Source organism: Brachypodium distachyon, chromosome 1, assembly GCF_000005505.3.
Source record: "Brachypodium distachyon strain Bd21 chromosome 1, Brachypodium_distachyon_v3.0, whole genome shotgun sequence".
NCBI lineage: Eukaryota > Viridiplantae > Streptophyta > Magnoliopsida > Poales > Poaceae > Brachypodium > Brachypodium distachyon.
In genome coordinates this window covers 48,945,153-49,221,029 of record NC_016131.3, presented here as the reverse complement: position 1 = coordinate 49,221,029, position 275,877 = coordinate 48,945,153, and the positions used below count along the sequence as shown (strand labels likewise).

The 275,877-nt window shown below is 45.4% G+C and overlaps 32 protein-coding genes, 3 long non-coding RNA genes, 2 other non-coding genes and 1 pseudogene across 56 annotated transcripts; 14 read left to right on the top strand and 24 right to left on the bottom strand.

Moving 5' to 3' along the window:
* Nucleotides 1–11,944: 11,944 nt before the first annotated feature.
* LOC100835797 lies at nucleotides 11,945–12,870 on the top strand. Its single transcript, XM_003561108.4, has one exon. The coding sequence runs from the start codon at nucleotides 12,196–12,198 to the stop codon at nucleotides 12,616–12,618; it is 423 nt and encodes a 140-aa protein (XP_003561156.1). The 5' UTR covers nucleotides 11,945–12,195; the 3' UTR covers nucleotides 12,619–12,870.
* Nucleotides 12,871–35,970: 23,100 nt separating this feature from the next.
* On the bottom strand, nucleotides 35,971–39,564 carry LOC104581658. 3 transcript variants are annotated; one of them, XM_014898228.2, is made up of 3 exons: nucleotides 39,186–39,564; nucleotides 38,178–38,229; nucleotides 35,971–37,476 (listed from the first exon to the last, which is right to left on the bottom strand). In XM_014898228.2, exons 2-3 carry the CDS (start codon nucleotides 38,178–38,180, stop codon nucleotides 36,388–36,390), a joined length of 1,092 nt encoding a protein of 363 aa, XP_014753714.1. In that variant the 5' UTR covers nucleotides 38,181–38,229; nucleotides 39,186–39,564; the 3' UTR covers nucleotides 35,971–36,387. The 3 variants fall into 3 exon arrangements, with proteins under 3 accessions (XP_014753714.1, XP_014753716.1, XP_024312706.1); XM_014898230.2 differs by having other exon boundaries at nucleotides 39,233–39,564; XM_024456938.1 differs by having other exon boundaries at nucleotides 38,178–39,362.
* Nucleotides 39,565–40,129: 565 nt separating this feature from the next.
* On the bottom strand, nucleotides 40,130–42,507 carry LOC100835489. 2 transcript variants are annotated; one of them, XM_024456939.1, is made up of 3 exons: nucleotides 42,095–42,507; nucleotides 40,863–41,496; nucleotides 40,130–40,781 (listed from the first exon to the last, which is right to left on the bottom strand). In XM_024456939.1, the coding sequence occupies exons 2-3, from the start codon at nucleotides 41,437–41,439 to the stop codon at nucleotides 40,357–40,359; spliced, it is 1,002 nt and encodes a 333-aa protein (XP_024312707.1). In that variant the 5' UTR covers nucleotides 41,440–41,496; nucleotides 42,095–42,507; the 3' UTR covers nucleotides 40,130–40,356. The 2 variants fall into 2 exon arrangements, with proteins under 2 accessions (XP_024312707.1, XP_003561155.1); XM_003561107.4 differs by having other exon boundaries at nucleotides 40,130–41,496; nucleotides 42,095–42,502.
* Nucleotides 42,508–46,794: 4,287 nt separating this feature from the next.
* On the top strand, nucleotides 46,795–53,098 carry LOC100835178 (annotated as a pseudogene).
* A 279-nt stretch (nucleotides 53,099–53,377) lies between these two features.
* LOC100834569 (pectin acetylesterase 5) lies at nucleotides 53,378–63,956 on the top strand. 5 transcript variants are annotated; one of them, XM_024462719.1, is made up of 14 exons: nucleotides 59,426–59,812; nucleotides 59,916–60,011; nucleotides 60,120–61,088; nucleotides 61,169–61,251; nucleotides 61,404–61,530; nucleotides 61,647–61,726; nucleotides 62,142–62,231; nucleotides 62,318–62,442; nucleotides 62,556–62,616; nucleotides 62,726–62,779; nucleotides 62,939–63,016; nucleotides 63,177–63,282; nucleotides 63,397–63,542; nucleotides 63,644–63,956. In XM_024462719.1, the coding sequence occupies exons 3-14, from the start codon at nucleotides 60,986–60,988 to the stop codon at nucleotides 63,755–63,757; spliced, it is 1,167 nt and encodes a 388-aa protein (XP_024318487.1). In that variant the 5' UTR covers nucleotides 59,426–59,812; nucleotides 59,916–60,011; nucleotides 60,120–60,985; the 3' UTR covers nucleotides 63,758–63,956. The 5 variants fall into 5 exon arrangements, 1 of the variants encoding a protein (XP_024318487.1); XR_002965935.1 differs by lacking the exons at nucleotides 61,169–61,251; nucleotides 61,404–61,530; nucleotides 61,647–61,726; ... (6 more) ...; nucleotides 63,397–63,542; nucleotides 63,644–63,956 and adding exons at nucleotides 53,378–56,134; nucleotides 56,326–59,277 and having other exon boundaries at nucleotides 59,384–59,470; nucleotides 59,651–59,812; nucleotides 60,120–60,625; XR_002965933.1 differs by lacking the exons at nucleotides 61,169–61,251; nucleotides 61,404–61,530; nucleotides 61,647–61,726; ... (6 more) ...; nucleotides 63,397–63,542; nucleotides 63,644–63,956 and adding exons at nucleotides 53,378–56,134; nucleotides 56,326–59,277 and having other exon boundaries at nucleotides 59,384–59,470; nucleotides 59,626–59,812; nucleotides 60,120–60,625.
* Nucleotides 63,957–69,204: 5,248 nt separating this feature from the next.
* LOC100834271 lies at nucleotides 69,205–72,216 on the top strand. Of its 3 annotated transcripts, none has more exons than XM_003561104.4 (4): nucleotides 69,205–69,364; nucleotides 69,646–69,799; nucleotides 70,225–70,953; nucleotides 71,094–72,216. In XM_003561104.4, exons 1-4 carry the CDS (start codon nucleotides 69,323–69,325, stop codon nucleotides 71,927–71,929), a joined length of 1,761 nt encoding a protein of 586 aa, XP_003561152.1. In that variant the 5' UTR covers nucleotides 69,205–69,322; the 3' UTR covers nucleotides 71,930–72,216. The 3 variants fall into 3 exon arrangements, with proteins under 3 accessions (XP_003561152.1, XP_010228072.1, XP_024313121.1); XM_010229770.3 differs by having other exon boundaries at nucleotides 71,091–72,216; XM_024457353.1 differs by lacking the exon at nucleotides 69,205–69,364 and adding an exon at nucleotides 69,370–69,501 and having other exon boundaries at nucleotides 71,091–72,216.
* Nucleotides 72,217–73,391: 1,175 nt separating this feature from the next.
* Nucleotides 73,392–79,034, bottom strand: LOC100839546 (calmodulin-binding receptor-like cytoplasmic kinase 3). Of its 2 annotated transcripts, none has more exons than XM_003557113.4 (7): nucleotides 78,241–79,034; nucleotides 76,886–77,149; nucleotides 75,440–75,702; nucleotides 75,070–75,235; nucleotides 74,908–74,997; nucleotides 74,387–74,685; nucleotides 73,392–73,907 (listed from the first exon to the last, which is right to left on the bottom strand). In XM_003557113.4, exons 1-7 carry the CDS (start codon nucleotides 78,545–78,547, stop codon nucleotides 73,698–73,700), a joined length of 1,599 nt encoding a protein of 532 aa, XP_003557161.2. In that variant the 5' UTR covers nucleotides 78,548–79,034; the 3' UTR covers nucleotides 73,392–73,697. The 2 variants fall into 2 exon arrangements, with proteins under 2 accessions (XP_003557161.2, XP_024311510.1); XM_024455742.1 differs by lacking the exon at nucleotides 78,241–79,034 and adding an exon at nucleotides 77,253–78,207.
* A 686-nt stretch (nucleotides 79,035–79,720) lies between these two features.
* Nucleotides 79,721–82,414, bottom strand: LOC100839240. Its single transcript, XM_003557112.4, has 2 exons — nucleotides 82,255–82,414; nucleotides 79,721–81,210 (listed from the first exon to the last, which is right to left on the bottom strand). Exon 2 carries the CDS (start codon nucleotides 81,195–81,197, stop codon nucleotides 80,013–80,015), a length of 1,185 nt encoding a protein of 394 aa, XP_003557160.1. The 5' UTR covers nucleotides 81,198–81,210; nucleotides 82,255–82,414; the 3' UTR covers nucleotides 79,721–80,012.
* Nucleotides 82,415–83,332: 918 nt separating this feature from the next.
* On the bottom strand, nucleotides 83,333–86,177 carry LOC100838933. Its single transcript, XM_003557111.3, has 2 exons — nucleotides 85,980–86,177; nucleotides 83,333–84,850 (listed from the first exon to the last, which is right to left on the bottom strand). Exon 2 carries the CDS (start codon nucleotides 84,835–84,837, stop codon nucleotides 83,647–83,649), a length of 1,191 nt encoding a protein of 396 aa, XP_003557159.1. The 5' UTR covers nucleotides 84,838–84,850; nucleotides 85,980–86,177; the 3' UTR covers nucleotides 83,333–83,646.
* A 1,189-nt stretch (nucleotides 86,178–87,366) lies between these two features.
* Nucleotides 87,367–91,923, bottom strand: LOC112270082. Its single transcript, XM_024457763.1, has 3 exons — nucleotides 89,005–91,923; nucleotides 87,885–88,912; nucleotides 87,367–87,784 (listed from the first exon to the last, which is right to left on the bottom strand). Exon 1 carries the CDS (start codon nucleotides 91,216–91,218, stop codon nucleotides 89,506–89,508), a length of 1,713 nt encoding a protein of 570 aa, XP_024313531.1. The 5' UTR covers nucleotides 91,219–91,923; the 3' UTR covers nucleotides 87,367–87,784; nucleotides 87,885–88,912; nucleotides 89,005–89,505.
* A 195-nt stretch (nucleotides 91,924–92,118) lies between these two features.
* On the bottom strand, nucleotides 92,119–94,342 carry LOC100838623. The gene is made up of 2 exons (XM_003557110.4): nucleotides 94,172–94,342; nucleotides 92,119–93,535 (listed from the first exon to the last, which is right to left on the bottom strand). The coding sequence occupies exon 2, from the start codon at nucleotides 93,520–93,522 to the stop codon at nucleotides 92,350–92,352; it is 1,173 nt and encodes a 390-aa protein (XP_003557158.1). The 5' UTR covers nucleotides 93,523–93,535; nucleotides 94,172–94,342; the 3' UTR covers nucleotides 92,119–92,349.
* Nucleotides 94,343–96,552: 2,210 nt separating this feature from the next.
* Nucleotides 96,553–98,906, bottom strand: LOC100838026. The gene is made up of 2 exons (XM_003557108.2): nucleotides 98,772–98,906; nucleotides 96,553–97,856 (listed from the first exon to the last, which is right to left on the bottom strand). Exon 2 carries the CDS (start codon nucleotides 97,841–97,843, stop codon nucleotides 96,674–96,676), a length of 1,170 nt encoding a protein of 389 aa, XP_003557156.1. The 5' UTR covers nucleotides 97,844–97,856; nucleotides 98,772–98,906; the 3' UTR covers nucleotides 96,553–96,673.
* Nucleotides 98,907–99,067: 161 nt separating this feature from the next.
* On the top strand, nucleotides 99,068–102,191 carry LOC100833646. Of its 2 annotated transcripts, XR_002961673.1 has the most exons (3): nucleotides 99,068–99,301; nucleotides 100,335–101,784; nucleotides 102,052–102,191. XR_002961673.1 is itself a non-coding variant. In XM_010229769.3 (2 exons), the coding sequence occupies exons 1-2, from the start codon at nucleotides 99,189–99,191 to the stop codon at nucleotides 101,506–101,508; spliced, it is 1,287 nt and encodes a 428-aa protein (XP_010228071.1). In that variant the 5' UTR covers nucleotides 99,068–99,188; the 3' UTR covers nucleotides 101,509–102,035. The 2 variants fall into 2 exon arrangements, 1 of the variants encoding a protein (XP_010228071.1); XM_010229769.3 differs by lacking the exon at nucleotides 102,052–102,191 and having other exon boundaries at nucleotides 100,335–102,035.
* Nucleotides 102,192–102,385: 194 nt separating this feature from the next.
* Nucleotides 102,386–103,263, bottom strand: LOC100833342 (avenin-like a5). Its single transcript, XM_003561102.4, has one exon. It carries the CDS (start codon nucleotides 103,059–103,061, stop codon nucleotides 102,549–102,551), a length of 513 nt encoding a protein of 170 aa, XP_003561150.1. The 5' UTR covers nucleotides 103,062–103,263; the 3' UTR covers nucleotides 102,386–102,548.
* A 1,577-nt stretch (nucleotides 103,264–104,840) lies between these two features.
* On the bottom strand, nucleotides 104,841–107,528 carry LOC100832720 (avenin-like a4). Its single transcript, XM_024456735.1, has one exon. The coding sequence runs from the start codon at nucleotides 105,589–105,591 to the stop codon at nucleotides 105,079–105,081; it is 513 nt and encodes a 170-aa protein (XP_024312503.1). The 5' UTR covers nucleotides 105,592–107,528; the 3' UTR covers nucleotides 104,841–105,078.
* Nucleotides 107,529–107,674: 146 nt separating this feature from the next.
* On the bottom strand, nucleotides 107,675–108,179 carry LOC106865677 (avenin-like b1; the record flags this gene model as incomplete). The annotated part of the gene is made up of 1 exon (XM_024458279.1): nucleotides 107,675–108,179. A coding segment is annotated over one exon (468 nt), but the record flags the coding sequence as incomplete, so codon positions are not given.
* Nucleotides 108,180–110,352: 2,173 nt separating this feature from the next.
* LOC112269738 lies at nucleotides 110,353–111,055 on the bottom strand. Its single transcript, XR_002961675.1, has 2 exons — nucleotides 110,889–111,055; nucleotides 110,353–110,788 (listed from the first exon to the last, which is right to left on the bottom strand). It is a non-coding gene; the product is annotated as an uncharacterized LOC112269738 (long non-coding RNA).
* Nucleotides 110,740–114,525, top strand: LOC112269737. Its single transcript, XR_002961674.1, has 3 exons — nucleotides 110,740–110,876; nucleotides 111,051–111,209; nucleotides 114,349–114,525. It is a non-coding gene; the product is annotated as an uncharacterized LOC112269737 (long non-coding RNA).
* A 6,092-nt stretch (nucleotides 114,526–120,617) lies between these two features.
* Nucleotides 120,618–125,020, bottom strand: LOC100837719. The gene is made up of 2 exons (XM_003557107.4): nucleotides 124,205–125,020; nucleotides 120,618–122,252 (listed from the first exon to the last, which is right to left on the bottom strand). The coding sequence occupies exons 1-2, from the start codon at nucleotides 124,687–124,689 to the stop codon at nucleotides 120,956–120,958; spliced, it is 1,782 nt and encodes a 593-aa protein (XP_003557155.1). The 5' UTR covers nucleotides 124,690–125,020; the 3' UTR covers nucleotides 120,618–120,955.
* Nucleotides 125,021–133,171: 8,151 nt separating this feature from the next.
* LOC100837414 (ruBisCO large subunit-binding protein subunit beta, chloroplastic) lies at nucleotides 133,172–138,578 on the bottom strand. Its single transcript, XM_003557106.4, has 15 exons — nucleotides 138,450–138,578; nucleotides 137,147–137,365; nucleotides 136,914–137,039; nucleotides 136,449–136,586; nucleotides 136,257–136,352; nucleotides 135,877–136,119; nucleotides 135,548–135,782; nucleotides 135,304–135,473; nucleotides 134,965–135,042; nucleotides 134,778–134,849; nucleotides 134,543–134,647; nucleotides 134,263–134,355; nucleotides 134,095–134,187; nucleotides 133,549–133,672; nucleotides 133,172–133,427 (listed from the first exon to the last, which is right to left on the bottom strand). Exons 2-15 carry the CDS (start codon nucleotides 137,357–137,359, stop codon nucleotides 133,414–133,416), a joined length of 1,800 nt encoding a protein of 599 aa, XP_003557154.1. The 5' UTR covers nucleotides 137,360–137,365; nucleotides 138,450–138,578; the 3' UTR covers nucleotides 133,172–133,413.
* A 945-nt stretch (nucleotides 138,579–139,523) lies between these two features.
* Nucleotides 139,524–139,595, bottom strand: TRNAD-GUC. Its single transcript has one exon. It is a non-coding gene; the product is annotated as a tRNA-Asp (tRNA).
* A 5,110-nt stretch (nucleotides 139,596–144,705) lies between these two features.
* Nucleotides 144,706–144,837, top strand: LOC112270308. Its single transcript, XR_002962702.1, has one exon. It is a non-coding gene; the product is annotated as a small nucleolar RNA snoR113 (small nucleolar RNA).
* A 10,675-nt stretch (nucleotides 144,838–155,512) lies between these two features.
* On the top strand, nucleotides 155,513–157,739 carry LOC106865726. 2 transcript variants are annotated; one of them, XM_024456734.1, is made up of 3 exons: nucleotides 155,541–155,641; nucleotides 155,734–155,913; nucleotides 156,379–157,739. In XM_024456734.1, exon 3 carries the CDS (start codon nucleotides 156,423–156,425, stop codon nucleotides 157,563–157,565), a length of 1,143 nt encoding a protein of 380 aa, XP_024312502.1. In that variant the 5' UTR covers nucleotides 155,541–155,641; nucleotides 155,734–155,913; nucleotides 156,379–156,422; the 3' UTR covers nucleotides 157,566–157,739. The 2 variants fall into 2 exon arrangements, with proteins under 2 accessions (XP_014751862.1, XP_024312502.1); XM_014896376.2 differs by lacking the exon at nucleotides 155,734–155,913 and having other exon boundaries at nucleotides 155,513–155,641.
* A 2,197-nt stretch (nucleotides 157,740–159,936) lies between these two features.
* On the top strand, nucleotides 159,937–161,904 carry LOC100832403 (B3 domain-containing protein Os11g0197600). The gene is made up of 2 exons (XM_010231662.3): nucleotides 159,937–160,128; nucleotides 161,524–161,904. The coding sequence occupies exons 1-2, from the start codon at nucleotides 159,937–159,939 to the stop codon at nucleotides 161,902–161,904; spliced, it is 573 nt and encodes a 190-aa protein (XP_010229964.1).
* A 269-nt stretch (nucleotides 161,905–162,173) lies between these two features.
* LOC100835564 (pentatricopeptide repeat-containing protein At5g27270) lies at nucleotides 162,174–166,441 on the bottom strand. Of its 2 annotated transcripts, none has more exons than XM_010229768.3 (8): nucleotides 165,907–166,441; nucleotides 164,240–165,602; nucleotides 163,843–164,151; nucleotides 163,601–163,705; nucleotides 163,412–163,499; nucleotides 163,187–163,308; nucleotides 163,037–163,101; nucleotides 162,174–162,930 (listed from the first exon to the last, which is right to left on the bottom strand). In XM_010229768.3, the coding sequence occupies exons 1-8, from the start codon at nucleotides 166,408–166,410 to the stop codon at nucleotides 162,817–162,819; spliced, it is 2,670 nt and encodes an 889-aa protein (XP_010228070.1). In that variant the 5' UTR covers nucleotides 166,411–166,441; the 3' UTR covers nucleotides 162,174–162,816. The 2 variants fall into 2 exon arrangements, with proteins under 2 accessions (XP_010228070.1, XP_003557148.1); XM_003557100.4 differs by having other exon boundaries at nucleotides 162,174–162,925; nucleotides 165,907–166,439.
* Nucleotides 166,442–167,254: 813 nt separating this feature from the next.
* LOC104581657 lies at nucleotides 167,255–170,184 on the bottom strand. The gene is made up of 2 exons (XM_010229767.3): nucleotides 169,781–170,184; nucleotides 167,255–169,630 (listed from the first exon to the last, which is right to left on the bottom strand). The coding sequence occupies exons 1-2, from the start codon at nucleotides 169,931–169,933 to the stop codon at nucleotides 169,475–169,477; spliced, it is 309 nt and encodes a 102-aa protein (XP_010228069.1). The 5' UTR covers nucleotides 169,934–170,184; the 3' UTR covers nucleotides 167,255–169,474.
* A 288-nt stretch (nucleotides 170,185–170,472) lies between these two features.
* LOC112270566 (probable ATP-dependent helicase PF08_0048) lies at nucleotides 170,473–176,005 on the top strand. The gene is made up of 7 exons (XM_024458271.1): nucleotides 170,473–170,550; nucleotides 170,990–171,087; nucleotides 171,891–172,415; nucleotides 173,514–174,954; nucleotides 175,081–175,182; nucleotides 175,406–175,569; nucleotides 175,694–176,005. The coding sequence occupies exons 3-7, from the start codon at nucleotides 171,906–171,908 to the stop codon at nucleotides 176,003–176,005; spliced, it is 2,529 nt and encodes an 842-aa protein (XP_024314039.1). The 5' UTR covers nucleotides 170,473–170,550; nucleotides 170,990–171,087; nucleotides 171,891–171,905.
* A 550-nt stretch (nucleotides 176,006–176,555) lies between these two features.
* On the bottom strand, nucleotides 176,556–182,156 carry LOC100835257 (extra-large guanine nucleotide-binding protein 3). Its single transcript, XM_003557099.4, has 9 exons — nucleotides 180,698–182,156; nucleotides 180,478–180,615; nucleotides 180,254–180,358; nucleotides 179,977–180,159; nucleotides 179,284–179,461; nucleotides 178,957–179,201; nucleotides 178,417–178,589; nucleotides 177,502–177,699; nucleotides 176,556–177,186 (listed from the first exon to the last, which is right to left on the bottom strand). The coding sequence occupies exons 1-9, from the start codon at nucleotides 181,646–181,648 to the stop codon at nucleotides 176,784–176,786; spliced, it is 2,574 nt and encodes an 857-aa protein (XP_003557147.1). The 5' UTR covers nucleotides 181,649–182,156; the 3' UTR covers nucleotides 176,556–176,783.
* A 1,078-nt stretch (nucleotides 182,157–183,234) lies between these two features.
* On the top strand, nucleotides 183,235–186,412 carry LOC100836182 (6-phosphogluconate dehydrogenase, decarboxylating 1). Its single transcript, XM_003557102.3, has 2 exons — nucleotides 183,235–183,390; nucleotides 184,671–186,412. The coding sequence occupies exon 2, from the start codon at nucleotides 184,678–184,680 to the stop codon at nucleotides 186,115–186,117; it is 1,440 nt and encodes a 479-aa protein (XP_003557150.1). The 5' UTR covers nucleotides 183,235–183,390; nucleotides 184,671–184,677; the 3' UTR covers nucleotides 186,118–186,412.
* Nucleotides 186,413–187,127: 715 nt separating this feature from the next.
* Nucleotides 187,128–197,284, top strand: LOC100832101 (putative acyl-activating enzyme 19). 3 transcript variants are annotated; one of them, XM_014896374.2, is made up of 21 exons: nucleotides 187,128–187,429; nucleotides 187,525–187,944; nucleotides 188,355–188,548; nucleotides 188,912–189,112; nucleotides 189,560–190,273; nucleotides 190,869–191,593; nucleotides 191,821–191,896; nucleotides 191,964–192,050; nucleotides 192,477–192,520; nucleotides 192,773–192,881; nucleotides 192,970–193,029; nucleotides 193,183–193,267; nucleotides 193,366–193,430; nucleotides 193,869–193,928; nucleotides 194,137–194,181; nucleotides 194,444–194,547; nucleotides 194,624–194,946; nucleotides 195,042–195,266; nucleotides 195,476–195,917; nucleotides 196,251–196,363; nucleotides 197,145–197,284. In XM_014896374.2, exons 1-17 carry the CDS (start codon nucleotides 187,204–187,206, stop codon nucleotides 194,835–194,837), a joined length of 3,429 nt encoding a protein of 1,142 aa, XP_014751860.1. In that variant the 5' UTR covers nucleotides 187,128–187,203; the 3' UTR covers nucleotides 194,838–194,946; nucleotides 195,042–195,266; nucleotides 195,476–195,917; nucleotides 196,251–196,363; nucleotides 197,145–197,284. The 3 variants fall into 3 exon arrangements, with proteins under 3 accessions (XP_014751860.1, XP_024312501.1, XP_014751859.1); XM_024456733.1 differs by lacking the exon at nucleotides 195,476–195,917; XM_014896373.2 differs by having other exon boundaries at nucleotides 195,476–196,363.
* A 1,911-nt stretch (nucleotides 197,285–199,195) lies between these two features.
* LOC100836894 (avenin-like a5) lies at nucleotides 199,196–200,076 on the bottom strand. Its single transcript, XM_014896377.2, has one exon. The coding sequence runs from the start codon at nucleotides 199,872–199,874 to the stop codon at nucleotides 199,362–199,364; it is 513 nt and encodes a 170-aa protein (XP_014751863.1). The 5' UTR covers nucleotides 199,875–200,076; the 3' UTR covers nucleotides 199,196–199,361.
* Nucleotides 200,077–201,664: 1,588 nt separating this feature from the next.
* On the bottom strand, nucleotides 201,665–202,461 carry LOC106865413 (avenin-like a4). Its single transcript, XM_014896378.2, has one exon. It carries the CDS (start codon nucleotides 202,390–202,392, stop codon nucleotides 201,892–201,894), a length of 501 nt encoding a protein of 166 aa, XP_014751864.1. The 5' UTR covers nucleotides 202,393–202,461; the 3' UTR covers nucleotides 201,665–201,891.
* A 1,670-nt stretch (nucleotides 202,462–204,131) lies between these two features.
* On the top strand, nucleotides 204,132–206,003 carry LOC100835874. Its single transcript, XM_003557101.4, has one exon. The coding sequence runs from the start codon at nucleotides 204,329–204,331 to the stop codon at nucleotides 205,688–205,690; it is 1,362 nt and encodes a 453-aa protein (XP_003557149.3). The 5' UTR covers nucleotides 204,132–204,328; the 3' UTR covers nucleotides 205,691–206,003.
* A 456-nt stretch (nucleotides 206,004–206,459) lies between these two features.
* LOC100834948 (dolichyl-diphosphooligosaccharide--protein glycosyltransferase subunit DAD2) lies at nucleotides 206,460–208,457 on the bottom strand. Its single transcript, XM_024456736.1, has 6 exons — nucleotides 208,318–208,457; nucleotides 207,930–208,035; nucleotides 207,791–207,838; nucleotides 206,991–207,078; nucleotides 206,869–206,912; nucleotides 206,460–206,784 (listed from the first exon to the last, which is right to left on the bottom strand). Exons 2-6 carry the CDS (start codon nucleotides 208,008–208,010, stop codon nucleotides 206,701–206,703), a joined length of 345 nt encoding a protein of 114 aa, XP_024312504.1. The 5' UTR covers nucleotides 208,011–208,035; nucleotides 208,318–208,457; the 3' UTR covers nucleotides 206,460–206,700.
* A 1,981-nt stretch (nucleotides 208,458–210,438) lies between these two features.
* Nucleotides 210,439–216,074, bottom strand: LOC100834644 (cellulose synthase-like protein D2). Its single transcript, XM_003557097.4, has 4 exons — nucleotides 215,738–216,074; nucleotides 214,337–215,368; nucleotides 213,011–213,818; nucleotides 210,439–212,521 (listed from the first exon to the last, which is right to left on the bottom strand). Exons 2-4 carry the CDS (start codon nucleotides 215,317–215,319, stop codon nucleotides 210,764–210,766), a joined length of 3,549 nt encoding a protein of 1,182 aa, XP_003557145.1. The 5' UTR covers nucleotides 215,320–215,368; nucleotides 215,738–216,074; the 3' UTR covers nucleotides 210,439–210,763.
* A 40,190-nt stretch (nucleotides 216,075–256,264) lies between these two features.
* Nucleotides 256,265–259,837, top strand: LOC104581656. Of its 5 annotated transcripts, none has more exons than XR_002963207.1 (4): nucleotides 256,265–256,426; nucleotides 257,481–257,595; nucleotides 257,705–257,839; nucleotides 259,513–259,837. It is a non-coding gene; the product is annotated as an uncharacterized LOC104581656 (long non-coding RNA). The 5 variants fall into 5 exon arrangements; XR_002963206.1 differs by having other exon boundaries at nucleotides 259,361–259,837; XR_002963205.1 differs by having other exon boundaries at nucleotides 257,705–257,843.
* On the bottom strand, nucleotides 256,740–260,807 carry LOC106865945 (cysteine-rich receptor-like protein kinase 10). Its single transcript, XM_024459081.1, has 7 exons — nucleotides 259,543–260,807; nucleotides 259,140–259,247; nucleotides 258,806–258,987; nucleotides 258,124–258,334; nucleotides 257,680–257,920; nucleotides 257,437–257,587; nucleotides 256,740–257,344 (listed from the first exon to the last, which is right to left on the bottom strand). Exons 1-7 carry the CDS (start codon nucleotides 260,330–260,332, stop codon nucleotides 257,042–257,044), a joined length of 1,986 nt encoding a protein of 661 aa, XP_024314849.1. The 5' UTR covers nucleotides 260,333–260,807; the 3' UTR covers nucleotides 256,740–257,041.
* Nucleotides 260,808–262,245: 1,438 nt separating this feature from the next.
* Nucleotides 262,246–265,791, bottom strand: LOC100833726 (putative cysteine-rich receptor-like protein kinase 20). The gene is made up of 7 exons (XM_024459068.1): nucleotides 264,969–265,791; nucleotides 264,422–264,529; nucleotides 264,097–264,278; nucleotides 263,441–263,651; nucleotides 263,010–263,250; nucleotides 262,767–262,917; nucleotides 262,246–262,674 (listed from the first exon to the last, which is right to left on the bottom strand). The coding sequence occupies exons 1-7, from the start codon at nucleotides 265,759–265,761 to the stop codon at nucleotides 262,372–262,374; spliced, it is 1,989 nt and encodes a 662-aa protein (XP_024314836.1). The 5' UTR covers nucleotides 265,762–265,791; the 3' UTR covers nucleotides 262,246–262,371.
* Nucleotides 265,792–275,877: the final 10,086 nt, after the last annotated feature.

The following is a 275,877-nucleotide window of genomic DNA, read 5'->3' as shown; positions in this document are numbered from 1 at the left end:
GAGAGCCGGCATCGCTCTACTCCCTCCGTTCCAAAACACAACTCATGTAGATTTTTCTCGTTTGTCCAAAACACACCTCATTTTTCTCTTGGTACCCGCACCCGGCCAATAACTACTCACATCCATTTATTATTAATCCAATATGAGTGGTCAAGCACTAGAAACGAGAGCTGCCTTGTTCCAAGTGCACAAATCTATATGAGTTGTGTTTTGGAACGGAGGGAGTATGAAACTCGGGAGGAGAGAGAGGACCGGTGAGGAAGACGACCCAGTTTTTATTTTTTTTACTAATGTAAAAATGTGAAAAGACTAATTTGCCCTTCCCTAATACTCCTTTGGGTGTCGATGGAGTATTGGGTACGGGAGAATTTGCCAAATACAATGCTAGAGGTTACTTCAACATCCAACAAAAAAACATGCCAATGCAAGAGGTTGAAGAAATGCAAACATCAAACAGGGAAAGGGAAAGGGAAAGGAAGACGACCAACTTGTATGGAGATTGAAACTGCATATTGTATTGCTGAATCCTGTTAGTGTTGTTTGAGCTTCTAAGATAACGTATGTTGTTATCAGCCACGGCAACTGTGTAAACAGCTTCGAGGATCTTTGGCGTATGCTTTGTTCTGTTGTCTAGAACAAAGAATCAAACTGCATACCGTGGCATGACATGTGCATATTTTTTTTGGAAGGGCCAGAGGCCGTAAACTTTATTAGATAGAAGAAGAAAGTACAGAGGTGATTGCAGTTACAGAGGAGATTTCAGCCTGGGGAGGAAGATCTCACAACCAGACACAAGTGACAGAAGGGGAAGAAACTTAAATAGCCACTACGCAACCTGCAGCCCTCCAGGAATGAAGGTCCTCGATTATGAGCTCAAAAACTCTGTCCACTGAATTGGCTTCTTGATGGAAAATTCTGGAGTTCCGCTCCTTCCAGATCCGCCAATGCATCAAAATGGTGATAGTGTCAAAATCAGATCGAAGATTTTTTGGAGCAAGCTTCCTTGCTGTGATCCACCAGTCCTCTGTATTCCTGAAGGAGATCCCCGGGATGGGAAACGTCGCCTTGGACCATCGGCGAAGACGCAACCAAATCTGCTGTGAGTAACGGCAGTACAGGAACAGATGGGTGCAATCTTCCTTGTCAGACGAGCACAAAACGCAAGTGGGGTTATGAGGCCAGCCCCGCCGCTCAAAGTTGTCTGCAGTCAGGCATCGTTCATGGACCACAAGCCACATGTGCATATTTTGTCAGGGAAGATGCAGCGAATAACTTCAAACAAGAGAAGCATCGCTAGGGCTTCTGAATGAACAAAGCATTGGGAAGCTTTACCAACAACACGGCAAACCATTGCCCAAGTAATACGTGTAAACCTAAAAAAAGCAACCACTAAACGACGTCCTGGCTGTGGTTCTTTTGTTCGGCGTAATTCATAGCAAACAACAAATTTAGGTACTAGCCCAACTCGGTGTTAACAACCAACTCCAATTTACTCAACAAACAAGATAACAGACTTGGATTTGGATGATTGTTTCCGAGATAAAGAGAACATGAGGGTTGAGAACTGAACTAGTGCTTTTCGTGATCCAACTGGATGCAGTTCCTCTTTGTGAGCTTTTTGTGGCATCTGTATGACTTGCGTGGTAGGCTTGGCCCATTGCCACTGGGCACAACAGCAGTATGGTCCATAGGGACTCTAACACTGCAGCGATGGATTGCAGTAAGCGTTCATTTCCTTATGTCTCCTATTCTCAGCCTAGCGTTCCTTCTTCTGCCTTGTCTTTTTAGGAACATTTAGTGGAGCGAGAAGTAATGGAAGAACTGCCCAGCACCAATAGAACACACATAAAAGTGCAGTCATGTTGTGGTTGATGAGAACATATATTTATCTCCGATCCAGTTTGGTGAGATATCTATGCACACCTAACGTCTTCATATAATTACTATGTCCAATTGACTACACAACACCGTAGCTTGCCAGCAAATTTAAATCGGCTACAAAGATAGTCTCAATTTTGTAATGTTCCATGTTTTGAAGGGCGTTCTAATTTTCCACTGTCATAAGATAACGGAACAAACAACAAATGTTCACACCCCACATAGTGTTTAAACATACTTGCCGTCTAAAACTAGCAAAAACATATCCCCGACAACTACTTGGGGGTTCGCGGGTAGACAAGTTCGATCGAATGATAGTTAATTTTTACAAACGGTTCAAGGACCTCCGAATGATTGAACAATCACAGTTTTCCCTCCACTTGCACTAAAAAAGGCCTTGCACCGAACTGTCCTCATCCTCCATCTTCGTCCTTCTTTTCTTCAAGTCTGCGCTTGCTTCCAGCTTCCAGTCCTTCATGACGCATAAGAGCTCCCTGTTTGGCAAATTACATTTTCCGGTAGTGGATTATGATAACTTTGTTTCCTTGTATTGTTTTATCCAAAGAAACTGAAGATATTTTGCACGTGTATGATGTGAGTCCTAAGGTGAACTAGACAGCCTAGCAGCCCAAACAGGCAGAAGTGCAGTTAAGTCTTGGATTTGCAGGAACATGACGGAGAAACGGAAAGCATTAGGTTAGAGGTCTTCTTTCTACTATATATTGGGATTACTGATGTTGCTGCTCTCCCTAAGTAGCTAGAACTGAGGTTTGGTACAACAGTAAGTTTTTGGAATTGGAATTGTGATCTGGGAGCAATGGAGTGTGTATGAATCGTCCCTACCTGCGGCGTTCTCAAGAGTACTCTTACCTTACCTCTATGGCAGTCTGGCATGTTTGGATTTTAGACTTTTGCCATCATGGCATGGACATGATGTGTTCTTATGCAGTATCCTTTTGTACTACTCTGTGATTGTGAGCTGCAACGAGGATATATATGCCTTGCAAAAAGGAATTTATTTTACACCCTTCTTGTAACACTAGCATCCAGATGGCATGGAAGCTGTTGTGCTTTACTATTGTTAGCTAGCATGTCATGATTTTCTTAAGAGACTTCTCTGCTCTTTGCCCAGTGATGCTGATTGCTGAGGCTGATGCCATTTGTCAAAAATCTGGCAATATTTTTTCAGATGGTTTGGAAAGTCTTTTGTCCAGGCATTTGGTACTCCCTCCGTCCAACAAAAGATGTCTCAAGTTTGTCAAAATTTGGATGTATCTAGACATGACTTAGTGTATATATGTATACAAATTTAGTCAAAATTGAGACACCTTTGTTGGACGGAGGAATGTTATTTTTTTTCTGATGAAGAAAGCACAGGCATGTGTATGCCCCTTTCTGGGGAGATCTGACGGCCGACTATATTCTGATTAGCTGTTCTTTCTTATCCTGCTCGACATTTATCTGTGATTTGTTGGGATTTTTTGTTTCTCCGTTGTGCTGTGCGTGGATGAACTAGGCTCAGGTGCATCTCTTTTATGGCTGCGTGTATCGATTGATGCAGAGGCCGGGGGATTTCCCTTCTTTTCGAAAAAAAAAGAAAAAAAAGGTGCATCTCTTTTTGCCTGAAAATTGTTCAAGCTAGGCTCCTTAGCATGAAACAGGGAGTAGGTGTCTCCCAAAAGGTCAAAATACAATGCTAAGTGTATTTCAACATCTAACAAACAACACATGCCAATACAAGTGGTTGAATAAATGCAAGCATCAAACAAGGAAAGGGAAGGAAAAGGTCAATTCGTATTGAGATACAAATTGACAGTAGCTTTGCTGAACCTATCAGTGTCGTGTGAATTTTTAAATACAGTGGGCGTGTTCCTGAACTTGTAAAAATAGTGGGTGTGTTCCTGTTAGCAGCTGCAGCAAGTGTGTAAAAAACTTTGAGGATCTATGGCGTATACTTTCTTCCGTTATACATTTGGATAGTGGAACTCGGTCGATACGGTCGTATTTAATAAAGAATCAAACTGCATGCTATCCAATGACATACAAATTTTGTCAGAGGAGATATCCACCAGTATATAACGGAGAAGAATCACCGGAGCTTTTGAACGAACAAAAACATTCAAAATGTTTACCAACGAGACGGCAAACAATTGCCTCTGACCATGCTTGGCCCGGTGCTCCCAAGCAAATGTGTGGCCTAATCGACCATTAAACGACATCCTGGTTATGGTTCCTTTGTTCGGTAGAACTCACAGCGAAAAACAAATTTAATTACTAACTCAGCATGATTACATGTTTATTCTAAGAATCCATTTCCTATGTCTCCTATTCTCAACTAGAGTTCCTTCTCTCGCCTTGTGTTTGGGAATATTTGGTGTAGGAGGGAAAAGTGATGGAAGAACTGCCCAAGCACCACATAGAGAACACATGAAATGGACGATGGATCATATATAAAGTGGTAGGCACGTTGTGGTTGATGTCGAACATATATTTATCTCGGATCATTTTGGCGTGAGATATCTTATATGCCAATTTTTTGCGTGGTGAAAGGAGAGCAAGAGAAAACTTCAGAAATATAATTTCTTTTGCGTGGTGACACAAATCATTAGAACCCGTGTCATCTATATTTACCAAGAGAATGCACATGGTTATGGAACCCAACATTAATTGTCAGGAGCAAAAAAAAATTCAACATCTCTAAAAGTTGGTGAAGCTCATTTTTGTGCTCAAGCTATGTCTGGGGCCGGGCTTGTTGCTTTTAACTTGGTTTCTCTCGTAGTTTTGATCCTAAAGACATTTGTGTTGTTCGTTCAGAGCATCAACAGGTATGAAGAAGGGGACAACTTGCATGGAGTGTAGGACATGGAAGAGAATGACCGGCAGGGGACGCACCGGCAGACTGCCCACAAGGACTATGCTTCTGTCCTCTTCGAATTCTCCGCTTCGCCATTATAATAAAATTGCGTCTCTGATGATCATGTACCGTCACATAGGACGGTGCTTGCCGTCCCCTTCTGTTGTCGTCCCCGACTTCCTGTCTCTCCTCTATTTGCCTAACAGCCATCCTCTCGTAGGCTAAGCATTCGTCTCCCCGTGTCTCCTATTCTCAACTAGTGCACGTTCCTTTTGTGTGAGCCACATCATGGAACTGCATGCATGTTGTTACCTTTCTAAGACCTCTGGCCTTTTTCTATCGCCTAGCTTGTTTGTAGCAACAGTATATAGGAGCATATGTATCATCCCTAAAGAACAAAGTGTATATAGGAGCAAGGGAGAAATATAAATGCGGTAGCCATGAATGCATGTATGTTAATGTATCCATGATATGATTGATAGGAACACATAATATTTATTTCAGATCAAGTTTAGGGAGATATCTTTGTACTTGCACACCTAACATATCTTAATTCATATACTCCCTCCGTTCAACAAAGGATGTCTCAACTTTGATCAAATTTGAATGCATCTATACACCAAGTCATGTCTAAATACATCCAAATTTTAACAAACTTGAGACATCTTTTATTGGACGGAGGAAGTATAATTAATGGCCATCTCCAATATTATACAGCAAAATGTTTTGTCTCCTACTGCATTTTTCAGTCCAGACTTGCCCCGGCCCCACTACCTTGTTTCAAATTCACTGAGCCAAGTGATCATTAAATTATTTCCTGATTGTGATTTGTCTTCTGGTTGTGAACTGCCGCGGACGGTCGACGGCGACGGGGCCGGCGGGAGAAGAGGAGCCGTGTGGCTCTCAACTCAACTCCTCTTCCCGATTCGTTTTTTTTTTAGCGAATCTTCCCGATTCGTTTGATCCCGCGATCCGTCCCCCCAGGCCCAAGCGAGCGTGGCAGGCTTAGGGGCACGCTGGGCTGGGGCCCAAGGGAAGCCGAACTGGGCTGTGCCCCAGGCTGAATCCCAAACACTGTATAATATGGGCTATAAACAATCCTACGGCCCACGCTGTGGCCTGGGCTGCCTGGGGCCTAGCTCCGCCTCTGGTATCATCCAACTCTGGACAGTTCGTTCTCAAAAAAAAATCCAACTCTGAACAATTTCTTTTCCAACGTTTTCTGCTAAAAAAAAATCCAACTCTGAACTTCCCATGTTCAAAAGCATGTCGAGCAGCCATTTGGATTGGCGCAGATAAACATGATGATCGACCGATCAAGCACGCGAAAGTTAAAAGCAGACCAAGCATCTAAACCGTGAAGCCTAGCTAACAATACAAGATGTACTTTTGTTTGCTACAACTCTGAACTTAATACCCATCTTTGGATTGGCGGAGACGATGATCAAGTACAAAATCAAAAAAGAAGAAGTTAAAAGCAGACCAAGCATCTTCACTCTGAAGCCTGACAACACAAGAGGAATTGTAGTGGAGCAGGAGGAGAGACAACACCGAAACCTGAACTAGGACTCTAGATTAAGAGATAGGTAAGTTGAACTTAACTAGCAAAATGCCCGTGCGCTGCCACGGCCCAGGAAAGCCACTTTTAGGTCTTTTTTTTTTGTCTCTTCGGCCACACCCGTTCTCCCTCTTGGGTCAGCTTCTTCGAGAGCGCCCAGCACATGCTCGGACGAGCGCCTGTGCCCGTCTTCCTTCTCGTGCCAAAAGCAGCACACACACGCGCCGGCCGCCGCAATCTCCGCCCTCGACGATGCCTCCTCGGCCCGTGACCCGTCCAGGTGCTCTGAACCGTATCCCACGACCCTTTCCTTCCTTTTTTTCTCCTCAATCATCCCCTATAATCACGGCTGAACCGCCTTAGCGCGTTATCGTAGCGGCTCCCGAGTGATCGCCGACGTGGCGAAGACACGAAGTGTGACACTAAGGAGTTTACCCAGGTTCGGGCCACCCGGAGGTATAATACCCTACGTCCTGCTTTTGTGCTTGGATTCTATTGATTTAAGGGTGTTTACAGGTTGCCAGGGGTCACTCCCCGGCTAGCTACTTGAACTCCTAAGAGCCTCTCAGCTCTGCCTATCTTAGTGTTACTATGTGAGGGTCTAACCTAGTCAGATAACGAGCATCTACAGATAACGAGCATCACCAAAGCAGGAGAGTAAGGTCGAATGTATGAAGAGTTATCTTTGGACTTTTAATTGTGTTTTCTTCGCCACGTCAGGGGAAGTATTTTTGTTGGATTAGGAAGGGTCTCCTATTGGGGTGCGCCAGGAGAGGGGAGCTCGACAGTCTAGAGCGGACGAAGGAGTGGTTTGCGTGCGTGCGGACGAGGTGGGTCTCGGGAGCTTGACGAAAAAAGGGAGGAAAAAAGGTGGAATGGTCCTTATTTTTTTACATTGGTATAGATATAGATAGATTTGGTGCAGGTAATGGACCAGCCGGCTTAGTAGGCCTAATATACATGCAATTCTGGGGGCCTAGAAATTTTATGGGATATATATAGATAAATTCAGTGCAGGTAATGGGCCAGCTCGCTAAATAGGCCTAATATACATGCAATTCTGAAAGCCCACAAATTTTATGGGAAGTTTGATAGACAACGGCGAAGGAAACGGTCCGTATTTTTTAGATAGGTATAGGTTTGGTCCTTCCATTTATTATCCTGTTCCGTATGACTTTACAACCAACGACGGGTATGGACGTTGTCCTAACGATGCTAACCCATGCTGCTAAGCGTTCGTTTCCCCATGTCTCCTGTTCTCAGTCTAGAGTTCCTTTCTCTCAGCTGTGAGCCGAATGGGTGCGGATGGATGCATGCATGTTGGCAATTTACGAAGAGCCCAGCCCTGGCCATGTTTTGTAGCAATAGCTGGCGATGGAACTCCCAAAACAGGGAGAACATATATTATGAGGCAGTATATAAAAGAGGTAGCCACATGTATGTGTGTATGTTATGGTTATTTACGTCGGATCATTTTGATGCGGAGGCAAAATATATTTATGTCGCATCAAGTTCGGTGAGATATCTTTGTACCTAAAAGTACTCATAATGGCCATCTCCAATGCTATACACCAAAGGCATTGAACTCTTCAGGTACCATACATTTGTTATGATACAAATATGATTAATTTTCATCTCTTTAATTGTATTTACGGGTTAAAAAACCCAGCCCAAGTTATAATGGGAGTATGATTATAATTTTTATCTGATGACGCAGATGCCATTTTATCTCAAAGATCTTGGTCACTGGAGTAAGTTCTGGTCAAAGATAAAAATAAAGAAAACACAGGTATCTGCATATCCCTTTCTTGAGTGTTCTGATCGTTGACTTTGCTCCGATTAGTTTTCCATCCAGTGTCAATAATGTCGACCTCTGTCGTGGACGAACGAGGCTAGTTAATTACAGTTTCACAGGTGCAATTCCTTGGCCTGAAATCTGCTCGAGAGGATACCACCGGCCACCCATGGACTCGTCTCCGCCAGCTGTGGTGATGTTTCTCTGCAGCATGTACGTGGCTATTGGTAGCTTGTCGGTGCTTGTAACTTCCAAGCATCAGAACATATTCAGATCACGTACGTCTGCGATTTGAACCGCGGTTATTACGACACAGCGACGTCTCAGCTTTGTTCAGCTTTCATAATTGGGAGTAGCACCGACAGCACGTAGCAGACAACGAGAATATGTAAGTAGAGATGTTGAAAGAAGCATACAAGATTGAAGATTCTAGTCAGTACTTTTTTTAATCTCTTGTCTAACGCTCAAATTCAATAAATGATGACCATAATTACGTGTTTATCGTCTTAGAGTAAATTTCGCACTACCACCGAATTTGTGCTATGTTATAGCAAAAACACACTTAATTATAACTAATTTTCTTACAGAGCAACTACTCGTGAAGTAGTGAGTCAATTTTTCTCAAATAACCTGAAATTTGCTAGTGTGACGTGATTGACAATGTTTTTGATGACTGTGACCCACATGTCACATGCCATGTCATACCCATCCCAGCCTGTTAACTTGGTTCTTTTCTCGCCTACCTGCCCAATCCTTTTGATAATTTCTTCATTGTTCTTTCCTGATTGATATATAACATGTGAGCGCCACACATTTCGGAACCGCTGTCAAACTCACTAAACTATTGGATTTGGGTTATTTGAGGAAAAAATGGCTCGATATTCATGGTTCTGCTAAAAGATTAGACGCAAAAATGTGGTTTTGCTAACTTTAGCGCTCCTGTCTTTTTATGGGCATTGGTATCGGTTGGATTCTTTTTTCTTCTTAACACGTATTACTGAATTTTTATTTTCAATCTTATGAGATTTCTAAAAACATATTTTATCTGCAAGGTACCTACTCGAAACCAATTCAATTTTTTTTTATAATCTTATGGAGGCGCCGTTACCAAGTGCTGGAAGCATTGGATCCTTGAGAGCTTTTGTTGACAGCACTTGTACAACTCGTCGTGTCATCGGGCCGTTGTCTCGTTCCACGTGCTATCACCGACCACCCAAGCTGTGGCCTCAACGAGCCGGCTCCGCGTGACGTTTGCCACGCCATTTCTCAGCGAGTAGTCAGTCGGTCTTTCACTGCTTTCGTCGTCTCCAGCAGCTAGCTATCACCGGCTTCCATCGGGGGATGGGGACCCTAACACTTTGGGTGTGGATATCACTTACCGTCCGTTTCCCCATGTATCCTATTCTCAACATTAGTGTTCCTTCTCATGTCTTGTTCTTTTAGGAGCGCGCATTTGGTGTAGGAGGGAGAAATGATGGAAGAACTGCCCAAGCAACATAGAGATCACCCATATGAAATGGACGATGGTTCATATATAGAAGTGCAGCCATGTTGTGCTTGATGATATCGAACATAAACGCACAGCTAACGTCTTCATATACATAATGTACTATGTGTCAATGTCACGTGAACAATTGATAGTACACACCTTTTTAATGCAGAATAGTAGCTTGGCAGCAAATTTGGATCAGCTATAAAGTTGGAGTCTACCAAAACTTGCAAGCATTCCATGCGGGGTTTTCATTTTTCACACGATCTTTCAACCAGTTCTGCTGTCAAAAATTACAGAACAAACAACGAAGATTCACACCCCCACATTGTTCCAAAAAGTAGTTGCTATAAAAGACTAACATGAACACGCCCCAGCATGTTTCGTAGCTAGGTAGACAAGTTCGATCGAGCGGTAGTTAAATTTTTACGAGCAGTTCTATTTTAACTTTTCACTCTTTGTGAATCCATTTAACTGGGCAGTACTCCATCCGTCTTTTCTGTAAGAAGTTTTGGCACGTCAATTTGGCTTGCCAAAACATCGTACATGGCAAGAAGAAATCGGGGAAATAGAAGCTAAAGTTATTCCGGGCCTTTTGTGCACCATGTATCAACTTTTTCCTTTGCGGGGAGACCTATGTATCAACTTTAATAATTTGTAGCATTGTGGTTTTTCGAACTCCCACTCTTTGTTGCATGCTTAGTCTTCTTTAATTGCTTTTTGCATTTTAGAATTAACTTGGAGGAATATTGCTTTGATCTATTAATAATGGTGAAGAGAGAAAATTAAGCTTGTAGTGGCGATGTTCAGGAAGAATTTCCAAAAGTTGTCCTGCTATTGATTATCATGTTCGGTATAACACATACCCAACAACATGTATGGACGGTCCTCTAACAATGATCTCAAGTGCTCCTAAGCATTCATCTCCCCGTGTCTCCTATTCTCAATCCAGGGTTCCTCCTCTGAAAGTCACATACTATGGATCCGATATTTGTGGATGCATGCATGTTGTCACTTTACGAAGAACCCAGCCCTGGCGATGTTTGTAGCAACTAACAGTTGGTGATGGAACTCGCAGGACATGGGAAACCCATATTATGGCTAGTATATAAAAGTGGAATCCATGTACGTGTGTATGTTATTTATGAAGGATCATTTTTGATGCAGAGGGTGAGGAAGCCCTCTCTTTTTGAAGACTAAATTTAATTTATGTTGAGTTTGGTGAAATATCTTTAAGTACCTAACGTGCTCACATCTTCAATGAAATGTTATACAACAAAAAGACATTGAACTCGTCACGTACTATACATTCTCTCTTTATTGATTTGCAATGCTTAAGCTACCACCCTCTTTGTCCCAAAATAAATGACCTGAATTTAATGCAACGCGTAAGCTACCATTCCCTCAGTTGTTGGTTACGAAGGAATGGATTCAAGATCGCTTCTCGATCGATCGGTGTACGTGAAGCTGCTGGGTTTCAGCTAGCGTATATCTCATGCTTTTCCAGAGGCTTCTCTGATGACGCACAGATGTCATTTGTCATTAATTTGTGGTACGTCAAAGTTAAAGAAAAAAACGCATGCGTATATCCCTTTCTGGATTGATCTGATGGCTGACTTTGCTCCGATCGCATCAATAACGTCGACCTGTGTCGTGGACCAACGAGGCTAGTCAATTCTTTGGCCTGAAATCTTCTCGAGACGATTTTTTTTAGGGATTCTCGAGAGGATTTTTCTACTAGTACTCCGTATCACCGTCTGCAATGCAGCACCCACCCGGCTGTGGACACGTGTCAGCCTGTGGTGATATTTTTCTTGAGCACGTACGTGTCCATGGGTACCTTGTCAGCTCGGCACGTTTAAAAAGCATCAGCACATTTTTTTTTTGACAGCAAAGCATCAGAACATATTCATTATCAAATCAGATCACGTTTGCGAGTTGCGATTTTACCCACGTACACAAATTACCAGGTGCTGGAAGCACCGGATCCTCTGGGAATTCTTTTTTCTTTACCACTACCAGGCTTGTCGGCCCGCTGTCTCGTTCCACGAGGAGCTAGAGCGCCGACCACCCCACGCCGTGGCCTCGAGGAGGCGCCCCACGTGTCGCCACGCCATTTCTCACCGACTAGCCAGCTACTTCCTCCGTCCAACCAATACTTGCATGTTAGTGTTCGGTTAATCAAATATTTGATCAGAAATTACTGGATGAATATGTGACTAATGTGATCAAAATTATAATCATAAGCAAAAATCTCTAGTAAAAATAGTAGAAATATAACGGATATGAGTCTACTTTATATAATTATATATTAATAAGGTAGTTTGTAGTAGGGTTAAAAGAAAAGCTAATAGGCCGACGGAGGTAGTACCACCGGCTTCCATGGGGCGCGTCAGGCGGTGAACAAATAAATTGAAGCCACCGCTCACCGCCGATTGGATAGGCTCGACTCGTACTACTACTAGTACTCTCCTCGTACGGACTACTACTCACTCACTCACTCTGTTTGTCTGAGACACACACGCATACTACACCTTCTCTCTGCGCTCTGCTCTGTTCTGTTTCTGCTCTGCTGCAGGAGAAAGGGAAGGAAGAGCTCAATCAGCTCGATCTATCCATCTATGGCCGCGCGAGCACTGACCGCCGGCGCCGTCTTGGGCGGCCGCCGGGCCGCCGGACTACGCACCGGGCCGGCGATGGCCACGGCGACGGGGGCGCAGGTGGAGGCGGCGCTGAACCGCAAGGACGTGGAGGAGCTGGTGGACCTGAACCCCCAGCAGACCGAGACAGTCGTCGCGGTTGTCGGCGGCGGCGCGCCGGACGCCGGCGAGTGGGTGCCCGACGGAGAGACGGGCGTCTTCGTCCCCGCCGACGCCGGGACCGACACGACGACTTCCACACCACCGGTCAACGGCGGCTCGTCGGTGCTGGACCAGACGGTGTTCGTCCGGGAAGAAGAGATGGAGGACGTCGAGCGGCCTGCCATCGACATGGCCAACGCCAACCTCAACGCTAACGCTAATGGCAGCAACAGCAATAACTAGCCAAGAGCTTCTTCAGTTTAGTTTCCTTCACATCGTAGAATAATGGAACCCACGTCCTCTCTGTAGTCTGTAATCTGTATCGTACTTGTGTAGTAAAAGGTCGTCAGTTTATTTACTACTAGTAGTAGTGCCAGAAATAAGCGTCTCGAACTTCCTGCTTCGTGTTCACACACTTGTTCAGTGGTCGATGTAATGAGTTGTTGCAATCAGATTATCAATAAACGAGAGATCTCTGAGCATCAGTTGATGTTAGTCTTTCGACATCTGTCGCTGCCGCTGGGGACACAAATTGAACAGAGAATTTTAAGCAACAGACAATAGGGGGGACGAAAGCAGTTCCCGAACAGACGGCACAGAGTACACACTCTTTGAACACCAGTTTTCAGAATAAATCTGGACTGGGATGTACTGTAGTACATGGATGAAAGACTCAAAAGGACCCAACATCATATACAAAGTATACAGGACTGCAAGTTGCTTGACCTGTATCGTATCAAAATTGAAGCATTTCTGTCCTGAACCAAGAGGCAACATGTATCGTATCAAAATTGACTAGTCAGAAACACGATACTTTGATATCAAATCCGTCCTGATATATATCTCATGAGATGTGTTTTGTACCCAATTTCTTGACTTTTTTTGTCAGAATCCATGGCAAGGTAGCACGGCTTCTCTTATCATTCTCACCTTCTGGGAGACTTGGAAGGAGCGGAACCGACGCCTCTTTCAACACAAGCATCTTCGGTCGTCTGCGGTTTTTGTCCTTTTAGATCAAGGCGGGTGCCGGTATCGGAGAGTTGGTCTCTGGATCTGATGACGTTTCTTGATTCCTAGTTTTTCTTGTTAGCCTTGTACCTCCCTCTTTCTAGTTCCTCTTTTATGTATTTAACTGTGTATTTTTCTTTCGGGTTTGATTCTCTCAACCCCTCTATTGGCAATAAATAGCTCGTTGCGCTGTTTCGTCAAAAAACCGAATTCATGGCAATGCTGCGTACATTGAGCCAGTTATGTGTTATATACTTGTATGGGATAACCTAGAACTGAGCACTGGAGCTGTTAACATGGTTCAATGTGGGATGCCACTGATTCTTGTTTTGGTAGTACAAACAAGGAATTGAGGGGGGCGGGAGATGATGTATGATTTTGTGTCCTGCAACTTTATTATTTATTGAACTAATAATACTTGGTTAATTATCTCATTATGGAAACACGTGCTCTGACGCATGGAATATATATATTTGTTAGAAGATATTTAAATGCACTTATGTGTTTTAAGAAAGCTGACAATTATCAATGGAATACCACTAAATTTTCACTTTGTAGTGTGCGTGTGGGTTGCCCCCAGGCCAGTGCCCCGGATGGGTGGGGGGTCTTTTTGCCCCCATGGCGTTTTTGGCTCGGGTGTAGATCCAAACGGTAAGTCACAAACTATTGCTATTGTTGCCTCTTCTTCTAGAACCAACCATGTATAACACGTACGACATTCATTCTTTTATGCAACGCCCATGTACTAGGAAGGGTTGTACCCCCTTTTCTACCAGCAAGATCCATACCACTCCACCAGACTCAACATCGTCTGGGGTCACTCGGTCTCCTGCGTCCTCATCAACTGGGCCGCACTTGAAGAAGCGATCATGCCGGTCATCATGTAAACAGATATTCTCGGCTCGACCGCCAACGCCGTGCAAAATATCGCGTACCCTCGCAACAGCTCCGACCCGCTGCTCCGCGAGTGGATAGGCTAGCCTACAACCCCGTCATCGTGTCTGAAGCCGGGATCGACGCATGGTGTGCCGCCGATCGCGACTGGCGGCTACTCGTCGGCAGCCTCCAGGGGTCTTCCCGTGGCGTCGCCTACATCTACGTCAGCCGCGATTTCAAAGCGCTGGATGCGGGCGCGCGGCGTCCACCAGGATGTGGGAGTGCCCGACACCAGCAGAACGGCCTCGGTGCCTCCACCCCGTCCGTCTCGACCGTGAAGCACGTCTTGAAGAACAGCCTGAACCTCGGACGCTACGAGTACTACACGATTGTCACGTACGACTGGAGCACCGACCGGTACGTGCCAGACGACCCGCTGGCGACCAGCGCCACCTCAGGTACGATTACGGCAATTACTATGCCTCCAAGTCCTTCTACGACCCCATCAAGAATCGCTGGATCCTTTGGGACACGTCCCCGCCGACACCGGCACCGACACGGCGACTTCCACACCACCGGTCAACGGCGGCTCGTCGGTGCTGGACCAGGCGGTGTTCGTCCGGGAAGAGGAGGTGGAGGACGTCGAGCGGCCTGCCATCGACATGGCCAACGCCAACCTCAACGCTAATGGCAACAACAGCAACTAGCTAGGCGAGCTCATCCATCGATGAGGACTCTAGTTTCAGTACTGGTAGAATAATGAAGGACCCACGCTCTCTCTGCAAGAGATCTGTATATTACTTGTAGTTGTCAAAGGCTGTCAGTTTACTACTTCTACTGCTGCTGCTAGAAATAAGCATCTCACTTGTTCAGTGATCGATGTAATCAGCATGCTGTCAGATCATCAATAAAACGAGAGATCTCTCGAGCCTCAATTCATGTTGTCTGTCCACATCTACAGCAGGGGATACAAATGGAACCGAGAATCTTGAGCAACTGACAGGAGGGAACGAAAGCAGTTCCAAATCTGGATTGGGATGCTTCAGAAACCAAGTAACGGTTCCAGCAGTCAGTTCAGGGTTTGAGCTGTATTTTGTACTCAATTTCTTGCCTCCTGGTTCAGAATCCATGAAAATGGAGAAACACCTCTTCAGTGATGGTGGAGTTGTGAGTGCAGAACTCTATTCATCAGGGTTCAAATTCTGGTGCTCACAATCTACTTAGGGGTTTCTCTTACAGCCTTTTTCAAAAAAAAAAAATCCATGAAAATGCTGCATACTTCGAGTATATTATCCATACAAATGTTGAGTTATCTCCAGCAAAGGCTGGCACATATATTATTCATGCATGCTATTATCTGCAGCATGCCCCTGAGTTATTGTAAAATTTCTTGGGCGATTCGTCCATGCAGTTAGAGCATCTCTAACAGCATACCCATATTGACCACAATAGCCAAAAACCGTCAATATGAGTATTGGCCAAAAAGGGTTCCACCAGCATACTCATATTTCGTGAATACCCAAAAGTTTTGGGTAGCTACCCATATTTTATCTCCTTGTACCCAAATATAGGTATCCGAAGCCACAATACCCAAACGACCCAAATCACGTGCATGAAAATAACTGCCCTCGTTCCGGCTATTTCCCCGTCCATGTTGGGGAACGCGGTATGCTACGCTAGCACAAAATAAAAAATTCTACCGCTTCCGCTCGGAACAATGCTGTAGATAATGGATCACGAGATTACCACTAGACGCGCAGACCCGTAGCGGAAGTAGAGTCGATGTAGCGCGTCGATGCCGAGTAGTCGAACAGCCTGCTCCTCCTCGCCGATCCCACGAACAGTTCGTCCAAGCGCCGCAGGTGCCGCGCCTCCGAGGTATCCACACGTACAGGGAGAAACTCCGTGCGGCGGACTGCTAGGTCCGATCGCAAGGCTTTGGGCGTGGAGGTGTGACGGCCGAGTCTAACTCGCGTCTGGATTGGTGTAATCCTAGACGGGTTGGTCTCCTCCACTTATATAGACGTCCCTAGTGTGCTCAACACTTGAGGCATGTTAGGAGTTTAAGCCCGATACGAGTTGGATAGGATCCAACTCGGTTCCCACCCCTTAAGCGTGTGACCCTTCAGGTTCGCGGTCAGTCGGACACGACTACGAGCTTGGACTGCGGGCCCGAGTAACACCTTACTCGTCCACTGGCATCGACTCAATTCGATAGTTGGTAGCGGCGCCTAGCAGCACATGCCAACTCCCGAGTAACCACAAGGTATATTGACTAACCATACAATGTGTCATATGCAACATTCCTTTTGCCTCACGATATGTGTGTCGAGCTCAAGGCGAGTGCTTGTCATCCTTGTGGATAGCTCGAGTCTCTTCTCGTTCCTGTGATACAGATTCCCGAACGGGTTAACACTTAACCCAAGTCGCATGGCCATGCTTTCCGAATCTGATCACTCGAGAGGGCCCAGAGATATCTCTCCGAACTGGAGGGGCAAATCCCATCTTGATCAACCATGACTCGCAGCATGCTTCTCAGCAAATCCGAAAGCTACCTTTATAACCACCCAGTTACGGAGTAGCGTTTGGCAACCCCTAAGTAGGCCGATTCACATCCCAAGCTCATGCGATGACCTCAGGTCTAGGACTGGCATATACATCGTACTTGAGACTAACAAATGACAATCATCTCGTTGTGTCTCAGTGCGGGTCTGTCCGACTCAACAATCTCATTGTCGAGTCTATGCTATCAGTCGGCAACACTTTGCCCTATGACTTGTGAAACATAGTCATCATACTGATTCACATTGCTAGTCTAGATTATGTGTCCGCATAACCTCAATGACTAGGGACCATTAGAACAACATCATAGAATACACAGTCTCACAAACAAATCACGTATTTATTGATACATATCAGTGATGATGTTCAAGGACAATAACAATAACTCATGAATACATAGGAAATAACATCATCACATGATTGCCTCTAGGGCATATCTCCAACAGTCCACCCCCGACCCAACCTTCCGGCACCGGCTCGGATTCCATGCACGCCACCACAGGCGCACACACACAACGTCTGTATAAGAAATCTACTCAAGCAAAAACTTTTCTACCTTCGTACACAACATATCCATCCAAGGAAGAGAGATATGTATGGATAGTGAGAACAAGAACGAAGGTGACATATCAGATCTTTTGAGGACAAAAGCGAACGACGAGGCAGGATTTGCTTAAGGAGGGCAAAAATTGAAGATTGAAGGGGACAATTAAACATAAACATAGATCTTATTATTTTTACTCTCAAATACCACTAAATTTCCACTTGCAACACAATTATTAGGAGGGAGTGGGGGCATAGGCCCTCAGCGCCCCGGAATAAAATCCTAAACTACCCATGGCGGTAGCAAGCACTCCCAAGCCACTAGGGGGTCTTGTGTCCAGTAGTTTTGATTGGATTTGTGCAATCATGGAGGACGTATTGGTACGTTGCTGGCTGTGGTCCACAAAGCCCTACCATTTTTGCCCCGGTAAGCACTGGATTAACGATACTTCCATTTTCTTGTTCTCGCGCTACTCCTTCCGTTTTGTAATTCTTGTTGTGGACCACGACATGAATTATGAAACGGAGGGAGTATTGTCATTGACATGCACGTTGACTCTCCTCCCTTTTCCTTTTTGCACGTGATCAATGCTATTATTAATTTGGATGGTGTTGTCGGCTGTAGATCCAAACGGTAAGTCACAAGTTGCAGCTGCTTCTTCTAGAACCAACCGCTTCTTCTAGAACCAACCATATAACACGTACGACATCAATTCTTCCATGCAAAATCCATCTACTACGAAGTGTGGTACCACCTCTTCTAGCAGCACGACCCAGACCACCCTACCTTGCTCAACATCGTCTGAGGTCACCCAGTCTCCTGCGACCACATCAATTGGGTTGTGCTTGAAGAAGCCATTCACCTCAACATCCACTCGGACCAAGGAAGCTACTGGTCAGGCTTTGCCAGCATCATGCCCGATGGCAAGCCGTCAAGATGTACACCAGCATTCTCTGCTCGATCGCCAACGCCGTGTAAAATGTCGCATACCCTCGCAACCGCTCCGACCTGCTGCTCCGCAAGTGGATCAAGCCGTCCTACAACCCTGTCATCGTGCCTGAAGCCGGGATCGACGCCACGACGTCCCGATACCCCATCACCGCCTGGTGTGCCGCCGACAGCCACTAGCGCGGCAGATTGCCCGCACCCTCCAGTGGTCTTCCCATGGCGTCGCCTACATCTACCACAACCGCGACTCCAAGTTCTGGACATGGGCGCGCAAGCCACTGCACTCGGTGTCTAGCGGGCTGTGCGTCCACGGGGATGCGGGAGTGCCCAGACCTCTATTAGGCTGTCGTGGCAGGCGGCGGCCGCACCAGCAGGACGGCCTCGACGCCTCCGTACCATCCGGCTCAACCGTGAAGCACGTCTTGAAGAATAGCCTAGATTTCCGACGCTACGACTACTACACGATCGGCGCACGTACTGGTCGAACACCGACCGTGTCGGGCGGATGACCCCGGATAGGGTCATGTCGACACACATTAGCCGAGATGATGAAGGCAAAACCGGCACAGGCATGTACGCCGGCATCCTAAATTCGGACTAAAACTTAGCCGGCATACCAAGCGTATGTCGGCACGACTATCTTGTCTTATGTGATTGGAGGATAAGGACGAGTACTCTGATCTCGTCCACCGCCGAGATGGCTCAACGGTCTTATCCTTATTTCATGGCGCAAAGTAAAGCAAGCGTTCTCTTTATCACGGGAAAGCAGTCGCCGCTTACGTTGTGGTGTCAGGCGACTGCACAAAGAAGCATCGAAAGAGAATCAATGACAGAAGCCGGCAGGCGACTGTTGTACTTGTTGCAGGGCACCAGAAAAAGTAAAGTTGTCTTGTCCCCTGCGGTGCTACCCGGAGGGAACCAAAGCGCGTGCTCGGCGGGGCTCTTAGAAGATAACGTTAGTCCCTGACCCACATGTCAGTGTGACATGCGCGGTCCATACATAAAAGCACTACCCCTTCCTGGAGAGGGGATGGGTTCACTTAGACATCTAGGATTTTTCCCTTCTTCTTCTTATTCCTCAAGAATACAGCTCAAGGAGCGCCATTGTAGATCTCAATATCTCGGTTTATACAGCAAAGCAGGAGTAGGAGTGTTACCTGGACAAGAGGACTCCGAACCTGGGTAAATCTGCGTGTGCTTGCGTACTTGTGCGTATTTCTCTTCACGTCCTCCCTCCTCCGGATCCACCTTCGTCCATCAGCCCCAACATAAGCCATCCTATGGCATCTGCTGTGACACCACCACGGTAGTTGGCGCCCACCGTGGGGCCAGCAGCGGCGCTGACTGGAGTTTTCATCCGGACGGGAAGCTTGCTCGTCACCGGAGAGCGCGTGGTCTCCGGTTTGGTCCAGAGATTCGTCTCTCTGGGCTTCATCGACAACAACGCTGGCTGCTTCAACAGCGCGCCGTTTCCTTGCGCAGGCCACTTCATCAACTTCGGCATGGATGAGGTTTATGTCGCTACTGTTAGTCCCTGCAGGTACCCAGAGCAGGTGGTGGCTGCCGAAGATCCCCCCACCATCTGCACGGTTTGCGGCCGGCATGTCGACTGCCTCGCTGACCGTGTGGAGGTCATGGTGACGGCTCATGGCGTGCTGGCAAGGGCACTACGGAGAGCGGCGCAGTCCCGAGCAAATCCGGAAGAACGGCGAAGTTTCCCTTGGAGAAGCCGGACAACGTCGCTGCTCAAGCCGGCACGTCGACTCTGCCGCCAAAGCCGACTCAGCTCCAGGCCTCCATCGAACGGCTGACCGTGCCAGTGGCGTCAAACGCTAACCCGGCCCAGCTGCAGGCGGAGTTGGAGTTGGAGCGCCAAAAGCTGCTGAAGGTCGTCGATGTGGCTTGCGCTCGTCAAGAACTTGATATTTCGCTCCGTGAGTATAACAAAGCCCATGGTCTCAATTCTACCGCATTGACTAACCCTAGCCGAGTTGGGGAAGTGCGTAACCGAGGCAGGAATTTGAACAGCGAGATAGCTAGAGATGGTAGAGGGGTGCCCGCAGTGTCGGCAAGTTTTGCCTCGACGCTGAGGCCAAAATATAACACCTCTGCCAAGAATCTCAGGGCCGCCGAGGCTGCGGCCGAAGAGTTGCAGAATCTCACGGGAGAGGCACTCCGGCTGCAGCAGTTGCACGTGAAGGAATTGCTCCACACAGCTAACGAGCAGAATGAGGCATACATGAGGTTGCACGGCAAGCCCAGTGCGTCTCAAGTCGTTCACTCGGCAGCGGGCGCCAATGGCCTGGCTGACAAACAAGTGTCCTCGCCTGGTGGCAAACGGGACAAGAGTGTCAACTAAGGCTATAAGCACCTAGAGTATGATGACCCAGTTCTGGCCGAGAAGCAAGTGGTCAGGAGAGTCGAAGACAGCCAGAGTGGCCTGCATCTCGGCAACAACCGCCGAGATCAGCAAGAGCGTCACTCGGCTGGTCATGGACACCAACCTCGGGGTCTCACACCCAATACTGCTGCAGGTCAGCAGGGTGTCGGGCGCAACCCCCTGTATCGAGGTAAAGATCACCAGCAAGACCGTTACGACGACGGGTACTCGGCCATGGGTGATGAAGGTTATCTCAGGTGAGAACGCGATAATCTCGGCCCGCTTGGAGCCTGAGTCGGGAACAGACAAGTATCGCCGCTGGATGTCCGGCATCGGCTCGACGGAATCTATTTGTCGGAGCTTTTAGAAGAGGAAGGCCCTCCGGGACCGCGTTGTTTCGTGCACCGGATCATTAGGGAGACACCAGCCCAGGGTTTCCAGCTGCCCAAGGGTACGAGAACATATGACGGCAGTACTAAGCCGGAGGATTGGCTGGAAGATTATGTCACGGCATGTGGCAGGCGGCAATCGCAGATGGGCGATACGTTATATACCCCAGATGCTGGTAGGTCCGGCAAGGATATGGCTGAACAATTTGGCGGAAGGCAGCATCAATTGCTGGATAGACTTTGAAGAAGCTTTTGTCAGCAATTTCACTAGCACTTACAAGAGACCAAATAGCCCTCAGCAATTGTTCATGTGCAAGCAAAAAGACAACGAGACTGATCGGGATTACCTGGCAAGATGGAACAACCTCCGCAATTCCTGTGAAGGGATAGTGGAGTCGCAGGCTATCGCATGGTTTGCCCAAGGGTGCCGGCATGGCAGCGTGTTGTGACAAAAGCTGCAAAGAGAGATGCCAGCAACTCTGTTTGAAATGATCAAGATCGCCGACATGTATGCGCTCGGTGATCCGACTCAGCCATCGCTGATGCCGGCAGAACCGCAAAGGGAGCAGCTGACATACAACCGCAACAAGAGAAGGAACGATAGGCCAGATTACCGGTACGGGCCAGCCCATGTTGCCACTATTCAGGATCAACCTGATGCCGGCTCGAGCCAGCGTCAAAAAACTGGAAATCAACACTGGATCAAGAAGGGAGAGCAAAAGAAGCCCTGGCAAGATAAGCAAAAGTATACATTCGAGGTGATGCTGGATCAGTCTTGTCATTTTCACACGACTAATCCCAGCAAACCGGCAAATCACACAACTCGGCAATGCAGCTGGATGTAGCGGGCCGAGAAGGGTGAGGCAAGTCGGCTGCCCCCTCCTCCACCGCTCACAGGCGCTAATGCCCAAGTCCAAGGACCCCCATCGGCAAACAATGCTGTCAATCAGGTGGAAGACCAAGGTATCCCGCAATATGCCGGAAGGAACGAGTACATGGAGCATCACCGGAGCTACATGATTTTCATCACGGAGCCGACTAACAAGCAGAGTCAGCACAGGCGAGAGATGGAAGTCAATGCTATGATGCCAGCGATTCCAAAGTTTATGTACTGGTCGGAACAGGAGCTCAACTGGAACCGAGCGGATCATCCCAAGGTTATGCCAAATCCTGGTGGATATGCTCTGGTGGTTGACCCGACACTCATCGGGCCCGACATTAACGTCAAGTTCACTCGGGTTCTCATTGATAATGGGAGCAGCATAAACATCATGTACCGGGACACGATGCTCAAGCTCGGCATTACTGATAACATGCTTGAGCCTAGCCGGACGACCTTTCATGGTATCGTGCCGGGAGTGTCTTGTGCCCCAGTAGGCAAAATACGAGTCGATGTCTTATTCGGCACCAGGGAGAACTGTCGGACCGAGAACCTGGTGTTCAAGGTGGTGGACCTTAGCAGTCCGTACCACGCGCGACTTGGTAGACCGACATTGGCCAAATTCATGGCGACTACCCACATTGGCTATCTGAAGATGAAGATGCCGGGGCCAAATGGTACCATAACCATTACTGGCAACTACAAGCGTTCAATGGAGTGCGCGGCGGCAGGATCTGTTTTGGCCGAGTCACTGGTCATCACTGGCGAGAAGAAAAAGTTACAAGAAGCTGTTGTGATGACCCAGGCGGCACAGATTGGCCTGCCGGCTATGACCAATCCCCATGGAAGTATGGCTTTTCAAGCAGCCAAGGAGACGAAGAAGATACAGGTCGACAGTGAATTCCCGGACTGCATCGTCATCATTGGTGCCGCCTTGGGTGAAAAATAGGAAGGCGAGCTCACCAGCTTCCTCCGTGAGCATTGGGACATCTTCGCCTGGTCAAATCAGGACCTGCCGGGTGTGCCGAGGGAGCTGGCTGAGCACTCATTACATGTCAGACCAGATGCAAGACTGGTGAAGCAGCCCCTTCGACGCTTCGCCGACGACAGAAGGAAAATCATATCGGAAGAGATATCCCGGCTTCTAACTACAGGCTTCATCATGGAAGTATTCTATCCCGATTGGCTGGCAAACCCGGTCATGGTCGAGAAGAAGAAAGACGACCCAACAGCTGCCGAGGTGTGGCGCATGTGTATCGACTACACCAGCCTGAACAAGGCATGTCCCAAAGATCCATTTCCGTTACCTCGGATCGATCAAGTGATCGACTCCACTGCCGGGTGTGAGCTGCTGTCTTTTGTAGACGCATACTCTGGTTTTCACCAGATACCGCTGAACCCTAATGATCAAATAAAGACATCATTTATCACCCCGTTCTATCGCACTATGCCGTTTGGTTTGAGAAATGCAGGGGCTACTTATCAAAGATGCATACAGAAATGCTTGCACGATCAACTCAGCAAAATTGTGCAGGTATATGTCGACGATGTCGTCATAAAAACCAAAGAAGGCGCCACGCTACTGGATGATATCCGGGAAACATTCGCAAATCTGAGAAGATTCCGAATGAAGCTAAACCCGGCCAAATGCACATTCGGTGTGCCGGCAGGGAAGCTGCTCGGGTTCCTGGTATCGAGCCGAGGTATAGAAACGAACCATGTGAAAATCGCTGCCATAGAGAGAATGAAGCTGCCAAAATGTCTCAAAGACGTGCAAAATTTGTGTGGACGGCTGGGTGAGAAGGCAATGCCCTTATACCAGCTGATGAAAAAAACCGACAAATTTGTGTGGACGCAACAGGCAGAAGTAGCTTTTCAAGAGCTGAAGAAGATGATTTCTACAGCGCCGATATTAGCCTTGCCAATGGAGAAGGAGCCGATGTTGTTGTACATAGCAGCAACGAACCGAGTCGTTAGCGCAGTCATAGTGGTGGAAAGAGATGAAGACGGCAAATCGGTACAGAGGCCGGTATATTACCTGAGCGAGGTGTTATCGTCGTCTAAGCAAAATTATCCCCATTACCAGAAGATGGCATACGGCGTGTATATGGCGGCAAAGAAGCTGAAGCATTATTTTGATGCGCATCAGATCCGGGTTATATGTGAGGCACCCATCTCGGAAATCATGAGCAATAAAGAAGGAAGCGGCCGGATTGCAAAATGGGCTATCGAGTTAGCACCCTACACACTGCAATACGACAGACGGGACGCCATAAAATCTCAGGCTCTCGCGGATTTCCTAGTAGACTGGGCCGAGATAGAATATGAGCCACCACCGCCTGAAACTAGCTGCTGGAAGATGTATTTCGACGGCTCCAAAATGAAAAGTGGGCTTGGTGCCGGCATAGTCTTAACTTCGCCTAAGCGCGGCCAACTTAAATATGTGCTGCAAATTCACTTTGTGGCATCCAACAATGTCGCCGAGTATGAGGCACTTGTGCACGGACTAAAGATGGCAAAAGAAATTGGAGTTCGTCGGATTCAATGCTTTGGCAACTTGGACTTGGTAGTCCAGCAAACTTCTGGCAATTGGGATGCATTGGATGCCAATATGGCACTCTACCGTTTTCATGTTCAGAAGATCAGTGGTCACTTCAAAGGGTGCGAATTCCATCATATACCACGGGCGGAGAATGAGGTGGCCGACACGCTGTCAAAGCTCGGCACAACACGACAAGCTATCCCGGCTGGTGTGGCATTGGAGCATTTACGCAAACCATCCATCAAGCCATCACCAGAATCACAGTCAATCTTTATCCTGGCAAACTCAGAAGCTAACGTTACCCCAATGGACATTGACAGTGGCAGTGGTTCCGGTAACCCGGGGACTGAGCGCCCTCACTCGGCGGAAGCACTAGCCGTCGAGCCAATGGAGATAGACGAACCAGATGAGCCGGTTTTTGCTACTCGCCCCGTGCCGGCTTGGGCACAACCGATAATGTCTTATCTCAAAGATTGGAGTCTTCCAGAACAGGAAGTATTGGCAAGGCAAATTCAAAGAAGGGCAAAGGCGTACACTATCATCAATGGCGAGCTACAAGAGAAGTGTTACTAACATCTTGCAGCGATGCGTCGAGCCGGCAGAAGGACAAGAGGTACTCCGAGATATTCATCAGGGAGAGTGCGGTCACCATGCTTCTTCAAGGACATTAGTAGGCAAGGCATTCCGGCACGGTTTCTACTGGCCGAGTGCGCTGCAGGAAGCAGAAGACATGGTCCGGAAATGCAACGGTTGCCAGAGATATGCCAGCAAGATTCACATGCCAGCATCCGAGCTCAAGACTATTCCAATCACTTGGCCATTTGGTGTCTGGTGTTTGGACATGGTGGGACCTTTCAAGCAGGCGCGAGGAGGCATGACACATATCTTGGTCATGGTTGACAAGTTCACCAAATAGATCGAAGTGAAGCCGATACGAAAGTGTGACGGCAGGACTGCGGTATCATTTTTGAAAGACATCATCTTGAGGTATGGTTACCCGCATGGTGTCATCATGGACAACGGAACGAACTTCGCGGAAGGACCTTTTGCGCGGAAAAGAAAATCCGGCTAGACATTGCATCCGTGGCACATCCTCAGTCCAATGGACAAGTTGAGAGAGCAAACGGCATGGTTCTAGCCGGCATAAAACCTCGATTGATTGAGCCACTGGAACGCACTCCAGGATGCTGTTTAGACGAACTCCCAACTGTGCTGTGGAGTCTCAGGACAACTCCAAATCGCTCTACCGGCTACACGCCATTTTTCCTCGTATACGGGGCGGAAGCTGTCTTACCAGCCGACATTGAACATGACTCTCCGCGGGTGACCATGTATACGGAGGCTGAGGTAAAAGAGGCCCGAGAAAATGATGTTGACCTGCTTGAAGAAGCACGGGAATTGGCTCTATCTCGGTCGGCTATCTATCAACAACACTTAAGGCGTTAACACAGCGGGAGGGTAAACCTGCGAGTATTCCGGGAAGGAGACCTCGTGCTCTGGCTTGTGCAGCGCATAGCCAGCATGCATAAACTCTCACCCCCATGGGAAGGACCTTTCATTGTGAGCAAAGCGCTGCACAACGATTCCTACTATCTTATAAATGCGCAGGATTTCAAAGCAAACATGATGGACAGGTCAGGCGAGGAGACCAAGAGGCCATGGAATGTAGCTTTGCTTCGTCCGTTCTATACTTGAAAGATGAGTATTTGTATCGTTTTTTCCTTATGTTGAATGTTTTGAGACAATGAAATTATCCGCCGAGTTCTTAAAAGAGACTCGGGGACTCCCATGCTATTTAAGTGTTGTATTGCAATTATCATTTTGTATGTCGGCATGGCTTAGTAGTGTAATCTTATGTCGGTTTAGTAGTGTGTCGGTATTGAAAATCCCCTCTATGACTTTGTTGTTGTCCGCAAGCTAGAGATTGGGTATGAGATTGCTGGACACATGAAAAGCGATTGCGGAAACAAACAAAGAAGCGAGCCGAGATGCGCATTGTTTTACTTAACCCGACATTCCATTCCGGTCTCGGGTATTTCCAAGCGATTTCATCGAGTTTAATTTTTTGAAAGGGTTGTTCTATGACTTCGCGATTCATACGTCGAACGCCGACAAGGCAGACAAAAGAACCGAAGTCATAAAATTTCACTAACAGAAAAAACAGACTCGGGGACTCGGTTGGGAACTCGGTAATTAAAAGACTTAAATAAATTAAAAGTATGGTGCTTCACAAACAAAAGTGTTTTAACCCGGTTACATGTGCACCCGGCATCCCGGGGATCTGATAATCTTAAAAGTATTTTTCCTAACATGCCTAAGAAGAAACGAAAGGATTGTTGGCGCCGGAACTCGGCGCACCCGTTGCAGTGGAAGCCGACTCGACGACAATCTCTTCGTCAACTGCCTCCTCGTCTTCTTCCTCGGCCATCTTGGCATATGCCTCTGAAACCGGGACCTTCACAAATTTATGCACATCGGCATATTGGATAAAGGAGTAGGCCCACTCCTGCCGCTTCGCGATGAGCTCCGGATCTGAGAGGAAGGGGGAGCCGACTCGCATCGACTGCAACACGTCAAGGTTGATGCTGTCGTACAAAGAGAGTACGAACGACAACGCCTCGTCGGCGCTGACACGAGCGGCTGACTCTCGCCACTCATTCAGCCGGTCCTCCACCTCCAGAAGGCGCTTAGCCAATTCGGGGATGCCAGTTGGAGCTTCTTCTCCCGGCCACAGCACTCGGAAGGCCCGTATGCCGGCATTAAGAATATTCACCCCGAAGGACTTCAGAGGGTTTACCCGGCACGCAGTGCTGACCAAGTAATCCTCAAGTCATATTCGAAGGGTGCTGCCCCGGCTGGATCCCTCCTTTTGCGGGCCTTGATCACGGCAGCTTGGGCAGTCTCAACAGATTGTGGGAAAAATTCTGACAAAGGCAAACATATAGTAATGAGTTTCGGCACCCTATTGTTGTTTTTGGACAAATGATCAGAGGAAGAGATTTGGACAATGGCAACTTACTAGTCAGCATTGCGTCGATCTTGGTGAGGTCACGCCGGCACATGCTGAGGAGGCGGGCGTTCTCGGCCTTCTCCTTCTCGGCAGTACTGGCGTGGGTCTCGACCTCGGCTACAAGATCCTTGCATTTCTGCACTTTGCCTTCTAGGCGGATATTCTCGTCAGCTTGGGCGGAGAGAGCCGAGGTCAGTTGACCTACTTCAGTCTTGTGCGCCTCCGCCTGAGCTTCGAGCTGCGCCTTCAGCCGGGCCACTTCATCCCGGTGCTGCTCTTCCAGCCGAGTCTTCTCATCTGGTTAGCAGACGTATGTTACAGAAGCTTGAGTTTAAGATAGATGAAACCCGGGATAAGGACAAGCTTATACCTTGTACTTCGGCGACACGCTTCAAGAGCTCAGATATTTGAGCATTGTCCCCGGCTGTAAACAAGAGCACGTCTCAGTTTTTGCAGTGCATTAATACTCGGACAAAGTCTTTATGTCGGTAAAAATGTACTTACTCTGGTTCTGGCGCTCGGCTACCAAGGCTTTGTGCTCTGCCTCCAGCTTCTTGTGCTTCGCTAGCAGCTTCTTAAAGGTGGCGGTGCACTTGTTCATGCAGGATTGCAAGACGATAATCAACAGTTAATTCTATTGCAGTGGGAAGTCAACAGTTTTTAAGCTTCAGGCCGAATATTCTAAACCCGATCTGAATCTCGGGGAATAAGTGTTTGAAGTTTTCAAGATTCAGGCCGCCTATTCTAAACCCCGCCTGAATCTCAGGGAATAAGTGTTTGAAGTTTTTAATCTTCAGGCCGACTATTCTAAACCCGGCCTGAATCTCGGGGAATAAGTGTTTGAAGTTTTTAAGCTTCAGTCCGATTATTCTAAACCTGGCCTGAATCTCGGGGAATGGTATTTGAAGTTTTCTACGATAAGCTTCAGACCGACTAATTCTTACTCGCCCTAAACCTCGGGGACTAGGAGTATGGATACTAGAATTAGAAGTAAAAAGCTTCAAAGGAATTTTGCATACCTCGGCGGCACGGCTAGATTCAAACAAGGCGATCCTTGCCTGAAACATCCGGGCCGACACAGACTCCAGAGTCGCTATGGGCGCAGGCCCCACCAGAGGGTTCTGCCGCGTTGTCTGGAGGGTGCTGGAGTTCACCTCATAGCTGTCGGTGCTGTTCCAGTCCATTACGAACTGGTCCAGCGACCCCTAGCTGTGCCCGCTGGTCGTCCTGAGGGGAACTCCCTGGTTACCACGGGCACCCTGCGACCTAGAAGAACTCGGAGTCGCTTGTCCCGCCGGGATAGCGGAGCTCCTAGTTTTCCTGGCTTGTGCAGCTGCCAATTGAATAGCTTGCGGCTGCAGCGGCGGCGATGGCGGTGTTGTTGTAGTCTGCGGTCCTTGGGGTCCTTGGGGCTCTGTGGCCGGCTGCTGAGAAGTCTCCATGACCGGCGGCTCCGTTTGTGTCTTTGTTGCCGCCGATGAAGGAGCAGTCCCGGTTGCGGACGTCCCGGCTTGTGCGACGCTCGAAGCGTCGATGCTCGGGCCGACATCCCGGACGGGGGATGTCGGATCCACAACAGTCTCGGCCTCTCCCATGGCCTGAGTTGCGGGCTCGACACAAGGAGTGGAGCTGCCGGGATCTTAGACGCAATGCACGTTTGAGATTGAGTGGCCATCAGAGCCGCCCTGCAAAACTGAAAGTTGGTTATCTTTCATAATAGTTAAGAAGAAAACCGACATAGATTGAGGTGTCGTAGGCCTTACCCAACGGTCATGGGCTTGGGCTTTGGTCCACGAGAGGAGACTTTCTTCCACTTCATAGTTTGTGGAAGATCCTTCTCAGCTCTGCGCTTCTCGCGGGCCGGCGCTGCAGCCGCAACTGGATCCGACGCCTCAGCATCGGCGTGATCAGCCGAGTCGGCTATCCCCAGATTAATGTAGATGTGAGCATTTTAGTGAAGGTGTTATAATGACTATGAGAGGATGTAGGGAGTTATTACCTTCGGTGCGAGGGGGGCCGGCATGAGCAATCGGCATGTGATCCTCTGAGTTCGGATCTTCATGGTCGATGGTCGTGCGTTGGCTCCCAAAGCGTTTATCCGGGGACTTCCCGTCTTCGTTGCGCTGAAGGGTGAACCTCTGCGTAAAAGAATCAAGTTGCGCCGAGATAAGTCTTTGTCAAAGGAAAGCCAGCATAACCATATACCGGATGAGAACAGAAGACATGAATAAACAAAAACTCATCGGGGGCGGACGGCGCTTCCGGCTGTATGCCGGCATACCCCATTCCTAGCGCTCCGGCATACTCGTCTTCGCGATCGCCTTGACCCGGCGCCGGACTTCAGCCTGGTCAAGCCGGACGGTGGACACCCGGTTCGGGTCAAACTGACCACCGTAAAAGCACATCTTGTGCGTCCGGCGTTGGAGTGGGCACAACCGTCGGTACACGAAGGTGGCTAACAAGTCGTCGGCCGTCATCTCCTCTGCCTTGAGTTCGAGGATGCCGGCATGGACCTCGTTGATCTCGAGAAGGCTGTCCTTTGGATCATACTTCCAGTTTTTCTTCTCCTCCGGAGGGCCGACTACGAATCCCGGCAAGTTGATCTTGTCGGTGTCGGAGGAGTTCTTGACATAGAAGAAGGTCTTGAGCCAGTTTTTGCAGGACTCAAGACCCTAGATCCTAGGGAAGGTCGAACCCCGGCGGGGTATGACGGTGGCGGCGCCGCACTGGGTCATAGGCTTGGCGGCGCCGGGATTCTCTTTATCGGGAAGAACTTGGGGCCGGAACATAAAATATTTAGCCCACAAGTCGACGGAAGGCCAGAGGCCGAGATATGCCTCACAACAAGTGACAAATGCCGAGAGAGTGAGGATGGCGTTTGCCGGAAGGTGGTGTGGCAGAACGCCGAAAAAGTCTAAAATTTCCTAGTGAAATCACTAGCCGGAAGAGCAAAGCCGCGATCAAAGTGAGCGAGGAAAACGACATGCTCTCCAGACTCGGGTGCCGGCACGATCTCATCACCGGGAATCCGGCACTCCACATCTTCCGGGATCCGCCTAGAGCGGCGGAGCCATTCGATGTCCGCCGGCGAGATGTCAAAATCTTCCCAGCCTGCTCGCTCCGAGCCCGTCTCCTCCTCAGGGTGCTGAGTAGCGGGGTCGACGGCGGCGGCGGCGAGGGACGAAGAGGCCATTGTTCGGAAAGTAGATCTAGGGTTAGGTTTTCTGGTGAGAGGACGGTGGCGCAACGCTCGAGCGAGCAAGAGAGCGGCGGCGAAGAACTGAACTAGCGCGCTAAGATGCGGTGCCGAGCTCGGTTGCTGGGAGCTAAGATGCGCGACGGCGGAAGAGCTTGGAGCTAGCAGCAATCGCGGAGTGCGCAAAGAGCAGAGGAGCAGAGGAGAGCGAGAAGGATGGGGAGTGCGAAGGGTTTCCACCCATGCCCGCTCCCTCTATTTATACCCGCGACGCAACTAATGGGGCGCCCATGATCCCTTTGGCCAACGGAAGAGCTGCGCACGATCATGGGGTAAATCAACCCCATTAACGCGCACGCGCTCGGTTACCACGCGGCGTGGCGCAGTAAATCCTGTCGAATCCGGGACGATAAGGATCTGCGTGGGAACCAAAATTCCTCTCTTAATGGCCTGCCAGTTTTACTGTCTGATGGGACGACACGCCACCTTAAAAGACGCGCCGGCAGCACTTTGTGTCTTATCTTCCCGTTATTTAAGCAGAACGTGAAGTACAAGCTACAAGTGGCACTAGTGTCGGCAGAAACGAGCTTTTTACTATCGGCCATGAAGGAGAAAAGAATCTCGGCTCAAGGCTGAATAAGTGTGCCGACCCGGCATGTCGGAGTGACTTGATCTCGGTTAAGAAGAACTCGGGGTTGTCTCGGTTTCCTTTTCGGCTAAGCCCTGATGAGCTTTGACGGTTTGTATGTGGGAAACTGTCGTGGCCCGACATTCTTCACTGCCGGACCGCAACAGCATCGGGAACTAGTGTCGGGGGGATGACCCCGGGTAGGGTCATGACGACACACATTAGCCCAGATGATGAAGGCAAAGCCGGCACAGGCATGTATGCCGGCATCCTAAAGTCAGACTAAAGCTTAGCCGGCATACCAAGCGTATGCCGGCATGACTATCTTGTCTTATGTGATTGCAGGATAAGGACGAGTACTCTGATCTCGCCCACCGCCGAGATGGCTCAACGGTCTTATCCTTATCTCATGGCGCAAAGTAAAGTAAGCGTTCTCTTTATCACGGGAAAGCAGTCGCCGCTTATGTTGCGGTGTCAAGCGACTGCTCAAAGAAGCACCGAAAGAGAATCAATGACGGAAGCCGGCAGGCGACTGCTATACTTGTTGCAGGGCGCCAGGAAAAGTAAAGTTGTCTTGTCCCCTGCGGTGCTACCCGGAGGAAACCAAAGCGCGTGCCCGGCGGAGCCCTTAGAAGATAACGTTAGTCCCTGACCCACATGTCAGTGTGACATGCGCGGTCCATAAATAGAAGCACTACCCCTTCCTGGAGAGGGGATGGGTTCACTTAGACATCTAGGGTTTTCCCCTTCTTCTTCTTCTTCCTCAAGAATATAGCTCAAGGAACGCCATTGTAGATCTCGGTATCTCGGTTTATACAGCAAAGGAGGAGTAGGAGTGTTACCTCGACAAGAGGGCTCCGAACCTAGGTAAATCTGCGTGTGCTTGCGTACTTGCGTATTTCTCGTCACGTCCTCCCTCCTCCGGATCCACCTTCGTCCATCAGCCCCAACATAAGCCATCCTATGGCATCTGCCGTGACATCACCACGATAGACCGGTACATGTCGGATGACTCCGCCAGCAACCAGTGCCACCTCAGGTACAATTACAGTCCTTCTATGACCCCGTGAAGCATCGCCGAATCATTTGGGACTAGGCCAACGAGTCGGACACCAGGCCTCCGATCAAGCCAAGGGATGGGCTGGAATGCAGGTATATATATACACAACAGCTAATCCCTTAAACTAACTAACGCTCTACATGTTCCTATGCCGTCGTCATCTGTATAATATAATATTTCTTTGAAGGCGATTCACAGGAAGGTCTGGCTGCACCCTACCGGTAAGCAGATGATGCAGTGTGGCCGGTGGAGGAACTCGAGTCGCTGCGAGGGAACCGTCACGGACAAGCTGCTGAATCAAGGACAGCACATCGAGGTCATCGGGCTGCGAACCGCGTAGGTACCTTTTCCCTCTCTTCTTTTTCTTCTTTTCGACCGCAATCGCTAACAATGCACTAAGTTGAAACGACATGCACGCTGACGTTGACGTCTTCTTCCGGTTGCTGAGGGTCGAGCTGCAGCTGGCGGAGGGGCTGGATGACCCGACGCTGGCAAACGACCCGCAAAGGCTCTAGAACATAAGTTCGGTAGGATGACAAATTTAGTCCATGAGCGTAGCAACTTAGTTCTGTGCGGATGACATTTTTATCTCATTACATCGGAAGGTTAGGGAGCGAAAGTTTGCTCCCTATTTCATTCATTTACATAACTAACTGTTATCGGTACTTGTATGTGACAACATCTGTATTTATACGAAAGCATGAGGTAGGAAAAATAACAAATCGCCGGGGAGCATCGCACCTAGGTGAAAATGAGCCTAAATCTGAAGCCGTGGGGGCAGGGTTCATAAATAATAACATTCTAATAAAAGAAAACTAGGCTGGGGGGCGGTGCCCCCCCCCCCATCTCAACTCTACCAGTGCTCGTACACCACGCTTAATTATAACATTTTCTTTTTCTTCTTGGAAAAGAAATGATTAATATTTATTCATGAGGATGCTGCATGGCGCCAGCAGGCATACATGCCTTCGGAAAAAGAATATGTAAAGCAGTAAATTGATGTGAGCGCACAAAAATGCATATATAGGTAGGTTAGCTCTTGTCATCAATTTGTAATGAATAAGGCAAGTAACTAGGCACCATTCATGAGCGGCTTCTTCATCTCCCAGGCGGTGAGCCGTAAGACTTTGAAGCCCGCCTTGCCATCGTTAAAGACATGGAGATGAGCGTCCTTGGCTACGGCGAGCGTCGGGTACACGCGAGACAGAATGCAGGTTCTGCCTCCACAGCCCTCAAGCTTACAAATAGTGTAGAAAGAAAAATAAATGAAGACGAAAGAAGAAATAGCAACACCCATAAGAGAGCAGAAATTGTTGCTGTAAAAAAGGAACATAAATTGTTCTGTCTCTCGATTTTTTGTTGTTATGTTTGTTCCTTGGCTATGTTGTGTGGTAATATAGAGATGATTTCCCTTGAGACAATCCACGAACAATGTTCTTTTTTATGATCTCATGTTGCACGACTCCATGGAGGGATGCCCTCCTTTTTTCCTAAAAAAAATGTTGCGACTCTCTTGTTTGCAAAGGCAATTTGTTATACCTCACCAAAAAATGTAATGTATTCATACAAAAGATAATGCATTTGTTTATCACAATTAATGTGTTTATTTGATAGCATAAACCATTAATTACTGCAAAATATATACTGTACATTATTTTTCGCAGCTAATGCATGAGGTGTAATTTTGATACAACATATATCTTATTTCCAAATTAATGATTGCTCTTATATCTAGCCAAATATTGATGGAAAATATATTATTTATTTGCCATTAAACACTTGCTACAAAAAAGACTCAATATGCATCTATATAACACCGTGAAAGGTGAACATTACAATGCACAGAAAAATATATTAGAACAGCAACTGAGCATAACAAAAGTCTCTCCAAATGACATTTCAAGAAGAATGGGAGCGCCCTGTTTTTGACGTGTCTCATACTCATGGCTACTGTTCTCTCCTTTTGCGATGCAAACAACGAGGTTTATGTTACATCCATTCTGATCTCACTCTCCTTGATGTGCAGTTTTTTTTATGACAAATTTGATTATACTTAGCAATCTAGAAACATATATAAGATGGAAAATTACCCACCACAACAATCGCTTTAATCGACTAAGTATGTTTATTTTGTACAGGCACAAATAGATGCTTTCCCCCTATCCGATTCATGCTACGGCGTGTTTCCTAACTGCACGAATGAGGCGTGCAATAAATTTTGCAAGACCCGCGGGGGCCCTGGTGGCAGCTACAGATCCATCGACGCCTCGTGTTGTTGTCTCGATGCCTAGAGGGCATCATTCATGGATAATAGATATTGATACATTGGTACACTAGACACAATAGATATTTTATTCCCAAATTAATGATTGTTTCGATATATAGCAAAACATCGATATAGAAGATATATACTATTTATTTACCATTAACACTTGCTGCAAAATGACTCGATATGCATCTATATAACACCGTGAAGGGTGAACATTGCAAAATGCACAGAAAAATATATCTGAACAACAACTGAGCATAACAAATTCTCTCCAAATGGCAATTTTCAAGAAGAATGGGAGCGCCCTGTTTTTGACGGCTTTCATAGTCATGGCTACCGTTCTCTCCTTTTGCGATGCGAACAACGAGGTTTATGTTACATCCATTCTGATCTCACTCTCCTTGATGTGCAGTTTTTATGACAAATTTGCTTATGTTTAGCAATCCAGAAACATACATATAAGATGGAAAATTACCCACCACATAATCGTTTTAATCCACTAAGTATGTTTGTTTTGTGCAGGCAGAAATAGATGCTCTCCCCCTGCCCGATTCATGTTACGGGTTTGAGTTTCCAAACTGCACGAACGAGGCGTGCGATAAATTTTGCAAGAGCCGCGGTGGCCCCGGTGGCAGCTGCAGATCCATCGACGCCTCGTGTTGTTGTCTCGTTGTCTAAAGGGCATCACATGATAATGCATTCATGGATAATATATGTGCTAGCTGTGTCAAATAAAAAAAAGAAACTTTTTTAGTTATGTTGTAGTACTAGTTTGTTTCGACAGCTCTACAATGGATGGGAACCAGGCTTGAAACGTGAGGCTTTTAACTAACCCCATTGTTTTTTAGATGAATGGTCTAGATTTAGCAGTGTTAGAGCATGTCGACTGGACGCGCCAACCCTCACAGCCTTCTGCAAGTAACTAGGAAGAAATCATTTTCTGTTTACATTCCACGATGATGCTGGGAAAAGAAGGGCTTGAATGATATCGTGAGCTTCAATAAGGACCTGCTGGTACTGGAAGATTGGCACCAAATAGGGCGATTGATGAGTACGCCATCCGTTTCATAATTCTTGTCGAAATATTACATGTATCTAGACATTTTTTTAGAAATAGATACATTCATTTTTGGTCAAATTTAAGATAAAGAATTATGAAACGGAGGGAGTACTTCCAATCTGGGTCAGAGCAGATGACGTTCCCTTACGAATAATGGATAGAGAAACAAGGCTGTTAATTGGAAAAGAGGTTGGGGAAGTGTTGGAGGTGGATCTTGATGACAATGATTCAGCAATGAGGGAATGTATGTGGATCAAGGTGTGCATATATAGTTAATGGAATACAGTCTCTTCCTTTCAAAAATAAAAAAACTAATTGACTGCAAACCACCCAGTTACACCTCCAGAGTAATGTAATGCCAAGAAAAATTACAGATTTCACTTGTCCATGTTTCAGCAGAAGTTGCTCCGGCAAGCAAATAATTTTCGAGACAGACTGCCAGGTACTAGTTCAGGCTATTTCCTCTTCAGATTTCTATTTGGCTCCAATGGGAACCCTGTTTCGTCTTAGTCTTCTAAGCAGTGTTTATCGTGCGATGAGGTCAAGTGGTTGTATTTAAAAAATAACCTGCTCCCACACTCAAAATCAACACAGAAAATCAGCACTGGGTAACAGCTCCAGCAAGCAAATACAATAGCCATGGATAATGCTTGAATGCCATCAACCATCCGGGCCACACAGAGAGAATATGTTGGGGACAACCCACATAGGTTGCACTATGTTGCAGCGGCCGATGAAAACAAAGATGTCTGGATGGGAGGCAGGCTTGCCCAGCTCGAATGCGATCCAATCTTCTGAGTCATGGGAATAGCAGTATATGCAGTTGCTCTTCCCTCCCCATCGCTCCGGGTTCATGAAAGATAATGGCTGGATTCTCTCGTCGGTGCTGATGAAAATGGCCCAATTCCCCAAATCCTCCACCTTTACCCATTTTGCATGTTCAGTTGACTGGTCGAGGCGGAAAGCTTCGAAGGTATCACCTCTTGCTGGATACGATCCCCGACACCCAACCAAGAGGAGCATATCGCCACACGCCACCAGATATAGGTTGGCAAGATGACATCTAGTAGAAGAGATTTCCACCCAACTTACTGCCATTCTCTCTACGCGAATCTGAGGTGTCAAGTGCACAACAAAAAGCATGCTCTCAGAGTTTATGCCCAAGAACTGGCCTTTGAAGGCCACAATCTGCTTAACCTTTCCATCACAAGGAGAAGCTCTCAACCAAGAGCGACTACCAACACGCCAAAAGAAACTGTGGGATCGACTGGTGATGAGGAGATGTGAGTTGGGTGACGTTGGAGGGGCCGTGAGGGAAACACTAACACTAACACCTGTAAATACATCAACAATGAGACATGCTGTGTTGCTGGAGAAGATGAGATGACCATAAGAAGCACCCACGAAGCGCAAACTACCCAGTGGACTCTGGGAGTCATTATTTACAGGAGGAAGATTAGCTATGGGAATTTGACAGCAGAGGCACAAGCGTTTGCTGGCTAGATCAATGGCATGACATGGAAGTTTATCGCCAAAGGGTTGATGACGAGGAGATCCCACAGGGACATCAGGTTGGAGGAGGACAGGCGGGAAGAGTGTCGAGAAGGTAGATTTCGATGGGTACGAGGAAAAGGCAGCACGCCAAGAGCGACAGGTTGCAGCGAAGGCAAGGACAGAGAAGGAGCCTGAATGAGCTATAATGGAATGAAGCATCTCATCTGGTAGGTCTACCCAAACTTGATATCTAGATGCAAGTTGTTCTTCGCTGCCAACTTGCGTTTTGCCTGCGCTAAACCGATCTGGAAATCCAAGGCCCCCATGAGATGCAAGTTCTTCATGTGGTTAGTTGTTCACAAGAGATGCCTCACTGCGGATAATTTAGCAAGAAGAGGGTGGCCACACAATCCTATCTGCCCTCTTTGCTCCTCAGCTAATGAGTGCTGTCCTCATCTCTTCATATATTGTCACTTCACACAGCAGGTCTGGCATCAGCTCCGGTTGTGGTCCGGTGCCCACTTCCCCATCCCCAGTTCTATCTTCTGCAGTTCCGAAGAGTGGTGGACTGAAGCTCGTAAGCGCGTCCCCAAAAGTCTGCGGAGAGATTTCGATACTTTCACAATCCTTGTCCACTGGAGGCTATGGAAGGAACGCAATGCCAGAATTTTCCAGCAGGAAGCAGCCACGGTCGAGCGGGTGGTCGATCTGATCATTGAAGATCTTCGCTCCTGGAAAGCAGCAGGCTGCATTGTGGTGATCTGATTTTTCTGTAGCTTGTTCTGTTGTTTTTCTTGTGGTTTTCCTGTGATGCCCAGGTTGCTAGCTTTGCTTCAGTGGCGGTGTGTAGTGCAGATACATCTCTGCTCCTTGTAGGAATCTGCCTACTCTTTGTACCTTCTTGTACTATGCTTTTCTTCCTTAATAAAAATTTCGGCCTCCGGCCCTTCGAGAGACATTGTGGAGACAACAAACACAGCGGCCCTGGTTTTGCAGGTTGCAGGTTCCCTGCGATAAATTATGAATTCAAAGACAAACATTAGAAGAATATGAACTGGATGCTAAGAACAGGAAATAGACTAAGTGCTAATTGAGAAACATGACAGGGCACATATGGTTCCTGAGATGCTTAGTTGTAAGCATAGACACGTGATTCAGTAGAACATGCAACATGTCATTCACACAATTAAACATCGACATATTTATAAGTTTGGATTGCATGCACCAATGGAAAGCAAACTGTTTGCATAGTGGATTTTTATAATCTGAAGAGTGTGCTCTTATCTTATTTGGAGGCACCCCAAAGTTCTCACAAATTTAAAAAGAAAGAAAAAGAAGATCATGGATGTAGTGTACTCCCTCCGTTCCTAAATACTTGTCGCTGAAAACTTATATACGAAATACGACCATTTATGAGTGTGTCCCCACAAAAAAAAACTTCATGCAATTGCGACTGTGAACTTTGCTCTTTTTAGTAGATGACACAATTCGTCACGTTTTTGGATCAAAATTTCACAAGTTGGCAGGTCAAAATAGTTTTTTGGGGGAACTGTCATAACATGCATTGTTTTTTTTTATATTCAATAAAAATCAAAACGGAGTGACAGCCTATGCTCTCAACAGCAAAAGGAAAGTATTTCTTGCCACTATTAATACCAAGATACTACTGCAGCAAGCACCGTGCAGACAGATTGATAAAACCAAACAAGTGGGCACTGAGACAGTAACAAGACTCCTCTGTGCTCTGGACTATGAACACAAGTGATGTGCGAGTGTTATTAGCAGCAGTACCATGGACGGGGGGCAGCCCCTGCACTTTGCATTTGCAGGGCGAATGTCTAAACTTTAACATAATATAAGCCACATGAAATAAGTACTGTTGCAGGGCTGATGAGATGGGAGAGGTTAGTAAGGGATCCTGGGAGCGAGCAGGAAGAAGGTGAGCAGGATTGAACACGAGGAACCTGAGCCGAGCCTGCCCTAGCCCCTAGGCGAGGATGGCTGTGCTTACTGAATTCCAGGAGTGGAAGGAAGGAAGACGAATCGTCGCCATAGACGAGACCTCCGACCGTCGACCCCCAATCGCAGCCTTGGATGGTCCTCCCACGGCGCACGCCGGCCGGCCGGCCGGGAGGATCTCTCCTCCGCCAAATCCCCAATCCAATCGCTCGCCCCGCACTGAGCCACCAATCAATCAATCGCCAGCGGCGGCTCCCAGATCCGCCGCTGCACAGTGCACCCTGCAACCTCCGTCGCCGGAGAATCCGTCGTCGGGCGAGGCTCACGCGGGCAGGGGTTACCGGCCGGCGGCTGGCTGCTCTAGCCTTTCTCTCCTTTTGGTTTTCTTCGAACGGACTCGTGGAAAATATACGAGATAACTAGCTTCCGATCAGTATTCGAGTAAAATACGACTGGTTAGTATTTGTATTTAAACGCCGCTATTTATACACTTTGAAAATATGTATTATTACCGGTACTTGTATTTGACAACATCTTTACTATGAAAGCATGAAGCACTCCTGATCTTTACTTCTTTTTTTGACAGCGTACCTCCCTCCTGATCTGTAAATATCAAGGGTAATAAATATGCATCCAGGTCACATGTGCCTTTCTACAGAACACCAATCTAGAAAATTGATTAGAAAAATTCTCTGGAATCCCTAGAAAAGAACTTCTCTGAAGCATCACAGGCTCACAGCTACGCAATTGAAACGAACACATCTGTTACTGCCAGCAAGGACATAGAGAAACAGACATTACAAAATGCATGTTAGTTGTCTGTCTGATCCCTGCAAACTCATGAGCAAGCAGAGATATTTAGAGCTCACTGCAATCAACAGTTACAGTACTCAGTTTAGTGCTTGAGATAAACAAAGAGGGCACATGCAGCAAAGCATATAAACAGCAATTCACAACTGAACAAGTACCCCAATTATTACATCTCCTGAGTGATGCCAACACAATAAGTAGTATTTCACTTGTCGATGATTCAAAGCGCTCTTACAACTCCCCACAAGCACTCTTACAACAGAAGTTGCTCTTACAACTCCCCACAAGCACTCTTGCAACAAAAGTTACTCCGGGAAGCAAATAATAGTCATGCATCATGTATCAATATTTCAATATCATCAACCATCAGAGACACCGAGAGAAGAACATGCTGGGGACAACCCACATCGGTTGCACCATACCGCCGCTGCTTATGAAAACAAAGATGCTAGGATCAGAGGCAGGCTTGCCCAGCTCGAATGCGGTCCAATGTTCTGAATCATGTGAATAGCAGTATATGCAGTTGCTCTTCCCTCCCCATCTCTCCGGGTTCATCAAAGACAACGGCTGGCTTCTCTCGTCGGTACTGATGAAGATGGCCCAATTACCTAGCTCCTCCACCTTCACAAATTTTGCATTGTCAGTTGATTGGTCGAGGCGGAGTGCCTCAAAGGTATCCCCTCTTGCTGGAAACGATCCCCGACTCCTGATCAAGATGAGCATATCGCCACATGCCACCAGACATAGGTTCACAAGACGCTTTCCGGTGGACGTGCTTTCTCCCCAAAAACCTGCCATTTGATGTATGCGAATCTGGGGTGTCAAGTGCAAGGTAAAGAGCCTGCCACCAGAGTCTGTGCCGAAGAGCTGACCTTTGAAGGTCACGATCTGCTTGATCGTTTCATTGCAAGAAGAACGCCAAAAGAGGCTACCGACACGCCAGAAGAAACTTCTGGATGAAGTGCTGACAAGGAGATGTGAGTTGGGTGATGCTAGAGGAGCCGTGAGGGCACCGTAGTAGAGCTTACTGCGGTTGTTGTCCGGCAGTTGTGGAGGTGAAACACTAAGGCCGGTGAACACATCAACAAGGAGACATGATCCGTTGCTGGAGAAGATGAGCTGACCATAGGAAGCACCCGTGAAGCAAAAACTGCCCAGTGGAATTTGACAGCGAAGGCGCGAGCGTTGGCTGGCTAGATCGGTGACACGACAAGGGCGTTTGGGGGCAAAGGGCAGATGACAAGGCGTGATCACGGCGACATCAGGTTGGAGGAGGAGAGGCGGGAGTAGTGTCGAGAAGGTAGCTTTCGATGGATATGAGGAGAAGGCAGTGCGCCACGAGCGGCAGGTGAGAGAGAAGGCAAAAAGGTCGGAGAAGGAGCCTGACAGAGCAACAACAGAGTGAAGCAGGCCCTCTGGCAGGTCTGCCCAACCATGATGTTCAGACATAGCGGAGACACGAAAGCACAACAGCCCTTGGTTCTTTAGCAACTTGCAGCTTCCAATCTGCGACAAGTTATGAATTCAAAGACAGCCGTCAGAGGAATATGAACTGGAAGCTAGGAGAGGAAACAAAATGTGTGGCAAGCAACATGAGAGTGTACATATGGTTTTCCATAGAAGCTGTTTTTTAGCGCAGAAACGAGCTACAGTAGAACAAACATACTGAACTCTAGTTACAAAATAAACCATCCAGATCTTCATACAGAATTTTAATTCCTGTATCAAGACAGTACACATAAAGCAGCATTATATATGCAGATGAGTGACAAATCACACTTAGTAAGACACTAAAGGGATTCTTTTTTATAATTCCCTCGGGGTATCTGAGTACTGAGATGAATTAGAGCCTCAATCAAGGTACTAGTTCCAGTCTGTACAAGGCATACAAACAGGCAGCTTCTAAATGATTCGTTACTAACAATTGATCTACTAACATGGACAGCTACAGACGACTGACTGACATTCAGGATTAAGCGCACAAGTAATCAAGTCTATGAGTTGTGCATATACATATATCCTGACAAGAGATCCGAGGCTGTTATAGGCTTATAGCTCTGTCAGCAGGTCGAACTACTAGGCGATCGGAGGGAGCACGCCGAACCTGAGGCTAGGCGATCGAGCACGGCTGAGCTTGTTGGAGCCAGGTGGGGGGACGAAGGCGTCAGATCGGCCTGAAATCCTCCTTCCCAATCGCCGCCGCGCCCGCCCCAAATTCCTCAATGTAAGACGGCCTGATCAGAGCTCCCACCCCTCAATCGCCGCTGCCGGCCGCTGGCGCTCTCGGCCCCGCCACCTCCAACCCAATCGCCGCCGCTACAAGAGAAGCTCCTCTCTCTCCGCCCAACGGCGCCGTCGCGGAGCTAGCGAGCGAGGGTTTGGTCGGGGTGATGGGCGTCTGGCTGCTCGTTTCTTCGGAGAGGCTGAGGCTGAGGCTGCTCTAGTCAATGGTGAGTCGTGACTGACTGAGGAACACGATACGACCAAGATAACATCGGGGCGAAGCTAATTCGCGGACCTCCGCCTACTTGAGTTTCGGCGGATGATTTCAGGTGCCGTCCCGCGGGCGTCCCCGTTTCACGTCTCCGTTCCTCTTTTTTTTTTCCTCCTCGTCCCACTGCCCGTCCACGCTCAAACTTGTTCCGCTCTCTAGCTGGTACCGCTCTGCATCCTCACCAGACAGTGGCCCAATGATTACTGGACTTATTTGAGCCTTTTCCTCTTTTCCCTTTTTTTTTTGCTTCTTTTGTAGTACAGAAACGTGATATTGATGGGCTTTATTTACTTTTTTTTTCTCTTTTTGGGAGAGTGGTTTTCAGGGAATTAAAATGGGTGGGGAATACCACTTCCAATCGAAAATACTAGACGCTTTCAAATCATATCGGTGAGATTTTAAAACTCCTATATCAAACTTCTTATGTCTTTCATGACATATATTCAAAATTTAAAAGACTAATGTTTTTACAAACTTTTAAAATCCGAACATAGAACTTCTAATTTTTAGTTCTATAAGAAGATCTTGTCAAGGAATCTCGAATCTCATATCAAAAAAGAATTACAATCCTCCTCTGAGGGTACTTAAAAATTTGTCTGATACGATCTTCTTATATAAATGAAGATACTTTAACAATTTACTGGAAGCACAAAACCTAAAAAGCTCATATAAAAATCTAAAAGCTCATACCAGAGAATAATTAAATCTTATATAAATGGAAAAAAAATAAGTCCAGCTAAGGAATTGAAATCTTGTGTTAAAATCGCATCTCAAATTAATTAAAACCTCATCGAAGAAGATGAAAATTAAAACCTTCCTGCCTATATACGAAAACAAAAACAATTGGAAGAAGATGAAAATTAAAACCTCATTGAAAATTAAGTAAAAATCATCTAGAAAAAACCTTGAAAATTTGGAAGTGAAAGCTCATATAAAATTGAAAGCTTATCACTAGGAAGATTGAAAGCTCTTGTCAAAACAATTTAAATTTCATTTAAAAATAATATAATTCTACCCTCAAGACAATTGGAAGCTCATCTCTAAGAAACTAAAACTCAAGAAAATTAAAAGTTCGGCTTAGACTTATTCAAAAGCTCATCTCAGAGGAATTGAAACCTTATTTGAGAAGAATTCAAAGCTCTGAAAGAAAATAAAAGCTCTTCTCAAAGGAAATGAAAGCTCTTTTGAATAAACTGAAAGCTTATGCCAATAAAATTGAAAGCTTATCTTAAGGGAGATTGAAAGCTGATGTCAAAACAAATATAAATCTAATTTCAAAAGAATACAATTCTCATAAAAATAAAAATCTTGTCTCAAGATGATGGGAAGCACATGTAAGAGAAAGTGGACACTAATATCAAGATATTGAAAGTTCGGCTCAAAGTAATTCAAAAGCTCATCTCAAAGGAATTGAAACCTTATTTATAAACAATTCAAAGCTCATTTCAAAGAAAGTGAAAGCTCTCCTCATAACAAATGATAGCTATTTTCCAGAAAATTGAAAGCTTATCAGCAAGAAGAATGAAAGCTCTCGTCAAAATAATATAATTACAAAATAAAATAAATTCTCAAAAAATAAAACATTGGGAACCAATTTAAGAGAAATTGGAAGCTAATACCAAGAAATTTAAAGTTCAGTTCAAAGTAATTCAAAAAGCTCATCTCAAAGGAATTGAAACCTTATTTGTAAAAAATTCAGAGCTCATTTCAAAAAAAGTGAAAGATATTCCCAAAGTAAATGACAGCTCTTCTCAAGAAAAACTGAAAGCATATCACAAGGAAGATTGAATGCTCTTCTCAAAACAGTTTGAATCTCATTTAAAAAATAATATAATCCTCATACAAAAATAAAAATATATTCCCAAACAAAAATAAAAAAACAGTTTGAAAGATATTCCCAAAGTAAATGACAGCTCTTCTCAAGAAAAACTGAAAGCATATCACAAGGAAGATTGAATGCTCTTCTCAAAACAGTTTGAATCTCATTTAAAAAATAATATAATCCTCATACAAAAATAAAAATATATCTCAAGACAATTGGAAGCTCATCTCTACGAAACTCAAAGCTAATCTCGAAGAAATTAAAAGCTCTTCTTATAATCATAAAATGTTCCAACAAAATAAGCCATTGTTGCACAAAATCAGAAAATGTTCTTTATAGAAAGAAACTTGGATAAACACAAGGTGACGATGAAGGTAGATTTTGAGGGAACAAAAGTTTATAATCCAGATTTGAATAACACATTATCATACATGTCATGTGTATGACAGCACCAGATAGTCCCTAGTGATATATTCTCACCGGCAACGGATGCCCGGCCCAGCAAACCTTAGATGCACCATCTTGTGTCCCAACACTCTATTTTGGTGCAAAAAAATGATCTCAGGAACCTTGATTATGCACACCTTTACCACTAGTGTCTCTATATGTGGATATATTATTTTTCTCTCATCAAGAAATCACATATAAGCATTAGCACATTGCATTGTACATGCCTTTTGGACCAACTTAGGAATATGCACGCATGATCATCGAACATGACCTAGTAGTTTAGCAGATAGATCTTGCCATCATAGCAAAGAACAAAATTTCTTAATTTCTTTTGTCAACTTGTTGCAGCAGAGCACATACAAGTCAGACAGATGATTCAACCACACACAAATTAAGTAGCTAGAAAATAAGTAGAGTGAACAACAACGACGTTGATCGGTCCAAAGTACATCAATAAGGATAGCTACCTCCGTTGCCCACACACAATGGGATTAGAAAACAATATATGGGTAGTTAGAACTAGATGATTCAGTTCATGAATGATTCTCATGGATTTGTTCACCGTCACTTTTATCTGAACCAGCAAAAGGTAGAACAACACATTGATTAAATGAACAAAGGCAGAGCTTAATTAGCAACACACGATTGATGATGTAAACATATTTTTTCTGTAAATAATTCACATCAAAGCAGCATAAGTATATCTAGCTAGTAGGAATCCCCTAGTAGCGCAAGAGCCAAATCACATCAACTAAATAAAATTGATAGGGGAAAGGAGCAGCATGGAGATGAAATACACCTCTGCTCTGTCCATAAACAAACTCAAAGCCGCTGGCTTCCCCAAGGCAGGAAGCATAGAAGCAGCCGACAGCACGGCTTTCCGGCAAGGCGGCTCTGCACATGAGCGCAGCCTGCTGCATGACGCCAGGCCACACGGCCATCCCCGTCCAGCGTGATGGCATCAACCAACCCTGTGGCGCATGGCGCAGCAAACATGAAGGATTTGAAAGAGAAAGGGAAGGGAATGGATCTGGCATTGGTAGAGCTTGCCTGCCGTCGAAGTGCAGAGAAAGAGGAAGTACAGACCGGTAGCAGTTCAGCCCACTAGATCCTCCTCTGCAAGCCCCTATTTCTCTTGAGGTTGCTGCTCGGAGCACGGCGCCATGGACGAGGTGGCACACCAGCAAGAGGGAGAAGGCGGACGGGAAGGGCATCAGTGGAGCTGGAGCACGCATCGACGAAACCCCAAACGACCTACATCTACCCCCGCTAACCCACCTGCCTGTATCGCCATCAGAAGGGTAAGGACGGCCGGGAAGTTAGGCGGCGGCCAACTTGGGGGCAGAATGTGGAGGGGATTAGGAGTAGAAGCGATGGTCAAAGTAGGCGCAATTGGGTGGCTGCGCATGGCAACATCGGTGGTGGCTTGCTGGTTGTATCCTTTGGAGAAGAAGGGGAAAAGGAAAGGGGAATCCATCCGCCCACGCCGGCGACTCGCCGACGAGGATTTGCAAGAGCACGCGAAAGATTCGGGGAAGGAGAAGGACGGGGGAGTCGAGAAGACGGAAAGGACGAGGATGACCAATTTTTTTTATATAAAAAAAGGAAACAGGGGAAAATATTTTGGGTCGGCGGAGGAAGTGGCATGCGGAGGAAAAGGAAAAGAAGGAAATGAGTGCAAGAGAGTTCTGTCGGATACATGCTGTGTGTCCTAGTATGTCTTGTGTGTATTAAAATGCACTTCCAGTTTTGAATTTGCACAATTAATGTAAACTTGGGTGCTCCAAACAACAAAACCGAACAAACGGTGCTCCAGTTTTTTTTTTAAAGGGTTACATAATTTGCTGATTAGGCTTCAACAACTTTGGGTGTCCGGTCCGGCCCATAAACTAATGGGCTCGAGGCCCAACCGTTTTCGATTTGGAGTGGTGTTGGTGCGCCGGCGTGGCCAGAAGAACTGGGGTTTTGCCTTCTTGTCCGGCCCATCTACTAATGAGCTCAAGGCCTAACCATTCTCGGCTCCGGCCGCTTCCGATTTGGTGCGCCGCCGCCCATGGCCGGCCGCCGCCGCTGCGGAACCTCCGCCGCGCAAGGACGCACCGCACGCAGCCGCAAGGTCAGTTACGCCCACTCTTCTTTTCCTAACCTTTCTCAATTAGGTCTCCCGTTTAGCTTCTTAACTTTGTTGGAGTTCATCGAGTGATCCCGGCTAGGTCAGGATGATGGTAGTACAACACATCTATTCTGGTCCCCCGTAATCCTCCACTGCAGACATTTCACTTGGTCTGGACTCTCAGGTGGCCGATCGAGCTAGATTAGATATGCTGCCAATACATTTAGATATTCAAACAATTTCGATTCAGACTAGTCTTGAAGGTTCACTGCTTTGCACACCTTTACTACCTTGCCTAATATTCTCCCTTTCCTTCTTTTAGATTCATCTTGTTTAATATGCGAGAAGGGGGCACATGCATACCTGCTGGTGCCGCTCATTTCTTCGCTCTTTTCCTTTTTTTTTTGGGTTTTGAGGGATTTAAGAACCTTTTATTGGGAAAGACAAGATGGCAAGGTGATGCTGACCCCAGCTTTATTAGCATGGTAATTCAGAGTTCAGACACAGTGTTTAACTACACAAAGACAGTTTTAGTTAGTAACAGTTTCTGCTACCGACACATTGAAATCATTGACATGTTCATCTGCTGGTGCTTGTGCTTGGTCAAGATGCTTAATTAGCTGGGGACTGACACATCTTGCTGGAGTTAATGTTCCCATTACTAAAGCCTGGTCAACGACTACATATCGATCAGGCATCTGCGTTCTAAAATATGTTACGGTTTTGCTATTTCTCATGCGATTGATGCTAAGAGCTATCTGATATTCATTGAGATTCGTGAGAAGATTTTCATTGAAAGGCTATGAATGTCAACTGAGAAATAACTCACTCTCAAAACGTTACTCATACTGCTCAAATCTACTTAAGTGTACTAGCCAAACTAAATGATCAAACTTGACCGTTCGTAGTACAAGAAAGGCTTCATATGAGACAAGATAGTACTGAAGTTTGAATCTGCAACTGGAAACGCTTGCTCCCGGATGAAAAAGATCACATATGTAAACATCCAAATCTTCCATGTGTACATGTTGATCAATTTTCATGTAAAAGCTACTATCAGTTTTTGTCCCCTGAAAAGAACACAGCAAGCTTGGTGCTACAGAGTATGCTTTATTAGAGTATAAAATTTGATTATTTATTTGTCCTGGATATTAAAAAGTTACATGAATATTTATAAGCATGTTTAAAAATCGAACATGGAGATGCTTAAGTTTTCGGAATTTTCTACATTCGTAACTATATTTTAGAATTCCCTGTTTATCTAGGCAGTCAGTCACCGTGGTTATCCAAACAAGATGTTAATGCAGCGATTGATGCAGTGTGGAACTCGGCGTGCTAAGCTAGTTAATTACATGCATGTGACGAGATCCGTGTTAAGTGCTGTGCATGTTAACTAATTGCCACCATCTGGTCAAGTCCACACAGGGTTCAGCTTTTCGATGAGATCTACTCAACTCACGAGTTAATTAATAAGCAACCTTTTGCTACTTGCGTTACTTATACACATGGCTTCGCTATATTATAAGGGTCTGCAACTTGCCTTGCTCGCTCGCTAGCAGTATCTCTTGATCCCTTATTAAGCCATTGTGTGTGGGTTGTTTGAAAGCTATTACTGTCATATCGTAACCGGCGAGCAGAGATGGCGGAGACGGTTTTGAGCATGGCGAGGTCGATGCTGAGTGGTGCCGTCAGCAAAGCCGCCTCTGCCGCCGCCGACGAGATGAGCCTCCTAATGGGTGTCCGCAAGGACATCTGGTATGCATGTCTTCCCCAGCTACTTGCTTTGTTCAATCAGATCGGTCGTGTTACACACTTACACATGGCATGCAGAGCCTAACCACCTAAGTCCACGTCTTACAAGTCAGAACATCTTTCACTTCTAATGTTGCCTTTATAAATTAATCCAACAGTCTCTCTTTATTTTCATTTTGAACATCAGATCTCTCATGTTCTAAGTTTATTTTGAACCTTTGTTCGACAGGTTCATCAAAGACGAGCTGGAGACGATGCAAGCATTCCTCGTGGCTGCTGAAAGAATGAAGCAGAAAGACATGCTACTCAAGGTGTGGGCGAAGCAAGTACGGGACCTCTCCTACAACATTGAAGACTGTCTTGGTGAATTCATGGTGCATGTGGGAAGCCAGAGCTTGTCGCAGCAGCTGATGAAGCTCAAAGATCGTCATCGGATCGCAATGCAGATCCGCGATCTCAAATCAAGAGTCGAAGAAGTAAGCAGCAGGAACACGCGCTACAACTTGATTCACAAGATCGAGGGCACTGGCATGGCTGAAGAGAGGGATTCTTTCCTGGAAGATATTCGCAACCAATCAGCTAGCAACATTGATGAAGCTGAACTTGTAGGTTTTACCAAACCCAAACAAGATTTGATTGAGCTTATCGATGTCCATGCCATTAATGACCCTGCTAAAGTGGTATGTGTGGTCGGCATGGGTGGTTTGGGTAAGACTACAATCACAAGGAAGGTATATGAAAGTGTAAAAAAGGACTTCTCATGTTGTGCATGGATCATTTTGTCCCAGTCATTTGTCAGGATGGAGGTGCTGAAAGTCATGATCAGGGAACTTTTTGGTGATGAGGCATTGAAGCAGCAGCTTGAAAGGAAGTTGGTGCGAGAAGAGGACCTCGCAAGATACCTCAGGAAAGAGTTGAAAGAGAAGAGGTACTTTGTTGTTCTTGATGATCTGTGGAACCTAGATCACTGGGAATGGGTTCGAAAAATAGCTTTTCCTAGTGATAATGTGAAAGGTAGCCGCATAATAGTAACAACACGAGATGCTGGATTAGCTAATGATTGTACTTTTGAACCACGAGATGCTGGATTAGCTAAGGATTGTACTTTCAAACCCCTTATTTTCCACCTCAAAGCCCTAGCAATAGATGATGCTACAAAGTTGTTACTAAGAAAGACTAGAAAAAGACTTGAAGACATGAAGAATGATGAGACAATGAGGAAGATAGTTCCTAAAATTGTGAAAAAGTGTGGTTGCTTGCCTCTAGCTATACTCACTATAGGAGGATTGCTTGCCACCAAAATGGTAACCGGGTGGGAAAGTATATATAACCACTTGCCATCTCATCTCAAGTCATGCTTTCTGTACATGAGCATATTTCCCGAGGATTTTGAAATCCAGAGGAGCCGCCTAGTGGGAAGATGGATTGCAGAGGGGTTCGTGGAAGCCAGGGCTGGGATGAATATTGTGGACATTGGAAATGGGTACTTTGATGAGTTAATCAACCGAAGCATGATTCAGCCATCAAGGTTGAACATAGAAGGAACCGTTAAGAGTTGCCGAGTCCATGATATCGTGCGTGATGTCATGGTCTCAATTTCTATAGAAGAAAATTTTGTGGGCTTGATTGGTGGGGATATTATAACTAGTGTACCAGAGGAGAACTTCCGGCATATAGCATACCATGGTACCAAGTGCCCCCCAAAAGCCATGGATTGGAGCCATGTTCGGTCATTAACCATGTTTGGTGAGAGACCCATCAACCGTCACCTTCAGTGTGTTCAAGTGAGTTTAGAATGCTTAGGACCTTGGATCTACACAGTGCACAGTTTGAAACCACACAAAAAGATTTCCAGAACATAGGGTTGATGCGCCACTTGAAATACTTGAACGTTTATCATTCTAGAGGATACTCAAATATTTATAAACTTCCAAGATCTATAGGGAAATTACAAGGGTTGCAGATTTTGGACATAAGAGACACTTATATTACAACACTACCGAGAGAGATTAGTAAACTCAAAAGTCTCCGTGCACTCCGTTGTTTCAACCGTGCACCATATTACTTTTTTGATCCAGAAGAGCCCACGAAATGCTTGCTGCACTTTCTGCTTCTGCCCTTGTTCTTCACACCTTTACTTGATGATGAGGACCGTGCCAAAGTAATACCTGAGCTACACAAGGGATTCTCTTCCTGTTGGTCCATGTCGAGAGGTGTGAAGGTGCCAAGAGGGATTGGCAACTTGAAAGAGTTAGAGATATTAGAGACTGTGGACATTAAACGAACTTGTAGCAAGGCAGTTGAAGAGCTTGGGCAGCTTACGCTGCTAAGAAAGCTAAAAGTCGAAACAAAAGAGGCCACCAAGAAAAAATGCAAGATACTCTGTGTGGCCATCGAGAAGCTCTCTTCCCTTCGCTTTCTTCATGTGAGTGCTGGTCAGGATAGAACACTCGAGTGGCTGCATGGTGTTTCGGCTCCACCTCTCTGCCTGAGAAGCCTATGGTTGTATGGACGTCTTGGTGAAGAGATGCCCAACTGGGTCGGAAGTCTGATGCAATTGGTGAAGATTACTTTACTCAGGAGCAAACTGAAAGAAGGAGGTAAAATAATGGAAATACTAGGAACACTACCAAACCTCATTCTCCTTTCTCTTTGTTTGGATGCTTATTTGGGAAAGAAGCTAGTGTTCAGGACGGAAGCATTCCCAAATCTCAAGCAACTTGTAATTGTTCATCTGGATGAACTGAAAGAGGTGAGATTTGAGGAGGGCACCTCACCCCACATAGAAAGGATAGAAATCCGATGGTGCAGTTTGGAATCAGGGATTGTTGGCATCAAGCACCTTCCAAGGCTCAAGGAGATTTCACTAGGCTGGCAAAGTAAAGTGGCGAGGTTTGGTGTGCTGCAAGGTGAAGTGGATGCGCACCCCAACAAGCCCGTGCTGCAACTGAAGTTTGACCGGAGCGAGCATGACCTGGGCGACATAGTCCAAGGATCCGATGCTGCAGCGGTCGAGAGCTCCTCGCTGGTGGTCACCCTCGTGCCGACGACAAGCAAAAGGTCTGCCATTAACTCTTTTCTAATTTCTTTTTCAGTACTAGCAGCTATCAACCCATGCGGGATGTTAATTGCTGCAATGCCATTCATCTCTGTCTTGTTTCCTTTGACGACAGGGAAGAAGACTCCAATTTAGAAGACGATGACGGAGGTGATTTCTGCTCTTGCATTTCCGACAACGAAGAAGAAGATGCTTCATGATATATACTATTACTGCCCGTTCCAATCTGGTGATCGGCTTTGATTGCCGCCACCTCAGAGTCTCCTTACCGTTCCACCTGCAGCTCGACTCGCCGGCTTGTGCTACCGTGTCAGTACAGATGAGCCCTCCTCTGCTTAATTGTTCCGTTCCATCTTATTTCGAGGACAAAGTTTGTTGCGCTATTCGCTCTTCAAGTGCTTGTCACAACGTCTTTCAAAACACGCTTTTGGTATCTTAGCAAAGTTAGCGTTCCAGAATTTGTGCATCAATGTCTTAAACCTGCAAAATCCCATCTTCTTAATTAGTGTTGATTCTGTTTGCTCCACTTGGTTGCACAGCAGATGCATTATCTTTCTTACAAGTAGATATTTTTGCACGGAAAACTTTAGACAGCTTCAGAAACTAATGTATTGCGTCCTCGAGCAACTTTCAGATTTTTATGTCTTTGTGTTAACATGGAGCAGGGCCCCTTGTCGAGCTGAATTGAGCAAACGTCTCGAGCATGGATCCTCTGTTCGCTGAAGTTCTGAACAGGCCGCAATGTGAAAGGCACTGTTATATCAAGGCATGGCTCCCTTGGTTTTCTCCAGTGCAATGTGTATGCATTCAGATTCCCTGGCATAAGAAGTTATGCAACTGCAAGAGAAGCCAGATGGTTTCTCTCTTAGCACGCTGAACATCATGCATGGTACGTAGGATTTCTCCCTTTTACCCTCAACGTTAGACGGTTTAATCAGTTGAATCCATTTAAAAAATTCAGTGATGACAACACAAACACCTGTGCAATCTTTCAGGCAGGATTGATGGTCGGGCGTGCGAAGATCATCTCAGCTAGTTCAATGCTCCCGTACGTGATCCTGGAGCAAGCAACACAATCAGCATCATTTCCAGGGCTGCGACTGTCGTTTCCAGAGATCAGACCAAGAGTCGAATATCACCGTATATATAGGAGCTGATCAACTTGTCATCAGATCCTATTTTCTCAAACAGCTTCCAGCCCCAGGAATTCAGTAGTGTTGTGCGAATCATCACAGCATCATCAGCTTAATTTCTAGTCCCAGGAGTACGTCGTGCAATTATTTTTCTTCTGAAAAGCAATCACGTGCAAGTTTCAATAGAGTTTCGTTTACTAGTATTCTCCATTTGTCGATGGGCACAAATATTTGCACACTGCTTTGTAACTGACGATTGAATTAATGGAGACACAAGTTCCTCTGACTCTGCAAGTCTTGCAAACCGAATTTCATGCACGCAAGGCTTTTACGTTTGCTCGAATAAAAACAAAATACGACGAGGGCCTAATCAATGTGCCCGAACTTGGTCAAGGCCCATACTGATCAATGGGCTCCACTAAGCAATATGTCTGGTCCGGCCCATACTGATCAATGGGCTCGAACTTGCTCAAGGCCGGACCCTGTTTCCGCTCCGCCGCTCCGCCGCATCGCGTCCTCTCGGACGCCGGACGCGTCCACGAGCACCACCGCTTCCGCGGCCGCCGCCGCCGCGGGAGAGCTAGCGTGGCCGCCGAGCTTCGCCGCCGGCTCCCAACGCAAGGTCCTTACGCTAACTCTTTACTCTCAGCTTGCTTGCTTAGGGTCTCCCTCTTTTTCCGCCCCTGTTGTTTAGTTGGAGTTCATCGAGTGAGTGGGGCGTGGTGGATGATGCAGTGGAACCTAGTGTTAGATACTTGGATATGATATGGTGGTGATGCAATTCTGTCGCGATTCTTTGCTTAGTCTTGCAAAACTCAAGTCCCTTATCACAATTTCGATTCTGTTTGCTGTGAATGATGCACAAAAATGGGGGGATTGAAAAGCTTGAAACAATAACTAGAAAAGTACTCCAATAATCAATTTTTAAAAAACATTTACATGGACAAGATCAAATCGATACTAGTAGACCTATCACCAAATGTTCTTTCAGAATGTAAATGAAACTGACGGTGAAATTATCATGTTCTAGACCGTGTCGGTGACCCAAGGACAAGTATTTTGAAGCATTAGCTTGGGGTGTATCTTGGTCTTTGTCTTTGTCCTCCTCTCCTTCGATTTGTTTCTCTGCTAGTGCAAGTGCCTGGTCAGGACGCTGCAGCAGGCCTCTGCATCAATGGACATTTGCATTTATCGCCACGCCATGAAAGCCCCAACGCTGCTACTGATGCCACTGCTTCTGCCTTCTGGTGCATTCCATGCCTGCCATTTGAAAATTTGATACTCCCATTCTCATCAACACTATTTTCTCATGTTTTGTTAGGAGTAACAGTAGAAAGATCCTGCTGCGTATTTTTCATAGAAATTCAAAACGAGCCTGTACACGAAAAATGAAGAAAGCTAGACTAGAGGAGTTTCTACAAGAAACCTAAACAAAAAAACTAGAAACAGCAAGAAAGCTAGGAGAAATTGTTGATGGGCAACTTAGCAAAGCTCCTCTGGACTCTGGTATGAACATGGAAGTATCTGTAGAACTATTTTCCCATGTTACGTGGCGACATTGAAGTATCATGCCAGTGATGGCCACATTCAATTTACCCGAGGGTTCTATCGACCCATGTCTTTTGTTCTGAAATCAGCTTCACAGCTAGCGTTGCCTACAGTAATAATCATGTGCTTGGTCATCTGAGCGGCAACTTTAACATGGGAGGCAGATCAGCACATGGATCCGGCCAGCTGGTGACCTGGTGTGGGTGTACTGTGGTCACACTCATCACACGGGGCCAGTATAAGTCTTAATCATATTCATGCTTCATAGGTGTGAATAGCTCAGACTAAGCGCGAAAGCAATTTTGACATTTTTTCACCATAGGTGAGAACTCAAATTTTGGATTTTCTTTCAAAGAGGAGGGAACAACTCAAAAATGTTTGAGAACGCAACTGTTGGTGTCAGGGATGAGTTTTCTGAAATAATAAAACGTGAATTCACGCACGAGAAATATTACAACCACCTCAAATACACCATTACGTGTGGTCTCTAATATGCGCATGATCTTAACTTATACAGTGTGGAGTAATTAAGACTGTGACTGCATCTTTCTCCCAGCTTCCTTGCATTTGCATATATAAGACGACCATTGCAGGAGGAGTTGCTTTCATGTTGGGTGGCCACATACATGTTGAGTTGCTTTCATTTGAACGTGGAAGTTTTTGTAGGACTGTTTTCTCATGTTAGGTGGCCACATTCAAGTATCGTGCAGCTGGTTGCCAGTGATGGCCATATTCAATTACCCGAGGGTTCTATCTAGCCATGCCTTGTCTTCTGAAATCAGCTTTACAGCTACCGTTTCCTACAGTAACTCTTGTCTTCAACTTGCTTCTGTGGTGGTGCATGTCAGCATGTGCTTGGTCAGGAGGGGTGGGGCAAGCAAGGACGGCCTCTCCATGGCATGAAAACTTCGGTACTACTGTCTATCTAATGTCCGAACCTGTAGAGCAACACCAATAATTGCCCCAACACCAATACTAGTCCTGCAGTGCACAGTAGTGTAGTTTGTGCTCACTGCTCAGCCTCAGCCCATCCTCTTTTCTCCGATCCTTGGGACACTTCATCAATCATCAGTGAAGAAAGCTTATAGTCGTTGGCAGCATGCGTGCATATAGCTATATAAATTAACTCTAGCTAGGATCAAGCTGATGACTAGACAACAGCTTATAGTCGTTGGCAGCATTCATCTCGTTCCTCCGTCTCGTATTAAGTGACTCAAATTTGTTTAAATATGGACGTATCAATATACTAAAATATGTTTAGATACATGTAATATTTCGACACTTAATACGTATAAGACGGAGGGAGTATATTGAATTTCCGTTAAAGAAGTACTCCGTACTGCTTAACTAACCCACCATCCTTCCAAGCCTCCCACATGCCCTAGCTTACCTATAGAAGTAATTAGCTATACACAAACCATGCGGAAAACATGGTTAGCGGTTCAAAGAAAAAAAAATATAGAGAAGGTTACCTGTATACACAAGGCTTTGTTTTTTATCGGTACACAAGACTTCGCTTCGCTAGCTACATATATGGGCCTGCGACTTGCCTGTTTGGACTTGCCTTGGTCGCTAGCTAGTTGTATCTCTTGATCCCTTGTTAAGCCATTGTGTGTGTGTTGTTTGAGAGCTAGTACCATCGAAACTGGCGTCTAGAGATGGCGGAGACGGTGTTGAGCATGGCGAGGTCGATGCTGAGTGGCGCCGTCAGCAAGGCCGCCTCTGCCGCTGCTGACGAGATGAGCCTCCTAATGGGCGTCCGCAAGGACATCTGGTATGTGTTCCCCAGCTACTTGCTTTGTTCAATCAGATCGATCGCCTAACTGCCTAAGTCCACGTCTCACAAGTCAGAACATCTTTCACTTCTAACGTTGCCTATATAAATTAATCCAACAGCCTCTTTTTTTTCATTTTGAACATCAGATCTCTCATGTTCTAAGTTTATTTTGAACCTTTGTTCGACAGGTTCATCAAAGACGAGCTGGAGACGATGCAAGCATTCCTCGTGGCTGCTGAAAGAATGAAGCAGAAAGACATGCTACTCAAGGTGTGGGCAAAGCAAGTACGGGACCTCTCCTACAACATTGAAGACTGTCTTGGTGAATTCATGGTGCATGTGCGAAGCCAGAGCTTGTCGCAGCAGCTGATGAAGCTCAAAGATCGTCATCGGATCGCAATGCAGATCCGCGATCTCAAATCAAGAGTCGAAGAAGTAAGCAGCAGGAACACGCGCTACAACTTGATTGACAAGAGCGAGGGCACTGGCATGGTTGAAGAGAGGGATTCTTTCCTGGAAGATATTCGCAACCAATCAGCTAGCAACATTGATGAAGCTGAACTTGTAGGTTTTACCAAACCCAAACAAGATTTGATTGAGCTTATCGATGTCCATGCCATTAATGACCCTGCTAAAGTGGTATGTGTGGTCGGCATGGGTGGTTTGGGTAAGACTACAATCACAAGGAAGGTATATGAAAGTGTAAAAAAGGACTTCTCATGTTGTGCATGGATCATTTTGTCCCAGTCATTTGTCAGGATGGAGGTGCTGAAAGTCATGATCAAGGAACTTTTTGGTGATGGGGCATTGAAGCAGCAGCTTGAAAGGAAGTTGGTGCGAGAAGAGGACCTCGCAAGATACCTCAGGAAAGAGCTGAAAGAGAAGAGGTACTTTGTTGTTCTTGATGATCTGTGGAACCTAGATCACTGGGAATGGGTTCGAAAAATAGCTTTTCCTAGTAATAATGTGAAAGGTAGCCGCATAATAGTAACAACACGAGATGCTGGATTAGCTAATGATTGTACTTTTGAACCACGAGATGCTGGATTAGCTAAGGATTGTACTTTCAAACCCCTTATTTTCCACCTCAAAGCCCTAGCAATAGATGATGCTACAAAGTTGTTACTAAGAAAGACTAGAAAAAGACTTGAAGACATGAAGAATGATGAGACAATGAGGAAGATAGTTCCTAAAATTGTGAAAAAGTGTGGTTGCTTGCCTCTAGCTATACTCACTATAGGAGGATTGCTTGCCACCAAAATGGTAACCGGGTGGGAAAGTATATATAACCAAATTCCTTTAGAGCTAGAGAGGCCAAACCTTGCAACAATGAGGAGGATGGTTACTCTGAGTTATAACCACTTGCCATCTCATCTCAAGTTATGCTTTCTGTACTTGAGCATATTTCCCGAGGATTTTGAAATCCAGAGGAGCCGCCTAGTGGGAAGATGGATTGCAGAGGGGTTCGTGGAAGCCAGGGCTGGGATGAATATTGTGGACATTGGAAATGGGTACTTTGATGAGTTAATCAACCGAAGCATGATTCAACCATCAAGGTTGAACATAGAAGGAACCGTTAAGAGTTGCCGAGTCCATGATATCGTGCGTGATGTCATGGTCTCAATTTCTATAGAAGAAAATTTTGTGGGCTTGATTGGTGGGGATATTATAACTAGTGTACCAGAGGAGAACTTCCGGCATATAGCATACCATGGTACCAAGTGCCGCACAAAAGCCATGGATTGTAGTCATGTTCGGTCATTAACCATGTTTGGTGAGAGACCCATGGAACCGTCACCTTCAGTGTGTTCAAGTGAGTTTAGAATGCTTAGGATCTTGGATCTAAACAGTGCACAGTTTACAACCACACAAAATGATATTCAGAACATAGGGTTGTTGGGTCACTTGAAGTACTTGAATGTTTATACTTCTAGATGGTATTCATATATTTATAAACTTCCAAGATCTATAGGGAAATTACAAGGGTTGCAGATTTTGGACATAAGAGACACTTATATTACAACACTACCGAGAGAGATTAGTAAACTCAAAAGTCTCCGTGCACTCCGTTGTTGCAACCAATCATATGACTTTTGTGATCCAGTAGAGCCCAAGGAATGCTTGTTGGTATTTCTGCTTCTTCCCTTGTTCTTCACACCTTTACTTGATGAGAACCGTGCCAAAGTAATAGCTAAGCTACACAAGGGATTCTCTTCCCGTTGGTCCATGTCGAGGGGTGTGAAGGTGCCAAGAGGGATCGGCAACTTAAAAGAGTTACAGGTGCTAGAGACTGTGGACATCAAACGAACTAGTAGCAAAGCAATTGAAGAGCTTGGGCAGCTTACGCTGCTAAGAAAGCTAAAAGTGAATACAGAAGGTGCCACCGTGAAAAAATGCAAGATACTCTGTGTGTCCAGCGAGAATCTCTCTTCCCTTCGCTCTCTTCATGTGAACGCTGGTCGGGATGGAACACTTGAGTGGCTGCATAGTGTTTCGGCTCCTCCTCTCCTCCTGAGAAGCCTATGGTTGTATGGACGTCTTGGTGAAGAGATGCCCAACTGGGTTGGAAGTCTGATGCAATTGGTGAAGATTACTTTACTCAGGAGCAGACTGAAAGAAGGAGGTAAGATCATGGAAATACTAGGAGCACTGCCCAACCTCGTGCTCCTTTCTCTTCATTTGAATGCTTATTTGGAGGAGAAGCTAGTGTTCAGGACGGGAGCATTCCCAAAACTCAAGCAACTTGAAATTTATGGTCCGGGTGAACTGAAGGGGGTGAGATTTGAGGAGGGCACCTCGCCCCACATGGAAATGATAGTAATCGGATGGCACAGGTTGGAATCTGGGATTTTTGGTATCAAGCACCTTCCAAGGCTCAAGGAGATTTCACTAGGCTGGGGAGGTTATGTTGCGAGGCTTGGTGTGCTGCAAGGTGAAGTGGATGCGCACCCCAACAAGCCCGTGCTGCAACTGAAGTATGACCGGAGCGAGCATGACCTGGGCGACATAGTCCAAGGATCCGATGCTGTGCAAGTGGAAGAAGCAATGGAGGAAGAATCATCTCTCCATCCTGAGCCTGCTGCAGCAGCGGGAGAGAGCTCCTCACAGGCGGTCATCCACATGCCGATGACGAACACCCGGTCAGCTAATTAACTTCTCTTTAAATTTTCCATTACTAATTTCTACTAGAGAGTGATCTGCTACTATATGCACTTACAATTCATCTCTTTCTTTTTTCTCAAACAGCCAAGATGATCTGCTACACACATACAATTCATGCTGACGCTGCTCATTCCCATGGTTTCTTCTCCATCGTCTACCTGGCGCTGACTTGTGAGTCTCCAATATATACCTCAAATCTCCCTCTCTCTGTTTCATTTTTGTTAGGGTTTCCTTTCGGTTCAGCGCTACCATCGCACCTACTCGAGCGGAAAGATAAGACTCGGCAGCTACTGACTGCGAACTGAGCAACTATGAGATTTGAGCAGAGGGCCTCTCAAGTTGAAGTGAGCGAACATCTCAAGCATCCTCTGTTGTGAATCGAGCAAGACCGCAGTATTGGTAGCAATGTCAAGTAACTGAATGATCTGGAGTGAAGCTGGAAGCTGCAGGATCCAACGGTGGTTTGTGATTCCTCGACAATCCAAGCGCATCTCAAGTGTCATACTGATAATGGTATCGAGTTCAGCAAACATCTCGTTTTCTATAGTTACATGTTCTCTACTTACAATCCCTGACATTGTATTGAGTTCTTACTTGTTGACATGTATGTTTACAGTACACCCCTGTTTGTACTACGAAGGCTCCTTAATTCTCTCCGGAGGGACGATGAAGATCCAATGGAGTACACAAGATGCACCACTAAGCCATTCCGGTACGTATATATTTCTTCTACCATCAATGTTAGGCTGTTTAATCAGTTGAAGCCATTTCAAAAAATTCAGTCATGACGACAGTAACTAACACCTGTGCAATATTTCAGGCAGAATTAATGATTAGGCGTCCAAAAATCATCTCTGTCAGTCCAATGTTCACGTGATATTAGAGCAAGCTACAACATCATTTTCAGTGCTACGACGTCTTTCCGGAGATCAGACAGGGAGTTATTTGGAAGTCGCACCATTTCCGGAGCTCCTGCTGGCCCTAGCTGCTTCCCTTGCCTCCTTTGCGGCTTTGCCTAGACGACTATCCAATGATTCTCTTCACCAATGGAACTGATCAACTTGATGTCAGATCCTATTTTTCTCCAGCAGCTTCCAGTCCCAGGAATTCTGCACCGTTCTGTGAATGATGACAGCATCATCAGCCTAATTTCTACTATGTGTAAATTTCAATATACATGCTTTACTTACTAGTATTATCCATTTGTCGCCGGGCCTATATTTGTACTGCTTTGTACACTCAAGCTTGAACAGTGTGATGCAAGCTATTGTGCAAGTTTGGCAAACTGAACTTCATGAAATACACCCTCCTGCTATGACTGACCTCTGTCTTCCACATGACTGTCTGTTGCCAGAACCACTCTTGACTCAGAAATGTCTGAACCGCCCTGTCGCCATTTGAAATTTTTGTAAAGAAGTTGGTGGGATTAATTATTTTAACAAGACATGTCTCAGAAATTTTATGAAAATAAATATTGCCAGTTTGTCACCACTGACCACTCTGACTCGAGATAAAGAAAAAAAATTAAAATTGATGGATGCGATCGATGACAAGCATGTTACTCTAACATGCATGCTAGCCTAAGAACATACTGTAAATCGCTGGGTTTGTTAATTAATTTGTCTGCTCAGCAAATTAGGGAGGATTAAACAGCGAAGAGAGAGCCAGCAGCCTCTGTCCACGGCAATGGCGACCGATTGGCTTTTGCTCCTGCTCCTGGCCACCGTGGCCATGGCGTCGCCGCCGCCGGAGCTAACCCTCCTCGCCGGCGCGACAGAGAAAGGCGCAGGTATGTAATGTAGATGGATAGATGATGGGTCAATTACTGCAGGTCTTCTTAGCTGAGTCCAATTACACATCTAATTTCAGTGTGCTTGGATGGAAGCCCGCCGGCTTATCAACTGGACAGAGGCTTCGGCTCTGGACGCTACAACTGGCTTGTCTATCTAGAGGTCATCCATCATCCGTAGTTTCAATGGATATGATTTTTCACTTGTTCATGCTAGGATTTGTGGTCAAAGTTACTCATTGGAGACCATGCGTGTAAATTATAAAATGCGATCTATTTTAAGACAAAGAGAGTAATTACTTCAATGTTTGTCAGGGAGGAGGATGGTGCGACACCATAGAGAGTTGTTCAAAACACAAAAAGTCCGGCCTTGGTTCCTCTAACTTGATAGAAGCGGTACAGCTGCCTGGGATTTTCAGTAATGACCATAGACAAAATTCAGGTAATTAAGCAGAAATGTTCTGTCATCATTTGTTCTTATGGTTTTGAGGATCAAATCGAGCTTTTAATCGTGTTGATTTTGCACTAATTCTGATCGGTGCACTGATTGTTAACTAGATTTCTACAACTGGAACAAAGTTTTCATACGGTACTGCGACGGGGCATCATTTTCTGGGGATGCAGAGGGTGAAGATCAGGTAGGTTATTTTCTGTCGGATCTACTATATCCGACCGTAATGCAGAAGGTTTTATAATTTGTGCTAGTCAAACATTTTACGTTTGGCATAAGGAATGTCTGAAATGGACAATTAATGTGGTATTACCAGATTGTCATGAAACATATTTTCTCATTTTCATAATGAATAATTATTTTTCTTTGAAACAACATACTTAAAAAAATGATATGCTCAAAATATTGCTTTAAAGAGTGCATCCATTTTGTAAATCACTTACATCGTGAATCAGTTGTTCTCGTCTTATAAGCAAGTTGCCAACTTAAATTATTTTTTTGTCCTTTCAGGGACATCTGATAAAACTTAATTAGTAGTTGATTTATTAATTACATTGATATGCTATATTGTTATGAATGAATTAGCGAATGGTCTATTATAGGACGGAACCAAGCTTTTCTTCAGAGGGTTGCGCATCTGGGAAGCGGTTATCGATGAACTCATGGAGAAAGGACTTGCCAACGCTAAACAGGTCATACTTAATATAAAATTTCTTGAGATTCCAACGATTGAGAGCTATAAACTAACCATGCATGTGAAACCTGATGATCATGTCAGGCCCTCCTTGCAGGTTGCTCTTCTGGTGGTCTAGCTGTGCTCCTGCACTGTGATAATTTCAGTGCACGGTTTCCTCAAACGGTTCCTGTTAAATGTTTTTCTGATGCTGGATTTTTCCTTGACATGTATGACCACATGCTTTTATAAATAAATATACAAGAAACAAACATATTTTGAGTATATAGCACTAGCGCTATACTGTTTTTTCTTGCTAATTACGGTACATTTTCTTCGGCAGAAAGGATATTTCTGGAGAAAGGTTCATCCGCTCCGTGTTCAGTGGGGTTGTTCATCTCCAGGTGATTTTTCATATCCACATGGTTCAGTTAATTAAGACAACACCACTCATATATGCATTGTCGTTGAGTCTTCAATTTTATTTATTTTTGCTGAATTAATTTATCCCAGAATGTTAGAAAAGTCTTGCCCAAGGACTGCCTTGCAAAGAAGGAACCGACAGATGTAAGCCATTTCTAATTTTATTTGCTTCGTACTCTGTACACAATAATTCTCCATTGCATTGTTAATTAATTAGTTATATACTAAAATATTGATTATTAAGGAGAATTATCATGTTAAATTGTTGACATAAATAATTAACCCATGTATATATGCTCCCAGTGTTTCTTTCCTGCTGAGGTTATCAAGAGCATCAACACCCCCACGTTTATTCTCAACTCTGGATATGATTCTTGGCAGGTGATTACATAAAAGTGTCTGTTGATTAATCTTTTTTGATTGTGCATAGATGCATGGACTTGTCAAGTTTTTATTATTAGTTTAATCATTTTTATTTCGATTGCACATAAAACTGACTACTATTTATGTTTTCATATGATCCTTGTCGATCAACCCGCAGATACAGAATGTTCTTGTACCAGATGAAACCTCTCCTGAAAAGTCATGGTTGACCTGCAAGGCTAACATCCGAGAATGCAACCCCACACAAATTGAAGCTCTCCATGGTTGGATACTGACAAACCTTTAATTTTCCCTCTGGCATTAACTTGGCAGTTTGACGGTTTGTAGTATCATTTTAGTTCTCTGAAACACCCTTGATATGTGTAGTATACATATAGGATTCAGGGAGACATTGGTGAATGATTTGAAGGTTGTGCAAGATAAGGAGGACTGGGGTTTGTTCATCGACTCATGCTTCACCCACTGCCAAACACCATTTAGAATCTCATGGGATTCACCAATCTCCCCAAGGCTACAAAACAAGGTACAGTACCATACATTAGTACTAATTAATTTGATCGGTGATCACAAGAAAAAGGAATCTGGTTTTAATTAACTTTTGTTGATATATTCTGATTTGAGCAGAGTATCGCAGAGGCAGTTGGGGATTGGCATTTTGGGAGAAGCCGGTCAGGAGTAAAACAGATTGACTGCGAGTATCCGTGCAACCCAACATGCAGCACCCAGTTGCCTTCCTAATCCCAATTCAACTGCTGCTGCTGCTACAATTAATGGATCGACATTGCACTGATCTTCACTTATACCATGTGCTAATAGTACTGCTCTGTCAAATAGTCATCATATTATAGGGAACTTAAGTTTCGCAGCAGCAAATTTCCATATATACTTGAGGCCTGTGCATTCGGTTTAACTGAACTGCTCCTCGGGTTTTCAGAAATTTCGGTTCTTGAGAAATCATGAGGCCGGCGGCTTGCAGCTGCAGGCTTCGAATCGGGAAGAAGGGACTCGGCCGCTCGGGATAGGGAAGCAGGCGTTATTCTTTCGTGGGCTGGGCCTAATGGGCTGGTAGGGAGGGAAGGAGGGGTGCTTCCTCTTCTTGTATGATTGGGCCTATTGGGCTGGAAGGGAGGCTAACGCGGCCCGCGCAGAGGCTCAAGTGTAAAGATGGAAACATCTTGCCGACTTCTAGTACGGTGGCATGACATCCATCCATGGCCCATGGGTACGGTGGTTGATGATGGAAGGACTTCTGGTGGTTCCTCCTCCGCATCACAGTTCTCTTTTGTCGTCGCTTTCTCGAGTTTCGACCATGGCGTCGCCATCCTCTCCCATGCATCCGATGTGTCACACGAAGCCGACCCGTAGTTAAGTTATTACAGATGAAGAGGAAAAAATTAGAAAGGGTAAATATTGGCAACTGTTTCGCTAAATGAGAGATAAGATTTGGGAAATTTCATTAAATAGGGGTAATTTGTGTCACAAAGTTCGCCCAAAAGGAGGAGAAAACAAAGAAATAAAAAAGCAAGAAGATCAAGGAGAGCTAATCTGCCGGGTCCGAAGAGCGCGCCTTAGTGATACCCTGGTAGTCCTCCCACGCTAAGTGATCCACAAGCAGTGCCGTGGCAGCCGTCCCCTTGAAGATCCTCCTATTGCGCTCCTTTCAGACCCTCCCATCAAGTGTAGATGAGTCGTCCGCTAAGATCGCCCTCCTTCAAAGTACATGACAAAAACCGGATTGAATTCATTCTCTCTCTGTGCTCGAAGAAATCCTCACTCTAGCTATGCATGACAGCGTTTGCTTTAGGTGGCACCTACTGCTATTTGTTAATTAGGTCAGTTTCTTCCCATGTGTACACTATATATAAAACCTTCCATCATCCATGTGTATATTAGTCATGGCGTACGTTTTTTTTTAAAAATGGATCCGACGTCTCCCTCAACAACTTAATTTAGGAGCCGAATAATCAGTACACAGGGCCGACAAGTCTTGATCATCGGTGTGAATAACTCAGACTTATGCGAAAGAAATATTGAGATGTCTTCACCATAGGTGAGAACTGCAAATTTTGGATTTGGAAATCAATAATACTCAAATGTCTATGAATCACATGTGAGAACTCATACTACTTCCGTACGGAAATTACTGACTTGGATGAGAATCTTAAGCAAATCCAAGTCACTTATTTCCGGACAGGGAAGTATTTAATTTAGATTTTTTTTTCCCGATAAACACAACTTTATTGACTGTGAACGAATGAACGAATCAAAACAGTATATACCACACAAGACACTTCATGCCTCTACATGACAATGCACACAACCCGACCGAAGTCCCGATCAAAATTGAAAGTAAACATTCTGTCGCAAAACACGGAGAAAAAAAACACTCTTTAGAAGAGCTCCATGAATTCGGAGACTGGCCGCCGCCCCACCAATTGGCCGCATGTAGTCACTACACACTCCATGGCCTCTAGCTTTTGGAGCATAGACCCGGTATGGAACCAAGTATTGTCGAGGGGCTACCATGGCAATACACAAACTAGAAGGTTTTCGACTAACGAGAGCACGGAGTACACCAGCAACCTCTAGGGGACACAAAGATTACCCAGGTTCGGGGCCCTCAGGGAGGTAACGCCACTACGTCCTGCTTTAGTGTTTTGTATTGATCAAGGTTACAGAAAAGCTCTGAGGCTATGTAGCGCAGATGGGATCTGGCCAGTAGAAAAAGGATGATCCCTTCCCGATCTCCCCTCCTAGCCTTATATGGTTAGGTCTCGGACGTGATAATCAGATTGGTTACAATCAGATCAGTACATTTTGGGTATGCTTAGATTGCGTTCCTTAGCTTGAGCCGCAATTTAAGGTACTCGGGCTTCGTATACTCGATGGGCCTTCGTGTAGGCCTCCTGTTGAGCTGTAGTAGCCTAGCAGGTATACGAAGGCTGAGGATCCGAAGGGTCATTTCCTCGTCAGGTATATAACCCGCAACAGAGATAAAAATTTCTTCCTATTCGTCACTAAACACCGAATCATTTGTGCATATCCATAACGACCATGGTGTTTCCGCCCCAATCAGAATAAGCATTCTAAGCTTCGCATCCATGTATAACCCAAATAAAACCAATTTTTAAAATGTAGTGGACACTCCGGGGAGGAACCAAGCGAGTTAGATCGAGCTGACAATAATCATAAAAAATATGCATGATTGTTTCGACAAGAACCACATTTTTTTTACTAGCTTGCTAGTAATTTCTCTTGTTCAGGTCGTGCTTGTGCTTCGTGAGAACAGCGTCATCTTAACTACTCCCACGTGATAATTGAGACTTTGGTTGCACACGTGTATGCATCTTTCTCCCGGGTCCCTGCAGCATTGCATTTGCATGTAAGACAAGACAACCAGAGCAGGAGTTGCTTTCATGTTGGGTGGCCACATTCAAGAATCAGAGATCAGGCCTAATAGCTAGCAACTATCAACGGGTAGGTAGCATCTCACAATCTCAATAAATATATAGTTGCATATTAGAGGGGGGTTTTTTTGCGGGGGGTTGTATAATGGAGGTTGTGTCCACTTCTAAGCCGTATCTGTTTTGGAAGAATTAACAGAGTACTATTATTATAACAGCCTAATGTTCACGTCGTACTATATACAACTGTTATTTCTTCGGGGTTCAACTTTCAGCGTCACTTTTTTGCAGGAAATTTTGATAAATACATAGGCTAACAATGTGTACATTGCGTACCACAAAATTATACCAGTGATTTGCATTCAAAAAAAAACTTGAGACGGTATTCTAGTAGTACATATTATTTGTCAACTGATGATCAAAGGTAAATCCTAAATTACATCTGTGCCACTAAAAATGGGCAGATGGAGTAGATAGATCCAAGTTAACCACTTTTAAGAAATAATTCCAACTGGAGAGTATGATAATAAGGTCAAAAAATTGGACAAGTCACCATATGACATGTACACTATCTTTCAAGAGATTTGACAGGTCACCCTATGACATGTACACTATCTTTCCAAGAGATTGGACAGGTCACCCTATGGCCCATGACATGTACACTATCTTTCTTATCGAGTAAAATGCACCCGAGGTCCCTATTCTTTCGTGAAGGTGTCAAATAGGTCCCTAATCTTTGAAAATGCACGTTTAGGTCCTCATTGTTTGTTAAGCGGTTCATCCCAGGTCCCTCGCATGTATCCGCAGCTCCGGTCGCATGACGTGGCTGCCACCTAGGCTTTGGGCCCACACGTCAGGCGACAACGTGGCGTTGCAATCTTACAGAAAACCCCCGCGTGCAAGTCTGTTGCATTTCGCGGTCCACCCATCCATTCTCCAGTTCTCCCCCGCATCCTCTCCTTTGCCTGTGCCAACCGCCGCCAACCCTAACCGCCTGCGCCAAGAGTTCATCGGCGATAGAGAGGAAGGAGGGCAGGAGCTGTGGCGCCGCCACCAGCAGCAGCCGCTGCACTGGAGATCCCAGATGGTCGCAAAATGAGAGGAGAATAGGTGTGGGGGGCTTTCTGTAAGATTGCAATGCCACATCGTCACCTGACATGTGGCCCAAAAGCCTAGGTGGCAGCCACGTCATGCGGCCGGAGGTGCTCATGCAGGCGAGGGACTTGGGATGAACCACTTAACAAACAATGAGGACATAAACAGGCATTTTCAAAGATTATGGACCTATTTGACACCTTCGTGAAAGAATAGAAACTTCGGGTGCATTTTACTCTTTCTTATCCTATATGGACATATAAATTCAGTAGCGGTGCCAGGACTCAAACCATGTGATGTCAAATACACATTATATTGTAAAAGATTTACCTAGTTTTTTCTTTTTTTTTACACCAAGTTACACTTATATTTAATGATTTTGCTAAAAAGTGTTGTATGGTCAACAGCCCAAAGTATTGTGGGGTCATAGATATTTGTATCAACAACCATTGGCAGGTACACAATCGATATATTCCGATCTAGATCCACTATGTACAGTGAGCGTACCGTTTCCGATAGCTAGACTATGTACAGTGAGCACTGTTTAAGTTTCTTCCTGTAAAGTTCACCTATGAGTATCCTTACGAATATTCAGACTGGATACTCGAAGATGTATCATACGTGTGAATTGTCTCGAAAAGGACTTTCATACACACAATTTTTTAGATTTGTAGGCACACTGTAGTTGCAGTTGTATTTCGAAGACTCTGCGCGCTGCTGTCCAAAACGGCAGCCTTTAACTAGAAGGACAAAATGAAGTATTTTATAGGAACAAAAGACCACGCGATATTTTTGTTCTATCCTGGTTCAAGTACCCGTCTATCATTGGTGGTTGGAGTGTGGACATCTTGTTTGTCGATATCATCTAGCGACCACGTGATATTTATTAAATCAACCTGCTTAATTTAATTTAATTTGGGAAAAAATCAACATGCTTAATTACCTGAGCTCATGGAGGTTAGCTAGGTTGGCTGCATCAAATGGAAAAATAGATAGACTTTGAAACCCGTGATACATGCCAAGTCAAGACACTGAAGGGTGAGCAAGCAAGATAGTTCAGTACAACAAATAAGCGAGCAGGGTAGCCCCACCCCAGCATTATTGTTACAGAAACAAAAACTAATACTCCGATTCATCAAAAGTGTCACCCACTTAGTACAAATTTTTTATTAATTAATTTAGTACAAAATGGGTGACACTTTTTATGGATTGGAGGAGTACTACTCGGTCTCTCCGTTTCTTTTTACATGATGTTCTAGCTTTGTTGACCTAAGCCTTTTTTTCTTTATAGTTTCACCGAATTTATTAAAAAGAAACTACTTTTGAAGCTTGTCGACCATCTAAAGAAGTGATGCATATTTTCCGTTGAAAATCCGATCATCATATCGTTTCCATATTGCCCGCGAATGCGCTCCTAAATTTTCATGTCATAGGTTTTTTCTAATGAGTTTTTACAAAAATAAAACATAATAAACAAAATGTTTCCTGCTTTTTCATGAGCATATATTCCTCAATTGTAGTTGAGCCAGCTTCGTAAGAACCAATCTCATCTCTGATCTGATCGGATCGGACTGCTGCCGGTTAGCTTCTTTTCTGAGCCTCTCCTTGTAGTAACTGATTGGTTTCTAATAAAGTAAACGATATAAAGAGGGAGGACCCTCTCTTTCAAAAAAGAAAATCTCGATCGGATTGGACACGTCATGAGCCTATTAATGTCATTAGGCACTCGGTCCTAACCAGCCTATAAATACTCGATGCGCATTAGCAAGCTTAGAGACAAGATCAGAAATCAAGAGCTTGCAATATGAGATCAAATATGTTGTCACTCCTCTCCGGGTTCCTCCTCGTGAGTACATATGCATATGCATTATACATCAAGTATGCAGGAGTAAATGCTGGAGTACTTCAGTTTTCATGCAGCAACTAATATTAATAGTCTAATATATACTAGCATGCACTACAGTACTACATGTATTTCACAAGGTAATAATGATAGATATTAGTATTGACATGAAACTCTCTCTGCATATATGATATAGCTAGATACTATTGGTATATATGAAACTCGCAAAACATGTATAATGATATATGTTAATTATTGATATGAAATTATTCATGCATGTACAGGTGATGACCGTCCAACAAGGTTTGCACACAATTTCGGTGTGCGCCGATGAGACCAGCACAGTCTTAGACTCGACCACAGTCTACTGGCAAAAAATGCTTCCCAACTCCCCCATGCCACCAGCTATAGTCGAGCTCCTGGCCTCGTCATCATCCGGTCTCTGATCTCTCTCTCACTCTACCCTTAGGACTCTAATAATTGTCATGTCTTTTATCTGCCTCAATTTTCATGGCTTGTGTCACGTACATGATCTCCTGGGTCTCACAGTTTGTCATGTCTCGTGTCTCTGTCAGGCGTTAAATCATGTAGTTGTTCTACCTTAGACATGATATTTATGAGTGATAAGGTACGAAAACAATAACAATCATCAAAGGACAATAATAACAAAAACAATCCATCGAAATATATTTTTTGGAATACAGGTTTGAAGATCTCGCCAAAGCCGTGCAATTTCGATGTTCAGTTAAAAACTATTGTACTCCTCGCGAGAGGGTGCTAGAACCTCCTAGTTTCTCCCAATAATTATTTTATACTTACATAAAGTAGTTGATGATTAACCCATGAACTTCCATTGTACACAGGTAGGAAAATCCAAAATCAAAAGTCTCAACTTTCATTGTGGGGCCTAGTCCGGAAGCTTATTTCATTTTATGGTAATAACGAAGTTGAGAAGCTTATTCCATTCTATGGCGAAAACAATGTGGAGCAGATTATTCCATTTTATCCGGGCACCAAAGATGAGAAGAACGGTCTAGCAAGGATTATTCCATTTTACCCGGGAACCAAAGATGAGAAGAATGGTCTGCCAAAAATTATTCCCTTTTATCCGGGAACCAAAGATGAGAAGAACGGTATGCCAAGGATTATCCCATTTTACCCGGGAACCAAAGATGACAAGAACGGCTTGCCAAAGATTATTCCATTTTATCCGGGAACCAAAGATGACAAGAACGGCTTGCCAAAGATTATTCCATTTTACCCGGAAACCAAAGATGACAAGAACGGCTTGCAAAAGATTATCCCATTTTACCCGGGAACCAAAAATGAGAAGAACGGCTTGCCAAAGATTATCCCATTTTACCCGGAAACCAAAGATGAGAAGAACGGCTTGCCAAAGATTATCCCATTTTACCCTGAAACCAAAAATGAAAAGAACGGCATGCCAAAGATTATTCCGTTCTATCCAAGAAGCAAAGACGAGACCAACGGTTTGCCAAGAATTATTCCATTTTACCCAGCTGGAACCCAAAAAGATGAGATCAACGGTTTGCCAAAAATTAGCATGAAAAGAAGGACGTCGAGTGTGCAAGGTAAATTCACACATTCCAATCAGCTAGCTAGCTTAACAATTTCCACGCTTCTGTTCCAGTCATTTAATATCGCGCAAACTTGCGATAAACATATACATATGCTGACCTACATTAATTTCAATTGATGAATCAATCAGCAGAAGAAGACGAGCACGTCACCGCCACGGAGGCCACAGAGATCCCCAACCATCTCAACCATTTTTTCTTCGAAAACGAGGTTCCTCCGCATCAAAATGATGCACACAACCATATCCATCACAACCATTTCACCATCTCCAACCTCTTCTTCCTCGAAGAATCCCTGACACCAGGAACCACAATCAACCTCTACATCCTGCCATCCACCAGCACCGGCGCCGCCTTGCTCCCCCGCGCCGTCGCCGACTCCATCGCCATGACCACAACCAGCTACCCCACCATCCTGGACACATTCTCTCCGGTGACCAGATCCATGGCGGAGGACATCTGGACTGTTCTCGACGTGTGCGAGCAGTCCGCCATGGGAGGCGAAGACATGAAGAACCAGTCCTGCGCCACCTCGGTGGAGTCCATGGCGGAGTTCGCGGCCTCCGTGCTCACCGGCGGCGACACGCACGGCCTCCGGGCTTTCTCTTCTCCTGACGTGCCGGCGAAGGGCGCCATGGACGGGCCGAGGTATAAGGTGACTGCGGCGAGGCGGGCGACGGAGTCGATGGAGACGATGACTTGCCATGATCTGAGCTTCCCTTTTCCGGTGTTTTTGTGCCACTCGGTGAACCCGACCAAGGTGTTCGAGGTGACGCTGGAGAGGGAAGAAGCTGATCAGCTGGCCGGAGCTGGAGACGATGGCGCGGAGAGGATGGAGGTGCTCGCCATTTGCCACCTGGACACGTCGGCGTTCGAGCCGGAGAAGATGCCGGGGGGGATCAAGCCGGGGGAAGCCACGGTGTGCCACTTCATCGGCAAGGACACCATCCTCTGGGCAACTGCTGCTTAATTAGCTAGCAGAAGATGCATGTTAATTACATCTATATATGCGTGCTGTGTTAATTTGTGTATACAGTATAAGTACGTATGTATCTAGCTACTCACTCCGTTCCTAAATACTTGTCGTGGTTTTAGTGCAAACATTTAGGAACAGAGAATACTTTGTTGTGTGATCCCACATATACGGTGTACTGTGACGATGCATGATATGGTACGGTATCTATGTATACAAAGGTGCCATTGCTATGTAAAACAAAATGAATAAAATCCCATGCGCGTCATATATGTGCTTTTTTATATGGCCTCTGGCATATACCCTTCTGTTCCTAATTAAATATAAAAAGTTGCAATCTCATAATAATTTAAAATTTAAATTTTTTAATAGAATACTCTACTTAGGGTCTATAAGTAGAGTTTTCACTCATGGGTTCCCAAATCGCAGGCCAGCTGCTTTGTTTGTGACTCTCTCTTTTTCTTGCATGCACTGTTGGGCTGACACTGGCACGTTCTGCCTTTTTTCTAAAAAATTGATACCGTAGGCAACAATGCTCATTTGGACTTAGAAAATAGAAAGTATTCCTATAGATAATTATGCAACCTTTGAAAATTATATGCACAGGATTTTATAGTTACACACAGAGGAGCCCTCGTATTATGCATAAGAGCAATTCATTCCGTTCAATCAAAGGCCATATCAAACCCGATGCAAACACCCAAAACCTACATTCAAAATCAACATCCTGCGGCTCCAGTGAAAATAACTGTTCCGGTTGTGCTTGGTTGAGGGAGACACACTGGCTTATAGGCGTAAAGAGAAACGACACTTTCATTACCAAGACGGAAGAAATCTTACATTGTTCAAATCTAAAACGTAGCTGGCCTCAATTCCACACCTACAAAAAGGCGCTTTTTGTTTCTCAGTACAAGCAACATAGTCCACACATATTTTGATGGATCAGACCGTGCATCTCAAGAAAACTCTTGTTACAACAACCGAAGAATAATAATCCCTGATAGATTCACAAGGGCACATAATGTAATCTGAACACAAAATTCAGTATACTACGAGGTTTGAGCCTGTGGGTTTGGGCCGCACTGTTGGGCTATCATTGTGGGATTTGAGGGCTGTGAGTTTGCGCTGTTGGGCTGTTTTGGGCTCCGAAATTGCTGGCTGCCTGCCTGTTTGCGTCAACAGAATTGAGGCCAGCTACGTTTTAGATTTTTGCGGCATTTTGCATGTACGTTCTGTTTTTTCTTCTTCTTCTAAGAAATTGCTATCGTAGGCAGCAATGCTCAATTTTGCCTTCAAATGGTACGCAAAACAGGTCCTCCTTTGTTTCAAACACCACGCTCAAAAGACAAACATTAGAAGAATGAGCTGCATATTAAAATAAGGAACAGAGAATTGATATGAAGACTGAATTTCCTACAGAAACAACCATTGTTCACCTACTTCGACATATAGTTGTCGGTTTATGAAGTAAAATATTTTGTATTTACACTAACAGATATTTTATACAGACAAAACCATATTCATTGATCTAAAACCAAATTGATAAGAATAGAGGGCGAGAAATGTCAGTTAAAAAGGGACTGTAGCTCAATGGAGAAAGTACAACGCAAAGTGGTTAGGAAGCACCAAGTTGCTGGTTTATCTGTACATTGTTCGAGAGCACAGTTAATTATGTGAGCACAAAACATTATCCATGATTTTGAGAATACAAAAGAATTTCCGTGCTCTGGTCATGGTTAAAGAGCTCATCATATTCTCCAAGACTTCACGCTTTCCTGAGGCTCTTCCCATACTCCTTCCTGATATCCCACAGCTGCTCTCCTACTTCCTTCATGGTCGGACGGTCCTCCCGCGTGGGAGCAGCGCACTGGAACGCCAAGCTCAGCAGCTTCTCCAGCACCTCCTCGTCGACACGATCCTCCAACAAAGGGTCTAGTATCTCTTTCATGTTGCCTTCATTGAATTTCTTGAACGTCTACAGAGAATACAAAGTTATTAAATACCCTTCATTTTCTCATGATGGGAACACGGACTAAAGGAGAGCTTGGCTTGCTTTTTCGTTGCAGGTCATTCTACCTAGAGATTCTGTTCCCTATTGCTATTACATGTAAAGTTGTGAACTGACCACAAATTTCAGAACAGATAGGATTAGGTAAAAAAAAATGTCATCTCAAAATTATATGTAATACATACCTTTGACCATTGGTTTAGTAATTGCATGTTACTGAGCATTACGGTAACTATAAATGTATGAAGTATTGTCTGTGATATATCTAGTAATATCGTTTCACCTGACAAGTCTAAGGTGACATCCAAAAGAGAATGGCGAGAGTATAACAACCCGTACTTTCTAATAAAGTACAACCATATTTTTGAAGGAGCAAGTCCCCCGGCATAATAAAGTAGAACTAATTGCCATGAATTGGAAATGGAAGGAGAAGTCATTCCACATACCCATCTGATAGTGATCCTCTCTTCGGCGGCCCGCTTCAGCTCTACAGGCCGACGAGCAGAAATAATTTCGACAAGGAGTATGCCGAAAGAGAAGACATCACTTTTTGGAGTCAGCTGGTATGTTCTCAAATACTCAGGGTCCAGGTAGCCAGCAGTTCCTTTCACTTTTGTGGAGATGTGTGTCTTCTCTGTGTCATTAGGGCCACTTCTAGCAAATCCAAAGTCGGATACCTTGGCTCGGTAGCTGTCAGTCAGAAGTATGTTTGATGACTTCACATCACGATGGATTATTGTCTTCTCTGTTCAAAAATATTGAAGTTCTCAGTCCATTTAACGTTATTTTGAAAAACAAACTTGATCAAAGTGTTCAAAATTGGCATAGCAACACATGAAAAATACTACTGAGCTGTGCAATCTTCCGCTTAATGTAATTTATTATTCATCGAGTTCGAATTTTGCATCTAATGTATATAAGCTGCAGCGCATCTATATTCACAGAACCAAACATGTAGATTGCCTACCAGCATACAGGTGGAGATAAGTGAGTGCATGAGCAACATCAATCGCAATCTCTAGGCGTTGATTAAAATCAAGGGTTCTTCCATGTTGGCCTGCAGAATGGAGAAATACATATAAAGATTGAAGCTAAAAGCAAAGGGAACAGCGCAGAAAATGCTATTTACCATCCAGATGTTCTCTCAAAGTGCCATTCGGAACATACTCGGTGATAATAATACGCTCATTTCCTTTATCAGTATAACCCAGTAATCTCACCAAATTCCGGTGATCAATCTTAGCAAGCAATTCAACTTCATTGCTGAACTCGTCGCTTGGACCAGCAAATTGATCCTGTAAGAATTGCAGAACCCATTATACATCTCTAGTGGAAAACCAAAGAACTTAATTCACAGTTTGCTGCTGAAAATGTCCTCCCAAGAACTGTTTAGTTTGTGCTAATTCATCAAAAAGAATATCTTAAGCAACCAAATATAACGAAAGCATCACAACAGAAACAGTTTGAAGGAGAATCAATAATAAAAGCATGGCAGTTACCTTTTTAGCTCTCTTGACTGCGACAACCTGGCCATCTGACAATACAGCTCTGTACACAGTCCCAAATCCTCCTTCACCCAACTTAAATGAATGTGAGAAATTTTGAGTCGCCCTGATAATCTGCTGGACACTCAAGTCAACAGATCCAACTCGACCTATATGTGGAGATGGTGCGAATCTAGATGGGCTTGGAGGAATTCTGTGTGGAGTTGGTGGGACCTTCTCGGATGATGTGCTTACGTCAAAGGATGCAATAGAATCAACTGTGAAGAAACATGTGGTTGTTCAGACAAGACTCCAACAAAGATTAACAGGGGATCGCAATGGTATCAAAAGCATTGATCTTGCAAAAAAAATTAAAGAGTCAGAGGCTCATAAAAGAGTTGAGACAGCTACCACAATATAAAAGTATTCAAATACTTGCTGACGTATTTTTTTTCTAATAGAAAATACTTGTTTTGGTTCTTCTAGGCAAAAAAATTACTCCAAATAACTCTACTGATTGCTTATTAATATTCATAGAGAGATGGATGATCAACTTATGTGGAAAATATAGGGATTAACTCTTTCATTGTTCTGTGTGCAACGAGATGAAATACTGAAATTGCATCTAAATGGGACAAGAGAGATGAGCAACACATGATAACGCGCACACGCATTTCGAGGTCCAACTTTGGCCATCAGTTAGACTAACAAAATGAAAAATATGTGTTATAAAAATTATACCACTAGATTCATATCTGAAAGAAGTTTCCGACGGTATAATTTTTATAATACATAATTAACATGTTGTTGGTCTAATTGGTGGTCAAAGCAAAATCTTGAAATGCGTGCGTGCCTTATATTATGGAATGGATGGAGTATATAACAGTGAAACAACATTACACAATGGAAGCTAATCAAACCGTACAGAGATCTCAACAGACATCAATCCTCATTAGGACACAAAGGAAGCCAATATTTTTCCTCATTTTTCTGAAGTTCAGTCAATTTTTTGTGACCATTCGATCATTGTTATTCCACATGATTGGATAGATTGTTATCAGTTCCATAGCAACACATGGATATTCAACTAGTAACTCAAGAATACTAATGTAGGCATGTTTTGAGGGTGGGGTGAACATTACCTTTCCCGATATCAACATCTTTATAACCAAACAATCTTGTATATTATTATTAGCCAACCATACTCATAACTGCGCTTCAAACAGATGGACATTTTTAAAATGTTATCCCAAACTGGCCTGCTGCAATTTGAGTCCAGACTACTAATCCAGTGTATTTAGTTTTGATCCCAACATAAGTATGACGGAAGGAATTGGCTTTTTCGCAATATCAAAGGACATTAACACATGATGTTTTTTATTCGTTTTCTATGGAAATGGAAATGGAACTGAGCAAAAGTCTTTTGATCTTAAAAAATCAACACATGACGCATTGACTCACCAGCATTGCGCTGAACGGCTGTAGTATTGTGCCTGCTTCCTTCTTTTCTTTCAGCATGAAAACATGGAAGCATGAGACCACAGCATATAAGAAGCACGCCTGGCACAGCCAAGAGAGGATCCTCTTTTTCGTAAGAATCACTGCCATCCTGTTTATCTCCATGCAGTCCCATGTTTCCACACGGGCCATCTTCACTTTTTGCACCATTATCTGATGGTTGCTTCAAAACCTTCCTTGGCATATTTGAAACTGAAGTTACTACATCTAACAACAACGCATACGAGGAAACAGAACTCAGCAAACAACCTTTGTCACATATAAGGTTCATGACATAGAACAGAACAGAAGAACAAACATATTAGATTACCTAGGATGGGAGGAATTGGTAACTTTTCATCAATAGAAGATATAGGCATCCAAAATTAAGTTGAAGATGACTAGAACTTGCGTGGTGGGTCTGTAAACCCACAGCTCTCACTAACTGAGCTAGACTCAGTTCCTATTAACATACTGAGTAGAAAAGAAGTGTGATTCTCATAAAAGAAACTAGTAACGACTACATCAAAACTAGAGAACAATAATAGAATGTCTGAATGTGGGTGTTACATGAGGTTAAAAAAAGGCAACAACTACTTCTTTGATCAGTACAATTCATGTGCTATAAACAGAATCATACCTCAAAACACAAAAGTATATGGTACTAATGATGTTGTGTTTGGAATTGAAGTGAATTATGATAAACATATTTGTATAGCCAGCTTTTGCCCATTTCATGGTTCATCTAACCGGGTTTTTTTCTCCTATTTCTGCGGCTACTTTTCCACAGTAGATTATATTAAGTTGAGCACAACAGAATCCAGCAATCCCACTAAGCCTTAGATTGAGCATTATATGCCTAACTGGTTCCATTTTCCTAAAATTTGACGATAACAATTATGTAGACAAGACTTGACCAACCACTATGTCCATTATCTCAGTGCATGCCAGCCAGAACATACAGACAGTTAGATACATGCCAATGACTAGTCTGAGAAGAAATAATGAAAGCATATACATTATGATGTGCCCTGGCTGGCCCCTGTTATCATCTACTCCAAAAACGAACTTAATAGATTACAACTTTGTACAGATTAAGCTAAATGCACCTGTCTCCCGGGTTCTGATCAGACTTGGCAAAAGTAAGAGAAACAATAATTTGCTCCAAAAACGAACTTAATAGAATAACAATTTGTATCCAAAAACGAACGAACACTTACACTACTAGACTGGAACTTTGCACTTTGCGAACGACGAATTGAAGCTAGAAATCTAGTATAAACAGGATCCATACAAGAAGAAGCTACTCACTCACTCACCATCGCTCGATTGGCCGCGGCAGTAGTGCGCCCACGCAGCCATCCACGCCTCGGCCCGCTCATCGCCGCAGCGGAGGCAGCCGCTCCGGAAGTAGGACCGGAGACTCTCGCAGCCTCGGGAGAGGTCGTGCACCAAAACCCCATTGATCGACATGTTGTGAAGGCGGCCATCAGAGGCCTCCAAGATGGAGACTCGGTCATCCCCACAGGTCCATGGCTCGGGGCCAGAAGCTGAAGCCAGGGCTAGAGACGCTGAGCACAGGAGGAGGACGAGCAGCAGAGCAGGGAGACGGGCCAGACGAGACATCGGTGCTGCGAATTCGACCGTGTATAGAACAGAGGCGGATCTAGGTCGCCTACCCGGAACTCGTGAAGATAAGCCGGGTATTCGACTAAATCGGCGGATGGAAGGAAACAAAACCAATACTACCTCGAATGGCCAAAGAATGGAGGCGGCAGCTAGAAGGAACGCCGATGCCCCGACGAGGAGCCGTGCGGGGTGGGGATTTGAGACGTCGGCGGTGACGCTAGCAGCTACAGCTACACAGAGTAGAGATGGACGGAAAAAAGGTAGAAGAAGAAGAATCGTGATGTTGAAGGAAAAAGAAGAAAGAAAATATCTTTTGAGCTCCCGACTTGAGCTTAAGGCTGGTGGAGGAGGAACCGGCGGCGCCGGTGAAGTTTCACCGGCAGCTTTGCCTTTGTGGTTCCAGCTTTGCAGGTGGAGGGGACAAGAGGGAGGGTGGGTGGTGACTCGACTCTGCTCTCTCTACCGTGGAAGTGTGGAACGAACCAAGGAAACTTCTGGATATGGCAGGACTAGGGGCTAGGCTTTCTGCCGCTGACAGGTGGGGGGCGGCTGCTCTCCTGTACCCTTGACTTTTGACGGACCGGGGGACAAAGTTCAGTCTAATACCGTGCGTTGACTTTATTCTCCAGGTATTTTCATTGTCTAATTAATCGCAAAGTGAGCTGTCAATTAGTAGTTGATACGTGTAGGTTGTCTGGTTTGAACGTACACATTGATTAAGACAAACATTGTCAAAAATTAAGCTATATCATCAATGTAAACAGAGTACTGCTGTTCATAGCATGGCTTGTCTTTCTTTTCCGTTTTTCAAGACGTGACAGGTGAGTAGGATTTTGGATTTGTGCCATTTTTCATTATCTATAATAGACTATTAGGTTTGAAATACAGTTTAGCATATATTTTTTGTAGTGAAAAAAAAGAGACTAACAGAGTGCTGGAGGCAGCAGCAATCCAGCAAACGATGCAGCAATAACTGAAGAAGGATTCCTAAGAACACCTATAAATTCAGAAGGACACAGCATGCTGGAAAATTCGTTAAGTAAGTCTGGCTGGTTATGTTATGTTGTCTTGTCGAATAAAAAGAGATTAAGATGTACTAGTAGTAAATAAAAGCACAAGCACGTGCAGAAACATTCTCTTAGCCCTGCCGAAACAGGGAAGACGCTTAACTTGTTAATTCCAGCACATATATAAGCAACAAGTGGTTCAGTACACATCCATCCATCACAGTGCAAAGGATTAAACAGCAAACAGAATGCCGAACTAACTGCAAAAGCATGAGTCTATCATAAAACGTCTTCTACAATGCTCTAGAAACTGAAGGATTAAACTAACTGCAGATGCTTCAGTACTCCTGCCACCATGAAGATCACATACTCAAGCTGCAAAAGTCTCTCTGTTGGAAGAGGTTATTTTTCAGAACAAGCTGGTAGAGCAGAAATCGGTAGTTGCACACTGACGATCACTGGCCATTGGAATAGAACATGCTTGGGTACACCCAGAAGGCCTGCAGCTGGCGGTACCAGTTTCTCTTGTACACAAGATCAGGGTCGGTGGAATCATCCCACGCTGCATCTGCCTCGTCGCCAAACCCATGCACACTCCAGGGCTGAGAGTAATGGGCGTAGTACAGACGGTTGCTCCTCCCTCCCCATCGTTCCGGGCTTGAGCAAGAAAACGGAGGGCTCCTCACGTCACCACCTATAAAGAGTGCCCGGTTATTCAGCTTCTTCACCTCCACCCATTTTGCAGGTTTGGTTGACATGTCAAGGCGGTAGGGTTTATAGGTGACTGGTGCTCCAAATGAGAAGCTTATGTAGTGGTCAACAATGAGAAGCATGTCGCCACAGACCACCAGCCATGGCCTTAGGTATGGGCATTCAGTCATGTCGTCCCACCACTTGGTTCTTATCTCCTGCAGGCCAAGCTGGGGTGCCAACTGCAAAGTGTAGATCCTCTGACTATAATCCATGGCGATGAAATGACCATTGAATTCCACAATCTGATCGATCCGTGCATCAGACAGTTTGAGTTCAGACCAAGAGTCACTTCCAACGGGCCAATCGAAAAGGGAGGATTGGGTGCTGACAAGGAGATGGCAGTTGGGTGATGCAAGGGGAGCTGTCAGGGTGCCACCAAAGTAGAACTCCTCCTCAGAGTCACCACTAAATGGGAGGCCTGGAGGTGAAACCTCAGCACCAGTGAACACATCAACAATAAGACAATTTCCTCGGCGGCAGCAGATGAGCTGACCATAGGATGAGCCACAGAAATGCATCTTCTGGAAAGTTTCTTGAGGAATCTGGCAGCGAAGGGCTCTGTTCTGGTTGGCTAGATCAATGACCTTACATATCCGTACCTTGTGACGGCCGTTGGTAGAAGGGAGATCAGGAGCTTGGACACGAACATTGGGTCGGATGAGGAGAGGTGGGAGTATGGTGCGGAAGGTTGATTTAGACGGGTATGCCGAGAAGGCAGCATGCCAAGAACGGCAGGTGCTAGCAAACGCGGTGAGATCAATGAAGGAGTCCAAAAGAGCAACAATGGAGTGAAGCAGGCAATCTGGGAGGTCAGCCCAACCTTGAAGCCCCAACACATTCGGGGGCGAAGAGACAGAGGGGTCAGACAACTTGCTCGGGCTTTGCATGATGGCAAACTCTCTGCAAAACACAATAAATTAATGTCAAATAAGTTAGAAAGGACAAGCCCGATTAAGAAATGAAAAACGTAACCATGGATAAGCACATGCTGTTGTTCGCACGCACTTGTGCAGGTAAAGATTTTTGACTCGATTGGTTTTGGCAGATAGTCATGTAAGGGCAAGGTAGTGCAGAAAATAAAATACTTTCAGTTTCGCCAGATGCCTTCCTTTAGTTAATTAAAACTTGTTTGTGACAGTGAAAACCATCTCTATCTTCAGGACATGGAATCCAAACTGCGCAAGATGCTACTAAATTTTGGCCCCAGCAATACAGATCAAATAAAAACAAATGAGGTTATATCTCTATCAATTACTACCTCCGTTCCATAATTCTTGTCGAAATATTACATGTATCTAGACGCTTTTTAGGAATAGATACATCCATTTTGAACAAATTTGAGACAAGAATTATGGAACAGAGGGAGTACTAATTAACAATGTTCAGTCATAACATAAGGTGGCAGTACAGATACACTGAGATTCTAGGGCCCTTCCGACTTGGGCAGTTCTAATCCTCCTTTCCATTTGCCAGATCATTTCATGGGGTACACACGGGACTCTCAAATTAACTCCTGCTAAAGAAAAAAAACAACCAAGCCAATTCTTTCTAGCCACACAGTTGAGTCGCATGATCAATCAATCAATCTCACCTAGGGTACTAAGAACTTGGCAGTCACACCCAAATCTCGTACAGGCGAAACAAGAACGCGGTTCTAGTTCTTCCCAACAGGATCAATTAATTACACAGGAACAATCAATCAATCCCCCCTAGGGTTCTAAGGACTTGCCAGTCACACAGGCGAAATCGACCGATAAATCTGAACCCTACCGAAGCAGCGACGGGGGTCCGAGTTCTTCTTCCCAACAGGGACAATCAATCACACAACGGAGCACACTAAATTAACCAAACGACGCCAGAAACAAGCATCGAGACATGAACCAAGGAAAAAGGAGAACGAGAGGAAATGGGTTTCGAGTGAGGAAAGCAGAGGAGAGTGCAGGCCTTAGTAGAGGAGGATGCGGGCGTTGGAGACGAAGATGATGACGATGCGGCGGCGGTTGGCTGGTGCCGGCGTCTTCTCCGGCCTTGTCGCCGCGGGTGGCTCGCTTCCAGAACCGCCGCCCACACTCTCTTTCTCTTCCGAAGAATCGAGGCCCTGGGACCCCAATATGGGCTTTTCTGGACTTTCTTGCTTGCTTGTTGTGTGGCCTTCTTTGTTGCTTGGATATGTTGAGTTGGGCCAGATCTATTGGGCCGGGATAGACTATGATTTATTTTCTTTTCTGTCAAAAAAATGTGGTCTTTGGATTTCTCTCACACAAAATGGACTTAGTGATATTACTTTTTTTTATCCAACAATTTTTTCGGTTCATCCAAGTGGATCTGATGCCACTAGGGCATATTTTAAGTTCCCTGGCCCGAGTAAATTGATGCGCAAGCAAAACATGTTTGCCCATTAATTCCAGTCAGCCACAACACTAGCAGTTCTGGCGTTCTACATCTTCTGTGTTACTACAGCCAAGCAAGACATTCACAGGAGATTGGACTGGTGCAGTTCTCAGCAAGTGATTAAAGCCAAGCAAATACAGCATACAGGAACATATAGGACGATATTAAAGCAATGCAGTCTATGGAAGCTTAAAAACTTCTCCTTTGGCGTTGGGGGCAGACACTGGCAACAAGTGGTTAGTGATATTATGGTACACACATGCATCAAGTGCAAGATTAGACAACGCAGCTGCCTATATTTAACACCAACTCAGAAGCTTGACTGCTCCTAACAAGCTCTGACTAAACACTATTACCAAATTTCTAGATACTGGGTTACCAAACTGGCTGCGAAAGCTGCAGTAGTACCATTTTCATGAGGAAGCTCGCAGAGCAGCAAGCTGTAGCTGCGCCGCAACGACGATCACTGGCCAACGGGGTAGAACATGCTTGTGCCAGCAGGTGGATATGGCAGACAAGGCTTGCTACCGCTGACAGATGGGACCAGCTACTCAGCCCTTGACTTTTTACCCACCAAGGACAAAGTTCAGTCTAATAATTGTCACAGATTTAGTACAACTTTATAGCCTCGTGGAAACAGGGAAGACGCTTAATTTGTCAATTCCAGCACAGATATAAGCATCAAGTGGTTAAGCACACATCCATCCATCTAGTGCAAGGATCCTTAAACAGCAAACATAATGCATGACTAACTGCAAAAGCATGAGTCTACCATAAACGTCTTCTACAATGTTATAGAAACTGAAGGATTAAACTAACTGCAAAAGCTTCGGTACACCTGACACCATACAATCACATATCCAAGCTGCAAAAGTCTCTTTGTTGGAAGAGGTTGTTTTTCAGAAGAAGCTGCTGGAGCAGAAAGCCATAGTTGCACACTGACGATCACTGGCCATTGGAACAGAACATGCTTGGGTACACCCAGAAGGCCTGCAGCTGGGTGTACCAGTTTCTCTTGTACACGAGATCAGGGTTGGTGGAAGGATCCCATGCTGCATCCGCCTCGTCGCCAAACCCATGAACACTTAGAGGCTGAGAGTAATGGGCGTAGTACAGGCGGTTGCTCCTCCCTCCCCATCGTTCCGGGCTCAAGCAAGAAAACGGTGGGCTCCTCACATCACCACCTACAAAGAGTGCCCAGTTGTCCAGCTTCTTCACCTCCACCCATTTTGCAGGTTCGGTTGACATGTCAAGGCGGAAGGGTCTATACGTGACTGGAGCTTCAATTGAGAATAATAGGTAATGGTCAACCATGAGAAGCATGTCGCCACACACAGTCAGCCATGGCCTTAGATATGGGCATTCAGTCATGTCATCCCACCACTTGGTTGTTATCTCCTGTAGGCCAAGCTGGGGGGCCAACTGCAAAGTATAGATTCTATGATAATAATCCATGGCAATGAACTGACCATTGAATTCTAAGATCTGATCTATCCGTGCATAAGTAGTCTTGAGTTCAGACCAAGAGTCACTTCCAACAGGCCAATCAAACAGGGAGGATCTGGTGCTAACAAGGAGATGGCAGTGCGGTGATGCAAGGGGAGCTGTCAGGGTGCCGCCAAAGTAGATATCCTCGCCAGAGTCGTGACTGAATGCCAATGGGAGGCATGGAGGTGAAACCTCAGCACCAGTGAACACATCAACAATAAGACATTTTCCACGGCGGATGCAGATGAGATGACCATATGATGAGCCAGCGAAATGCATCTTCTGGAAAGTTTCTTGAGGAATCTGGCAACGAAGGGCTCGGTTCTGGTTCCCTAGATCAATGACCTTACATGTGCGTAGCTTGTGACGGCCGTTGGTAGAAGGGAGATGAGGAGCTTGGACACGAACATTGGGTCGGATGAGGAGAGGCGGGAGTATGGTGCAGAAGGTTGATTTAGACGGGTATGCGGAGAAGGCGGCACGCCAAGAACGGCAGGTGCTAGAAAACGCAGTAAGATCAAGGAAGGAACCCAACAGAGCAACAATGGAGTGAAGCAGGCCCTTGGGGAGGTCAGCCCAACCTTGAAGTTCCAGCACATTCTGGGGTGCAGAGGCAGAGTGGTCAGACGACTTGCTCAGGCTTAGCATGATGGAGGACTCTCTGCAAGACACAATAAATAAATTAGAAAGGACGAGCCGATTAAGAAATGGAAATTGTAACCATGGGTAAGCACATGTGTTATTCGCATGCACTTGTACAAGGAATTTGACTCAGATTGATTTTGGTAGATAGTCATGTGAGGACAAGGTAGTGCAGACAATAAAAATACTTTCAACTAAAACTTGTTTGTGTCAGTGAAAAGTGAAAACCATCTGCATCTCCAGGACATGGAATCGAAACAGTATCGGATGCTACTAAATTCTTCCCCTAGAAGTACACACTAAATAAAAATAAACGAAGTTCTATCTCTATTAATTACTCCCTCCCATCCATAATAAGTGTCTCAGATTTAGTACAACTTTGTACTAAGTTAGTACAAAATCTGAGACACTTATTATGGATCGGAGGGAGTACTAATTAACAATGTCCAGTCACAACTCACAACACAAGGTGGCAGTACGGATACACTGAGATTCTAGGGTTCTTCCAACTTGGGTAGTTTTAAACTTTTAATCCTCCTTCCCATTTGCCAGATCATTTCGTGGGGTACACGGGGCTCTTAAAAAAAAATTTTGATAAAGAAGGGTTTCCCCCTCCGATTTCCATTATCAGAAACCAGCAGTTCTACAGAGTCTCAAGTTCTAAATAAAAGAAGAAAAGAGAAAGAAAGTACACCTCGCTTCCTCCACGACTGTCAACAGGACAGCAATAGAAAACAGAGATAGCATAATTCTAGACCAGCCCAACACAGAGCATGCAAATAGACTGAACACTAACAGCCTACTGCAGAAGTCGACCCCTCAGGCCAGCCTACTTCAGATTAACTTGTTCTTAAAAAAACATAGCCAATACTTCCTAGCCACACAGTTGAGTCGCATGATCAATCGATCAATCAATCCCACCTAGGGTTCTAAGGATTTGGGCAGGCAGTCACACCTAAACCTCGTACAGAACCCTAGGGAAGCAGCAACGCGGGTTCGAGTTTTCCCCACAGGAACAATCAATCAACCGCACGGCGGAGCACATTGAATTAACCAAACGACACCAGGAACAGGCTTCGAGACATGAACCACGGAAAGGAGAACGAGGAACTAGGGTTCGGGCGAGGAAGAGAGAGGAGAGCGCAGGCCTTGTGGAAGAGGATGCGGGCGTTGGAGACGACGAGGAGGAGGACGATGCGGGTGGGTGGCGTGATACCGGCGTCTTCTCCGGCGGTGCCGCCGCTGGTCGGCCGTTGGCTCCCTTCTGGAACTGCCGCCCACACTCTCTCTGTCTCTCTCTTGCGAAACGTGGCCGCTGGTCGTTGCTGTATCATCATTCGTCAAGGCACCGTCGTGGACTCATGGGCTTTTGTCGGCTTGCTTGCTTGCTTGCTGTGTGGCCTTCTTGGTTGCCTGGATTTGTTGGGCTGAACAAGATTGAAGATAGTTAAAAGAAAGAAGTTCATTTTTTACCCTCAAATGTGATCCTATTGTCAGATAACCTCCGAACTATAAAACCGGTTATTTAGACCCCTGATTTCCGTAATACCAGATAAATCACCCCCATTAGCGGTATATGAGCTGACGTGACACATTTTAGGCGGTTTAGGGTGTGATTAGGCATAGTTGACTGCTGACGTAGCCACGGCGGTTAAATCGCCCGCGATTCCCGCTGGCCACATTCGAAATCGCTCTCGATTCCCCACCTGGAAACCTTAGAAACCACGGCGGGTCGTCCATGGAGCATCGCGGCGGGTCGTCGTCCTCTAGGGTTTCTGCTTCCTCGTCCATTTCCGGGGGTTCATGCTCGCGGGCTCCCGTCTCGTCGTCGCCAATCCCATACCGCGACATGCCACTGGATTACTCGCCAGCGGTGATCTGCCACTGCGAGTTGAAGGCACCCCGTTGGATTTCGTGGAGCGTGCTTAACCCAGGGCGAAGATACCACACATGCCCCCTCCGCCGGGTAAGTTCTCTTGATTGAGGCATTCAGTGAGCAGAAATTTTGCATTACCCTGTAAAGATGATGTTTTTTTTTGTTTCTTTAGGGTTCTGGGGGCTGCAAGTTATTTGTCTGGCATGACCCTCCGACAACAACATTTCTTCGAGAATTGATCGGGGATCTTCGTGATTTTTGTCTGAAATGGAGGAAGGAGAATGAAGTGCTGAAGGCAGAGACTGCTGATGTTGAAATGTAGTTAACTGAGATGCGGAAAAGGATTGCAGAGGTGGAAAATAAAGTTCTGAGCTTAGAGGATGAGGTGAAGACAATGAGGAAGGAGCTACAAAATCAAAAGCTTGTTAATTTTGTCCTAGTTTTCATGTTAGCTTGAGTTATTTATGTTGTAATGTCAGTTTGATGGATGCAGTTTGTAATGGGACAAATGTGAACTTGTAATGTTTACAATGTAAGGCAAAATTGTGTCAGGTTTGAATAAATAGATTGTCTTTCTTGATGTTGCAAATACCATTTGAGAGACATTTGACTGAAATTGACACATCCATGTAACTTCAAGTTACCAGCACACAAATAGCTGACAAAACATAAGTGGCATAAATGTCACATCCAGATCAATTCATGTTAACATGACACACTAAGCTAACAGAAGACATGTTCATGACACTATTACATGTTCATAACACTATTACATGATTCACTTCCTTGATGATGAACCATCATTGCCACTGTTAACCATTTTTGCAGCCTTGAAAGCAGCAAGATTGAATACACAATGAGATGGCTGGGACTTGATGGCCTAGATGGTTGTGAGCTATTCTTGTTGATTGGCTGAGAACTTGGCTTCTTCTTTGGTTGAGAATTTTTCTGAGATCTTGGTTGAGAACTTGGTTGACAGTCTTGGGTTCCTCCAATCTTGAGAGCCGTTGGCTTCCTTCTTAAAGCTGTTTCAATCAAAGAAGCCTTGTTCTTTGGTTCAGGTACAGGTGCAATACCCTACAATAAAAAAGTCACATGTTCAGATTCAGGTGCAAGAGCAAAACATGTTCAATTGCAAAAACATGTTCAGTTGCAAAAAGTTTAGGACATTACATACCTTCCCTTTAGCAGCTCTTCTGGCATTTCAGCTTCAAAAGCATCCTTATCAGCTTTTCTTTTCTTTGTTGCTTGCTTCACTATGTGAGCATTCAGATTATGCTTATGGTTAGGATTGTTTTTGCAGCTCTTAATGTTGTGTCCTTGTTTATGGGAAAAACTGCAGGTGATTTTAATTCCAACCTTTGTCATCTTGCTTCCCTTAGGAACTTCACATGGTTCTGTTCTCCTCTCTACCTTGGGCCTGCCTGGCATCCTTATGAACCCTGGTGCTTCTGGCTTAGGATGGTCTGTTGTGGACCAACTCTCTTCTCCCTCCAATGGCTCTAAACAGTGATCATAGGTTTTGTGATAATTCTCAATAGAGAAACAACTTGCTATGAAAGCTTCAACCTGCTGTGAGCTCTTGTATATTGCACTAATGGCATGGCAACATGGCAATTCTGAGAGCTGCCAGTACCTACATGTGCACTCTTTTTTTTGCAATGACACGGTAAACCTAAACCTGTCATGCTCCTTAACCTCAAACCCATCCTTCCCATTCCAAAGTACATGACAACTATGTGACCTATTGATGTTCTGTTTCAATTTCTTGAAAACATTAAGACATATTGTTCCTTGCCACTTACTTGGCTTTGTTCTATTCTCTTGTATCCTAACCATGACCTTGCATCTAATCCACTCAAGCATTGAGATGATAGGACGGTACCTGGACTCAAGGATCCAATTGTTGAAAGACTCACACATATTGTTGTCAACTGAATCACAATTGGCACCCAGTTTCATGAAAGCCCTGCTCAAATGCTCAGGAGATGCCTTCATCATATCTTTTGCTCCTTCTAGTGTAAATTGAGCTAGCCTTGTCCTGTTGTAGTTGAACATGATTCTGTTTGGAGATTTTGCACACCTCCAGAATCTTTTTTGCAAATCATGGTCTGTATGCTTCTTTTTCCAGTTGGCATAGATGTGTCTTGCACACATCCTGTGTTCAGCTTTTGGCACTATTCCAGCAAGAGCACCAATTATACACTGCAATTGTAAGAAAGATCAGCATTAGAATAAACATAATATGATATGAAGTTTGAATTCAAAGAACATAATATAAACAAGACATGTTGTACCTTCTGTTGATCAGATATAAATACCCATCCTTCTCCTTCGTTTTTGATTTTCAGATCTTTATCCACATAGTTAAGAAACCACAACCATGAATCAGTTGTCTCCTTCTCAACTACTGCCCATGCTATAGGGTATATTTGATTGTTTGCATCTCTACCAAGTGCACATAGGAGATTACCATAGCATGCTCTCTTGAAAAAACACCCATCCAAACCTATCACTCTCCTACAACCAGCCAGGAAACCTTTCTTGCATGTCTTGAAACACATATAAAATCTCATGAACACATGCTTACCATCAGGCTGGTCTGGGTCGAGCATGACATGCACAGTACTGCCTGGGTTGCTTCTCAACAGCTCTAACTGATAGTCAAATACTTTTGAATATTCACCATGTGTTGAGTCAAAGAGTTTCTTAAGCACAAGCTGCTTTGCTCTCTTGCACTTTGAAATGTGCACATCAACACCCAGGTCCTCCAGAACAGTTTGTTTAATATTCTCAAGTTACCATGGAGGGTTTGCTTTAATCAACTTTGCATACTTAGCTGCAATCACTTGAGATGTAACCAAGTTGTTGTCCCTTATAGGAATGGAATAGTGTTCATCAACTAGTGTAGAAACTTGCAACCACTTATTCTTTCTTGTCTTGGATGCATATATCATCCATTTACAACCTGGCCATGAACAATGGACATGCTGCTTTATCCCATACTTTATGAGAGCCTTCTTCATTTGCTCTTTCCCACTAAACACCATGCCTAGCTGGAACGTAGGTTCTTCTGCCTTGCTATCAAATCTTTGCCATGAACTCTTCCTCCTTTTGAATAGTTTACCTCCTTCACCATCACTCTCCTCATCATAGGAGCAATCATCATCATTTGAGTCAAAATAGTCAGTGTCATAACCTACATCAAGATCACCAACTTTCTCTTCTACAACATTGTTGTCTTTCACAACTGGACCTGTTGTGGCCCCCATCTTCTTGGCCCTCTTCTGTCTCCTGATCTCTCTAGCAAGCTTCCTTATCTGTTCAGCCTCTGAATCCCCACCTGAACTACACTCTGGTGGTACACATTCAGTGTCAGTATCCTCTTCTGAATCATCAACTGCCTCCTGTTCATTCTCATTAGTTTCTAGTGGTACATATTCACTCTCCTTCCTTTCTGATTTCTTTGCTGCTGACACATCTGGTTCTGGTGGTGTAATCTTCTCCCTTGAAGGATGTGGCTTGGCAGGTATCAATGTTCTCTTAACCTTTTTCTTCTTGTCTTCCTGGCTGTACCCATATATCTTCCTAAATCTCTTAAGTTCAACATCTAAATCCTTCTTACTTGGGGTCATGTCTTTTGAATTTGATGACTCCTTTTTAGCATCATCACCAATTTCCTCTGCAGTATGCCTTCCTACCAACTCTTCTTTACTGGGTGAGATGAGCAGCTTTTCCATTTCATCTTCTATTGTTGTTTCTGTGGGAGCATCAGATAACAGAGATATCACATAATCAGTCCCAACTGCTTGAACAGGTAACAGTGGAAATTTAGTTCCTTTCTGCTTGGAGTATGTTTCAGCAAGTCTGATGTTTACCAATCCAACTGACTCCTCTGCTATTGGTTCCTCTACTGCTGGCTCCTCTGCTGCTTGCTCCTCTGCTTCTTCCTCTTCTGAATTATCTAAACTTGAAAGCTGAAGAACACCAGGTTGATTATCTGGCTCCCAGTCAGCATCTGACTGATTCTCATTCTCATTCTCATTCTCATCAGACTCATACTCAAAATGCTCAACATATAGCTCCGCAACTCCACCATTTGTAATCTGACTGTCCATCCTACGTACTGAAGCATCATCATACAACAATGATAGTCCATCATCTACTGCTTTACCAGGGGAAAGCCAATAAATCTTGACTTGCCTCCTATCATCTAACCAGTCTAGCTCAACACTGATCATATCCTTAAAAAAATCCATGATTTCCTGATAGCAAAGCTTATCCCTATCCGAGTGGTACAACCCAATTATCCCACCCACGTACATCATCACCCCATGTCTCATCACAAACTTCCCGCAAATACGATATCTAATCGACAGATAGTCCAGCAGGTCGAAATCATCAGAGCCTAAAGATGCAACAAATTGAAGGATACGACCATTAGACCTAAATTTCGTCCCCATCCGCCCAAACCCTACAAACTGCAAAACCCTACCCAATTGAGGACCCATACGAACTGGGAGATTCCATTGCACTGACCTTTATCCATGGCGGGAATGCGATGACCGTCCCCTCCCCCTGCTCATGCGCGCAGCTCTCCGCCGAGATTCGTCGCCGCGGCGGCCAGATTGGTGAAGGAGCAAGAGAGAGAACGAGAGAATACGAAGGGGTCGGGAGAGGAAACGAATCGCGGGGTTTAACCGCCGTGGCCACTTCAACAGTCAACAAATCGGTCAACCATGCCTAATCACACCCTAAACCGCCTCAAATGTGCCACGTCAGCTCATATACCGCTAATGGGGGTTATTTATCTGGTATTACGAAATTCAGGCGTCTAAATAACCGGGTTTGCAATTCGGAGGGTTATCCGGCTATAGGATCACATTTGAGGGTGAAAAATGGACTTCTTTCTAGTTAAAACAAGCACAACAGCAACAAGATTTTTGGGCCAGGACAGAGTTTGATTTTTTTTATTATGAGTCAAAAAATATTTAGGCTTTGAATTGCTTCCACACAAAAACATACTCAGGGGATTTTCCGTTTTTATTTTGATGCAACAATTTTTTAAGTTCATTCAGGTGAATGTGATGCCACTAGGGCATATTTTAAGTTCCCTGACCCAAGAAAAAAATGATTACTACTCCCTCCGTTCCATAAAGATTGGCACGGTTCCATTTTTATGGAACGGAGGGAGCAGTAAAGAATGTTAGCCCATTCCAATCAGCCACAAAACAACAGTAGCAGTTCTGGTGTTCTTCATCTTCTGTGTTACAGCCAAGTAAATCATTGACAGGAAATGAACTTGTGCATCTGGTCCAGTGATCAAAGCCAAACAGATGCATGAAGAAACATGCAGGACAAAGTCAATGCAGTCTGGAAGCTTAAAAACTTCTCGGTCGGGGCAGAGGGACTAGCAACAAGTAGTTAAGACTTAAAAGTATTACACATCCATCCAGTGCAAGTTTTGACAACACAGCTATATAAACACCAACTAGTAAGAAGCTTGACTGCTCCTTAGTTCTAACAAGCTCTGAGCACTAATGGCAGAGTTCTAGATACTGGGTTACCAAAATAACTGCAAAAGCTCCAGTACCATTTCCATCAGGAAGCTTGCAGAGCAGCAAGCTGTAGCTGCGCCGGAATCACTGGACATCAGAGTAGAACATGCTTGGGTACACCCAGAGTGGCCGCATCTTGCGGGACCGGCTTCTTTTGTACACTGACTTAGGACCGGCAGATGGATCCCGCTCGAGGCCCACACCGTGCACAGTAAAAGAGTGGCGTGCCGCGTAGTACAGCCACCTGCTCCTCCCTCCCCATTGTTCGGCTCTCATGCAAGAAAATGGCTGGCTCCTCACGTCACGCCCAACAAAGAGTGCCCAGTTGTCCAGCTGCGTCACCTCCACCCATTTTGCAGGGTTTGTCGACGTGTCAAGGCGGTGGGGTATACATTGCAGCACCCACCAGCCTGGACACATTGTGGTAAAACAGAAAACCATGAGAAGCATGTCACCACAGGCAACCAGCCATGGATCAATATACGGGCTTGGCCTCAGGTCGTCGATCCACTCGGTTGATATCTCCTGCAGGCCAAGCTGGGGGGACAGCTGCAATGTGTAGATCTTGTAGCTATCATCCATGGCTATGAACTGACCATTGAATTCCACAATCTGTTCTATCCACGCATCAGAAAGCTTGAGTTCAGACCAAGAGTCGCTTCCAACAGGCCAATCAAACAGGGAGGATTCAGTGCTGACAAGGAGGTGTGAATTGGGTGATGTAAGGGGAGCTGTCAGAATCCCGCTGAAGTAAAACTCTTTCTCACAATTGCCGCTGAATGGGAGATGTGGAGGTGAGACCTCAGCACCACTGAACACATCAACAACAAGGCAATGTCCACCGCGGAAGCATATTAGTTGACCATAGGAAGACCCAGCAAAATGCATCTTCTCATAAATTTTTTGGGGAATCTGGCAGCGAAGGCCAATGTTCTGGTTGATTGGATCAATGACCTTACATGTTCGGAGCTTGTGACGACCAATATTAGAAGGGAGACCGGGATCTTCAACATGTGTATTCAATTGGACGAGGAGAGGTGGGAATTTGGCACAGAAGGTAGACTTGGTTGGGTATGAGGAAAATGCAGCACGCCAAGAGCGGCAGGTGGCAGCGAAGGCAAGAAGGTCACGAAAGGATCCGGACAGACCAAGAATTGAGTGAAGCGGGCCGTCAGGGAGGTCTGCCCAACCTTGGGGCCCAAACACAGCAGGCTGTGTGGAGACAGAGGCGAGAAACAGTTTGCTAGGGCTCTGCATTGTGGCAAATTCTCTGCAAAACATAACAATTTGAAGGGAAACAAATTAGAAAGACTAGCCAATAAAACTTGTTTGCGACAGTGAACACCATCTGTATCTTCAGGACAGGGAATCGAAACAGTGCCGGATGCTACTAAATTCTGCCCCTGGCAGTACACAGTAAACAAAAACAAATGACGCTCTATCTCTATGAATAACGAATTAACAATGCTCAGTCACAACAACACAAGGTGAGATTCTAGGGTTCTTCCCACTTGGGCAGTTTTAATCCTCCTTTCCATTTGCCAGATCATTTCGTGGGGTACACGCCGGGCTCTCAAATTAACTTGTGCTAAAATAAACCCCAAGCAAGCCAATTCTTTCTAGCCACACAGTTGAGTCCCATGATCAATGAATCCCACCTAGGGTTCTAAGGACTTGGCAGTCAGACCTAAATCTCGTACAGGTGAAATCGACCGAGAAAATTCGAACCCTAGCGAAGCAGCTACGCGGGTTCGAGTTCTTCTTCCCAACAGGAACAATCAATTACACGGCGGAGCACACTAAAATTAACCAAACGACACCAGAAACAGGCTTCGAGACATGAACCGAGGAAAGGAAAACGAGAGGAACTGGGGTTCGGGTGAGGAAGAGAGGAGAAAGCGCAGGCCTTGGTAGATGATGCCGGCGTCGGAGACGAGGACGATGCGGGTGGCTGGCTTGTGCGAGGCCGGCGTCTTCTCCGGCGGTGTCGCCGCTGGGGGCTCGCTTCGGGAACCGCGGCCCACACTCTCTCCCTCGAGGCCGCCGGGGCGATGCTGTATTAGGGCGTGTACAGTGATGTCAGTCTTCTGTTAGCAGGATAAAATTTGACGGGGAAGAGAGAGAAACGAAGAAAAATCACAAGTATTCTCTTAATTAAGAGATGATTTTTTCACAAGAATGATAAAACAAATTTACCATTGTACTAGATTTCAACTTTTTCTTAACATTTATTTAGTTAATTTTATTCATCTAAACATTAATTTAAGATAGAACACTAAGAGATGACACATTGTACAACATGTTTTGTTGTCTTTTCTAATTGACGTGAAATGCCTAAGATAAGATAGTCTTATCAACCATTATACATGCCCTTATCATTCGCCAAGGCCCCCACATGGGCTTTTGTGGGCTTGCTTGCTTGCTTCAGAAAGAACTCCATATCTCATCCTCAAATGTATCTCATGGAACGTATAACCCCTTGAAATCGAAAACCGTTTATTTTTAACCTTGAAATTTACAAAAACGGACAAATCACCCCATTAGACGGTTTTCGTGATGATGTGGCCAATTTATAGCGGTTTTGCCGCTGACTAGGATTGTTGACCTCACTTTTGACTTGATGACGTGGCAATTATAGATTTCATGTCTCATTTTTTGAACAAAAACCCCCTTTCAGCGCATCGAGAGATGCCAGCCATGGCAACCAAGCGCGAGAGCCATAGAGGCGGCGAGGAAGCTAGTGGCAGCGGGGATGGAACTTGTTTAGGGCGTCGTCGTGGACCTCTCTGACTCTGAGCACAGCCTGGACAAGGGGGGGGGACGGATCAGCAGTGCAACGATGTCCTCCTGTGCAGCTTCTGGGGAATGATGTCAGGTGGAGGGCGCAGGGCGATGGCAGCCACTGACGAGCGGTGGTGGCGCTCGACACGAGATCGTCGGAGGGCTCCAAATCTGAAATCAACAGAGGAGAAATAGCCATGAGGTATCAGTGGTGCCGTGGCTTGAAGGAATTGAAGAAAGGAGGTCTCTCTTGGTCGCAATGGACGGCCGCCGCCGCCGCCGACGAGCAGCGGTGGCACTTGGCTTCACTGGCTGTTGCAGGCCTTGCCTCGCCGCCTTGTACATCGCTTCTGTGCGCGGGTCACACACCAAGATGCACGGCCGCGTGCCGCCATCCGTTGCGCATTCCGCGGGTGATTGGCGTGCCAACCTGCGTTGCTTGGTGCTGGCGTTGGCGAAGATGGGGAGAGTTGGGCAGGCGCGGGCTCGGGTGAGGGCGAAGGGAGGCACGTGGGGTCCGGGCGCTCCTTCTGGAGGCAGCGGCGGCGCGGGAAGACTCGAAGGCGGCGGATCTCGCCGTGGTCGGGGAAGAAGGCGGCATGGCCGGAGGCCATGGATTTCGGCTCGAGCTCCAGCTCGGCCAGGGGCGCGGGCGATGCCAGTAGGGGCGGGCGGCGGCGAGTGGGTCTGTAGGCAGGCGGCGGCGCGGCCTGGGGACAGGGCCAGGCGGCAAGGCACGGGAGGTAGCTCGGGCACATAGAGGAATGTGCAGAGAGGAAGAACAGGGGGGAAGAACAGGAGTCACATCAGCACGTCAAAAATTCTAATCAACAACAAAACCGCCCTAAATTGGCCACATCATCACGAAAACCGCCTAATGGGGTGATCTGTCCGGTTTTGCTAATTTTAGGGTTAAAAATAAACGGTTTTTGATTTCGGGGGTTATGCATCCCTCGAGATACATTTGAGAGTGAAATATGGACTTGTTTCCTTGCTTTACTTGTTGCTTGGATTTGTTGGGCTGGGCCATATTCAAGCGGCCAGATTTGTTGGGCCGGGCTAGGCTACGAATTTTTTTTCCTGTCGTGGACATTGTATTTCTCTGACACAACGACTTTTTTACTTTATCCATGTGAATCTGATGACACTGGGGCACATTTTTGGTTTCCTGACTCAAGAAAAATTGATGTGCAAGCAAAACATGTTTGCCCATTCCAATCAGCCAGACACTGGCAGTTCTGACGTTCATCTTTTGTGTTACCTTGAAGCAAGACATTGACAGGAAATGGACATGGGCCCTTCTGATCCATTGATTTTATAAAGCCAAGCACATCCAAGAACATATAGGACGATATTAAGGCAAATGCAGTCTATAGAAGCTTAAAAACTTCTCAGTTCGGCAAGACACTAGCAACAAGTAGTTAGGATTTAAAAGTGCTAGACATGCATCAAGTGCAAGATTAGACAACACAGCTATATTAACACCAACTCAAGAAGCTTGGCTGCTCCTATAAGTCCTGACAAGCTCTGAGCACTAATACCAGGGTTGCAAAAGCTTCTTTACCAATTTCCATCAGGAAGCATGAAGAGCAGCAAGTGTGTAGCTGCAGCTGCGCCACAACGACGATCACTGGCCATCGGAGTAGAACATGCTTGGGTACACCCAGAGGGACCGCAGCTTGCGGGACAGGCTTCTTTTGTACACCGTCTTGAGATGAGCGGATCTATCTGGCTCGTCACCCACTCCATGCACAACAAAAGAGCGACGGGCAGCGGAGTACAGCCGCTTGCTCCTCCCTCCCCATCTTTCCGGGCTGATGCAAGTAAACGGTTCGCTCCTCATGTCACCCCCAACAAAGAGTGCCCAGTTGTCCAGCTGCTTCACCTCCACCCATCTCGCAGGGGCGGTCGACGTGTCAAGGCGGTGGGGTATGCATTTTAGCACTGACCAGCCTAGAAACATTGTGGTGAAACAGAAAACCATGAGAAGCATGTTGCCGCAGGCCGCTAGCCATGGATCCATATACGGGCTTGGCCTCAGGTCGTTGATCCACTCGGTTACTATCTCCTGCAGACCAAACTTGGGGGATAGCTGCAGAATGTAGATCTTATAGCTATCATCCATGGCGCTGAACTGACCATTGAATTCCACGATCTGTTCTATCCATGCATCAGAAAGCTTGAGTTCGGACCAAGAGTCGCTTCCAACCGGCCAATCAAACAGGGAGGATTCGGTGCTGACAAGGAGGTGTGAGTTGGGTGATCCAAGGGGGGCTGTCAGAGTGCCGCTGAAGTATAACTCCTCCTCACAATCGCCGACGAATGGGAGACATGGAGGTGAGACCTCAGCACCACTAAACACATCAATAACAAGGCAATGTCCACCGCGGCAGCATATTATTTGACCATACGAAGAGTCAGCAAAACACATCCCCTGATAAATTTTTCGGGGAATCAGGCATCGAAGAGCCATGTTCTGGTTGATTGGATCAATGACCTTACATAAGCGGAGCTTGTGACGACCATTGTTAGGCAGATCAGGAGGTGCAAAATGGTTACTCAATTGGACGAGGAGAGGTGGGAATTTGGCACAGAAGGTAGATTTGGTCGGGTATGAGGAGAATGCGGCACGCCAAGAGCGGCAGGTGGCAGCGAAGGCCAGAAGGTCACGGAAGGATCCGGACAGAGGAAGAACTGAGTGAAGCAGGCCGTCTGGGAGGTCTGCCCAACCTTGGGGCCCGAACACAGCAGGTTGTGTGCAGATAGAGGCGATAAACAATCTGCTAGGGCTTTGCATTGTGGCAAACTCTCTGCAAAAGACAACAAATTCAAGGAAACAATTTAGAAAGACGAGGCAATAAAGAAATGAAAAAGGAAAGCAACGATAGCCTGAATACCAAGGCCCTAGCCCACGGATAGATAAACATATGCTGTTCTTCATGTCTGAAACTAAAACATGCCTTCTATCAAGGCTTGTACTTGTACAAATATGTTATCTTATCAATTCGTTTTGGGGAAATTCTTGTTGGATTCAGGAAGAATGCCCCCCTATTTCGTTAGGGAAATTGTCCACGCTACGACACAAAGCAAAAATAAAAACACCTACAAAGCACCAAGGAACCATGATCAGCTACACCGGCACAATTCTTACTCAGAATGTGAACTATTCACCAAACCAACACAAAATCTAAAAAGTAGCACCAAACAAGCAGTTCCTTGGGCACAACCCCTTGCACAAAGATAATTCAGCTGTCAGCCTGTCACAACCAAACTCAATCGCTGAAACTTCTTTTGACCATTGCCTCCATGCAGCTACAACTTCTTCGCGAGACTCATCATCGCGGCTCATGATACTCCGAAAAGGCCACATATGCATGGTCTAGTGACAAACTGACAATGTCCAGTAAATGGGAAACACCAGCACACCGGAATATTCTCCTGAGGTGCAATCTAAGCAGAAGACTCTAAATTTCTGCTCAAAACGAGCAGCCCAAATCAAATTCCAGCATTCCATTACAGACTTATTTAATTAGACTTTGGTACTAGTACTATTTTTTGACAGTCTATCCGTCTTTTTTTTTTCTTGCACCAAAAATCTTGCGTAAACCCAACCCAAGCAGCGACAACCAGTCGCACGATGCAGTCGGTCTCTCTGCCGACCTGGATTTTCGGGGCAAGCGAGAGAGAGAGAGAGAGAGAGAGAGAGAGAGAGAGAGAGAGCAGGCCTTGCGGAAGAAGAAGACGGCAGTGCTCGGCGATGAAGTTGCGGTGGCTGTCTGGATGACTGACGCCGGCGGCGTCTCGGCAGTTGGCCGCTCGCCTCCCTTCCCTTCCGCTTCCGGGAAGGGCCTCAACTCTGCTGTCACTCTCCCGAGGTTGCTGCTTCAGAAGAATCAGAAGAGTGAAAGTTGGGCCGAATTGGGCCGAGATCTCAACTGGGCCCCCCGCTGAGTGGGCCCACAAATAAGCTCTTCATGGGCTTCATCGGTTGAGCTAAACCCAAATAACAAGTTCAAGGCCGATTGTGACACCGCCGCCGCTTGATTCCGTCTCCTCGCCGACGAACAAACGCGAGGCGACGACGAGGCGGCGATCTGGTCGGAGCCTCGGAGGAGCCGCTGGTACTGCTGGACGGACGACCCATGGCCGGAGGCAGCAGCCGCCGCCGCCGGCGCCACCGCCGAAGAGCGCGGCTGTCGATGGACGCCGAACCCTCATCGCCGCCGCCGGCACCGGAAGCCAGTCCCAGCACCAGGTCTGCGCGCTCACCCGCCCTTTACCCTCTTCTGTTTCTCGATTCAAAGATCTTCCCACCTGCCCTTGAACAATCTGAGCTAGTCTTCGTGGCCATGGCGCTGCGCTCCCCCTGCTGCACCCGGCACCCCTGCTCCTGAACAATTCTCGGCCGGCGAAACGATAGTGATACGATTTGGTGGAACTTCTGGCTGATTTGCTTTGCTGACTAGCTGTTCACAAGTCAAGACTCGAGAGTCCCTTGTTCGAAATGCATTTGCAGTGGGATGGTTGTTGAAGATGAGCTGTACAAAGGGGGGAATTGGGAATTCTAGGCAATCAAAATGTTCGAATATTAGTTTTCCAGAAAAATAAAAAAAGATGGGAGCGTATCATAGACATTTAAATGTTATGAAGATGGCTATTTGTCCGTCAGTTTAGACTTCATTTTCATGCTGATGAGCACAACAACTGTCCATGGGTTAGGGTTGCATATGAAGACATTATGCTGTTGTGCAAAAAATGACATGCTATAGGTGGCTCTGGTGTAGCCTATTCTGATTGAGAGTACTATGGGAATGTTTTCAAATTTAGAGTACTGTGGGAATAAGTAGAGTTCGATTAGATATTTTTTTTGACTTGGTGTGTAGTAAGAGCATACCAGAAAATTTTAAAAATGCAAACCGTATTCAGAATTTCAGAAGCGTTGGGAACTTCAGAAAAAAATCTACCTGCAAAATTTTGTTGATAAATACTTTCACTCGTAGGCTACAAAGATAAGACAAATACATGGATCTACAGTTCAATATCACATCTAGTGTAGCTCACATGACACATTATTTCTTAATGAAATTTTGCAGACATGTATATGTTAGCATGTTTATCCAGATTTTTGTCAAACTTGTAAACAAATTATTAAAATAAGAGCTCCATGGATCTCGGGAGCCAAAAAATTGTTCTGGAGCATACCCCATTTCTGATGGATTGCTAGCTATGTATTTATTGTATCTGAGTTCTTTCTTCTATCCACTAATCTTGACTTTTTTATATGACAGAGAAGTTGCTGTTGCAGTGAGACCCTCCAAGAAAACCTTTGATGCCTCGGGCTCTACCCCTTCACTCTCGTCGGGATGTCATGTTTGGGAAAACCTTCTAGACAGCATGCTCCACCAGATCATTGCGCTCATTACCTCATTCCATGACTTCCTTGCTTTCACTGGCACCTGCCGCTCTTGGCTTATTGCGGCCTCTTCCTTCCCATCTGCATATAATTTCACCTTTCCACCTCTCCAACTCAGTCCAGATTTTGGTGGTGCCATTTACAACCCTAATCGCACATGGCAGCTTGTGGATCCTGCTAAGAAAACTTCTTCCCTTCGCTGTTCAGCGCCTGGAATTACTCCATATCCCATGCGTTATCTTGGCTGCTCATATGGGTATCTTATCTTCTCCGATCGTGAACGCTGCCACCTTGCTGATGTGTACACTGGTACTAAGGTGAAGCCTCCCAAGTTCCGATCCGGTGGCAACTTTTTTATCTACTGTGGCATCCTTGTGGCTCCACTCAATTCACCCAACTCGCAACTTATTCTTTTCTCAAGAACCGCCTTGCTCCAGTGGCATGTTGGAACAAATTCCTGGATAGAGCATCCTCGTGTTGGTGAACACATCCTTCAGATCGTGACTTTCAAAGGTCAGATGTTTGCCATGGACTTTGTTCAGAGGCTGCACATTATAAGTTTGTCACCTCAGCTCAGCATACAGGAAGTAGCAGTTGTGTGGGAAGAGAGCATGTTAGTAGGCCTGCATTCTAAGCCATGGTTGGTGGTCTGTGGTGACATGCTTCTCTTGGTCGATCTCTCGGTAAGCACGGGTCAACTGTTTGGCTTCTCTGGCACCTTTCAAGTCTTCCGCCTCGACTTCTCAGAAGAACCAGCTAAGTGGGTGAAGATGCAGAAGTTGGAAAATTGGGCTCTCTTTCTTACCAATGATAGAAGGACCCCTACATTTTCTTGCATGAACCCCGAAAGATGGGGAGGAAAGAGTAACAACATTTACGTTCCGATGGGATCTGAAGATTTGGATGAACCCTGGACTGCAATAGAGGTTGGACAACCAGTGCCGAGCTCAACTCACCATATGTCATTCAGTTCCGCACCCACTGCACATTGCAGTCCACTGAATAGCCTCTGGGTGCTGCCAGCTTTGGTTTATGGAGTTTGCCAGTGACCGATCATCGTTGCTAGTAGCAGTTGCATGGTTTTGTTAGTCTTTCACAAATCATGTCACTTGCTGCTTTATATGATTCAGTTAGCCAGTCGGTTATGCAACTTCCATGATTTCCTGACTTGGCACCAAATATTTGTGTACAAGCACATTAATCTACATTGTGTCGCTACAACTTTGTGGCGTTTAATCGGCTTCGGTGGCAGCTTTGTTGAGGTTAATTCTGTGTACTGAACAAGAAGGCACATTCTGGGTATGCAAGCACTGGTTTCAAATCTGGTAACTTCTTCGCATTGCTTGGTCATGTGTGTAATCTGGTATTTCTTCTTCGTATGTACTATGTGCCCCCCACCCCTTTTTTTTTACCAAACTTCAATCTCTATATAATAGAAATCCAGTACTCATAGCTTTACTATCTTATTCTGAGCATCTGGGAAGCAACAACTCGATCTGGTCGGTTTCAGTTTTATGTAATTTCCATGGTTTTTTGACTTGGCGCATAATGTATTGAGTACAAGAATATTAATCCATAGTGTCTCTGGTTAGAGATCCTCCTGCACCGTGATGGAACGCAGTAGCTATGGCTCATTCACAATCAATCAGCATCTGATGTAGAAGCTTGGTTGAGGTTAATTCTGTGTACTGAACAAAGGCCAACAGCGGTTTCAAATCCGGTGACTTTTTCATATTGCTCGTTGAGGTGTGTTTGTTCCTCTATCTGGTATGTTTTGTTCCTATCTACCTTCTGCCTCCCTTTTGTTTTCTCCTTTCATGCTGTGAGCGCCTTTTGGTTTAATTGGAGGCATACAACGTATAGTGATGGTTCAGTCCAGTAAGATCCTTTTGAGATGTCATTTATCATGCAAGACATGCAATGTTATTCAGACAAAACATTTATAAAGGAACAGATGTTTTTTATTTCCAAGTTGCTACCAGTACTAGCCAGTGGCCACACAAGATGTATGGCACTTTTATTTTGACACTGCTACATCAATAGACTTAACGGTGATACATCTAGCTAGCACATCACAGATCGTTTCTTTTCAGTAGTAGGCACCACCTGCACTGGTAGAAGCCGTAGCGATGCTGCAGGGGCTGGTGGTGGTGATGATGCAGTATGACGGGACGTACACGGCGCACATCTGTGGCAGTGTGTGCAGTGCCGCCATCATGATGTGAAAATGAGCTTCCTCCTCTGGCTGGTAGGAACCCTGTGATTGTTGCTGTTGCTGTTGCTGCTGCTGCTGCTGCTGCATGATGGCCTGTGCCACACCGTTGACAGCTTGGCACCGGAACTGCTCCGGGATCTGGGCCAGCTGCTGGCAAAACTGTTCCCTCATCACCTGGCAGCTGCTCGCCTGCTCGCCTGTCGCAAATGTGAATGGTACTGTCCTTGGGGTGCACTGCTGCAGGTACGCCCTGCCCAGGTTGATCAGCAGCTGCTGCTGCTGCTTTTGCTGGCTTTGCTCCCCGTAGCTCTGGCTGCAGGTCGTGTCCGTCCATGCAACAGCGCTCGTCACCGCGAGGGCGAGGAATGCCAGGAAGAACATCTTCATGGTGGCTGGCTACTAGTTTGCTTTGATGTTTATGTTTATGTGAAGGATGGATGATGGAGGAGGATCTACATGGTACATGGCTATTTATAGCTGCCATGGCATGATTCCTACATTTCTTTCCTAGGTTACTTTTCTAAAGCGTTTGGATGCTTTCCAAACTGATCATTTGGTATTGTTGTGTTAGGTGGCACTGCAAGTCCAATCTTTGGATGATCATCAAATATACTTTTCAGAACACATATGTGGCTGTGAGCTAAGATCGAAAACCGATGTGACTCATCCACATTACTTTACATGTCAAGCATAGATCTTGATTGCATTCTTTCGTGAAACCCATTTTGTAATGTTGTGTAAGTTGTTAGATATAAATCAGATTTTGCCTTCACACGCAACATGCTTTTCTAGAAGATATAGTTTATAATCTTGTTTGAGCTGATGAGATTAGATCATATAGCAACCTTTACATGTCAAGGGTTGTTGTACACTCCAATTAACTGTTTCCTGGAACAGATTTGCATAAGATGAGAGCACGGCATGACTAATTAAGTTCCCTTTACATGTCAAGGATTACATTGGAGCTATACTCTGGTGTTGTGAAACTGAAGTATACTGAACTGAATTTGTTGTCTTCTGTAAAAGAAGATTTATGATGTATGCACTCAGCATGAGCTAAGACCTTGAGGTCGCTATTTGCTGCTAGGTCCTTGTCCAAAACTCCAAATTATGTTATTCACTAGGATGGGATGGGATGGGCCGGGCCTAGCGTTAAAACCTGAATGAAGAATTGAGGTAAAGAGAACTTCACCTGTATTGTTGTACTTGTTGTTCAGCTTATTAGAGAGATGGAAGAAGCGGTGGAGCACGTGGAAGCGTAATCGCTGATGCTCGACATGACCACCACTGCCGCTTAGTCTTCCTCCTCTTCGCCGATGTAATACCCATGGACCTTAACCAGTTGCCTTATACTCCATGTCTCTCTGTGTTCCTGTCTCATTTGTATGGTCAATTTTGTTCGTGGAAAGAGTAGATATATTGAACAGTACTCTCGTTTTTTGCATCTGATCTCATTGTGTTCACCTGAGATTTTTGCATTACATGCACTTACATTTATATGATTGATTGTGCCTTGTTATAGAATTAAATATATGGATATAAGGCGTTGAAACTCGGACAGGGTGGTTTTCATCTACCGTACGTTCAGTTCTGGTTTAAGTGCTACCTAGATAATAATGAATCTGCAACAAAATTCAGCCAAACCCAAAATCCAATGCTCTTCTGGAAGCACTTGCCATATTATTAGTTTGAGAAAGGCGGTTATGGTGTATAGTTCACTAGAAAAAGATTTCTATGAAACTTCAACAATGCTTCTATCAAGTGTAGATTCTCTATAGAAACGCCGTACTCATAGCATTCATGTCTCTTATTCTGAGCTTCCGAGAAGCAGCAACTCAATGTTGTCAGTATACTTGTTCAGTTTTCTGGTTTCTCGACTTGGCACCAAATGTGTTGTATACCAGAATGTTAATCTATATTATCTCCATCACCAAACCTATGGTTTCTTGACTTGGCATGAAACACAGCTCAAGGGCTATGGCTCATTGACAATTAATCGGCTTTTGATTTAGCAACTTGGTTGAGGTTCATTCTCTGTACCGAACGAATGATCACATTCTGGATATGCCAAAACAGGTTTCAAACCCGGTAACGCTCTCTTTCATGTGTGTTTGTTCCTTTATCTTGTATTTTTTTCTTCGTTTAAATGGAAGGAATATCAATATGTACATTAATGGTTCAAGTAAGATCCTTCTGAGATTTATCTATCATGCAACACATGCAATGTTATTCAAACAAAAGCTTTATTCAGGAACAGATGTTCCTTATTTCCTAGTTGCATCTAGTACTAGCCAGTGGCCACACAAGATGATGTATGGCACTTTTATTTTGACACCGCTAATCATCAATCGACTTAACGCCTTAACGGTGATACATCTAGCTAGCACATCCAGATCGTTTCTTTTCAGTAGAAGGCACCTCCAGCACTGGTAGCAGCCTTAGCGATGCTGCAGGGGCTGGTGGTGGAGATGATGCAGTATGGCGGGACGTACACGGCGCACATCTGCGGCAGTGTGTGCAGCGCCGCCATCATGATGTGAAAATGAGCTTGCTCCTCTCGCTGGTAGGAACCCTGTGATTGTTGCTGTTGCTGCTGCTGCTGCTGCATGATGGCCTGTGCCACGCCGTTGACAGCCTGGCACCGGAACTGCTCCGGTATCTGGGCCAGCTGCTGGCAAAACTGCTGCCTCATCACCTGGCAGCTGCTCGCCTGCTCGCCTGTCGCAAATGTGAATGGTACTGTCCTTGGGGTGCACTGCTGCAGGTACGCCCTGCCCAGGTTGATCAGCAGTAGCTGCTGCTGCTGGTCCTGTTGCTGGCTTTGCTCCCCGTAGCTCTGGCTGCAGGTCGTGTCCGTCCGTGCAACAGCGCTTGTCACCGCGAGGGCGAGGAATGCAAGGAAGAACAAGGTCTTCATGGTGGCTGGTTACTAGTTTGCTTTGATGTTTATGCTTGTGTGAAGGATGGATGATGGAGGAGGATCTACATGGTACATGGCTATTTATAGCTGCCATGGCATGATTCCTGCATTTCTTTCCTAGGTTACTTTCCTAAAGCGTTTGGATGCTTTCCAAACTGATCATTTGGTATTGTTGTGTTAGGTGGCACTGCAAGTCCAATCTTTGGATGATCATCAAATATACTTTTCAGAACACATATTTGGCTGTGAGCTAAGATCGAAAACCGATGTGACTTATCCTCATTACTTTACATGTCAAGCATAGATCTGGATTTCATTCTTTTGTGAAACCCATTTTGTAATGTTGTGTAAGTTAGATATAAATCAGATTTTGCCTTCACACGCAACATGCTTTTCTAGAAGATATAGTTTGTAATCTTGTTTGAGCTGATGAGATTATATCATATAGCAACCTTTACATGTCAAGGGTTGTTGTGCACTCCAGTTAATTGCTTCCTGAAACGGATTTTAATAAGTTGATAAGATAAATGACATTAGTAGAGGACGGCATGACTCATAAAATTCCCTTTACATGTCAAGGATTGTCTTGGAGCTATGCCCTGGTGTTGTTAAACTGAAGTATACTGAACTGAATTTGTTGTTTTTTGTGAAAGAAGATTTATGATGTAACTTAGTACTCTTCCAAGGTGGTTATTTGCTGCTAGGCGCACCCATACTTGGCCCATCAAGTCGTTGTCCAAATTATATTGTCCACTGGGCTGGTTTGTGTCGGGCCTAGCGTTAAAACCTGCATGTAATATGGAGGTAAAGAAAATCTCACCTAGAGATGCAAGACGTGGTGGCACACGTGGAGGGGCACTCCCTGGAAGTCGGCGTGCCCCTGCTTCGGCATCAGGGGCCGTTTGCGTCGCCATCTTCCTCACCGGCGTAATACCCTCAAACTCTAACCTTACCTTATACTCCATTTTTCTCTCCGTGTACCCGTCACATTCTTTTGGTTAATTTCATTTGTGGAAAGAGTAAATAGATTGAGCAGTACTTTTTTTTTTTGCATATTATATCATTGTATTCTGAGAATTTTTGCATTACATGCACCTACATCTGTAAAATTGGTTCTGCCTTATTATGGTATTAAATTAGATGGATTCAAGGTGTTCACCCTCGTTTTAGGCTGGTTTTATTCATGTAACATTCAGTTCTGGTTTTAGTGCTATATAGATAATACTGCAAAGTTTGCAACCACAATTTAGCTAAACCCAGAATCCAACCCTTTGATTTTGCATCTTCTGGAATCTGCCAAAGAAAAAGAAGTTCCAGATTGAGATTGAGCCTTCTTTTTATCTAGTGGGCAACGGCGCTTAGCGCTTACCATATTATTAGTTTCAGAAATATGTGGTTGTGCTGTAAAGTTCACTAGACAAAAGATCTGTATGAAACCTTGACAGCACTTCTATCAGGTGTAGCTTCTCTATACAAACGCAGTTTTTATAGCGTTCATGTATCTTATTCTGAGCTTCGGAGAAGCAGCAATTCAATGTGGTCAGTGTACTTGTTCAGTTTTCTGTAACTTGCATGGTTTCTCGACTCTGCACCAAATATATTGTGTGCAAGTATATTAATCTATGTTGTCTCCGCACTCCGGACTCAGGCACCGAATCTATGGTTACTCAACATGGCACCAAACGTGGCGCAAGGGCTATGGCTCATTGGCAATTAATCAGCTTTTGATGTAGCAACTTGGTTGAGGTTAATTCTTTGTACTGAAGGTATCTCTTGTTCCTATCTACCTCCTGTCTCTTTCTCCTTTCATGTTATGAACTTCTTTTGGTTTAATGGGAGGAACACAATTTGTACACTGATGGTTCAGTCGAGTAAGATCCTTATTTTTTAGAACGAGTAAGATCCTTTTGAGATGTTATCTAGTCCGTATCATGCAAGACATGCAATGTTATTCAGACAAAAGCTTTATTCAGGAACATATGTTCTTTATTTCCAAGTTGCAACCTGTACTAGCCAGTGGCCACACAAGATGATGTATGGCACTTTTATTTTGTCACTGCTACTACATTGATCGACTGAATGCTGATCCATCTGGCTAGCACAACACAGATCTTCTCTTAAGAGTCGTAATCATAGTAGTCAAAACGGGGAATGGCGGTGCAGTACTCCGGGACGTGCACGCTGCACATCGATGGCAGGGTCTGAAGCGCCATCCTTATGATCTCCGGCTGATCTTGCGGCTGCATGATGGCTTGTGCCATGCTCTGGATAGCCTCGCACCGGGACTGCTCAGGGATCTGGACCAGCTGCTTGCAGCACTGCTGCTGCATCGCATGGCAGTTGCTCAGCTGCCACATCCGCCACTGGACTAACGGCAGTGTCACCAGGCTACATTGCTGCTGTAGGAACTTCATACACGGCGTCATCTGCTTCTGCCACTGTTGCTGTTGTTGCTGCTCGCATTGCTCCGATTGCTCACCATATTCCTGGCTGCAGGTCGTATCCGACTGCGCAACAGCGCTGGTCACCACTAGGGCTAGGAGGGCGAGGACGAACAAGGTCTTCGTGGAGATATGGCTACAAGTTTACTTTGATGCTTATGTTTCTGTGGAGAATGATGGAAGAGGATCTTCACAGTGCGTGCCTATTGCCTAACTGCTATTTATAGCTGCAATTGTATATATGGCTTGCTTCATTCTGTTCCTAGTTTGCTATTCGTGAAGTGTTGGATGCTTTTCAAACCGATTATTTGGTATTGTTGTGTTAGGTGGCACTACAAGTCTAATCTTGGATGATCATCCAAGCTATCTTTTCGCACATATTATCTTGCCGGTAGCTTACATGTAAGCGATACATCTGGATTGCTTATGATTTTGTTATTAGATGAAAATCAGGTTGGCATGGCTTGTGAGTTCACTTTACATGTCCAGGATTGTTCTTGACTTTGTGTTACGTGGAAGCTATGGTTTGTAATCTTGTTTGAGCTGTTCAGATAGATCATATTGGTAAGCCTTTACATGTCATTGTCAAGGTGTTGTCTGCACTCCACAGATTTCTGAAACTAACTCTATAGTGTTCTGTGAGTTGGTAAGATAGATGGAAGTATTAGTAGAGTGTGACATGATTCATCAAATTCTCTTTACATGTCATGGAAAATCTAATGTGAATACAGGTCCATGTAAACCCCTTCGTCAGGTTGTACATCTTTGTTTGTAGGTGCACTGAACATTGCTGTTACAGCAGAGCGCAAGATTCAACACCTGGATAGTATGCTGACAGTGCTGTTCTGGCTGTAGGAGATATGGGCTTCAACTTGGTAAGAGTCGACTCCCAATACTAGCTAAGCCAATAAAAACACTAACTTGTTCAACCACTGTCATCAAAGAAAGCAGACAAAGTCCTGGCTAGGAGCAACTGCCAAGGTTGAACCTGATAAAATTGATGTTCGATACTTAGATTCCCTTTTGTAGAATCTGATATTACTAATTCTTATTTCTTCTTTTTTATCACAATTGAGAGCTGCAGTTTTTGTGTTCATCCACGTTTTTCAGTACCCATGGCACTTCTGAGGTACAGATCCTCTTATTTGCAGCCACTACGATCACCATTAACATATGCGATCTGTTGGCTGTTCATGCAATCATGCTACCTTCTATTTTCAGGCTGCTGAGCAGGAACATGATTGAGAAGAAGGCTGCTGGCCATATATAGCTACGCCCTCGATCTGGTGTTGTTGATGATATTCAGGTAATGCTGGCTTTCTTAACCCAGCATTAGTAGCTAGGCATAAGCCGTACGTACGGCTCAACTAAATAACCTTCTGATCAAAACCTTTCGATAACTTCAGTTGCGATCTCCTTGCAATCTATTGGACCATTGCTCCCCGTACGTCAATGGGTGCATGTACACCAACTATATCAAAACCAACTGGGAGATGTCCACAGGGTGGTAGCATTTTGTGTCTTCGTTCTTTAGTCAACACCACGCTTAATCCCTGTGTCTTCAGTGGACTTCTGTGGATTGCTGCACTGTATTAGTGTGTTAATTTGCATGCCTTTTGCTTTTGTAGTCCTGCGCAAACTTAATTAGTTACTAGCTTTCTCGTTAGGATGCCGTTGAGAAAGGTGTTGATTGAGGCTGGATGTGCTCTTTTGTTGAGGCTGGCATGGGCATATAAAAGTGGATTCCGTCATCGAATCTCTTTAAGAATTAAGAATGATGAGCAGAATGTAGGAGAACGGAGTTGATCATCATCATCTTACTCTGCTAATCAAAGTATTATTATCTGTACAGTTTGTGTTTATCTCTTAGGGTGCAATTTTATGATTGTTTTCATCCACTTAATTGCATTAACACTCTGCCATTGACAAGGTTTGGACACAATTTTCAGTTATCAAATTAATTAAGCATGACTCGATGGTTTCGCAGCTTTGTGCATACGAAATCGGAAAAGGAGCATCCTCTCATCTCCCCAATCAGGTTCCTGTCAACGGCCACTCAAAGCATGGGTTGATGGCTGCTGCTGCCTGCTGGGATTATTGGGGTCCCCCATAAGGTATGTGCATTATCTACAAAAGAAACATACATATATATATGATGTCTGTAGTGTAATCCTCCTTGTTCCTGGTTTGCAGTATTATTGTACAGAGATCTTATATCCTGTAAATGCCCCCACGCTAAGGCCCTGTTTGGAATGGGCGTAAATTTTGTTGGGTGTACACCCAACAAAATTTACACATGTTCTAAACATAGTCTAAATCATCGTTAACTTTAATTTTTCAGTATACCTCCACTGTAAGTTTTGCTGCTTGGAACAGTACTGAAGAAAACACGCGGAGCTGCAACCTCATCTCACTGTTTTAAATCACCAGTGAAGACAACATTTGCATGTTTGAAGCAACCACTGGTTATCATATAGCTGCGAACAAAAAGCAAGATATCCAGATAGCTCCAAGCTGCAGTTGGTTCGTTTGGTTTGCCTTGAGATGGATGAATGCCTCAACTCCACTGTATGTTTCCTAACAGATTTTTCCCTCTCTTTTCTTCTGTATGTTCGTGTGTGTGAAAAGAAAAGAGAATAGGTTGCCAGGTTCAGCATGGGCCATGGAGGCAGGAGCCTTGCAGCAGCATCTTCAGACTTCAGGGCAGGGCCATTCCTGATCCCTCACCTCTGACGCCTGGGCGTGGCGCGCACCTGACGGAAGAATGGACAATGGGGCAAAACTCTGATATATAGACTCTGAGATAACCTATGCACCTCACCAAGAGCTAGCTAAGTTTAGGTACGTACATACCACACTGCCAGCCTGCGGTGCAATGCAAAAGCCTTTGTTTGACTCACACTCTGCCACGCTCGCTCACTCTGGAGTCTGGAGACCGTGTTCTCTCTTCGTTGTTTCTTTCTAACCTAACCGGGTATATATATGGTCATATGTGTTTGTTTGGTTTTACCACAGCTTTCAGGGCATGTATCGTATGGGCTCTCTGTCTGTCTATCTAACTGGGGATCTGATTGAACAAAAGCGGTTCAGTCCAGTTCCTCCTTTTTGACCGTGCAAACCAACGGGACTGGAACAAGAACAACTCTCTGATACAGAACACAGATATAGATACAGGTACGCATGCTGCTACTTCTCTTTCTGCAATTCCTCTTTCAGAAACGCAAATAAATCCTTCATGGGTATGTTATTAGAGCTACGATACTAATAGGGAACGGTGCTTTACTTAGACATATCTCTGCATGCCATCTTCTTCTTCTTGCTAACTATACTTTAAGAAAGAAAAAAAGTGTCTATGTTGTTTTTGGTCCCTCCCTCCCTGCACGCGGATACTCGGGTACAGTACTAGCTAGCACTAGCAGAGTATTTTTCATCGGATACTCAGGTGAAAGACAGGCTAGGTTAGAAAAATACACTACTAGGTAAAAATATATACTCATGGCATTGGATGCCCGTGTGGCAGCTTGTTTGGGCGCCGCAGCAGCAGCAGCAGTTTTCTTGGCAGTGCCAATGCCAGCATATCGTAGGAGCTGCTGAGCTAGCTTTAGTAGCAAGGCAAGCAGAGCAGAGCAAGTCCAGTCCAGTGACTCCAGTGGGTCTGTGGGGGGCTGGCTGATCTTTGTAATTCGCATCGCATGTAGAATATACCAATACGCTAGATGTCGTGGTGGTGTCACGCCAGATGCCATATGATGGTTTATGTTGGGGCCGATGGACGAAGGAAGAACCAGAGGAGGGAGGACGTGAAGAGAAACACCCACAAACACACAAGCACACACAGATTTACCAAAGTTCGGAGCCTCTTGTAGAGGTAAGACTCCTACTTCTGCTTTGTTGTATAAGGCGAGATAGCAAGATCTACAATGGTGCTCCTTGAGCAGTTTTCTTGAGGAAGAAGAAGAAAAAGAAGGGGAAAACCCTATGTGTCTAAGTCTTGGATCCGAGGGATAGCGCTCCTATTTATGGACCGTCCATGTCACACTGACATGCGGGTCAATGGCTAACGTTATCTTCTAAGGGCCCCGCCGAGCACGCGCCTTGGTTCCCTCCGGGTGGCACCGCAGGGGACAAGACAATTTTACTTTTCCTGGCGTCCTACAACAAGTACAGCAGCCACCTGCCGGCTTCCATCATTGATTCTCTTTCAGTGCTTCTTTGCGCAGTCGCCTGGCACCGCAACGTAAGCAACGACTACTTTCCCGTGATAAAGAGAACATTGCTCTACTCTGCGCCATGAGATAAGGATAAAACTGTTGAGCCATCTCGGCGGTGGCTGAGATCAGGGTACTCGTCCTTATCCCACAATCACATAAGACAAGATAGTCATGCCAGCATACACTTGGTATGCCGGCTTAGTATTAGCTTGGCTTAAGGATGCCGGCGCACATGTCCGTGCCGGCTTTGCCTTCGTCATCTCGGCTAAAGTGAGTCGTCATGACCCTACCCGGGGTCGTCCCCCCGACACTCGATGAGGCCGGGAGAAAGAAATTCTTCATCTTTGGAGTGTTTCTAGGAATTCAACAAAAAATAAAGAGACAAATACACCGTATAGTATAGTGTATGATCCCAACACCTGTACCAAGTACAATGCAGGATTATATATGTACAGGCAAAACAAACCCTGCCTGCCAAAATACCATGGGATGGGATCGACCCAACTTATCCCTGTGTTAGGGCTGACAAATACTTCCTTGCAAAAAACAAAGGAGTGCCAATTACTAACATGCATATAGCAATGTGAAAAACGGGCCCTCATGTCGATGCATGCGACCCGTTTGTTTGAAATGTACTGCTGTCCTTTTATTTTTTTAGATTGCAGGGACCCTCTTGTACTGTTTCCATCCAGTGGCACTAACTATGGAGTTTTCTTCTGCCTGGGCCACTTGGTAACTCTAACATGGGCTAGGCCCTGCATCTTCCTTTTTTTCCTACTAGAAACCTAAAGGTGTTCCTCTCTAGCTGGGCCTAAACTGCAGTTTCCACCTAACCTACTAGCATCTGTGCTTACAAAGCTACTCCTATAGTGGTCCTAATAAAAAAGAAGGACTGCTTATGTAGTCCTGTGTTCATCTTTTCATGCTAGAAACCTAAGGTGTTTGTCCTTGCCAATTTCCTATGACCAATTTTATACTAATCAGAATCAGCCATAGTACAACTGCTCTGATCTTATCATCTTCAAACGCTCATCAGCGAGATTTCAAAAAGGCATTACTAGAAAACCACCCGAAATTCCCAAAGTAAATGCAAGGATCTATTATCACATCTTTTTTACATGTGGATGCGATCACTTTGATGATCCTTTTAGGTCTGAAAAATCTTAGTTGCCTATATGGAAAAACGGAAACACATATATACACCATGTTGCTGTTTTAACAATGACAGGAATAAAGACTAGCCTAAGCTCATCACCATCATCTTTTTGTGCTTTCAAACCTTTTGCTTTCTCTGTCTAGCATGCCCCATCATTTGGATCCCTGCGAGGCCTCAACATCTTGATTGCATAGAGGGTAGTGAAAAGGACACACATCCACGAACACCACAGACATGGTGAACAGGGCGTCTATATGGGACTCATGTTAGACTTTAAAGGCTTTGAATCTTTGTGGCTTTGGGTGCCAAGAATTCAATGTGGCCGGCAGCTGCGGCCTCCATGTTGCCATAGATTGGACAGGCACCACAAACCCTTGATGAAAAAAATTGGCTATGGGAATGAAAATTGACTTATTGTCGATTTTCATGCGCCAACAAATGCCCTGAAATTTGATCCGTTCAGAAAAGGTGGGCAATATATATATTCATACTTCGACAGTATATTTGTTTCATTTCTTTTATCATTATTTTGAGGACAATTCTTTTATCATTAGCAGGGGCTTACCCTCCTTTTCGGAAAAAACAATCTGTCGTATGATGAATTTATTTATTTCTCTTGTGGTGGTAGTAGATAAAAGGTTGACCTACCAACAAATAGCATGCACTCTGCAGTTCTTCCTTTTAAAATAAATAAATAAAATTGGTAATTCTAACTAACAATATTTCTCGGTCACATCCTGTGAGAAAAAGCACTTGTTTCTAGATAGCAACATGACAAACTACACAACTGACTGGTCAGGAAAACCCTAAAGGACCATAGATATGTGTAGATGAAAATGGTTTGGAATTTGGAAGACATTAACAGATTTGACTTTTTGCAGCCTAGCTTGTCACCTCAACTTTTTTTTATTTGTCTAATGTTTTCTTTGTTACCTTTCTTATCTAGAGAACATATGGCTCCTGCTTGTGCTTGCATAATCTTACTTGGCTCAAATAGATGGATTTATTTGCTGTGATGTCCTTGTACATGATGACATCGTTGACACTTGCATTTCTAAACTAGAAGATGTCACGTGTACTTTCTCCTGCTATTCACATTGAAAGCATACAAAGTTGTACTGCAGCAGCCAGTTTTTTTCTTTCAACCAAATTCATTTACTCCGTTCCAAGAAATAATCATTCTGCAAGAGAAGACTTCGTGTGCTACAGTCCTTATATAATTCAGTCACCACCGGAGAGGAAAGAAAAACTTTTTCACTGTCCAGTAACAAAAATGAACAAGGCATTTGAGGTTGTAGAAATATGAGTAAATGATAAAATGAGTACACAGACATCTGGCTAATACTCTTTTTCTTTTACATGTTTGTGAATTTTTTTGAAACCATAACGAGATGGAATTCTTTATGAAGACAAACAGTGGCGGAGCTTGCCCAATATGGGAGCCTGGGCAAAATACACTGTAAACTAATTTTGTCCAACGTTTTTTGCTAACCTAATCAGCTTGTTTACTTTGATTAAAAGGGGTTTAACTAGTGGAGCCTGGGCAATTGCCCAGGGTGGCCGGGCCTTGGCTCCACCCATGAGGACAAATGTGGTAGTAATACAGACGAAAAATCAAACACTTCCGTGTGCGCTCGTTAATGCTTTATTAGAACCTTAAATGCACACATTATCAAACAAACTCCAGGAATGTTAGCAAAAAAAATTAAATGTACATGCTGTTCTTGAGCCTTATAAAATTTGCAATGAAGCTCCAATGCCAGCACTGAAATTCTTGAGACATACTCATGCTGTTCGCTTGCTGCATGAATCTACACCAACTTTGGCACTCAGAATTAGGGGCTTTGTGGTCAGGTGTCCTGTCGGTCCATATGTCTACATTATCCCCACAAATGCTGGCTGTCATGGGTGCACAGCCGTATGCATCAAGCGACTACAAAATGGATGCATGTTAGTATCTATCTTCTTCACTTAGCGGTCACAATAGCTTCAAAGCTAGGCTTCTTGGACACTTTGTGTATATACTAGTACAATGACATCGCTTGTGATTTGGGCCATTAATTTGTTTTTGGCAAAAGTACATGATCCACTCCTGGCATGCTATAGTCTTCACCCGGTGATTAAGGAAAGAAGATTCCCTAATTCCTGCGAAAATCGAAACTGCTAATTATTCGCTAGGAAAGGAACGTATATATACGGAGTACACCCCATTTTATCGATGGAATGTGATATCTATTCAGTGGTGAAAGGTTTATTATCTTTGTTCTTTATTATTCAGGTGAAGTACCATGCTAATCAGTGCACCATGACAGCTTAAGGATAATATCTGGTGAATGTGAATCTGAATTCTCCATCTTTTCCTTTTCCTTTTCCTTTTGCGCCGTTCAAAAAGAGTTGGCGCACTGGCTTTTTCTTTAATCTTATTTTCTCCTTTTATTTTCCCTCCTTGCTCGTGGGCGTTGGACACTTTGGTGTAGTGTAACTACTAGTAGTACGATTTAAGTAGCTTGATTTGGTTAATTATTCTCAAGCATATCGTAAAGCAATTTGAGCACGGCTATATACCCTTGGAAGCAGAGTACTTAGTCCTGTATAAGTACTTCTCAATATTCCTTGGAATCAGAGTAGTGCTTAATTACAGGAGTACGGTACTCGCCAATATTCTTGACTGTACACCAAATCAGTGCCCCTTGGGAGTTGATTACATGGGATTTCACTTTGGGATACATGAATTTTGCAAGTACTTTCCGTTAGAGTTGGAAAAAATACTGGGTTTTTTTTTTGTATGCGAACTCAAAGTCTCTTTTCAGAATCTATAAGACCTCAGAGTTTGAAATAGCCTCTGAACTACCGGCAAGGAAGTTAAAAAATTCTTCTTTTTTGATTGTTTGGAGGGAGGGGTAGTGAGGCAGGCAAGAATCTTGCCAATTGGAAGTTATGATTCCTGCTGCGTAGAAAAAGGGAAGTAATGAAGCAGGTGTGGTTAGGTTGGGACAAACTTTAATTAATCCAAACGTAAACAAAGCAAGTGCGTTGGTCAACTCCCGTGTGCGAAATCTTAACTACTAGTACTGGGGTAGGGAACCATGGCTTTGATGCAGCCGGCGCTTAATCAGTTGTTTAATAGCCATTAGAGATTAAACAAAAGCGCTGGCAGTACTATTAGTGCTAGTAGCAGTTAAGGTAGAGAAGACAAAACGCCAGGCAAGATCGATGAGCTAAACATAAATTACCCTCTCAAACAGCTAGCTAAGCTAATTACTGCTGGTAGGAGTAGTACAGTACTAGGAGCTAAGCTAATTACTACCCTCTTAGACATAAAGAAGGGAGCTAAGCTAAAGTAATACTCCCTCTGGTTCTAAATATCTGTACATTTAGCTTTTGTTAATCCAAACTTTGTTAACTTTGACTAACTTTGTAGGAAAAAGCACTAACATATGGAGAACTACTATTAAATATATTTCATTTGTTTGATTACATATGTTGGTATTTTTATCTACAGTACAAGATAGATCAAAATTGATGAAGTTTGACTCAGAAACAACCCAATGTACATATATTCAGAAACGAAGGAGCTACTAGTTCAAGTAGCTAAGCTAAATTACTTTCTCAAACAGCTAAGCTAGCTCAAAGGTGATTAGCAGCAGCAGTAGCCAGTAGTACTACAAGTTCTAACGGCTAGCTAATTCCTCTCTGTCTCTCTCCCGTGACATGTGACCGTTGGGACAGAGAAGAGAGTTATACTGATGAGTAACGGCTAGAAACGTCCGGGTCAAGAATCACGCTTCAAAACCTCAAGAGATTCGAATTCGGTACAGGTTAAGTAGTAGTACTAGCCGCCAAGTCCAGAAACAAAAAAGAAAGAAGCAGAACCAGGTCATCTTCTTGGTCAGATTCTTCAGGCTCGATCGTGTCCTTTCAGGCTGCATGCTTTAATACTCGTGCAAGCATGATTATTTATCATCATTACTCTCTCTTTTTCTTCACCAAAAAGAAAAAAAATATGTTTTTTTCTGTTTCCTCGCATTCTTCACTCTTCTTCTTCTGGAAATCAGTGATTTTTGGAAAACGTTGATTACCGGATGCAAATTAAGATGGCCATAATAATGGTAGACATGCTGGTCTGCCGCCCGGGTCCCACGTGTCAGCAAGACATTAGTGTTAGTCCAGTCCAGCCTGCGAGGGAAAAAAAGAAGAGAAGAGGGCTGTGCTGCTTTAATAACCGTGCTGCTGGCAACGGTAGAAGAAGAAAAAAAAATGAACGGGAGCCAGCAGCAGGGCAAAGGCATGGACCCTCTTTGTTGTCGCTAGCTTGCCCCTTGTGCAGGATGCAGGTGCAATAGGGGCCCTGCACTGCACATGCCATATCAATCATGCCATTGGGCACTCCACTTGGCAGATTTTTCATATTCCTTTCTCTGAGAAAGGGTTTTCATTCATACTTCATTCCATTTCACAAAACACAAACAAGGGATGGTGGAATACCATATCATGTCACCTCCTGCTGCTGATTGGTAATTATTACTAATTCAACACATTTAGTATTATTTTTAAGAAATGAAGATATGGAGAGGGGATATGAACCCATGTCATGCTTTCCTAGCTACTTGCTGGCTAGGATATGTGTGGGAGGGACATCATGTTTTATTTTCCTATCTACATTAGTAAGTCATCCCCTAGAAACCAAGACATCATCATACTCCCAATTTGCACGGCTTGATAAGGACATGGCTGGCTAAAGATAACACAAGATGTCTAGGACTAGAATATATTATTTTTTTGCTGGGATAAGAGTACTTTATTGATTAAATAACAATGCATTTACAATATCACTTATAATTTATTTTTCAAACCGCTAGAGAATTTACAATCAGATAGTAGGATAACTCAGGGCTCGTTTTAAACAAATTTTCGAGAGAAAGAAACAATATGACAATCCTAAAGAAAACTATGTTCTTTGGATCGGTTTTGCGGGAAACAAATTAACCTAAAAATTCTATATTAAACCAAACATGAAGCTAACATCATAAACAAAAATAATTCTTGACAGGAAATTCCCGTCTTCTCCGTAGGCGACATTCAAAGGCCTCCTGAATTTTGGCAATTCATCGGTATTATTACCTATATAATTTAACAAGTCATGACAATACAATCCTATATTATTACCATTCCGGAGTTTCTATATTCCCGTAATCCAAAGAAGGCCCTGAGTTAACAAAAAATCCTCGCAACCACTACATTCTAGTTGTACACAGGCTGGATGCGATACTCGACATACACAACTTTCTACATCGCGTCAAAATTTGATATGAAAAAAGACCAGTTCTTCTTCATATATCTTTTACTCTAAACTGTCAATCCTGAAATGTCTATGCACAGGTCATCCCATGAAAAACAAAGAACACCACTTTAACCTTATTTCTGTTGGGAAAATATATCTTTTTTCGCAAAAAGAAATAAAAATGTTGCCACATAGGGCTTACGTCCTGCTTGTCCCCAGGGCGTGTAGTTTAGTCTTTGTAAACACATACATCATGGATCGTCCAAAGTCCAACGCCAGCATCATCAGCCATCAACAGCAACAATTAATAATTGAATTTTTGAGTTATTGGGTTGGGAGAAAGTCGCACTTCTAAGGTCTTCTCCGAGACTACATGCCATAAAAATTTCTCCTTCACGCATGGATCATTCAATGATTTAGCCTTAGGAAATGCATATGGATAACCACTCACACTTGCAAGAGGCTATAGCATAAGCTTCTAGACAGTGGACCTGGACAAAAGAGGTGTGCATAGCAGAGAAAATGTATATGGGTGATAATGACCTGGTCTAGATGCTTGTCCATTTCTAAAGAGTTGTATGTAAAGAATTTTGCGTCTGCTAAAGAACCAACATCTTTGATTATTTACCGTAATATTATTCTCTATACATGAGTTCTTTTCCAACGAAAAGCCCGGAAGTCATTATTGACTTTTTTTATGCGATACATTATTTTTCATATGCATTGATTCTTAGTCCGCACCAGCTTTATAAAACCGAAAAAGAGGGAGTACAAATTTCACCTCTGTCTTCGACGTCACCTTTGGTCGCCGTAATTGACACAACTTAGACACCACTAATGTTTGTGTCATTGCTCATAATAATGCTCCATTGGGGGTTCACAATGCCATCAATAACAAAGTGAAAATAAAGTGCATTTGCATCGATTAATACCAGTCGATGTGTACGTGTAGACGGCTTGGACATGGACAGTTCCGTGGACCTCCATGTACGTCTGCTTCTTGACCTACTCTACACCATTTGTTTCCTCCTTTTTATTCTTCTTTTCATTTAGTGGTTCTTAATTAAGTCTGCCGTAAATTGACTGCAATTTGAGCAAATTGCAGTCTCGTTTGGTAGCCTTTTTTTCCTCCTACTCTGTCAGATATATTAGGAATTTAGGATTAATCTTCCATTGACTTTCTGATGATGGTTGGTTGATTAGTTGATGAGGCAGAGAGATTCTTTGGGCAGGTGATGACAAGCGCACAACAAAAAAGATCATCTTAATTCATTATGGAAGAAAGTTTATCCTCCCAACACACTCTCAGAGATCAATTAATTGTTGCTCAATTTTGTCATGATGCTGCATTTTTGTTCTGTTAAGCTTTTGGTGAGTAAGTTGTTGTACGAAAGGTGCAGTCCCTGTTGTCAGGTTTCAAGGACATGAAAAACAGAGTTGAATTGCATGGTAACTAGTACTTGATTTTAATCCTTTATGGTGAGATGTTCATACTTAAACAAGAGTACATGAATGCAAGTACAATGTGTTGTTGCAATGATCAGCTGATGAAACAATCCACGAGAAATTACATAACATGAGCACATGATGTTGAAATAAAGCAAAATGCAGCCATCCTTTGGCAAGAGGAGAAGAGTCATTAGCCTTAGCAATTTGCAAAAGACACTGCAAAGCCTCATCACTTGGCAGAACAGATGTCATTAGCTTCACATCACACAGGACAGTGGTACTAATTAAAACCAAGCCATGATGTGTCCTGACAATGACATGATTATGTGTTTTTTCATACAAAGAGATGTCATTACCAGAGATTTCACCTGTTTGGTCACCTACCCATGAAAAAAGACATTCTTGCAGATATGCTGGGATGTAAAACATGACTTGCAGATGCAAGTCAAAATGGTACACTAGAGTGAGAAAGGCACCAAGAGAGATTACAGCAGAAGTTTATTATTTCACTCTACACAATCACATTTTCAGACAGAAATCACGGAAAGCATGACTGGTAGAGATTTTTGGGTGGGGCGATGAACAAAGAACCATATCATCAGTTACAATTGTCTTCCAAGCAAAAGAATAACACATTAACAACTAGCACACACTTTCCCTCTACCACTATGTCAACATAATCATGCATCAAAGGGGCAAAGCACCGAATTAACAGTGTCACTGAAACATGAACAAGAAAACAAGAAAGAAGAAATCCCTCACAAACACAACCTCCACAACAATGCAATCTTTCCTTCCCAAAGAACCAACCCAGTTTAATCAATCATACCCTCCCTCTTCCTTCGCCTGAATCAGCAACCGCGCTCATGCCTTCCCCTTTCTCACCCAGCCTCTTCTCATCTTCCATTCCCTTGAGATGCCCGGCAGCCTTCAGCGCCCCGATGTTGCTGACATTGCCGAAGATCAGCACAATGATGCCGAGGAAGCAGCCGAGGAATGCAGCAGCGAACGATCCTCCTGCACGCCCGGGGCCAGCTGATGCAGCAGCAAAGCCGATCATTGCACCGATGCAGCGTACATATGCATACCAGATAGCAAATGCACCTTCCTTGCCCGGTGGCGAGGCGTCAAGCAGCAGGATACGACCAAATGAGTACAGGATACCGTTGGCTGTGCTCTGCACAAGGGCAATAACGATGATGTGTGCAGCCCTCCACCTGTGGTTCTTGAAATAGAACCCAGCACCTGACACGAACAGCGCGATGATGAACCCAAGCAGCTGCATGCGGACAGCATCAGCACGGATAATGATCTGAATTGGGTGGAGCAGTGGAAGCGAAATCAAGGGGAACAGGAAGTAGAGGATCCACAGCACGAGCACAAGGACTGGCTTGATGCAAACGCCACCAATAGCATACAAGGTGCCACTGGTGAAGATGCACATTGTGGCAAAAGATGACAGGAACACTGCTACTAAGCTTCCAATGGCCTGTGGGTAACGGGCGATGGTCATGCTGTAGGTGAGCTTGGTGAAAAAGTTGGGCTCAAATGCTGTGGTGGGTGATGAGCTGCTTGGCCTGTTTGTGAAAAGACCATGGCAGATGCCAATGAACCAGATAAGGCCACTGAAAATGGAGACGACCCAGAGGCCGGTGAGCTGGTCAGTGCGCCTTAGCATGTGATACATGAATGCAGCCATGAGCGCAGCCCCAATACCACCAATGGCAGTGCAGTACAGACTGAGCTGGCTAGCAGCAGCACGGCGACGAAGGACAAGGTGCTTGCCTGAATCATGAGCCGCAAGGCCACGGATCATCAGTCCAAGATTGCGGGTGTGAACGGCCTCAGCAACGATGATAGCTGAAGCAATAAAGAGGATGTAGAACAGGAACACCCAAACTGTCTTGAAGAAGCCAGTGAGGAGGCAGAAGAACGAGCCAAACGACGTGGCAGCAATGAGGATAAGCGACTGGTACTGTCCACGGTCAAGGTGGTGCGCAACCTGGGTGAGGATCGGCGCCGCAATGAGTATGCCAATTGCCCATGACAGACCACTCCAGCCCAGCGGCGACAGATTAGAATCAGCAATGGCAATGGAGTGCCTGGTCAGCCTCTGGTACCTGGCCACAATTCACAAACTTGGTGTGAGCTTGCATGACATTACCATGAAGTACAGGTAAAGATTGCATGACTAAACTAGGCATGGTAAAAATTGCAAGTAAATAGGAACACCAATGCTGTGGAGATGCACATTGCCTAGTGAAAATTGCAGTGCCAGACATCCAAAGGGTAGATGCAAGATTAAACCACTAAAAGTAGAAACTGTGTGTTGAGGTGTCCATGTTCACATATTTATGTGTCAACAACATCTTGTTTGTCATCAAACGGCAGTTAGTTGGCCCTATACAATTTAAGCATGCCATGATGTACCATACCTACCAAGTTGGCTGGACCTGCAGTTAGCCAGTTAGCCATCAACTACTAGTAACATTTGGGGGGCAAAAGCAAAGAGCTGTTCTATAACTATAATTACAACGGTAATGAGCTTCTTTTCCTGTTCAAAAGGTCAAAACAATGGGAGGCCAGGCCAAAGAGAAGAGGCAAAAGCATGGGCCTGCTTTTGTGCACTGCTTTTCTTGGTTCTATCAAAAGTGAGACAAAAGCAATGTAGTAAACACCATTACAGCTATGCACTAGATCTATCACCCAAAAAAAATGCACTACTAAATGGGCTATTTCTCCTGTTCAAAAATATATTTCCCCTATAAGGCACAGCACTAAGTACAGAAGAAAAGAAATTTTGTACTAGCGATGCTAGAAATGAAATATACTGGTGGTGTTTCAAGCAGTACTGCAGGTTAGTAGATGGGTACTATCTGAATTCTGAAGGCAATGGAAGCAAGTTTCAGAGGCCATATTTAATGAGATACACAGGCCTGCTCATAAATTTCACACTTATGGCTCCCACTGCATGTCTCCAGTACCCTCATCGATCCCATCACCTAATATGTTCAACCTTCAACGTTCTAAAAAATTTTAAATGGATTTTACACAGGCAACCCTAGGAATCTCTTGTTTGACCTTATCCTCCCAAGAAATCATGTGACCCTCAGGCGGGCAAAGCTAACAAAAAGAAACAGACAAAAAAAGATGTTGTTTTTAATACATGTATGTATGCAGACAGAGAAAATCTTGGGAAGATAATAGCTAAAGAAAAAGAAAATGAGATATGGTATGGTCTCACTGAGCTATCTAGGACCAAATAGTAGCCGTCTTTTGGAGCTTTGCACAAGAATCTCTTATCTGCTGCTACTAATAATTAGGGAGAGAGCAAGGAAACATGGAATCTATCAGGAATCGCGCCCTGTTTCTTCTAGGATTCATATATTTTTTTCGCATATACACAGCACAGGCAGGGAGATATCACATCTTTGTACTTCAGCAACAAACAGTAGTGCAAGGATAAAGAAATGAAAACGAGGTTCAAAAAATAAGAGTGAGCAGAAGGAAGTACAAGATCACGAGATGAAAGGAAGAGAAACGGCCAAAACAAATTGAAAACCTCAAGGCAAGAAAGCTAGACAGGGTGGGGGACACCGTGCTTCCCAGTTTGCAAGATAAAACAAGACTCTTTTTGGTTTTTGAACAAACGCTAGGTAAGAACAACTCAGAAGGAAATCACTAGCTCAAAGTCTTAAAAGGAAGGAAAGATCGTTGCTTCAAAAAACACAAGGATTTTTTTCACTTGCAGACAAATCTTGAAATCTAGCTCTATCTCACTACGAAGAGGGAAAAAAGGGGGAAGAAAAACACAAAAGAAAACAAATCACCAAATCTCTTCTCTTTTTTTAGACAATGAAATCTCTTCTCTGTGAAAGAAAGGTACTAGAAAACCCTACAAGTTCCCCAAATCACGGACCAAAAACCCCTCCAAACCCAAGGAGAACAAGCCCCCCAAAAAAATCTCCAAAAACAGAGACTCATCAGACAGAAACAAAAGAAAAATCTTCTGAACTTTGACAACAGAACAGAAGCAGAGAAGAGAAAGGGAGGAAGATTGTTGTTTGCTTACATGGACATCTCATGGACGGAGCAGGTGGCGCCCTTGACGACGTACTTGGCCTCCGGCGTGAAGTCTGAAGCCGGGAAGGCGACCTGGGTGACGATGGCGGGGAAGAGCACAGGCAGCAAGAGATGCGTGATGAAGAAGGAGCAGAACCCGTAGAGGTACCACCCGACGAGCTCCACCATGGCGGGCGGCTCCTCGGGCATCACGTAGGCGGGCGCCGCGGGCTCCCTGCGGTACGCCTCGCGCACCACCTGGATCTCCCTCGTCGTCTCCTCCGCCGCCGGCGGCTGCGCACCTCCCCCGCCGTTCCCGCCGCCGCCGCCGTTCTTGCCGCCGTTCTTGGCCATGGGCGGCGCCGCGACCGGCGGCGGGGCCTTGTCCTTGGCCGCCTTCTCCTTGGCCGCCACCGCGGCAGCCTTCTCCTTGTCCTCCTTCTCCAGCGCCTCCCTCATGCTGCTCCGTGGCTGCGGCAATGGCTGCTCCGACATTGCTCCGGGTCTCCAACGGCTACTCTCCCCTTCTTTAAGCAACGGCAGCAGCAGCCAGCTAGCAGCTAGCTAGCTACCGAGTGAGAGAGAGTGAGCAGCAGCAGCGGCAGCTACAGCTACCACAACCAAGAGAGTGTGTGTGAGAGAGAGAGAGCAGCTCAGCTAGGTGTGTGAGGTGGTTCTTTTGAGGTGTTCTTCTTGGGTTTGGTTCAGCAGAGCAGAGGAGGGGAGAGGAAAAGGTGCCGGATTTCAAAGCCCGGAATCAAATGGGGTTTTGGGCACAGAGGGAGAAGAAGAGAGAGAGAGAGAGAGAGGCGTCTTTGCCATTGGAGGCAGCCAATGGAGGGGTGGTTTTATCGTGGGGTTTTGCTTCTTTGCTATGGGGACCAAAACCAAAACAAATCAAATGGGTGCACTATTAGTCTACCATGCTCTTTTTTGTTTGTTTGGTGTAGACGAGTTGGCCTAGGGGCCGGAGGTCGTCACGGTGCGTGTCAATGATACGCGGTTCTACTACATGTGATGGCGTAGTGGTAAGGGGCTGCAAGCGGAGTATAAATTTTGGTTTTGGTTTCTTAATGCTTATGTAGTTTTGGGGGTAATTTCTTGAGTTGAGAGGTATTTATAATGTACGATAGCAAAGAGTATATCCTAGGATCGTGATCATGGACGGTTGGCATAGAATATGCATGGTTGGCATTTTTGTAGAATATTCAAGAACACAACAATATGGTTTCTTTGCTTTGTAGTTATCAAACAAGGAGAAGCATGTACAACTAAATCTTTACTATGTACAATAACATTTGTTATACTTTATATTAGTTGCAAAATACTCCATCGGTTTCATAATTCTTGTCTCAAATTTGTAAACAAATATATGTATCTATTCTAAAAAACGTCTAAATACATGTAATATTTCGACAAAATTATGGAACGGAGTTAGTACAAGACTACAAAATATGTGGATTCTAACAATTCACTGCTCTCAAACCCCCCCCCCCCAAAAAAACTTTATTCCCAAAGTGGAATCAAGGCTGATTCTTCTGAACCCTGAGGCGGGGACCCATAGCAGTTCCCAGCAAAGAGGAAAGATGGGCTGGCTGGGCCTTTGGATGCCCTGGCAAGGAGCTCCATTTCACATTTTCTTTTTTTTACTATTTTTTACTTTTGCCCTGCCTCCTAGGAGAGACCTGCCTGCATCTGGCCCCAGGAAGAGCACCAGTGCCTCAAGAATGGGAAATCTTGTTGCTTATCCATATCATGCCTCTTTTCCTTGAATAAAAAATTAAAAAATACATCTATCTGCCTCTTGTGATTCCCATCAGTTGTTGTTCATGGCTCCTTGCATTGCATGCAAATAAATCAGATCGACAAGGTTTTAATTTTCTTCGGTGATACTTGTAGCAACATAAATTAATACTCGTCAGCTTCGTTCTTGTGCCATTCCCAAAATAATACTAATTTCTACTGAGGAAACATGCTTCCGAAGTGCTTACTAGTCACTGTTCCGATGACGTCCGTCCGATCGATGGTGCTGCTGATGGACGGATGCGATCACCACCACGTCACCCCACAGACGCACATGCATTCCTAATTAACTTTTTTCTCGTGACAGCAACGTGCATTCTTTTTGTTTTTACCCTGTTTATATATCTTTTTCACGTCAATAAAAACACTGCAAATACTGAAAGTTTTTTTTTTGGTAACTTACTATCGTACTAATTAACTAACGTGCGTGTCCAACCAGAACAAAATTAACGTGCATGCATGCATGAGAGTACGTATAGGTATGAGACAGGTAGATTACATCAGGCTCTGGTGTGTGTTGTACTGGAATGGAAGCCCTTTTCTTGTTCTTGGCCTGGTTCATTTAGGACCTACCATGTGTAGCTTGTGTAGCAGCCAGCCAGCCAGCCTTCCCTTGCTCACATGGAGGATGCACTTCATTCGCATATTGCATGGTGAGAATTAAGAGGGGGAGTGCTGATGGATTAAGCAGCTAAACTAGCTCCGTCCAAGAGTTAATTGGAGCAACAAAACTAGTGCCAGCTGCTGCTTCTAGGGTTTTGGTCCTTTGCATGGAGGGGAGGTCATGCAGCATTGATGCATGTGAGGTGAGGACCAGACATCAGCCAACAAAGGCCAGGAAATGTACATGCATGCAACTTACCAAAGAAATGATCAAGCTAGTTAAGCTCTTCTCATGCATTTTTCTCATGTGAAAGTAAAGGGGGGAATCAAGAGATATGGTGTTGTTCATCCGAGCTTGAGACGGTGGAAACGTGTAGTGGTATATATATTTTTCCTTGTTTCGACGATAATTCTACTTCGCGGGCGCACCTGTTATCCTGAGTTAGGTTAGAGGAATTACGAACCGAGTCCTCGGTCGAGTTTTGTTGTACTAAAATGTGACTGGTCAACATTGATGCGAGCCAAATCAGATGTTGAATACATGGGTTGTGGCGACAGATACGAAAACCATATATGGTATAGGTTATAATAAGACGCTCCATCGATCCTAAGCCGTTCGATCATCGTCCTAGACGGTCTCAAACCGGGCCAGAAATTAATGAATTTAACAAGCAGCTCACGATCCTCGAACCCTTGCTACGTACCAAAGGACGGTACACCCCAAAACAGCTCAATTATTAATCAAGCCACACACATAAACAAACAAATTAACTAACAGACTCACCCATGAACCGGGTCCGGCCATCACCCCCTCCCACATAACTCAATCAAGATTCATTCATTGATCCAACATGGGCACTATATATCACACTATCCAAATATTTATCCACAACAACAATTAAATACACACCAAAAATGCAAAAAAAGGGCATGTGTTCTATCCATGGGTGTTTTTATTTCTGTTAGTCCAAGGTGCTCTTCTCTCCTTGGCTTTACAGGTAGTAGTACAGGATGATGATGATGAGGCACTAGTCTAGGATTCCAAATGCGCAGCAAGAAGAAGAAAAAAGAGTGAGAGAAGGTTCAATAAAAGGAAATTTAAAAAGAGAGAAGGGTCCGCAATGCAATGATGCCGGCATGCCCGTCCAGCTCTCTACTAGCTTTCCTCTTCCCGGGCGACCTTTTTGACTTGGCCAAGAGAAAAAAATAAGTCCTTCTGCGGCCCCGCAAATTAGCATTATTTGCAGAACAGGGCCCCTACTAGCCGCTGGCTGGCTGGCTGGCTACAGTGTTGTTGCTGCTGCTGCTAAACGGCTAATCGTATGCAAGCCCAGCCAGACAGGCAGCTGTTTCTGCTGTTCCCCAGGACCCCAAAAGTACTATACTCCTAGTCTAAGCTGTTGGTTAGGAAAAATATAAGTAAATTGGAGAGCAAAAAGAAACAGAGATAACAACGCATCTTGGCTGCATCCCATTGCAAACCGTCGTCTCTCCAGCTGTCCTAGGGCAAGAGTGAGAGTGATTAGAAGCTTAATTAGTCATTTTTGGTAGGACAGGTTAGAGATAGAGAGAGGTGTTAGGAATTTTAAGTGCTCTCTTTTTTCTTCTTCTAAAGTTCATTTTGGTAGGACAGGTTAGAGAGAGAGGGGGGTGATTAGGAATGAATTTTTAGTGCAATTGTTTGTCTTTGTAAAGTTTATTTGGTAGAAACAGGTTAGAGAGAGCAGGTTATGTACTATATGTTCTTCTTGTGATTGCCTTTGCTAGTGATCTCTTGTGTTTTGTGTGAGTGTAGTTAAAGCAGTTGAGTGCAGAGGTAGGTAGGTCAGGAGGATCACCAGCTCGACAGGTTTTGAGTTGGAGAAGCATTGCATTTTTTTTTAACATGGTCTGTGTATTGGTGTTGTGGCTGTCTGGGCTGGCTTGCAATCATGGCTGCTAGCTCATGCATGCGTTGTGACTTGTGTGTTTGTGTGCCCTCATTTATCTGCTCCATTGGAATCTACCGAAAAAACCAAACCACTATTAAAACACACAACAAAGTAAATAAATTGGGATAAACGAATAATACAAACAGGCGATAACTTACTTTTGTGTGAAACAAAAACAATTTCTTTGTGAAACCACAAAATAGGCTACGTATTTAGAAGCTTATGATTTCAAGAGAAACATCACGAGGAGACGGTTTCGATCACACGCTGTGGAGTCGATCCAATGAAAATCCCCGCATTCCAAAAAGACCCGTCGGCCTCTCAAGCTACAAATTGGAGCTCCAAACCGCCGGAGAGTATCGTGTCGAACACAACCGCCGGAGAGTAGAAGTAATACACATGGCCATGAAAATCCTTGCCTTCCAAACAGACCTGCCGGCCTCTCGAGCTACAAAGTTAACCATGGTTTGTAAATTTCGTTATATTTTCATGAGGAGGAATTCACATGTATTCGTTAATAAAAATTGTGGAGGGCTAGGAATACACATGATTCATTAAACTTTTTGTTTTTGCGAGGACCAGGGATACACATGGTTCATTATATTGTTTTATTTTCTGCAAGGATTAGGAATACACACTATTCATTTTGTGGGGGTAGGTATAGCAGTAGGCATGATTTTGATTTGAACTGACATCCAAGGTATTAGGAATTGAAGAGACCTCCTGGTAGTACAATGTACGGTAGTATGATCTGAGCATTGGGGGCCACCTAAGCTAAGCCCTACTACAATCCATGTACGGGTGTACAATTATTGTGTGAAAAATAAATAAATACTGGGAATTGGGATACGCCGATATTTGCTATAGCTTGTCCCTTTCCAACGGCCATTAACTGGCTGGCACACACAAGACGTTATTCCAGCTCAGAGCTAATACACCATCGATTTGCAAAGGCAATGCCCCAGCTGAGCTGCCACCAAAGATGGCTGGCCTCTCTATATATGTTTCTTTGTTTCAAAACAAAGAAGTAAATAATGTCTTCTTCGACAAGATCGACCTAAAGATTAATTGTGCGTGCACATCATCATCGGTGATGTGCCAAGTGTTGGAACATAAGATTGTGTTCTAATCACATTTTGCAAGTGTGCATTATCACTGATGTGCCAGGTGTTAAAAACAGAAGATTGTGTTAGGCACATTAATTACAAGTGCTCGTCCTTTGGAAGGTAAGTAAGGCTGCTTTAGTTCTTGTTAACCTAAGGTGGAGTACTCTGTACTTACCGTTTTCCCCCAAGTGTCAAAATTTTGGGAGAAAAGAGGGATGCTGAGTTGTGCATTGTTCTTTTCGTGATAAAGGACGGTAATGTCACAATCATTACTGATATATACAGTATATGCTAGAAGTACCCCTCTTTAATTAACTGAAAGGAAGGATTGGAAGGGATGAAGAACCTGATGGGAGATGATTGGGATGCGGTGCTGTGATATGACTTGTCTACACTACACTACACTACAATATTACACCAGCTGGCCGCTGCTGCAGACAAGCCTATCGCGTGTATCAGAATTTTAACTCCTAGTACTGATAGTAGTGGTAGTATAGTATAGCAATTAGTACCCAATTCCCTTCATCCTGATATTTAACATGCACAAAAAGAAAATAAACATTTGCCTTTCAGAGCAGTTGTAGTATCCTAAACCCAGTAATTGGAATCAGTATACAGATTCAAAGGTTTCTCCAATCTACAGTCTTGCAGTAGTAATAAGAGCATCTTGATCTCATTAAGCATTTTTCAGATGACAATAGCAAGCATTACATATCTGTGGGTTAGTTAGTTAGTAGTACAAATACTGCTGCAGGTATTTAGTCCAAGCGTCAAGTACTCCTACAACGAGCACGCGCAGTACATTCTAAAATAAACGGTCATATGCCATGACATGTGGCCCCCGTTCCTCACTGTCACCTTGCTAGTATAAATACACGGGTAGTAGTATTTGTCACATGATAACACACGAGGACAAGTTCGACCGATCCCATGTTATTTAGTTTGGCAGCATTGTTTCGTCCCGTCGGTATATGTAAAATCTTGCATTGTACTTTGCACAGGCGTTGGGAGCATACATAAACACTAATATACGGTGTATTTGGTCCAAGCAATTGAGAAGCTCCAAAACTGAAGAATTTTCTTCTCCCGTGCTCCAGCGTATTCTACGGAGGCGAGAGCCAAATGCAAGGCCCCCACTGGCCTGGATTTGCTTTACTTTGCTTTGGTTAATAAGCTCAGCAACAACTCCTCCGCTCCTATGCTGCCAGTGCTGGCTGCCAAAAAACTACTGCTGCCAAAAAAAAAAAGCTGCCAAGGATTCTGCTGCATGCGGCGGGCATCCTATGCGACTGACGCACGCTTCACTTCCCAGTATATTTATTTATTTACTGCTGTATCTTTGTTTACTCTCTTTCACCTCGCCTGACTACCTGAGTATCCGATGAAAATACCACTGGTTACCATCAATTATTAGCGGTATTCATTCGTAGACGCCTCATTTTCTTTCCGTTGTTCCTTTTGGTTTTCAGTCAGGGAGAAGAAGAAACATCAATGGTTCTTCTTCTACTGCTCCCTTCGATTCATAAAAAATGTCGCACATTTGTACTGGGTGTAGTATAAATTCTGTATTAAGTGAACGACATTTATAACTTCTGCAGGGGTTATTATTGCAGAAAGAAAGAAACCGCGAAGTGTAGAATGCAAGCAGAAATACCTGTATCTGAACGCTACATCTGTATATGGCTGTACTGTTGATGCTTGTACGGTGGGTTGTTGTTGAGGCTTCGTCCCGTTGGTTTCGTTTGCACGTACTACGGTCAAAGAAAAGGAGGAAAATGGACTGCACCGAACCGCTTTTGTTTGTTCAATCAGATCCCCATTGACAGAGAGCCAGAGCCCATACGATCCATGACCTTGAGAATGCTGTGGGATTCGAGAAGAAGGCCATACCAGGAGAGTCAACAAAGGCCTCTGCATTGCAATGCACAGCAGGCAGTCTTGATCGGCTACCACGTACTGTATGTACCTACCTAAGCTAAGCTAAGCTAAGCTAGCTCCTGCTGAGCCTTGCATAGCAGGCAATAGCATATCTTCAGAGTTTTGAGCTGCCGTTTCTTTCTCTCTTTGCCCATTCCTCCGTCAGGTGCACGCCACCCTCTACTACGCCCAGGCGTCAGAGGAGGAAAGGAACCAGGAATGGCCCCTCCTGAGATGATGCTCCCCAAGCTCTTTGATGGGGGGCCAAATGGCCAGTGATCCCAGCGGCAGCAGCCATCAAGCGCCCAAAACTTTGCAGCAGCACCAACAACAGCAGCAGCAGCATTATGCCCATGCTTCGAGTTGCCATTGACTGATTGACAGCAGCGGAGCAGCCTGATTGGGGGATCGAGATTACTCCTTTCCAGTTTTTTCTTATGCACAAAGCCATTGTATTGAGTCATGCTTAATTGATATAGCTGGGAAAAAGAATTGGTGTTTCAAACCTCCTCAGTGACGACACTGGTGTTAATTAACGACAGTCTTGTTTGCAGACAGTTTAAGCGGGTAAATACAAACATAAGTTCCACCTGAAGAGACGAAGACAAACACTGGCAGATCATAAAAGTTTGATTAGCAGAATGAATTAATGATGGACTCCGTTCTCCTGCATTCTGCTCATCATTGTTAGAGATTCTAGGATGAATCCGCTTCATATGCCAATGCCAGCCAAAACAAAAGAGAGCACCTTTCTCACTCAACAGCATTCTAATCAGAAAGCCATTAGCCAGTTAAAGTTAGCACAGGACTGCAAAAACAAAAGGCATGCGAATTAACACACTAGTAAAGTGTGGCAATCTACAGAAGAAGTCTATCGAACACGCAGGAAGCGAGTGTGGTGATGACTGAAGAATGAAAATGTGAAAGGGACACAATCACCTTCCCTGCTTTCTAAGCATCTTCCTCCCTCAGCAGTTTCTTCTCCTTGATTGATCTCAGTTTCTGCCTGCGCACAAAACATATACAACAAGAAGTTGTAATTAACTCCCCCTTCTTTTCTCTTTTTTTACATTTTCTAAAAAAACTTCCCCTTTTTTTTTCATCAGTGGGTCAGAAAAAATAACGGATGGCTAAAGCCGTCATACCTGGGTAACAGCAGTACCACCACCATAGACTGAAATACAGGCAGATAAAACACAAGAAAAATAGATTGAACAGACCTCAGGCTTTAATCTATCACGAAAAATGCTAATCTTGATAAATAGCTGTCGATTTGACATTATTCTGTACAGTATGTACTAGCAATCTAGCATGATGGCAAGGAATATTTGGTTTTAAGCAGCTACGGAGATTGTACCTATATCGACAAGCTCATATAGATACTGGGTTCATCTAGGTGCACATGGTGACACTTGCATTGCTACTAAGATTCAGTAATAAATTTAACTCGAAATGTAGCATCCAGGAAAGAATTAACAAAGGTCTTGTGGAAATGTCAAGGCTTTCATATCACCGCCATTAAGTTCAACACTTGCATAACGGATGCGCATCTCTTCTCCTACTGCTGTGAAATGAAAGAAAGATTCCATGAAGCACGCTAGAGAAACACCCAGCCACTGTCCCAAAATTGACGATATTTTCCACGTAAAATGACAACAGTTCCAATTACATCACAAACTTGGCTAAAATGGTTCTCTGCTTATTTCGCCTTTTCCGGCGGCACATCACATTACATTTATATCTCCAAACTACCAAATCCTCCATCTCTCTGGCCAAAAACTCGGCTCGTGCTACCAAAAAATAAGACTCATGACCACCCGCCAGCCTTCCCCCTCCGCAGGAAACTCGGCAGTAGTTCATCAGTATCCGAAGCCTGGTAATCAAGGCAGAAAAGCAGCAGACATCAGCAACATGTTTCATGCAAGTGCTAACCTCAAAAATTCGCGAGAACATAGAGCGTGGAAGAAGCATTGGTGCTGGCGTTTGCCACTTACCAGAGTTGTCCATGGGGTTGGCAAGCGGCGCAGGCTCAGGCTCCTTGATCTCCACGACCACCACGTCCGATGTGAGGAACGTCTTGGCCACAGACGCGGCGTGCTCCAGGCAACATCTCACCACCTGTGTATTGAGGAAAACAGATGACGATCATTTAGTTCAGCAGACAAGGTGCGGGAGAAGAGAGAAACTAAACCATAATGTCAACCACATTGTTGCTTGCTTTTCCTTTATTCCTTTTGCAGTTCCCCAAGTTCTTTTCTTTTCACTTCATTTTTGCAGTTATACTGAATTAAAGGATTTAAAGCTAATATATTAGGTTCCCTTATCCATTTGTTTCCCTTTGTCTTTCTAGGACTAGACTCTAAGATTAGATCTGGACACTATTCTAAAGTAACAAGAATATTAAACATAGACAAAAAGGGTAACTGCCTGGGAGAAAACAAAATGATGCCCAAAGTTGCACGATGGGGTAACATGACTGGAATCCATTTCATTTCATAACAGTGTAAGCAAAAGTGTGGAGAGGCTACAAGGACACAGACCTTAGTGGGGTCAATGATACCAGCAGCCATCAAGTCCTCGTACTGCCCAGTAGCAGCATTGTAGCCAAACTTGACGTTATCGTTACTGAGAACCTGGTACAGCAGAATTTTCCATGTTATTCAGATCCATGCATCAAAACATGTACTTTCGAGTAGAAGAGCTCTAACCTTCTCAGTGACAACACTGCCATTGACACCAGCATTCTTAGCGATCAATTTAAGTGGGTAGCACAGGGCCCTTCTCACTATTTCAGCTCCAACCTACAAAAGTTGGCAGTAAAGCATGTCAACTTCAGATGCACAATAATTCAACATGATTGTTTCTGACCAACGAACAACGGATCACATCGGTTGCACGGGTTAGAAGTCTTGCATAGTTTCTTTTCTGTAATGGAATATTATTGTAGAAGACTTCAATGCAGTCAAAGTAGATTCATTTGGTTTTCACCTTCTGCTCCTCGTTCTCCAGAGTGTCCTTGATGGCATCAACTTTAGCCGCCAGTCTCAAAAGAGTGCACCCTCCACCAACAACAATACCTTCCTCCACGGCCGCCTGCAAAGAGAAAGGAGCACATGAGATTGTTTCAAGAAGCAACCAAGTTTTTGAACTTAGTTCTGCTTCTTTGAGAAGCAGAACAAATCTGACAGCTCAAAGCGTTTAATTACATTTCGTACTGATTTACCTTAGTTGCATTTAGAGCATCCTCAACTCTCAACTTTTTCTCTTTAAGTTCGGTTTCTGTTTGTGCTCCCACCTATCAAGTAAAAAGCCATGGGTTACAGTTACAAGTTACAACGTCATTTTTCCTTCAAATAGGGAATCAAGGAGAAGAGCAACATGGTAAAGAAAAAGTATGTTCTTTGCTATACCTGAATGACAGCAACACCACCAGCAAGCTTTGCAATCCTCTCATTGAGTTTTTCCTTTTCATAATCCTGTTCTGCTACCTGAAAAACAGCCATAACAGCTTAGAATCAGACTTCAGATGTGTTTGACAACAAAAAAGAGAATCCAGCAATGCAACGTTTCCTAAGTCTACAACAAATAAAGCAACAATGCTCATTGTTCATATGAATGAAGCATGTAAACCAACCAAACTACATTCTCACACGGGAAAGAAATTCCAATCTATGCCCAGGACAAAGCGCGATGAAATGCAGCCTCCATACTGAGTCAAGTGACATATAGAGAGGAAGAAAATGTCATACCTCGATGAGATTTTTGATCTGTGCAACCCTCTTAGACACTTCTTCCTGGGTGCTGCCGTCACCAACAATTGTCGTTGACTCTTTGTTAAGGACAACCTTTGCAGCCGTTCCTAGAACTGATTTGTCTGCCTTGTCAAGTGACAGGCCCACCTCATCTCTGATGACAGTTCCTGTAGAAACAGAGTGTCACAAAAAAGAAGCACCGGTGACCTTGAAAATACTCCAGATTATACATTTGACCCACCTCCAGTCAGTATGGCAATATCATCCAGGTACTGGGTCTTGCGCTCTCCAAAACCAGGGGCTTTGATAGCACAGATCTTCAGAGATCCTCTAAGCTTGTTGACAACAAGGGTAGCGAGAGCCTCCTGCTCAATATCCTCAGCAATTATCAGAATTGGGTATTGACCCCTGATGGCTTCCTCCAGAACATTTATAAGATCCCTTGCGTTGGTAATCTTTTTGTCCACCAAAAGCAGCTGAAGAGCGAAGATCATAACATGTCAATTATCCGAAACATAAAGTCAGTGAGCAGCAGAAAAAAAAAAACCGATAGCTCATGTTCCAAGTTACCTTGCAGTTCTCATACTCTGTGGTCATTTTCTCACTGTCAGTTACGAAATAAGGAGAGATATAACCACGGTCAAACTGCATTCCCTCCACAACGTAGAGATTATTTTCAGAACTTCTCCCTTCTTCAAGGGTAACCACTCCCTTCCGTCCAACCTTGCTCATAGCCTCTGCTATCATGTTACCGATTTCATAGTTGTTGCCAGCACTGACCGCAGCAACATCTGCAAGCTCACTATCTTCAACCTGCCGAAAGGAAACGCTCACATAAATACAAGTAGTAAAATATTATGTATGCCATGCATTAGTTAAAATACTTCTAAGGAACATATTGCAAGAACTATGCACATTTGACAGCATTGTAGCCTAACAGTTAACTTTACCTCCTTTGACATCTTCTTTAATTCCTCAACTAGTGCTTTCGCTGTTTTCTCGATACCACGGGTAATTTGCACAGGATTAGCACCGGCTGCAATAACCTGGATAAGACCAAACGATTGTCAGGTTTACAGAACAGAACAGTGATACCACACTCAAATCATACAGGTAACAACAAGTCTCTGTTAGAGGCGTACCTTCACACCCTCAGCAATGAGACCCTGAGCAAGGACCACAGAAGTAGTTGTCCCATCTCCAGCCAAGTCATTGGTCTTTGCTGCAGCTTGCCTAACCAGCTTCGCTCCAATATTTTCAACAGGATCCTCCAGCTCGACCTGCAGCACAACACTTGTTACTTGAAAACCTTGTTGGGATTTTAAACTAATCATGAGTTGCACGACAGTCACAAGCTTCTAGTTCCGACTATTCTAGTTCTAGTAACAAAATCCAACACTCGGCAGTTCTTCTTATGAGAAAAACAAAAGGTGCACCATCAGCATAGCAAAGGCAACAGCTAACTAGTTAGGCTTATGTGCTCATCTTCTCAGAAAGAGATACAGCAAATTGAATATGGCATGCAAAATCATGTGCAGCAAGAAGAAAGGAACAAGGAAATTGTAAGTGCAAAGCTGATAAGTGAAAGAAATGGCATTGCAATGTACCTCTCTTGCAACTGTAACACCATCATTGACAATCTTAGGGGACCCATACTTGCTCTCCAAAACAACATTCCTTCCCTTTGGTCCCAAGGTAACTCCAACAAGGTCTGCGAGCTTATTGACTCCAGCCTAACATATAGGAACAACTCATTAGCATCTGGTCGTTAGCCAAGGCTCACCAGGCCCCAGCAAATGGTCAGAACTCAAAATTGAATGTCCGAGAATGTGAATCTCACCTGGAGCTTCTTGGTAGCTGAGCCATCCTTGTTGAAGTACAGCTCCTTAGCTGCTTTTACTCTGAAGTTGCATTTCCTCTGAAGGCGCACATTTCGTGGCCGGCTGGCAAGGGAGATAGATGATACTGAAGATAGTGAAGATGACTTCTTATCTGATGCAATACCAGTTGCCATGAGGCCAACAGTAGAAGTGGCACTCAATGTTGAAGCCATGTTTCCCTGTGTAGAAACGATAACATCAGCATGACAAAATATATACAAAGCCCATACAGCCTTGTAAGCACAAGAAAAAGAAATTAAGCCTCACTTAAGATAATTGAAGTGGAGGCAACAACATGCCACTAAGGTACTAAATGAATAGAGACACTTGAATTGTCTGTGTATTGAAAAAACAGAAACAGAAATGACCGATGGATGTACGAAGTTGCATGCGTTTTGGTGTTCTGTCAGGATAATACATTAAAACCGCATATTATCCTGAGGTAAATGTGTTCAGGCATCAAGGTTGGGAACAATAAAAGAAAAATTGACAGGTAGATTAGACCCAGTTAATATTCCAGATATACATAAAACCAAAGATACATCTTGAGCAGGGTGCTCCATGTAGAAGTTCGTGAACAGAAATTTTCTGTTGGCCAAAAGTTTGCACAGGCGGCATTTCACTACCCTGCTGCTCGCACATCTTGTATCGCGACGACTACAAAAGTCTACCGCTTCACTTACTCCTTACACGACATCACCCTCCCAGACAGTCTTGGTAATTAAAATCGGATAAGCAATGAGCGAGCAAACATTAAAAGTACAGCCCATTGCCAAATTGCATTTTTGTTTGCCACCACGCTGGCAAACGCAACAAACCAAATTGGTGGATCCCAAACGACCTGTGGAAAACCAATTCACTTACAGTTTACATCACTTCCTCGCAGATGTCGCAAAAGCAACATGACCCTCTCTTTTTCACACTAATGCACCACCAATTCCAGCGTTCTAGTACGTACTACACTACAACTCAAGCCACGGAATCTGGGCACAAAACCCTCTACCACTGCTAGCAACTATCCAGCCATAAGAGAACACCTAAAAAACCGGCCAATCCAAAAGGAACTGGAACCTCCTCGCAGCTGAATTCCAGCAGAGGGAGAACTACACCAGGACCGACCGACCACCAGCCCATCTAATCCTCGAACCAGGACGGCCGCCCAAATGCCACGAACAACAACCCAGCGCCGAATTAAGCGAGCGGAGCGAAGAGCGGCGGCGAGCTGGGGAGGGGGTAGAGCAGGGAGGGATTCGCGGTCGTTACCTTGGAGGAAGAAGCCGGCGGGGCGGGGCGGAGAGGATAAGGCGAGGGCTGAGGGCAGTGCGGGGTTTGGTTTGGTTGTGGGGATTGGGGAAGGAGAAGAAGAAAGGGATGAGGTCTTAAATACACGCCAAGAGGGTTTTACAATACTTGTGTTTGTACCCTTGGATAAGCGCTTATTTCGAGACTCGTCCAGGGTAATGTCGAGAAAGAAAAAAGTTCCGACCAAGTGCTTTTTTTTTTCCTTTGAGAGGAAAATCCACAAGTTATATTCCCTCGGTGACGAAATATTACATATATCTATACTTTTTTAATATAAATACGTCCATATTTGAACAAATTTGAATGATTTAATATGAGACGGAGGAAATACATGCATGTCTAGAGAATGGCCGCATAAACACATTAGGGTCAAAAATTCCCTTGTGCACATTATACATAAACACAGCATTGTGTGTCCATAATATGTCTCCATGCCTGCCGAAGATACTGATTGCAAAAGACCGCGAGTGTAGATAGCGAGTAAATCAATCTAGCTACACAATCATCCATGAAAAGAAGACATGACGAGTAGAGGTAGCGAGTAACTTATATATGACTCGAAATTGAAAACCCGTAAAAAACACTCAAAGTTGATTGCTATAGTAGTGTCGAAGCTTGAGCACGTAGTATCACCTATGCAATCAGAAATTCAACATAGCAAACGTACGACGGTGTATATGTATGCAACGAATCAAGTAACAGTATTAGCACCCTTAATTAGTACAAAGATGATGATAGGGAGTCGACCGTGAACAGACGATCTTAGCAGGGGCTCCACGGTGAACATTTCCAAAAAAAAAAAACAATCCAGGGTGCATTCTAAAATTGGCCTGGGCGAGAGCACGCTCATTGGATCTAGGCGCACGGCCTCGACCGTTGTGGAATCGTCTAGAATCAGCAGCAGTCCTCCGATGGGCCAGGGACCAGGAGCGTGCGATCAACGAGCCTAAATGGGCCGGATCGTCATCATCGCGACATGCCCGTCCTCCGATGGGCCGAAAGCACGAAAACCCAAAAGTCAAAAAAGAGAAAATGCGCCGTTGCCGGGGATCGAACCCGGGTCACCCGCGTGACAGGCGGGAATACTTACCACTATACTACAACGACTTTGTTGCTCTACACGAATAAAACTGATTACATACTACTGCAGTCTCATATTCAGTGACTCAAAGATCACCAAATATGAATGTATCTGTATCCAAGACGTGTAATATTTCGTCACTTGGGCTCAGTTTGGCATTGGAACTATGCTGCGCTGAACTTATTTTATAATCTGCTGTGGAAAAATATATACGAAACTAGAGAAAAGTTGGTTAGCCAAATAATGAAAATCGGGTGGGAAAAACGGGATTATGAAAATCCATCGCAATGACAAACACAGCCTTAATATGGGCGAAGGAAGTATTATTTTACTTTTTCGAAGTTTTCATCGAAGAAGACGAGCTAGTGAAACCGACCGGTTTTCATACATGGAAACAACTACCTAGCTTGCACATGCTTGCTTGGAACGTCCTGTACCCCCCCCCCCCCCCCCCCGGTCACGGCACCAAGCGTTGCCAGTGAGTTAGTCCCACCTCGCTAGTGGGAGGAGGCTACAACCAGCATATAAGGGAGAATAGCCACTCTCTCATCAATCCGGGCTTTAGGGATGAGGAGGGATTTTTGCTTATATGGCCACCTCGCAAAGTGGGAGTGGACCACGACCATCATATAAGGGAGAGTATCCACCCTCTCGTCAGTCCGGGCTTTTTGGGATGAGAACGGCTCTTTCCTTATATGGTTGTGTCAGATGCGCATGAACGACTGAACACACACCCACTATTTTTCCATGCTCTACCCCCATTATTTGCTTGCAAATCAATTTCACACTCTTCATATTCCCATGTGTTGTGTACAAAATGTGTTTCTGTTGTTGCTATTCTAAAGAAACCTTACTCAGCATTATACATAGGCAAGTTTATAGAATTATTTTACTTCCTTAAAAGGACCTAGACTAGCTACAGGGCTGTGAGAGGTCTTCTTACCGTGGCAGCCAAGTTCACCCTCTCTTTACTTCTTAATTGCTCATTTTTACAAATTGCTTCTCTACTCCACTGGTTATATGGTTGCGTAACTGATTGGTAGGGGACTAGTGATTCGCATGCCATGTACCGGTGATGATGGATGGATGCTTACGTCGGCTAATTTCACTGGTCTGTGACGATCACATGGACGGCGAGAACTCTAGAGTCAACTTTCTTTAGACCGAAAGGAAAGGCTTGTTACATCACCTCAACGCCACTTTTCGCCTACCTGGCCGATCCTCATCTTCTCGCGCCCACCGCATTCTGCATTCCAATGGCAAACCCTCGCACCTCGCCGTCGCTTGATCCTCCTCCACCCCCAACTCCCTTCAAGTCATCTCATGGCGCCTTGATCTGAGACGACTTCCGCGCTCACCAGCACCCCAGCTCCACCATATCTCCTTCATCCTCGCCTCCACACCTTCTTCTTCTATCCTCATCTAGATCCGGGACAAACGCATCCTTAATATGGGCGGAGGAAGTATTGAAACCGACCGGTTTTCATACGTGGAAACAACTACCTAGCTTGCACATGCTTGCTTGGAACATCCTGTACCCGCCCCCCCCCCCCCCCCCCCCGTCACGGCACCAAGCGTTGCCAGTGAGTTTAGTCCCACCTCGCTAGTGGGAGAAGGCCACAACCAACATATAAGGGAGAGTAGCCACTCTCTCGTCAGTCCGGGCTTTCGGGATGAGGAGGGCTCTCTACTTATATGGCCACCTCGCAAAGTGGGAGTGGACCACGACCATCATATAAGGGAGAGTATCCACTCTCTCGTCAGTATGGGCTTTTTGGGATGAGGAGGGCTCTTTCAATATATGGTTGTGTCAGATGCGCATGAACGACTGAACACGACACGGGTGTGTGGAGCTGGACCCGTGACGCTGACACCCCCCCCCCCCCCCCGTCCCCCCTCCACACCCACCCACTATTTTTCCATGCTCTACCCCCATTATTTGCTTGCAAATCAATTTCACACTCTTCATATTCCCATGTGTTGTGTGCAAAACGTGTTTCTGTTGTTGCTATTCTAAAGAAATCTTACTCAGCATTATAGGCAAGTTTATAGAATTATTTTACTTCCTTAAAAGGACCTAGACTAGCTACACGGCTGTGAGAGGTCTTCTTACCGTGGCAGTCAAGTTCACCCTCTCTTTACTTCTTTACTGCTCGTTTTTACAGATTGCTTCTCTACTCCGCTGGTTATATGGTTGCGTAACTGATTGGTAGGGGACTAGTGATTCGCATGCCACGTACCGGTGATGACGGATGGATGCTTACGTCGGCTAATTTCATTGGTCTGTGACGATCACATGGACAACGAGAAATCTAGAGTCAACTTTCTTTAGACCGAAAGGAAAGGTCGCCTACCTGGCCGATCCTCATCTTCTCTCTCCCACCACATTCTGCATTCTAATTGCAAACCCTCACACCTTGCCGTCGCTTGATCCTCCTCTACCCCCAACTCCCTTCAAGTCATCTCATGGCGCCTTGATCCGAGACGACTTCCGTGCTCACCGGCGGCCCAGCTCCACCATATCTCCCTCATCCTCGCCTCCACACCTTCTTCTTCTGTCCTCATCTAGATCCGGGACAAGATTGTGCGGTATGAGTGATACATATTCCCTTTCGTTCATGCGACATATCCATGTATTGTTTGCGTTTTTTTAGGTGCCTAGACCAACCATGTGGGAGCTAGAGCCCTCACTTCTGACCGCACTAGAACCACCCTTAGAGCTAGGTGCTTCGTTCCACCCTCCATGTTCCTTTCCTCTTCTCTTCGCATCTAACTTTGCTTGCCGTCTCCCCCCCCCCCCCCCCCCTTTTCCTTGTTACAAGTTTTTGTGCGTGTTTGTGGGTTTCTGCTCAATTTTGTTGTTTGGAATTCATGAATCGTCTCTTGCAACAATTGTTCCCTTATCTAGCCATGAAAAAAGAGGGGCCAATTTTTACTTGCTCGGGCCTTATTTTCATAATCTATATATAATTTTACAAGTAGTAGTTAACACCCACTATATCAAGGATAAGGCACAGTTAATGTGCTAGGAGCATAATGCATCATCTAGCTGTACTTGTTTTGTAAATTCAACTACATTACATACACGCCGTGATAGATGAGTTATGAAAATAAATACCCACTTTTAAACTTTCCTAAATTTATCGTGTACTACTTACCCAAATATGTATTGCGATTTGGAATAGTGTATGATATGGATACTATACTTGAATTATATTAATTGTCTTAAAATATATGCTACTGCAAATACCAATGGCTACATGCATTAGCATCGAGGGACTAGAAATAGTTATCGCACTATTGTATATGATTCAAGTCAGTTGTTAATTGTTACCCTCGAATTCATAATCTGTGATGCAGGAGTTGGTAACAAGTAAAGCATCAGCTAGACTCCTAAACCTCTGGCTTTCCATCCCCTCCACCATGGATGGACCCCAAGGCTAGGGGACCTTCCAAATGATCTACTACACTCCATCATTGGTCTGTTGGGTTCAACCCGCGACCTTCTAGCATTCACCGCCACATGCCCTAATTGGCACGCCGCCTACATGTCGGCCAAGCCTACGTTAGACGTGCTCTTCCCACCTCTCATTTTCCGAAAACATGCCAACAAGAGGAGCATTGCTGACCACAACGTTCCACACACATGGGAGCTCATTGATCTTGCATATCCAAGGACTCCTCTGCGCCGAGCGATTCCCCCGAATATCCTGGACATGATGGTGCTCGTAGGATGTTCCTACGGTCAAGCCATCTTCGCCCATGGGAGCTCTCATGTCATCATGGATGTGTTAACCGGTACTACCGTTACAGCTCCAGACTGCCCACTGATTGAGCCAGGCTACGGAGCCCTCACAGCTCGAGTGGAGTCACCCAATTCGTACCTCTTCGTCAGTGACAAGTACTGACTCCTTGCCTGGCGAGTTGGGAGCTGCTCTTGGCTGCACTGCCGCCATCCAAACGCAAACAAGAACAAGAGCATCCAGATCGTGCCCTTCAAAGGCCGGGTGTTCGTCATGATCTACCGGAAGCTATACACCGTGCGCTTCGCACCCCAGAAGATCCGGCTTGAGCCAATGAAAGTCGTCTACGGCGACACCATGGCACCGTCCGGCCTCCGCGGGACATTGGTGGCGCTTGACGACGAGCTCCTCCTGCTTGCTAGCAACCAGCAAGCCTTCTTCGTCGACTTGTCGGCTGAGCCTGCAAGGTATGTGAAGGTGAAGAATGGGGGTCTGGAGAAGTGGGCCTTCTTCGTCGGCGCCGTCGGCGGTTTTGTTAGCCAGCCGCGGCACTCCATGAACCCGGAGATGATGGGGCTCAAGGGCAGCCAGGTCTACAAGCTGCATTCGAATGGTCTGGTGTCTCTGTCCCCAGCGGTTGGGCATATGGTTGAACGGCGCCCATCAGACCCTCGCATTACGATGCTCAACCAGCGGTATTCGCGCACTCTTAATAGTTTCGCAGCTTGGGTGTGATCTCTGGCCGGTCTCCTGGCAATGTAACTTGTGGTTGTCTCTGTTGGACTGCTATGTGTATGTGTTCTCCTTCTAGTTTTCGCTCCTGGGATTGTAAGGACCTTGTATCCAGATTTTCATGGAGAGTTGTAACAATGTATGTTTGTTTCCTATCCTGCTGTGTTCCTGGAGGCAAATTGAAGACCTCCGTACTGTACTGCTGCTTGTTGCTGTTAATTTTGTTGAACCTTTGTTGATCAATCGAAATCTATTTTGCGTAAAAAAGGAAACAGGGATTTTTTTCATGTGAATTGGGGGTCTTGTCACGCTAGCACTTGTGTTCTGCACCAGCTGAGATATGGAGCTAGCAACAAGAAACCTGCAATGAAAAGAGAGAGGATGCAAATCTGTCTCTGCGTGTGTAACTGGGCCTAGTGGCCAAGGAAGCGGCACATTGGGCCTCGAACCCCGGCCCAAGGCCCGGACCGTGGAGCTCCGAGCTGTATATAAACCAGGGCTTCTTCTTCCATTACCCTTCCCCTCGTCTCTCCCTCGCACGGCCGCCGTCAATGGAGGCGCCTCTCGTTTTTCTCGCTTCGATTCTTCTTCTGCCGCTGCTGCTTCATTCTTTCTTGGACGGTTTGTTTAATTTCTTCTTCTAGATAGATTTGCGATTGTGCGGCAGTGAGGAGAAATTGAAAGGCCGGTCTTACGGCTGCCTCCCGGACCGGACGGATCGACATCGTTCATTCCGGGATTGGTAGTAGCTTGATGTGATATTGATTCGGCGAAAGGTTTTTCTCTGAGCCATGGATGGAGATTTCCCTAAACTAAAGAAACCCAGATCTTTCGCTTGCTTGCTTGCTTCTTCTTTCAGCACTGGCTGGTGTTCTTTCTGTCCTCTTCTCTTTTGTGCCGCCTGTTCCTTTGTGCGAATTCAGAACCCACTGGCAACCTGGAAGAGTTTGTTGAATGCAGTGAGAGAACAGATCCAGGAACATTGGCGCACGATTTATACGAGCAGCGTGAACAAATTCCAGGTTTTTCTGAATGCAGGCTCGGCGTATCCAGAATGAGTTTTCTAGTTCAGCATTCAGAAACGGACACAACCAAACTGCTCCAATATTGGAACCCTGACGAATTGACGATCAGTAAGTTAGATTTGAAGTAGAATAAAAAAAATTAGCAAGACATAAATTTGAAGTTAGGTTGAAGCTTCTCATTTCTGGAATGGGAAACAATTTCAAAATATGTTGAAGAGTAATGATAATGTTAGCACGGTATACGGCAGTATTACGGTTGCCTTGCGATGAAACCCCAAATCAGTAGACCTAATCAAACCCTCTAGTCTTTGCCTCGGGCTTTGAAAATCCAATCCTTGCCCTAGTCCCTTACAAATTTATAACCAACCTATAGAAAATGCATTTTTATTTGATTAAGATAATAATAACTAATAAAATTATTTTAGAAAAAATACTCGCTTGTTTCCTAAATATAAGAAGTCATAGTTTCATCCCGATCAAGTTTACAAACCAACATCTGCAAATCTAAACTAGTTTCATTAAACGAAACTACACGTACGATACCTTGGTGTCTGATGCTGGTACGACTTCGGTACTTATGCTCGAATAGGTGAGGCCTCGAAGAGAAGTTTCAGTAAAAAAAAAAAAGTACCGAAGTTCTACTAGTCTAATTCCTTCATTCAAATCTTAATATGAATGCAATATGTTGGCCATTTTCCTCGCGGGGCCAATTTGGGCTAGAAACTCAACCACTAACCAATGTTTAATTGAGCCGGTTTGGTTTACAAGTCGAAGTCCAGAGTGTGCGCCACACAGTTCTATATTGCGTTTTAGGTCCAACGTCAATCTCTTTGCTTCTCCTCATGGTCCATATATATGTAGCCTCACCCAACCCCTAGGGCAAAAAACACAAACACATCCACGCTCCGATTTCCGTAGACAACCTGTTGCGACAGATCAGAGGAGCTCCCTCGGCTAGTCCCCATGGATTCGCTGCCGTATTGCCGCAAGCTATGGATCTCATCGTTGCCTCACTTCTGCTCACAAACTAATGGTGCTACTCCAGTAACTTACTCCCCCGCCTCGCCGATCTATTCCCCTACCTCGCCGATCTATTCAACTACCTCATCGATTTATGTCCCCTCTTCGCAAACTTATTCCCCTATCTCACCGATTTATTCCCCTGCCTCGCCGGATTATGCCCCTACCTCGCCGGATTATGCCCTTACCTCGCCGATTTATGCCCCCTTTTCGCCAACTTATTCCCCTACCTCACCGATTTGTCCCCCTACCTCGCCGACTTATGCCCGCTATTCGCAAACTTATTCCCCTACCTCACCGAATTTTTCACCCACCTCGCCGGATTATGCCCCTGCCTCGCCAATTTATTCCCCCGATTCGCCAAGTTATTCCCCTACCCCACCGATTTATCCCCCTCCGTCGTCGAATTATGCCACTGCCTCGTCGAATTATGCCACAACCTTGCCGATTTATTCCCCCGATTCGCCAAGTTATTCCCCTACCTCGCCGCCGTTTTATTCGTCTCCCTTACCCCACTCTCCGACATCTCCGTTGGACATGTCACTGCCGTTGGGCACACCACTGTCTTATTCGCCAGGATCGCCAGATTATAGCCTCCCGTCACCTTTTAATCCCCCCACATCATCTGGGGAAGATTCGGATTGGAATCCGTCTTATTCCCCCACGTCACCAGAGTTCCCTCCCACTTCACCGGCAGCAGGATAAGATTGTGGTGACTGGAAGCGCAGTTGTCCGTCTCCAATGTGAGAGGATGATGCGCAACGGTTCGATGGCACTGTCATCATCAGATTTTGACAGCCTACCAGATGCATACACCTCAGACGCTGCAGGATTACATGGAGGGCGTATCTACATATGACATGTTCAATTCCTGGAACTTTTGGATGAGTGCTACTGTGTGGACCTTGTTTGGAGAGGATGAAGCAACTTAATTTGCCTTCAGTTGTATCAGCATATTTCGTTCCTGCGTGTGATGTGAAAAACAATGTTTAAACTGAACATATGTTCCGCAGTTTTATATAAAGTATGATGCATGGATGCTTGTATTTCTTCGGTTAAAATGTAGTAGTGGAAACGAATTGTTGTTCTAAAATAATTCATGTTTGTTGGCATTTCTATGTTGCTGTAGTGAAAAGTTTTGACAATTTCTTATTTTGATTGGTGATGCGAGTATTTGAGAGGCCATGCTAGAAAAGGAAATTAAACAGTCCCATCATCGTCATCATCAAACAATATCAATTGGTATGAATGACCTTAGATCACTATCCGGAGATTGTCGGCTATTTTTTTTTTGGTCAAGAGACGAGGATTGAAATTCATCATGCACCAGGACCTAAATACATTCACTGCATAAAGCGAGTCTTTCTTATGAATTAGTGTTACTCATGAAACACCCTGTTAAGAGGACTACTAGACAGACGTTAAGGACTTTTAACTCTGATAACGCGAAAAGGTTTTGTAGATTAGGTTCTACCAAACCCGCCTAGTATCAGACTCTTGTTCGTTTTGGAAACTAATTCACCTAGCTATTCAAATTATTTTTGGGAACAAAAAGGTGACGAATTATGTCGCTGCTAATTTTGCACGGCATCGAACTAAAACCACGTCTCTTGGCTATAAGTGAGTACCTTCCTTAGGAAGCATGACACCACGGAACACCAAACTGGATGTCATTCTTGCTTGTGCACAGTGTGCTCTATTTCTTTCTTTCAATATCTGCGACCCTAAATTAGTCCTGTGTAAAATAAAATCTTATATGGGTCTGGCCGTACGACGTACTAAGTCAACATTTCTCAGCACAAGTCAAGGCGTCAACGTGGCGTGGTCAATCCTACGTGGTAAAAAAAGACAAGTCAACAAGTCAACCCTACCATGCCATGGTCAAAGGAAAAATTGAGTTTGAGCAGGGGGCAAGAAAGGTGTGAGGAGGGGACCTTGGTCCATGATGGACCATGAAACAACCCTCACTTTTCCCACTTGGTCGAAAGGCTCCAAGAAGCCACCCCAATTGCCTTCATCGAAAATGAAGAGCATCACAAGACGGCCATCGATCTTGTGGAAGAAGCTCGTGACAAAGCCCTCATGAGGCACGTCGTCTACGAGCAAAGCGCCGCACGCTTCTACAACACAAGGATGCGGGAACGAGTCTTCTCCCAAGGAGATCTCGTGCTGAAAAAGAACGTCGACCCAAAACTCCAGCGCAAACTCAACCCTAAATGGGAAGGACATACCGCATCACCGCAGTATTGGGAAATGGTGCATAACACCTCGAGAATATGAAGGGAAAAAACCTTGTCCATGCCTGGAACGGCAACAAACTTCGGCGTTTTTACGCCTAAGGAGAAACTTCAAGGGCAATCCTTGCCGCTCCCAAAAGGAGACTATCAGCGCCCAACCGGGCTTTTTCCTACGAAACTTCGAGGGATGGTAAGCGCCAATGAGGCCGTACCTTAAGACAAGAAAGCAAGGCTCAATAAAGCAAGTCCTTGAGGAAAAATTAAGAGTGACACGAGACACTCACACAACAAAAAAGCTGCCTTACAACCTCTACGACCAAAAGCCAAAACATGCTAGCCATGAGGCTAAGTCAAGTGGGATATGCAACATCGCATAAGTAAGCAGTTGAGGTACATCACCACCTCCGAGGGCGACGAGGCTCACGCCTCACCGTAACTTCCTGAAGAGCGGGCTCAAGGCAACGCACGAAGCGTCGAGCCCGAGCACGAAGAGGAGCACCCTGGTCAGCCAGAAACTTCTTCGCCCCGTGAGACATCTCACCCTTAAGCCCGCTCATCCCGGCACTGCCATCCAGGATTGCCGCAACCGCCGACGAAACAAGTCGAGCACTCGTACTCAGGAGGCACTTCTTCATGGTAGGCTCAATGAGCTCCACCTGGAAAGTAAGCACCCTGCTCGCCTCATCCATCGTGCGACACGGAGGAAGGTCCGGTTGGGAAACACTCCTCAAGCAAATCATCCTCTCCCGAATCTCGGTGGCCTGAGCAAGTAAAAGCGAAACCACCTCGGGATGACGATCCGAAGGAGGGCGAGCACGAGGAGCGAGCATCGGGCCGTCACTCGCTGCAGCCAACTCCACCTTGAGGGAAGCAGCCTCCGCTCGAGCGTGCTCCCTATCAAGGTTGGCCACCACCAAGTCCTCCTCAACTCGACGAGTCTTCGCAATCTCGTCCGCCTAACGCTCCTCAGCGAGCCGAGCCTTGGTCTCCATGGCCGCGAGCTCCGCCGAAACGCGGAAAAGATCAGCCTCCACGGCCTCGCGCCGCACCCTCTCCGAAGCCATCTCGCCCAAGGCAAGGGTAGACTTGGAGATCTCCACGTACAAAGCGGCGGAAAGCGCCCTCACCTGAGTCTTGAGGGCAGGAAGGGCACCCACGGCCTCGACCAAACCCCTCACCTACAAAGAAGACGGAGTTAGCCCAAAGGCAAAATCGAAGGACCGAGGGAGACATGTCACGGACGCTCATCAGATCTAGTGTCACGAGAGGGTCTCTTACCCCATCCTCGGTCGTCGAAAGCTCTCCATCTCTCGCTTGAGTCGGGGGCTCGCCCTCGGGAACCTCGGGAGCCGCGACCCTCGCACCTGAAAGCAAACCAAGGAAATCATGTCAGAATCTTCAAAGAAGAGCGACACAATCAAAGAGAGGGCACTCACCCGAGGTAGGAGCATCCTCCTCGGGACGCTCGCGACTAATAGAGAACACCGGGACGCCCGCACCTCTAGCTCCGGTCGACAACTCCACACCGAGTCGCTCCGTAGCCGAAGCCCTGTCTCGCGAGTGAAGGCCTCAACCTCGTGGCTCGAAGGAGGAAGCACTTGCTCAAGTCCAATCTCCCCCTTCATCTGCAGGTCTAAGGTCACTCTCAGAGGGGACCTCGACTCACCCACGATGGGATCCGCCGAATCCGCTGGGGCGTAGTCGTAAGAAGGAGAAGGGGTCGGGGGAGCCTTCGTCTTGCATCCACTCGATGGACGAGGTATCTTGGGGACCGGCGCAACAGGCACCGCCACGCCCAACACCGCCGTTCCCGCCTTCACCTTCCTGCAAGTGTCCCGTAGCTTGGACCTTACCGCCAGCATCAATGGTGTCGCCAAGCGCGAGTAGCGATCGCCCACTCGAAGGAGGCGCCCGAACTTCGGATCCTGCTGCATTGGCACCATCTTCCCGAAGCACTTCGCGATGATGTTGTGACATCCCCCGCCAATGATCTTGGTCTCGTAGCCACGGTGCTCCGACCCGCCGTACGGACCTATCAACTGCGCGGCCCACAACGCCGCCCTCTCCTCAGAAAACGTCGCTAAAAAGAGACAAGCCGAAGTTGTTAAGTACCATCGCAAGGGAAAAACAACCAAGGCCCGAAAGGAAAAAGGGAGCGGTAATCACGTGTGCTGACGGACTACGGAGGACGGAAAGACCGAGGAATCCCAAGCTCGGACCTCGGGCAGCTCCTCATCAACGCCCCGCCATCACCATCTCGTCCATAAGGTCGCGAAAGCTCCTCTCGGCGGACACCTCCTTGATCTTGGTCACCTTCCAAAGGTCGGTTGGCTGAGGCTCGCCGGGGTGAGGCACCTCCTTGCGGCCTCCAGCCCCCGAGTGTCGAGGAAGATCACCCGTGTGTCGAAGACGTGTCCTCGAAGCCCGAAGGAAGAACCACTGGGACTCCCACTTGTCGAACAACTTCACCGCGCTCCTCCCCGGCATGAGCAGAAAGTCGTCTCCAAAGCCGGAACGAAGCCTCAGGTTCACCGAACCACAGGCGCTCAAGGTAAAGCCGACAGGAGTGAGCGACTCCCTCACCTCCATAGTGAAGTAGAACAACAGCAACCTCATCGAAGGCTCCTCGTGAAGCGTTGTCTCGCACAACCAGCGAAACACGTTCAACCTCACGATCGCCGAAGGGTGAAGCTGAGCCAACTCGATGCCGTATGTCTCCAAGAACTCCAGCATGAAGGGGTGGACGGGCACACACAAGCCTGCATGGAACCAAGCCAAAAACACCGCGATGCACCCTGTGCGCCGCTGGTGGTCGAGCCTGAACTCCTCGCCATCGGGCAAAATACCGTCCCCCTTGGGGAAGTATCCCGCCTCCTCCAGCTGAACAAGATCCTCGGGACTCGTCGAAGACGGGAGAAGGTAGTCGTGAGCCCAACCGCCCTCCATCGGAGCCATCGGGACCACCGGAGGATCCCCCGCGGACGAAAGGCGACCTTCTTCTTCCTCGATGGTCGGTTCGCCGCGCTCTCCGCCGCGGACCCCTTGGAAGGCCCCCTCTCGGTCGTGTGCTCGGCATCGGGTCCCGCCATCTCACCTGCACGGACAAAGATTCGGCAACGGTTAATAGGAATGCGGGGAAATCTCAAAGTGATTAGCAAGCGAAAAAAAAGGGAGCCAAGCTCCTTGGGCCGCTCGGCCCGCGCGGATGAGAAAGAGGCCAAGCCTCCCAGCCAAGAGCCTCCAGCCGGCCCACAAACAAAAAATTGAGGCCAAGCCTCTCGGGCCTAGGGGCGCTCGGCTTGCCAGCGTGCAAACAAAAAAAAGGGAAAAAGGCCAAGCCTCCCGGGCCGGAGCCCTTGGCTTGCAAGCGTGCAAACAAAAAAAAGGGAAAAAGGCAAAGCCACCCGGGCCGGAGCCCTCGGCCTGCCCATGCCCGCAGAAAAAACAAAAAAAAAGGAAGCTGAGGCTCCCTGGGCCAGCGGCCCACCTACCCGACGGCCCATCAGCGCCCAGCCATTCAAAAAAAAGAAGACAAACAAGGGGCGGGCGCACTGCTGCCAGCGCCCCCAACGTGTTCGGCACAATGCCGCCTCAACGCCCGTGCCGCCCTATGCGTGCAAACGCCCCGCCGCGCCGCGCGCCCGCGCCGAGCAACGCGCCCCTGCGCGCCTGCGCCTGCGCCCATGCACGCCCTCGCCCTCGCCTCGCCCGCTCACTCCGCGCTCACACTGTCGCAGGACCCGTGTGCGCCCAAGCCGCGTGCCTCGCGCCCGCCCGCACCCGGGCGCGCCGTTCATGCGTCCTAGCTACGCGTGCGGTGCTGAGCGCCCCCGGATCCCGTGGCTCCATGATGCCACCTGCATGCACCGAAGGCGCTCGACGAAATGCCTAAAGGGCATGCTGATGCCCAAGGAGGTCAAAGTCAAACATGATTGCTCCCGCCTCACCTTCACACGGATAGGGAGGAGGTGGCCGACGTCGAGGGTCTCCCGGGAAGACTTGAAGGCACGACCTACACCTCGCTCCAAGTGGCCTCGTGTGCACACCTCGTCCCCACGAAGCCTCAACGACGACGAGCCGCCGCAGCGGCTCCTTGGTAGCCAAGACGATAGCCGTGACAACGAAGAAGTGACTAAAGCCCCTACAAAGCTCCCTAGAACACCAAGTCCCGAAGAAGTCTTGGGCACCGCCGAACGAGGCTTCGATGCCGGAGAAATCAAACAAGGCCGGTGTGAAGCTCCACCACAGGCTCTTGGCTCCATTTTATAGGCCGCAGGGGGCTCCTTGGCGTCCGAGCCGGCCAATGCCATGGCCACACCTCGTCGTCCTCCCCACTGCCCAAAGTCGATGAAAATGGAAGGAAACAAGACACCTTTTTCTCCAAAGGAAGAGAGGGAGGAGGAGGGGAAGCCTCCCCAGATGCCCCGACCGAAGCTGGGGGCTCCCGTGTCACCCATGGTGACGACGGCGAGCACAGGAGGTGGTCGGTTTGACCACCCCTTTCCCTGGGCCGTACCGAGGAGGAAGACAACCTCCCGGTCGTCGGATCTAGGGTTGGGGATCGCCCTTAGCCGTCGGATCCTCATAAGTCAAGTGAACCGGTACCGGGCCCGGCTGGGCCTCGGTCTGAAAACGGCCCAAAAAACCGGCCCAACAAAAAAAGAGAGGGGGAGGCCTGCTCACCCAAAGGCGCCGCCCCGAGCACTAGCCCAGTTCGCGCCCGCGGGCGCGCGGCCGGCCTAGCTGGCCCACGCGCCCGGTTGGGTTCGGAAAAATTGCGAAGAAGCCCAAAAACTCGGGGAAATTGCGAGTGAGTCTTCGGAAATTTCGGGGAGACCTTTGGGGTCCCTGATTTTGGCAAAATAGTCCTTCGGGACACCGGTCTTCTCGCAGAGAGGCCCCTAGGGTCCCGGTTTTTGCTAAAATACCCTCCGAAATCCGATTTCTCGCAAAGAAGATCGCAAAAGACATGGAATTTCGCCGGAACACCTCCAAGGCTCCTTTTTTGCAGGGAAGCTACCAAAATACCTCAACCTCTGACAAGTAAAGGACTCAGTAATCTCTCACGAAGGTTGACCCGAAGGCATTCCCAATGCCTCCAGCTCAAGGGGGCTACTGTTGTAGTAAAATAAAACTCTTATATGGGCCGGGCCGTAAATCCTACGTGACGACGACTAAGTCAACATTTCTCAGCACAAGTCAAGGCACCAACGTGGCGTGATCAATCCTACATAGCAAAGGAAGACAAGTCAATAAGTAAATCCTTCCATATCATGGTCAAAAGGAAAATTGAGCTTGAGGAGGGGGCAAGAAAGATGTGAGGAGGGGACCCTTGGTCCATGGTCCACCACTTTTCCCACTTGGTGCACACAAAAGTTATGGACCAAGAAGCTAATTTTACCATTTTACCCCAACTTTTCTCTCTCTCTCAAGGGTAGCTATGATCTTTTGTCGTGGACCCCTAGGCTATAAATACCTCCCATGAGGGCATGTACCATTCACTCTCACGTGAATAAACTCAAGGGGAGAGGGCTAGAGAGCCTCTTTGAGAGGAGCTCTAGTTTCGGGATCTCGGGAAGCCTCGTTCGGCCCAAGCCCGAAGGAGAGGGAATCGGGTTAGAGTCCTAAGGGTATCTCGACCTCGCTACTTGGGAAGCCTCGCTTGGCCCAAGCACGAGGCGGCCCCTTTTGACCTCTCGCTAAATGATTCTGAGAGCTTCGATCAACCCGAAACACTTTGACTAACGATTTCCTGGAAGCCTCTCCTAGCATAGGACTAGGTCACACCCGCAGGGTCGACTGAACTTATTAAAAAAATATCGACGTGTCAATTTGTTCAAGTGTACGGCGACCTTCGCTATAAGGTCGGCGTACACACCCTACTTTTACGCTCTTGTGGCATCGAGTTTTGACATCACTTACTCTAATTGTTGTCGAGAACAACAACAAGTCTTATTACATCTGCCATGATATATAGTTTGATTTAAGACAAATTTAGAACGTCTTATATTTAGGAACGGAAACAATATTTCCTTGATACCATCCAACATTAACGTGGCGCCTATTCAATATTAATTTATCCGTAAGTTATGTACTGGTGTGTTCATTGATAAGTCAAAAGCAGACAAAATGTTACACGGATACAAATAATTAAATGTTGCACGTACATGGTTTGCAAGTGTTCCCCCAGAGCACAAAATTGCTCAAGAATACAGACATACATAAACCAAGTGACCCTCAAGGACTGGCACATCTAGACAGGATTACAAAGAGTCGTTCTTTCTCCGTTCCACGACAAGAATTATGAAACGGAAGAAACAAAACACCGGATGCACCAAACAAAACACCGGACTGCAAGAAACAATAAGCCAGTAATGTTCAGATGACCCATGAATATTATCAAATAATAGACCGGAGCATACATCGATTATATGACATCAAGAAAATTGTGATCAAGGATTTTCAGTTGATGGTTTTCAAAAGCACTTACTTTGCAGCAACGACATCATTTCAGGTTCTTTCTTTCCATCCGTTCTCTAGAAAGATTTTTTTTTAGAGCAACGATCTGGTTTTATTGATTCAAGAGACAAAGTATAAAAGATCGATACACGAAAGAACACAAATAACAAAGGTACTCAACAAAACTAAAAGCTTTATTGTAGTCATTCGAAGTAAACTTCTCTTGATCTATCCTTCGCATCTTGATACTTCTCCACGTATTCGTTGACAAAATTGCATAATACCATGCTTGCACAAGCTGAGCTAACTTCAGAAGTTTTAAAAAGCCGCATGAGCCGCCCACATCAAATGGTGAGTACCTAAGATCATTGAACGCACCATGGCCGGGGTAATACTCTTTGCAAGACAAACTGTAAAACTGCTTCTCCGTCGATGAATCCACAAGGAAAAAGACCAGCAACTCGAAAGACGTGTCGTGAGAACCACTGACTCCATGGCATAGGTTGCAATGCCTATACTAGGACGACGAAGGAGTCAGGACACCAATCTTTTAGACGACGGCATCTCCATCGCCAAGACGACACCGAGAAGCACACAAAAACCTAACAAAAAGAAGGTAACAAAATTTGATGCCAGACGTTGATCCGTGGTTCTCTAAAAATGAACGCGCTGAAGAAAAAAAAAACGTAGGTGGGCTATCTCGTCCAACCCAGCCCATCTCAGCCCAGCTGCATTTAGTCCCTAGCGTTTCCCGGTTACGCTCATCCCTAAACAAAAGAACCCGAAGGGAAACAGACTGGGGAGCGCCGGAGCCGGAGGCCGCCGCCGCAACGTCGCCGCCACCTCTCCCCGTCAGGTACGCACGCTCCATAGCCCAAATGAATCGCTGCCTTCTCTTCCCGTCCTCGAACTCGACCATGGCGTCTCTTGATTTTCTGTGGCGTGCAGTGGATCCCCTCCTGCGAGGCGAGAAGAACCCTAGGGTTAGGATTTCTTAGGATAGAAGCATCGGCTCGTGCGCCACGGAACACAAGCAGTGGAGTTATTGTTGCTGTTGATGGATCGTATCATTTGCACCTTAGTGTTCTGGTTGCCGATGGAAAAGTAATCTCAATTCGTTATGATAAGGTGAACTACTGTTGATCTGAATTCGATCGATCGATCGAGAGAGAGAGAGAGAGAGAGAGAGAGAGAGATCCGCTTAATTGTTTTGATGATTTTTTCATGGAAACCACAGCTGTATGCAGTTTCCTATTCGTTTCGTCTTATGATGATACTGTGATGATGATATTGCTTGCATACTGCTGGAGCTGGAGGTAGTTTCAGACATTTGGTTTTTATCCAAGTCACATTGGCAATAACATAGTCCATGCAGATCCAATGCTATTGATCTCTTGCCGGTTTCTCATGTTACTGGAATTCTGTACATTCTATTCTACCGTGTTTATGTGCTTACAAGTTACAACTAGCATCTCAGGAATTTCATGTAGTCCCATTTTGTTTCCTTCTGCGATTTATATCGGCCATTCTGTTACTTTTCTATTATCTAGTCCATTCTTCTAATATGTGTCTTTTGTTTGTAATATGTTGCAGAGATTACTTGCAAGATCAAGGACTGCTACATTTGTGTCACTGCCATGTACCCGTTCCAAGGTTGGGCAGACCTCCCGGAGGGTCTGCTGGAGTCTATCATTGCTCGGCTGGGCCTGGTCTCCTCCCTTGATCTTGTTGCCTTTGCTACCACTTGTCGCTCTTGGCATGCTGCCTTTTCCTCCTTCTTACCACTCCTCCCACCTCTCCTTTTCCAACCTGATGCCCCTCCGTGCTCTCCTCGTCCTACTCCCATTATCAACAGCCTGGTACTCACACAGCCATGTTGTGTCACTAATATAGCCAACCAAGAAACCTACCAGTGCTGTGAGATTCCCATGCTTAGTCCTTTTGGCCGAAACAATACTCTGCCAAGTCCTCTGGAAAGGTTTTGCTTCAGGGGTGCTTCTTATGGTCATATTATTCTGTCCAGCAATAAATCATGTGTCGTTGCTGATATATTCACAGGTGTTAGGGTCTTATCTCCACAATTACCGGTCTTCGAAGACACTGAGCTCTTTTATGGTGCCCTCACTGCTCCTCTAGCATTACCTAACTCACATCTCATTGTCGATACCGGATCACAAAATTTGTTTTGGCGTGTTGGTAATCACTCTTGGGTGCCACGTACTCCTGGCAATGGACCAATCAAGCAAATCGTGGTCGTCAAAGGGCAGGTCTTTGGCATGGATTCTGATCGCAGGATCTTCAAAGTGCACTTGACACCCGAGATAAACATACAGGAACTACCAATTATGGAGTCTAGCATGATCAATAAATATCATCTTACCAACACATGGCTGGTAGCATGTGGTGATATGCTTCTCTTAGTCGGCTTTTGGGGACCTATTGCAGTATCAGGGGTAACCTTTGAAGTCTTCCGCCTTGACCTAACGATCGAGCCTGCATTATGGTTGAAGGTGGAAAAGGTGGAGAATTGGGCAATATTCATCAGCACAGACAAGAGAAGCCAGACATTGTCTTGCATGAACCCAGAGGTATGGGGAGGAAGGAGCAACTGCATATACTGCTATAACCACGAGTCTAAACATTGGATTGCGCTTGAGTTGGGCAAGCCGCTGCAGGGAGATCGGTCGAAATACAACCCTGACGTCTTTATTTACACAGGCTGTGACAGCACGGTGCAACCTATGTGGGTTGTCCCCAGCATGCTTTCTTTTTGTCGGTGATAATGGCTACTATATCTTGTTGGAACAAATTTTACTGTAGATTTGTAAAATCTCTCCACCTTTGGTAGTTGTCGCCGACTAACGAATCCTGTAAGTCGGCCAGGAAGGAATTATCTTGCATTGCTCAAGAATATTCAATTTAAGCGTGATGAATCTGAAGTTGATTTTTTGCCACTTTGTTCTGCATTCTTCAATATGTTGTTTTCATCTTTGGTTCAGCTTTTTGTTTGCTGCCTGCGCCTTGTGTGCCTCCTCTGAGTACCAGAACTACAAACCTGTGGGAATTTCAAAATGCGTGGTTTGCTTCTACAGTTGGTTTTTATTTGTGCTATCTAAACTTGCACTGTGTGGATGTACAGTACTTTTAACTTAAAGTTTTAATTTCCTCTCTTCAACTGTCCAGTTTTAATCGTCTATGATATTTGAGCAAGAAGAGAATGTTTATGCATGATATGCCTCGTGCCCTCTGGATTATTGGCCGAAATGCCACTTGCCATGTTGCCGATCATTGCAGGACTTGTAATCTTTTTAGTATCAATCCATTTATCTATGTCGACAACATGTTGGATTGGATCAAAGTATATGTATCGTTGACACGGTTATCAATTTTTTGCTTATCTGTAAGGTCTTGTGCTGCTGTTTTGACAACTCTAGTTTGAAAGCCTTGTTGGGGCTGCATCGCGCAGCACATATGTGATTTGCTCTTTGCATGTAACGAGATGCATGTTTAGCTTTTTTTCTCTTCTTGACTCTATAACCGTCCTCCCAGCTTTGCTCAAGCTGCATAGTATTATGTACTACGATCCAGTTAGCTCCATTAACTTGCTCCCAGTTTTGATCTAACCTTCAGTTTCCTCAGGAAAGAGGTAGCACGTAGACTGATGGACTCACCAGACAGCAAAAGGAGGGATGCAATGTGTTGGTTATGATGATTTGATGGAATATATGGGTATAGAGAAATATAATAATTTTCAGGCGATGAGGCTGCAACATCAAAGCCTTTGTTTTTGATGCGAATTCCCTTTGTTATCATCAATTAGGAAATGCACTGGTTGGATCCAACCAGAGGCTGCACATATGGAGGTAAATTTCCATATCAAGTTTGTGTTATAATATTTTAGGCCTCTGATCAGGGAAGTGAGGTCAGTATACCATATGCATCTGATACAGTTTGTTGTACATTCCTTTTCCTTCTATTGAATGAAATAAATTTATGTAAACAAGAAAGTATCTTCAAACGGAACTTATGAGAACAAACCAAATAGGACAGGGAATAATCCCATGGTAAACACTACTAGAAACAAGAATAAATTTCTGCAAGGCCTATAATCCCCCGGCTTTATAACCTAGGGTTTTACCCTTACTGAATCCCCAATTCCTATCACCCCTTCGAAACTCGATAGCGCGTCGAGGCGCCGCCGCCACTGCCGCAAACAACCGCGTTGATCTTCCATTGGACCACATTGATCTTGCTTCTCCTCCTCTCCGCATCGCTTCTAGAGAGATATAGTCTTCAGATCCATCAAGATTTCAATTGGTTCTTTCTGTTGGTCTGCAAGATGCTCTATGTTTGGTTCTCGTGAATGAAATCTGTAATCCATCCGTATTTATCTTCCCACTAGTATCTTGTGTGTGCATGATCTCAATAGCCTTATTACTCCGTAAATCCAAGGTGTGTCGCGCTTTTGCTACGTTTGCAGTTTTAAAATATTTTTGTTCGTTACAGATCAGCTTGCGGGATATATAATGTGAACTTTTAGCCTGCCGAGAGGATTTTCTTTTCATGATTTTGGCTCTACTAATCTCAAGATGATTCATTGTGCAATGTTAATATTTTCTGAAAAATGCATACGAGTTTGATTATTTTTTTGCTCATTTACCACTGACAAATGCCTGATTTGGTAATATGCTATCAAACAAATATGTTTTGCTTATATGCTACCACACAACCAAAATTCACCACAGTTAGTCTCCCGTTAGGCAACCTCCCTAAACAAAAAGAAAATAAATGAACGCTCATTCTCCTTTCTCGAACCGTTTGCATGACCAATCATGTACGCAACACGACCAGCAGACATCAATGCAGCCATAGTGCTCATGATTCAACAACGCAGGGCAAAGCCGGCACCGGTAGACATTGTGTATATGATTGTGCATGTGTGTGGACCTGTTGGCGTATGTGTAAATGTGTGCCCACCACTCTACTACAAACATGAGTAGATATAATGTCGTCTCTTTTTTACCACAAGAGCTTATGTAATTTTTTTTCTAAGTTTGATATTATTGTTATGACAAAAATGTTAAGATTTATATATCATTGTTAACTTTGCAAAACAGTACACTAAAGGTGAAAGAGGAGAAAGGAGATAATATGGAGAATGAGAAAGAGAGGGAAAGGGTGGACGCAGAGGAGCAGGAGAAAGATTTGCATGAGGATAGGGAAAGGAAGGAGCAGATGGCATTAGAGGAGCAGAATGAAAAGAATGAGAATGGGGATACATCCAAAAACACTTTCCCTCGCTTCTTTAAGGTGATCTTGCCCGGGCAATCTACCGAACAATTGGTATGTTTCTTGATTCATAGAAATAAGTAAAGATACTAACTCATTATTTTTATTATCTGATCCACTAATATATTCTCCTTTTGAAATGCTATACTTATGTTAGTGTTTGTTGTGCCCAATCTTGTTATGTGTGCTTGAGGATGAAGTTTGATGGTTGTTGTACATATCAACAAGATGTGATGTTGTATTAGTTTCTAAACATGTCAAAGAAAATGTCCAACGGGATAAAGGGTTTTGTACCAGTGGTGGTTTTATCTTTTTGTTCTGTGAAAAGTTTGGATCTAGTAGGGCGATGGAGCAACAATAAATGCATAGGGTTGAACCAACCGGCAAATTAGGGACATGTCCATCAAACTGGCACTTTCTCTGGGAACGAAAAGTTTTACAAAGAAAACTTGCATATTTACCCTTCACTGAAGACATCTATACCACATTATATTAACAGATTTACCACCATTGTGTTGAATCATTCCCTATCTACAAGGATATGAATTTCAAGTAGAACTTATGTATGTGATATTTTGCATGGCTTGTTCAAAACTAGCATCTTAGCTGGAGTAATTTACTAATGGTCAAATATATTAGTATGTATTTTGCATGTAAGGAGTGCTATTTAGATGACAATGCAACTGCTGATTGATTCCCATATTTCCGTAAGAAGTAATATGAGTAGTGCTTTGGTTTTCGAAGTTAACATAATACAGTGAGCCATACAAAAAATAGCTAATTAACTTTATTTAACATCAGAATGATTTTGAGGTTTAGTGACCTATGTGGAACCACACTTTGGACCCCATTGCTTCAAACTCTTATTTATTGGCTGCATACTAAGAACATTTCATACATTCTTTTGGCAGCATCTTACCTCTTAGATGGTTCCGAAATGTTCCCCCAAAACTCACATCTAGTTTGGCTTAATATGGCATGTTTGTTATATCATTTGAACATATCATGCTCATTACCTTTTTAACCTATTGATCTAGGCGGCGTATCCGGTGAAACCCACACATTCATTGTAAACTTGCAAACTATTCTCGTAGGTCATTGGATAAAAAAAATGCACGGAGCAAATCAAAGGTGGAAAACCAACCAACCAATTAAGCTCAATTCTAGGGTGTTATGCATAAAAGTTTGTCTTAACTGGTTGGTGGGATTTCCACCTTCGATCTGAGCCGTGCGCTTTTTATCCAATGTCCTACGATGATAGTTTGCAAGTTTGCACTGAACGAGAGTTTTCGAAGGATATGTCACCATTGATCTAGGGATATCTAGTTGTATTCTCTGTCGCCTTACATGGCTTGCATACAACATATTTTTTTGCATATGGATTTGGGTTTTGACTTGCTTAATAAGTCTAGCTGATATAACACTAATTTCTATGATTATGTTTTACAGACAATTCCACCACCATTCTACAAGCACCTTGAAAATGAATCTCCGGGAGTGGTCTTTCTGAGAGGTCCAAGTGGGAATAAATGGCGTGTAGAGCTTGTTGCAAACAACATGGAGCTATGCTTTGTGCATGGATGGAAGGAGTTTCTCTCCGATAATCGCATCCAGCCTGGCTACTTCTTGGTATTCTGTTACAACGGACAATCACAATTCTCAGTGACGGTGTTTGATTCAGCGGCCCACGAGGCACCATACGCATTCCTTTCTCGGCCAAGCAACGACAGGGTCACAGAAGAAGATGAAGGTATGGGCACCAATGCAGATGACACTGATCCAGAGGAAGAAGGCACGGACAACATGCCCGCAGAAAATGGAGGGACATGAGCACCAATGAAGATTATAAAGAGGACATGGACACCGATACAGATGTCACTGATCCTCAAGAAGACACAGGAGGTATCAAATTTTAAGCATCTTGCCCTTGGATTATTGGTCGAAATGCCTTGCTGGGTTGTCAATTGTTACAGGAGTGCTATACCGTACTTTGAGTGTCAGTCCATTTATTTATGTCGACAACTTCATGTTGAATCCAAGTACATGTATCGTTGATGCGATTGGTGATTTGTGATTATCTGTAAGGGTTCGTGTTGCTGTTTGGTAAATCTGGTTTTGATGCCTTCTGGCTGATTGAGCATCATTAATTTTGTTGTGGCTACATCCTGCAGCACATATGTCATTTGCTCCTTTGATTGTAACAAGATGGATGTTTACCTTGTTTTTCTTCTAAAAAGGAAGAACACATCTTTAACCATTCCATCTTTGCTCAAGCTACATACAGTGAGCTCTATTCAATTTCTCCCAACTTTGATCCAACCTTCAGATTCCTAAGGAAAGAGGCACCATGTAGGCTGATGGCATCCAGGACATCCCCAGCCTCAAACTCCCTGCCTGAATGCTCAAAAAGATGGAAGGCAGCACTCAGGATGAAGCTGTCAGGTTTCAGCGATCCACAGGTAGTCTTGAAGAGAGATATGCCTTCGCTGCAACAACCATATTCCAGATACACCCTCATCATGGTTCGACAACATGCCAAGTCAGGAGCCACACCAAGATCCTCCATTTCGTTGCAGATCCTCCTGGCTTCGTCAATCTTCCCTTCTTTTAGAAAGGCGAAAATGAGGTGGTTGAAATGAGGGCAAGAAAGGGTTATGTTGCTCGTCAGCATCATCTGGATGGCTTCCTCAGCTTTGGAGTAGCTTCTACCCTCTGTGTATGCCTTGATCAGTGCGAGGTACGTCAACGACTCAGGAATCTGACCGCTTGATTGCATCTCTTCGAATATAAACTTGGCCTTATCATGCAGCCCTGAAGTGGCATAGACATTGACCATGGAATTGAAGCTGATCTGCACTTTGAAATTTAGGCCCAAATCAGCAGCATTGGTCAATCTCAAGGAAAAAATATACCCTTTTCAATGCCGTGTAACGGCTAGTTCAGAGGTCATTGCCAAGCATACCTTTCCAGGCATGATACCTTCTTCCTTCATTCTAGTGAATAGCACAGAGGCATCCTGATGCCTCCCTGCAGAAATTGAACTACAAATTGACTCGTCGAACGTGAAGATAAATCTTTCTTTGATTTGTGTACAAAGGTAGAAGAGACTGACCAGCTTTTCCATAGAAGCTAAGCATGTTTGTATATGTCTTCTCGTCGATCCTTAAGCCTAGCTCTTGTGCAGCAGTAAACATTTCGGTAGCCTTGTCCAGCTTTCCTCCTTGGCCATAAACACTGAACCAGAAAACTAAAGCTAATGACTGCAAAGACCCAAAAAGGAAAGAGAAATTTGCATACTTCCAGCTCCCATTTTCCTATGTTTATTAAGATTATGTACCTTATCATTATATTGAATGTCTGCAAGGACTGGGGAATGCCGGAGGATATCATGCGGTCGTGTATGCTGACAGCTGAGTACAGTTTGCCTGCTTGGAAATTAAAGCTGTAGCAGTTAGCCATGGCACCCTTGAACATGAAAAGTTTGCTTGTCTATCTAATAATGAAGGGATAAAGAAGTTATCCAGACCTGACTCAAGCATTGACTTGATAAATGTATTGTACACGACGGTATCAAGCTGAACTTTACCATGGAAACAGCCATTTATAATGTTTTCTGCCTCCTGAAATTTCCCTGGGAGTAATTTCACTATGTAAGTATACACAACAACAAAATGCTTCACCAAACTCATTCCACAAGGGTATCATCTAAACAGTCAGCATATCATCTAACGCCGAAAGAGATTGTAGATTAGTCAAAGAAACACTTACCATGCTTAGTCAGGTGACTGACTAGTATGCTAATTGTCACAGCATCTCTGCTATGGCCTCGATCAGCCATTTCCATGAAAAGATTATATGCCTCCGCAGTTTTGCCACACTTACATAATGCATCAACCATGGCATTGTAGACAGGCCCTCCTACCGGAAACGATGCCGATGCCTTGAACAGTTCCTCTGCTTGCTGTAACTTCTGTAGTTGGCCATATTGGACAATCAAAGTAGCTGTTGCAGAATCTTCAGGCTTCACTCCCAATTCATTCAGCTGTTCATGAAGGAATTTTGCCTCTTCTGTATTTCCTGCAGCAGAACACATTTATAGACTGAATTAAGGGACAGTATGCTTAGGCATGAACACCATGTTCTGTGTGGGACCCAGCTGGCTCACCTTCCCTAGCAAATTTTCTTATCAGTTGGCATGCGGCTGAAGAACCCCCAGGTGTGTCCAACAACAATTTCAACGTTGTGCTGAGCGATGAACTGTCTGTCCGACAATCTAGCGTCTTTGAGGAATTATCTTCTTCCTGAACCACACTAGTTGTATTCCTAGCATACATCTCTATAAGAGACACCATTGCTGAATTCTTCATGGCCACTCTATTCTTTTGCATCTCTTTCAGTATCTTATCTGCATCCACAATCATCCCACTTTTGCAGCAAACTTCCATCACAGTCATACAGAGGCCCTCATCAAGCTGGACCTCTTTTCTCAACTTCAGAATGAGTGCACTGGCCTTCTCCAGTTGGCCCAACTTGACATATAACCTGAGGAGATCATTGCAGCAGAACACATCAGGGATGCCACATTTGGAGAGAGCTCTGAAGGCATCTTCTGCAGCAGCTATGTCTTCCTTTGCAACATGGCACCGGAGAACAGCGCTGTAAGAAAACAGCGACGGCTCCACATTCCTCAGCCTCATGGAATCCAAAACTTGCAATGCTCTATCATAGTTCCCAGCATTCATGTGGACCTGAGCCATCGCAACATAGGTTTGCTCATCACTCAGAAGATCCGCCCTGTCGATTTCCTCAAATGTGCATTGTGCATCCTCGTAAAGCCCGACTTTACCGTAAATCCTGACAAGGATCCCATAGATGACCTCATCAGGGACAATCCTGCTCTGTTCCATCTCGGCGAAGAGCGAAAGCGCCTTGGAGTAGTCCTCAGTCTTGTAATAGAGTGATAGGAGGGATGCACAGGTGTAGTTGCTGGGGACAATGCCATGAGCCCTCATCTCCTCATAGAGCCCCAATGCCTGCTCCCCTCTGCCATGCCTGGCACTCAAACTGATCAGACCGCTATACGTGGCCTCCTCTGGAACAAACCTAGACCTCTTCATCTTCCTCCACACATTCATGGCTTCCTCCAATAAACTCTCCTTGACATATGAGCCGATCACAATCGTGTAAGTGAACTGATTGGGCACCACATTGGTTTCCCTCATCTGGTTCCAGAGGTAAATGACCTTGCCATGGAGCTTGTCCTTCTGCAGGGACGAGACCATGAAATTGAAGGCAGAAACCGGCGGTACCACCCCGCGCCTGCGCACAGCAGCGTAGAAGAGCATCATGTCGGTGTGCTGCCCCCGCCGCGCATAGGTGCACAGCAGGGTCCCGCACGCCACCGCGTCGGGCTCCACGCCGACCTCCAGCATCTCCAGGAATGTCTCCTCGGCCAGCTTGATCTTGCCCACCTGGCCATACAGTCTGAGCAGGATCGTGTAGGCGACCACGCTGGGCTCGTAGCACAGCTGCATCGATGAAAGCATGGATGGTTCTTAGTACGGATCATTTCAGGGGGTCAAATTGGCAAGAATTCAGCTAAAAAAGCTACAAGTGGAACAAGAACATAAAATCAGGTCAGGATGGATCAGTTGAGTTCAGGGGGGAATTGGGAATAATTCAGCTAAACAAGTTGCAGGCGGAACAAGAACATCACATCATGTCAGGTCAGGTCTCTACGGATCAAATTCAGGTGAGAATTGTCGATAATTCAGCTCAAAATCTGCAACATTTTGTGAAGAACTAATCCAATCTAATACTAATCTGCAGTACCTGAAGCTTCATCCAGGCGAAGAACTCCTGGGCCTGGCGCGGCCCGCGCTGCTGGGACAGAACGACGCACATCTCGCGGAAGGTGAGCTTGGAGACGAAGGAGGCCATGGCCACCCTGACGGACCCCGGCGGGCGGGACGCCGTGGCGCGGACGGCGCGGGCGGCGGCGACGACGAGGCGGCCGTGGATGTGGCCGGCGCGGTCGTCCTCGATGTACCGGGCCATCTGGGCGTCCGTGCGGCGGACCCACCGGGGCGTCTCCGCGCCGGCGCCCTGCGAACGGCGCTCGCGGCGGAGGCGCTGCGCCTCGTCGTGGAGGAGCCGCCGGTAGGGCGGCGGGCGCCGCCGCCGCGCGCCCTGCGAGGAGGGAGGCGCGCTGCCGGAGGAGAGAGACCAGTAAGAGGAGGTGGCGGCGGCGGCATCGTCGTAGGATTTGCTGGAGGAGCAGGTGATGGAGATGGCGGCGGCCGCCAGTGGAGTGTGGGGCGGAGAAGCCATGGCCATGGACGCGCGGGAAAGACGAGATAACGTTTCTCCTTTTTCTTTCGTTTTATTTATTCCTTTGTTACTCGGGGTGGGTCCCGCCTGTCAGCTAAAGGGGGGCTCGGAGGAAATACTCGATTATTGGCTACTGAGATGAAATTAAATTTTCCCAAGATTTGGCAAAACGAATTTGCTTGTATAATGCAAAAAACATGATGAGCTAACTAAATCCTAAAAGAGGTAGAGAAGATAAAATACTACTGATGTTTATGGATGAGGAGGCCAATTTCATCAAAATTTGGTACAGGAAGCAAACAAATTTGGTAAGGCATTTTTTTTTGTTTTGAGAAATTTGATAAGGCAATTTGTTTTTTGCGAACCATTTTTTCAAGGGATTTTGAGAATCATTTTTTTAGGGGATTTTGAGAATCATTTTTTTAGGGGATTTTGAGAATCATTTGACAAGGCAAATATGAGCAACAATTGAAGATCAATCTAAACAGGCCCAAAGCTTGGATTACGGGCGGCGATCTAATATGGGGATTTTGAGAATCATGTCGCATCACCTTGGACTGGACTCCCTGCCGCTCCGCCCGTGAATTGACATCACGGGCCCCATGGGCCACATCCAGTATGCCTCGCGTGCACGTGAACCGAACGGAGGACGACATTCTACATACTGCATGAGGAGATCGACCGGTGGGCCAAACCGGCCGGTTCGACCGAGAAAACCGTGTTAAATTCACTTCTAGTCGCTGAGGATCTGGTGTCAATATGCTAGATTGCAAGATTATGAATTTCATGGGTTGGTACAAAAGTTGTGGTTAAGTGAAGAAAGTCCAAAAACTATGGTTTCCTGATACCAAACTTCTAAAAAGAGGGTTTCTTGATATTTACTCGAAATATCATGGTACAAACTTGACTAGTTGCAAAGCAATATGTTGTTGTCTCGCTGCAAAACATCAGAACAAATTTTGGCAACTGACCCAACTCTCGGCCAAATATCTTGTGTGACAATTTTCTTACTCCCTCTGTCCATAAAAGGATGTCGCATCCTCCCTCCCTCCCAGTTCAATTCAAATTTTTCAAAAAAATCCCTCAAATTTGAAATTTCGAATTCATAGCTCAAATTCAAATTCAAATCTTCCGGTCCGGGTCTGGTCCGCCGGCCTTCCGCTGCCCTCGCGCCGCCTACCTCCTGCTGCCCTTGCGCCGCCGGCCTCCCGCTGCCCTTGCGCCAGAGCTCGCGCCGCTGGAGGAGATCTAATCGCGGACTCCCGCATCGCGGACGTGGAGGAGGAAGGAGGTCGCCGGCGGGCCTGCTAGCCACGCCGCTCCCGCCGTCATTCTTCCCCGCCTCTGCAGCTCCCTCGCTGTCAACCGCCACTCCGCCTAGGAAGGAGGTCGCCTTCTTCTGAGGACGAGGACTAGGTGAAGCGCCTTCTTCTGAGGATGAGGACGAGGTGAAGCCTTCTTCTGAGGACAAGGACGAGGACGAGATCTTGATCCCATTTGCTCTGCGTGCTTCCTTGGTCCAGGCTGGTTCAATTGTGAGCACACTTCTTCTACTCACAGCCATCGAGTTTTACTTCTCTACTCTGTACAGAAGTAAAATGGTTTCTCATTGTGATGACAGAACAAAATCTTGCAGAGCAAATGTAATTTAACAAACGCAGCAGGGAGTTCTTAAACTCTGAAAACAAATCTCCTAGCACACTCGATAGCCCACTTGCTCTCATCTTGAGACCAAATGAGTTCTTTAGCACCCAAAGTTACCAGGTGTGGAGAAAAATTAACAGAATCCATCTCAGAGGAATCAACTACTGCTACATCTGGCTCCCTGGAGTATGTGTGTTTTTACTTTGGGATTTGGGGGTTGGTGATTGAGAATGCTTTCAAGCATATAACAACTGTCCATGAAGTAGGTTGCTGATCAGTGCAAGCATATAATAACTGTCCATCCTGGGCAAAGAATATCAGTGCAAGCATATAACAACAGTCCATGAAGTAGGTTGCTGATTTCAAGCAAAACATATTCTAGATATCAGTGCAGATGAAAGGAAAATGCAGAATAATTGAGAATGTTCAAAAGAAGGGCCAAGGCTCCGAGGAGTAGCATTTGTACCTGAACCTGAACTGAATCAGAATAATTGAGAATGCAGAGTATATCCCTTTCATATACCTGAACCAGAACTGAATTTAATACTGCCTAGCTAACAGTTAATTGTACCAATTTTGCACAGGAACATGCTGTAAGAATTATAAAATTATAAAGCTGTATTACTCAATGACAACATCTAAAACAATGGCAAATTGAGCAACGGAACAAATGGGGATGACAACATCATCATAATCAGCTCAACAAAGAACAAGTTCATTATTATTACACCATGACCAGGAACCAAGAGAAAGATAAACAGTTCTATACTTCTATATAACTAACAAGATGAACAATAAAAAATGATGGTATGCATTTTTTTTATGTGATACAAGAAATGCAGTAAAGATCACAGTATCCAACAAATAATGTTTTTTTAGATAACAGAAACAGAAGTTGCAAATCACCAAGTCAATGGATGAGAAACGGGTGAAATGCTTTGAGCTTGCAAATCTATCAAACTGCTTCAGTTCCTTTCTTTTGAATCTTAAAACATATAGCCTGAGCCTCTGAGACACTCAGCATTTTATTTTATTTTTGCTTGAAGAATTCAAGCACGCAGCAGGCCAACTAAATCACTATAAATGCACAATTAATTAAATCCTGAATGAGGCTATAAAATAAATCTACTGCAAAGGTATAACCATGAACGGCAAGCAACAATCTCAATGAACGGCAGTGTTTGAAAAACTACAATTGGGGTTTGACAAAGTTGGAATGTCAGCAGAGACATGCTACTGCAGATGGGTCATCTCCAGTAAAGGATTTGGTCCGCAATTCTGGATCATCGTCAGTAAAGAAGTTTCCCTGAAACTCTGAATCATCTTCAGTAAAGAAATTTGTCTGAAACACTGAATCGTCTTCAGTAAAGTATTGGTCTGACACAAATTCAGTTAGCAGAACTGCTTCCAAATCCTTGTCTCATGTTCATGTGTCAGATGCTGAATGGTGCAAGTAGTGAGAGCTAGATGAACAGCTGAACAGCCTGGGAAGCTGAATGTGAGATTTGGATGGAACCAAATCTTCAGCTGCAGTGGCACAAGATATCTTCACCGCCGCCATCATCTTCTCCGTCAGGTACCTCTGAAAACCCACATCGAAACACAATTCAGAGCCAGGATGAACACACACACACGCAGTCCGCTCCTTCCATTGCGGAGCTAGCTGCACGATAGTTCGAGATGGGGCGTGACTGCGGGGGCTGTGGGGGAGCGAATTGAAGGGGTTAATTACCTCGGCTGTCTTGCAGACCATGATGTGGCCCTCCTTGCCCCACGCGTCGGCGCGGCCGGCGGCCAGAAGCAGGACGAGGAGCAGCAGAAGCAGCGGCGGTGCAATCTTCCCGGCCTCTCCCTCTGCTCCGCTCACACCGCCGCACCAGTCCATCGCTGGAAAAATCAAATCTTGGACAGAGGAGGGGGAGCAGCACGGGGGAGCGGGAGCAGCACAGGGGGGCTAGACGGCGAAGGGGGAGTAGCGAGGGCGAGCTATCCGTCGGGCGAGGGGAGCAGCGCCGGGGATCTACGCGTGCGAGCGGAGCTGCGGCGAGCAAGCGCTGCGAGGAAGACGAGCCCGCGAGGAGGAAGATGAGCGAGAACTGAAACGTTATGTCGGGAATTTGTCAGGGGGTTTTTCACGAAATCGACCGCGCGACATCTTTTATGAACGGAGGGAGCAGTATTTTTCGAGAGGTGGACTCCTCCGTTATAACGTTGAAAGTTATATTTTTTATATAAGCATTACATGTTACAATGTGTATTGAAAGCTAGCGAGGTGTTTAAAATAGGTAAGGACGGACTTCCCTTTCTACCCCTGACCCCATCCCGTTATAACCTAGGGTTTTTCCTTGACCGAATACCCAATTCCTAATCGCTCCTTTGATACTCGATAGCCTGTTGAGCCGCCGCCGCCGCCGCTGGTGCCGCCGCACAACCAACCGCATTGTTCTTCCACCGAGCCAGGTCGATCTTGCCTCTCCTCCTCTCCGCGCTTCTTCTAGACAGGTATAATCTGTAGATCCGTTGAGATTTCAATTGGTTCTTTCTATTGGTCGGTAAAATGCTTTGTCTTTCATTATGCGCAATGAAACCTAGAGTCCATCTATATTTATGTTTCGGCGATTATTTTGTGCTTGTGCATGATCTCAATAGCCGTATTACTCCATAAAATCGAAGGAGCACTGCTCTTCTGTTCCGTCCTACCATGAGAAGTGAGGTGCTTATTTTAGTTTCATGGATATAAGTTGAACTTTTATTCCTGCATAAAAGATTTCCTTTTCATGCTTTGGGCTCTACAATGTCAATATGCAAACTACTTATTTACCATTGAAAATGATTGATTTCGAGAATAACTACTTTGCTATCTTTTTTTAGTACTACGATTTCGTTGCATGCTATCAAAATATTGCATATTTTTCATCAAGGGATTTTTTTTTCTTTTTAGCCATTAAATGGATGCCCTTTGGTGGTCAGTTTCCAGCATGCATTTAAGGAAAATGCACTTGTCTAGTGGCATATAAGCAAACCAAGTGTTTGTAAAAGGTAAATAAGCAATTTTCTCCTTCAGTTTCATAGTAATGTTGTCAGTCTCGTTCTTCAAGGACCGGCGTTTCGCCAGTTGGCAGATGCTGTGATGGAATAAAGAGCAACTCTAGGAAGAAACAAAGTGTTATATAATGTTATATGAAGTTTTTAGTAGTATCTCTGATTAAGTACAATGCTTCTTTTCTTCTGTAATGATTCTTAGACTGCCTGTTAAGCCATAATTTATTGTTACTGAGACAAGCACGGTCCAAATTTGATGAATCTATTAAAGAAAATCAGCACCATATGCATGTTTCTTGGTTTACTCCATTTGCACAACACAATAATGAATTTTAAATCCCTTGAAGATAAAAATAGATCTCTTGTAATGTTCCATAGAATAAACATGTATATGACATATATATAGGTTTGTTTGTGGATGGGTAGGATAATGGCTCCACAACCAGGTATCAAAACTGGCTTGCCACCTCCATACAAAAGTGCAAGTGTGCGCCACACAAAAGCATGTTCCCACCCTATATATTTCTACCCATGGAAATTCAAAGTGTGCATGTGCCGCCTAGGCAATTATAAATATGTACATGACTGCAAATGTGTGTGTGTGTTGGGGGGGGGGGGGGGGACGTGTTGGCCTACCATTTTAATGCAAGAACATGTATATTGTTGTGCCTTTTAGAGCTTATATGAAAATTGTTTGTAGGTTGGATATTATTGTTGTAACAAAAATGTTAAGAGTTAAGAGTGTCCTAACATTTATATATCATTGTTACATTTGTCAAATGGTATACTTATGTAATCAGAATAAAATCGTGGGGATGGTGAGTAGTATGCAAAATGTGAAGGTGAAAGAGGAGAAATGCAATAGTATGGAGAATGAGAAAGAGATGAATATGAAAGAACAAAGAGGAAGGGTGAACACACAGAAGGCAAAGAAGAATAAGGAAGAGGAGCAGAGAAATGAGGAGAAAGGGAGACTGGGGAGCAAGACAGAAATGATGATCGAGAAAGAACAGAGGGACATGATGGACAAGGAGAAGGCAAAGAAGGATAAAGAAGAGGAGCAAAGAAAGAAGGAGGAGAAAGAGAGAGAGGGGTGCCAGCTGAGAGAAACAGAGGAGAAGAAGAAGGAGAAAAAACAAAGAGAAAGGATGGACATGGAGAAGGAAACGAAGGATAAAGAAGATGAGCAGGAGAAAGAGGTCCATGAGTATAGGGAAAGGAAAGACAAGCAATATCATGAAAGGAACGAGGAGGAGGAGACAACCGAAAACACCTTCCACCACTTCTTCAAGGTGGTCATGCCTGGGGAATCTACACAACAATTGGTATGTTTCTTGTCTGATAAGATAAATTCTCTTGTTGAAATTCTATACTTATGTCATGTTTGTTCTGTCAAATTCTTTCCATGTGTGCTTGAGGATGAATTTTGATGGCTGTGGTAAATATCAATAAGATGTGATGACGTATTAGTTTCTCAACATGTCAAAGAAAACACCTCACAACATAAATGATTTTTGTATCAATAGTGGTTGTATCTTTTTATTGATTTTTACTCCATCGTTCTTCTAACCCCAAATGTGCTAGTAGGGTCGAAAGTACTTACACATGCCGCTTTTTTGGTAATTAATTTTTTAAAGGGAAACTTGCATGTTTACCCTTCATTCAACACATGTATACCTAGGAATACTAAGCACATTTATCCCTAATGTGTTGAATCATTTCCCTGCCTAAAAATATATGAGTTTCAGAATTAGAACTTATGTATGTTGCATATTTTGCATTGCTTGTCCAAAACTGGCATCTTAGAGTAACCTACTAATTGTGAAAAAACATATGATTATGCATTTTTGTATTTTACATGTAAGGGATGCTATTTAGATTAAAATGCAACTGTTGTTTGACTCTATAGCTTGGTTTTCAAAGGTAACATAATACAGCGAGCCATACAAAAAGCAGCCAATTGACTTTATGTAACATTGAAATGATTTGAGGTTTAATGACGTAAGTGGGACCATTTTTTTGGACCCATTGCTTCAAACTCTCATCTATTAAATTGCATATTAACAACATTTCATACATGATTGTGACGACATCTTGCCTCTTAGATGGTTCTTCCCCACAAACTCCCATCTAAATTGGGTTAATATGGCATGTTAGCTTCATTTGAACATGGCATGCTCATTACCTTTTTAACTAGTTGATCTAGGGATAGGTAGCTATATTTTTGGACTATCACATTATATGGCTTGCATAAAACATATTGTTATGTACTCCCTCCGATCCATATAATAAGTGTCTCAGATTTAGTACTTTGTACTAAACCTGAGACACTTATTTTGGATCGCATGGAGTATATAGTTTTGGGTTGGGGCTTGCTTTATAGGTCCAATCAATATTACACTAATTTATATGATGTTTTCCAGAAAATTCCAAGAGCATTCAAAAAGTACCTTGAAAATGAGTCTTCGGGAGTTGTCTCTTTGAGAGATGCTAGTGGAAATACATGGCGTGTAGGGCTAGTTGCAAACTCCATGGAGCTAAGCTTTGTGCGTGGATGGGAGCGGTTTTTCTCGGATCATCGCATCCATGTTGGCGACTTCTTGGTATTCCGTTACAATGGACAATCACAATTCTCAGTGCTAGTGTTTGGCCGATCGGGCTGCGAGGTGGAGTGCGCATTCCTTCCTCAGTCGTACAACGACTGGGTCATAGAAGATGATGAAGGAAGCATGGGCATCAATGTAGATGGCACTGATCCACATGAAGAAGACCCGAGAAACATGGCTAAAGAAAAAGATGGAGGGGACATAGATATGAATGCTGGTGGCACCGATCTAACGAGAGAAGATGTAGGATACACGCTTGCAGAAGGTGATGATAAAGTGGACATGCACACCAATAGAGATGTCAATAATCCACAAGAAGAAGATGCAGGCAACATGGCCGAAGAAAATGATGGAATGGACTTGGACACCAATGTAGGTGCCACCAATCTATTGGAAGAAGATCCAAGATATACGCTTGCAGGACATGATAAAGTGGACACGGGCATCAATACATATGTCACTAATCCACAAGAACAAGACGCAGGCAACATGGCCAAAGAAAATGATGGAGGGGGAATGGGCACCAATGCAGGTGGCACCGATGTAATGGAAGAAGATGTAGGATATGCGCTTGCAAAATATGATGATAAAGTGGACATGGACACCAGTATAGATGTCACTAATACACAAGAATTAGACGCATGCAACGTGGCTGGAGAAAACGTTGGAGAGGACATGGATACCAATGCGCATCGCACCGATCTAATGGACGATCAAGATGCAGGATATGCGCTTGCAGAAGATGATAAAGGGGACATGGACACCATTATAGATGTCACTATTCCACAAAAAGAAGACATTGTAGGTGCGAAATCAAAAGCTTCAGAAGAGGAAGAAGGCAATGATCGGCCCATGGGTAGAGATGATGCACTAGACACATTGCAAGAAAAGGATGTAGATGGCATAACCAACTATCCACATGGCACTCCACAAAAAGAAGAATATGCCAACTATGCACATGGCAATCCTCCAAAAGAGGAAGAGGAAGAGGAGGAGGAGGAGAACGATGACGATGACGATGTTGATGTTCCTATTGATGATGATGAGGATGATGATGATGATGACGACGACGACGACGACGATGATTCTGATACCGATGGGTTTGGCATCAGGAACAATAGGTATAGAAAAATTGATGATATCTTCGCAGAGTGTGGCCGTCTTGAAGCAAAGAAGCGCAAGGCTATGGGGAAAAGGCCTGCAACTCCGCTTTCTTCTTCATATAAGGTAGCATCATCAAGTAATGCCAATGTGAAAGGTGATAAGAATCCTTCCAGTCTCAAGAAACATTAATTTTATGCCTGAGCAAACAATTGCATTCACAGCACAAATCCATTTTATGCTATCTTGTTACATAGCAAGCTAACTATAATTCATATGTTAGCAGTAGAAACCAATACGATGGTAGGATCAATTGTTCCTGTGCGCTCAAGGTTTGATTGGACGCTGTTTAACGAGAGCAACAATGTACCTCAACTTGGTAAAGGTAATTAATCTTCCGTCCTCTCTCTTAAAAAAACTCATGCATTATTAGAACAAAGCTTTGCACACAAAAGCCAGATGGCGATTTATAGCTCAGGTGGTAAGATTAAGAACCAAACGCACCATTCATGCATCTAGCTAGCCTTCTCCATGCGAGTGTGAGTGGATAATTTCTGACATGCATGATTAACCGTAACCTCTTTTTTTTCTTTTGTCCTCTCCTATAGTTTTTGCAAAAGTTCAGAGAGTGCCGGAGGTAACATCGCAGAGACGGGCAGTGATCGAGGAAGAGGTGGAGTACGCCATAGAGAAAGCCAGTCATTTCCTTTCTCAGCGATCCTTCAGCTTCAAGGCGATGAAATACTCCGAAGTATACACCACCTATTTCATGGTAACAACAATCAATCAACAACGCCCAAGAAGCACATATATATCATATACCCATACACGCAGAACATATAATCCAACACAAAGGTTAACTATTATTAACCATGAATGCATATATGTATATCCAGATAATCCCAGAGATACTGGTGAAGAACAGCCTGCCGAAGAAGGACATGCAGATGACGCTGTGGGATCCGCAGGGAAAGACGTGGGATGTGAGCTACGTTTACCAGAGCAGAGGCGGCGTCTGCTCGGCGGCCTTCGCCACCGGGTGGGGGGCGTTCTCGGTGCACAACAACCTGGAGGAGTGGGACGTGTGCGTGTTCGAGGTGCTGGACTCATCCAACATCAAGGTGCACGTCCACAGGGTCGTCTGCGAGATCACCCCCTACATACAGCGTCCTCCTCAGCTGGACCTCAACTCACGCTCTTCCTGTTGAGTTAGATTCCTCCTCTTGGCTTGGGTCGATCCCTCTTAAGAAATACTCTTCCTGTTTGCGGAGTTTTCGTTGATTACTGCTTCTTTTGTTGGAACATATTCTCTTTAAGTGTGAGTCAGATTTGATTGTTATGGTTTTGTTATGGGGAGTATGTTGTTTAGACTGTCATATTTGTCTACCAGATTATCTGTTCTAGAATACATTTACCAGCTTATATCTCATTGAACCGTGCATGGTTGAGACTATTTCTAGTGAATTTGTCGGATGTACTTTTGCTTTATTTTTTAGCTTAAATAATGAATAAATCGATGGCATGCTTATCTGCTGCAAGTTTTGCTTTATTTTCTAGAGATGCAACCCTCCGGGGCGAAAGCATTGCTCCCATAAGGGCCAGCGTTTCCTCCGGCACAGGGCCCAGCACAAATTGATGCCCAAAGTATTTGTGTTTTGTGTTATTTTTATGGTAAATGTAGTCCAGGAACTCCAGGTATAAGGTTTATGGGACTTTTTCTTGATTTTTATGGTAAATGTAGTCCAGAATCTCCAGATATAAACTAAATACATAACAACGGGCTTTATAGCAGTAGAGATATATATATACACAACAATGGCAGGCAGCATTGTTCACATTCTGAAACGTTCGCTTAGCTAACAGTAGAATTAGTTACACAACACAGCAATACTGTACAGTTAGTAGCAACAATCTCTATATTTGCTCTCCAGCTTGAACAATAGCACTGGCAGGATGGGACGTGTCACTCTGCCCTGAATGATCGATTCAGGCGGGAGGAGCAGCCGAGGTGACGATGAGGCGGGAGGAGCTGAGCTCAGTGGTGCTGTAGAAGGACTCCTCCGGGTAGTACCCCTCGTCCTTCTCCTCCTCCCACTTGAGCACCTCCCGGATGTACCGGAAGGCCTCGTCGACGGTTGGCCGGTCCCGGGCGCGCGCTTGCCACACGAACAGCTTCCGGTTAGTGTGTGCCGCGTATAGGTCCTTGAACTTCATCGCCACGTAGTAGAACGCCTGGTGCGCCAAAGACTGGTTGTTGTTGTGGGTGCGCAGCGGGCCAAAGTCAGTGAACCACTCGCACGCGGACAGCGGGGACCGCCCGATCTTCTCCTCGAAGAGGTCAAACTTGTTCAGCACCAGGATGAACGGCGTGTCCTTGAAGCATGGTTGCCTGGCCAACGTGTTGTACAAATCAGTCAATTTCAATTGATCTTAACTAACTGAAGGCAAAGCCAAAACAAAGTTCTCAGCATTGTAATGTGCAATTTCAGAAACTGTTAGTTTCAGTTTAATAAAAATTTACTGTCTGGGTCTCCAGTACAGTTTTCCGGTGAAAAAAGTGCTTGCTTCTGTTCGAACATTATCAAGACCAGCCTGACTCAAGCTAACGTTTCGAAATGCTTGTCCTTCAACCATTATGAAATTATTATGGAACCGTCAAATTTACAGGAGCAGTCGGCAAATACCAATGATAGGGTTGCTTTACCTGATTGTGGCCTCAAACAGGTCCCTGCTCTGAATCATCTTATTCAGGAGGCGCCTACTGCCACCAGAAGCAGGGGCTCCCAGCTGGTCATAGTCGCTGAGTGCTACAGAGAATATCACCGCGCGGACATCCTCAAACATTTCCACCCATTTACAGCCCTCGTTCATGCCCTTGGCACTTACTCTAATCAGCTGATATCTAGGGGAATCAAAGCAGAGGAGACAAATAAGCTTTCAGGCACTTGTTTCACATGAGAAAAAAGGCATCAACCCAGGCAAATGCAAATAAAATAACAAGCTACCTACATATCGTGCAAATACAGTAGGGAAATTTACGAGGAATTTATAACAACGCCACTAGTCACTTCTCGAACTTCGACAGTGCCACTACTTTGCTGCTATTTATGAAAATGCCACTCTTCTGCCAATTTTTGTTTCCGTTCTGCCACAGATGTCACTTTTTACCATTATCATCACTTTTGCTGTCAGTGGCATGTGAAATGAGCAAATTAGCCCTGGGCCCATGTGGCATGTTCATATTCCTTCTCAAGCCCATCTCAACCTCCCATGGCCCATCAAGGCCCACAGGGGTGCCCAGCAAGCATATCTGAAGCTCCACGGCACATCGGTAGACTTACGGTCGAAGAAGCCACGCACGCTACTCCGCAACTACAGTACTAGCTGATGACCCCGTCCTGCACTCCCGCCACCATGCTGGATGTGTCTGCGCTGACCACATATGTACGCACGTAGGCCTCCTCCATGCATCTAGCCCCAGCAACAGATACACTCCCCTCAACACAAATGGCAATGCTAATATCTTAAGGTTTTTTTAGTTACAGGTCTATATACAGACATATATGATATATAAGAATTTAGATGCAGTTTAGGCATGAGCCATGAAGAAAGAGTTTACTTGTTTACTGGTTGAGAGCTAGGTTCATGGCTGTCACCATAGAGTTCTGACATAGGGCTCCGTTCGTCCAGAGTGAACTCGATAAAGGCCAATCCATTCCCCTGTGATACTCCTTCAGCATATATAACATCTTTCTCTGAAGGCTCATACTCATTGCTCGATACTTCAATCGCCTGCAATAACAATTAGGGTGTACACACAACAGTAAGTCACAGCACGTCATGCTATGTGGGTGACCATTGACAACAAAAGAAAAATGGTGGGTATGTCCAGAAACACAAAAGGTCCTTATGGGATTAATGACTATTTCGGAGAGACTAAACTGGCCATATAGTAATGCTTAGTTGCCATAATATGAAGTACAACTCGCAAACTATGAGTTCCATTTTTTAGAGACTAAACTGGCCATATTATACTTAGTTGCCATAATATAAAGGGATGGATTTGCATAATCTATGGAGGACAAACACAAGCTGTGAACAGGTAGAATTAATGGATGATTGCACAGTTAAATCCGCATCTGAAAGCCTAGGTTTATACCCTGCTCAAGAAATATTCAGCAACATCAGGGAGAAAATGTAATTCGTCCTTTCTTCTATATGTTGCTTGTATAGCAGGATCCTTCCACATCTCATCAACAACTGGAGCATATTCACGTGTAGCTGCAGGGAAGAAAGCATCTAGGTCTCCCATTGCTATGATGTCCAAAAGCCAATCAGAGAACTTCTTCAGCTTTGCATTTATCGAGTATATGCAAGAATTTGAACCACTCGATTTGTTTCCATCTGCACAAGAGAAAACCAACTTTAGCATACCACACACTCTCGAAAACTATTAGAAATATTAGCTGCAGCTGAAGCATGCAACCTTCTTGGGCATCCTCATCCTCTGAGTTCGGGTTATGTGATATAGCCAAAGCCTCTTCCTCAAAGCGCTCCCGACCCTCCAGCAGAATCCCAAGGTATTTGAACATGTTGCTTTGGATCATTAGTTTGATATTGTCAAGTTCTTCTTCGGTAAATCTAGTTCCATATAGTAACTTAGCCTGTATCGTAAAATCAAACATCATGAACGCATATACAATTGAAAGAAAAATGTTCAGTTAAAAAAATATAAAGAAAAATGTTGAAACTCGAAAGTAAGTGAATTGGACTATCACAGGACTCAGCTAGATATCGCATCAGTGCATCATCCACTCATGATGAATAAATTGTGTGGTGATCCATAAAGGCATTTTATTGCTTAAAGCAAAGATACCTATGAGGCTATGACGACTAGACTAATGTATAAACACTCTAGCTTGCAGAAGATTGTAACATGGCACACATGCAAGTGTCATCTAAAACATTTAAACAAATTAACAACTAACCAAACTCCAGAACAGTGAGAAGGTTTCTACGTCACCAAAACGTGGAATGAACTACTGTACAGACTAGAGACAAACTTTAGTAATCAACTTCAAACCATATTTCACTGGAGGCCTATCGGTAAAGTTGAAGTCCAAACTGACTAAGCATGTAACTGAATAATGCATTTATTAAATGTAAAATTTGGCCAGACCTGCTTAAATATGGTGCTTGTTCCAGCTCCAGGTGACCCAAGAACAAGAAGTTTTTGCATTCTTTTCTGGTCAAAGTAACCAGGCACTGTTCTTGCTGAATAAGGATCATCGTCTTTGGGCCCAACAGAGTTTGCAGGAGGCACCGGCAGTGAAACCAAGGCACACGCAAAACGTGTGATAGGCTGTACAACAGATGATACAGAAGATCTTGTTAAAACAAGCAAAGAAAAAAAGGCACACATTAATTTTACAAAGGCCATTGAACAAGATACGCACCGACTGCCATATTTTTCCTTTGATGTTATTTTGGCCTTCTTCCTCGTAGCCTCCATCGTGATAAACCCAAAAGTGAGTATCACGGGGACATTGAACTTGTGCGATCTGCAAGAATGATGCATACATATATCATGGAAACTCAATTACAAAAGTGACACGGTATTAATCATATTGTAAACAAACGATGGGTTCTCGATTGTATATTGCATGGTGCACACTGTTACCTTCAAAATTTTCAGTTCAATACTGGTAATTTCCCTTCCATTCATATAAACCTGAGTGTTGCCATTACTGGCATTGGGCTGAATCTTTCCATTGAAGTTCAGGTTAGTGCTGATCATCCTGTTTGGCTTTTCCCCTGCCTAACAGCACGAACAAAAAGTAGTTAGCAGTAAGTTTAGATTTCAAAAGAAAGGTATGTTCTTCTTGTACTAATAGGCTTACCTTTCCCCACAAGCCTGACTCCTTGTCGTACCAATATCTTCCAGGTTTCAGATTTTGAGGAGGCCGTGGACAATTGAGCAACTCAGACATCTCTTCTTGACAGAGAGGGCAGCCATTTACGATAAGTTGCTCAGGACGTAGCTGGTTTGCCTGGCACTCCTTCTCGGCTTTCAAGATCTGCCTTACTTCCAGCGCGCTGAGCAAGCGTGATAAGATCCTCGAGCTCTTCCCTAGCTTCGACCGCTTGGACTCATCGATGGGCTGGCCAATGCAAGTGATACACTTGCGGCCTTCTGGCATCGACCCCATAGCTCTGAGCAGGCAGTAGCTGCAATACCTCTTGTCGCAAACAATGCACGCCTCCTTGCTCTCCCACTTCCTCTTCCCGCACCGGTTGCAGGTCCTCCCCCTCTTCTCCTTCCTGGTCACCGCGACAAACTGCTCCGACCTGCTATCCTCGAGCTCCATGCTCTCATCATCATACTTGCTATCCTCCGCCAACCCAAAGGTCACCACATGAGACTTCCTCCCCTCCGGCGCAGCAGGCCTGCCGCCCTCCGACTGGACGCTCCGCGCAAACTCATGAGACACCGAGCGGGACCCATCGTCACCAGAGGACGCCGAATTGGCTGACTCCGAGCTTCTCCTAACCTGCGCAGGCGGCGGCGGCAGCGGCTGAGCACGCAACCGGGACGCCGGCCTGAAGACCGGCGCCACGGGGACCGCCCTGCCGTTCCCGAGCGGATGGGTACCAGACACCGGCTCGGCCGTGGGCACCGCGGCCATGTCCACCGGGTCGATCCTCGGGACCTCGTAGGACACGGGCGGGCCGTCATACTCGAGCGCGATGGAGTAGTCGAGGTTGGCCGGCGCCTCGGGGATGGCGGTCCCCGGCGGGAGCATCCGCCTCACCATCACCTCCCAGTTGGCCCCTCCTCCTCCGCCCGCCATCGATCCCCCTTCCTTCCTTCCCCCGCGGCAATCCGTCGAACACCTGCCGCGCGAAACCCTCTCCGACTCCAAAGTCGTCTCCTCACCGCCGGGCGAGGAGTTTCTCGCTGTCGCTGCCTCCGCCGCCGCCTCGGTTGGGCTCGACGACGGTCAAAGCCCGACGTTGTTGCTCTTGTTCCCACCACCAACCAGCCATCATCAAGACCGCCCCCGTGGCCCCGACGACTGACTGGCTCCCTCCCTCTCCGTGGTCAACCAGGAACCCAAATCGGTCGATTCTTTGAACGAGTAGCCGCCGGGAAACAATGACCGTGCAATTGGACCAACAAGCAAGACGACTGCCACCAACCACGCGCTCAAAATTACTAGTACTACGGACTACCTGCTAGGTTCCACTCACCAATCCTCCGAAACTGAAATAAAAAAAAGGCGCGATTTTTTCCTCTCGTTTTCTTGGGTGGGGATGGGGGAAGGAGAAGGTGAGAGATGACGAGGGTTAGTTTCAGACCGTGGGCAACGAAACGAAGACGACCGTTCCTTTCCTACGGCGGTTTATTGTTGACATTGAGAGATCTGAATCTTCTGAATAAGAGAAATGAAGAAATCTTCAGATATTCTGTTGTTATTTTTTTTGAGGAAAGATATTCTGTTGTTTAATTAGCGCTTAAACAATTCTGTACAGCGATGATTGATTGATGTGGATGGAGTCTGTAAAATTTACTGCTGCCATGTCTGGAGTAGTAGGTAAGATAAGATGGGGATCATCATCTGAACATACATCTGAAGATGACCATCTAAAAGAAATACTGTACATCTGACGAAACATGGCATGCAGATTGCAGCGGCCACACTGTATTAAGACAGCGAGGAATCCGAAAAAACGGCATGAAAAAAGCATGTCTTTTTTCTCAACGATATGCATCATACATTGACCAACTTCTTGTCAATTTTATGTCTGAACCTGGATTTGAATAGTTGATCCGTTCGTTTATCTGTCACCATCAAAGGCCACCGACGACTTTAGGTGAGAGAATCTCAAACGAGTTGAAAAAAGCAAATTCAATACCACTACAGTGAAAAGAGACTGTCTTTTTTTCTACTCATGTATTTTTCTTTCTTTTTTCGTGTAATGAAAATATTACGACTCCGAAGTATATTTTTCTTCCATGGGAATTAGTATGCCAATGATTAAATCAGTTTACTCATTTCACCGCATTTGCCAAAAAAAGAAAAAAAAGAAAAAAGGACCAGCCGTTTATTCATAGGAAGAATTTCGAGGAGTGCACGCTTGTTTGCTTGTTCATATCGGTTCGTGTGTTTCAATAAAGAGACGTTTTGTCACCTGAATCAAAAGGTAAAAAAGGAGATATTTGACGCGTGACGCCGAGCTGACAACATGACACGAGATATCGAAAAAAAAACCGAAAAGCATCGTGCGTGGGGGCCCTGTATAGTAAAGGACCCCACCTGTCATGCACCCTTCCTTCACCAGACGTCTAACGAACCCACCCACCCACCAAAGCCAGCGGCGGCGAAGAGAGAAAGCCGTCAGAGTGAGGGTCCCACACGTCGGGGGCAGCTACGATCTCCGGCGGCCTATTTAACCGGCTCTCCTCTGGGGGAGGTGGAAGATTGGTAGGTGGTGGTCGCAATTCGCATCGCACACGCAGCACAACTACTCTCTCTCAGGGCCTCCTTCTTCGTCGTCGTCCACGCACGCAGATCTAAACGCAGCAGCCAAGGTGAGGAATCACTCGCTCCCTCCCTTTCTCGCTATGTCTCCTGCGGATTTGGCCGCTCGATTTTCGCCGTCGTCGCTTGTTCGGTCCGTCTCGTCTGGCCGCGCGCCCGCCGCTAGATTCATTCTCGGCCGCTAAGTTCGTGTAGCGTGTAGCGTGGCCGTGGAGCTCGATCGTGCGAGGAGACCGCCCACCCCCTGTCCGACGGTCGGGGTGGGGGCGAGCTGCGTGCTCTCTTTTTTTCCCGGTGGTCGACCTGGTGATCCTGGTGTGGATGGAATTTAGCTGAGGGTGTTCGGTGTATGTGTGCGCGCGCGAGAGAAAGAGATCAAGCTGTTAGGTGATTGTTTACTCGGTGGTGAATTTTACATCACGATTTCGGGGGGCTGCGACCACGGGAGGCTCTCTGTTAGTTCGTGCCTCAGATCCGTCATGCATGGGAGCAGCCGTTTGGTTGGCGGTTGCAATTTGTTTACAGAGGAATCTCCCGATTGCATGTTCCTTCTGTTCTTACCAATCAGCACAGGTAGAACGTGTTACCTATGCTATGCTAAATTGTCGACTCTACCCACCTTTTGTTCCTGATCGTTGTCCACTGTGTCAGTGGATGTATGTAGACATTACTGGCTACCATGGATCGTGCTAAATTTTGACTGCCCTGGGTACTACCCTGCTACCATGGATCGTGGAGTGGCGCTGGTGGCGGAGGCACGGCAGCATGTTTGCCTGATGGTTAACAGCATACGGAATGGGTTTTGTTTTGTTCTGTTGCATTGCACAATTAGTGGAACTGGAGATGTAGTATCCGTTTACTTGTTTTTAATTGTCAGGTGTTTTGTACTTACTGTGTAGTAGTTTGTTTACTAAATACGGGTTATTATGTGCAAGTTGACCTGATGAATGATGGGCGCATCACATAGATTTATATTCAGGATTATGTCAGTGTCTTGTCGTCTTAAACAGTATGTTAGCTGCTAAAATAAATGATGTTGTTCACCTTGACTATGAGTTATGCTGGAATTGTACTGATGCATACCATAAAAGAATCACACTTGATTATGAAGTTAGTCTTTTTTATGGGCTTAGGGTCTTTGCTGAAAAAATGTGTTTAGGATCTTGAAGTCACATATTGTACAAACAATTACTCAGAACAAAGCATGTTCCTGCTGCTAGTTCATATGCATAATCAGTGGGTTTATATAGATTTTAACCTTTCGAGTCAGATATGCATAACATATTTGACATTGTTCCATACATGAAGTGTTTGCTGCATCTCTTTTCAGGTAGGAGATGGCTCTCACGAGAATTGGTCTTGCTGGCCTTGCGGTCATGGGGCAGAACCTTGCCCTTAACATTGCAGAGAAAGGGTTCCCTATCTCTGTCTACAACAGGACAACTTCCAAGGTCGATGAGACTGTTCAGCGCGCCAAGATAGAAGGAAACCTTCCTCTGTATGGTTTCCATGACCCTGCATCCTTTGTGAACTCCATTCAGAAGCCACGTGTCGTCATCATGCTTGTCAAGGCCGGTGCACCAGTTGACCAGACCATTGCAACACTCGCGGCACACTTGGAGCAGGGTGACTGTATCATTGATGGAGGAAACGAGTGGTACGAGAACACTGAAAGGAGGGAGAAGGCGATGGAGGAGCGTGGACTCCTCTATCTCGGGATGGGTGTTTCTGGAGGAGAGGAGGGTGCCCGCCATGGCCCGTCCATGATGCCTGGAGGCTCATTGGAGGCATACCAGTACATTGAAGATATTCTTCTCAAGGTGTCTGCTCAAGTCCCTGACAGTGGCCCGTGCGTCACATACATTGGGAAGGGTGGATCAGGAAACTTTGTCAAGATGGTTCACAATGGAATCGAGTATGGAGACATGCAACTGATCGCTGAGGCATATGATGTTCTTAAGTCGGTTGGTAAGCTCACAAACAGTGAGCTGCAGCAGGTTTTCTCCGAGTGGAACAAGGGTGAGCTCCTCAGTTTCTTGGTCGAGATCACTGCTGACATATTTGGCATCAAGGATGACCAAGGTGAAGGCTACTTGGTCGACAAGGTCCTGGACAAGACTGGGATGAAAGGAACAGGGAAATGGACAGTCCAGCAGGCTGCTGAGCTCTCTGTGGCTGCTCCTACCATTGAGGCTTCCTTGGATTCCAGGTTCCTCAGCGGGTTGAAGGATGAGCGGGTTGCGGCCTCCAAAATCTTCCAAGGTGACTACTCCACTGATCTACCTGTCGACAAGGCACAGTTGATTGAGGATGTGAGGAAAGCCCTCTATGCCTCAAAGATCTGCAGTTACGCTCAGGGCATGAACATCATCAAGGCCAAGAGCACGGAGAAAGGATGGGGCCTCAACCTTGGTGAGCTAGCCAGGATTTGGAAGGGTGGGTGCATCATCCGCGCCAGCTTCCTGGACCGCATCAAGAAGGCTTATGACAGGAACGCTGAGCTTGCCAACCTTCTCATAGACCCTGAGTTTGCGCAGGAGATCATGGACAGACAAGCTGCGTGGCGGAGGGTTGTCTGCCTGGCTATCAACAATGGTGTCAGCACCCCAGGCATGTCCGCGAGTCTGGCGTACTTTGACTCCTACCGGAGGGACAGGCTGCCCGCGAACCTGGTGCAGGCACAGAGGGACTACTTTGGGGCTCACACCTACGAGAGGGTTGACATGCCAGGCTCTTTCCACACCGAGTGGTTCAAGATTGCAAACTCGAAGATCTGAGCTGCTGCTGCTCCACTGAGTGACGGCACGGCAACATATAAGGCAATGTGTCATATTTTCAGTATCTCTGGTTGCCAGTTATGAATCCTTTTTTCCTGTAGGGGAGAAACTGCTGTTAATTTTTATTTGAGTAATGAGTCTTGTATTTAAATATCGATAAGGAGATCCAATATTCTCTCCACTACTTTCATGTAATCAACCCTGTAGGGAAAAACATTGTTTGTTTGTCAGATCTCCCACAACCATCATTCTGAATTAGTATGAATAAATATGTTTTTGCGTGTCCTCCCAGTCATTCTCAGAATACATCGTATAATTCTTACAAAATCCTGTTTGTATGATACATCATATTCCCTCCGTCCAACAAAAAATGTCTTAAGTTTGTCAAAATTTGGATGTATCTAGACATGACTTGGTATATAGATGCATTCAAATTTTGTCAAAGTTGAGACATCTTTTGTTGGACAGAGGGAGTATAATTCTCTGAAATTCTTCCATGTCTATGTGTTGTATTGTGTGGGAAGTCCATTTTTGTTTGGAAGACAAGTCCTCTTGGCCTACCCTGTTTATGTTCCTTTTTTACGCATCATTCACAATAAGCATTTCTGCAGATCAGGCTTTTGGCGAAATTCATGTCCTTGAATTGTTCCTTCTTTCTGATCTAACCTTCAGTGGTCTTGGTAGGGATAAGCAGAAATCTACTTTCTGATCTAACCTTCAGTGTTCTTGGTATCGAAGCAAGTCAAGTTTTATCAGCTTTGTTCGAATCTACTCGTTTATAATGCATACTACATATACGGAGTACTAAAGAAAACAACCTTATGTTTCATGCGATTGCTGGAGTTAGCAGAAATTTTGCATCCCCAAATTGCTGGAGTAAGCAGAGAAACGCTGGATTCTACTCCGTACTGTTGACCAGAAAACAGTCTTCTCGAGTACTCATATTGACCCGAAGGCGTATTTTCGAAACTAGACTAGAGATTTAGAGAAGCACCGAAGGCGGGTTCCTACGTTTCCGCTTTCAAATTTGCCTCTTCTTCCCCTTCTCCACTGGCGCGCAAGCCGAGCTCGCATCGCAGCGGCGGAATGTCCGCGGAGGAGCCTTGCTGCATCTCCCACTTGTTCGACCGCGCCGCTCGCCGGAACCCCGGCCGTATCTCTGTCATCCACGCCTCCTCCTCTTCCGCCGCCGCCGACGAGCGCCGCTTCACCTGCGGCGACCTCCTCTCCGCCGTCTCCTCCCTCTCCCGCCGCATCGCCGCCGCGCTACGCCATTCGTCCGACATCCTCCGCGGCGAAGATGGCCCCCCAGGTGCTTGCGTGCCTGTGTCAGCCGCGACGCTCTCGGTTACTCATTTGTCTTCCGCTGTTGCCCTCTATGTCTGACCCTTGAATTTTGAACCCTAGGCTGCTCGGATGAACACGGGGGCAGCGGCGGCGCGACGCCTAGGATCGTGGGGGTGTACTCATCGCCGTCGGTGGAGTACGTGGCTACCGTTCTCGCCGTGCTCAGGTGCGGTGAGGCATTCCTGCCGCTGGACCCGGCATGGCCGGAGGAGAGGGTTTGGTCTGCCCTCTCGGCGTCCAAAGTGGTGCTCATCATATCGTCAGAGTGTTCGCGTGAAGATGCTGTGCTTAAGGGCAGCTCTTGCCCTGTTCTGCTCTTGGACCGCGGTATTCGGCAAGGGTTTCATGGTGGAGACGTTGGGATTGATCGAGAGGAGCTTGTTTGGCCGTGCGAGCGTGAGAGGCTGTGGGATTTCTGCTACGTGATGTTCACATCCGGTTCCACTGGAAAACCTAAAGGTGTTTGTGGTACGGAGAAAGGTAAAAGTTCATTGTTCCTAGTTGACGATTGGTTATTTGTGCAATTATTTATGTCGTCGGGGGTACTTTGTCACTCTGCTTCTGAAATGGTGAAGGAATTGGTTGGTATATTTCTTGATACTAACCTTTACACTTCTAGGTTACTATATTTCAGCAACCCCACCGTTCTTGGTAATGTTTTGGTGTTCTATGTCAAAAAGCCTAGCCTAAATGTTTGGTGGGAGCAACTGCAGATATAAACACATGAAATTTAATTAGTATCAAAATATTGATGACCATTGAAAACTCATACAGTTCTGAATTTTGCATTTAGGGATTTTCTGATGGCTTGCTTGTGTCTCCAATTAAATTTGAGGTTTGGTTGAGAAACCAGGTTATTTAGACATGCTTCTTTTTCCATCATGTCCTAGGTCTTCTAAATCGTTTTTTGTGGATGCAAAGAAGGAAGCCTTTATGTTCAGAGGACGTATTGTTGTTTAAGACATCTGTCAGCTTCGTTGACCATCTACAGGAGTTTCTTTCTGCTGTGCTGACTAGTACAACACTTATAATTCCATCCAATGATTGGAGAGCTAATCCAGCATCATTTGCCAACTTGATTAAGGTAACTTGGCCTTCGTATATGCCTTAATCTTTGTTTTACTGAAAGTACTGCTATCTTTATTTTTTGCCATGAAAGTAGTAGGGGGGGGGGGGGGGGGAGAATATTACTTTCGTTACCAGAAAGTGTTTGACCCGAAGCTCCGAAGCTTCTACTTGAATAATTTTGCAGAGGAATTTCACAAATATAGCTGCTCTTTTTAGCATGAAGTTTGAAATTATGGAATTACATTTAACACTGGGAAAGTAAGATTAAAGAATGTTATCCCTGTTTTTGTTTTGGTTGGTCATTACATACTGTTAACCTATTACACTCTGTTCTTTTTGGTATGACATTTGTTGTTGCATGTTGCTAATGTTGTTTCAGGCATACCGTATATCAAGGATGACTTTTGTTCCGTCACTGATGGAGATAGCACTACCTACCCTGGAGAAAAATCTTTCATGTGGACAGAATCCTCTTAAGATCGTAGTATTTAGTGGGGAGATTTTGCCCTTAGTGCTGTGGAAGAGAGTCCATGAAATTCTGCCAGAGACTACCATCATAAATCTGTATGGAACAACAGAGGTGAGGAAGCCACTCAATATTTTCTGTTGTTCCAGATGAGATTAAATCGAACATTCTTTCTTATTATATTCTTAGTCTTACCCATTGATCTCACTGGGCACAAAATCAGCACTGCTTTTTGCAGCCATCTGAGCAACATGTTCAATAAAACTGAATACTCTGATCCAAATTAATTGTCGTAATTTTTTTTATTTTTCAAATGAGCGAACCTGCACACTGAAATGAGACTAGCTGCCGCGACAATTAATTTGTACCATACTTGTGTCCCTTAGATCCAAATATCTATGAGTTTGATGGTATTATTGTTACATCTAGCTGTAAGCTTGAAACTATTGTTGTTTCTTCTATGCTAATTTTTGTGCAGTTTTCCTTACACAGGGACTAGCTGAAATTATAGTTATGATGTTTCTTTTGTACCTTCACTCAAAGCTTGTGCTTGTATTTCAGGTTTCTGGTGACTGTACATTCTTTGATTGCAATGATCTGCCCACAATTTTAGAGCGAGAAAAACTAACCAGTGTACCGATTGGATTTCCCATTTCAAATTGTGAAGTTTATCTTGTGACCGACAATGGGGTTGCGGATGAAGGTGAAATTTATGTCGGTGGAGCATGTTTATTCAATGGTTATTTAGGAGAGTCCATGAGGAGTGATGTCACTGAACGCAGTGAATGCTCAACATACTACAATACGGGTGACTATGCTCGACGGCTGAAGACTGGTGAACTTATTTTCCTTGGGAGAAAGGACCGTACTGTAAAAATTCATGGCCAGCGTTTTTCGCTAGAAGAGGTAGAATCCACCTTAAAGGAACATCCTGATGTCAGTGATGCTGCAGTTACTTTTCAAAGTAAAGGCTCTACTGATTATAAGGCATACCTGGTGTTTAAGAGTGAGGACAATATTGTGAAGGACAGTCTGCACTGTAGAGCACTAAGTTCTTCTCAAGATATTATGGCATCTATTCGAAGTTGGCTCGTCAAGAAGGTTCCACCAGCTATGATTCCAAGCTTTTTCCTCCTCATGAATTCATTACCTTTGACTTCCTCAGGAAAGGTTGACTATGTCAAGTTATCAAGTTTGGAGTGTGCACTGAATGACCCATGTGAAGTTGAGTCTGGAAGAGGTCCAGTTAATCCGCATTTACAAGTTATCTTAAAGGTTTGTTCTCAATTATACGTGACATCTCTTGTTTTTACTCCCTCCGCTCCATAAAAACTGTCGCGCATTTTGTACTAAGTTAGTGCAAATTTTGTACCAAGTGGACGACATTTTTATGGATCGGTGGGAGTACCTTTTTGTATTTCCTGACAACACTATTTATTACTCCCTCCGTTCCATAATTCTTGTCTCAAATTTGCCCAAAAATGGATGTATCTATTCCTAAAAAGTGTCCAGATACATGTAATATTTCGACAAGAATTATGGAACGGAGGGAGTATCAATCTGCTGTTCATGTTTCCAATTTTAAAAGTATAATGTTTCTTTGGATAGTAGGTGTGGCCGAGTTTACACAAAGAGAAAACCATGTACAATACAACTCAATAGAATCCTGTATATGTTGCTCTGTATATTCAGCCAATGTAGTAAAGATTCGAAAATAAAGTATCAACATAATTATATGGACCATATACTAGTATATATTAGGTTACTGGCCAGATTATAGGTGTGGCGGCCGCCGGAGCAAGCCATACCGCTGCGTCCGCCACTGCTATTGATGTTCATGTTTAACTGATGTCTTCTCTATCTACAATAGGCATTTTGTGACGCCTTACTTGTTGATGAAGTTTCTGAGTTTGATGATTTCTTCACCTTGGGTGGCAACTCAATTTCTGCAGCTCATGCCGCCCACAAGTTGGGGATTGACATGAGACTGCTTTACATCTATCCAACCGCTTCTAAGCTTTTTCATGCTCTAGTTGTGGAGCGAAGTAGTGTGATTTCTCCTACTGACGAGGCTTGCCTGAGGAAGGGCCTGAACATATCTGCAAGCATACAGGGATTTTTCGTCCCAATTGCTGCAAATATGGATGATAGTTTTCATGAAAGCAAATCACAGATAAATGGAGAGCTTCCACAGGATTACATTGCAGGGAGTTGTGAAAATGAGACAGATGGCCAGCTTAATAAATACATAATTTCTCCTAGTGATGGATACCAGGAAAAAGATATCTACTTGGATACATGCTCGAATGACAGAAACAGTGTCACTCACAGTCAATGGATCCTGAACTTCTGTTTACAAAAGAAGTGGTCTATTGGGCGTTGCAACAGGTTTATCCATCACTATGAAGGGGAGCTGCAACTTGAAGATGTTTGCTCATATGTTCCATACAACAAAAGAGGTTATCTTCAGGAACTCTGGAACATTCCTTTGGATTCATGTGTTGACGCGTCACCTTTGCTTGTCTTCAACAATGGGATGATGAGCATATTTATCGGGTCCCATTCACATTTATTTGTCTGCGTTGATGGTTGTAGGTGAGTTTTGCTTTCTACGTGGAATTTATGTTCTCAGTTACTCCTTTTTTCTTTTATTTTCCTGATCTACTTTGAATGCTCAATCTTGGACAGTATATTGTCCCACGTATCTCTAGTGCTGTTAACAGTGATCAAGTCAATTTAAATTCTATTCAACGAGATTCCAGTTTGGGTCTGGCATATGCATAGTGACTACGTTTAGAATTTGCTCCTAATTTTTTATGCAGTGGTTCAGTGAGGTGGAGTGTGAAACTGGAAGGACGCGTAGAGTGTTCTGCTGCTATAACTAGTGATTTTTCAGAGGTAATGTTGATTCTTGTATAAAGATCACATACCAACTTAAGCAGCTCATGGTATGTATTTTGGACAGGTTGTGGTTGGATGTTATAAAGGAAAAATTTACTTTCTTGATACGTTGACTGGAAAACAATCTTGGACCATTCAAACAGATGGAGAGGTATAATTGCTGATTTTATTTAATTAAATATCTGTTAAGCATGACTTTGAAATATAGTACTAGCTCTATTTTCATTCCATTTCAGAATAACAGTAACTGTGACGCAAAACTGGTAAACTGTTTTTGGAACGAAAAATAGTTCCCCAGTGGCTTCCTCAACACAAAAGTAATTCTACAACTGCTGCTAGTGAAATAGTAAAAGGGGGTTAAATTCCACAGTTAACTAGTTAAGTTGTGCAAAATATAACCTATGATGGAAGTAGCCTTTCTAGCATATCGAAGTTGACAATGAAGTTACTAAGTTAATAATTATTTTGGTATAGCTTACACGATTGAACTGAACACATTAAAAAAGCATCCTTTCCTACTATGAACCTGATCTGGTCAACTCACATAATGTTTGTGACAATCCATATCTTCTTCCAGGTAAAAATGCAACCAGTTGTTGACAGGACAAGGAATTTAATATGGTATGGTTCTACTCTTTTGGTGTTCCTTCATTAGTAGTATTATATATACTTTTTTTCTGTTCAGATGAAGCCATATTTACTATTCCGATAATAAAATGCTGAGTTTTCAACCAGAATGAGGGAACCAATGATCTCTCTGGTCTATCTACTTTGCTATCTTCAATCATTCATAGACATAAGTTTGATAATAGATGTCTCTGCAGACTGCAGCTGCTAGTTTTCAATTAATGTTATGCTGTATATAATTTGCAGGTGTGGCTCTTATGACCATAATTTATATGCATTAAATTACAAAGATCGTTACTGCGCTTACAAAGTTTCTTGTGGTGGAAGCTTTTATGGTTCTCCTGCTGTAGACATGGTACATTTACTGATTCACAGTATGCATATTTATTAAATATGTGTTGGGGCTCTATTAATCTTGTGTCATCTGTATTGCTGCCTTGCAGTCAGACAACATGATCTATGTCGCATGTACGAGTGGCCTTGTGACTGCAATATCCCTTCAGGTAATTAAGCATATATTCTCTGTGATAATTCTAAAGGCAAAAGTGCACATTTTTTTCTTCTTTTCTATATCTTTTCTTCCATGGGAAACGTCTTCAGGAAAGCTAAATAGGTGGATATCTAAAGTTTTCACTGGTTTCTTTTGGCGGTAGCAGGTTCCATCATTCAGAATAGTTTGGCAGTATGAAGCTGGAGCACCAATTTTCAGTTCTCTCGCCATAGATCATCAAAGTGGAAATGGTAATTCTCAAACCAGCCATCTGCACAGAGTATCCTGGAATATGTCCATGCTTATTGACTAGCCAATTTATGCTGATCACTAAACTTGATATTTGCAGTTGTTTGTTGCTTGGTGAATGGTATGGTAATTGCATTGAACTCACATGGCACTGTTGTTTGGAAGGTAGAGTAGCTCTTATTTTTTCTGTTGTGTTTGTGAAGCATTGTTGCAAAAATCACAGTTCTATCATTCTATAACTGCATGATATGCTGAAGAAGAGTTTGTCTTTTAGTTCTATAGGCTTAGTAGCTCCAATTTTGCCGCTGTACAGTTGTAGTTTTTTGCTCTTTTCTCTTTGTTTCCTTTCTTTATTTTCCTGTTTCTTAGTCCTGGCTCTCCAGGCTTTTGTAAGACGTGGCTGTCTCAGTCCCCCTTCTAATGCAAAATGATGCATGCTTAGGCGTGGGTTCGAGAAAAAAAAGCTACTGCACTATTAAGCCTATAGAACTAACATCTTTGTTAGAGTCTTATCACCATTTCATTGTGCTCAATCATTTGGTGGTCTTTATTAGTTTTCACTGCTTATCACATAGCCATAACCAATTGCTTAAAAAAAACCAGGCAACAGTTGGTGGTCCTATATTTGCTGGTGCATCTGTATCATCTGCTCTTTCTTCTCAGGTATGATCTCTGCTTATATGCATTTTCAATAATCAAACTCCCATTTGTTATATGTTTTATGTTCATACGAATCTACAATAATAATATGTATTTATTCACATAAGAGAATTCTGAAAAAGGTTGTTTCCTCGCGAAAATGGCTCAGCTGTACCACTGTTGATAACCTTTGAAGTGAACTGAAAAATCTTTGCACTCTTGTCATTCGCAGGTGCTGATACCTTCCCGTGATGGAAGTTTATACTCTTTTGACATTGTAAGTCATGCTTGCAGGACTTCCAAAATTTTCTCTTGAGACAATTTTTGTATAGGGGGTTACTGAAAAGCATGAGAGTTGGTTGACGATGATCTTATTATATTATCATTCGACTTTGTTCTGTAACTAAGAAACCTAGATCTTATGCAAAGATATACAAGTAGTGGATATAATCATGTAAAAATAGCGTGCTTCATCCATTTTTGGTTGTGATTATTTATTTGCAACTGTGCAACTTAGACATCGAATATTTCCACCACAGACATCCGGTGTTCTTCTTTGGTCATATGAAGTTGGCGACCCAATTACTGCATCTGCTTTTGTTGATGAAGTGTTAGCATCAACGCCATCTGGATCATCTGAGAGGTACTCAACATGTTGATAGCATGGCGTTGTAGCAAATAGATATCAAGAAAATGACTTCTCTGATTGTGTTTGGCAGCTTTGCTTGTATCTGCACAAGTTCTGGGAAGGTCTGTGTCATTAAGATTAGGTCTGATGCTAAGCAGGAGAAAGTTGGTTACTTGGTGCAAGAGGTTGCAGCCATAGATCTTCCAGGAGACATCTTTTCATCTCCCTTGATGGTGGGTGGACGCATCTTTGTTGGATGCAGAGATGATCGGCTACACTGTCTCTCAGTAACCACACAGCTCTAATACATTTCATTTAACTGAGGGCGTATAATTTATCTTTCCTTGCTATACCGAGCTGCTCAGCTTCGTCTTCATCGTGCCATGGTTCCACAGAAAGAGCCTTTTCCTCCTGGTAAGCCGATCATTATATAAATGTTGATGTACACAATCAAACTGATTTTCTTAGTGTGGCTAAGTGCAAAATTTCTTGTGCTGTACCCTGAGCAGTTTGATCGTTGAATAATGAACAAAAAAGAGTGCAGAAGCTACTGATGCTTTGGGTATCCAAAGGTTAGATTCCCACACCTGCGAATGGAACATGAAGATATCCGGCAAAGTGCTTGATTTTCAATATGACAATGGCATTACAGCCTTAGTGCTCGCCCAGTTTGGGGGATTCAAAAGTGGAAGTGGTGTAAATGAACCATCTTCCTTCCTTTGCTGTGGAAACTCGTAAGTCTCTTCTTATATATCAGAATACTTTTACGGTTGAAGTCAACATGTTGCTTCTGTATGTCCTAATAAAAATATGCTAATGTACTCATCTGGAAATTTTGATTCTGATCAACAACATATCTGCTGGTTTCAAGTCTCCAGTTGGAGTGTTCATATTTACTGTTGAAATTGTTCAAATGTGCTAATTTGAATTTCACAACCTCTAGGTTTGAAATTGTTCAAATATACATCAACTAGCACATGACCATCCAGTGCAATATTGTACAAAAATGTGCTCAGCTGGATGTACCAATCCAAGTCATTAGGAAATAAACTTGTGAGAGAATACGTGGACATGAATGACAGAACATGCTCGCAGAAAAAAAATGAATGACAGAACATATGAGTAAATGGAAGAAGCCTCTAAAAGCTCCTTGCTTGATGGCGTAGTCATGTGCTGCCGACATGGCAATCTTCTAGGAGAGGCAGTGTGGTGGTGGCAGGGAGCAGCCTGCAGACACACCTCTTCCATCTCTTGCCACTACTAGTAATGATGCCATCCTTGGGGCTGGAGCTTTGGGAGGTAACAGGCTGACAGCTCACCTGTGGCTCTGTGGTTGAAAGAGATGAGAAAGATGCCAGCCAACAGATCATGGCAGAAGCCAGAAGGTATGGAACTATCTAGGATTGGAAATCTAAGGTGCTGGAGTTGGTAATCTGATATGGAACTCCTGATATAATGGGTTAGCTAGTATGTAGGATGTGCTGTGAAACTGGAGTATACTGAACTGGCTTTGTTGTCTTCTGTAAAAGATGATTATGATGTATGCACTCAGCATGAGCTAAGACCTTGAGGTCGCTATTTGCTGCTAGTTCCTTGTCCAAAACTCCAAATTATGTTATTCACTAGGAGGGATGGGATGGGCCGGGCCTAGCATTAAAACCTGAATGAAGAATTGAGGTAAATAGAACTTCACCTGTATTGTTGTACTTGTTGTTCAGCTTATTAGAGAGATGGAAGAAGCGATGGAGCACGTGGAAGCGCAGTCGGTGGAGGTCGACATGACCACCACTTCGGCTTTGGAGGCCGCTTAGTCTTCCTCCTCTTCGCCGATGTAATACCCATGGACCTTAACCAGTTGCCTAATACTCCATGTCTCACTGTGTTCCTGTCTCATTAGTATGGTCAATTTTGTTCGTGGAAAGAGTAGATATATTGAACAGTACCTCTTTTTTTTTTGCATCTGATCTCATTGTGTTCACCTGAGATTTTTGGCATTGCATGCACGCACATTTATAAGATTGATCGTGCCTTGTTACAGAATTAAATATATGGATATAAGGTGTTGAAACTCCGACAGGGGGGTTATTCATCTACCGTACATTCAGTTCTGGTTTAAGTGATACCTAGATAATAATGAAAAGTTTGCAACAAAATTCAGCCAAACCCAAAATCCAACCTCTTCTGGAAGCACTTGCCATATTATTAGTTTGACAAAGGCGGTTATGGTGTATAGTTCACTAGACAAAAGATTTCTATGAAACTTCAGCAATGCTTCTATCAAGTGTAGATTCTCTATAGAAACGCAGTACTCATAGCATTCATGTCTCTTATTCTGAGCTTCCGAGAAGCAGCAACTCAATGTTGTCAGTATACTTCAGTTTTCTGTAACTTCATGGTTTCTCGACTTGGCACCAAATGTGTTGTATACCAGAATGTTAATCTATATTATCTCCATCACCAAACCTATGGTTTCTCGACTTGGCATGAAACGCAGCTCAAGGGCTATGGCTCATTGACAATTAATTGGCTATTTCTGATGGATTGCTAGCTATGTATTTATTGTATCTGAGTTCTTTCTTCTATCCACTAATCTTGACTTTTTTATATGACAGAGAAGTTGCTGTTGCAGTGAGACCCTCCAAGAAAACCTTTGATGCCTCGGGCTCTACCCCTTCACTCTCGTCGGGATGTCATGTTTGGGAAAACCTTCTAGACAGCATGCTCCACCAGATCATTGCGCTCATTACCTCATTCCATGACTTCCTTGCTTTCACTGGCACCTGCCGCTCTTGGCTTATTGCGGCCTCTTCCTTCCCATCTGCATATAATTTCACCTTTCCACCTCTCCAACTCAGTCCAGATTTTGGTGGTGCCATTTACAACCCTAATCGCACATGGCAGCTTGTGGATCCTGCTAAGAAAACTTCTTCCCTTCGCTGTTCAGCGCCTGGAATTACTCCATATCCCATGCGTTATCTTGGCTGCTCATATGGGTATCTTATCTTCTCCGATCGTGAACGCTGCCACCTTGCTGATGTGTACACTGGTACTAAGGTGAAGCCTCCCAAGTTCCGATCCGGTGGCAACTTTTTTATCTACTGTGGCATCCTTGTGGCTCCACTCAATTCACCCAACTCGCAACTTATTCTTTTCTCAAGAACCGCCTTGCTCCAGTGGCATGTTGGAACAAATTCCTGGATAGAGCATCCTCGTGTTGGTGAACACATCCTTCAGATCGTGACTTTCAAAGGTCAGATGTTTGCCATGGACTTTGTTCAGAGGCTGCACATTATAAGTTTGTCACCTCAGCTCAGCATACAGGAAGTAGCAGTTGTGTGGGAAGAGAGCATGTTAGTAGGCCTGCATTCTAAGCCATGGTTGGTGGTCTGTGGTGACATGCTTCTCTTGGTCGATCTCTCGGTAAGCACGGGTCAACTGTTTGGCTTCTCTGGCACCTTTCAAGTCTTCCGCCTCGACTTTTCAGAAGAACCAGCTAAGTGGGTGAAGATGCAGAAGTTGGAAAATTGGGCTCTCTTTCTTACCAATGATAGAAGGACCCCTACATTTTCTTGCATGAACCCCGAAAGATGGGGAGGAAAGAGTAACAACATTTACGTTCCGATGGGATCTGAAGATTTGGATGAACCCTGGACTGCAATAGAGGTTGGACAACCAGTGCCGAGCTCAACTCACCATATGTCATTCAGTTCCGCACCCACTGCACATTGCAGTCCACTGAATAGCCTCTGGGTGCTGCCAGCTTTGGTTTATGGAGTTTGCCAGTGACCGATCATCGTTGCTAGTAGCAGTTGCATGGTTTTGTTAGTCTTTCACAAATCATGTCACTTGCTGCTTTATATGATTCAGTTAGCCAGTCGGTTATGCAACTTCCATGATTTCCTGACTTGGCACCAAATATTTGTGTACAAGCACATTAATCTACATTGTGTCGCTACAACTTTGTGGCGTTTAATCGGCTTCGGATGTGGCAGCTTTGTTGAGGTTAATTCTGTGTACTGAACAAGAAGGCACATTCTGGGTATGCAAGCACTGGTTTCAAATCTGGTAACTTCTTCGCATTGCTTGGTCATGTGTGTAATCTGGTATTTCTTCTTCGTATGTACTATGTGCCCCCCACCCCTTTTTTTTTACCAAACTTCAATCTCTATATAATAGAAATCCAGTACTCATAGCTTTACTATCTTATTCTGAGCATCTGGGAAGCAACAACTCGATCTGGTCGGTTTCAGTTTTATGTAATTTCCATGGTTTTTTGACTTGGCGCATAATGTATTGAGTACAAGAATATTAATCCATAGTGTCTCTGGTTAGAGATCCTCCTGCACCGTGATGGAACGCAGTAGCTATGGCTCATTCACAATCAATCAGCATCTGATGTAGAAGCTTGGTTGAGGTTAATTCTGTGTACTGAACAAAGGCCAACAGCGGTTTCAAATCCGGTGACTTTTTCATATTGCTCGTTGAGGTGTGTTTGTTCCTCTATCTGGTATGTTTTGTTCCTATCTACCTTCTGCCTCCCTTTTGTTTTCTCCTTTCATGCTGTGAGCGCCTTTTGGTTTAATTGGAGGCATACAACGTATAGTGATGGTTCAGTCCAGTAAGATCCTTTTGAGATGTCATTTATCATGCAAGACATGCAATGTTATTCAGACAAAACATTTATAAAGGAACAGATGTTTTTTATTTCCAAGTTGCTACCAGTACTAGCCAGTGGCCACACAAGATGTATGGCACTTTTATTTTGACACTGCTACATCAATAGACTTAACGGTGATACATCTAGCTAGCACATCACAGATCGTTTCTTTTCAGTAGTAGGCACCACCTGCACTGGTAGAAGCCGTAGCGATGCTGCAGGGGCTGGTGGTGGTGATGATGCAGTATGACGGGACGTACACGGCGCACATCTGTGGCAGTGTGTGCAGTGCCGCCATCATGATGTGAAAATGAGCTTCCTCCTCTGGCTGGTAGGAACCCTGTGATTGTTGCTGTTGCTGTTGCTGCTGCTGCTGCTGCTGCATGATGGCCTGTGCCACACCGTTGACAGCTTGGCACCGGAACTGCTCCGGGATCTGGGCCAGCTGCTGGCAAAACTGTTCCCTCATCACCTGGCAGCTGCTCGCCTGCTCGCCTGTCGCAAATGTGAATGGTACTGTCCTTGGGGTGCACTGCTGCAGGTACGCCCTGCCCAGGTTGATCAGCAGCTGCTGCTGCTGCTTTTGCTGGCTTTGCTCCCCGTAGCTCTGGCTGCAGGTCGTGTCCGTCCATGCAACAGCGCTCGTCACCGCGAGGGCGAGGAATGCCAGGAAGAACATCTTCATGGTGGCTGGCTACTAGTTTGCTTTGATGTTTATGTTTATGTGAAGGATGGATGATGGAGGAGGATCTACATGGTACATGGCTATTTATAGCTGCCATGGCATGATTCCTACATTTCTTTCCTAGGTTACTTTTCTAAAGCGTTTGGATGCTTTCCAAACTGATCATTTGGTATTGTTGTGTTAGGTGGCACTGCAAGTCCAATCTTTGGATGATCATCAAATATACTTTTCAGAACACATATGTGGCTGTGAGCTAAGATCGAAAACCGATGTGACTCATCCACATTACTTTACATGTCAAGCATAGATCTTGATTGCATTCTTTCGTGAAACCCATTTTGTAATGTTGTGTAAGTTGTTAGATATAAATCAGATTTTGCCTTCACACGCAACATGCTTTTCTAGAAGATATAGTTTATAATCTTGTTTGAGCTGATGAGATTAGATCATATAGCAACCTTTACATGTCAAGGGTTGTTGTACACTCCAATTAACTGTTTCCTGGAACAGATTTGCATAAGATGAGAGCACGGCATGACTAATTAAGTTCCCTTTACATGTCAAGGATTACATTGGAGCTATACTCTGGTGTTGTGAAACTGAAGTATACTGAACTGAATTTGTTGTCTTCTGTAAAAGAAGATTTATGATGTATGCACTCAGCATGAGCTAAGACCTTGAGGTCGCTATTTGCTGCTAGGTCCTTGTCCAAAACTCCAAATTATGTTATTCACTAGGATGGGATGGGATGGGCCGGGCCTAGCGTTAAAACCTGAATGAAGAATTGAGGTAAAGAGAACTTCACCTGTATTGTTGTACTTGTTGTTCAGCTTATTAGAGAGATGGAAGAAGCGGTGGAGCACGTGGAAGCGTAATCGCTGATGCTCGACATGACCACCACTGCCGCTTAGTCTTCCTCCTCTTCGCCGATGTAATACCCATGGACCTTAACCAGTTGCCTTATACTCCATGTCTCTCTGTGTTCCTGTCTCATTTGTATGGTCAATTTTGTTCGTGGAAAGAGTAGATATATTGAACAGTACTCTCGTTTTTTGCATCTGATCTCATTGTGTTCACCTGAGATTTTTGCATTACATGCACTTACATTTATATGATTGATTGTGCCTTGTTATAGAATTAAATATATGGATATAAGGCGTTGAAACTCGGACAGGGTGGTTTTCATCTACCGTACGTTCAGTTCTGGTTTAAGTGCTACCTAGATAATAATGAATCTGCAACAAAATTCAGCCAAACCCAAAATCCAATGCTCTTCTGGAAGCACTTGCCATATTATTAGTTTGAGAAAGGCGGTTATGGTGTATAGTTCACTAGAAAAAGATTTCTATGAAACTTCAACAATGCTTCTATCAAGTGTAGATTCTCTATAGAAACGCCGTACTCATAGCATTCATGTCTCTTATTCTGAGCTTCCGAGAAGCAGCAACTCAATGTTGTCAGTATACTTGTTCAGTTTTCTGGTTTCTCGACTTGGCACCAAATGTGTTGTATACCAGAATGTTAATCTATATTATCTCCATCACCAAACCTATGGTTTCTTGACTTGGCATGAAACACAGCTCAAGGGCTATGGCTCATTGACAATTAATCGGCTTTTGATTTAGCAACTTGGTTGAGGTTCATTCTCTGTGCCGAACGAATGATCACATTCTGGATATGCCAAAACAGGTTTCAAACCCGGTAACGCTCTCTTTCATGTGTGTTTGTTCCTTTATCTTGTATTTTTTTCTTCGTTTAAATGGAAGGAATATCAATATGTACATTAATGGTTCAAGTAAGATCCTTCTGAGATTTATCTATCATGCAACACATGCAATGTTATTCAAACAAAAGCTTTATTCAGGAACAGATGTTCCTTATTTCCTAGTTGCATCTAGTACTAGCCAGTGGCCACACAAGATGATGTATGGCACTTTTATTTTGACACCGCTAATAATCAATCGACTTAACGCCTTAACGGTGATACATCTAGCTAGCACATCCAGATCGTTTCTTTTCAGTAGAAGGCACCTCCAGCACTGGTAGCAGCCTTAGCGATTCTGCAGGGGCTGGTGGTGGAGATGATGCAGTATGGCGGGACGTACACGGCGCACATCTGCGGCAGTGTGTGCAGCGCCGCCATCATGATGTGAAAATGAGCTTGCTCCTCTCGCTGGTAGGAACCCTGTGATTGTTGCTGTTGCTGCTGCTGCTGCTGCATGATGGCCTGTGCCACGCCGTTGACAGCCTGGCACCGGAACTGCTCCGGTATCTGGGCCAGCTGCTGGCAAAACTGCTGCCTCATCACCTGGCAGCTGCTCGCCTGCTCCCCTGTCGCATATGTGAATGGTACTGTCCTTGGGGTGCACTGCTGCAGGTACGCCCTGCCCAGATTGATCAGCAGCTGCTGCTGTTGCTGGCTTTGCTCCCCGTAGCTCTGGCTGCAGGTCGTGTCCGTCCGTGCAACAGCGCTCGTCACCGCGAGGGCGAGGAGTGCCAGGAAGAACAAGCTCTTCATGGTGGCTGGTTACTAGTTTGCTTTGATGTTTGTGTGAAGGATGGATGATGGAGGAGGATCTACATGGTACATGGCTATTTATAGCTGCCATGGCATGATTCCTGCATTTCTTTCCTAGGTTACTTTCCTAAAGCATTTGGATGTTTTCCAAACTGATCATTTGGTTTGTTGTGTTAGGTGGCACAACAAGTCTAATCTTTGGATGATCATGAAATGTACTTTCCAGAACATATCTGGCTTTGAGCTAAGATGGATAATCGATGTGACTCATCCTCATTACTTTACATGTCAAGCATAGATCTGGATTGCATTCTTTTGTGAAACCCATTTTATAATGTTGTGTAAGTTGTTAGATATAAATCAGATTTTGCCTTCACACGCAACATGCTTTTCTAGAAGATATAGTTTGTAATCTTGTTTGAGCTGAAGAGATTAGATCATATAGCAACCTTTACATGTCAAGGGTTGTTGTGCACTCCAGTTAATTGTTTCCTGAAACGGATTTGCATAAGTTCATGATATAAATGACATTAGTAGAGCACGGCATGACTCATAAAGTTCTTTTTACATGTCAAGGATTACATTGGAGCTATGCCCTGTTGTTGTGAAACTGAAGTATACTGAACTGAATTTGTTGTCTTCTGTAAAACAAGATTTATGATATGTCAACTCATCATGAGCTAAAACCTCAAGGTCGCTATTTGCTGCTAGGTTCTATACTCGGCCGATCGAGCCCTTGTCCAAACTCCAAATTATGTTGTTCACTGGGATGAGGTGAAGCTGACAACTAGATTGTTTGGCTTTGTTGAGTTGTGTCACCTGATCATCCATATCCATGCTGTCCACCCAACCAAATGCAGGCTATCCCTCTAAAATATGGATATACGTGTCCCATCCAGCCCTATCCAGGCAACCAAACGCACCCCATATGTGCAGGTACCACCACAACAGTTGAGACGCATAATGGCGTCGTAGTCCCAAGAGTTGGGTTGGTAGTTTGCCGACCGCCGGATGGGCTCTGGCTCCGGCTCAGGTGTCCCAGCTGTACCGCCGCCGCACTTGCAGCAGCAGCCGTGCCGGCCAAATAGATGAAGCCATGGCCGCTGATCTGCATCCTCTTGCAGCTAATTCCCACATCGATCATCCAGATAACGATCTAGCTACCTCTACCTTCAACATCATCACAACTTGCAGCAGCTATATATTGAAGCATGTATGACACAACCTCCTCTCCTATTTATGTATATACTTGGACAATGTACTCCATGCATCCATGTTGACTCTTGGAAGGGCAATTAATCCATAGGTCCATTCAAGCACACGCCAAAGAAGATCAGCCAGTCCCATGATCCCATCTTTCCTTTTTTGAGAGCAATCCTGGGTGCCACATCTTATCATAAACAGTGCATTATTTCAGAAAAGCTATGGATTCAGCATGACTTTCACCGATTTTACATGTAATCCATATTATTTTTCACACAATAGGCTGGACAGGCAGACATGATAGTACTGAGTGACTTATATTAAGTGACTTTCTATTACATGTATTTAGACGTTTTTTAAGCATAGATACATTCATATTTGGACAAATTTGAGTCATTTAATATGAGATGGAAGATGGAAGTACTATGTACTACTGTAAATCTGTAACGTGGTCTTGCATGCTCGTTGCAACCATTCTCAATGACAACGAAAGCTCTCGAAGATGCTATCGATTAGCAACACGTTTTTTTTTTTGAGTGGAAGATTAGCAACACGTTGGTTGCACAGATATTTTGTAAGGTTACTTAGGCCCAAGGAGAGAATCCAGTCCAGCCCAAACCTAAGAAAGCGAGCCGCTCACAGGCTCACTCACACTCCCAGAAGCCGAAGCCCAGAGAAGCTCAGCTCTCCATCACTCCCAACCAAACCCCACCCACCGCCGCCGGCCAAGACGATGCCAGCGGACGCCGCCGCCTCACCGCTGGCGCAGGCCGAGGCCGACCTCGCCGCCGGCCGCCTCCGGTCCGCGCAGAAGCACGCTCGTCGCGCCGCCAGGCTCGACCCGGACTCCCCCGCCGCCTCCCTCCTCCTCACCGCCACCTCCGTCCTCCTCGCCGACGACGACGACCCCCGCGCCACCCTCCTTCTCCTCCCCAACGCCTCCGACTCCTCCCCTTCCTCCATCCGCCGCCACTACAAGTCCCTCTCCAGATCCCTCCGCCCTTCCTCCTCCTGCTCCCCCGCCGTCTCCGCCGCCGCCAAGGAAGCGCTCCGCCGCGCCGCCGAGGCCTACGCGTCGCTGAAGGAGGATACGGAGGCGGCGCCGCCCCAGACGCTGCCGACGTTCTGGACGGCCTGCGCCGGCTGCCGCCTCCTCCACGAGTTCGACCGCCAGTACGTCGGCTTCCGCCTCACCTGCCCCTCCTGCCGCCGCAAGTTCCTCGCCTCCGAGGTGCCCCCGCCGCCGCCGCCCAAGGCCGAGGAGCCCGAGATGACGCTCGCCGAGTTGCAGCTGCAGCTCCAGCTCGGCAAGCGGAAAGCCAGAGATCATGATAATCACAAGGCGAAATCATCCACCGACGACGACGAGGAGGAAGAGAACGTGAAGATGGAGGTGGATGAGCTGGACAGTGATGACTCTGGGCAGATGGCGGTGGAGGACTCGGACTTCTACAACTTCGACGCCGACCGTGGCGAGCGGTGCTTCAAGAGAGGCCAGGTGTGGGCGTTGTACGGGGACGACGACGGCATGCCGCGGCACTACGCGCTGGTGGAAACCGTGTCGCCCGGTGGTGGCAGGCACTTCCGTGCTCAGATACGGTGGCTGGAGCTCCAGCCCAACGGCGAGGAGGGGAAGCCCTGTGGGGACTTCAAGGTTGGCAGAGCCGTCACGGTGCACTCGGTGAACGTCTTCTCACATCTCGTCGCCTGCGAGAGGGTGGCCAGGGAGGCGTACCGGGTTTACCCCAGGAAAGGATCAGTCTGGGCGTTCCATGCCGATGACAAAGACGGCAGCGACTCCGGGAGGTGCAGGTATGAATTCGTGGTGTTCCTCAGTGGTTACAGTGAGCTGTATGGTGCCAGCTTTGGTTACCTGGAGAAGGTGCAAGGCTTCAGGAGCATATTTACCCGCGTAGACATCGGCAGCCATGCTGTTCAGAGCCTTCAGAAGGGAGATGTCGGGGTGCTTTCGCATCAGATACCAGCGAGGAAAGTCCCCAAGGGCGACGCCTCGGAGCTGCCTCCTGGGGATTGCTGGGAGCTCGACCCTGCGTCGTTGCCTTCTGAATTGCTGCGCATCGAACTGCAGAAGTGACCGAGTCTGGGATGATAATGTTGACAGGTGTTATTAGGAGTGCTACTAGTATAGATATAGGGGAAGATGTGATGATGCTTCTGTTCTGCCAGCTCTAGATGGACAATTGCTTCATGCATATGGTCCTTCAGTTTAAGATTTAGAAATCATGGATAAAACTTGTAGGCGTTTCAGTGTTGAGTTCTACTACCCACAACTTTGTGGTGTGAAATGAATGACCTTTATGTATTGGTTGTGGACACTCTAACAGCTCTGTTCTATGGATGAAGTTTAGGACATTATTCTGAACTAGCATGCAATTTCTTGTCAAAAAGGTCTGGAAGTGTCTTCTGAACTAGCATGTTCATCAGAGGAGCATGTGTTAATTTTTAGTCAAGTAGGGCTGGAAGTGTCTTAAAAAACAAAAATGTAATTTGAAGAAGCAAAGCAAATGGTATTTGCAAGTTGTGACCAGGCAATTTTAATTATGTGCAACTGGTTTTGCAATTTCAGTTTGGATGGTCATAAGTATTAGAATGCTGTTCCAGGTACTACGACTAGAAACTATACTGAGTGGATATGTTGGTTTTCTTTGTCATTTCTTCTCGAGGAAGATGCACGGATGACTTTTAATTTGAACCTGGGTAGGTTAACTTGTGCCAGAATCTGAGCATCAATTCTAATTTTTGTGGCCATCAGGAGTGCTCTGCAAGCAGGTCCTTTAAAATACTCTAAAGCAGCATTGCAATAAGGACAAACAACAGTTAAATGTCGGTAAAGAACAATGACATTATTAAAGTACTCTTTCCAGTTTCCACTCCCTCAAAGAAACCAAGTTTTTCATTCATGTTCTTCCATTGTCACGTTAAACACAACAAATTCTGATAAACTGCAGTGAGTAACTGGTTGAAAATTCCTATAGTTCATCAAGAAATTTTCAGATTACATAGGTAGTATGCGAGAACACATAAGTATCTAATAGGATGACCGTTTCGACACTACAAAATCTTGATAACTTGAACAGCAGTTGCTTATCCGAGGAAGTTCATGATCACCAGGTGGAGCACCAGATTGCACAGGACAAAATCTGCAAAGGCCCTTTCCGGGGCAAGATCCTGCGGATGATGTTTCAACATACAATGTTATACAGAATCCAAAGAACTAAATTATCAAGAAAATAACAGCGGAAGTAGAGTTACCTTGAATTCCTTGTTATCTTTGTTGACTTGAATGCGCAGGCAAACTGCAAAAGTGTTGACAGTTACATATCATGCAGCCAAGGAAGGGTAATTACGATGGAGAAGGGTTGAGGAATTCGCACCGGCAAGCACTGCAGTTCCTATGCATGACAGCACACCAGAGAGGAAAGAGTTGAAGGGAAATGACCCAACTACTCCCATGTAAACGACCTGTCTCGCCACATACAATAGCATTTCAGTAGTATACAAATGGCTCTGCACAGAAGGCTTATTTTGCAACTAAGGGTTTATTTTTCAAGATGTACAATTTGCTTAGGTTCAGTAGTATACAAATGGCTCTGCACAGAAGGCTTATTTTGCAACTATGGGTTTACCTTTTTCAAGCCTATTTTGCAACTATGGGTTTATCTTTTTCAAGATGTAGAATTTGCTTAGGTTCAGTACTATGCAAATGGCTCTGCACAGAAATAAACCAAGGCTTACGTTGCAGCTAGGTGAACAGAAGACTAATGAGTTGAACACAAGGCTAATACTAGTCAGTCAAAAACATGTGCTCTATGAAACTTGACTAGAACCATCACACCTTTTTAGAAAACCGAAGTTAACTCCCATAGTAAGTCCAAATCAAAGAGTGAAAGGCATACAGTTTCATAGCAATCCATGACATTTACAACTACACAGATCGGTCTTCAGAGATGGCTAGGTACTAGGTACAGCATTTTGGCAAACTCATAGCCCGATCTTATCGAAAAGTGAGCGTAAGTGCGTAACAATGCATACCCTTCCTAAATACTCATGCTACCACAACCCCATCTCCACATTCGCCTTGTTAAGAAATGCCCAGCTGTTCAAGCAAGGTTTAAACTTGTCTATCCCCAAACACCAGATACCCATGACAAAGGCGCAAAGCGTAAAAAAATACCTGCACAACGGCAGTCGCCACGGCGAAAACCACATACAGGTCAATGATCTGCAGAAGCACGAGAAACAGGATCAGTAACCATCACAGTTGCCACAGGTAACTCGTAAGATCGAGAAGAGAAAAAAAAATGCCCAATTGCCTTGAGATTCGTCGGGGTGGCGGCGTAGGCCTTGCTGAGGGACTGGATCAGGAGCTTGGCGTCGCCCGCGGCCTTCGGCATCCTCGAAACCCCCGCTACGAGCAGCCTCTACAACCACAAACAGGGGAGGAAGAAAAAATAGAAAAAGGCAGAATTCGCGGTCAGGTTTGGCTCGTGGCTAGATCACACGCAGTAGAAGTGTAGAACCCTAGCAGATCGTGGCGGACAGTGGGGGTTTCCAGATCCGGACCCAGCCCACGCCCGCGACTGGCACGGCGATGGGGAGCGGGGGAGAGTCCGGAAGGATCTTAAACCCTAGGGATGGGCGGGGCGAGAGAGGGAGGGAGATCTGCAAGCTCAAGGGAAGGGGAAGGAGGAGGAGACTGACCTGCGCTTGGGAAGAGGAAGAAGACGAAGACGAGGAGGAGAGAACTCCTTCAGTTCAGTTCTGGGATTCTTTCTTTTCCTCGGGTTTATTTGTTCCTCTGTGCTTGGGCCGATCGTTGTTTTCCTTTGAGTTATGTGTGCTTGGGCCGATCCTTTTTTTTTCAGGTATGTGTGCTTGGGCCGATGGATGTTATTTGGGCTACTTTATGGGCCCAAAAGATTGGGGCAAATATTTTTCAGCCTATTATTAGTGCATCTCCAGTTCTCTGCTTAGGGTGTGTTTGGTGGCCCGGGTGAACCCAGATTCACTCTCCCATTTGAGATATGATGACCTCATGCAAGCTGGCCTGAGATTTTTTGCGGTGTTTGATAGCCCGTATGTGTTGAGAGAAGTTGGACTAATACTTTGTTTGGTAGCATGATGGGTTGAGATTGTAGCAGTCCAAAACGTTTACACAAAGGTCCCTAAACAAAAACAAAAAAAGCAATCGGGTCCAACCTTCAGCCATGGAGAGGGACGGCGACCTTCAGCCATGGGGAGGGGAGGGGGCGACGGCGGTCGGAGGCTAGGAGGGCGGCGACGCGGCGAGCTCTGCTGAGGAAGGAGAGATGTGGGGATCGAATTTGGGAACGAACCAGGAGGAGAGGAAGAGCATGAGGGGGCGACCAGGGGAGGGGGCAACAACGGCCGGAGGCTGGGAGGGCGGCGGCGGGCGGCCAGGAGGGCGGGAGGGCGGCGGCATCCCGGGGCGGCCAAGGAAGAGGGCGACGACGGCCAGGAGGGGGAACGAGTTCTCGTTCAAGAGCAAATGAGGGGCATGGGAGAAAGTCTGGGGGTGCAAATGGTGGGCCCTCGAGATCGGTTGTGGGATGGACTCAGCTTGGCGGGGTTGTGAAGCTCGATTTGAGCTTCACAACTGGGTTAGGCTGAGGGCCATTTTTCGTATGAAATGGGCTAAGCTCTACACGTCCTACCCGAGCTAACAAACACAATCTGAGTTGGAAAAGTGGGACGAAAAGAAATTTTCTGGATGGATTCAGGCCACCAAACACACCCTTACTCTACTCTCGTAAAATTTTCAAACTCAAGACTAGGGTGGGCTCCTATGTTTTTGTGGAGATCGGATTGAGCACAAATTTCCAGGTCACTTGTTTTAGAACGAAGTGATTATAATTTTGTACTATATTCAAAACACTTACTATGGATCAGTAGGTACTGTTCATTCTGAATCTGTCTTTTTCGTGTTTCATGGATGTTTTTATGGCACGACTCCATAGATTGCACCCCGAGGGCAGAGTGCATACAAAGCCATTGACTTGTTCTTAGACTAGTACTACTATGAAAACAGCAAGCTTGTTTTGTTTGATTTGCTTCTAGTCACAGTGTTATCCCATCACCCTCCAAGTGTCATCATCCACAAATCAGTGTCAACGACGGTCAATGATAATAATCTAAGATAAAAGCTCGCACTGACTTGCAACAGACAAACACAAGGTCTGGAGTGAACTGGTGAAGCACATGAGCACAAGAATGGTTCTGACCTCGTCTTGTGCCGATTCCCTTGATCAGGTCAGTGAAAGGAGCCTTTCACCTGCTCGTACAGAAAAAGGCTAGAATTTTCTTCTTCTTCTTTTTTCGAGATAAAGGCTAGATTTTTCTGCAAAGCAAGAATCTTTTTTAGCTCTGAGAAACTTCCTAAAACTTTTCTCAACTTTTTTTTGAGGGAAAAAACATTTCTCAACTTTCTGTCAAGTACTTGACGATGATGCCTCAGAAACAGAAACCAACAAATGCACTTGGCATTGCATGACCGCGTCAGATTCTTGGTACTGCGGAGTAGTAAACTAGATTTCTGTTCGTAGTTCTTATATCGGTGTTCTTTTGCAATTTGTATAAAGTAATTCTAAATTCTTGACTCAAATTTGTCCAAATATGAATGTATTTATTCTTAAAATGGGTGTAGATACATGTAATATTTCGACAACAAATTAGAATCAAAGGGAATAGATAAACAAAGCTTCAATTTAGTCTCGGGTTTATCTGCAAGCTGTGGTTGCAGATCTCAACTGGGAATTATTCCGGCCTGCAGTGGTCATGGTTGCAGATACGAAGTATGCAGCATTTGCTTCAGGATTCAGACAAGTAAACAATGCAAAGATATCTGAACAAGGTGCAATGCAAGAAGGAAACTCCGATCAAATTCCTAAAACCTTCTTTTACACTTGTCAGATGATGCACAATCATCTGACAAACCAACAAATGAACTAGTATGATCCACCATCATCTTTCCCCGACAAAAAAGAGAGAATAAAACGCCTAATTAACAATAGTCAGAATGTACTCCCAGTCAGCTAAGCTCCCCAGGAGGGATCCTGCTGCTGCCGCCGCTGCTGCTGAATTGGAACCAATGGTATATAGTTTCATATTGATATATAAGCTCTGGCCATCAAGGGAACGTGAAGGAGCCGCCAATCTGCGAGTTCTGGGACGGCGGGTTGATGGCGACCCACAGCAGGGAGATGGTGATGGCGAGGAGCCCCGACCAGACGAAGACGATGGTCGGCGTCCGGCCCCGCCGTCCCATCAGCCCCTTGGCAAACGGGTACAGGTGAGCCAGCACCCAGAAGCTGAAGAACACGCCACCCAGCAGCTTGCTCCATTGCGGGATCTCGCTGTAGATGGTCCGGCTGAAGCCCACAGCAATGGCGATCAGGTTCACCATCATGATCACGATGGGCGGGATCATCAGCGAGGTCCACTTGACGATGTAGAGGTCTGCGTAGTCGTCGTTCTCGTCGTCACCGCCCGACTTGGACGTGAGCGTGAAGGAGATCTCAATGCCGGCAATCACCTTCAGGAGGCCTTGCAGCACGGCAGCAAGGTGGGCGCTGGTGCCTCCGATGAGCCAGAACTGCTCGTTACGCCACCATTCCTCCAGGTTGATCCCTGACCACTTGATCTCCAGCACCGCGAGCATGCACAGTGTTAGAGTGATCACCAGCAGGTAGGTGAGGAAGGTCACGTCTAGCGTCCGCACGATGAACTGCCCGGAGAAGAGCGACAGTGCCGGCAGGAAGCAGTAGACGATGAGGAAGATTGACGTGAAGGGGTAGATACCGACGTTCAGGTACGCGATCCTCTGGAGGAACTTCATCCTCCGGCTCGCGAGCAGCGCGTTGTTGCGGGAGAAGAAGATCTCCACTGAGCCTGTAGCCCACCGGAGCACCTGGTGGAGACGGTCGGTGAGGTTGATGGGCGCGGTGCCGCGGAAAGCGTCACGCTTGGTGACACAGTAGACTGACTTCCATCCACGGTTGTGCATGCGGTAACCTGTGACAACATCCTCTGTGACTGAACCATAAATCCATCCGACACGCTGGCCCCACTCCGTCTTGTCTTCATACCAGCATGAGATGACACTGATAGCTTCAGCGACTGTCGAGGCATCAAGAAGGTCCCGAGGGACGGTAAGAGCACCAGGAGGACGCCCATTCTTGACACCAGGGTGATCAGCAAGCGGACGCCCTTGGAACTCAGCAATTGGGATAGAGTTGATGAGGAAGTTTGAGTTACCAAACTTCTTGGGGAATGTTGACATGTTCATTTCTTCCTCATCAAAGTCTGCCATTCGCAAAGCCCGTGTCTCTTCGGATGCAGATGAAGAGATCTTGATCTTGCGCTTCTTCGGGAAACAACAGCTGCAGCAGCCACCATGTTCTGTGGAGCGTGGAGGGTCAAATCCGTATAGAGCAATGCGGCGGAATAGACAGCCTGTGCCGACATAGACTGGTCCCATGAGGCCATCCAATGCACGCATGTTGACATCAAAGAAGACAGTGTTGTGGTTGGCATAGCGATCTGATGGATCAATGCCCTCAAACCGTTGAGGGAACTGAACATAGCCAATACGGTCACCACCCCGGTCCATCATGAAGCACATGCCTTCACGGAAAGCTTGGGAGTTGTAAACATAATGATCACAATCCAGGTTGAGGATGAAAGGCCCATTTGACATGACAGCGGATGAACGGACTAGAGCATTCATTGCACCAGCCTTCTTGTTGTGGTCATAGCCTGGGCGCTTTTCACGGGACACATAGACCAACATTGGCAAACGGATGTCAATATCAGTGAAGTCAAGGGGCCTGCCTTCTTCACCATTGCTGCCATACAATGGATCATCGCTAGGTGGTTTCAGCATTACCTGAAGAACAGAACAACAAATGATCAAATGACTGCTGGTTTCCTTGTTCAGTACTCAATAACATATTGATCATATAATATATTTGTAAATTGCTTAATTTTTTTCTCAACTCTCGGTCAATTTTCCTGTACTCTGGATAGTGGATACTAGATTGATACAAATGGTAAAAAAATGTGAGTTATACTTAAGAAAGCATAACTCACTTGATAAACAGGCATCCCAATATGTACACACTGAAAACTGAAAAGCATATGCATGTTTCTATTCGACAGGTCAAAGGAAAACTGGAATGCTTAATAATTACCGGAGCAAACTTGTCCTACTACCTATGTGCAGCCTAATTTGTTCATTTAACAGTATCCGGCACCATACTTGTGTACTGAAGATGGTTGAGCTCTCAAGTATGATGCAGCCGGTTTAAATATAGAGGGCACATTGCAACCAATACAGAAAAGCAATGAGAAGAAAAGGTTGCCTGAGGACATCTACCTGAATTATTCCAGCATGGTCACCACGAGTATGCTCTGCAGAGGGTTGGATCCAGGTACCAGGCCAATGTGTGCCATCAGCCATCCAGGTAGCTTTAGCAATTTTAACAGCTTCCACCGCATCGTCAAGAGCAGCCTCACGCTGCCTCTTCATGGCCTTGATTTCTTCTCTGGCATGGTATGCATCCGAGCGACGGCGGATAGAGTCAGGCAACCCATTGATCCTGACCTTGAACTCATCATACTCCCTCTTGATCCTCCTCCTGTCCTTGACAAAATCGGAGCGGACTTTATTCTTGTATGGGTCTTTCTTCAGACTAAAGTAGCTCTCAGGATTGCGAGGCTCAATGCCGTGTTTGCGGCAAAAAGGAACCCACATGTTAGCGAAACTAGCAGCTTCAGCCATTGCTTCAAATGTCAGGAGAGCACCTCCATCATCAGAAACATAGCAAGAAAGCTTTTCAACTGGATAGTCAGCAGCAAGGATGGAAAGAATTGTGTTTGCTGTGACCAATGGAGGTTCTTTCTCTGGATCAGCAGTGGACACAAATATATCGAGCCCTGGCAAGTCAGATCTTCCATTGGGGTTTGATGGTGTTGGGGTTTCAAACTTGTCTTTCAGAACAACAAGGTCCGTTGCTCGGTTAACTGGGCACAACTTTGGCAGCTGGTCCAAGATCCACGAAAAGCCAAACCAGAGTTCACAAACAACAGACATGCCCCACAACCACATTGCATCCTCGTTCTTGTGTTTAATTCTCCATGTAAGGAACAGACCAAGAACAACCATTCGGATAAGAACAAGAAGCCTGCAGGAAGCATCAAGGAAACCAAGTTAATGAACAGGACAAACTCAGAGGAGAATGTGGGATTTGCGCGAATGCAAGTGCCTCTTGTGCTAAAAGCAAAGGATGTCATCTAAATATTAAGAGTGCATATATAATACATAATAGAGAAAAGTTGGTGAACAAGTACTTTTGTCATATGAATATGATACCATCATGTTTGTTTTGGAGTTAGAGTGAGATCAGAAGAAGTAGGACCGATCTAACAACTCACCTAACCTGCAAGTTTATTATTGAATAGGGACTGGATCACAACAACTGGGACAAATCTACAGATCCAGGTTGAACCAAAATTTGACTTTAGAAGCATTTTTAACATTAATCAAATCAAATGTATCATGAAAAAGTACAGTTCCCATGTGATTGATGGACCAAGAAAGTCCAGTGTGCGCACATGAATCAGAACATGAAAACAGATATGCAAATGCAACTCATATTCATATACATTTATGAATTAAGTTCAAAAAGAAGAAGTAATATACCTGTATGGGCTAAGGATGCCAGCAGGGATCTTCAGCTTCCGAGTGAGCGGCCGCCATGGCTTGCTGGTGAATTCTGCTGGCTGTCCATCGGCTCCACTGAGCCCACCTCCACCACCACCACCGCCACCATTGTCCACCTCATTCTCCTTTGGCCAGATGGCATTTCCATACCCATATGTTCCCTTGGTCTCAAACAACCACCTGTTGTGATCCCAGTCACCAGTCTGGCTCCTGGTCATGGCCTTCTGTGACCGCACTATCGACAGCCGCCTCTCCATCCTCGAGGCGGCCGCACCGCCAGGCGGCGGAGGCAGCGACAGAGTCGGCCTCGCGCCACCCTCGGCGCCACCGACCAAGTCCTCCATCTCCGTGGCCTTGTACGGCTCCTTGCATCCAGGGCACAGTGCCCCGCCGTTCTTCACGGCATCGCCGAAGCACTCAGCGCAGATCTTGAAATCGCACTCGCAGGGCAGTATGTCCTCGCCGCGCTCGTCACTCATGACCTTGCCATCGCAGCCGTTGATGGCGCAGGAGGAGCCCTTGGAGCCAGCCATCTGCGGGTGGCTGGCCTCGGACTCGATGACCTTGTCCATGAGGTGGGCGCGGGTGACGCTGTTGAAGCCGCCGGTGAAGAGCGAGTTGGAGACGTACTGCTCCTCGACGCGCGCAGAGATGGCCGGGTCCATGGGCTGGTTGTCGGGGGTGGCCGGGATGTGGACGTGGTAGCTGAGGAACTCCTCCCGGTCCGGCGAGAAGCCGGCCGCCTCGCTGCCGCCGAGCTCGCTGTCGAGGTCGTCGCGGGAGTAGCTGACGTAGCGGCCGGAGTGGGTGCGCCGGGCGAAGGTCACCATCGGCCGGTCAGCGCCGCCGCCGCCGCCTGCTCCAGGGGGCTGCCCGCGGCCATCCTCGCCGGAGAAGGACATCCGCGAGAGGCGGCTGCTGTTGCTGTGTCTTAGCACGCCGCCGCCGCCGTTGGAAGCCATAGCGCGTTGTGTTATATCCGAGCTATGGATCGGCAGATTACTGGCTGATCTGCAGAGGAACAAACCAAAGAACGCGCAAATCAGAACGCGAACTGGAAATCCCTGTCCCCAAAAAATGGAAGATTTCTCCGCCGAAAGATCACTTTCCTTGCGCAAAATCAAATCCGACACCCCCACAAAACACGAGGCTGAAATCCCGGCCCCAGGGCCCAAACCCTACCAACCAAGCAATTCAAACTCCCCCCCGCAACAGGAACACACGCCGGATCGACGACCCCGCAGAGCAAAAGAACAAATCTAAACCCGCCAGCAAAGCCGCCGCCGCCTTTCCGCGCAATCCGACGCAAGAAAGCGCCTCATGGGCATAGAAAGGTTCGCAGATTCAGAAGAGGAAGACTCAAAAGTACCGGATCCTTACCATTCCAGAGGGATTCAAGGACGATTCAGTCAAACAGTGCCCAGGAAGGAAAGAAGGGGAGCTCGGTCGGACGGACGGACGGAGTAATGGCGTGCCTGGGTACTTGGTGCTGGCGTGGAGGGAAGAAATTAGGGGGAGCGAGGAATGAATAATGGGGCGGGGTGGATTGCTGGGGGTGAGGGGAGTACTAGTAGAGGGGGATTTGGTGAGGTCGGATTGGGGAAGACGAAGTCCGCAGGAAGGAAGGAAGCAGCTGCCTGCCTCCGGCGCAAGAGAGCGAAGAACTGGTAGCAGCAGAGTAGTAGAGTGCGAGAGGAAGAGACACGGCCGGACGGCATCCTTTTCACATGGGGGAGCCAAAAATATTTCAAACAAAAGGGGCGATTTTTTTTTCCTTTCGTTTTTTATTATTTTTTGGGATGGAGAAAAGCTGGAGGATTTTTCTTTCTTTTTTTGGATGGGTGGAGAAAAGCTGGACAATGAAGCGCGTTCGAACGCGTCACTAGATCAGGACTTCAGGAAAGACTTTGGTATGGAGCGTATACTATCGTTTTGAAAGTGTACTGTGTTCCGGGCCTGTGTCTTCATGCAGGAGGTTGTGTTTTGTTCCGAGTTATTTATTTTGGGAAGGAGAAAGTATTCCGTATGATTTGATATAGGTGATATGTACGTGGATATGACAATTAAGGAAACATGTATTCATTGATTCGTAAAATCATGAACTGATGATATTTTGGCTGGTATATATTTTGCACGTCGCATGATACTAATTTAATATATGCGATATGTATTTAGATATGACAAAATCTCGCATTTATTTGTTCACAGATTATGGAATTAATTACCGTATAATCATCGACACACAATGCATTTTCGGTGACATGGTGGAAGATTCACAGCGTGTGTCGAATTATTTTCAGTGACGCGGTGGAGTATTATAATTGGCATGGATTTAGTTTGTGTGTGTGTGTTTCCTTGTTTCGTATGCAGCCGTCAAAGCTTTTATTCATTATTTAATAGTGAGTATTTTTTGTAATGTTTTGTTAATAGTGAGTACTCGCTATTTATATAGTACAAAGGCATGATAAGTATATGAATAACCAAAATACATGATCAAATTATGCCGCTTAATATTTCTTCCTTTTATAGACTTGGTTTATTATTGGATTCCCTTCCCTAAAATGCATTTCTTTGTGTAATGTATTAGTCCCTCTGTCCTATATTAAGTAATACGTATTAAATCACATGGGACCGAGGAAACATATAATCGAGAGTCATATACTTTTTTGGGCCTTTCATGAAAAATTGCAAGTGTTTCATCTTGTATGGCACACGGTAAACACCCCGTGCATTTAAAAAAAAATACATTCACAACGATTACTAATTCGAAGAGCGATGCCATACCATACGCACGATGATTTTTTTTTTAGAATATACATACGATGAATTTTCATTGAATGGCAGATACGGGCTGGGCCAGCAAGTGCTACTGGGCAGCCTGGCCAATACGGCGAAGGGTCGTACCCACATCGGACAGAATTCATCGCAAAAGCAAATTTGAAATTCAAATGGATTGATGTACAGAGTGTGGGCCATGAAGCATTAGAAATGCAGCATGCGCGCTCCCTGGTCCCAACAGAAGATATTTATATTCCTCGATTGATCCATCTTATAATTTGTATATATGCCGGCTACTTGTACTTGTACCTTTTGTCACAGTACTATCGTCTCAAATGGGAGTACATACATTGTTATTCCTGGCCTGCCTCATTTCCCGATAGACAAAAAAGGTCTCACTGTCAAGAAAGTATGTTACTTCATCAGAATTTTGTTCTAAATCAGCACTTTTACGGTTGATCAAGTTTATAAAAAATTATACCATCGTCTACAACTTGAAATTAGCTTTGGTAAATCTGCATATTATATATACCTTTCATAGTATATTTATTCCATAATATAATTATGAAAAAATTCTAGAAATTTGGTTAAATTTTTTTAAAATGACTTAGAAGAAAGGTAGAAGTCTTATTTAAAACGGAGGCAGTAGATTAGTAGCTACTAAAACACTTCCTAGCTTTATTAATACACGTGTAATTTATATGACGCAAGATTGGTATCATTGGATTCGTATTTAAAAAAACACTTACAAATGTACCGGTGACGTATTAACAAATATTGCTAGCTGCCAAATTAAGTTTAACCAGTTAAAATATGTCATGCAAATAGGTGGGGAAGCTAGCTAATTATAGGTGCTCCGGCGGCAACCCTTTTTGTTGTGCAAGCAGATGATCAGGTACACTACAACTTCACAATATACGAGTACTCCGTACTATGTACATACTGTATAGCAGATGGGATCTTGTATAATAAAAATAGATAATGAAAGAAGACAGTGCTAGCAATTATTTGGCATATATAATACTGCACTGTAGTTCTTGGGACGGTACAGCACCGTCGCCGTCGGAACATGCCCACGCAAATGTATAGCAGATCGATCATTAGCTGTACTTAATTACGTATAGCACCGTGCTACCTAGCTAGCTGTAGCTTATAATACTAGACGAGAAATCTAATCTTGTAATTTAGGCGTACGTACGCACGCCATTTGGCACAATTAACGGCCAATATAGCATGCTTATACATAGCTGTAAGTAGAGTTACATATATACATGTAAGTAAGTGATCGCTGCTGTCAAAACACAGATATATTTTTTTAATTAAATTTGAAATTCATCTTGCAGTACATATTAACAAATGTCTGACGATGGACACGGCATTGCGATTAGATAAATGCATAGGATCACTTTAGATGATGATCTCAGCGGCGCGCGGTGCCATATGCCGCCACACGCAGACACGCTTAAGTTGCCCTGGTCGTCTCCGTCTTTGCTGGCTGGCATATATATGCAAACTGGCTTTCACATGCACGAAATGATGGCGATATGTTTGACCCAGCTTATGCAGCTCAATTATGCTAATCAATTGATTAATTATACTCGTAACTGGAGTATATAGTACGGTGTACCATAGTAGGCTGGCGGCTGGCCACGGTTGATTGACCGATCACCGATGGGCATGTTTCTCACTGGTTAATTAAGAGTTGTATTCAGTAAGAGTTGGAGTACGTTTTACGTACTCCAGTATGCGTGTTGATCGTAAAGTACGTTTCCTTCGTAGTGGTGGCGCTGACCAACTACACACGCTGAAAATGCATCAGCGCCCGCGGGCGTTATATATGGCCAAAAGTTGTATGGGACGGGTCATTTCCTATTTTATTTGCCCTGCGAAGTGAGATAAGTTGTATGGTAGAAGAAGATGAGGGGATGAGAAAGAAAAAAGAAAAAGACAAGACCTCTAATGAAAAAACGCCTGACACACGGACCCACATGTAAGAAATACGTCAAATGCGCTTAAACCGTTGTGTTTTGGGTGATGTGGGACAATTGGACACAAAACGTATGGTTTTGCAGACAAATTAGCAAAAATGAAAACTCGTTGAGAAGTCTGTCTCAAAACTGTGGTTTTATGAAATTCTATGTTACCAGAGGCTGGGTAGATATATGGATTCATTTTGTTATATCTAGGTCGTTTGATTTTTATTTAAAAATAAGTTGGGCCTTTGGATTTGGATTGCACTTTAAGATTTGGGAAGAATGACGAAGAGAAACGAGTAGTGACGGCGTCTGGATACTAATCCAACGATGCTTTCGGCTGGGATTTAAACATTTTAATTTGCTCAAAAATTAGACGCACTAGATATAGCCAAATAGCCAAATTCATATGTGTCTGACCAGGATTGCTCATACGCAATTCATACTCTAACTTCTACAAACTCGACGTGCGTAAGCGTAATGTTGTTATATAGAGTTGGAGTACGTTTTACGCAGTGTGCGTCCGTGTTGACCGTAAAAGTACGGTCGCTTCATTACGGTGGCACTGACCAACTACACACGTACTACTACAAAGGAATATGACATCCAAGCGCGCGGGCGCACTACTACAAAACGGTTTATATCTCACGGCACATCAGTAACGGGTCCGGCGCGACCGTTACTGATGAACAGAGCGGGGTCTGCCCGTCCCCGCCCAGCCATACATCAGCGGCGGTCGTGCGAGGCGACCGCCGCTGATGTACCATCATTCCTCGCGAGATACATCAGTGGCGGTCGATTAAGAGACGACCGTTACTGATGAGTGATACATCAGTAATGTCGCCCTAACTTGCCCACCACTGATGTGCATCAGTAACGGGCCGGTATAAAGCGACCGTTACTGATGTATCACCTATTATCAGTAACGGTCGCCCAAGTCCTGACCGCCACTGATGATCGTCGCGGTTTAAGTACGCGGGGCAGAGCCGCAGCTGGTCGCGCTGTGCGTCGTAACGGACCAGCTGCGGCCCCTTCTTCTCCGGCGACGGCAGAGCGCCGCCCGAATCCGCCATGGCCGCCGGCGAGCCCAGCAGGTAGCCCCTCCTCCTCCCTCTCCCTTCCTCCTATCTCCCCCCGCCGACGCCCCCCATCTCCATGGCCGGCGGCGCCCCCTTCTCAGGCGAGCTCCATTTTTGGTGCTTCGGCGGCTGGCGAGCTCCAATCTTCAAGCCCGAAGCTTCCCTCTCCCTTGCGAGCTCTCTCTCCCTCCCAATCTATCTCGCCGGCCTCCAATTTCTCTCCGAAGTTCCCCGATTTCAAAATTTTGAGCTCCGGGCGCCGGCCAAAATGCGGCCTCGTCGTCGTCGCCCGGAGCTTCCCTCTCCCTTGCGAGCTCTCTCGCCCTCCCGATCTTTCTCGCCGGCCTCCAATTTCTCTCCGAAGTTCCCCGATTTCAAAATTTTGAGCTCCGGGCGCCGGCCAAAATGCGGCCTCGTCGTCGTCGCCCGGAGCTTCCCTCTCCCTTGCGAGCTCTCTCGCCCTCCCGATCTTTCTCGCCGGCCTCCAATTTCTCTCCGAATGTCCGTAATTTCAAATTTTTAGTTAGCCCCTTAACCCCGGTTAATTAACACCTTAATCCCCTTGTTAATTATTCGGCTAACTATTTTGCTTTGTGTTTTCTTGTGTATTGTGTTGTAGATCGAAGGACCGTTCTTGGATGTACGCCACGGAAAGAATCAATGCTCGATGGATAACCGAATGGACGGTCTTTTTTGGAGTCGCGAAATGTGATATGGAACGAAAAGAAGTTGTGATGATGTGTTGTCCATGTCGCAAATGTGGAAACACATGCATGATGAAGCCTGAAGATGTTCAGATGCACGTGTTGGCATCGGGTTTTGTGAAAGGTTATTCACACCAGACTTGTCACGGGGAGGATGCGGTTGATGTCGGTAGCGGTAGCGAAGATGATGATATCCTGCGGTATGATCTAGCGAATGATTCCGAGGAAGAAACAAGGGTCGATGAGGAGGCTAATGTGGAAGGTGAAGGAGCTCCACGTGGTAGGATTGCCGAAATGCTAGATGACTCGTACCTACGGGACCAGCTGGAGAACCCCGAAGATGAGGCAGAGTCTGCTCAGTTCAAAAAATTATTGGAGGACGCAAACACACCCTTGTATGATGGATCTGGCGAAGAAAACAACGTGCTCGAAGTAACGCTCGAACTTTTGAAGCTGAAAGCAGCATCATGCTGGTCAGACAAGGGTTTCACGGCCTTGTTGAGTTACCTTGCTTCGGTTTTTCCACAGCCAAACAAGTTGCCCAAGAGCACATATGAGGCGAAGAAGATTACATGCCCGCTTGGATTAGATTGCGTGAAACATCATTCATGTCCAAACGACTGCATGGTATACATTGGAGAGTACGAGAACCATGAGAGCTGCCACTTATGCGGTGCATCGAGATACAAGAAGAAAAACGCCAGAGCTGGCGAAGATGATGGGGAAGAAGTGATGAAGAGTAGGCCGGCAAAGACTGTCTGTTATCTTACGGCAGGTGGCCGAGTTGAGCGTTGGATGCAGAACATTAAGGACGCGAGGTATCTCGTCCATCACGATCCGGCGCAGGCAGCATTCGATCCTGACGGGCACTACCGTGTGAAGGAAGCTGGGGTCTTAAGACATCCTGCCGATGGGACTCGGTGGAGGAACTTCGACACGGCATTTCCAGATTTCGGGGCAGAGCCCAGAAACCTGAGGCTCGGTCTCAGCACTAACGGGATAAATCCTTTCGGAAACATGAACAACAAGCACAACACATGGCCAGTGATCTTGTTCAACCTTACTCAATGGTTAATCATGAAGAGAAAGTACATCCACATGTGCATGCTCATACAGGGTCCAAAGCAGTCGGGAGCTGACCTAAATGTGTATCTGCAGCTAGTGAAGGATGAGCTGAAGCAGCTTTGGAACCCTGGCAGAGTGGTTTGGGACGCAAACAGGAGGGAGTACTTCACGATGAGAGCAGCGCTTCTGACCTGCGTGCATGACTACCCCGCTAATGGAAATACTTCATGCCAGGTGATACATTGTTACAAGGCCTGTACAAAGTGCGGGGAAAACACGACATCAGAGAAGTTGCCCGCTTCATCCAAAATTGTTTACATGGGCCACCGAAAGTGGTTGGATGCTAAAGACCCTTGGAGGGATGACAAGGAAAGGTTCAATGGGAAGACGGAGCACGGGACAGCGCCGAAGGAGAAGTCTGTTATGCAAATCCTCGAAATTGTGAACGATCTTGAAGTTGTCCCCGGAAAGATTGTTGCGAAGAAATATAAAGAACCTGAAGGCGTCGTGTGGAAAAGGAGGTCCGTATTCTGGGACCTGGAGTACTGGGCACATTTAGAATGCCGCCACAGCATAGATGTCATGCACGTGGAGAAAAATGTATGCGACAACGTGCTGGGGGTGCTGATGAACATTCCAAAGAAGACGAAAGATGGACCCAATGCACGGAAAGACCTGGAACTCATGTCTATCAGAAAAGAGTTGTAATGGTTTCGTGACGGTGACCACGCGCTGTCGTCTTGCATGTTACAACCTGTACAAAGACGAGTTGCATAGGATGTGCCAGTGCCTTCAGGACATTAAAGTCCCATCGAACTACTCGTCAAGCATCAAGCATCTAGTTGACATGAAGAGTCACAAGCTATCTGGCATGAAGTCTCACGACAACCATGTCATACTCACTCAGTTACTTCCAGTCGCAATCAGAGGTATCATGGAGCCGCACGTAAGGGAGACAATCATAAAGCGTTCTGACTTCTTTGACAGCATCTCGCAGAAGTCAATCACCGTTAGACGATGCCAGATACTGCAGGATAGTATGATACAAATTCTGTGCGAACTCTAGATGTTCTTCCCTCCATCATTCTTCGACATCATGGTCCATCTAATGATCCACATATGCGATGAGATCTTGTCCCTAGGGCCCTCCTTCCTGCATAACATGTATGGCCCTGAACGATACAACGGGGTTCTGAAGCGCTATGTTCGTAACAGATCGCGTCCGGAAGGTAGCATCGTGGAAGGCTTTAGGGCAGAAGAGTGCATCGAGTTCTGCACGGATTGGTTGGCCGATCAGAAATCAATAGGTGTTCCCGAATCACGGCACAAGGACAAGCTCGAAGGCGAAGGTGGCCTTGGACATACATTCCTTAATGTCTATGGAAGAGGAAGGGAAGCTGACTTTGAAAGAGCACATTTGGTTGTGTTGCAAACTGTCAATTGTTGCCGGCCTTATCAGGAAATGCACATGGAACAACTGCGAAATGAAAACTCTAAAAGAGGAGAAGTCTAGATCCACTGGGAGCGCAATAAAACATTCGCAGCGTGGCTGAAGAATTATTGGTACGGTAGGAAGATGACCAATGGATCTGAAGAGACGGTTGCATGTTTGTCACGGGAACCTGCTTACCACGTCTCTACTTGGCAATGATACGCGATCAACAGCTATAACTTGTACACAGCGTCTTAGGACCGTAAAAGCACGTACCAAAATAATGGTATAGTCATGACTTCTGAGACTGCGACCGACGACAACAGCAAAACCAAAGCGTTCTTCGGCGTTATCAAGGAGATCTGGGAATTGGAGTACTCGATCACAAAGATCCCAATGTTCCGTGTAAGATGGACCAAAGGTGACAAAGAAGAAAGTCACAGGTTCACGACGATGGTGCTACCTCCTGAGATCCCTCGTGAACAAGTTGACGTGAGAAAAATCCCGGCAAGAGAGGAACCATGGGTCTTTGCTAAATAATGCAAGCAGGTATTCCACATAGACGACCCGGCAAATAAAGGCCGTGTCGTAGTAAGAAGAGAAAAAAGAAGCATTGTTGGAGGGGACGGAGTTACTTCACAAGAAGACTACGAAGGTTTCCATGATCTGACGACTGCCGCAGATGATGAAGAAGCGGAACGCACGATATTAACGAGGAAAAGGAGGGGGAAAAGAAGAAGTGATGGGAGCGAGAGCGAGAAAATACCACAAAACCCTACCTCAGAAGCACTACTACGAGGAGTCAAGTTATGACTTACCGAAGAAAGGAGAAGGCCTAGTAGTCACATTGTAATGTACCTGTACTGAATTTGAACGCAAACTTTGTAGTAAGTGAAATTATGTGTGGTCGATGTACTTTTGTGTATGCATGTTAGTACATGGCTTTGTCACTCCCAAAAATTCAAATTTAGCAAAAAAAACACTCAAAAGGACAGGTTTTAAATTTTTTAGCAAAAAAAGCTAGACAAAATGCATGAATTTATTCATCAAACTTCAACTTTTTTATTTCATCTATTGAATGTGACAAGTACATGTCCTGAAAGACTCAAAAGGGCAGGTTTTAAAAATTTTAAACGTTCCTGTAATTTAAATTGGTACAAAGCTCAACAAGGATGGGAACACATCAGTAACGGTCGCATGGTTACTCGCCCGTTACTGATGAGTATATGCACACATCAGTAACGGGCGGGTAACAAGGCGCCCGCTACTGATGTGTTGTTGGGCATTGCTCATAGGTACTCATCAGCGGCAGTCGCGTTGTATCCCGACCGTTACTGATGATTGAGGGAACATCAGTAACGGTCGCCACCCTTATCCGCCCGTTACTGATGATAGTTGGGTATATAAAGGAACACTTAGAAAATTTTAGGGCTATTCCGCCCGCGCGTCCTCAATACACCAGAGCGACTAGCAGTGGGCTTAACCCTAGCTTCGGCGGAACCCTTCCGGATTTTTTCGCCGCCGCCGTCGACCCTGAGCTCGCCGCCGACCTCGTCCTCAACCTCGCCACCGCGCCTCGCCCCGAGCGCCGCCACCCCGAGCCCGAGCCCGAGCGCCGCCACCCCGCGCCGCCGTCTCCCTCCTCCCCGAGGCCCGAGCCCGCGCCCTCCTCCTCAACCACAGGTGCGCGCCTCTGCCTCCTTAGAATTGCTGTTAATTTAGGGTTAGTATTTCTAAATTAACAATGCTGTTAATTTAGGGTTAGAATTTCTTAACAATGCTGTTAATTTAGGGTTAGAGTTTCTTAACAATGTTGTTAATTTAGGGTTAGAATTTTCTAAATTAACAATGCTGTTAATTTAGGGTTAGGGTTAGAATTGCTTGACAATGCTGTTGTTAGGGGTTCGATTTCTGCCTAAATGTCATGTTTAGGGTTAGGGTTAGGGTTGTAACCCTAAATTGATGTTGCTGTTGTTTCTTTCAATCAATAGATGATTTGTGTAATGGTATTGGATACCAAACTAAGGACAATGTCATATTGTTGCTTAGTGTGTTCGTATATTAGATGTTGTCATATATACATGTCGTCATATATTAGATGCTGTCATATATACATTCTGTCATATATTAGATGTTGTCATATATGATATACATGATATGGAGCTTAATTGATGGCAATATGATCTGGTACTCGTGACATACATGCTGTTGTTTATGGATCTTATATGCGAATTGTGGGCCCAACCATCGTGTCGGGTCATTGGAGAAGGGGCCGGCCATTGTGCTGAGGGGGTACATATGCGGGTGGGTTTTTTATGCAGGTTTCAAGCTCCTAGTAGACAAAATTTGCTAGTTTTATAGCATAGGTCATGCCGAAATTTTCGGCCGATATATATTTGATGGTTTTGATGGTATAGGTACGGAATGGGCAAGAGTAGCCAGAAATCAGTTCTTGAGGACGTAGCTCCTGAGGAGGTGTATCGTGTCGATGAAGAGTTTTCATCGGGAGAGCAAATTGCCAGCTCTGGCGGCGATCCTAGCTTTGGCGAAGGTAGCTCTCGTTCAGAAGAGCAAGACAACGAGCGACGGGTGGAAGAGAGTAACCCGCAGCCAACTGCTTCTACGGCTAAGAAGCCAAGGAAGAAGACGCCGAGGGGGAGCCACAAGTTGAAGGAGTTTTGCTACGTGGTCACCCGACACTCTGACAGAGGCCGTCCGGAGTCGCCTGAGAGGGCACAGAAGGCCTTCGCAACCACCTGTGGAGCCGTTGCACGTAAATATTGCAAGATCACCGACGAGTGGAATGACATCTCCAAAGTCGTTAGAAACACGTGCATGGCGGACGTTGAAAGGAGGTTCCAAGTCACTGACGAGTGGCGCGAGCGACTCCGAGCGTCCATCAACATAGCAGTGCAGAATGGTCTTGCTACTTGGAAAACCACCGCTAGAAAGTGGATGGACAAACCCTATGAGATCATCAAGAAGAAATGGCCGTCGATAACTGATGAGGCCGAACGGGAAAATTTTAAGAAGGAATCGTCTGACCCTGCCTTCATTGTGAAGAGTGAACGTATGAGGGCGTTGCGCGCGAGGAAGCCGTTGAACCACAGGCTAGGGAGTGCAGGGAAAGAGGGGAAGAGGAAGGTCTGGCGCAAGTAGGACCGAATTCTCGAGGCGGTAGGCAGGGTGCCTCCAGTGCGTAACATTCTGGAGGATAAACGTGCTAGAGAATATGCACGTCAGCACATGACACCAGAGGAGTGGGTGGGCATTGAGCCAATGCAACCGCCTGTTAAAATTTTTACGGTAAGGGTCCACGTGCATTAATTTGTTTTCGGCGTTAATTATGACACTCATGATCCATATATACTCACGTTGGTCATGTCTTATATGATAACTGGAAAATACCGACAAATGGGAGGAGAGCAAGAGGTCAGAAACATCCGGCGACTCCGTGCAGAGCAAGAGGTGGGAGTCGGCTGCGACCGCCGGCTTGCAAAGGGCGGAGCACACAGGCCGTGTACTAGGGGAAGGCGAAGGGGCCTGCTGGGATGATTATTTCCCGCCTGCTCCGAAGCGAAACAGGGTCCAGAAAAAGCTCCCCGCTTCTGCTGAAATAATAGAACAAGTTAAGGCGGAGGCGCGAGAGCAGTCATTTATGGTGTGTCAAGAGGTATCAAGAGAATATGCAGTGCAAGCCGTCCATCATTTGGTGTCGGCATTGGCCAAAGACCACCCCGCCCTTGACGCCATACTCGGGGGAGGAGTGGACGATTTGAGGAACCTCCTTCCTCCTCTTCCTCCTCTTCCCCAGCGAAAGAGCACCCCGCTGAAGAGCAGCGCCGCTTCCGACACACGTATGGAAGACGATGACACATACACCCCAGGTTACAGCCCGGCTCCTAACATGGACAACCCCCCCGCTAGCCAACCGGACCCAAGTGAGGACATCCGGGATAACGATCCGGGTCCGAGCGACAACATCCTTGTAAGCATACTTTTCAAACTCTTTTTCACTCCTTACCTTCATGAATAAAGATCTTACACACATATGTCTTCTTCTTATTACACGCAGACACCGACGAAGTGTCGTATTCACGTAGACAAGCCAGGGAAGTCTGTAGGCGCCATTGGCCGCCTGATGCCCAGACAATCACCGCCACTGGTGCACGGCATTCTTATGAACGACACACAAGTGAGTGTGATGGTGGACTCCGTCGTCGAGGAGCATCGTGATTATGCTATCCCGCTACCTCCGGAGGAAGGCGTGGATATCCTAGGCGGTTGTCCAAACTACCGCATAATGTGGCCTATGAGCTTGGTATCTCTCTACAACCAGCGTCGGCCCTCTATGACTCCATCTCCCTCCGCCCACAAAGGTACTTCTCAATCGCCGCTCAGCCTTTCCCCTAGGATACTGCCTCCTGTCGATGCTGGCGGAGATGAAGAGCGGGCAATGTCGATGTCTCCACAGCTTAAAGATAGCCAGACCACAGGGTCGGCACAGGCTGAAAGCGTCCCTCCTACCTTCTCTCTCTTGGGTGCCGCTGAGTCCATGGGTGGCCGCAAGATCGATGACAAGTACAAGGCAGAAGAGCAAAAGGATTGGGACAATAAGAGGAGGCATAAAAAGAGGGGGCGTGGCGGCAAGACCATCAAGGACTCCTCGAATGTCAAGCAAGATGAGATGCACTATGTGTCTGACATAACTAGAGTGCGGGAAGACAATAGGCCTGACATTCTCATGAAGAACCCCTGCCAAGGCCAGAGATTCGAAGACGGATCCTATTTCGTGGCTAGTGAGTTTGACTGGGTGCTTATTTACTATCCTGGAAGACCGATGGTCACCGAAGCTTCCCTGCGTGCCGTGTCCAGAGAGATACAAGAACTTCACAGTTCTACATGCAAGCATCAGCTGGTTCTCAACAGCATGCCCAACAAATCAATGTTCAAATCTCACGAGACTATGGCTTCTTTGACTAAGAAACTGTGAGCATTCAGAAACATCCTATCACCTTTGGTGTGGAGTTCAACGAACTGTTCCACCTCTTCAACCGCCAAAAGCTTGATATCAACCTCTTAAGGCTGTGGTCTGCCTACCAAATAAGGGAAATGCGGCGAATGGAGGTCAAAAAAGTAGCCATTCTAGACCCCGTGGTGTTCAACTACGGTGACATCGGTATTGAGCCAGAAAAGGATCCCTCAAGAACCCTGGCGTCTAAATAGTTGGTGGCATGTCTGGAGAAATACGCGGACCACGACTTTATTCTCTTCTTTCTTAATTTGGAGTAAGTTGAATTTTATATATGGAACCGTTTGTTTTTTCTAATTCAGTCTTTCTTATACATCCTTAGTTACTAAAGTTTGTTTCTTTTGAAAACAGAGACCATTAGGTGACACTACTCATTTGTTTGCCTTGGTCTGTGGTGTACGATTTCGATTCACTACTTTCGAAGAAGAGTGTTCGAGGTCGCTACTGGAAACCCATCAAATCACTCATTAACACTGCCTGGAAAGTTGCGAGCAAGGGAAAACTAGCTGGTAAAGGCTATAAAGACGAGCCTCACCACAACCACAGGTTTCTTTGCCAGCAACAGCCAGCCGGCAGTGTGTACTGTGGCTATTACTACTGTCACATCCTTATGGAGAATGCCAGCATGTTCAAGCCTGAGTGGAAGGGGTCAATCGCGACCGTGGAAGAGTACTGGCAGCCCCGAATGACAATGGCGCACCGACCTAAATGGGTTGTGTATAACATTCAAAGGGAGTTCGCCCATCTCATCACAATGAGGTCATCAAGTCTAGTGGGAACTTTGACGAACGCGTGGAACAAGTGGTTACTAGGGTTCACCCACAACAATAGCTTCAAACTTGATTTTGCTATGGAATTTTGACACTTTGTAATCAATGTCGTGGAGTGAGATACATTTGTATTCTTTATATGCTTTAAATGAGGCGGCTTTATATACATTTGTATGCTTTAAATGATGTGGCTGTGTATTTTTCTGTGCTGTGCTGTGTATATATATGTGATGTGTATTTTTCTGTGTATAAATGCTATGCATTTTATGTGGTTTTAATTATTATTTTAATTACTGAAAATGTATCAGTGTTGGTTGCTCGCCCGACACTGATGTGGCAGTCGGGTCGGGCCGCCTGCCACTGATGATTGGTACATCAGTAACGGTCCTGCGACCGTTACTGAGACCGTTACTGATGATACCCATTATTACTGGCAGGAAGTTAGTTACGACGGCTTCGACCGTTACTGATGCACTTTTTTGATCGTAACTGATAAGACTTTTTATAGCAGTGGCGTTACAGACAGTATATACCGAAAAAAAGGTTGTATGGGATGGATCATTTCCTATTTTAATCTTTGCCGTACGACTTCTAAGGGAACAAAGCCACAGAGTTCGAACATACTTGCCGCCGAATACTAACGAGGATACACAGCAGAACACGGTTCTTGGTCCAGCCCAATGCTACGCGTTTACGTAGTAGGCACCGGAAACCCGTAGGTACGAGACCAATTGCCATGGTCGATGAATGACATAAGGATTATAATGTTTTCTGTTCTTATATCCAGCCCATATATAGCTGTACTACAATAAGGCTGATCAAAAGCTGTATGAGTATGTTATTTTCGGAGAATTACATGAAAGGTTGAGTATATTTTATTTTTTTGAGAAACTGAAAGGTTGGGTATATGTGATGAAGAACCAGGACAGTCAAACATATGCATGCTGGGCCTAGGCCCGGCCTTATAGCAGCCCATCAAACCTATGAAACGAGAAAGCACCGTTGGCACGTACATTAGGCCCTTGTTCTTAGGTTTTTAATTAGCCCAAGAAAGGTGCAAAATAAAAAATTTAAATCATAAAGGTATATGATATGAAATCAATGCAAAAAGAAAAGGTACTAGCATCCACCAAACCCTTAGGGTATCATGAATACCATGTTGTTTGTTGTGCGTGTATATATGCACCACTCTACCTAGCTTCACTCAGGTAGTAGCCACGGCACATTTTCTTTTCCACACTCAAATTGCTAAGAATCAATGATGAACAAGAGGAGCTATATCTTATCTCTGAAAAAAGAAGTGCAGAAGAAGAAGAAGAGAGATTACAATAGGGAGTAGGAGGCACCGGGAAGGAGAGTGTTGTTACTGATCATAGGCCTAGCTAGTAGCCTCGGTTGCAACCAGTTTGCACTTGGACCGCTTGTTCTTCTCCGCCGAGTAGATTTTGGTGTCAGAACTTCTCACCGGGAGGCAGCCGTCATCGAGCACTGTCCATTCGAGCAGCCCTGCCACGCGTTTACACGGTATAGGCACTGGAAATACATAAGTACAAGACCAATGACACGGTGGATTATTAATTTTTTCTTTTCTACTACTAGGTCCATCTCATGTATATATTTTTGACACTGGTCCACCCCATACACATAGCTGTATTACAGTGACTGACCAAGAGCCTGATCAAATGATGTATATGTTTTTTTGACAACAGCAAAATCTGGAAATGTGATTTCCCTCAAAAAGGAAAAAGAAAACCTGTATATGTGATGAAGAACATGGAACTGTATATTTATTTATCTTTGCAAAAAAACTGCAGAAGAAGAAGAAAAGAGAGATTATTGTTTGGAAAGGGAAAAGAGAGATTAAAATAGGGAGTAGGAGGCACGGGGAAGGAGAGGACTGTTTGCACTTCCCTTGGCTGCTTCTCTGGTTGTTCTACGGCGAATGGATTCCGGATACAGGCACCTATTCGGCGGCCAAACTCATGTGGTGAACAAAGATCACCCAAGAGACATGCCTCGATTAATTCCACATGCCACAAATTATGATCTATTTCTAAGAATACTACTCCGTTTCATAATTTTTGTCTCAATTTTTCCAAAAAAATGAATGTATCTATTTCTAAGAAATGTCTATACATATACATATAATACTTCAACAAGAATTATGTACATGACGGAGTATAATACAAGATGCAAAATATATTCCTATAATTTCAATGAACGTGTATAACATGCATATTGAATAGCTGTAAGTAGAGTTACATGCACATGTATGTGATCGCTGCTGTCAAAACTGAAAACACAGAGATTTACTCCCTCCTTTCATAATTCTTGTCTCCAATTTGTTCAAAAGTGGATGTGTCTATTTTTAAAAGATGTTTAGATACATGTAAGATTTCGACAAGAATTATGAAATTCTTAGTCTGAAATTTATCGTGTGCTACAAATTCCTGACAAATGTCTGACGACGATCGACACGGCATTGTGATTAGATTAACTCATATGATCACTTTAGATGGTGATCGCAGCGGCGCGCGGTGCCAGATGCCCCACACGCAGACACGCTTAAGTTGCCCTGGTCATCTCCGTCTTTGCTGTCAGCTGGCATATGCAAACTGGCTTTCACATGCACGAAATGATGGGGATATGTTTGACCGGCCAGCTTATGCAGCTAGCCAATGGATTGATTAATTATACTGGTATTTGGAGTAGTACTATAGTTGCCAATGGCTTCTACTATATCTCGTATCACACGTATATGCAGCCTAGTTTTCTGGCCGGGGTTGATTGATGGGCATGTTTCTCACTGAAATTAATCTACTCAGGGCGGAATTACTTGTCGAAATGTTACATGTATCTAGATACATTTTAAACATAGATCATTCATATATGGAATAATTTGAGACAAGTAATATGGATCGAAAGGAGTATTATATTTTCACCGTTACCGGAGCTTGGAGCCTGGAAGGATAAATCGTAATATTGACTATGCATACGCAATTAAGTTGCTCTAACTTGACCACGAGTGCGTAATTAAGCGACATGTTATTATATAGAGTTGGAGACTTGGAGTATGTTAGCATACACTGCACGGTAGGCCTAAGCGGAGTGAAGAAATCTCACACCCTGTTTGGATCGTAGAATTGATCACAAAATTTACAAATTGGAGTTGAGCAGCAGAGTGAAATCAAATTGTTTGGTTGCACACGGAATTATAATCGGAATTGTAGCCGGATCCCAAGTGAATCGGGTGACAGCTAAAACTAGGCCGTCTCAATTTAGAAGGATGAAGGTTTGAGCAATTGGGTGAAATTGAGCTTAGCACATGAGGTTATCTAAAAAACTTGTTTAGGTGGGTGTTTGGATTCCCACATTTGTAAATCACACGTCTTATATCTGCTTAAAACAAAACTTAAAATTACACTTATTTGTGAACGGAGAGAGCATGTGAATAGTCTATTATAATCGATGGATGATTGTAAACATGTAGTAATGATCTCCTAGCTCTATTACTACTAGGGCCACAAAATGCAAAGACCTCTCGCCTCAATCGGTGTCTACATGAAGCTATGATATGAAATCAATGCAAAATAGTACTGGCATCGAACAAAGCCCAATTATGAATACAACAACTTCATAGTTGTGTGTTTTCTGAAGAAAAAAAGAAGTGTTTTTGTTGTTTATTGTTCTTGTGTATATATATGTACCACTCTGTCTTCACTAAGTAGTAGCTAGCTAGTGTGGAGATCTGCTAGTCAACACATTTTATTCCACACACACATAGCTAAGGAGAGATGATGAAAAAGAGGAAACTTCTTCGAAACGACGTGTAGAAGAAGAATACACTGAAAATAAATCAGGGAGCAGGAGGCGTCGGGAAGGAGAGAGTTGTTACTTCACAGGCCCAGCAGCCTCGAGTGCTACCAGTTTGCACCTGGGTTGCTCATCTTGTTGTTCTCTGGCGAATGGATTTTGGTGTTGGGAAATGCATTTTGGCTTGCACAGCCATCTAAGCAGTCCAACACCGCATGATTCGTTGTGATTCAAGAACAGTTGGCGAGACGATGAAGGTCCGCATGCCTCGTCCCTAGCTAGCGGCAAGCCCTTGTCCTCAGCTATGACCCCTTCGCTTATTTTGAAAAAGAATTTCATCTCTATTGCAGGTTATATACTCATGTACTTTTTTTTTAAGGTAAGGATGGCCGATCTCCGTCATTCGATTAAAAAACACTGTACAAAAGGGGATCGAGATGGATCCCTTAGGGGGGTGGGGGAGCAAAAGAAAGGAAAACGGAACCTGGCGGAATTATCCTCCCGGCTCCGGGGAACACGCCAAAACCCTACCCTGGTACTCCTCCCAGACTAGGTAGGCCACCTGCAGAGGGCCAAAGCCTTGGCCTGGAAAAGTCTCCTGTTACGCTCCTTCCATAGCCCCCAACAAGTGTAGATAAGTTGGCCGCCGAGATCCCTCCTCTTGCGCTTAGTCCTGCCCGAGGCAATCTCCTCCCATGAGTCGTTCACTGAGCCAGAGGAAGGGAGGATGGCCGGCGGACCAAGATTCCAACTCTGGATAAGCCTCCATACCTCCCGTGAGAAACTGCAGTCGCGCCAAAGGTGGGTGATCATCTCCGGAAGGATTTTGCAAAGCTGGCAAATGGGGTCATGGGTCCACTGCCGAATCGCAAGGTTGTCCGCCGTGAGAATCTTGCCATGTAAAACGGTCCAAGCAAAGAATTTGCATTTGGGCTCCGCCTGAGCCGTCCAAATTTTGTGGGTGGAGAAGGGCGGGAAGGTTCCGAGGAATTGCGCCCTATATGCCGAAGCCGCCGAATAAACGCCCGTGCCAGATGACGGAGTCGCTCTGCTGGGAGAGAACCACGCCGTTGATGTGCTGCCAAAGCTCAACGAAGTCCGAAAGCTACTGCAGCAACTCAATGTGCAGGAGCGAGCGAGTCCAGTTTCGCGAGGTCAGCTCCTTTTGCACAGTGCAATGCTTCCTCGTGGCGATCGCAAGCAGGCTTGGCCAGCGCAGGCCCGGCGTAGAGCCATCAGGGAGCCAGGCATCGTGCCAAAAGAGGGTCGTGGCCCCGTTCCCGAGGCATATCTTGGTGGAAGCCCTGAAGAGGGCCCGGTCAGCCCCATCGCAGGGGATTGGCAAGCCCACCCACGGCCTTTGTTGCTCGGCCCATGAGAACCAAAGCCAGCGAAGCCTGAGTGCCCTGCCGAATCTGTCGAGATCCGGGAGCCCAAGGCTGCCGAGCTGGCGAGGGCGACACACGGAGCACCAGTTGATGAGGGAAATGGAGGAGGTCGGCTGGTCGTTGCTCTCGCGGCGTTCCCAAATGAAGGTCCGCATGAGCTTATTAATCCGGCGTAGGGTCCACGCCGGGATCTTGAAGGCTGTGAGATGGTACGTAACCATTGCAGAGAGGGCGGATCTGGCCAGCGTCACACGCAAGCACGGTTGAAGTGCACCCCCCTCCATCTCGCCAGCCTTGAACCCATCTTGTCCACCAAAGGCTGGAATGTGACAGCTTTAAGTCGCGATGGATTGAGAGGGAGGCCGAGATAGGTGCAAGGGAAGGAGCCACGCTTGGCCGGGAAAGCATGAAGGGCGGCCTGGATGGTAGGTTCGTCGCAGCCAACGAAGAAGAGTTCCGATTTATCCAAGTTGGTTCGAAGCCCGGAAGCATCCCCAAACACGTGCAACAGACGGTTGATGGCTCGCAAATCCCCAGCATGAGGGGTCGAGAAGATGCCCGCATCATCCGCGTAAAGGGAAACAGGCACTTTGACATTGGACCCATTGAAAGGGCGTAGCACTCCACGCGTATCTGCCAACCTCAACATGTGGTGCAGGGGGTCGATGGCGATGATGAAGAGCATCGGGGAGAGGGGATCGCCTTGTCGCATCCCTCTAGCGTGGGGGATTCAAGGGCCCGGAATCCCATTGAGAAGCACCTTGGAAGAGGCCGATGAGAGGAGGGAGTTGATCCAATGCCGCCAAATTGGGCCGAACCCCAGGGCCAACAGCACCTCCATGAGTTAGGGCCAAGAAATGGAGTTGAAGGCCTTGGAGATGTCCAACTTGAGGAAGCATCCTCCTCCTTCCGCGCCTGCAAGTCTTTAATGATTCCCTGGACGAGCACAAAATTGTCGTGGATGCAACGTTTCTTCACGAAGGCCGACTGATTTGTTGACACAATGTCCGGCAGGATAGGCGCGAGCCTAAGCGACAACAACTTGGAGAAGATCTTTGCCAAGCTATGGATCAGACTAATTGGGCGGAAATCCCTAATCGTGGTGGCATTGCCCTTCTTGGGGAGGAGAACCACGTTGGCCGAGTTGACGAGAGGCGGGACCCGGCCACCGGAAACAGACATGGCTGTAATGGCCCGAAGAAGATCTTCCTTGATGATCTCCCAGCATGCCCGGAAGAATTTCCTGATAAAACCGTCCGGGCCCGGCACCTTCTCCGCCGGGAGCTCAAAGACCGCCGTCTTCACCTCCTCCAAGGTGAAGGGTGCCTCCAGGTGAGAAAGATCTCGCGGCACATAGCCCGGTTCGTCCCAGTCAAGGCCAGCGGTCCGAGGCTCCGCGGAGCCCAGGAAAGCCCTGAAATGCCCAAGAATTTCCTTCTCCTTCTTGCCATGCGTGATGGCGATCCCACTGTTTGTCACAACGGACTAGATGAAGTTCTAACGCCTGCGGATGTTGGCCCAGATGTGGAAGTAGCGGGAATTCACATCTCCCAAACTGATGTTGGCCATCCTCGCCCTCCGACGGATTCTAATCTTCGCGATGATGGCGAGCCCCGCATACTTGCGCGGCCATCTGGATCCTCGCGTCTGCGAACCTGGCCTTGTGCCAGGAAGTAAGGGCCGCTGCCGTCCGACACATTTTGATATGGAGAAACGCGACGGATCATTGGAGCGCACCGGAGCCGCCCAAGCCTCGCTCACCACCTCCAAGAATCCAGCCATCCTCGTCCAGAACGCCTCAAAACAAAAACCCGAGAAACATGGGAAAGCCTCCGTGCCAAGGAGAAGGAGAGGTGCATGATCCGAGACAGCCGCGGGGAGGGCCTGCAGAGAGGCCGAAGGGAAGAGAAGATCCCAATCGGACGAGCAGAAGAAGCGATCCAATGCGGGTGAGAGTGGGCGCACTTTGCTCGCTCGACCAAGTAAAGCATCTCCCGGCGAGGTGAAGCTCTCTAAGCGACATGGAATCGAGGGCGCGTTTGAAACGGGCCATGAGACGTCAATTGAGGATACGGTTGTTCTTGTCCGCGGCCTTGTAGATGAGGTTGAAATCACCAAGAAGAAGCCAGTGATCCCACTGAGTTAACGCAAGATTACGCAGCTCCTGGATGAAAGCGAGTTTTGGGGCCTCGCCCTGAGGCCCGTAGACGCCGGAGACGTTCCAGGTCGAGCCATCAGCATGCTAGGCTACCCGAGCGAGAAAAAACGCTGAGAAGCGGCGAGGAGAATACCCCCACCCCCCACCCCCCCCCCACCCCCCGCCAAGTGCCGCCAGCCGGCAGGAACCCAAAATCGTTAGCAAAATCAGCCCCGAGCAGGCCCATAACATCCATGCGAGAGAAGCATTGGAGCTTGGTCTCCTGAAGACAGACGATAATCGCCTTGGAGCTGTCCACCATTGCGCGAACCGCCGCACAACGAGTCGGGTTGTTTAGACCACGGACATTCTAGCAGAGGACGCGCAGAGCACCACCGGCCGGAGACGGAAGGGGCGTAGGGGTCGACATCACACAGAGCAAACAAACCACAACAGCAGAACACAGTGAATGGACGATAACAACTATTCAAACGAAATGGACCGCTACAAGCCAAACGACGACGACAGTTCATACGAAGACATACAGAAGACACATCATAGAGATGGACGAGCAGTCTCAGGAGAGTACGACAAGTTCTGGGACTGTTAGAGAAGCCACCCGAAGCGCAGATGACCGACGATGACTGGGACACGGCCCTGCCCACTGGCGACGGCATGGAGCGCCGTCCGCCCACTAACATCCTTGGCAGCATCATCTATACCACCGCAATGCCGCGTCCGTGGCCAACTCCACGCCCCATTCCACGACCAGCGCCCAGCACAAGGGGACGCTTCTTGGCCTTCTTTGCCTCCTTCACCAGGTCCTCAATGGCTGCAATCGCCTAATCGGAGAGCGGGGTCCTGAACAGCGCGAGGTAGGCTTCCTTGGCCGCAACGTCGAAGGATGCCGACGGAGGCAGCGAGCCGAGGCGGCGCGCCACCAGCTCTTGAGCCGCCTGCTCAGTCGTGAGGCCAGCCGTAGGGCGACCAGCGAGCCTGGCACTGCGGCGGATGTGGACGCGGGGCTGATCCGTAGTCGTTGTCGTAGTCGCAGGGGCCGGCGTGGCCTGCAGCTCCAGCGTGGCCGTCGGCGCAGGCGTGGCAGGCGGCGGTAGCACCTTGCATAAGGTGTCGATGAAGTCTTCGATAGGCGAGGGTGCAGGGGCCGGCGTGGTCAGCAGCTCTAGCGTGGCCGTCGGCGCAGTCGGGGTGGGCGGAGGCAGCACCTTGGAGATGGTGTCGATGAAGTCATCGAAAGGTGAGGGCGCAGCGGCAGGTCATGAGTCCGGCGTGGAGCACATCTCCAGGTCAGTGAAAGGCAGCGCAGGATCTGGCAGGACAGGCGAGACGTGGAGTGGCTCTGGGTGGGTCATCAGTTCCTGCAGGGAGAGGTTAGCGAGGCAGGAGTCCAGGCTGGTGACCTCGGCAGAAGCGGTAGGGGGGATGACCAACGTCATAGAGGGCAGTGGTGGAGAGGGCCCACGCAGCTCAGGCGCCAAACGACAACCTTGGGGGGTGGCCGCCCTAGGTGCCGCCGGCGAAGGGCGCGACATCGAACCAAGGCGACAACAGATGCGCAATGGCCCGAAAGAGCCAGCCTGACGTCCGCCATAGCGCGATGACGCATCGGCCGGCACCGTACGCCGCTGCGGGTATGGCGCCGGCCTGGCAAGGCGAGATGGGAGCCTCGCCTCCTTATGTGCGTCCCGGAGGCGTGAGCGATCACGCCGCCCATCCTTGTCGTCGTCTCGGTCTTCGTCGCGGTGCCCATCACGGCGACCGTCCTTGCAGTGGTGGGTCGGCAGAATAGGACGGCATCCGTCGTCGCGCCGGCCAGTTTCCTCCTCGCATGAGTCCAAGTGTAACCCTGGATGATGCGGCGACCATGGGAGGAGATCGAGCCTCCCTCGCGCGCCGAAGTGAGCGCAGTCAGGTCCTCCACCATGTCAATGTGGATGAGGAGGGTGCTGCACCGTCCCTTGAGGCCAGTCGCCGGCGTGTTGTGGACCACCACCGGCATGAAAAGCGGCGCGGCCGGGTTGGTGTCATCCCTGTTCTCCATCAGCCAGAAGGAGTGACGGTGTGGGATGGCAGCAGGGTTGGCTGTCCACACCCAGAAGTTGAACGTCGTGGTGTCCTTGCGCCGGATGGAGCGGTCCTCAACGAAGTGCACTTTAGCGCGCCGGCCAACAATGCGCGCGGCAGTCTCCTTGGTCCAGGCGTGAAGCGGCACTTTCTCGACGCAGAGTCGTACGTGGTATGTCATGGATACCCAGTCGGAGTGCTGCTCGGCACACCATGGCAGGATGAGGAAGTCGCGCCCATGGTGATGGAACTGCTCCAAGACGACGGCGGCCTCCTTCATCGCCTAGTTCGTGAAGTAGACAAAGAAGTCCTCCGGGAAGTGGGCCGAGACGCGCACCTTGTCGACGGTGATGCCGAACTCGCGGCAGAGGGCCTCGGTGACGTGGCAGGGCTCCGTGCGGGGGCGGTCGCCGCCGATAGTGATAAGGACGGCATGCGTGTTGAAGGAGTGTTCCGCAACAACCATCTCCTGCGTGATCTCCATGATGCTCTGGTCTTCGGCCGGGCGCCCTTGGAAATCTCTGCCGCCAGCCATTAGCGCGTCGGCGTAGGAGCGACCGGTGGAGACGGTGGCGGAATGATGGCGCGTGGCAAGGGGAGAGGGTTGCGTGGGCGCAGCGCGGCAGGAATCCTCGACGTGCCCAGGACGGCGGCACCTCCAGCAGAGATGAGGTTCATGGCACTGCGAGGCTTTGTGGTTGGGGTTGAGGTAGCGGAAGCACCTGCCCCGCATTCGCCTTAAAAGAGCCGCGCGACGCTCCTTCTCCTTCCCGGTGGAAGCCAGCCGGGTCGCTCCTTGAGCTTCGCGCCTCCACCAGTGAGGGCCGCACCAGCTGCTAGCCATCACTGCGCCTTGAATCGCCGTCTTGTCGCGTCGACCCCGACGGGACAGGATGAGCTACTGAGGGATGAAATGCACGCGCGTGCTCGCGGGGAATCGAGGCGTCTTGAAGTCGCGGTTGGTCGCGAGGAGGCAATCCGGGCGGAGGGGGGGGGGGGATTCCACCGGCTGCAAGGTGGGCCCCCAGCACCGGCGTGTCTACTTGCATTGAAGAGGCGGGGTTGCCCTGGAGGAGGGGAGCCAGCAGGGGGAGGAGGAAGATCCTCCATAACTGCAGATGCAGTCGTTGGAGCTGCATTGAAGGACGGGGAAGCATCCCGGCATCCCCCCAGTGCCTCCGTTGCGGGGGCACGTAGATCCGGTCAGCGGGAGCCTCGGGCCGCACCAGAACCGACCGGATCTGGGGCCTGGGCCAGTCGAGCGACGGCAGCGAATCTGGCACGAACTCACCTTCTTCCTCTGCTTCGCAGGCGTCCGCCCAAGAAAGTCGGACGGGGGTGGACCAGGTCGGGGATGGAGTGGGTTTGAGGATCTTTTGGCTGGGTGGGTTGGGCTGGGGGCTGGTGGCGGTCACGGCCGGGGACGCCGCCCCGGTCGCCGCAGGAGGGGCAGGAGACCCCATTTGTCCTCCTATAGCATACTCATGTACTGGCTCCATATATATACTTGGTCTATATCCTTCAAAAACCAGTAGCAAAGGAGTTTGTGGTGGCTATTTGTGGCCAGCTGGACTGGTTGTCCAGGGAGGTATTCACTCAACATGGTTGTTCTGCTAGTAGCCTCAAACTTCAGACGATTCTTTTGTCAAATCTGTGGTGGCTATTATACATTTTCATAATAATATTACGACTAATTTGACATCACTGCAATACTACTTCCTAGGACTTTGGCTGTGTGCATTTAACTTTTCTTATAATGTCGAGCGTGTTGGCGACAACAACTTCATATAACATATAAAAAACCAAGGAAAATGGACCTATTATTGGTGGTATGACGTAAGGTTGGTCGGTGGGTATACACGCGGTTTTTGACATGCACCGATTTCAGTGGCTCCATTCTCACTTATTTATAATAAGTAACAAGCTCAGTGACCTACCAATTGACACATATCTCACTTTCTTTCGTTGTACTTGTTATTCCCTCTTCTTGATGCAACGGCAATGCTCCTGCCTTTTCCGTAAAAGAAAAATTGTCGGTACTATATATACATAGTTCACACACTTGGAGAAGAGAGAAGCTAGGGGATCGATCCATGGCGGAGGGACAAATTAGCGACGGAAATGTGCTGGGTAGGGAATAGGAGGCTCGAGCAACGAAATATAAACGTAAGGTTCGTTGAGTACTTCATATCTTTGTATGACTACGGCCATGAATCCACTTATCCATGTACTCTGGCTTCTCGTGCTGGAGCTGCGGGCGGCATGGCCAGATCTGTTCCGTAGCACGACAGCCGTGTACGCTAGTGTTGGAATGCACACAATTAATTTCTGCCTGAGAGAAGGAACAAGAGCATGAGTTCTATGACACTCCCCTGTTTCGATTTGTAGATAGAAGGCATATTTAGTCCGGCCAGTAGGTGCGTAAGATTGTGTCACTATCAACAATTCATGCTATGCGTGGAAGTTACAATCAAATTAATGGAAATTTTGACATGACAGATATCTGATCCATTATATAGTATTGTTGTGTGCGAGTGCGGCCATTATATATGATCCAAGCATCCTGCACCCCCTCAAGTAGCGGCAAGCTAGCCCTACCATGCAACTCAGGCACAGGTCTATATCAAATTGTTACTCAATCAGGTTGCAAGTGAAGAACCTCCAATGTGGACTACAGAAGAAGAAGAAGGTAAACCATGATCAATTAGTTTAGGATTCAGATGCATCGGGAAAGGCAGAAAGTTTGAAACCAATCCTCGAATTGCTCTTGAGAAGGTCTTTGATGGCACAAATTCATTTCCATGGAGCATGCTCATCCAGTGTTTCAAGAGCGACTGGATGAATTGGCATTTCTCATGTTTTTTAACCGACCGTACGTAGTCGTCTGTTGTTCACGAACTCTGTTCCATCTGTCCAAGAGCGTATCGGAGTTAAGCTACCATGATGCACATCACATGATAGATGACACCGGGCCATTCATACATTAATTTCAAGCATGTATAGTATGTGATTTATATCTAGACACTTGGCCATTTTCGTTCTAAGTCAGCCCCTGTTGGCTTCACGAATTTCAGAGATTCAGGAATAGAGTTTTGAGAAGAACAATTAATTTTGTGCTTCGGTCCCGAGGATGCTTAGAGAATAAATATCCTGTACATCCAAGGAATAGGTCCTGTTTGATGGCTGAGATGAGCCTGGAGGGCCATCCGGCACGGCTAAGCTGAACGTTCATCTTGGGGTCAGAAACGCCTGTACTACCTGAGAGAAGCAAGATAGGCTATCCATATAGTCATCTGGTTCGATGTGCTTGCAGGCTCAGATCAGGATGTGTGTGTCCCAGCTCAGAAAACGACTCATCTCCAAGTTTGCATGCCGGTATTTCACTGGTACTCCACAGCCGTAGGATTGCAATGGTTGCTTAGCATCTGGTACCGTTCGCTACTCCAGGATGGAAGTTTTCTTGGATTTCTTAGCATCCAGATGGTAAACATCTGTGCCTTCATGCCTTTGTCCCGATGCCTTTCAAGCCTACACAATTCATTTGGATGCAACACGCTCCCTACTCTCTGAATCTATGGAAGATCCCCGTTCATCATCACTGGAGGAATTGGAAACGAGAGACTCGAGATAGACCTATATTTATATGTTGGGAATTGGTGGCATTAAGATGCCTTACTGGCTCACCACATTGCATTTATCATGGGAATCGGTACTCTTTACTTCTTTAGTCGGTTTTTTGTTCGATTTTTTCACCTTTATGCATGGTACAACCATATATATCAAGTGCTCGTACATGTTTGAATTTGGGTGCCTTTCTTACACACCATACCTCCTACATTTTATTGCCAGGGCAAATCTTGCAAAATTAATGATATTTACAATACGGTTTGGGAGTGGACGAAATATCTCAAATTGATTATAACTTACTCAAGATGTAGTTACCAAGATATTTTCTGGCGGAAATTGCAGGAGCTTTACTTTTTTAATTAAGTCGATATGGATCTGTTAAGACGTCATGGGGAATTTGTCTTCTTAATCTGCGTCACTGTTATTTTGCCATAAGCAAACACTGCACAGTAGCTTCAGTATTGGCAAATGGACTTGGAACGTAGAGCTACCTACTACTCTCTCCTTCCCATGTTAACCGACTTTTTATTGCATGTATCTAAACGTTTTTTAGACATAAATACATATCAATTTTTAAATAAATTTGAGTCACTTAATATTGGACGAAGAGGATATTTATAAAGGCAGTATTCCCCGCCACCATGGAACAACTATTCAAAGCATCGGGGTGCTGCAATCGACGTTAGTAAGACCATCCTAATCCTGTGCCAATGTTTACCAAAAAAAAGAAAAATCCTATACCAATGCACCACGGGCAGCCGAGCAGTCTCTCTAGCCATATACATGGCCGATGATCAATCTCAATAGGAAACTACATATTCCCTTTTCATTTTGTAAGACTGGAAGAGCCACAAACTTAAAATGACCGCGACATCAAGCGGAGGCCCCGAGGAGACGGACTCGAATAACAAGCATCAGGCCGATCCGCGCGGATTGGCGTGCTGCGGCGCGCCGGATCTCGCGGTGGGAGGAGGCGAGGGAAGGGGGCGGCGGCGGATCCGTGCTGCTGCCCACCGGATCTCGCGGTCCGTCTGCCCACACCGTGGTTGATGTCATCACCGGCGACGAAGAGCTTGCTCCAGGACGACAGAAGTGCACCATAGAAGACGCCGTTGTAGTTGTAGAACCCCAGGCCTACCCATTTCCCGGTTAAGTCTTGGGTCGGAGAAGATGGCGAGCCTAGCTAGGCAAGCTCGTGGTAGAGAAATTTGTATTGGGATCAAGAAATGCTACATTTCAAGACTCAGATACTTAATGTACTTTCATGGCTCGCATGTGCATTTTCATAGTATTAGAACTAATTTGACGTCAGTGCAATGCTGCTTTTTAGGACTTTCGCCATGTGCATTTTTTTTATATAATCGAGCGTGTTGGCGACAACAATTGCATATAACATATAAAAAAAAAAGTGGATCTATTGTTGGTGGATTGGTGGTAAGTATGGAGTAAGGTTGGTTGGTGGTCCTACACGCTCCGCTTACTGCCACCTCTTCACCGCCAACACCAATTTTGCTTGCGTCAAGTCCATCTGAAAGTCCAAAGCTCCTATGTAATACAAATTTTTCATGTGGTTGGTTGTCCATAGGCGCTGTCAAACTGCGGATAATCTGGCCCATAAAGGATGGCCTCACAATGCTCTCTGTCCGCTCTGCTCAATCGAGGAAGAGAGCTGCACCCACCTCTTCGTTCACTGCCGCTTCTCGCAACAACTCTGGCTCCGAATCCAGCAGTGGTCCAAGGCGCAATTCCCCATACCAGACATCTCTTTCGGCAGCACGGTGAATCACAGCCAGGAAACGAGCCCCAAAACACCTGAGAACCGACTTCGACACCTTTGCGATCCTTTTCCATTGGAGGATCTGGAAGGAGAGGAACACTAGGACCTTCCAGGAAGAGGCAAATTCGGTTGAGAGAGTATTCCAGCTCATCCTCGATGATCTGCAAGCGTGGCGGTCTGCTGGTTGTGTTATTCAGCTGTAATCTGCTTGTTTGCACCTCCTGTAGCTTTTCTGAGGTTTTAGTTGCTGGGGAACTCCCTCTTTTGCTTCAAGCTTGACCTGTCTCTGTACTTCTATAACTTTTCTGAGGTTTTAGTTGTTGTGGAATTCCCCTTCTACTACAGGCTTAACCCGTCTCTGTACTCTTTTTACCATCTTAATAAAGTTCGGCCGGCCTTCGAGTACTATTTGACATGCACCGATTTTAGTGGCTCCATTCTCACTTATTTATAATAAGTAACAAGCTCGGCCACCTACCAATCGACACGTATCTATTTAATCTCGGTGGTACTATATATACGCATAGTTCACACACTTGGATCGAGAAGAGAGAAGCTAGGGGATCGATACGGTGGAGGGACAAAACAGCGACCGGAATGTGTTGGGTAGGGAATAGGAGGCTCGGGCAAGCAAATATAAACGAATTGGTTGTTGAGCACTTCCACGTTGCTTTGTACTACTACGGCCCTGACTCCACGTACTCTGGCTTCTCATGTTGGAGCTGCAGGCGGCATGGCCAGATCTGTTCCGTAGCACAGCAGCAATGGCAACGAGCTGATCTAGCCAGAGGAGGTACGTACGCTAGTGTTGGAATCCACAAAATTAATTTCTGTGTGGGAGAAACAACAAGAGTGATTTCTGGGCAAGAAGAAAAGGGTTAGGCCGATGGGGAATTCGAGCTTCTTGCATCACGTGAGAGACGAAGCAGCTGGGAAAAAGTCTGGATTGTCATTTGTGGCTCCACCTGAAGAGGGCGAGAAGATACTCTCAAGGCCATTTTTTGCATCTCTACATATAGAATGCATTTTTTTCGAAAAAAAGAAATGCTCCCGGCCTCGATCGATGCACACAGCCATATATTATTAAAATCATTTATCATCCAAAATCATCCAAAGAACAAAAAGCCGGTTACCAAAGGAAAATTACATATAGTGAAAGGAAAACATCAAAATCCTTCCAGCCTAAGACCTGTGCGTCATCCAAACCGGCTGAATAACTCCCGTGCGACCGTCTCCAAACGGTTGCACCCAGAATCCACACATTCCTGAGCCTCCGTCCGAAGCAGTAGGGACCACATACGGAGCCAATGGGACGCCCGAAGAACGACCTGCAAGAAATTAGCCACTCTCTTGTTATGAAAAACCAAATCATTTCTGCAATTCCATATATACCAACATATCGCACACGTCCCTACAAGGATGAGCGAGGCAAAAATTTTCTCAACACCCCTAAGCCACCGCCCAAACATATTAGTAACACAAGATGGCGGTGGTAAATTAAATGTCACAAAGATGATTCGCTACACCAAACGCGCCATCGAACACTAGAAAAAAAGATGTTGAATGGTCTCATCTTGATCACAGAAAACACACTTCTTGTTACCACCCCAATTCCTTTTGGCCAAATTATCCTTAGTAAGCACCACCCCTCGACATAAGTACCAAGCAAAAAAAATTATTTTAAGAGGAACTTTAAGTTTCCAAATAACCTTATGACGAAATTGGCAATCATTATCAATAAGCGAGTTGTACAGCGACTTCACCGAATATGACCCAGAAGAATTCAGTCTCCAGGTAAAGGAATCCGCTTGATTCACAAGATTTACAGACTCGAGTTTATGACACAGCTCCAACCAATCCACCAGACGATCCCCAACAATTGCTCTACGAAATGCAATATTAGGAGGATCCGCCCCCAACACTTCAGCAACCGAAACCTTATGGTTAAGAGCAATCCTATAAAGAGATGGAAACTAACGTCTAAGAGGAGAGTCACCAAACCATGTATCTTCCCAAAAACAAACATCGGCTCCACAATTAACCGAAAAAGAAATATGAGGAAAGAAAAACTGACGAATCCGCCTTCCAAAAAGGTGAATCATAAGCCCTCATTCGAACTTGGCACAAAGAGCTTGCGTAGAGATATTTATTCCGCAATAACTCCACCCACAACCCCTCATCCGAAAGAATCTTATATAGCCACTTATTCAGCAAACAAAAATTTTTAATTTCGAAATTCTCAATCCCCAAACCTTCTTGATCACGAGGCGGCATAGGATATCCCACTTAGCCAATCTGTATTTTCTTTGCCAACCCCTCCGCCGGTGAGTATCATGGAGTCGAAAAAGACGGTGAGCCTAAGCAAGCTCAAGGTAAAGAAATGGGTATCTTTTATCTTTATCTTTACATTTATAAAGATCTGAGTTGGTGGTCGCGAATTCACTCCAACAAGACTACCTCTTAATGGCTACGAAATTATCTAATTGCCATTCATTTTATACATATCACGATCTTTTGACTATGCTTGATTGGTTTTCATGATTTTCAGGATAATTGTTGTTTTCAAAAATAGTATTACATGAGTGACACGTATTTAAACAACTCATGCATAATACAAATTCTTAATTTCGTAGCCGAGCACGGACATTTAGCTAGTTAATACCAAGAAATAAGAAGGCATTTTTCAAGCAGGATTGTTTTGTAAATATTGCCTACGTGACAGTCGTCAACTTGTCACACGAGCATGCTAGAGCCGATGCAGTGTGGATAGGACCTCCCCTTGCTTACTTAGTGTATTTTAGGACTCGAATCTACAAAATTTTCCCAGTATTAGCACTAATTTGACACCATTGCAATGCTGCTTTTAGGACTTTTGCTATGTCCATTAAACTCTTTTCATAATGTCGAGCATGTTGGCGACACGAACTGCATGCACAGAACAAATCAAAAACCCAAAACGTGGATTTATTATTGTCTTGCGGTACGGTGTAACGTTAGTTGGTGGGTATATACGGTATTTGGCATGCACCGACTTCTGTGACTTCTTTTTCACTTATAACAAGAAGCTCGACGACCAACCAATTGGCACCCACCCACTTTTGTTGCTACTATATATACAGCTCACACACAAGGAGCAGATAGAAGCTAAGGCTTAAGGGCATGCATGGCGGAGGAACAGAATAATGACCGAAATGTATTAGGCAGGGAATAGGAGGCTTGGGGAAACAAATGTACGTAAACATTCTGCCTATCCAGTTCCTCAGCAAGTTTGCATTTCATAGAACTACCGTCACGTCATAGTTGGATCACGCGGTCCTTCAGCACGTTAGAATCATGTTCCGTCACGCAAAGACTATGATGCTAGATGGATTCATGTGTCCCAGCACACGAGCATCCCGCCAGTTGTGCTGATGTTAACTCATTTTGTAATGTCAAGTGTGTCGGTGACATTGCACTGACTTGAGTGGCTCCATTTTCACTTCATAATGTAAGGTTGGTTGGTGGGTATACATGGTATTTGACATTGCACTGACTTGAGTGGTTCCATTTTCACTTAAGTAACAAGATGCTCGGTGACGAGCTAGCTACCAATTGGCACATACCTATCTACTTTTGTTGGTACTATATATATGTACATAGTTTACACACTTGAGAAGAGACAAGCTAAGGCGTAAGGGGATCGGAGGCATCGATCCATGCATGGCGGAGGGACAAAATAGCGACCGAAATCTATTAGGTAGGAATAGGAGGCTCGAGGAAACAAATATAAACAAAGTAGCTTCGTAAAACTACTCACATCTCATGCTGCAAGAGCACTAGGTTCTTCAGCAGTGTAGAATGTCGTTTCCTCACGCGAACACACCGTGATGCTGGCAAACATATTCATGTGTCTCAGTGCACGAGCGGCACGTCGAGGCTCGGCGAGGGGCTATTGAGGATCAGCACGCCGTCGTGAACCTTCTGGGGCAGTTTCCGGACGGCAGCAAAGGGCAGAGGCCAGTCGGCGTTGGTTGTTGACGGAGAGCGGTGGCAGCCCTCGTCGCGGTCTCATCGCGCGAGCCGCGCCAGGTTGTTGCCACAGGTTTAATAGTCAAGCTAGTTCTGTGCCTTTGTCATTCTCTAACTGATACTACTACTCCTACTAATATAAATTGGAGTAGCGATTAAGTATTCGATCATGCATGTACCGCCAACTCTTCCCTAACCTGCGCGCGTCGCTGCCGGCGCGCCGCGGCCCTTCCAACCCGTGCTGGCACCATGCAGCCGCCGCCGCCCACGCCGGCCCTTCCTCTCAGTACTCCGGCGAAGGGGAAGAAACTGACGTTTTTTCTTTTTAATCGTTTTTACCTCTATCTTTTCTGTACTCCTTCTTTTTTCTTTTTTTTAACTGTAAAATACTTTTTTATTACGATGAAGTACAGTTACATCATTAACCAATATAGGTGCAATACTCTGGGCAGGAGTGGAAAACCAGGATTGAACCGGATTAGACTTTGCTAATTCCGCTAACTCGTGGGTAACAACATTAGCTTCTGTTGGGCAATGTTCGAAGGCAATCTTCACAATGTCGAGAGAATCATCTTTTTGATACTCCATTTTGTTTTGAGAGGATAGTTCATTAATCTAAGAGTAAATTTCACATAACGACACCTTTTGTGACAGTTGTCTCACAAAACTACAATTGTTTGTAATAGTCTTACAAAACCACAATTTTTTGGACAGTTGGTCTCAGAAAACCATAATCTCGATAATTAAACTGGTTGATAATGTTTTCGATAGCTTGGGGCCACCACGCAGATGCCATGTCATCTTTCCCGACCTGTTTTCACTTTTCCTGCTTATTTTTTTAGAAGTACAGAAAAATGACAAGAAGACATACTGAAGGGTTTTTTTTCGGGCCACGCACACATTCTATTTCGTAGCGCAGCAACAGTCATTCAATATAACACACCAAGCTGAAACAGCCATTCAACATAACACACCAAGCAGATCACAGGAACATATCTTGTTTTATCTATTGTTTGTACGGGGACTTCACACAGGCAGAACCGGCAGTCATTTCCACAGACAGAGAAAACAAAGCAGCAAAACGCAGAAGACTAAATCAGACGAGGTGAACTGAATAACTAGGAAAAATGGGTACCAACAGTTTTAGTGTGCTTAGTTTGCTTAGTTCCGGCAATCGTTCGATAGAACCGTTCTTCCTTTCTTTATTTTTTTTCTTGATCGGGCAGACTTGTTAGATATGCTTCAGATGCTTCTTTTCGCGTGTGGAGGGAGAAGATGCGGACCCTATATTTCTTCTTTAGATGCTTCTGTTCGCGAGATTCATGATGAGTTGTGCGAGAGAATGACTTCACTCTAAGTTGTGCCCATAGAGTAGATCATTGGAGACTTCTTCGTGGCCCTATGTTGGCTGCTAAAGAGTACCTGCTCATCGGTAGAGGTGCAAAAGATTACCATTAAGATACCTTAAAATTTTCTTTTTGAAAAAATGATGTGATTTTGAAAGTTTATTTCGTTTGTTTGATCTAAACAGAGTCAAAGGATACTCACCAGTCACCACTGCTAATGGAGTCCATGAACTTTGTGGCCAGGTCGTGGCCAATTTCCTGATTCCTTTTTTAGCGTAATTTTCTGATTCCTGAATGCATAGAACACTTGGAACTGTTGTGCAACCTCTGCCAGCTGGCCGGTCCCAGGGTTGCACATCAAGATCGTAGTCGAAGGAGTCAATCACACACGCAATCACGAAATACAGTAAAGTAGATGAACACCAAGGAGTAGAAAGGAACATGAGCTCTTTATTAATTTCTGATCTCAACGGTACATACAAGGGGTAGCCTCCTCTTCTTTATATAGACTAGATGGCCCAACTGGGTCAAAGGGATAAGGCCCAAAACTTAACGTTAGTGGGGAACGATTCCTCGGGGGGTGGAGGGGGGCGCACGCTTCGGTGGCCCTCCCACCCCAACGATCGGTTCCCCAACACTCCCCCTTGGGCCGATACCCGTATACCATATGCCTCAAAAACTCCTAAAAAAACCAGTGGGAAAAACACATGGAGAAAGAGCGCATAGGATACGTTGCCATGTTGCACAGATTGCCTCGTTAAAAACCTCATGCGAGAAATACAAGAAAACTTGCTGAGGGAAAAAAAGTACAACCTACTCGATCTCCAAGATGAATACTTGATCGCCATGATCAAGATTTATCGATGAGTATGTGAAGTATCTCCCCCTGAACCTTACATTTTGCTAAGTCTCAACATACCGATTCCACGCACACATCTTTCAAAGGTGGATGCCGGTAGTGACTTAGTGAACAAATCAGCAAGATTTTCACACGACTTAGTATGCAAGATCTTTATCTCGTTCATCTTTTGCAACTCATGTGCATAGAAAAACTTAGAATTTATATGCTTGATGAGATTACTCTTCACATAACCCGTTTGTACTTGTGCAACACAAGCTGCATTATCTTCATAGATAATGGTGGGGGTCTGGACTGTGTTCAGCCCACAGGTCTGTTGAATGTGGCGAACCATCCGTCGAAGCCATACACACTCACGTGATGCTTCATATAGTGCTATGATTTCCGAGTGGTTCGTCGAAGTCGGTATAAGATTTTGCTTTGACGATTTTCATGAAACAGTAGTTCCACCACATAGAAAAACATATCCAGTCTGAGACTTGGATGTATGCGGATCTGACAAATACCCAGCATCGGCATAGCCTATCAAAGATAGGTCTTGATTCCTTCTATAAAATAGCCCAAGATCTTTGGTCCCTTGCAGGTACCGAAAGACATCCTTAACACCTTTCCAATGCCGTTTGGTAGGTTCAGAGCTGTACCTAGCCAGCAAATTGACGGCGAACGCAATGTCCGGCCGCGTACAATTCGCGAGGTACATGAGTGCTCCAATAGCACTCAGGTAAGGAAATTCTGAACCCAGAACTTCCTCCCCCTCTTCTTTCGGCCTGAAAGGGTCCTTGTCTTGCTGTAATGACCGTCCAATCATGGGAGTCTTTGAAGGATATACCTTGTCAAATCCAAATCTTTCCAACACCTTTCGAGTGTAGGTAGACTGGTGCATTAGAATCCCATCATGGAAATGTTCCAGTTGCAAACCTAGACAGAACTTGGTTTTACCCAAATCTTTCATCTCAAATTCCGACTCAAGTAGGAACTTGCTTCCTCAATATCCTCAGGTGTACCGATGATATTCAAATCATCTACGTACACCCAGATTATACAGAATCCATCTTGGGATCGCCGTATAAATACACATGGGCAATCTTCATTGCTCGTGTAGCCATTTTCATGTAAAAAATCGCTTGGGCGATTATACCACATTCTACCTGACTGTTTAAATCCGTAAAGTGATTTCCCGAGTTGAACACTATATAGACCTCTGTTTGCTCTGTCTTGGTTCGGAACCAGGAGACCATCAGGTATCCTCATATAAATGTCCGAATCCAAGTTACCATACAGGTAAGCAGTAACAACATCCATCAATTTCATTTTTAAGTACATATTGACTGCCATTGAGATCAAATATCTAAAAGTAATTCCATCCATGACCGGGGAGTAGGTTTCCTCATAATCGACCCCAGGTCATTGAGTAAACCCTGAGCAACTAACCTTGCTTTGTATCGTACTACCTCATTATTTTCATTTCTCTTGCGGACAAACACCCACTTATAGCCGACAGGGCGTACGTGGGGAGGGGTTCGACACACAGGTCCAAAAACCTCTCTGTTGTGCAGAGATAATAATTCGGTAGCTATTGCCTTCTGCCAATCTTTCTAATCCGACCTCTTCTTACAATCAGTGAGCGAGTTAGGCTCGGGGTCAAGATCGATCGAAAAAGATTACGGCAATTTTCTTAGCAAAGTTTATGTTGACATTAGCAGTCGCTCGGTTTATTGACTCTCCTGTGTTAACATAATATATGGCCATTTTGTCATGGGGCGCATCATGCACATCCTCTGTCTCAACATGATTTCCCATTCTTGAAGCGAGGTCCTTTAGTTTTTCCGCACCGATGTGTGCGCTCACATCTCCGCTGGGTGCTTCCATTGTTGGAAGGTTAAAGTCCGGAATTCCTTGCACCGGAGATTCCGTACTTGTGCTAGGTCTCAATTGGCTCCGCTCACTCTCTCGGGGCTTTTTAGTAACCGAGTGTGATAAATCCCCCTTGTCCTTTTTCGTCGGGCGTCCCCGAGTACTTGGGATTTGAGGAACCGGATTTCTCGTCCTTTTAGGCCTTTGGACTCGAGCGGGTAGACCCACAGGATCCTTGGGTATCTCTACCCTTTCCGGTACATTGCGCGCAAGCACATCTGATTTTGTCACACTTCTCAAGTCACTAAAGTGATCAGGCAGTTGATTCGCTAAAGCATGCAAATCTATTATCTTTTGGACTTCTCTATGTGTCTCCGTTGTGCGCGGGTCATTTGCGTGGATCCCCGTGGCTTGCCACGTCAATTCTCGACTTTTCTCATCAAGAGGTTGATTTCCTCCTCCTAAAGTTGGGAAGAGATCCTCGTCAAAAATGCAGTCAGCAAAGCGGGCCGTATGACAGTCTCCTGCCATGGGGTCCAGATACCTGATTATGGACACAGTCTCATAACCAATGTATATCCCCGACTTACGGAGCGGTCCCATTGCTGATCGCTGAAGGGGTGGTATCGGTACATATACCTGGCAACCGAACCTACGAAGGTGGGAATTTTTCGGTGCCGACCCTTGCGCTAGTTGGACAGGTGAATGGATGTTGTAGGCTGTGGGTCTATAGTTGATGAGATTTGTGGCGTGCAACACTGCATGCCCCCAACACGTGGTTGGTAAATTATAACCACGAAGGAGTGGTCTGGCAATGAATTTAATCCTCTTAATCAATGCCTCTGCTAGTCCATTTTGCGTATGGACATGCGGTACAGAGTGCTGAACCTTAATGCCAAGTGCCATACAATAATCATCGAATGCTTTTGAAGAAAATTCTCCAGCGCTGTCCATTCGAATAGACTTTATACGATGATCCGGGAAATTATTCCTCATTTGTATGATTTGCGACATCAACTTGGCAAAGGCATGGTTCCGTGTAGACAACAAGTTAACACAGGACCATTTAGACGAAGCATCTATTAGCACCATGAAGTATCGAAATGGCCCCAAAAGAGGCTGAATCGAACCACATATATCCCCTTGGATGCGTTCCAAAAACGCAAGGATTTCATCCCTCACTTTCAATGGTGATGGTCGAATGATTAATTTCCCCGTCGCGCATGCCGAGCACACTAAATCATCATGATTCGGGAAATTTTTAACATTCACCCCATGGTCATTTGAGTTGTTAATTATATTTCTCATCATTCTAATACCCGGGTGGCCTAATCTATCATGCCATAAGCAAAATAGTTCATAACTTCTAAATATAGTTCTTTAAGGTAGTGTACACGGGCAGCGCTACAATCTTAGTGTAGTAAAGCCCCGTGTCGAATGAAGGGAATTTTTTAACAACATGGTTACCGTGGGCATCGCGATTTGTGATAAGTAGGCACTCTTTGCCATTATCATCATCGGTCTCCACATGGAGGCCGTTTGCACGGATGTCCTTAAAACTCAAGAGAGTTCGAGTCGACTCTGGGTACAATAATGCTTCCTCAATGAGCAAAGTTGTTCCCATGGGGAGTATGATAGTAGCTCGTCCAGAGCCTACTATTTTTGACTCGCCACCTGCGATAGTCATGATACTCCCCGGAGTCTTTTTAATGGACTCGAAATAACGAGTTTCTCTCAAGATGTTGTTTGTGGTACAACTATCCACAAGGCACGTTTCCTCCATTCGAGCGCCACATGTTCTAAAATATAGCATCTAATTAATTCATGAAGTGAGGAAGTAGCAACATAATTAAGTAAACGCGACATACATTTCAGAACATAACAAACCATCAGTATTAAATAAAGGAACTAATGAATGAACGAGATATCATCCAATCGCTGTAAAGAATATGGTTTGCTCTCATAGAGCTTACAGCCCAATTGTATCAATGAATAAACTAAAACATCAAGGAAACAATAATGACTAGGCCATTTCAGCAATCACACCATCAGGCTCAGCCTGGACTTGCCCGCTACTCATATGGCGCCATAAAAGGCCCCAAAATGGGTAACATGGGTACCTCCCTTTGGAATTGGGCGAGTTGGTCCTCCTCGAACCGCTCCCTCAGGGCAGTCCCAAGAGCCATGGCGCTAGTCTCAACCATATACTCTTCCTCCAGAATGTTGCAGAGATGGCGCCACAGAAACTGCAGCACCTCATCATTTTCCTCAGGCGTGGTGGTAGTGACCTCGTGGGTCGAGTGACCGACCACCCCTAGGAGTCCCTTTGACTCGAGGAAAAGCTCCACATCACACTTCCACTGGAGGTAATTTGCGCCGTTCTCATGAAGCGCGTCAAATTCCCGATGGATTATTCCGTCCATCTGCATTTTTGCAAGTAACCATGAGATTACAACAGCAATCCCTTGCACAAATGCGATGGTGATACAATGTATTCACTAAGACAACGTTCCAATATTTAAATCACACGAGTTCATGTGATACAATGTCTTATTTAAAACAAGCAATAAGTCATAATTACAATTAATCAACAACGATAAAACATGGTAATACAAGCATGTGCATAGAGATGTCAAGTTAAACGTTTCCTAAACGTGAAAATTAGCCCCAAAAACACATTCACGAAGTCATTTTGAGCTTAAATGTGCAGTTTCAGCAAAAACTGACACTTCCAGAGACTTATGCACAAAAACACAGCACATCAAATATTTGTGCGTAATTACGGTAAAATCCAGGGGCTAAAACGCAAAATTCCTAGGCCAAAATGTATTTCGGGTTGCCAGTACATTTCCCCCTCTCTTTTTTCAGCCCAGAAGCCGCCCCACCGGCCCATCCCTCGTGCGCTGGCCCCCGCCACGTGCGTGTTCGCCGCCGCCGCCTCGTGCGCGGGGCCGCCACCGTCTCCTGCAGGGTGCGCGGGTGCCGCCGCCGCCGGCCGCTCCTGCCGCGGCCTCGGACGTGGCACGCGCGGGCCGCCACAGCCGCCTCCTGCGCGGGGCGCCGCCGCCGGCGACAGCCGGCGCATTGGCTCGCGCTCGGAGGCAGCGGGGGCGGCGCTCACGATGGAAAAAATTGGGCGGCACGGCTCGCGGCCATTCATGGCTACGGTGGCCGGTGGTGCGACGCTCGACGGCGTGGCGCCGTCTCCCCCAAAAATTGGTCAGCAAGTTCCTCATGCGGCGGGATCGATCGGCAATTGTGCCGGCGACTTGGTCCGCAAACGACCCGCGAGGGAAATCCAATTTTGAGGTGAAATACAATGAAAAGAAACTAATCGGAAAAACGGAATCGTAACGCAGAGAGGATCCCATTTTTGCAATAAAATTTCAGATCCAATACCTCCATGATTTTTGTCGAGAGCCTGCTTGAGGTAGGCTCGATGAAGGCTCGGGGTAGAGGCTCGTGCTGATAACGTGTTGTGCAACCTCTACTCTCGGGGTTGCACACTAAGATCGTAATCGAAGGAGTCAATCACACACACAATCACGAAGTACAATAAAATAGATGAACACCAGGGAGTAGAGAGGAACATGAGCTCTTTATTAATTTCTGATCTCAACAGTACGTACAAGCCTAGTTTTGAAAACCGGGCCATGATCGAACCAGTGATGCTCTCGTTGGTTTTTTAGTTATAAAATAATGTATTTTGGTTTAATTTCGGTCCAGCCAAACTGGCGAGACGGCCCAATCCAAATGCCAAAAGGCCCAGGTGGAAACAATGGCCCATCAAGGATAGGCCCAACGTTCTAAAAGGTTAAAAACGACGTTTTCCTACCTTGGTAATAAAACAGTCCAAGCCCAAGTGGCTAGCGTGGTCATCTCGGGCGTTCACGTGGGAGGTTTTGGGTTCCATTCATGGCTTGCTTGTTTTGTACAGGCGGCGAACCGGCTGTTCGAACAAAACCGTCCGGTTCACCGGTTTCGTCATAAACCGGCCGGTTCATTGGTGGCACTCCCACACCAACGAATGGTTCCCCAACAGGAACATCAGAAAACCGGAATTTACATCGGTTACGGAATAGACCAGGAAAACCGAATCATTTACGGAAACATGGTCCAGATTGGCCCAGCTATCTCCACTGCATTAGGCCCAAAAGCCCCTCCTCTCAGTCCAACTGCAAGCCCATCCCGTAGCCTCCCCCACCCCCATCTCGACCACGAGCACGCCCCAACCCCAACCCTAGCCGGTACCGCTTCCTCCCTGCCTCTGGCCGGCGCCGCCCAGACGGGCTCCTCCTCTAACCGCCCCGGCCCCCGCTGGCTCCTCCCGGCGGCCCCCGGGGTAATTGTTAAGAAATCTTGCTAAGTCAAGGACTCATACGCCTAGAGTCGGTGAGAAATGGAGAAATTTAAGTTTGACAGAGAGATTGTGTGAGCATGATATGGATTGGGAAAGCTAGAAGAGTTCTTCGGTGGCTAATTTGGATCGAATTTGCTTTATGTGTGCGCGAATTTGGGTTGAATTTGATTCAATGTTTGCGAATTAATTAGGTTAGATTTGGTCGTGAATTTAGATTATCGTAGTTGAAATCCATTCCTAAAATGCCTAAATTTATAGTTTTGTTCGGCGTCGGAATCCCATAAACACAGTCCGTAATAGATTTACGGACCGAGTTTACCTGATCTGTTCCGCTCGAGCAAAATCGGTACTGTAAAACTGCTTTCAGTTTACCGTATACGTGTTTTTTAGGGTCAGGATATACGGGGTCTGCTAGATATGCCTGTAGCTAGTGGTGATCATGCAAGACATTTTCCGTGGCTGATATACTCCAACTAGGATTTTTTCTTCTTCTACAATTTAGAGTGCATCTTCGCACATTTTGAAACAACACTTAAACATGTGTAGTATTACGCAACGAACAGTAGTAAGAATCACACCATATATACGATCAGAACACTATCTAGGAATTATGATAGATAGGGTCATATCATTAATACTGCATGGCTCTGGAGCAGTTGGCGCCTCTTCATTGCCTACCCTTGCATTAACATATGCTGGCTGCTTAGGCACAACCATGATCATAGTTTCACTGCTTAGCATTCTGACAACATCTGACATGGTTGGTCGATCGGCTGCATTCTCTTGTACACAAAGAAATGCTATGTTAATGCACCTCATCATCTCTGTTGAGTCACTCTTGGGAACCAGTGTTGCGTCGATGAGATCAATCCACCTTCCCTCTACCCATAATTGCCATGCCTGTTTTGCAATTTCATCATACAACACAATTACGCCGTTTAGCATATGAAAAAAAATCATGTGCTTAAGTTTGTGCATATAATTAAGCTTACATATCCAAGGAGATTGATGAAATCACCGCACTGTTGGCTACCAGAATTCCGTTTTCCGCTAAGGATCTCAAAAATGATAACACCAAAGCTGAAGACGTCGGATTTGATAGAGAAGACGCCCTCAGAAGCATATTCAGGGGCCATGTAGCCACTAAAATGGTATAGGGTACTTGTCAAAATTATTGTTAACAGTTTAATTGTAACAGTAGTGTTCATAACTGGATTTATTTATATGAAACTTACTATGTACCAACCACTCTTCTTGTAGTGTTCCCTTCCGTATTATCAGAGCTGAATATTTTTGCAAGCCCGAAGTCTGCAATTTTCGGATTCATTTCGGCGTCCAAGAGAATGTTGCCTGGTTTAAGATCTCGATGGATGACACGCAAACGGGAGTGCTTATGTAGGTAAAGAAGTCCATGTGCTATTCCTTCAATTATTGTTACAAGCTTGGACCAATCCAATAAAGCTCTTTTATTTTCATCTACACATCATTTAGATATTAGTACAATAGAAGAAAAACACCTGGAAAAATGGTGAAAAGTTGTATATATCTAAGTTATATAGATAATGAAACTATACTCACTGGGCTTACGGATACAAAATCTATTGTAATATTTAACAAAGTTAGTCATTCTGATAACAAAAAACAATATTTAAACTAAATTGTGAAATCCAAATGCATACCAAAGATGAAGAAATCCAAGCTTTTGTTCCGCAAGTATTCATAGACCAATAATTTCTCCTCTTCTTCAGAGCAACATCCCAAGAGCCTAACCAAATTTCTATGCTGGAGTTTGGCTATGAGCTGGACTTCATTTCTGAACTCATTGAAACCTTGTCCTGAATGGGAAGCAAGTCTCTTAACTGCTATCTCCAGCCCTTCAGGAAATTGGCCCTGGGTAATTTTTTTTTGTAATGTTAGGCTCGTGGTAGTCTAAAAAGTGTAATGGTAGCATGAGAGGTGGGCCTTTAATTATTTATTTCATTTGTATAACTCTAAATCTCTAATGCATATACAACCTTCTATTTAAATCCCGTTGTTCATATTTAAAACATCGTGTGCATCAGTAGTTGGTGCAAATGCCAAGAGAAGTGAAATTCTCTCATGGAATTTAAGTTTTTTTAATGTTAGCACCTAGCCCCATGGGGGATGTCCGTTGTCGACTCCTCAAGTGGCCATGTATTACGTAGCTGTTCGGCTGTTAGCTGGGGCTCTCACCGTCGGCGACTAAGCCTTGCGCCTCCGGTCGTTCTCCGTCACTTAGAGTATTTCGTTTTGCTTGTCTAGTGGCCAGCGTCGATGAGGACGATAGCCTCGCCCAAGGAACCTGCTGGCGAGATGATAATGGCAGAAATACTAATTTACCTTGTAGACAGCTCCAAAGCCACCTTGTCCAAGTTTGTTTTCTTGTGAAAAATTATTTGTGGCCTGCAGGACCTGTTCAAAGTCAAATATGGAGAACACTGAATTCTTCCCTTGCCAAACTGATTGTTCCTCTCCTTCCAAATCCTGAGCACGCCTTAATCCCTTTAATCTCATCAATTGACCTGGATATATATGATTGAGAGCCCCGGTGTAACCTTTGTTGAATGATGTTTAATAATATCTTATTAAATATCTTATTAACACTGCTATTAATTGGAACTATTTGAAGCAATACTCCAGGAAGGGACATCGTTTCAGAAACAAAGTACCATACCTTTTCTTTGCTTTATGAGTTGACGATGGTAAAGGATGAAGCAGAGAAATGCTGCTGCGGCTAGAGCAACTACAACTATGGCAATTGCCCACAACTTGCTCATATGTCCTGACGTGAACATGATAACATGCCAATTAATGAAGCGTGTAAATAAAAATGTTATTATTTTTAAAAGAAATAACAATGTTAAATTAACTCTGAGAATGCATCTTTTTTTGTAGGAGGGGTTCATGCCCTACCCTCTCTTGGCCCTGTGTTTGGTCCCTGTGACTTCACCAGGCTGCCTCAAATTTACTGTTTGGGTTTTGCTCGCCAACACATCTTGCTAGCTCACACGCAGTTCATGTTTTGTTGGTGTACGCAAAAATTGCAGAAAATCATGAATGAGGACATGCATGCATACTCTGTCGTTTTGTTCGAGTCGGAGCTGGTGCTGGCGCTAATGGTGCCTTGTGATGCAGCATGGGTTCGCCTTTGTAGAACACTGACACCTCATACCTCAAAGAACACCATATGACATGGATCTGTGCTCCAATGCGACGGGACATGGTGGAGTTGATAGTGTCGAGGAGATGATGCAAGCACGACATGCAGTCATCGGCAGACAAATCTGGCCTGCATTGTGCCAAGGAGTACACCATGGGGAAGCTCGTTCTACTGTCCATGAGACCCGTGGCAAACCTACTTGGGGTCATTCTGGCTGCCGTATCCACGGTATCCACCAGCAGATCATGGATCATGCTAGCGACGAGGCCGGCCTCGCTGGTGGTGAGGCGGACGTCGCTTGTGATTGTTCGGACGTTCCACCTCTCAAAGGGCTCCAGGCCGGTAGCGTTGAAGGGGGCGAAGATGTCATCGTTGAAAGAGTAGACGATGAGACAGAGGCCGAAGTAGACGTATCCATAGTAGCATTGGAACGGTGGCGGTGGCATTTGGTTCAGCACACTGTTGACAAATGTGTTGGTGACGCAATTGGCGCATGAAGAGTCATCGAGGACGTCGCCGCGGCAAAGTGCAAGCGCATAGACGATGTCAGGGGCTTGGCCGAAGGTTGCGGTGGCGAAGTGTTCCGGGGAAGAAGAGGTGTTCTTGGCGAGGACACTGACGACGCTCTTAAGATTGTCACAGAATACATCAGCAGACACCAGCTCAAGCAGTAGAGTGAGTAGGAGGAGGACGCCTATAGTCGCCATGGTTAGGCTAGTTGATGCTTCTTTTTTTCCTTCTGCAAGATGATCAGCTTAGTGCCCTTATATATATACCAGCAAGAAACAATACCGGAACCCTTTTTCAGTTGACTCAACCTGGTCAGTTTGTTTTCAGCGGTCAACACCAGCCTTAATTACTTTCAAACCATAAGACGGTTAATTTGTTTCTTGAATTATTCCGTTGGTCTTCAGCTGGTCATGGTGGCTAGAATCAATAGAATACAGAGCCCAGTTGATTTGATTCCTTCCTTTTCCTCCATGAAACAAAAAGACGTGCCTAATTAGTTACTGATACGGTCTTGTCCTTGGATAAATAATTCCTTTCAAGTTGTTCCTATCAGCTGTTCTGGTCTTCATAATTTTTCCATAACTTTCCATATTCTATAGTGAGTTTAGCCTCTACTGTTTGGCACTACTTGTGTTTCTGGAGAATACAACTTTTGAGTGGAGGCAACGGAGCCTCACTATGTATAGATTGTTTATGTTCGCAGTCTATCGTACTGATTTGATATTTACTCATCTTCGATTGGGTACTATATATACTGGAGTACTGCATATTACCATTAGGGTAGCATCAATCTCTGCTAGAGTCGGCATTCACTCTTTTCTGCTGTTAGCAAACATGCCACGGATAAGAAACAACACTAGTATAGCTTGGAGAGGCAAGAAAGGAAGGGATGAAGAATGTGACAAATCAGTAGGGAATAGGAGACCCCAGGAACAAGAAGATCGTTACTCAGTTGAACTAGCAGCCTCCCGTGTTTTAAAGTTGCACGAGATCGTAGGAAGTCCCCCCGTTACATATTTGATGAACAACCTCTCCCGAGGGATTTGGTACCATCTGTCCACCTGAGATATATTTACATGTATATTTAGGCTGCCACGTACAACTTGGTGATCCAGTTTCTCGGTCTTCCTTGTAGATTCATCCAGCATTCGAGCGGTACGGCTAGTGCCGACTAACGAATGATATTCGCTATCTGGGCTTCCAGTAATTTTCATTTCATACTTCCCTAATTTGCATGGGCCGACGAATTGGCCGCAGAGGGAAAATCGATGAGTTAACGTGTGTGGTCTATTCTAAAAAAAAGAAAAAAAAAGTGTGTGGTCTTTGTGCTAAGTACACGGGAAGTTGGTGTGCTCAATTCAGGCATTCAGCTATTCAAGTCTGTCATATACACACATTCAAAGTTTGGATCAGTATGGCCGGGTGACACAGCCGATTACACAGGAACAGCTGATAAATAAGGTTGGACAAGTTTACTGTCCGCTGTTGTACCGTCCTCTTCATGCCTCTGTGCTGCATCCCGCCCCATGGCACATACCTTGGCCTTCTTCTATGGCGTAGGCGTAGCACACTACATTTGTGCTGGCGATAGAACCTATAATAACATAACATGTATGGCTAAGAAACGATTAAATTTAATTCTCATACAATTTTGGTATATGCCCTCATGCTATATAGTTTTTCCAAAAAGTAATGTTCCAAACATATGCAGAGAGTTATAGGACCCTCCCCTGATTCGTTTTGTAGATAGAAGGCATATATAGTCTAGTAGGTGCGTACAAGATAGTGTCATGAATTGTCAACAATTCATGCGAGCCGTGAAAGTTTATACAATCAAATGAAAATTTTGACATGAAAATATCTCAGTACAGTCCCTTGGGTCCCAAGCACCGGCCTTCAAAACATCACACACTGTTGTTGTGTGCGAGTGTGTCTATTATATGATCCAAGCATCCTGCACCCACTCAAGTAGCGGCAAGCCAGCCCTACAAACTCAGGGCTCTAGTGGTGAGTCTAATCATATCATTACTTAAATGAAGATTTATTGAGTTTAGCACCTCTTGTCATACACCGGCGCATGTGCAGTCTTAGTATATATAGGCTCTGGTGGTGATCTGCAAGACATTTCCGTGGCTGATATATTCCAACTAGGATGTTTTTTTCTACAATTTAGAGTGCATCTTCTCACATTTTACATTCGATCGGGTGGTAAAACACACACCATACGATCAGAACACTATCTAGGAGTTATGACAGATAAGGTCATATAATTGATACTGCATGGCTCTGGAGCAGTGGGCGCCTCTTCATTGCCCACCCTTGCATTAACATATGCAGGCTGCTTCGGCACAACCATGATCATAGTTTCACTACTTAGCATTCTGACAACATCTGACATGGTTGGTCGATCGGCTGCATGCTCTTGTACACAAAGAAATGCTATGTTAATGCATCTCATCATCTCTGTCGAGTCACCCTTGGGAACCAATGTTGCGTCGATGAGATCGATCCACCTTCCCTCTTCCCATAGTTGCCATGCCTATTTTGCAATTTTGTCATACAACTCAATTACGTCGTTTAGCATATGCAAAAAAGTCATGTGCTTAAGTTTACGCATATAATTAAGCTTACATATCCAAGGAGATTGATGAAATCACCGCATTGTTGGCTACCAGAATTCCGTTTTCCGCTAAGAATCTCAAAAATGATAACACCAAAGCTGAAGACGTCTGATTTGATAGAGAACACGCCCTCCGAAGCATATTCAGGGGCCATGTAGCCACTAAAATGGCATAAGATACTTGTCAAAATTATTGTTTATGGTTTAATTGTAGTATTGATGTTCATAAGTGGATTTATTTCTGTGAAACTTACTATGTACCAACCACTCTTCTTGTAGTGTTCCCTTCCGTACTATCCGAGCTGAATATTTTTGCTAGCCCGAAATCTGCAATTTTCGGATTCATTTCGGCGTCCAAGAGAATGTTACCTGGTTTGAGATCTCGATGTATGACGCGCAGACGGGAGTGCTTATGTAGGTAAAGAAGTCCATGTGCTATTCCTTCAATTATTGCTACAAGCTTGGACCAATCCAGTAAAGCTCTTTTACTCTCATCTGCACAATATTTAGATATTAGTATAACAGGAGAAAGGCGTCTGGAAAATGAAGAAAAATTGTACAGCTCAATTACATAGAGATTGAAACTATGCCGATGGGGCTTAGGGAAACATAATCTCGATAGTAGTTAGTCACTCTGATATGAACAAACAGTATCCAAACGAAATTATGAAATCCAAAAGCATACCGAAGATGAAGAAATCCAAGCTTCTGTTTGGCAAATATTCATAGACCAATAATTTCTCCTCTTCTTCAGAGCAACATCCCAAGAGCCTAACCAAATTTTTGTGCTGGAGTTTGGCTATGAGCTGGACTTCATTTTTGAATTCTCTAAAACCTTGTCCTGAATGTGAAGCAAGTCTCTTAACTGCTATCTCCAAACCCTCAGGAAATTGGCCCTGGATTTCCCGCCCCCAAAAGTTAGCACCCTAGTTAGAAATTACTTCCTCCATTTCATAACATAGGACATATTACGATTCGCTAAGACAAGAATTTGACCAGCAATTACTCTGTTAATATAGTTTATGTGATACCAAATTATAATCGTAACTAAGTAGTTCTGAGTTAAAACATCAGGAGAGGAGGGGGAGGTACAGCAATGAAATAAGAAGGAGAAAAAAAGAACAATTTCCCCCCTTGAGTAATGAAAAGCTGCACTGTTGCATTTTCGTAAAAAAAATGGTAGTTCTGAGTACAAATTAAATTGCACAAGTTTTATGTCACATAAAGTGCATATTAATAGAGTAACTGTTGGTCAAATTTTTATCTTTATAAAATGGATGGATTATTAGCTAGGTAGGCCCGTTAATAATTTATTTCGGTTGTATAATAACTCTAATTTACCTTGTAGACAGCGCCAAAGCCACCTTGTCCAAGTTTGTTTTCTTGTGAAAAATTATTTGTGGCCTGCAGTACCTGTTCAAAGTCAAACACGGAGAACTCTGAATTCTTCCCTTCCCAAACTAGTTGTTCCTCTCCCTCCAAATCCTGAGCACGCCTTAATCCTTGTAATCTCATCACTCCACCTGAATAAATATATGATTGAGAGCATGTGTAACCTCTCTAGCTTTCAATGTTTTATGTTATTAACATTATTACCACTAATTGGGACTATTTTAAACATTTAGTATGATGGAACACCCATCGTCTTAGTAACTAATTACCATACCTTTTCTTTGCGTTGTTAACCGACGAGAGTACAAGATGAAGCAGAGAAATGCTGCTGCCGCCAGAGGAACTACAACTATGGGAATTGCCCACAGTTTGCTCATACTCCCTGGGATGAACAAAATCTATACCATTATATTAAATTCGAAACGGTGGTGATGGTACGGACGTCGCTGCGGTACGTCACTTTGCCAAAATTACGAATATGCCACCACTGTCAGGAGGTGGACGCGGTACGTCATATTTGTTCTTCCGTAACAACGCACGGGGCTTTTTGCTAGTCATATATAACATGTCAATTAAGTGTGCATTCATAGATAGGAAATAATAAAAGGTTGGTAACTCTGCTGACTATTTTTCCATTGGCAACACTTTGGTTGTTTCCCTGAAAAATCGCATTTGCCCAGGCAAGCCGGAGTCGATAACGGCATGGCCATGGCAAAAACGTTTTTTTGAAAGTGAGGGAAGATCAGCGTGCAAAGATTTAAGTGTTGGTCAACTGAAAAACAGTCCTAATCCAAACAATAATCTTCATGGTACTAGCTTACTCTTGTGATTGGGCGGCTTGGTCGGAGCTGGCGTTGGTGCCAACTGCGTCCCGAGATGCAGCATGGGTTCACCATCATAGAAATGAGTCGCCTCATACCTGAAAAAACACCGGATGAAGTACACCTGTCCTCCCATGCGCATGTACATGGTAGAGTTGACCGTGCCTAGGAGATGGCGCAGGCACGCCAGACAGTCACTAGAGGACATGTCCGGCATGCACTGCGCCAGGGAATACACGCTCGGGAACGTCGTGTTGGTGTCCATGACGCCCGTGGCGAACCGCACTGGTGCCATGCTGGCCGCCTTCTCCACCGTCCCCACCAGCAGGTCGCGGATGAGGCCGGCAATGACGCCGATGTCACCAGTGACATTCCTTTCGTTCCACCACTCACTCCTGAATCTGAGTGTGCTTTCTGCAGTGTTATTGTAGGGGGCGAGTATGTCGTCGTTGTTGGAGTAGACGACGATACAGTAACCATAGTAGGTGTAGATCTTGAAGCACTGCTGCGGCGGTGGTGGCTTGTCGCTAATCATTTTATCGAACCAATCGGCGACGCATTCACCGCAGGCGGAGCCGTTGAGGACGACGCCTTTGCAGAGCGCGAGCGCATAGGCGACGTCAGGGGCTTTGCCGAAGCTGGCGGTGGCAAAGTGTACCGGGGAAGTGGTGATGTTCATGGTGAGGGAGGTTCGGGTGACCTTCAGGTTGTCGCAGAATACTTCGGCGGACACCAGCTGGTAGGTTAGTGTGGATAGGAGGAGGACGCCGACGCCGACGCCGACGATCGTCATGGCTCGGCTAGGCCTGAATTACTGCTTCTGTGTTTTTCTTCACCTGGCCAGATGAGCAACTAAGTTGCCTTATATACCATCATACACTAGATAAAATAAATCTGGAACCTTTATTATAATAATAATAATTATTATTATTATTATTATTATTATTTTCAGTTGATTTCGGCAGGACCCGGTCAGTTGCTTTCAGTACGCAAGACCTTACTTATTTTTTCTTAGAACAGGTCGAGACCTTACTTTGAAACCATCAAGCCAACAATCATGCTTAATTTCTTGACTCATTATTCACCTGGTCTTCACAGCTCATGCCTGCCGGCTAGAATAGAATAAAAGAACTAAGCTGGTTCAGCTTCTTCCTTGTTCTGCCTTCTATAACAAAGCTGCATTACTTAAATCAATTACGTCTTTTATTTTGATATACAAATTCTTCCTTTTAATAACTTGTTTTAGTTTTTGAAAGAATATAAAATAGGAACTCCCTAATTTATGCTGATCAAGCCCTAGCTACCTCGCCAGATACAGATTGTTCACGTATAGTCTCCAGTACGTCCAGATTCCATTTTTAGGAATCCACTTATAAAATGTCATCGTCAAATCAATCGGGTGTCATTTTCAGTGAGGAACAACGACAACTTCCACACAACTTCTTGACTCAGGAAGTCATGAAACTAGTATGTTCTTGTCTCTGGCTAGCGCCTGCAGTGCCGGCAGACTGGGATAAGAAATCGGTCACTATCAACCACAACTGACTTAAAGTTAGGGAGACCAGGTGTTCTTTGATCAAACTAATAGTGCCTTAATTTGCACGTATTGGTATAAGTAGCTCTCATGGTATTGTCCAATCATCTCTGGAAATCTCAGTCTCGAATTTTGATCCTTTCTGTGTGTGAACTAACAAACTCCATGCTCTGTGATGCTCCGGTGTGTCTTCATGTCAAAAGCCACATTTTAATCATCTAGCTAGCTCTCCAAATCAAATGGCGCTAATATTAAACTAAGACGTGTTACAATGTGCAAGCTGTGGATTGGTTACGTAATAGAAATGACTGTACATAATTGTTAGGAGCATGCATGACTATGTTAACTACCTCAGAGTCTAAAATGTGCACCAGGCTAGATCGACAGAGTATCTGGTGAGTGGTACACAAAACTTCACTACATGTAGACGGATGCCTGAATATGTTTAGAAATTTTGGCATCCGTAGGCATTTTTAAATCTTATTTTGACAATTGGTAAGCATGCCAACTAACGTATATAGCTGCCTAATTTTAGGAATCCATAAAACGTCATCATCGATCTGGAGTGATTTTCAGTGACCAACAATAACAATTTCCACACAACTTCGTGTCTCAGGCAGTCATGAAACTATTATGTGCTTGTCTCTGGCTAACACCAGCAGTGCCGGCCGACTGGGACAAGAAATCGGTCACTATCAACCACAACTGACTTATAATTGAGAGACTGATTGATACCAGGTCTTTAGTGCCTTTAATTTGAAACTATTGGTTTAACTAGGTGTTGGTGTTGTCTAATGTTAACACCCAATGTCTCTAATTATCCATCACAGCGAATTATCCATCACAACTGGAGGATTAGAAGGAGGGAAAAAACACAACTAGCTAGAGGAAGGAGATGAACAGTAGAAGTAGCAGCAGCCAGGCCAAAACCTTCCTAATCCTCGCTGCGAAGCACATTGCCAGGTTCCTTCTATTTGTAGTGGTTGCTGTTCCCTGTAATCTTAGAGGTTAGAGCAGCCCAAGCGAAATAATTGAAGGCCCCTATCTAGCCCAGCAGTACAGAAGGTCCCAAGACCAAGGAGAAGGGTCCCATGGCACTTCACATTCCTTGATTCTGTCGAGGTCGTGATGATAAACGTAGTCGAGGTAGACTTGTACGAGGTTGTGGTAGTGGACAACAGTTTTGGAAAATAATCTTGATTCTTTTGAAGGAGTTGATTCTAATAGGAATTGGAGTCCTTATATGTTACTTTCTGATTATTAGCTAGGAAAGTAACCATGTCAAGTACGATTCAACAATGTCAAGTACGAGTCAGAGTAGGCCAGGTATGTTTGCGTCGTAATCCGAATTGATTCCCAGTGACCGACTAGCTCCACAGGTCCGCGCATGTACATGTCCGGTTCTTCGAAGTACCAGCTTGTGAGATAAATATAAATAAAGAAAAAGAGCAAGGTACGTGCAAGTACCTTTGGCCATAATTGTGCTCAGGTGTGATTTCAAGTGAGCTTATGTGATTGATCCTGGGGTCGACCTGGTTGAGGAAGATGTCGAGGTAGACTTGTACGACGTTGAAGTAATGGACGATAGGAACCTGGTCGACAAAGGACATGCTTGAGGAAGGTTGCTGGGTATGTTGAAACTGATGCCCACTAACTTCTAATCAGTTCTCATTCTTTGGCTAATAGAAATTCCTCCTGGTGATTGAACAATCCAAACCAACAAAATGGAGCCATCCGGATCCTACAACAGTTGTAAGGAACTAAGGACTCGTAGCCCAGCACAAACCAATGACTATGCAACAACTGAATTAGTCCTTGTGGCACTTTCAAGCTACCCTTCTGTTAAACCTTTCATATAGAGAATCTTCAGAATGAAGCCGTAGTTTCACACAGTTTCAAGGGCACCTGAATCCAGATTCTTTTACTTAATCACTAGAAAATCAAGGTTCTCCCCATTGCGTATGGCAGACCTGAGACCTGTAAGGCACATTCTTCCCTTCGATAATACATCGAAAGGTGCCCGGGCCCATACTGCTGCCACAAATTCAACTAAACAGGTGCACAAACCTACTGTACCAAGGATACTCCTCGACGACAACTGAATTAAGAATAGAGGAAGTCTTTGATGTAGCATGATGGTGATAAGACAACCAACCCAAGCCTCTCACTAATTTGCTACCTTCTCCAATCCCTGTCATGGATAATGTGGCATTGCTGCAATTGAGAAGATATTTCTGAAATAATGGAAGAGATGGCATCACCTGGGGGTTGTGAAGTAAATACCCAATGAGTTGGCCGGTGTTCCACTTGCACTAGTATGCAGAGCTAGTACTTATCTCACATTGAATTCAGACAGGTTTTCCCAGTGCTCCAACCAGCTGCAATTGCAAAAACAATCGACAATATTAAGACCATTGTATCGTTACTCTCTCGTCAGCCCAAACACAGTTCCTTTTGGTGGAGGCTGATGGCCGTCCACTGGGCCTAGCTGCAGTTGAGAGTAATGTAAGAATGTACTTCTGCAATGCCCACATCACAACTGAGCAAGTTCATAACTGCAATATACCCAGGAAAGAATCTAATCCCAGAAATTTTACTCTCATCACTACCACAATCAGTATGGTGAAGCAGCCAGCTGTTGTTGGTGGCCTGACTCCACCATAGATCAAACAATCTGTTGTTCAATTTCTCAGGATGCAATGGTGAGACTATGATCGCAATTGCATGTCGATGAACCCATTCCTGGACTGCACTGAAACTCATGAACTCCCCACAGAAATGCTGATTGCGCTCGTACAACGGCCACTGTATTGGTTGGAGCTCAAATCCACCATTTTGGTTACCTGCAGACTCATGTCCAGGCGACCGCGGCAATGGCGTCAGTGCACTTAAAGTAGTGTACGAAGTCAGTCTTACATAGAACCTAGCAGGTCGGTAGGACGAGATGGCGTGGAAGGGATCACACCCATCCTGGTGACAAGCGGAACATGTCAACGTCGACGTCATCGTCCATGGTGGCCATGGAATGGAATCAGAGTAGATGTTCTCGCACGGGACAGTCCAGTAAGAGCCCCAATGTGAATCCAGTGTGAACTTGGGTGCCAATAGCCCAATACATGTGCATCTTTGACAGGTCCTTTCATCAAACACCTGATGTGCATGAAGTGTGGCATGAAGAAGACAAATGAACAGCACATTGGGGTTGGCAAGGCCTCCTGGGGAACGGTAAATGATGCAAGTTCACTGCATGTAATCAGGTACCCTGCCATGGGCTTCTTTCCAGAACTTGTGTTATCCGGGTCCAATGTCGAGCAGGTGGTGGGCGTCGATGCAGAGACACCAACGGCATCTATTATTGTCAGGGCACATTTTGAAATAAGATGTTTGCACTAAGGTTTGGAAGTGAACTGAAATATCTTAAATGGATTATAATTTGCAGCAGTTAGAGAAAAACAGAAGGCTTAATATACCATCTTTCTACGCATGACTATATCGTCTCCTTTCTTTGCTTTGTTCCACCAGCTTGTAATTGTGCATGCCGCAGAAATTAGCCTGAACTAGCAAGAGCACATTTCCTCCCTTTTTGAAGAAAGTAAAGGAAATGTATGGCAAATTTTCTGTTCAAGCATCTGATAGCGTTTACTTATCTAGGGATCGAAACAATGGATGTATGGTTTGCTCCAGCCTACCGATTAGATGTCATTTTAGAGAGAGATCTGAGACTCCAATCGTCTTAGATATTGGCAAACATCACTAGCAGTTCAATATGTGAGACATGTACTTTCGATTTTCAACAGCTATGCTACTTGACGCCCCATATTCGCACATAACAAATTGACAGAGCACATGAATAAATATGAGAATCCAAGAATCTCACTAATTTGCATGGCTATTGTTGGTATGGATTAATTAGACCTGAGAAAAAAAATGACGAATGGTGACAGTTGTTCTGCCTTTTCAATTAGAAGGCAAAAAAACAAGTATCAACCTAATACAAACTAGAACACGCCGAGAGGACACTGAAGGGAGCGAATCGAACTGCAGAACAGTTTGGCAAAGCAAAGCAAACTACAACTCCTTCGCCTCCAAAGCTAGCAACAATATCCTTGAGACAGAAAGATATTCATGTACCCCCACGTCATCATGAAACTAAACAACCACTGAAAGTACTCGAGTGCTACGATCGATGTCTGTATGACATTGATTCCTGATGGCTCCTAACCCTAGACCAATATGCACACCACTGACAGCCGAGCAATCTCTTCTCAATAGGAAACAGCACGGAACTTATGTTAACATGTTGGTCAGACCGTGCATATTCATATGTTGTTTCATGTGTATATATGCACTCTGTACTTTTGGTTCTAGCCTCTGTTCAATCTCCATGTGATGGGCTGGGTCGCTACTTCTGATCCTCTCATGTTTATCTGGACGTTGGGAACAATGAACGCATGTCCTTTCCTTTTCTTTTCTTTTCCAGAAATTCTAATTTACCGGAGCCGGTACCTACCGGAGTTTAATCGACCGTTCATCCTCTTGTTCGAGATTCGTACATTTGGTACTGCAGGCGCAAAGCCACTACACATCACCAGCTTGCCTATTACCATCGCTTCAACTTTTATTTGCTATAGTCACTTTTATAATAGTAGAGAGGATCCAGGACACATTCGCCGGAAGCAGATGTTTGGCGCTCGGGGAACGTTTTATCCACGGCGATATGGCTTGTACGACCAATTGATGAAGGTCCAACTAGTATTAAGAGTCTGACATCAGTTGTTTTATTACCTACATATCACAAATAATTAATTGAGGCAAAACCAAACTAACAAGGTCCAGCATGTCTGTCAGGTACAGCAAAAATGTGCCCTGCTCTTCAATTCTATTTCAGACGGCAGAACGGTGAAGAGCAGGGACTCAAATACATATTTTCCCCTCACTGAAGAAGTCCATCCTAGCAATAGTGAGCTCTGCTATAGGTCTCGTTCTGGCTGACAATCTCGGAATTCTCGCCTTGCCGTTCTTCCTGGGCACGCAAATACTTCCTCATTTTCTTCTTACTACCAGGTAGTGGTGAGCAAAGATGACGCCGAAGGGTTTCATGTCGTAGATGCAGGCAGAGCCGAACAAGGTCTGGCCGTGGGATCTGCTGGTGCCGAAATAGTACCGCTGAAAATGCACATAATCAATAGTGTTAGACATATATAAATCAGGTCCTTTGTTGACTAGATCTAGTAAGGTAGTAGGATGGTAGTAATCTATAATTTCACTTCACTAACCTCTGTAGGTTGATCATAACAGTGAAGATACAGAGAATGCAGAGAAGTAGGTTCACTCCTGATGCCACCTAATCCCAGTAAGCAACCACTACATGGATATCCACACATACAGATGGTGAGTACTGGCAAATACGATTACTTCTGGAAGCCATGTGTATTGTTATTGGCATGTGATATTGCTGGACCTAACGCTTTTAAATGGTGATATTGCTGGAAACCACCATTTCGCTGATATTGTGTATAGATCCATCATGTTCTGAGAACGAATGTCGTTGCAATTTTATTTTATTTTTTGAGGAGGGGAAGCCTCTAGTTTCTACATCGATTGGTGCAAACAGCTTCATTGTTATTCATTTAAAAGGTAATCTAACATTTCAGCTTACAAAAGGAGAAAGCGAAAAACAAAACGTACTCAACACACTCACCCATCACATAGCTTATTACCGGCACGGCACACCACCCATACGGGTGGATAAGTCTCGTGCCATCATTTTCAAATAGTTGCACCCCAGAATCCGTATAAGCCCGCACCATTGCACATTGCAATGAGGATGAAGTAAGGATCCCATGAAAAGGTTTGTCGATAACAATATGCATGTAAACTTTCTTTGTTCTTAGAAATAAGATCGTTCTAGCTATTTCGTAGAGTCCAACAAAGCGCAAGCCCCCACAAGACATTCCAGATCCAACCTCTTGATATCTTGCACAGGTCACTTCACAAGCTCCGCGCCTTTGAACTCTCTCCAAAGATCATATATACGAGAAATACAGTATGAAGACCGTATGTGGGCGTATAATTCAAGTTCAGGGACTCAGACGGGTATTTTACAAGTTTGAGGACTGAATTGAACCTCGCCCCCAAGTTCAGTGGCTGCGAGTGACTTTTACTCAACTGAACATCCACCAACTGTTCAACAATTTGTTGGATCTGGAATAGTTCCTGTCAAGTCAAGCACAAGTTTTCAGTTGGCTACCCTTAGTTGATTAGCGCCCCCTTGCCCCTGCCTAGCAGCCCAGTAGCCCAGCAAACAACGACCTGATCAGCCCGTCAAAGTACAGTATAGAAGATGCCAGCTCTGCTCTACAATTCTTGTTTGACAATCGACATTGAGACTGGTTTGCACAATCGGCCTCGTTGGGCTTTCCACGCCGCCAATTTAGATATCCTCCCCCCCCCCCCCCCCCCTCACAACTAGGCCATGATAGCATTTTAAAAGTGTTGAATATACTCGTGTTGGCAAAAGTATTTGACGCATTTTTATTAGCAAAATTTACGGTTGAAATGCTAAAAGTGCGGTTAAAAATCAAAATTAACTACATTTGAACAAAGTGCGGCTAGCATAGTGTGAACAAATGTCTACTATGCATGTCCATGCAGCCAGAGCCAAACAAGGTATGTACAATAGAACTTCTGACCTGTGTATAAGATATTGTTATCCATATAAACCACACCTCTCTAGAATTGGCAAGCCCTGAAGCAGATTCACAACAAGAACAGTGGAATCACAGCACAAACACACGCAATAATCCGGCAAATCTTTTTGGGGATTTTGCGTTTTCTATTGTTTTTGGTATTTTTGGGTTTTCTCTTAGCTCGCAGCCGCGGCTAGGGTTCATAATCTCATCGATAGGTTCGAGCTCCAGCTCTTACAGGGCTTATAAAGCCAGAAAGCAGTAAAGAAGAACAGGTAAAAGTGAACCACAAAAGTAGGCAGCGACAGGAACTACTGCAGTAATAAGGAGACGACCGCAAGATGAAGTTTGGAAGCTCCAGATCAGCTGATACCGGTTCACTTGTGGATTCTGAATATCAACAGCTTAACTGAAGAATTGGACAGTGGTCAGTTAACTGATGAACCTGACAAGATTGCCTTTCCGTGATGTTTCGGAGAGGTGGGAATTTTCATCATAACACATACTGACTGACAAGTGGGATATATAGTTTCATTTCTGATGTCTCCTAATCCTACTATGCATAAGAGATATATCTACACACGCATAGGGAGATAGATGATGATTACTGAAAAAATAAGACCTGTTGTGGAAGCCGTGTGTGTTATTGAACTATCTCTGAGGAGTAAATTGCATGAGTTGGCAGCTGATTTATATGGAGAGTTTGTCCTAGATAGGTGATGCCTTCTCGAGTAGGCAGTCTTGACGCTTGAATGGTTGATTTCTGAGTAAATTGCTTAAAATCATTACTTTTCAGGACCACGTTGGTTTGAACCACCATTTTTCTACAACAATCCCTTCAAAAAAAAATATTCTACAACAACAACAAAAATAAACCTAAGAATGATGACACGACTACCAGACTTCCACTCACTTGCCATGTAATTGTAACGAGGAAGTGGTCCTCATGTGTCATCATCTTTCCTTATCCTACACATATTTTTGTTCCTCTCTTATTTCCTTCATACCGAATCCATGATGAGCACAGCACGAACGGCATGACACGAGTCTTGCACGCGCCGCCATCCGTCGGGATCTCCACGATCATGGAGTTCGTCGCCTGGAGCCGCACAGTCTTCCAACGCAGCCTCGCGGTTGACTCGTCCTTGGAGAATGGCTTCAGAGACTTTCAGGTTGCAGCTAGTTGCGACCTCGAGTGGCTGCGCGTCGACCCGCAGCTGCGGCGGCAGGGGCGAGCTCCAGCGCCCGTGGCGACGCGCAGCGGCAGAGGTGGTGCGTCAACCTCCAGCTAGTTGCGGCGGCGCGACTGACTGGCAGCGGTAGTGGCACGTAGAACAGCAGCGGCGGAGGTCTGCAGCGGCAGTGCCTCTTCCAGCTCCAGTGAGCAGCGGCGTCGCAGCGCGGCTATACATTTCTGATGTCTCCTAATCCTAATATGCACCGGCTATACAAATTTATAGGGAGATAAATGATGATTACTGAAAAAGTTAAGACTTGTTGTGGAAGCCCGGTGTGTTATTGAATTATTTCTGAGGAGTATATTGGCTGATTTATATGGAGAGTTTGTCCCAGGTGATGCCTTCGGGTAGGTAGTCTTGACGCTTGAATGGTTGATTTCTGAGTAAAAAAATATTTCATCTAAAAATATTTCTGAGTAAATTGCTTAAAATCATTACTTTCCAGGACCAGAACCACCATTTTGCAGCCAACAAAATAGACCTTAAGACCTGTTCGGTTGGATTTAAAAGTGTTTTTTTTTTACTTTTGCTTTGGCTTATAAACCGAAAGTCAAAAAGCACTTTTAAGTCCTTGCCATGTAATTGTAAGGAGGCTTAAGAATGATCGAGATGGCACGGCTACTGTAAGGAGGATATGGTCCACATATGTCATCATTGTCTCTTATCCTACCCATATTTTTGTCTCTCTTCCTGTCATATCGACCTGATGAGCAGCTCAAACGGCCTGGCGCTCATGGACAAAGGTGCCAGTTTTTTTTTTGCTCGTTTCATATGAACTTCGGAAAAGGAAATCAACAATTTGGTATATTGCCAAGAGATGAGGAATCAGTATATAAATCTCCACCATTGATTTTGTAAGGATAGGAGAGACATTTACAATTTAAAAGTCAAAAAAAAATTAAAAGAAGAAGGTGTGAGAGCTCTTATCGTGTTCATCTCCGCCGGCAATCAGCCACTCATCGACCTCGCCGGGCCGGTGGATCTCGCCCTGGCTGTCGGCGGTCGGCCTCGGCCGTTCGTCGACCTCTCCCGGACTGCCGGCCTCATCGATCTCTCCAAAACGCCACAAACCACCGAGGCATCTTCGTCTCAGCCACGGTCGTAATCCTCTGCTTCTAGCAATCGGCCTCCATTACCATTGTTCCCTCTCTTCTGTTCTCAGCTCAAGAAAATGAAACGATTGTTCTGTGTTAATTAGTCAGCAATAGAATGTATGAATGAATGTTCATTGTCAATTGCTCTAGGCGTGACACTACCTCTCCTCGCGTACGTCTTGTACGTGAACTTGAACTGACTCTGAAAATGCATGCCCACCCAACAAATTTGAAGTTATTTGAAATTTTCAAATAAAATTACCTCAGACAACATCTACTGTTTGTTATCCTACATTGGTTTACAATTAAGGAATCTAAAACTAATATTTTCTTGGGAAAAGTAGCCAACAATTG

What these genes read in the sequence shown, in the direction of transcription:
- LOC106865945 (XM_024459081.1), bottom strand. Translation starts at nt 260,332, where the DNA reads ATGGCGACTATAGGCGTCCTCCTCCTACTCACTCTACTGCTTGAGCTG. An exon ending in ACTCATAAAGCAAAGAAAAG is followed by an intron (nt 258,988 to 259,139) that starts GTATGGTACTTT and finishes ATATATATCCAG; the next exon opens with GTCAATTGATGAGATTAAAG. An exon ending in AGAAGAGTGGTTGGTACATA is followed by an intron (nt 257,588 to 257,679) that starts GTAAGTTTCATA and finishes ATACCATTTTAG; the next exon opens with TGGCTACATGGCCCCTGAAT.
- LOC100834271 (XM_010229770.3), top strand. Translation starts at nt 69,323, where the DNA reads ATGAGATCAAATATGTTGTCACTCCTCTCCGGGTTCCTCCTC. An exon ending in TCCTCTCCGGGTTCCTCCTC is followed by an intron (nt 69,365 to 69,645) that starts GTGAGTACATAT and finishes ATGCATGTACAG; the next exon opens with GTGATGACCGTCCAACAAGG. An exon ending in CCTGGCCTCGTCATCATCCG is followed by an intron (nt 69,800 to 70,224) that starts GTCTCTGATCTC and finishes CATTGTACACAG; the next exon opens with GTAGGAAAATCCAAAATCAA.
- LOC106865413 (XM_014896378.2), bottom strand. Translation starts at nt 202,392, where the DNA reads ATGAAGAGCTTGTTCTTCCTGGCACTCCTCGCCCTCGCGGTGACGAGC.
- LOC100836894 (XM_014896377.2), bottom strand. Translation starts at nt 199,874, where the DNA reads ATGAAGATGTTCTTCCTGGCATTCCTCGCCCTCGCGGTGACGAGCGCT.
- LOC100839546 (XM_003557113.4), bottom strand. Translation starts at nt 78,547, where the DNA reads ATGTCTCGTCTGGCCCGTCTCCCTGCTCTGCTGCTCGTCCTCCTCCTG. An exon ending in CCGCGGCCAATCGAGCGATG is followed by an intron (nt 77,150 to 78,240) that starts GTGAGTGAGTGA and finishes CGTTGTTGTTAG; the next exon opens with ATGTAGTAACTTCAGTTTCA. An exon ending in AGCCGTTCAGCGCAATGCTG is followed by an intron (nt 75,703 to 76,885) that starts GTGAGTCAATGC and finishes GTTTCTTCACAG; the next exon opens with TTGATTCTATTGCATCCTTT.
- LOC100834948 (XM_024456736.1), bottom strand. Translation starts at nt 208,010, where the DNA reads ATGCCGAAGGCCGCGGGCGACGCCAAGCTCCTGATCCAGTCCCTCAGC. An exon ending in CCACCCCGACGAATCTCAAG is followed by an intron (nt 207,839 to 207,929) that starts GCAATTGGGCAT and finishes GTGCTTCTGCAG; the next exon opens with ATCATTGACCTGTATGTGGT. An exon ending in TGGCGACTGCCGTTGTGCAG is followed by an intron (nt 207,079 to 207,790) that starts GTATTTTTTTAC and finishes GTGGCGAGACAG; the next exon opens with GTCGTTTACATGGGAGTAGT.
- LOC100833342 (XM_003561102.4), bottom strand. Translation starts at nt 103,061, where the DNA reads ATGAAGATGTTCTTCCTGGCATTCCTCGCCCTCGCGGTGACGAGCGCT.
- LOC112270566 (XM_024458271.1), top strand. Translation starts at nt 171,906, where the DNA reads ATGGTGAGTAGTATGCAAAATGTGAAGGTGAAAGAGGAGAAATGCAAT. An exon ending in GGGAATCTACACAACAATTG is followed by an intron (nt 172,416 to 173,513) that starts GTATGTTTCTTG and finishes GATGTTTTCCAG; the next exon opens with AAAATTCCAAGAGCATTCAA. An exon ending in TATACACCACCTATTTCATG is followed by an intron (nt 175,570 to 175,693) that starts GTAACAACAATC and finishes ATGTATATCCAG; the next exon opens with ATAATCCCAGAGATACTGGT.
- LOC100838623 (XM_003557110.4), bottom strand. Translation starts at nt 93,522, where the DNA reads ATGCAGAGCCCTAGCAAACTGTTTCTCGCCTCTGTCTCCACACAGCCT.
- LOC100839240 (XM_003557112.4), bottom strand. Translation starts at nt 81,197, where the DNA reads ATGCAAAGCCCGAGCAAGTTGTCTGACCCCTCTGTCTCTTCGCCCCCG.
- LOC100834569 (XM_024462719.1), top strand. Translation starts at nt 60,986, where the DNA reads ATGGCGACCGATTGGCTTTTGCTCCTGCTCCTGGCCACCGTGGCCATG. An exon ending in ACTGGCTTGTCTATCTAGAG is followed by an intron (nt 61,252 to 61,403) that starts GTCATCCATCAT and finishes AATGTTTGTCAG; the next exon opens with GGAGGAGGATGGTGCGACAC. An exon ending in GCTGGATTTTTCCTTGACAT is followed by an intron (nt 62,443 to 62,555) that starts GTATGACCACAT and finishes TTTCTTCGGCAG; the next exon opens with AAAGGATATTTCTGGAGAAA.
- LOC100837414 (XM_003557106.4), bottom strand. Translation starts at nt 137,359, where the DNA reads ATGGCTTCAACATTGAGTGCCACTTCTACTGTTGGCCTCATGGCAACT. An exon ending in GTGTTACAGTTGCAAGAGAG is followed by an intron (nt 136,587 to 136,913) that starts GTACATTGCAAT and finishes GTTGTGCTGCAG; the next exon opens with GTCGAGCTGGAGGATCCTGT. An exon ending in TCATTGCTGAGGGTGTGAAG is followed by an intron (nt 136,353 to 136,448) that starts GTACGCCTCTAA and finishes GGTCTTATCCAG; the next exon opens with GTTATTGCAGCCGGTGCTAA.
- LOC100837719 (XM_003557107.4), bottom strand. Translation starts at nt 124,689, where the DNA reads ATGTCGGAGCAGCCATTGCCGCAGCCACGGAGCAGCATGAGGGAGGCG. An exon ending in TCCGTCCATGAGATGTCCAT is followed by an intron (nt 122,253 to 124,204) that starts GTAAGCAAACAA and finishes AATTGTGGCCAG; the next exon opens with GTACCAGAGGCTGACCAGGC.
- LOC100832720 (XM_024456735.1), bottom strand. Translation starts at nt 105,591, where the DNA reads ATGAAGACCTTGTTCTTCCTTGCATTCCTCGCCCTCGCGGTGACAAGC.
- LOC100833646 (XM_010229769.3), top strand. Translation starts at nt 99,189, where the DNA reads ATGGCCGGAGGCAGCAGCCGCCGCCGCCGGCGCCACCGCCGAAGAGCG. An exon ending in GAAGCCAGTCCCAGCACCAG is followed by an intron (nt 99,302 to 100,334) that starts GTCTGCGCGCTC and finishes TTTATATGACAG; the next exon opens with AGAAGTTGCTGTTGCAGTGA.
- LOC100836182 (XM_003557102.3), top strand. Translation starts at nt 184,678, where the DNA reads ATGGCTCTCACGAGAATTGGTCTTGCTGGCCTTGCGGTCATGGGGCAG.
- LOC100838933 (XM_003557111.3), bottom strand. Translation starts at nt 84,837, where the DNA reads ATGCTAAGCCTGAGCAAGTCGTCTGACCACTCTGCCTCTGCACCCCAG.
- LOC100832403 (XM_010231662.3), top strand. Translation starts at nt 159,937, where the DNA reads ATGGAGAATGAGAAAGAGAGGGAAAGGGTGGACGCAGAGGAGCAGGAG. An exon ending in GGCAATCTACCGAACAATTG is followed by an intron (nt 160,129 to 161,523) that starts GTATGTTTCTTG and finishes TATGTTTTACAG; the next exon opens with ACAATTCCACCACCATTCTA.
- LOC100835489 (XM_003561107.4), bottom strand. Translation starts at nt 41,439, where the DNA reads ATGTCTGAACATCATGGTTGGGCAGACCTGCCAGAGGGCCTGCTTCAC.
- LOC100835874 (XM_003557101.4), top strand. Translation starts at nt 204,329, where the DNA reads ATGCCAGCGGACGCCGCCGCCTCACCGCTGGCGCAGGCCGAGGCCGAC.
- LOC100835797 (XM_003561108.4), top strand. Translation starts at nt 12,196, where the DNA reads ATGGCCGCGCGAGCACTGACCGCCGGCGCCGTCTTGGGCGGCCGCCGG.
- LOC100834644 (XM_003557097.4), bottom strand. Translation starts at nt 215,319, where the DNA reads ATGGCTTCCAACGGCGGCGGCGGCGTGCTAAGACACAGCAACAGCAGC. An exon ending in GGCATCCTTAGCCCATACAG is followed by an intron (nt 213,819 to 214,336) that starts GTATATTACTTC and finishes TGCTTCCTGCAG; the next exon opens with GCTTCTTGTTCTTATCCGAA. An exon ending in ACCATGCTGGAATAATTCAG is followed by an intron (nt 212,522 to 213,010) that starts GTAGATGTCCTC and finishes TCTGTTCTTCAG; the next exon opens with GTAATGCTGAAACCACCTAG.
- LOC100835564 (XM_003557100.4), bottom strand. Translation starts at nt 166,410, where the DNA reads ATGGCCATGGCTTCTCCGCCCCACACTCCACTGGCGGCCGCCGCCATC. An exon ending in TCGCCTGGATGAAGCTTCAG is followed by an intron (nt 165,603 to 165,906) that starts GTACTGCAGATT and finishes TCATCGATGCAG; the next exon opens with CTGTGCTACGAGCCCAGCGT. An exon ending in CAGTCACCTGACTAAGCATG is followed by an intron (nt 163,706 to 163,842) that starts GTAAGTGTTTCT and finishes AATTACTCCCAG; the next exon opens with GGAAATTTCAGGAGGCAGAA.
- LOC100832101 (XM_024456733.1), top strand. Translation starts at nt 187,204, where the DNA reads ATGTCCGCGGAGGAGCCTTGCTGCATCTCCCACTTGTTCGACCGCGCC. An exon ending in TGTTTGTGGTACGGAGAAAG is followed by an intron (nt 187,945 to 188,354) that starts GTAAAAGTTCAT and finishes ATCATGTCCTAG; the next exon opens with GTCTTCTAAATCGTTTTTTG. An exon ending in AGATCATCAAAGTGGAAATG is followed by an intron (nt 193,268 to 193,365) that starts GTAATTCTCAAA and finishes TGATATTTGCAG; the next exon opens with TTGTTTGTTGCTTGGTGAAT.
- LOC104581658 (XM_024456938.1), bottom strand. Translation starts at nt 38,261, where the DNA reads ATGTTTGTCTTTGAATTCATAATTTATCGCAGGGAACCTGCAACCTGC. An exon ending in TGTTTGTTGTCTCCACAATG is followed by an intron (nt 37,477 to 38,177) that starts TCTCTCGAAGGG and finishes GAACAACTTGCA; the next exon opens with TCTAGATATCAAGTTTGGGT.
- LOC100838026 (XM_003557108.2), bottom strand. Translation starts at nt 97,843, where the DNA reads ATGCAAAGCCCTAGCAGATTGTTTATCGCCTCTATCTGCACACAACCT.
- LOC104581657 (XM_010229767.3), bottom strand. Translation starts at nt 169,933, where the DNA reads ATGGACTGGTGCGGCGGTGTGAGCGGAGCAGAGGGAGAGGCCGGGAAG. An exon ending in TGGTCTGCAAGACAGCCGAG is followed by an intron (nt 169,631 to 169,780) that starts GTAATTAACCCC and finishes GTGGGTTTTCAG; the next exon opens with AGGTACCTGACGGAGAAGAT.
- LOC100835257 (XM_003557099.4), bottom strand. Translation starts at nt 181,648, where the DNA reads ATGGCGGGCGGAGGAGGAGGGGCCAACTGGGAGGTGATGGTGAGGCGG. An exon ending in AAGGAAAAATATGGCAGTCG is followed by an intron (nt 180,160 to 180,253) that starts GTGCGTATCTTG and finishes TCTGTTGTACAG; the next exon opens with CCTATCACACGTTTTGCGTG. An exon ending in GGATGAGGATGCCCAAGAAG is followed by an intron (nt 179,202 to 179,283) that starts GTTGCATGCTTC and finishes TCTCTTGTGCAG; the next exon opens with ATGGAAACAAATCGAGTGGT.
- LOC112270082 (XM_024457763.1), bottom strand. Translation starts at nt 91,218, where the DNA reads ATGGGTCCTCAATTGGGTAGGGTTTTGCAGTTTGTAGGGTTTGGGCGG.
- LOC106865726 (XM_014896376.2), top strand. Translation starts at nt 156,423, where the DNA reads ATGTACCCGTTCCAAGGTTGGGCAGACCTCCCGGAGGGTCTGCTGGAG.
- LOC100833726 (XM_024459068.1), bottom strand. Translation starts at nt 265,761, where the DNA reads ATGACGATCGTCGGCGTCGGCGTCGGCGTCCTCCTCCTATCCACACTA. An exon ending in CAAGCCGCCCAATCACAAGA is followed by an intron (nt 264,530 to 264,968) that starts GTAAGCTAGTAC and finishes TGTTCATCCCAG; the next exon opens with GGAGTATGAGCAAACTGTGG. An exon ending in GCTTTGGCGCTGTCTACAAG is followed by an intron (nt 263,652 to 264,096) that starts GTAAATTAGAGT and finishes CGGGAAATCCAG; the next exon opens with GGCCAATTTCCTGAGGGTTT.